Here is a 285,412-nt window from a genome sequence, read left to right on the forward strand (position 1 = left end):
GAAAATGTACACACAATGCTTCTCAGAGAAAAAGATTACACCCTACTCACACACTCCACAGCAAGCAGTTCTCCACTAGATAGTTCCAACATGTCTTGCAGGCAGCATCAGATCTCACTGACTCAGGTCTCAGTCCCACAGGACTGTCCCTGCCTTTAGATGCCAGTCACAGCACTATTACCTGCATAACTGATCGACTGGCTATAAACCAAGGCCTTCTTTCTTTCTTTCTTTCTTTCTTTCTTTCTTTCTTTCTTTCTTTCTTTCTTTCTTTCTTTCTTTCTTTCTTTCTTTCTTTCCTTCCTTCCTTCCTTCCTTCCTTCCTTCCTTCTTTCTTTCTTTCTTTCTTTCTTTCTTTCTTTCTTTCTTTCTTTCTTTCTTTCTTTCTTTCTTTCTTTCTTTCTTTCTTTCTTTCTTTCTTTCTTTCTTTCTTTCTTTCTTTCTGCTGGGACACCTCATGGAAACCAGAAACACACTTGTTGATCAGTTTATTATCAAGAACATTAATTAGGATCCAAAGGAAAGGCCATAACACAAAGCTCAGCCCTGTGTAAACCAAGGACTGGGGCTCAGGAGAAACCAGTGCTGCCAACACCCTGAGCTCACACCTCAGCTTCCCAGATGGCAAGAAAGTGAACGTGCAGTGTTCAAGCCACCTGGCTTCTGCTGTTCCACTAGGGCAGCCTTAGGCAGCGCCACGTGCAAGTGCCTGTGGGTGTTTTTCTCTGAACCCCTGGAATGCATGGAGCAGACACAATGTCCCTTTATCGTTAGGGACTGCACCCTCTCATCATATGGCCACATTGGGACTGCAGGCCAGGCATTTGTCAGAATGCACTGGCCAAGGTACAGTACAAGGTCAAAGGAACCTCCGCAAGGTCACATGGACTTAAGGAAATGGTTCTTCCTGAAGGTAACACTCTACCAAGCCTCCCTCACTCCCTGGCTCCCTCTCTCTCTCCCCCCAGCCTACCTAACGTAACCTTCTCTCCTTTTCTTCTCCCTCTTTTTTTTCTTCTTTTTGTTTTGCTGGGGGGAAAAAAAGCCCCTTATTAATGTTTTCTATTTACAAAAACATTGTATGGTTGTTTCAGATCGTAGAGATGATGTTCTACCAGAATCATTAAATATTCTGTCAGCAGTGCCAAAAAGCTGTTGTGGGAACGGTCACTTGTCATCCTCAGCTGGGTGACAACTCAGCATGGTTTCACTCATGATCTTACTATCAGTTACAAATAAATTATATGAAAAACATTGTACACTTTTTCCTGTTTAACCCGATTTTATTGCACTCAACATTCTGAAGGCAGTAGTAATTCTGGAGGAAATTATGTCTTGCCAAGAATAATGAGACTAAGAGGTAGCACCTACAATGTGAGAGTTGCTGCTCTAAGTGCTTTATGCTCAATCACTTAGTTAATTCCCACAATAACCCTATAAAGTATACTGCCATCATCTTCTGTGAGATTCAGAGATTCTTTGGACCCTCCCCAGGACCAGGTGACTTGTTAATGGCAAATATAATTTTCAAATCCATTTTCTTTCTTTTGCAAGACACAGGAAAAAGGAAGTTCTTAGCTTTTCAAGAACAGGATAGAAGTCAACAATGCAAGAGTTGCTCTCTGAAGCTAATCATAAGGAGGTAGGAGTGGGATTGGGGGCTAATTTCTCAGAGGAGGGAGCTCCACAAAACACAGCCGATGTACACCCATTGTTAGAGCCATTTTACATGTCCCCTTGTTCAAAGGCAACCTGTTGTCACTACAAGGCACTTGAAACCACCTTTCCCATTAGGAGGCTGGGCAGTGGCAAGATAGTCCTGATTTCCCCCAGCTCCTCCCACTCCTGTCAGGGTCCTGTCCCTCGCCCACTCCCCACCTCACCCGATAGCTTCCACCGTTTCTTGCTCCTGAACAGCGCAATGGAGCCGGAACAGGAGAAAAGAATCCAGACCTCCCAAGGTGACCACAGGCATCAGTTTGTAACTTCCAGTCCACATCCGGGCGGGATCCTTCAGTGGAGTGCATCCCTCTTTAAACACTCTTGCCTTTATAACCCACCCTCCTTGTTTCATTCCTACTTCATTGCTTGCTTTCAGATTCCTTCACAAGTTTCTTTTGTTTATGGTGTTCAATTCTCAGAGTCATCCAGGCTCTGTTGGGGGGGAAGGAGGGCTTTCACTCTCTCCTCCCCCAAGGCTGTTTTGTCTGCTGTCCTGGCTATAAACCTCTGTGGTCTGTTAACTGCTAAGTTTATTGATTTTATCTCCTCTCTGGCCTATTTATTGAGTTCCAAATCTGCGGATACTTCAGAATTAATGCATTTGGAACAGACTTCTAAAATTGCATTTCTCCTAGTGTCTTGCACCTCAGTAAACACAAAGAATCAGCTACTTGTACTATGTCTTCCTTCCATTGCCCTAGTCCAGGTCAGCTTTCTCTCCTGCCTGTACAAATAGAATAACTTTACTGTGGTGACTGTGTGTGTGTGTGTGTGTGTGTGTGTGAGAGAGAGAGAGAGAGAGAGAGAGAGAGAGAGAGGAAGAGAGAGACTTCCCCTGAAAACCTGGTAACCGTTGGTCATTTTGTTTTAAAGGTTCTTCACCACTGCCTTCATTGCCTTCACTTTCTCCTTTGCCTACCATATCCTCATCAGGTCGGTTTCTCTCAGTTCCCCATTCACAGTAGACACTCACTTGCTTTGAAGCTTTGTTCGTGCTGTTCATGGAACACACCTCTTCTCTTATACCGCAAACTTCTCTCTTAGAAACCACACTTAAATGATCTCTCTGAAACTCTGGTCTCTCCTGTCACATACTTTTATTTTAAAGATTTGTTTATTTATTTATTTATTTTTTTTAAGGAAAGTCAGATTTACAGAGAACGAAACACAGAGAGAAAGATTTTCCATCTACTGGTCCACTCCTCAAATGGCTGCAACAGCCAGAGCTCAGCCAATCTGAAGCCAGGAGTCAAAAGCTTTTTCCAGATCTGCTATGTAGGTGCAGGTCTCCAGGCTTCAGGCCACCTCTGCTGCCGCAGCACCAGGGCAGTGGCCATGTGAGAGGGCCTCAAAGTGGGGGCAGGCATAGGCTATTACCGGAAAGCCGGAGTTTTGCAAATGATAGGGCTGGTCCTTACTCAAAATGAAAATGCAAGTTTGCAAATCCTGCCCTAACCCGGCTCAGAAAGGGAACTGAGTGACTGGGGGAGGAGACAGTATGGGAAGAGAGTAACCAGCAGCTCTATAACAAGTCGCTTGGCTTCTGCTCCCTGCACCTGCTGTGGCCAGATGGTGTGCACAAATCCCTCCAGCCTCCAGCCTGCTGAGTCAAGGAGAGAATAAAAGGTCCCTGGTCTCTGGAGAGTCCCAGTCACCCTGAGTGAGGAACAGTTACTCTTTCGAGGAGAGTTTCTCTTTGATCCCTAAGTGGACTTGGTCAAATACTGACCTCCAAATTTCCTCCTAATGCCAAATTCTAGCATACATCTCCCTAAATCTAGCTGTCCTGAAAGGTTGGGCTTTCGTATCCTCAGTTGTTCTCCAACTTGAAGAAGAAATCCATTGAAAGGGCATCCATGGGTCCGGCGTGATAGTGTAGTGGCTAAAGTCCTCGCCTTGCACGCGCTGGGATCCCATATGGGCGCTGGTTCTAATCCTGGTGGCCCTGCTTCCCATCCAGCTCCCTGCTTGTGGCCTGGGAAAGCAGTTGAGAACCGCCCAAAGTTGAGGACCCTGCACCCGTGTGGGATACCTGGAAGAGGCTCCTGGCTTCAGACTGGCTCAGCTCCAGCTGTTGCGGCCCCTCAGGGAGTGAACCAGCAAAGGGAAGATCTTCCTCTCTGTCTCTCCTCCTCTCTGTGTATCTGCCTTTCCAATAAAAATAAATAAAAAAAAAAAAAGAAAGGGCATCCATGTGTATCATGAATTCCTTTCTTAAGACGTTGTGGAAATGTTCACACTGACATATATTATCAAAGGTGCACAAAGTTTGAAGAAAGTCTAGGTGTTCTTGCTGTTAATAGTTTTTGTAAAGCTTTTTCGAATGACACATAATTGTAACTAAAATGCCAACAAAATTGCAAAATCTGAAAAATAAAAACAGTATCAACTTAATGTGATGAGAGGTGCATAAATGAAATCACGAATATCGAATATAAAATGACAGGTACAGAATGAGCTCTTTTTTCTTTTCAAGATTTATTTATGGGCCTGATGGGATGGCTCAACGGCTAAATCCTCACTTTGCAAGCACCAGGATCCAATATGGGAGCCAGTTTGTGTCCTGGTTGCTCCACTTCCCTTCCAGCTCCCTGCTTGTGGCCTGGGAAAGCAATGGAGGCTTGTCCAAGGCCTTGGGACCCTGCACTTATGTGGGAGACCTGGAAGCTCCCAACTCCTGGCTCCTGGCTTTGGATTGACTCGGCTCTAACCTTTGCAGCCACTTGGAGAGTGAATCATCGAACAGAAGATCTTTCTTGTCTCTCCTCTTCTTTGTATATTTGCTTTCCAATAAAAATAAAAATAAATCTTTGACAAAAAAATAAAAAGCAATTAAGTCCTGAAACATACTATCACCTGGATAAAACATCATTTACATCATGTTAAGTGAAAAAAGATGATCCCACAAGACCCAAATCGTATTGGATGATTCAGTTTGTAGGAAACGTTCGGGTTAGGCAAAACTATAGAAATGAAAGAATAGCTATCAGGAGAAGAAAATCTAATTAACCTGTGCTGATGGGATCATGGACTAGTGTAGAATTTGAGAACAGTGATGAATGGACAACTCCATGATTACATAAGGAAAAAAATAACAATAACACTGGAGCGTAGATTTGCAGTGAGTGAATCTCAGACTAAGGGCATACACCCCGATTTAAAAAGCAAGTTGCAGCGGTGGACAGCGCCAATAAAGGCCGCTCTGCCCGGCCACCAGACGGCAGCCCCGCCGCCCCAGGTTCCACCAGGCCCGCGGCGGCGGCCGGCTGCCCTCCCTCTTCGCCACCCCGAGGGACGCCCCGCTCCGCAGCACGCTCATTGGCCGAGCTCGCGGCGGGAGGCGGGGCGAAGAGGGGCGCGTCCAGTCCCCCTTCGTGGGGGCGGGGTCGGCGCCAGCCTCGGCTCGCGAGACTTGGCCGGTTCCGCATTTCGAGGCTGCGAGGCGGGGGAGGCAGCGAGGCCGGCGCCGCCGTGTGCCCGGGACTGCAGCCGCCGCGGCCCTGCCTGCGCTGCCCGCGAGTGAGGAGCGGCGGGCCCCGCGTCGCCGCCGGACGCGCCTCCGAGTCCTGAGCAGGGCGGGGGCCGGCGGCCCTCCGTCCCCTCCACCGACCGAAGATGAGCTTCCTCTTGTGAGTGAGGCCGGGCCGCGGTCGGGGAGCGCGTCGGGCGGCCCTGGGGCGCGGGCCGTGTGGCCTTCCTCCCGCCCCGGGCCCCGGGCGAGGCCGGGAAGGTGCCGCGGACGGGCGCGAGCGGCGAGGCCGGCGGCGCCTCCCAACTTTTCCGCCCGAGCGCGCCGGGGGCGGAGGGAGGCTGGGGGCGGAGCGCAGGCCCGCCGATGCGCTGGGTGGACGCCCGGTGCGGAGTCAGCCGCTTCCTCCGCCGCTGGCCCGGCTTTCTCGTGACCCCCGCGGAAAAGGTGGCAAGATAGGCCTGGCTGCAGACCCTGGGTTCCTGCTCGGATTCTACTTGCTTGCGGGTTGGCTGCCTTCTCTTTTATTTTTAATATTTCTGTTTTTCATTTTTTTTTGTTTACTTAGCTGAGGGATGCATGCCTAGGTGGGCCTCTGATTAGGGTGGAGAGGGGAAGGTATGGAGGAACGTGGGTGGGATACATTTTTTTTTTCCTCCTTCGTCCTTATGGGAGGAGGGAGAGGGACATCAGCACTCTGGTATGGAAGACGAGCCTTTGATGCCTCAAAGACCCCAACGTGGAGAAGAGTTTTAGTTGAATGGTTTGGTAGTTCCGAGGAGTTATAGATTTTGTTGCTCCATGTTTGAAAAAAATCTTTCCAAATCTGTTGGTTGACAGTCTATCTTAGTGCGTCCGCAGACCCTGGAACTTGCAGCAAAGCTTGGCCAGGAGAGCTGTCCAACCTGTTTGCTTTCTAGTTGCCGTCTCCTGCTGACCTACATGAGCTGACTGTCATGCCCCGTGTTCATCTGGGCATGCTGTCTGCTGCACATCAGCAGCTGAGGACGCCCTGTCATGACACATGTACTCCGAGGTTGGGCTACACATCCTGTGATTGTCCCCATGGGCCAGGTGTGAGTCCTGTGGTTGAGCTGTGGAGGAATCTTGTCTGGGGTGACCGCAGACTTGACTCTTCTGTGTGCCGGGCAGTGCAGGGCTAGGTCAGGTTCGGCCAGTTGACTGCACCAGCAGCGCACATAGCTGTGGATGCCAGCTTGCCTGGTCAGTTCCACCCTGGCGCCATATCATGTAAGCTGACAGTTACTGTGGCACCACCCATCCGACCCACCACAAACTTAGTCTTCATGAATACCAGTGGGTCCCACAGCGTTGTCGGGACGCCCGGCAATAACCCCTACCAGGTCAGCCCCCCCCCCACCCCTGAATTTGTGTGTTGCAGCCTACCCTGGCCCGGCTCACATCCCATCCAGTTTTCAGGTACACCCAGGAGTTCTGTGGTGTACCATAGCCTGACCTGACCCCCAGACGTGACCCACACGTATGCTGACAGGTGCTGCCTCCTTGTCAGCCTGGGTTCTTGTGCTCGCCAGGGGGAGGTACAGCAGGCGTGCTCCCAGGGTCTTGTGCCTGCCAGGGAGTTCTGTGGTCCAGCCTGACATGACTCCCACCCAGTCCGGGAACTTGCCTACTGTGCCTCGGCCTAGCCCAGCTGACTTGCACCCATTCTGGATCTCGGGCGCACCAGTGGGTGCAGGTGGTCTTCTCTTGTTCATAGAATAAAGTTTTATGGATAGTATCTGGACTCAAAAAGGCTTAAATGGAAAAGCTTGTACTCCATGAAATGTGAGCGGCATAGCTCTGGCATCATGTACCTTAGCTCAAGGGGCTGCCTCTGCCTTGGATAGCGCTTCAATGTGTTGCACAATGAAATAAATACCCAGCTGCAGTTGGGGACATAACATACTTTACATTTTAAGTACTTCATGTCCAGACTTTATTGTTAAAATGTTATTCTTTCCTGGGCCCAGCGCCCAACATGGTAGCCTAGTGGCTAAAGTCTTTGCCTTGCATGTTCTGGGATCCCTTATGGACACATGGATGCCAGTTTGTGTCCCAGCTGCTCCAGTTCCCTTCTGGCTCCCTGATTGTGACCTGGGAAAGCCATCAAGGACAGCCCAAAGCTTTGGGACCCTGCACCCGCGTGGGAGACCTGAAAGAAGGTTCTGGCTCCTGGCTTAGGATTGGCTCAGCTCAGCTATGGCTGTTGGGGCCACTTAGAGAGTGAAACAGTAGACAGAAGATCTTTCTGTCTGTATCTGCTTTGTATATCTGCCTTTCTAATAAAAAAGAAAAAAATGTTCTTTTTTCCAGCGTTTTGCTGTTATAGCACTACTTAAAATACCTGCAGTCACCATTCCTCATATCTACCTTCCTTTGGGTCATTAAGGAGAAGTCTCCAAAATCCAATTATCATGTCATTAAAAACTAAGGTTTAGGTTTAATTGCCAGTTTCCATTAGGGTACTGTTAACCCCAAGGCTTCTGAGCTGATGTTTTTAGTTAGTGGTTGGCTTGTGGATGCACAGTTGCTTTTTAAACCACAGATTGAGGCTTTCTTTTTTTTTTTTTTTAAGATTTTATTATTATTGGAAAGCCGGATATACAGAGAGGAGGAGAGACAGAGAGGAAGATCTTCTGTCTGATGTTTCACTCCCCAAGTGAGCTGCAACGGGCCGGTACGCGCCAATCCGATACCGGGAACCAGGAACCTCTTCCGGGTCTCCCACGCGGGTGCAGGGTCCCAAAGCTTTGGGCCGTCCTCGACTGCTACTTTCCCAGGCCACAAGTAGGGAGCTGGATGGGAAGTGGAGCTGCCGGGATTAGAACCGGCGCCCATATGGGATCCCTGGGCTTTCAAGGCGAGGACTTTAGCCGCTAGGCCATGCCGCCGGGCCCGAGGCTTTCTTTTTAATTGTAATGTCTGTGTGTTTTATTTATTTGCTTTTAAATATTTATTTATTTTTACTGGAAAGTCAGGTTTACACAGAGAAGGAGAGACAGATCCTTCATTCACTGGTCTGTAACAGCTGGAGCTGAGCCGATCTGAAGCCAGGTGCCAGGAACTTCTAGGTATCCCACGCGGGTGCAGGGTCCCAAGGCTTTGGGCTGTCCTCGACTGCTTTCCCAGGCCACAAACAGGGAGCTGGATGGGAAGTGGGGCTGCCGGGATTAGAACCGGCATCCATATGGGATCCCGGTGCATTTAAGGCGAGGACTTTAACTGCTAGGCCACGCCGCTGGGCCCAAGCACAAAAATCTTAATCATCATGAAGTTCATACTGAATCTTGACAAAAAAACTTTGTATTGCTTTTCCGTACTTGATTTTTTGCCATTCACAGCTTTTTTATTCTCATAAGGCTTACTTATCTCCACTGGCTGACATAGTCCATCTTAGAGTCTCTGTTTGCCCAGCTATTCACTGCCAATGCTTGGCTGGAGTAATTGATCAGTTTGTTCTGTCTTCCGTTCTCTGTTTTGGTACTAAGTGTCTCTGCAGGTTCCAGTGTATTGCCATATCCTCCATGTGCACCTGGATATGCTGTCCACTGCTCCGTCTGAGCCACTGAGGAGGCCCAGCTCTGATGCAGGCATTCCACAGTTAGACCATGGAACCTGCAATTCTCGCCATGGTTGGGGTTCTGAGTCCAGCAGTTCAGTTGAGGGATCCCCAGAGAAACCTCATCTGAGGTGATTCCAGACCTGATTCTTGTGTGTGCTGCTTGCCAGTACAGGGTCCGCACAGACCGTCACCCCAGTCAGCCTATGCATATGCTGGTGGTTGCTATTGTTGAGTCAGTTCTGTCTCCAGCCCTGTCTTCTACACAGACCAGTGGCTGTTGGAGCCTAACCCAGTCCTGCCCGCCACACACTCGACCTTCATGCAAGCTAGTGGGAGCTGCAGCCTAGTCACAGTGACCCGCAATAACCCCCACTAGTCCCGCCCCCTGCCCTGTTTCCCATGCTTGCCATTATGTACAGCGGGCTGGTCCAGTCTGTCCCACATCTCATTCAGCTCTCATCCATGTCAGTGGGCATTGAAGCCTTGTTCGGCCTAACCAGCCCCACTATCCAGTCCACTGGTGCCGACAGTTGCCACCCTCTAGCCATGCCTGCCCTAGTCTTGGTTCTCATGCTCACTGGCATAAGTGGCAGCCCAAGAGGGAGGTGCCCACTGTTTCCATACTGGGTCCACTCCCACTCTTGCATCTTGCATTCTCCAGTTGGTTCTGCTGTTTAGCTTAACAGAATTTGCCGTTTCCTCCAACCCCCCCCCCCCCCCCGCAGTGCCAGCATCTGCTGTGGCAAAGCCCAACCAACCCATACCACTCTGACTTATGCATGCACTATTAGGAACAGTCAACTGAGGATAGTTTTTCCCTGACTCAGCTCATATGAGGCCAACAGGTATTGTAGCCTCTCCCTGCCTGGTCTGCCCCCTATTCCAGCTCTCACACTCAGCAGTGGGAGTAGTGGCCCAGCAGGGAGGTCCCCGTAGTCCCCCTTCTGTGTTTGCTACCTACCCCCTTGGGCCTTACATGTGCGGATTGGGCTCTGCAGCCCAGTCTATCATGGCCCACCTCACCTCAGCATTTGCCAGTGGGTGCTGTAGCCTGGCTCAGCCCAGCCTACCCCCTATTCCAGCTCGTGCCAGTGGAGGCTACAGGCTAGCCTAGCCTAGCCAGCCAGCCCCCAGGCCCAGCCCTCATGTCAACTGGAATGTGTTGTGACCAAACCTGGCCCGACCCACACTTCGTTCTGTGTCCCAGTAGAAGAGTTTCCCATGCTCCTCCATCAGAACCTCTCCCAATGCCAGATCTTGCCCCCATTAGTGGATGGGTCCATGGACCAGCCCTACTTAGTTCACCTTCTGTGCTAGCAGGAACAGTGGCCTTTCCTGACCAGCTCTTACCTATTCTAATTCTTGTTGGGTGTTACAGCCTAGCCAAGCCTGGTCCACACTCAGACTCAGCCACACATGGCTCAGCAGGGGCAGAGACCTAGCCCAGCCCATCCTCCAGTTACCCTGGTTCTCACGAGCCCCAGTGGGTGCTGGAGTCTAGCTCAGTCTTGCACGCCCCAGACCCAGTCCACAGTTGTGCTGAGGGACACTGCAGCCATGTCCAGACCAGACCTCAGCCCCCACTCTCCAGTCCTGCTCCTAGACCCAGATCTCACACATGCCAGTGGGTGCTATGCCCTTACCTGGCATAGCCTGCCTCCTCCATCCTGGCCTTTGTATGAGTTGGTGGATGTTGCCGCCTGGCCTGCCCCACATCCTGTTTTAGGGTACGTGTGCGTGTGCGGGTGCTGCAGCTTGGACCTACCCAGCCTGTTTTCAGTCCCAGTACCCATGAGTGTTGGTGGGTTCCTTGGTCATGCCTAGCTTGGACTATCACCACCCCAACTTTTTTTTAAGATTTATTTTTTTATTTGTTTATTTTTATTTGAAAGTCAGATATACAGAGAAAGTCAGATATATACAGCCACTCCCCAAGTGGCTGCAACAGCTAGAGCTGAGCCGATCTGAAGGCCGAAGCCAGGAGCTTCTTCAGGGTCTCCCATGTGGTTGCAGGATCCCAAGGCTTTGGGCTGTCCTCAGTTGCTTTCCCAGGCCATAGGCAGGGAGCTGAATGGGAAGTGGAGCTGCCGGGATTAGAACCAATGCCCATATGGGATCCAGTGCGTGCAAGGCAAAGACTTTAGCTGCTAGACTACCACGCTGGGCTCAACCACCCCAGCCCTTAAGCTGGCCAGTGGGACTTGTGATTGCATAGGGTTAGGCCTGCATATCCCCCAAAGAATCTGTCCCCAGATCTGCTTCTCTTGGCGTGCTGATTTGTGTCATGGCCCCGCCTAATGTGACCCATTCCCTGTTCTGACACTCACTGTCAGGTACTGGGAGCTAGCCCTGCCAAACATGCCCCCAGCCCTAGCTTTCATGTGTGCTGTGTGTGGTGGTCAGCATTGATCCATACTAACAAGCCCAGCTCAAGTCTCCCGTGTGGCCTGGTGCATCAGTTTGACCCAGAAGGGTCTTCCTGTCTCTACCCTCTAAAACACCAGGTCTCATTCCCCTCGCTTATTTGCAAATACAGTGGCCTTGTCGTTGGGAGTCCCTCAGGAGTCATTCCCACCTGCAAGATACTTCCATGGCAGACCTCTCTACCCTCTCCACCTCGTATCCCCTCGCTCTTTTCCCCATTCTGTCCCCAGTCCTTGTTCCCAGAAATGCATGGGTTCTCCAGCCCAGCCTTTAGAAACCCAGCAGGTGGTATGCTGATCTGAGGTTCTCCCCACCCACCAGAGTCCCAAGCTCCTGGCACGTGTGCTGGTCTGGTGTCTTACCCCTTCCACACACCTAAGATCCAGGCCCATTGATGTTTCCAGGCCTGGTCCACCAGCACACCAGGACATCGTGCTGACCTGGCACTCTCTCCTCCCCCCTCTCCCCTGCCCAGGAGCCAGCACATGGGGAAATCCCCAGCTTTGCTCCACCTGCCTGGAGGTAAGCTCCCAGGTCTCCACATACCCTCCTGTACTATACCCTACACCCTTCCCTGTCCCAAGCCCACACCCATCCACCCACACAGGCTCCCCACTGCCTCCAGCTGGCGGTTTGTTGGTATAACAATCTGAAAAAGTTTGATTTGGATAGCACCAGTGCCGTGCATAATAGGGTAAATGAAATTGCACTTCTAATCCTGTTTTTATGTGTTGGGGGAAAAATACGTGGAACATTATTTTGTTGTGATTATCATTCCCTGCTCTCTTCAATCTGGCATTTTTTTCAGATAGTAATTGTTTTATAAAGCAATTTCTGTGCCTGTATTGATGCCATTTTGTTTGTAACCATAAAAACTTGCATGCTTTTACTTTTAACCTAACAGCAGCAGCCGTTCTTCTAAAACATTCAAACCAAAGAAGAATATTCCAGAAGGGTCCCATCAGTATGAGCTCCTGAAGCATGCGGAAGCGACTCTAGGAAGTGGGAATCTGAGACAAGCCGTTATGTTGCCAGAGGGAGAGGACCTCAATGAGTGGATTGCTGTTAACAGTAAGTATTTTGGTGGAAAATTGTAAACAGAAGTAGACAAAACTAATACAGTGAATTTTCAAGGATATATCTTCTCATTTCAGTAGATACCAGTCTGTGACCAGTTGAGTTTCTTCTATACCCCCACCCCTGATTATTTTGAAGCGAACCACAGACTTATTGTTTAATTTATAAATAATTGAGTAAATATCTCTTAAAACACAGGAAGCCCTTTTAAAGAAGACTGCAGCACTGTGGTCTTCTGTTTTTAAGTACTTAGAGATAGATCCCCCACAGCAGTGAGACTGGGCCAGGTTGGCACAAGAAGGTAGGAGCTCTAGCTGGGTTTCCCACACAGGTGGCAGGAACTCAAGTACTGAGTCATCATTTCCTGGCTTCCTAGTCACCTCAGCTAGGAGCTGGGACAGAGACCTAGTGGCCAGGACTCCAGCCAGTACTCCAGTGTGGAAGGTGCGGTGCAGGGGCAGCTTCACCTACCACAGCGCAGAGCCTGCCCCTGCTGTTGTCTGTCAGTGAAGTCAGCTACCCATTCAGTCTGCACAGTGCTTTTTGGCTTGGTTTAAGTCAGGATCCAACAGGGCCTACAGGTATCTCCTCATTGCAGCGTTATTCTCTTGCCATTTTGGTGTTTTTGAAGAAACCAGGATGCTGGCATATCCAGTGTGAATTTCACTTGCTGTGTCCCCAAGGCATCATTGCCATAATCTGTTCCTTCATTTCTTTCCTGTACATCTTACATTAGGACTTCATACTGTGACAAAAATGCTTTTTATCATCGCTGTAGGCATTTAATCCATGAAAAAGTAGCTCATGTGACTGAGGAACTAAATTTTTAATTAAAGGTAAGTTTATTGTAAGATGTAGCTGTGATACCATGTTTGTGAAGGCTGAGTCCTGGATCAAACTCCAGTTTGATTTTGTGGGTCGGTGAGACCGCTTCATAAACGGTGCTATATATTTCCGTAGTAACCTTGTCTTTTTGTTGTTGTTGTTCAAAATCCAGCTTACTCTAGGGAATGCTGTTGGCATTCTGACAGGTTTAGAACGACACACTTCCTGAGGACTTTCATGTACTCTGCCTGTGAATCCTTCCATCTCTGGTCTCTGGCAACCACTGTTGCTGTCTGCATAGTTTTGCCTTTTCCAGAAGATTACGTAGTTGGATTCTTACAGTGTGAATCCCTTTCATATGGCCTCTTTTAGTTAGTAGTATATATCTAAGTGTCTTTAATGTCATTTCATGGTTTGAAAGTGCATTTCTAGTCCTGACTGTTCTGTTTTCTGGGTGTTTCACATGTATTTATCTATTCATCTACTAAAGAACATCTTGGTTTTGTCAGGTTTTAGCATTATGAGTAAGGCTTCTGTAGATATGTATAGGTTTTTGTGTGGATGTAAGTTTTTTTTTTTTTTTAAGGATTTATTTATTTGTTTTTTATTGGAAAGTGAGATAAACAAAGAGGAAGAAAGACAGAGAGGAAGATCTTCCATCTGATGGATCACACTCCCCAAGCGGCCGCAATGGCTGGAGCTGAGCTGATCCAAAGCCAGGAGCTTCTTCCAGGTCTTTCATGTGGGTGCAGGGTCCCAAGGCTTTGGGTTGTCCTGGACTGCTTTCCCAGGTCACAAGCAGGGAACTTGATGGAAATCGGGGCCACCAGGGTTAGAACTCATGCCCATATGGGATCCAGTACGTTCAAGGCGAGGACTTTAGCTGCTAGGCTGTTGGCACTGGTCCCAAGTTCCTTATTTATTTCGGTAAATGCCAGAGAGCATAATTACCTGATCATGTGCTAAGTAGCCGTTCTGTAAGAAACTACTGAACGTATACAGTGCCTTCACCACATTATGTGTTCCCATCAGCGATACATGAGAGTTGTTGCTCTACATGCTTACCACTTTTGTTCTTGTCATTGTTTTGGATTTTGGTCATTCTGATAGATGTGTTTTTGTTTTGTTTTAAGATCCTATATTGATACTGATTGTGTCCTGGCTGTTCCACTTCTCATCCAGCTCCCTGCTTGTGGCCTGGGAAAGCAGTCGAGTATGACCCCAAAGCCTTGGGACCCTGTACCTGCTTGGGAGATCCAGAAGAAGCTCCTGGCTCCTGGCTTCAGATGGGTCAACTATGATCGTTACAGCCACTTGGGGAGTGAATTAGCAGAGGGAGGATCTTTGTGTCTCTCCTCTCTCTGTAGATCTGATGTGCCTTTTCCAATTAAAAAGAATTTAATTTAATTCTTTTTTAAAAAAAAGATCTACAGAGAGAGGAGAGACAGAAATATCTTGCATTAGCTGGTTCACTCCCCAAGTGGCTCAATGATCGATCCTAAGCCAGGAGCTTCCTCTGTGTCTGTCACATGGGTGCAGGGTCCCAAGATATTGATCTATCCTCCGCTTTCCAGGCCATAAGCAGGGACTGGATGGGAGTGGAGCAGCCAGGACATGAACCAGCGTCCATTAAGGATCCTGGTGCTTGAAGGCGGGGATTAGCCAATTGAGCCATTCACCAGGCCTGTTTCATTGTTTTAATTAACATGGTTCTGATGGACATGTCATGTCAAGTACTGTTTTATGTCCTTCACATTATTTTGATGGGGTATCTGTTAAGGTCTTTATCAGAAATGCTGTTTACAAATATTTTCCAATCTATAGTGCTTTTTTTACTTTAAAAAGTTTTAATTTTTATTTATTTTCATGGAAAGGCAAATTTACAGAGAAAAAGAGAACCAGATATTTCATCTCACCCACTGGTTCACTCCCTTAATGGCCGTAACAGCTTGAAGCCAGACTGAAGCCAGGAGCCAGGAGCTTCTTCCAGGTTCTGCACGTGGATGCAGGGTCCCAAGGCTTTGGGCCGTCCTCCACTGCTTTCCCAGGCCACAAACAGGGAGCTGGATGGGAAGTGGAACAACCAGGACACACCAGAACCAATAACGGGGTACTGGTGCTTATAGCTGAAGATTAGCTAGTGAAGTCATCTTACCATTGTGCTGGTAGCATCCATGTTGTATTGTTTTAAAACTTAAAATTTGTTTATTTGTGGGCCTGACATGGTAGCTCAACAGGCTAATCTTCCACCTCCAAGTGTTGGAATCCCATATGGGAAGTGATCCAGCGGATGAAAGATCTTTCTCTTTTTCTCTCCCCTCTGTAAGTCTTTTTTTTTTTTTAAGATTTACTTATTTTTATTGGAAATGCAGATCAGATTTTTGGAGAGAAGGAGGTAGAAAGATCTTCCATCTGTTGGTTCATTCCCTGGCTGGTTGCAATGGCCCCAGCTGAGTTGAGCCAATCCAGTATGAAGCCAGGAGCTTCTTCTGGGTCTCCTAAGTGGCTGCAGGGTCCCAGGACTTTGGGCCATCTTCTGTTGCTTTCCCAGGCACAAGCAGGGAGCTGGATGAGAAGTGGAGCAACTGGGGCCTGGACTGGTGTCCATGTGGGATTTTGGTGCTTGCAAGATAACAATTTAGCCATTGAGCCATTTCACCTGGTCCAAAAATAACTAAAAACAAGGGTTGAGGAAAAGCTGAATTAGAGGCAGAGCTAGGGCTGCAACCCCAACAGAATGAAGGCATCTTGACTGCTGCCCTCCATCTGTCTATTTATCTTTTTTGTATGCCATTTGATAGAAACTGAATGTGAACTACATATGTAATTTTGAGTTTTCTAGTATATAATTGTTTTTAGGATTTATTCTCTTTGAAAGTTACAGCAAGAGGAAAGACATGTCTTCCATCTGTTGATTGATTCCCCAAAATGGCCCAACTAGGCCTGTCCAAAGCCAGGAACCTTGAGCTAATTCTGCCTCCCTTCCCTTGGTCAGGGGCCCAAAGACTTGGCCCATCCTCTGCTGCTTTCCACCACATTAACAGGGAGCTAAATTGGAAAGGAAGAACCAACACTCAAACTGATGCCTACGTGGGATGCTAGCACCTCCAAACACAGACTTAATGTTCTATGCCAGGGCACTGGCCTCTAATATTCATAATTTATAAGTTTTCCTTGTTGCCTGGTGTGGTGACCTAGCGGCCGAAGTTGTTGCCTTGAATGTGCCAAGATCCCATATGGGCATTGGTTCTAATCCCAGCAGCTCCACTTCCCATCCGGATCCCAGCCTGTGGCCTGGGAAAGCAGTCGAGGACAGGCCAAAGCCTTGGGACCCTGCACCCGTGTGGGAGACCCAGAAGTTCTAGCTCCTGGCTTTGAATTGGCTCAGCTCCGGCTGTTGCAACTGCTTGGGGAGTGAACCATTGGACAGAAAATTTTCCTCTTTGTCTTTCCTGCTCTCTGTATATCTGCCTTTGCAATAAAAATAAATCTTTTTTTTTTTTTTTTAAAGATTTATTCATTTTATTACAGCCAGATATACACAGAGGAGGAGAGACAGAGAGGAAGATCTTCCGTCCGATGATTCACTCCCCAAGTGAGCCACAACGGGCCGATGCGCGCCGATCCGATGCCGGGAACCTGGAACCTCTTCCGGGTCTCCCACGCGGGTGCAGTGTCCCAATGCATTGGGTCGTCCTCAACTGCTTTCCCAGGCCACAAGCAGGGAGCTGGATGGGAAGTGGAGCAGCCGGGATTAGAACCGGCGCCCATATGGGATCCCGGGGCTTTCAAGGCGAGGACTTTAGCCGCTAGGCCACGCCGCCGGGCCCAATAAATCTTTTTTTAAAAAATTCATTTAAAAATAGCAATAATAAGCATGTTACATGTTTATAACAAATGACTTATTTTCCAAAACTTTAGTGAAATGTGTAGTCTTTTTTATATTTTTGCAAATCTTTAATGCCTAGTTCATTAGGTAGTTGGCTTTGTTTGTTATCTGTTGTGATGTGACACATCGTGGAGGCTCTGGAAAACCCACTGTGCCCTTTTCAGAGGAAGGAGAAGGGAGCAATTGAAGTAGTTTAGACCTCACAGGTCTGAGGTAGGGGTACCCTGGGCCTCATTCTGACACCACACCAGTGACAGTCTGAGCACATTGTTATGTTTTGAGTAAGTATTGGTCTTAATCATTGTTTTCCTAGAAACATGATTAATTAAGGGAAAGATTTATAACTAAGACCTTTGACAAGATGGAATTTTAAAAATTTTGTTTTTAAGAACTTGAAAAGCCATTGTTGATTTTTTTAGGTGCTCTTTTATAGAGAAACTAAACCATTTTATAACTTTCCAAGGCTTCTGTGGCTTTCTTTGCATAGAGTAGTTGTGTTTCAGTCCATTGTGGCTCAGTTTGGCCTCCTCCACTTCCTCCAAGCCTAGTGAAGCTCACGTAGGGAGAAGGCCCTCTTCCCCAGCTTTTCTTGGAACTTTCTTGTATTATTGTTGTCCTTCGAATCCTATCTTCTTATGTCCTATATTGTTTTTTTCTGTTTAAGTTTTTTGCTGTTATTAGGTAGCAACTCCAGGGAAAGAGACTTTATTCCAAGATTTTTTTTTATGTCCTCACTGTGCTGTAGACCACAAATGTTTATACTGAATTAGATTGTTTTCAACGTACCTGCCTGCCTCCTTCACATTTTTGTCTCTTTCCTAATATGGGTGCTATTGTCTGGTCTGCATTGATAAGGAGCTATGAATTTTTATAATTTCCATGTTTATAATGAAATTGTATATTCTGATGTATAATAGGCAGTATTGAGTTAGAATTTTCCTAATGTTAGATACTGGTTAAAAACTGTATTAAAAGTTGACCTTGGGCCTGGCGGCGTGGCCTAGCGGCTAAAGTCCTCGCCTTGAAAGCCCCGGGATCCCATATGGGCGCTGGTTCTAATCCCGGCAGCTCCACTTCCCATCCAGCTCCCTGCTTGTGGCCTGGGAAAGCAGGAGAGGACGGCCCAAGGCTTTGGGACCCTGCACCCGCGTGGGAGACCCGGAAGAGGTTCCTGGTCCCGGCATCGGATTGGCGCGTACCGGCCCGTTGTGGCTCACTTGGGGAGTGAAACATCGGATGGAAGATCTTCCTCTCTGTCTCTCCTCCTCTCTGTATATCCAGCTTTCAAATAAGTAAATAGATATTTTTAAAAAAAAAAAAAAAAGTTGACCTTAATTTTAGGTGTGATCAGATCATTTGATTTTCCAAGGATTCAGCCAAGAGCTTCAATTTGTTTTTTTGTTTTTGTTTTTTTTCACCTGAGAGGTCTGCTGTTTTGTATGACACAGATGTTCTAACACAGTTCCACTATTTACAGCTGTGGACTTCTTCAACCAGATCAACATGTTATATGGAACTATTACGGAATTCTGCACTGAAGCAAGCTGTCCAGTCATGTCTGCTGGGCCAAGGTATAAATATTGCCTGCTATATGGGTGTTTACATGACTATTGTTTTATCAATAATTGATATAAATTTAAGAACAAAGTCTTAAATGCTTTGGTAAGCCGATTCTCAGTGTCTTAAAGCTTACTGCATGATGGAAGTATACTGTTACAGGAGTATAAGAGCAGAAATTGGAGTTTTATTTGTAGTGCATTGCAAAAATTTATTTTCTCAATTTTATTAACATTTATGCTTCCTATTTATAGTTTTTAACTGAATTTCTTAGAAGAGTTTGACCATTTAACATTTGATTTTATTGTGTGCCTTATTTAGTGTTATTGGAACACAGCTTTAGTTATCTGACTAAAAAGTTGCTAAGTTAAAGAATATTTTGACTAACACACTTCAAGAAATACTGAAAAAAGAAACTTTTATCACCTCTGGTGACTGGTCAGTGTGTGTTGTGATGGAGTTACTGTTGGACGGCTTCGTTTTTTTCACTGCAGTGATGAGAGTTTATTTGCTGATAACTAGATTCTCAAGAAGTTTGTCTCCTAGAAAAGACTGTCCTCTCTGGTATTACTGCCTTGTATAAAGAAGTCCCAGTGTTTGTAGTCCTGTTTTGTTGCAGTATTTCGGGAAGAATGTTGTGATTTTGTGTTCAACTTTATTCTTCAAATTTTAAAACAAAGAAAATAAATTGGAAAATTAAACTCATCTGTGGCTTAAATGCCTTATACATGTTAATTGTCTCAGCTAAGGTGGTGGTAGGGGGAGAAAGCATGCATGCCTCAGAATATTTCTCCAACAGCCTCTTTAAAAACAGGCCATCAGGGTATAGTGGATATCTTACTACCTTACCCATTCATGAGCAACTTTTGGGCTTAGACAGGAATGCATTTCTCTTAACTTTCCCAGGCTGAGTTATAAAACATGCACTCTGGCACTGCCAGCTGTCACGTAATTCCTGTTTCCTTTGCTAATTACAGAAATACTCCATAGGGAACTTTTAGTAATCTTCAGTTGAACTTTAGATAACTTACTAAAGAGGCAGATGAGTTTTGAGTGACAGAACATGAACCTACTTTGATTACAAGTTGTACGTTTCTTAGTGCTTTTGAAAGCCCTCAGTAAGCTATTTTTCTTTCCAGATATGAATATCACTGGGCAGATGGTACTAATATTAAAAAGCCAATCAAATGTTCTGCACCAAAGTACATTGACTATTTGATGACTTGGGTTCAGGATCAGCTTGATGATGAAACACTTTTTCCTTCTAAGATTGGTGAGTTAACATAGAACTTTTTTTTTTTTTTTTGATGATGATTTTTTTTTTTTTTGAATGATGATACTTTCTTTTTAACATTCATTTACTTAAAAAAAAAAAAAATCTAATGGGCCTGGTGCAAGGCTTAGTGGCTAAATTCTCACATTGTGTGTGCCAGGATCCCACATGGATGCTGGTTTGTGTCCTGGTTGCTCCACTTCCCAGCTAGCTCCTTGCTTGTGGCCTGGGGAAGAAGTAGAGGATGACCCAAAACCTTGGGACCTTGTACCCATGTAGGAGACCTGGAAGAAGCTCCTGAGTCCTGGCTTCGGATCGGCTCAGCTCTGGCCGTTGTGGCTATTTAGATGAACCAGCAGGTGGAAGACATTTCTGTCTCTCCTTTCTGTATATCTGCCTCTCTAATAAAAAGTAATTTTCAAACAAGTATACTATCCTAATGTATTTAACTGTTTTAATGTATTTTAAATGAATAAAATTAAACATTGCCTCTCTACCTTTTGGCTAAGATCAAGTATAGTAAACTATCTTTCCACAATATTTCAGGAATTTAAAAATTTCCTGTGTTGATAGGTTGCAGTGCCTGAGCATGCAGGCTTTTTGTTTTGCTTAGGAAAGTTTGTATTAAATGTATAAGTGTTATTTCTTTTAAGTTAAAATGACCAACTATAAAAAATTTATATTTGCAATTAGAATACTCATTCTTGTTGCATTTTTAAAAAAGATTTACTTTATTTTTATTTGAGAGGGTGGAATTAGAGAAGGAGAGACAGGAACAGTGTAATTTTTTTATCCCCTGGTTTACTCCCAAATGGCTGCAATGGTCCACACTGGACCGGTCTGAAGCCAGTAGCCAGAATCATCTTCTGTGTCTTCTGTGTGGGTATGGTGGCCCAAGAAACTGAAACGTTCTCTGCAGTTTTTCCAGGCTGTACATGGGGAGCTGGATTGGAAGTAGAACAGCTGGAGCTTGAACCAACACCCATATGGGATGCCGCACCATTCTTGTTCATTTCTTTTTTTTTTTTTTTTTTTTTTTTTAAGTTCTTTTTGACAAGATTTGTTTTATTTTTATTGGAAAGTCAGATTTACAAAGATTAGGAGAGACAGAAAGATCCTCCATCTACTGCTTCACTTCCAAAGTGGTTGCAATGGCCAGAGCTGATCTGAAGCCTGGATCCTCTTCCGCGTCTTCCACATGGGTGCAGGGTCCCAAGGCTTTGGGCCATCTTCTATTGCTTTCCCAGGCCACAAGCAGGGAGCTGGATTGGAAGTAGAGGTGCTGGGATTAGAACCGGCGCCCATATGGGATCCTGACGTGTTCAAGGTGAGGACTTTAGCTGCTAGGCCACCACGCTGGGCCCTTGTTCATTTCTTAAGGAAGACACTGTGACAACTAAAAAAATGTTTATTGAATTTTGGCTGAGTAATGTCATGTATAATTTTAATGCCTGTGCCTGTTCTAAGGCAATCAGAGCAAAGTATGTAACGATATACTTAGGTATGAATATTTTTCTCTGTATTAAAAAAAAAACATACAGAAGTAGGCTTGTGTATTTGTACAGATGTGTATTTTTTGGTTATAGTTGCTTATGGCAGTATCTAAACATCCTGCTGTTCATTTAGACAGAAGGTTGAGTAATATACACATATATTTGATTACAGGTGTCCCATTTCCCAAAAATTTTATGTCTGTGGCAAAGACCATCCTGAAGCGCCTGTTCAGGGTTTACGCTCATATTTATCACCAGCACTTTGATTCCGTGATGCAGCTCCAAGAGGAGGCCCATCTCAACACCTCCTTCAAGCACTTTATTTTCTTTGTTCAGGTGAGTTGGATCAGATTGATCTCTGTGTCCTTGGACTTGAGACTAAGTAGATTTGGTACCTTGTCGTACTTAGAGATATGGAGCTGAGTTCAGCCAAAATTATTTTCTGGTGTGTTCCCATCCACATCGTTTCACTGTTGTGTTGACAACACAGAAAGTTTTCACTCTCGTTTAGACCCTTCCTTGTGCCTCTGGCTTTCACGGTTTTGTGGTTAGAATATGTCATTTAGGGACATTGCCTGTTGCATTATAGGCTCTTTGAACAGAAACTTTTAAAAAATGTAATTCATGTTGTTTGAAAGGGGTGTCAAAGAATCAGGGCTACTGTAGCATAACTGTAAAGATAGCATAGGTTTTTAAGTAAACTGTTACAGTGTGTCTATATATCATTGTATTTGGTTAGTTATATAGAGTGACTCATGGAGGTCAGGGAGCACTCAGCATTTGCTGGTTTATTATAAAGGGCATCATGTAGGATGCAGGTCAGCAGCCAGGTAGGATATGCTTAAGGCCAGGTATGGGAGAAGGAGGAGGAGCCTCTGTTACCCGGTGAGGCATTGTGCAGGAACCTGCACGTATTCAGCTATCCAGAAATTGTCTGGACCATTTCCTTTGGGTTTTTAGGAGAGCTTCGTTACTTGTCCAGTGTAGATTGCGTCATTGGCCATTGGTAATCAGATCAGCTTTCCCCTACTTTCCATTCCTTGGGGACTGGGTGTGGCCCTGGAAGTTGCAACCTTGTAATGCATGCCTTGGTCTTTCAGTGACTGTCCCATGTGCTGTTTCCCCCAGAAACAGAACTGAAGACCAACATGTCACTCAGTGTTATACCTGTGTTTTTTAAGAAGGACATAAGAACAGTCCTATTGTAAAATGTTCACAGAAGTTATCTGATCATTCCAGAAGGCTGTAGCTGAGAGTATATAAAATACAAAAGGAGTTTAATTTAGAGATGTATTTAAATTTTTATTTTTCTTCTCTTTTTAGGAGTTTAACCTGATTGATAGGCGTGAGTTGGCACCTCTTCAGGAATTAATTGAGAAGCTTGGATCAAAAGACAGATAAATGGTTCTTACAAACCACAACTACCTTCTTGCTTCATCTACTGCTAGAGCTGTCTCCATGCTATCTGTTATAGACTAGTGATACAAACTTTGAGAGAACAGTATAAAAAGTTTCTTGTTATCTGTATGTCTACAGATAAAATTGTCCCAAAGGCAGGTTTGCCTTACAGCTTCAGAGTGCTACCCTAAGGACACAGCGAAATCTGAGGTACCTTCTGATGACCTTTATGTTCCTGTCGCAGAGTCATATTTGGTTGTAATTTGTGGTGACTGACCTGTAGTTTATTGGTTTACTTACTACTTCATTCAGGAAAATGATTGAGTCTTATTTCAGGTGATAGCATAGTAGATACCAGTAATTTATTAGTAAGTTCCCAAAACAAATTTTATAATAGCACAATCAGATTGATTTTAACATGCTTTTAGTTTTTTTAATAGATATTTTTTAAGTTTTTTTTTTTTTTAAGATCTAGAACATTTGCATCACTTTCAATAATCCTTTAGTTTTAAGTCTGTACTAGTATTTTTGTAGATAAGGCTATATATGTATATTTCAAAATCCATGATTATGGTTTAAATCATCATATGGCAAATATGAAATGAGAGTAATCAGAATTATTTTAAAGTGACTTTATTTTTAATTTTTTATTTGGGATTTTATTCATATCTCTGTAAATTATTAGTAGTGTGTTTCAATTTTTTACTGCTTCTAATGGTAGCCCTGGAGGTTTTATTTTGAAATGTTTCGCTCAGATTAATGTGTAGCTTTTGTCTGAGAAAAAGAACTTCCAGAAAATTATGGCAAGCTTAGATGTCTCAAAGCTATTATTTTCATTCACATTTTTTAGAAACCTTGTAATGCTAGGTAAGAGAATAGACATACTCAGTGCTTGATGGCCTCGTTTCCTTTTTTTTCTTTATTCTTTGTTTTTATTGTGACAGCTAAGAATAATGGAGAAATGCACGAACTTTATCCCAATATGATTTAAGGAAAGCCACAATGAAAAACTTTGAAAATGTGCACATTTTATAAGAGCTAGTGTGCAGCTTTGTGTGTGTGTGTGTGTGTGTGTGTGTAAGAGAGAAATCTAAAGGAAACAAAATGGGAGGAATAGCTAAAAGAAAAATCACATTGAGTCTTGTTGTTAGTGTTCACAGGTGGATTGAGCCTCCATGGGGAGTTTATTTAGGTTCAATGGCTTTTGAACTCAAAATTCTTAATTTCTATTGGATAAAAGAATCTTCCCCTTTAGTGAAGAAAACCTTTCTTTCCCGTTGGTCCCCAGGATTTAGTCACCTGTAGCTGACCACTTAATATATAATGGGGAGTAGGGAGAATGCTAGAAGGCCGCCTGGTCCACAGAGCTTCCCAGACACACACTGTGTGTCCAAGTTGTGATTCTTACTAAAAGGTACCTCCCTTGTATGTTTGATAAGGGGTGGATTTAAGTGTTTATTATTTACAAGAATATAAAGAATTGCTTAGAAATATCCCTTATAATTGGGTTTTAATGAATTCTGAAATACATACAGAATTTTTTCATTCATCTGATTAAGCTGGAGCCATACAGTATTTGAGGAGTTAAAATAGTAGGGTAGTCACTTAGGGATAAAAAGAGCAAAACCCCCGTGAAGCATTGAGGCTTACTGGCAGCCCAAGAGCTCAGCCAGTCAGTTGGTGCTCACCACTGGCAGCCATGGAAGCGGGTGTCTAGGATGCAGCTGCTGGCGACTGTAAACTGTGGCTTGAGTTTGCTTATGTCTGCAAGGAATGTGTGACGGTGTTTCTCACCTGGAGTTGTGCTTTCATTTCTGTGTCCTCAAACAAAAGCGTTCTCACTTTTCTCCATTTTACTTTCAGTGATAGCTATCCTCCCACTGGTCTTGACTAGCCCCAAAGAGCCCAAGTTGGTCCTCCTCGTTCTGGGAGAGTAACAAAGATGGCTTATTAATGAGACAGAAGTCAAAACTTCGTGGTAATTGGAGATTCAGGATATCCTTTTTTCCCCTAGTAGAAGCATTTCAGATTCCTAAAGCCAGTGTGGCGTAACCAGCAGCGCAACTGTTACTGTTTACATTATTTGTTTACTTCCAAGGCCAGGGAGTGTGGAGCAGGAGGAGGACTGGAGGAACGGGAGTGGGAGGGACCGTCCTAACTTGGCTAGAGGAGTAACCTTTGGTAAGAGGCTGAAGAACAGTCTCTGCCTTGTGATGGGCCTCCCACACCCAGGCTCTGTCTGTTGCACAGCACGCACTGTCCTGCCCCCTCCCCCACTCAGTCATCTCCTCTGAGTGTCTGATCTCCACTCCTCAGTGTGATTACAATCATGGGGTGGAGAGGACTTGGTAAATGATGCAGCTAATCCTATGGTGCTTTATTCTCCAGGCCTTTTTAAGAAACTTTATTCTCCAGGCCTTTTTGTTTGGAATCCACTTCGCTTCTACTCTGGTGACTGTAGTGATGGCCCTGTGTATCCTTTCTGCGTGAGATTGTGGAAAAGTGACTTATAGGGCTGCCAGCTACCAAGGTATTTTTTTGGTAGCTGCTTACTTGAGAAATGCAAATCTGTATTCGGTGTGGCTTGGATAGCAAAGATAGTTTTGCTTCTAGGTTGGAAGCCGGAGGAGCAGTTCTGGTGGTGATGGTAACTTTGGCAAGCATTGTTGAGTTTTCTAATTTCACTCCTGACCTTCTCTCTGAACAGTGTGATTCTCCCATGAGTAGAGAAGTGCAGCATCCTTGCCTCAGAAACATAAGCAAGGCAGACCCGCAGAATGTTAGGTCCTACAAGTCTGTAGGTAACCCCATGGCTGGTGCTGGTGCTACCCTGTCTTAGCAGGGCACCTGCCACCTGTCAGTGAGGCCCCGGCCTGAGAAACGCTAGCGTCAAAACACCTTCGATGGGCACACGAGTCCTCCTGATACTAGTTCAGTAAGTGGATTTATTTTTTGTTGTGGAACTCGGGCAAAAGCGGAAAATAATCATTTCATGTTTGGTTCTTTGCATTTGATTTTGATATTTTAAGCTGCAAAAGACTTTGGGGAGTGATATTACATGTGGTAATGGTGATTTTATTGAACCAACTGCATTGAAGTTTACTTGGATATTTTTTCATTATCAGATTCTATTCCAAACAAGTGTTCGATAATCCAAATGGATCATCAGTGTGCTCTAGACTCAGTACACAGCAACACTTTGCATTTGGTGTACATTGGAAATAGTTCACATAATTTAGTCTTGGTTACCATTTAAAATATTTTTAAATGTTCTTACATAAAAATTTATGTTGTATTTTTAAACTGTTAGGGGCTTTATCTATTTTTCTAAGTCAGTTAACTGTACTTTTTGAAAAAGTATTTTGTATCTACTTTTGTAACTTCATCAGAATAAAATATATTGAAGCAAAAAAAATATGTGTGTGTGTCTCAAAACATTTGTTTAAGAAAGATTCAGGTGTTTAATGGAAAAGCTGGCTGACAGGATCTCCCGTGCTCTGGGTCATTCCCTAAATGTCAGTGATAGCTCAGACTAGACGAAGCCAGAGCCTGGAGCCGGGAAGTCAGTTGTGGTCTCCTCCTGAGGGGGTGTTAGGTGCAGGTGCTTGGGCTGTCCTTTGCCTTCTCAGGCACAGTAGCAGGAAGCTAGGTGAGAAGTGGAGTGGCAGAACTAACCCTGGCATCCACTGTGGGATTTGGTATCCCTGGCAGCAGCCTGACTTGCTGTACCACAGCATCACCTCTCTACAATCTTGTATTGAAGTTTGGAAATCTGAGATTTTTGAAGATTTGTGAATTTTAAGTTCATTTTAAATTTGGAAAAATTTCCTTTATATCATTTAGTAATTTATATGTTTTAAATAAAACCCTTGCAAAAAGGGAAGTTTCTAAATAAACTAAATATCATAGATTACTTGGATACCATCTCCCAAGAATTGTTAAGTCTGTCCCAGAGAAAATCTCAGCTTCTCCAGATCTTGGTGTTTTTTGAACATTTCTGGTTATAAAATAGAGTAAATGGAAGGCTCATGAACTTTTTCACCTTAAAACCAATTACTAAAGTATAGCTTTACAACAGGCCCCTCCAGGGGCCATTGTGCTGGCATGGTGGGATAGTCCTCTGCTTGTAGCAGCAGCATCCCATAATGGCACCAGTTCAGGCCCTGGCTACTCTACTTCCAATCCAGTTCTCTGCTTGTGGCCTGGGAGGGCAGCTGAGGATGGCCCAATGCCTTGGAATCCTGCACCTGCATAGGAGACCTAAAAGAGGCTCCTTGCTTCCAGCTTCAGATTGGCATAATCAGGGCCGTTGGCAGTCATTTGGGGAGTGAACCAGTGGTTGGAAGGTCTCCCTGTGTCTCTCCTTTCTGTAACTTTTACTTTCTAATACATAAGTCTTAAAAGAAAGAAAAAGCCCCCTCCAATAGCTTTTTGTTGTTATAGTAGGAGAAACACTGAGTAGTTTTTATAGAGACTGAAATTACAGAAGCTTTAGGTCTATTTAATGCTAGAATTGTTTAGACTATTGTTCTGAATAGAAATAAAAGTAGAAACTTTATGGGCCTGGCACAATCAATAGTGTAGCGGCTAAAGTCCTGCTGGCCTTGAATGTGCCAGGATCCCATATGGACGCTGGTTCTAATCCCGGTAGCCTTGCTTCCCATCCAGCTCCCTGCCTGTGGCCTGGGAAAGCAGTCAGGGACAACCCAAAGCCTTGGGACCCTGCACCCATGTAAGAGACCCGGAAGAAGCTCCTGGCCCCTGGCTTTGGATTGGCTCAGCTCCTGCTGTTGTGGCTGTGTGGGGAGTGAACCATCGGATGGAAGATCTTCCTCTCTGTGTATTTGCCTTTTCAGTAAGAATAAACAAATCTTTAAAAAGAAAGAAGCTTCGTGAATGTATCTGAGTAAGTTGGCATTGACACTCATTTTCTGTAAGCTGGTATTTGATTATTTTTGCAGTAGCTAGATGTTTACTCTGAAAGCTATTTTTCAATTAATTTTGTTTTGAAAGAGACACCTTGCATTTTGCTAGTTCAGTCCTGAAATGCTCGCAGCAGCCAGGCTGAGCCCAGAAACTTAAAATTGAAATCTGGGTCTCTGACACGGGTGCCAGGGACCCAAAGTGTTGCAGCCACAATCTACTGCCTCAGGTGGTAAATTAGTGGGAAGCCAGAAGTGCAGGCAGAAGCTAAACCCAAGGCACTCATGGGATGCAGGCATACTATGTAGTATCCTAACCACATCACCAAACACCTGCCCCTGAAAGGGAGAACAGCTGGATTATTTTTTTTAAGATTTATTTATTTTTATTGCAAAGTTATACAGAGAGGAGGAGAGGCAGAGAGGAAGATCTTTCCGACCAATGATTCACTCCCCAACTGGCCGCAATGGCCGTAGCTGAGCCAATCTGAAGCTGGGAGCCAGGAGCTTCCTCTGGGTCTCCCATGCGGGTGCAGGGTCCCAAAGCTTTGGGCCATCCTTGACTACATTGCAGGGCACAAGCAGGGAGCTGGATGGGAAGTGGGGCTGCCGGGATTAGAACCAGCACCCATTTGGGATGCCAGGCTCGAACAGCTGCATCCTCAGTAGGATTGGGTCAGACTTGAACCCTTCAGGAGCCAGATCCTGCATTGTCCACCTCCCTTATTGTCCGCTAGGTGTCAGTGTCTGCTGATTTGCCTCCCTAGAACAAGAATAAGACACTGTCCACAGGAAAGGATTTTATGCAACACCTTCTTTGGTGTGTCTGGTCAGTTACACACATACCTCTTTATTAGCAGGTGCTAGGTCATATACCTCTGTCCTTGTTGCAAGAATTGAGGAAAAGTCTCTACTTTCCTTGAGGGTGTGCAGCAAACTTGTTTGAAAAAGAGCGAGGCCAGAAGTTAGATTGCTGTGCTGGGTGGGCCTTTTGTCCTCCATCAAAGAATGTATATGTGACAGCGCACTGGTGTAGCTCAGCTTGCCCACTCAAGCAAGTAGTTCGCTGGCTTAGATTCTGACCGAGCTTCTTACCTTACGGCCAGCTGGCACTTTGCGTGTCAGTTCCTAAGGAGAACTTAACTTTTTAAAGTGAAGTTCTTCAGTAGGTTATCTCATTGTTTTTTTTTTTTTTTTTAAGATTTGTTTATTTTATTACAAAGTCAGATATACAGAGAGGAGGAGAGACAGAGAGGAAGATCTTCCATCCGATGATTCACTCCGCAAGTGACCACAACAGCCGGTGCTGCGCTGGTCCGAAGCCGGGAACCAGGAACCTCTTCCGGATCTCCCACGTGTTTGCAGGATCCCAAAGCATTGGGCAATCTTCGACTGCTTTCCCAGGCCACAAGTAGGGAGCTGGATGGGAAGTGGAGCTGCCGGGATTAGAAACGGCGCCCATATGGGATCCCGGGGCGTTCAAGGCAAGGACTTTAGCTGCTAGGCCACGCCGCCGGGCCCTATCTCATTGTGTCTTGCAGAAACCTGGTGAAGTGGTCGTAGTTCAGGAATTTTTTTGGTAGAATTTTAAACCAGGTCACAAAAGCTCAGAAAAAAGCGGGTGGCAAACACAAGGCATGGTGCAGAGTAGTAGAGAATTATGAAGTTAAACTGGGGCTGCTGCCATGGCTGGATAGGCTGTTTCTCCCCCTCAAGCTAGCATCCCATATGAGCACTGGTTCATGTCCCGGCTGCTCTGCTTCCCATCCAGTTTCCTGCTTGTGGCCTGGGAAAGCAGTCCAGGATGTCCCAAATCCTTGGAGCCCTGCACCCATGTGGAAGACTTGGAAGAAGCTGCTGGCTTTGGGTCATCGCAGCTCTGGCCGTTGTGGCCTTTTGGGGAGTGAACCAGCAGATGGAAGATCTTTCCTCATAAATCTGTCTTTCAAATAAAAAATCTTTTTAAAAATGTGTGAAAATAGACTACATAATTTTAAAAGCCATCGCAATGAAGGAAAAAGAGAGGTGCATCTAAGAAGCTACCTTCAGAGTTTGCCCCCCACTGGCTCAGATGTGTCACGTGAAAATGAGTAGGCATAGGAGTGAAGATAGGAGAATCGAGTTCACAGCTAAATAGTAAAATGCAGAATTGACCCATTTCTGAGACTAAAGACTTCACTTTTAGTTGTTTTTTTCTAATCATAATGTTTTATTTGCTTCTGTCAAATTACACTTCATATGTTAACATTGGAACTAACTTGGAGACCCAAGATTGGTGAAGTTGTCTTGCAAGTCTTGAAAGGCTGGGATTCAGACGTGTGAGGCTGGCTTTGTAAACCTCTGTCACGTACTCAGGAATACAGTGTGCACTTCTGTCCATGCTGTGCTGGGCTGTCGGCGTTGATGCCTGGAGTTTTGTGTTCATCTGATTGTTCGAAAGGTGATGACAAAGAAAATGATCTTACATCCACTAGTTCACTTTCCAAATGACCATGACAGCCAGGGCTGGGCCAGTCAAAGCCAAGAGCCTGGAATTTTATCCAGATCTCCCACATGGGTGGCAGGGCCAAAGTACTTGGGCCATCTTCTAATGCTTTCCCAGGTGCATTAGCAGGGAGCTGGCTTGAAGTGAAGCATTTGGGACTTGAACTTGGATGCCTGCATCACAGGTAGTAGCTTCAGCTACTGCAAGTATGGGGCTGAAGCTCCCTGTGGGGTGGTGGCCTGGTAGCTCTTGTCTGAGACGATGCAAACCCACTGCAGGGACTCGATGCTCGGAGGGATACCCACATCTTGTAACAGTATAGTTCCTGGCTTTGGTTCTTTTTTTTTTTTTAAGATTTATTTACTTTTATTGCAAAGTCATATATATATAGAGAGGAGGAGAGACAGAGAGGAAGAGCTTCCTTCTGATGATTCACTCCCCAAGTGACTGCAACAGCTGCAGCTGCGCCGATCTGAAACCAGGAGCCAGGAGCCTCTTCTGGCTCACCCATGTGGGTGCAGGGTACCAAGGCTTTGGCCATCCTTGACTGCTTTCCCAGGTCACAAGCAGGGAGCTGGAAGGGAAGTGGGACTGCTGGGATTAGAACCAATGCCCATATGGGATCCTGGCACGTTCAATGCGAGGACTTTAGCCACTAGGCCGCCACACTGAGCCCCTGGCTTCAGTTCCTAATTCCAGTCTCCCACCAATGGGAGACAGCATTGATGGCCTGCGTTTTTGGTTCCTGCCTCCCACGTGAGAGACCTGGATTGCATTCCCAGCTCCCTGCTTGCCCACTGCAACCCCAGCTGTTGGAGGCATTTGAGGAGTGAACTGGCAAGTGGGAGTGTTCTGCTCAGATAAATAGAATAAACAGTTTGTTGAAGCATGTGTAATTGTGTCACTTCATAGCTTGTACAGGTAGGTCAGTATTACTGGCAGGTGGGCATCATTTGGAGAGGTAGAGGTCGTGGTTAGCTCGTACCAAAGAACTTGAGTGTTTGCCTGTAGATGAAGGGGAGTCCAAAGGATTGTAAGTAATAGATGTTTACAATCCATTAGGCTCTGACAGCTGTGGAAACGGTGTGTGTGTGTGTGTGTGTGTGTGTGTGTGTGTGTGTGTGTGTGTGTGTGTGTGTGTTTAGGGACTGTAATTCAGAGTAACTGTGGATGTGGTAGGTGTTACCTGAGAGGTTGGGGAGGAAGGCTGGAGGTCAGCCCAAGTGTCAGTGTGAACCAAGGGAAGGGGGTTGTGCAAGCACATATCTGTGAGTTGAGCATGCAGGCTCAGCCACATTGGCATTAGTGTTCAGTGCCAGGACTGCCAGTTGCATATGCCTGCTCAAGCATCTCTCTCCTCCTGGCATTCCTTTCCTCTGTTTGCTTCATGTCCAAGGGAGCTCTGTCCACAGGTTGTGAAGATGGTCTGTGGCAGCACAGCTGACAAAGGTCACTTCTCACAGTAAACCACAGCCCATCTGATTGGTCAGACCTGGGTCATGGGCCCAATTCCTACAGCCAGAAGATGAGTCCACCTCATCCCCACCCCACCTCCTCCCAAGCCATGCAATCTGAATGATGAAGGAGCAGTTTACCACTACAGCTCTGGAAAAAATATTTAGGGGTATTTATTTATGTAGTTTATATCAGTGAAGAAAATGTAAAGGCAAATTATCTTTAATCATATCAATCACTACTTTTTATTTACATGAGAGGAAGATCCAGAAAGATCTTCTGCCTACAGGTTGACCATAACCGCCAGAGCAGGACCAGGCAAAAGCCACAAACCTGGGAACTTCTCCCACATAGGCACAGGGGCCCAAGGAGGACCAGACCAGCCTCGGGTAAGAGCTTAGTCCTTGTGAGCTACAATGCTGGCCCCACCAAACACTTCTTTTAAGGCATTTATCAGAAAACATGAGACGCTGTGAGCAATAATCCAAAGGAGAAATTAACAAAGCTAGAATATAGTCATTCAGTTAGGACCAGCCCCTTGGCTCAACTGGCTAATCCTTCACATCCAAGCGCCAGTGTCCCATACAGACAGTAGTTCTTCTCCCAGCTGCTCCACTTCCCATCCAGCTCCTTGCATGTGGCCTGGGAAAGTGGTGGAGGATGGCCCAAAGCCTTGGGACCCTGCACTTACGGCTTTGGAGAGTGAACCAGTGGATGGAAGATCTTTCTCTGTCTCCTATCTCTGTAAATTTGACTTTCCAATAAGAATAAATAACTTGTTTTTAAAGACTTATTTTATTTTTATTACAAAGTCAGATATACAGAGAGGAGGAGAGATAGAGAGGAAGTGGAGCTGCCGGGATTAGAACCAGCGACCATATGGGATCCTGGCGCACTCAAGGCGAGGACCTTAGCCACTAGGCCACGCCACCAGGCCCAATAACTCTTTTTCTAAATTCATTCAATTGGGCCTGGCACACTAAAGTCCTTGCCTTACGCACACTGGGATCCCATATGGTCGCCGGTTCTAATCCTGGCAGCCCCACTTCCCCTCCAGCTCCCTGCTTGTGGCCTGGGACGGCATTCGAGGATAGCCCAAAGGCTGCGCCCACATGGGAGACCTGGAAGAAGCTCCTGGCTTCAGATCAGCTCAGCTCTGGCTGTTGGAGCCACTGGGGGAGTAAATTAGTGGATGGGAAATCCTCCTTTGTATCCTTTTTGTATATCTGCCTTTCCAATAAAAATAAATAAAATATTTTTTAAAAGTCATTCAATTAGTACTAGGGTGAATGAACTTTTTTTTTTTTCTGAAAGGTTCGTTTATGTGAAAGAGTATCAGAGATTGCAATGAGATGGACACACTGGCCATGGCTGGGCCAAGTTGAAGCCAGGAGCTTCTTTGTCTCCCAGGTGAGTGCAAGTGCATTAGCAAGGAGCTGGAACAGAAGTGGAGCAGCCAGGACGCAAACAGCACCTATATAGGATACAGTTTTAGCAGGCAGGGGGCTTAACTGCTACACCCCGGTGGCCACTCCCTTTGAAGAAGCAGGTCCAAAGCTGGCAAGCCCAAGGCTCAAAGTGTTGATTACACACCCAGAAAGCTAAGGCAAAAATCCTGACCACTGGAGAAAGGGCTAGGCAGGATTTCAGCCCTGACTGTCCCGAGGACGCAGGCTTCCACTGCCGCCTCCCCGGGCCCCTGCTGAGCCGCGTATGCAGCTCCTTTAACTCCCCGCCTGTCCCCTCACTCCTGCCATTGCATCGTCAAAGGAAAATCCGCGGGAGGAACCTCTTGCCTCTACTACCCGAGCCCCAGGACCCACCTCGCAAGCGTCCGAACCCGTTTTTCCGTTTGGGCTCCTCAGGCCGAGGGATCCCCCAAACCCTTAGTTTGGAAGCTGGGCTGCAGGCCTTGGGGAGAGGAAAGCAGGCTCTTCCGAGGGCACTTCAGGTACTGAGATACGGAGAGGCCGGGCTCCCTGGTCCATGACCTTGCAGGGTTTCTAGGTGGCTCTGGAGGGACGTTCTGATCGGTGCTGGAGGACCCGGTCGAGGACCCAGGCGCCCAGCAGGCGGGGCGCTGAGGCCGGCAGGTGCAGCGGCCTCCGGCCAGCAGGGGGCGACCTCGCTTGCGCCCGCCGCACTCTGGGCTCTGCGCCTTCCCGGGCGACCTCGGCGACCTCCGGCGGCGGGCGGCGGCGGCCGGGCATGGCGGCGTGGGGCCCGGCCGTGGCAACGCGTCTGCTCCGCGTGATCCGCGGGGTGAGCGCGGGCGGTACCGGAGTGCTGCTCCCGGGCGGGAGCTGCGGCGGGGCGGCAGGGCCGGTCGCTGCAAGGGCTCGAGGACCGGCCGCCCTTGCTTTCTTGCTTCTCCATGCCCCCCGCCCCCGTCCCTCACATTCATTCCTTGAGTTGTTCTCGCTTGGCAACGTGTGGGGCCCCGGCGCCATCTGGGGGCGCTCCGGAGCTGGGCGGAGGTGGGGGCTCCGGGGACACGGGAGCCCAGCCGAGGATGCAGCGGTCGCAGCTCCGAGAGGAGGCGTGGGGTGTCTGGGACTGCCTAGGGGCTGGGGCTCGGCTCGGACCTGGACCCTCGCGGGCGGGGGAGGCCCAGCGGAGGGCTGTGGCCACGCGCTCACCTGACCCCCTGTCCCTGATAGGATGCCTTACCTCGCAGCTCACCCACTTCTGTGCTTTTCCGCTGCTGGTTCAAGTTGTTTTTAAAACAGAGACGGCTCCGATCTGCTGACTCACCACTCTCCACCCCCACTGCCCGAATGCGGGTCATGGCCCAGACTGGAATCAGTTGAAAGCCAGGAACCCAGTCCAGGCCTGCTGCGTGGGTGGCACATACCCATCACTCGAGCCTCCACTGCTGCCTCCCAGGGTCTGTGTTTGCAGGAACGCTGAGGTTCGGAGCCAGAACCAGGAATAGAACGCAAGTCTTCCTAAGTGGGACACAGGCTAGCCCCGCACCTGCCCCTGATGCCTGCCTTTCTTCACTCTGGCCTCACCATGTCTCTGTTCTTACAACAGCTCCATGGTTCTTCGCATCCCCTTCCCTCCTCCCAGCGGTCCTACCCAGGCTCACAGTGTCAGGTTTCCGACCGGCTGTACCGCTGAGATCTTACTTGGTCTTTTCTCTTGCCCTGGACATGGTCCTGCGCCTAGGAGGTTCTCTCTTGCCCAGGCCCTTCCTCTTCCGCTCCTGCGTTCTTGTCGCATCGTGAGGGGCAGCCCTAGGGTCAGCTCTGCTACAGGGTGCCCTCAGTCTTCACCCCTCTGCCTGGGTGGGGAGAAGGCCAGCACACAGGTTGCTTTCAACAGCCATGTGATGGCGCTGTGCGCCATCAGGCCAGGCCAGTGGGTGGACAGCTCTGGGGTCAGCCGGCACCCACGTCCAGCCAGGGGCCAGCGCCTGGCATGTCTTCCCTCGTGATACCTCTTCCAGGGCGCTGTGTTCTGTAGCTTAGTTTGCTACCAAGAACCTGGGCTACATCACCTGAGGTCACCTCACCTGTCCTTTATTATTGTTGTTGTTGATGTGAAAAGTAGTGTGACAAGGAGAAAGAGAGAGAAAAGGAGATCTCCCATCCCCTGGTTCATTTTTTTTTTTCATTACAAAGATATACAGAGAGGAGGAGAGACAGAGAGGAAGATCTTCCGTCCAATGATTCACTCCCCAAGTGACCACAACAGCCGGTGCTGCGCCGATCCGAAGCCGGGAACCAGGAACCTCTTCTGGGTCTCCCACACGGGTGCAGGGTCCCAAAGCTTTGGGCCATCCTCGACTGCTTTCCCAGGCCACAAGCAGGGAGCTGGATGGGAAGTGGAGCTGCCGGGATTAGAACCGGCGCCCATATGGGATCCCGGGGCGTTCAAGGTGAGGACTTTAGCTGCGAGGCCATGGCGCTGGGCCCATCCCCTGGCTCACTTTCAAAACAGCTGGGGCTGGGTCAGGGTGAAACCAGGAGCCAGGAGCTTCATCCCGCTCTCCCGGGAGCTCACCTGTCTTACACAGGGTTCGAGGCCTGGCCTGCCGCTGGCTCACCGCCCATTCCAGCACGTGCTAGACCTGGCTGTGTGACTGCCAACCTGGTTTTCTGTTGCTTCACCCCTAAGGGCTGACACCTGTTTCATCAGAGGCACTGATGCCCTATTACCATAGAGGGGGTGGAACTATAGGTGCTGGTGACAGTGAGCTAATGGTGTTCCCTGTTGGGGTCCTGCGATGGGATTGTGCCTCCACCCTGAGGGAAGGCCAGGGCTGGGGATGTGCAGCATGTTCATTCCAGGAAGGGTGAGATTGGGTCCTTCATGGCTGTGCAGCTAACAGAGGGATCCAGCTCTGGGCCTACTAGCTCAGTAGTCCTCAGCAGGGCCTAGCAGTGAGCAATCAGATGGCTGCTGAATCATTTGGGGGCCTCATCGTTTCCGGACTCTGAGGGAGTGCTTTACAGGGATCACCCCTGCCTCCTGCTCCCCACAGTCTGTTCCGTGGCCTGGAGAGCTTGCCTTGCCCCCAGCCCCCTGGATGTGGTCCCTGGCTGCACTGTTGAGGGCCCGGAGCCTGCGCTGTGTATCGCCCCTGGGGGAGGTTGGCTGTGACGCTCTGCTCTCTTCTCCAGCAGTTTCCTCTTGGCTGTGTCCGGCGCACATTGGCCTCCCAGACCGAGGGGGAGCTCAAAGTGACCCAGATTCTCAAAGACAAATTTCCTCGAGCTACAGTGATCCAAGTCACAGACATCTCTGGTAAGGCTTTCTCTCTGCTCTGCCTTCAGGGCCTGGGACAAGGGGCTTCCCTCTGGCCTGTGGAGGACTTCAACGGCATCTGGGGAACTGGGGTTGAGGTCCGGCTGGGAGGACTCCAGGCTCTCTGCCTGGCCTGGCTCAGCCACCCCAGGGTTCAGGTCTGCGGCCATACACTTGACTGTGAGGTGGGACCTCCCATAATTCCCCCCCACACACCCTCCTGACACCCTAGGATATCAGAGGTGTACTGTGCCCTAGGAAGGGTTTGTCCAACTGCCTCCTGTCCTCAGAAGGAACTAGACCCAGACAGGTAGCTAACTTACAGCTGCTCCTGGGAAGGAGGCCATAGATGCCACCCAGGGCTCCGCGTGAACTCTGTCCCGAGCCGAGTTACCAGCCCCAGCCTGGCCTCGCCTCACTCTCGTAGCTGATGATGGCACAGGCTTGGGCATGCTGGGGGAGATAGGCCCTTTATCCAAGCCCCCATGGGCTGCAGACCTGAACTGCTCCCCACCTTGGCAGCACCATAGATGTTCACCAAGAGTGTGGCATTTGTAAAGATCCAGGAGGACACTGAGAAAGTAGGTTTTATTCTGGAAATAATGGGACATGAGTTGATGGAAAGATCCACTTTGGGAAGGGTACCCTGAAGGGGGCTGTGCAGGGACCCCGCAGCCCCAGCCTGTTCCTACTCTGGACCCAGGGCAGAGCTGGGATCTGACTCTAGCCTGCTGGGCAGAGGGCATTTCTCCAGCAGTAGCTGCATGTGCCCAGCACGGGGGTGGTGTCTTCTGACCTCTCCTGGCAGCATCGGTGCCAGCTGCAGCCACAAGGAGCTGGAGTTTGGGCAAAGGAGTCTGCCATCAGGGCTTTGCTCCACCCAGCTGGGGATGAAGTGCTGGATGCTGTGCTGTGGGCAGGGGGCGCCAGAGAGCCCTGGGGCCGTGAGCTTGCTTTCCTGGTGGCTTGAATTATACGTTGTCAAATCAAATGTAAGTGTATTTTTACCCATTTAAAAGCTCTGATGCTGCTGCTTTGGAAGGTGCGACTCTGGAATTCAGTCCTCTTCCTCTTTCATGCTGTTTGTTTTCCAAGAAAATGGGACATCATTAACCCCACCTATGCATGGCCCATCCAACCTGAACTCAGGAACAAGCCCATAAGGCTGTCTCTATGCTTGACATACAGATTTTGGTTTTGCCTCTTCATTATTTCCTAAGCAGTACAGCTGTTTATGTGACACTTGCATCATATATTACAAGTAATCTGGAGGTGATTCATAAAAATATCATATTTGTTATAAATTTGAGAGGCAGACAGAGGAGGGGGAGAGAGAGAGTTCCGATTTCCTGTCCGGGCCAGGTTGGCAGCGGGGACCTTAGTCCGGCCGTCTCGGCAGCTTTCCTTCCTGGAGCATCTCTGGGTTGTGGATGCTGGGACTTGGTCATGGAAGTGCTTGTGACGTGTTTCATTTTTAGGGGGTTGCGGGGCGATGTACGAGATCAAAATCGAGTCAGAAGAGTTCAAGGAGAAGAGAACCGTCCAGCAGCACCAGATGGTAAATCAGGTCAGCGTCCGGCCACGGGCCTGCTGAGCAGAGCTGGCCACGCGCTGCTACCCTCGTGGGATCCGAGTGGGGGCAGATAGGCCCTGTATCCCAGTTATGACCCAAGCCACCCAGGGGGCAGTTTGCATTTCCAGTGTGATGCTGTTGATGTTTTCTGTTACTGTCAGGTACAGAAGAGGATTTATAAACAGGCGGTGCTATGAGACGGCCCTCGAGCAAAGAGGGGAAGGTGTGAGGGCAGGGCGGGCCTGGTGGGCGGGCCCCTTGAGCCTTGGTGTGGTTGAACCTGGCTCCAGCTCCCCCAGGACATGACGTGTGAGCAGGCCAGGGCCCATGCTTGCTTCAGTCTGTACAGCCTTGACCCTGGGGCTGCGTCCACCCTCACCGCTCTGTGGCAGGTGCATATGAAACCACCTGCACACCCTTCACACGGCTCTGCCCTGCTCTGTGGAGTTCAGGTGTCCCTGGCAGCTGCTGTTCCAGGACCCCTGCCTTCCTCCTGGCCGCCCACCACCTGCTGCTCTCTCAGCGTCAGCACCTTTGCCCTGCTCCGAGCTACTGCACCAGCCCAAGCGCTGCCTGTCCCTCCCCTGCAGCACACCCTCCACCTCACATCCTGGATACTTCCACCCCCACCCTGCGTACCCTGGGACCCCTTTGCCCTTTGGTTCCTCTTTAGAGTCATCCTGGGATTTTTCACAGGTTCTCGCCCTTCACCTGGGACATGGCACCCACAGCTAGTGTACTGAAGGGAGTGCTGAGACAGAACCCCAGAGACTCCATGAATGACCATGAGAGTTACTCAGCCACCCTGTCCTCTTTCTTCATGTGTAACCCAGTTTGCCCCCAAAGGGTTGTCCTGGGAATTAGTAATGAGGGCAGGTGGTGCTCAGGGTAGGTTCTAGTGGGTGTGGACCTGAGAGGGGACAGGGACGTGGCTGAACTTTTCCCCTGCTTAGGGTCTGCTCCCAGCCCTGTTGCCTTCTCAAAGTTCTTTAGGAGCAGGGTGAGAGTGGGGGAATCCGGTGGCCCCAGCAGATGCATCAGACTTTCAGGCTGTGGGGTGGGGACGAGGCATGGGCCAGGGTGACACTTTCCTCCTTGATCTTGCCAGGTCACCCTTGTGCTGAGTGATGGCTCATCGTGGCCCCCTAGAATCAGGACTAGGGGTCCTAAGGCCCTGCCTGACAATATCTGGTGCTGGAATCCATTCTTGGGTCCCTGAGGGAGGGGCGTCCCCTGCTGGTGGGAGGCTCCACCTGCCAGAGAGGACTCCCTGGGGCCCTTGGATTTGCCTCAGCCCCTCCACAACCATGGCTTCCCCAGCCTCATCCTTGCTTTGGGCTGAGCCCCAGGGAGCTGCCAGCAGACGAGGGGGCTGTGTGAGCAGCAAGTTGGGTGAGGTGGGTTCTGAGCTTTGATTTCCCCACTGGCAGATTCCCCGAGGTACAGGCTGCTGGGGCCAGGCTCTCCGCCCCTTCTGACACCACAGCCATGCTTGTCCCTTGCCTAGAGCTCACCCCTGGGTGCCCTGGTTGCCTGCAAGCTTTACCTTCTCCTGTGTGATCTGCCTAGGTCTTCGCCATGTGCACCTGACTCAAGGCTGGGTCCCTGGGGAAACTATTGACCTTCTTCCTCACCTTGCTGCCTGAGCCGGATGACAAAGCCCCTTGCTGTTCATCCCCTTGCTGGGACTGGCTGCAGGGTGGTGGGAACACCATCATGTGGCTTCACCTGCCAGAGCCCGCCACTGCAGGCCTGGACTCTGCTCTTTTGTGAGCTCGTGTTACTTCCGTCTTTCTGCTGTGACTTTTCCTCTATGTCCCCAACACATTGCTATGGGCACAGCTGGTGCGAACCGAACAGTATTTATCCAACACCTTCCTGCCCTGGAGACGTTGGCCAGTCCACTTGCCCAACCTGCCCAACCAGGGCCTCAGTTTGTTTATCTGTGAAGCAACCCAACTCTCAGGAGTTACTGTGCCATGGCTGGGCAGCCCTTGGAGCGGCATTGGAAGCCAGGAGAAGACACTGGGAAGGGGCCACGTGCCTGGCCCAGGGAGGCAGAGCCTGGGGATCACCCGTGCCCAGGCCCCCACCTGGCTGGGGAGGCTGCCTGCGCTCAGGTGACCCCAGAGCGTGTGCTCCTTGGGCAGCAGTAAAGGGAGGTCCACTCTTTTTTTTTTTTTTTAAGATTTATTTATTTTTATTACAAAGTCAGATATACAGAGAGGAGAGACAGAGAGGAAGATCTTCCATCCGATATTCACTCCCCAAGTGAGTGCAATGGCCGGTGCTGCGCCGATCCGAAGCCGGGAACCTGGAACCTCTTCCAGGTCTCCCACACGGGTGCAGGGTCCCAAAGCATTGGGCCGTCCTCGACTGCTATCCCAGGCCATAAGCTGGGAGCTGGATGGGAAGTGGAGCCGCTAGGATTAGAACTGACGCCCATATGGGATCCCGGACGTTCAAGGCGAGGACTTTAGCTGCTAGGCCACGCTGCCGGGCCTGGGAGGTCCACTCTTGAGTGCAGAGAGAAGGGAGCAGTGCAGGCCAGACGGGGCCCACACAGGAACTCGGCGGAAGGTGGGGCAGCCATCTCAGGATACCTGAGCTCAGATCTTGGTTCTGTGGGCTTTGGACAAGGATAGACTTTTTTCTTCTTTTTTTCCTTTGAATAAAATAAGGAGCTAGGCGTGGAATGTCTAAGGATCCTTCCTTCTGAGCCTGTAAACTGAGCATGTGTCGGGCTTGTGGGTGTGACAGAGTTCAGGGTTCAACTAACCTGAGCAAACCCTGGGAACGAATGGGCCCATGGAATGCAGTCATTTGGTTTCTGGCACAGCCAGACTCGAGGTCTTCAACTTTCAGCTTCTGTGTGCTGGCATCATTTTTCTCCCATTGGAGACAGGGTTTCTCCCCTCAGTGGGGGCCATGTTCCCAGACACCTCCCAATGACATTATTCCAGCAGTGTGTTTGAGACACTCGCCATCCGTGTTGCTTAAAGACAGGAGGCTGGAGTATGCCTGTATGTTACTGAGAGAGGCATTTTTACATTGCTGCGAAGATTCACAAGGAACTAACAGCAGTGGTCCCTGGGGATGGGAGTGGGAACAGGGAACATGGAGGAGAGGCAGGGGAGACCTCCCTGCAGGCCTTTTTGTACTATTTCATTAAACACATACACACATACACAACAACAACGAAAAAACAAGATTTATTTACTTGAAAGGCAAAGTTATAGAGAAAGAGAAAGGGACAGTGAGAGAGAGAGCTTCCATGGTTCACTTCCCAGAAGTATGCCATGGCCAGAGCTAAGCCAGTCCAAAGCCAGGAGTCAGGAGCTTCCTCCAAGGCTCCTACATGGCTGCATGGGCCCAAGGACTTGGGACATTCTCTCACCTTCCCAGGTCATTAGCAGGGAGCTGGATGGGAAGTGAAGCAGCTGGGGCACACAACCAGTATTAGTATGGGATTACTATATCCCAGGCATCAGCCTGATTTACTCCTCCACAATACTAGTACCCGGTATCTTTTGAATTTTAAGTCACATTAGATATTTACTCCAAAAGAGGGTTTGGCGCAGTAGCCTAATGACCAAAGTCCTCGCCTTTGAACGTGCCAGGATCCAATATAGGTGCCAGTTCATATCCTGGCAGCCCCACTTCCCTTCTAGCTCCCTGCTTGTGACCTGGGAAACCAGTGGAGGACGACCCAAAGCCTTGGGACCCTGCGCGTGGGAGACCTGGAAGAAGCTCCTGGCTCCTAGCTTTGGATCGGCTCAGCATCAGCTGTTCCGGCCACTTGGAGAATGAACCAGCAGATGGAAGCTCTTTCTCTCTGTCTCTCCTTCTCTCTGTAAATCTGGCTTTTCAATTAAAATAAATAAACAAATCTTTTTAAACAAATGGTTTTCCCACAAAAGGAAAAATTGGATAGTCACAGCATACACCGTCTGCTCTCCTTTAGGCACAGAGCCATGTGGAAATATTCTGGGGCAGGTGTGCGGTCAGTGTCCAGTGTACAGAAGGTCCTGACACTCTCCCATCTCCACAGGCACTCAAAGACGAAATCAAGGCGATGCACGGCCTCCGGATATTCACCTCCGTCCCCCGAAGCTGACCGCCCTGCCACGTGCCTGTGCTCGCCCCACTGGTCCTACATGATCCTGTTCTTTCCCAGGGATTTGCCACAGCAAGGAGTTTATCTATTTTGCTCATAGAGGTTTCCATATTGTAATTCTAGAATCTCTGTTTAGAGGTCAATTAAAGGCTATAACCACGGACGACCTGGAAGTGTCAGTTGTGATGCCATGAGGTGCCACGAGTGAGAAGTCATGTCCCTCTGTCCTGGTGGTCTTGCCCCCTTTTCTGCTGCCCCGCTGCCACGGCAAGAAGGAGCAAATTCTCATCACTCCCTTCCTCTGAAACTGTGTACGCCCTTTCCTCTGCCCCAGAAGGAAGAGTCCCAGTTGGCTCTTGCTGTCCTTGGTGCCAGTCCTTCCTGTCCCATCTAGATGTCCTGGATCCTTAGTTTCTTACACTGTATCGACTGACAATTTGGAAGTGCCCAGCTCTGACCCCCAACCTGCTTCTGCATCCAGGTATAGGGCAGAGCCCGCTTCCCACAGTGGAAACCAGGAGGGCTTGTCCGGCCTCCCTTGCAGCTAAGGAACAGGCCATCTTGACTCAACCGATGCAACAGGGCCGCCCTGGACTTGGCAAGTGAGAGACGCTGAGAAGAGGGGCTTCGGGCACCCATGTGGGCAGCTGCAGCCGGCATGACTCTGGACCTGGATTTTGGGGAGCAGCAAAATTTATGTCCCATGCTGTGCCCTGTTTTGTGGTTTACACATGTTCCCTAGCTACATGGTGTGGTTGGAACGACTGGCATGTCATCTGGCCAGACCTCCTCTCACTGGGTGTAGAGCTGCTCTCAATATCAGACTTGGGGAGACCAGACAAAGCTGAGGGGACTACACTGCCATGGGCAGAGACCCCCACCCCCAAAGACAGCTGTGTTGTTGACTTATTGAAGAGAATAATCTCCCATCCTCTCGTTCACTCCCCAAATACCCACAACAGGCTTGAGTGGTACAGGCCAAAGCTGGGCAGGAACTCAGTCAGGGTCTCCCCCAGGGAAGCATGGGGGCTCCAGCCCCTGAGGTACCCCCACTACTCTCCACGTGGGCCTTGACAGCAGCTGGACTCCACAACTGGAGCCAGGGCTTGATCCCAGGCACCCCGACATCCAAAACGGTGTCTTCGCCACTGTGCTGAATGTCTGCCCCGGAGGCTGCTTTCTGGTGGTGTGGCGAGCAGGCCCCTGGTACCGCGGTCCCAGTGGCCAGCAGGAAGGCAGCGGCGGGCAAGAATGGAGAGAGTACAGGATTAGGCAGGCGCCTGGGGCCTGACACAGAAGCCTGGGTCCTTGTGAGCACAGCTCATTACTGTCCCCTGCTTTCTTTTCTCTTTTTCCCTCCCTTCCTTCCTTCATTCTTTCTTTTTTCCCTCCCTCTCTTTAAAGATTTATTTATTTTTATTGCACAGTCAGATATACAGAGAAGAGGAGAGACAGGAAGATCTTCCGTCCAATGATTCATTCCCCAAGTGACCACAACAGCTGGTGCTGCGCTGATCTAAAGCCAGGAGCCAGGAGCTTCTTCCAGGTCTCCCACACAGGTGCAGGGTCCCAAGGCTTTGGGCCATCCTCGACTGCTTTCCCAGGTCACAAACAGGGAGCTGGATGAGAAGTGGGGCTGCCAGGATTAGAACCGGTGCCCGTATGGGATCCTGACGCGTGTAAGGCAAGGACTTTAGCCACTAGGCTACCATGCTGGGCCCCTTTCTTTTTCTTTTTAAAACATTTATCTGTCTCCATTGGAAAGGCAGATCTACAGAAAGATCTTACATCTACTCATTCACTCCCTAAATGGCCACAATAGCCGGAACTGAGCCAAACCGAAGCCAGGAGCTTCTTCTGGGTTTCCCAAGTGGATGCAGGGTCCCAAGGACTTGGCCCATCTTCTTGCTTTCCCAGGCCACAAGCAGGGATGTAGATGGGAATGAAACAGCCACTGGGACACAAACCTGTCCCCATATGTGATGCTGGTGCTTGCAGGCGGAGGATTAGCCAGTTGAGCCAGTGAGCCAGCCCTGTCAGCTGCTTCTGAAGATCAGAGGGAAGCAGGGCAGTCGGGGCAGCTTCACCATCGCTGCCCGCCCCTCATACTGAGAACACTCGGCAGCCTGTGAGAGGTCTACGTGAGAAACAGAACCCCTGCTTGCAGCTTGCAAGGAGCTCAGGCCTGCCAAGATGCGAGAAGCGAGGCCTGAGGGAGAGCCACCTGGAAAGGGGTCCTCAGGCCATATCCAAACTGGCCCAGAAGCCTGCAGCCTGGCTTGCATTGCCCTGTAGCCCTGGAACTACAGCTAGAGGCACCACTTGCTGCTCCCTGCTTCTCGACCAGCAGAAGCCATGAAACTGAAAGGTGTGTTGTTCTAAGTCGTTAAGTTTTTTTTTTTAAGATTTATTTATTTTTATTGCAAAGTCACACATATATAGAGAGGAGGAGAGACAGAGAGGAAGATCTTCCGTCCAATGATTCACTCCCCAAGTGACCACAATGGCCGGAGCTATGTCGATATGAAGTCAGGAGCCAGGAGCTCTTCTGGGTCTCCCATGCGGGTGCAGGGTCCCAAGGCTTTGGGCCGTTCTTGACTGGTTTCCCAGGCCACAAGCAGGGAGCTGGATGGGAAGCGGGGCTGCTGGGATTAGAACTGGCGCCCATATGGAATCCTGGCGCGTTCAAGGCGAGGACTTTATCTGCTAGGCCACTGTGTCAGGCCCAGTCATTAAGTTTTGAGGCAGACTGTTGAAATATTTGTCTGGGCAGTAGAAAGACAGAGTTTGCTCCTTAAATGCCCACTATGCCTGGGGATGGGCCCCACCCAAGCCAGCAGCGAGGGACCCAACCCAGGTCTCCTACATAGGTGCTGAGGGCCCAACCACCTGAGCTGTCGCCTGCTGCCTCCCAGGATGTTCAAAAGCAGGAATGCTGGCTGCAGGACAAAGCCAGGACTTGAAGCCAGGCCCTCTACCTGCCTGCATCCTGAGTGCTGGTCCAGCTGCTGGGCCTGGACGAAATGGATGAGTTTGTGCATTATCAGAAGGACACTGGGGCCCCTCACTTATTGATGACAGGGTTGGAGAGCTGGGCAGCTGTGGGACAGGGCTCAGCTATGCCCCCATCCCCTCCTGGGCTCCTGTGTGCTTCTCTGCCATCTCCATGTGACCATCTCACTCTGGACTGGCTCCAGTGGCAAGTGGGAGATCACCGTGGGCAGTCCATAGAAGGACGGACTCCTCTCCGGTTCCAGGGAAGGTGTCTGGTCCACTCTGAATCACCTGGCCAGGACAGATCAGCCGGAGGCCTGCATCCTGTCCCATGGTAATGGTGGCCTCGGAGGGAGGAGGAGGAGCCACGCAAGTAGGGCTGCTGGTCTCCAGTGAAGGGGCTGGGCCAAGGCAATAGGTGTCTGGGCTCCACCCGCAGACCCTCCGGGTTGGGAGTGGGTCAGCCCATCTCTCCTGCACCTGACAACAGGAAGCTGTTTTTGTTTTGTTTTGTTTTGTTTTTGTAAGATTTGCTTATTTACCCAGGTGGGTGCATCGGAGCCACGTGCTAAGCACTGGCAGGGAGAGGGGTGTATGTGACCCTGCACCTCCACTGCAGCTGCAGAAATGTAAAGGTCATGGGGGAGGGGAAAAGTCACATGGAAGATGCCCCCCCCCCACAGGCAGTCAAAATGGCAACAGTTGACATCAAGGAATGCTTTGGGTCACTTTGTGAGCAGCCTTTATTGTGTTAGGACAATAAGAGAGCTGGCAAACAGGTTCTGGAGAGAGCTCAGAGTTCGCACGCAATCCCTGTGCTATTTCTCTGTCAGTGTCCAACCCTGCGCGGCACACCCATTGCCATTAGTCACATACTTTTTTTTTGGTTTTATTTTATTTTTATTGGAAAGGCAGATATACAAAGGAGGAGGACAGAGAGGAAGGTCTCTGTCTGATGATTCACTCCCCAAGCGGCCACAACCACTAGAGCTGCACCAATACGAAGCCAGGAACCAGGAGCCTCCTCCAGGTCCCCATGTGGATGCAGGGTCCCAAGGCTTTGGGCCATCCTCGACTGCTTTCCCAGGTCACAAGCAGGGAGCTGGATGGGAAGCAGGGCTGCCAGGATTAGAACTGGCACTCATATGGGATTCTGGCGCATTCAAGGCGAGGACTTTAGCCACTAGGCTACTGCGCTGGACCCGAGACACTCTTTTTAAATATTTAATATTTTTACTTTAAAGCATTATAGAGAGGAGAAATCTTTTATCCACTGGTTCACTCCCGAAATGGCTGCAACAGCCAGAGCTGAGTTGGTTTGAAACTGGAAGCCAGGAGCTGTTTTTTCTGGGTGTCCGACGTGGGTGTAGCAACCCAAGCACTTGGACCATTTCCCCCTGTTTTCTAGGCCATTAGCAGGGAGCTGGATGGAAGTGGGGCCCACTGGGACTCGAACTGGCGTCCATATGGGATGCTGGCACTGCAGACTGAGGCTTAGCCTGATGTGCACAGGGACAGCCCTCCATTTCCCTTTCTTTTCCTGTGTATGGCAGGCTTATTTTTTTAACATCTTTTTTTTTTAATTGTCATCTTTTGGGATCTATTTTTTTTTTTAAGACTTATCTATTTTTATTGCAAAGTTACACATATAGAGAGAGGAGGAGAGACAGAGAGGAAGATCTTTCGTCCAATGATTCACTCCCCAAGTGACCGCAACGGCCGGTGCTGAGCCAGTCCGAAGCCGGGAACCAGGAACCTCTTCCGGGTCTCCCACACAGGTGCAGGGTCCCAAGGCTTTGGACCGTCCTCCACTGCTATCCCAGGCCACAAGCAGGGAGCTGGATGGGAAGTGGAGCTGCCGGGATTAGAACTGGCGCCCATGTGGGATCCCGGGGCGTGTGCAAGGTGAGGACTTTAGTCGCTAGACTACACAGCCGGGTCCGGCAGACTTATTTTTATGAACAGCCATAAGGTGCCTTTGGCCTGGCCCTTTCTTGAATGGGACCTCAGATTTGCTCTCTCCATTGCAACCTGAAAGCCGTTGCTAGCGCTTCCCGGGCCGAGTGCAATCCTCCGGTGTTTGTAGGAGGCACTCAACTCCGGCCAGCTGCGCGAGCTTCTGCGCCTGCGCTCAGCAGCCTGCCCTCCTCTCCCCACCATGCCCATGCCCTTCTCCTGTGGCTCGACCTCTTCCTTCCCCAGTTTTCATGGCTACAGGTGTTTTGTTGTGTTTTAAATATTTATTTTTAAAGATATGTGTTCTTATGTGAGGCAGGTTGACACAGAAAAGGAGACAGCAAGCTTCCATCAGCTGGGTCACTCCCCAAACAACCACAGCAGCTAGGGCTGGGCCAGGCTGAACTTTGCGGGAAGCGGCCCACTGAGGCCGGGGTGGTAAGTGGAGGAAGAAGCCACCAGAGCAGCCAGGGCACACAGACTGGGTTTACGGAGCGGGGCTGTGGGGGAACAGCGGGCAGGACAAGCCCAAGGTAAGAACAGGACATGGCTCCCGGACAACTGCGCAGTCCCGGAACCACACATGCACGCGGGCCGGAAGAGAGTGGACGCCAGCCAATCAATGGTGGTGATTGGGAGGGCGGTCGGGCAGGCCTGGCGGGGTGGCTATATAAGCCCGAGCCGGTGGGCCCCAGGCCTGGTGAACCTCTCCAAGCCCAGCACCTCCGTCCTCTGAGATGCCAAGACCACCGGACCAAGTTCGGCCTGAGACCCTCCAGAACCGTAAGCCTTGCGAGTCCCCGGGTCCCCAGTCTCCCTTGAGTGGGTGTTTCCATGGAAGAAAGCTGCCCACCGCCCCCCCCCCCCCCCCGCCTCTTGCGCCCTGCCTCCGCGGGTGACCGGGAGGCTGTGGCCAGCTTTGGGGACGCTGCTGGCACACCTGCCCCTCGGGCCGCGGGTCTAGAAGAAGCAGTGAGCCTCCTGCTGGGGTGTGGGTGTGTGTGCGCACGCGCGTGGGGGGTGCTGGGCATCTCTTTCTACCTCTGCTTGTACAGTTGTGGGCCAACTGTGGCCTCTCCTGTTGGGCCCCAGCCACCTGGCTGCCTCCCGGGGCAGGTGGCCTTGCCCGAGGCCCGGCCTTGCCGGGGGCGGGCAGGCTGAGCGCCCTGCAGAGGCGCCTGGGCCTCGGGCCTCGGGCCTCGGGCCTCGTCTGAGCTCCCTGCCGGGTTCGCTAGTTGCCAAAGCCGGTGGGGCTTTGCACAGCTGAGGGCAATCTGAGCCCTTTACTCGTCCGGAGGCGGCGAGCTGCTGGGGAATGGCGAAGCGCTGGGGAGGGTTTTCCCAAGTCGGCCAAGCTGGGACAGCTCCAGGAGCCTCTCTTTATCGAGCCGGGACCACTAAGCGACGAGGACCGATGGGCCCTGGCGTCTCCCTCCAACCCCCAGACAGGGGCACAGGACAGCAGGGCACCAACCGAGTGACTCGGAAGTCGCCCACCCGCGGTCCCGACTGGGACCCTGGGACAGAAGCGCTGCCGAGGAGAGGCCCTTGTCGTTGCGGGGGCGCCCTGGGGAGGATCGTGGAGGGCCAAGCTGCTGGCCCTGGGGAACCGGAGGTGGCCCGGCGCCGGCCCTGAGTAGCCGGAGCCCTGCGGACCTCCCCGCTCCGTTTCGCCTAAGCGTGACTGCGCCCGTATCTCTGCACCTGGCAGGGGCTGCCAGGAGCCCTAAGGGCAAACAGCAAAGTGAATGTGTGAAGTCAATGCTGAGCGTCAACTGGGACGCCCTGGTGGCAGAGTTAACTCCCAGGTTAAAATCCGAAATTTCAGTCTTAAATATTTTTTAAAAACTAGAATGTTAGAAAATATTGGGCGGGGGGCCGACATTGTGGGGCTGCAAGTTAAACCACCACTAGCGTGCTGCTATCCCAGATCTGAGCATCAGCTGGAGTCTCCAGACCCCAGATGCTCTGCTTCCAATCCAACTCTCTGCTTAACGCCCCTGGAAAGGCACTAGAGGATGGCCCAGAGGCTTGCCGCCCATGTGGGATGTCAGGAAGGAGCCCAACCTGGCCCAGTGCCCACTGTTGGGACCATTTGGGGTTGTGAACCAGGTGATGGTTCACTCCCGCCTCTTCGTATTTTTCAAATCTATGCTAAAAAGATCATTGAACGAACAGGCTGCATGCAGAGTGTGGGGCGTGGCTGGGCACTGCAGTCTGTGCTCACATTTGGCCTGTGAAACAAATATTCGGGTTTACCAAGTATATTCAGTGATGTCATTAACCTTAATTCAGGAAGCAGTTTCCAGTAAAATTTCTTACAAAGAACTTTGAGTGTGCATGGTGTAAATGGAAATAAACATCTTTTTTTTTTTAATTAATTGGTCATACTGACTGCTAGGTGAGATACATGTTAGAGCTATGTGGATTTGCAACCAGGTGTGGTGGTTTTTTTTTTGTTGTTGTTGGGTTTCTTTTGGTGAACGTTAGGTTTATAGAAAGGTAGAGAGACTGAGAGGAAGATCCGTCCACTGATTGACTCACCAAGTGGCCGCAGTGGCTGGAGCTGAGCCAGTCCGAAGCGAGGAGCCAGGAGCCTCCTCCAGGTCTCCCACATGGATGCAAGGTCCCAAGGCTTTGGGCTGTCCTTCACTGCTTTCCCAGGCCACAAGCAGAGAGCTGGATGGGGAATGGAGCTGCCAGGATTAGAACTGGTGCCCATATGGGATCCCAGCACATGCAAGGCGAGGACCCTTAGCCACTGTGCCAGGCCCCATCTTTGTTTTTTTCCCCACGAAAATAGTTACCAAGCTGTGACTGTCTTGCTCATGTATGCTTTTAGCCTCATACCAATGCTAGGCCAAGGCCAGGGAGTTAGATGACAGCATAGAGGTAGATCTTGGAAGAAGCCGAGATGACAGAAACCATCCATCCAAACGTGGATTCCTTGGGAACATCCAAACTGATAGCTAAGTGAATTTTTAAAAAGCAGAAAAATACAAAACAAGTGGCAAAGAGGTAAGAATTTAAAAATAGACATTTAGAATATGTGCAACTTTTTGCTTTAACTTTCTGCAAATCTATTTGGAGGGAATAATTTGTTAGGAAAGCTTCAACATATCAAAATAGAGTCCATAGAAGTGAAAGCCATTAGCAGAGCTATGTCTGTGTGTATGCGTGTGTGAATGTGTAAGGAGAATCCATGAAGTCTGCAAATACCAAAGGATCCTAATACTCAAAAATTTTTCTAGAAACCAGAAACTGGGGAAGCCAGGACTTGAACCAGAGCTTATGTAGGATGTTGGTGCTGCAGGTAGAGGATTAGCCTACTACACTACCATACTGGTCCCAGAAACTGAAGACAACTTGGGTTGGGTGTTTGGAGCAGTAGTTACAATGCCCCCTTGGGTGTCCCTCATTCTGTATCAGAGTGCCTGATGCAAATCTTGGCTCCGCACTTCTGCTCCAGTTTCCTGTTAATGTGCAACCGGGGAAGTGTCCATTGGTGGCTCAAGAACTTGTGCCCTTGTCAGCCATGGGGGAACCACCAGGAGTCCTGGCTCCCAGCCTGGGCCTGCCCTGGCCCTGTTGAAGGCATTTAGGAAGTCAACCAGTTGATGGAAGATGTTTCTTTTTCAAGTGGAAAGAAAGGAAGGGAGGAAGGAGAGAAGGAAGAAAGAAAACAGAACTGCCAAAACAAAGTGTAATACTTAAATTTGATTGTAGCTAGCACAAAAATGAGAGCTAAATTCAGAACTAAGCAAAAAATTTCTCTTCTCATGTACCAGTTAATTAAGGAAATGAGTGATCATGACCCTGTGGGTTATAAGAGGGGGAAAAAAGATAACAGCTCATATTTAAATCCATTAGTATAATTCATGTTTTCTGTGTATACTGAAAAGGCCTTTCAAGAAAATCTAGCATCCATTCCTGATTTTTAAAATATTTATTTATTTATTTATTTATTTATTTTTAAAGATTTTTATTGTTATTGGAAAGCCGGATATACAGAGAGGAGGAGAGACAGAGAGGAAGATCTTCCGTATAATGATTCACTCCCCAAGTGAGCCGCAACGGGCCGCTGCTGCGCCGATCCGAAGCCGGGAACCTGGAACCTCTTCCGGGTCTCCCACGCGGGTGCAGGGTCCCAAAGCATTGGGCCGTCCTCAACTGCTTTCCCAGGCCACAAGCAGGGAGCTGGATGGGAAGTGGAGCTGCCGGGATTAGAACCGGCGCCCATATGGGATCCCGGGGCGTTCAAGGGGAGGACTTTAACCGCTAGGCCACACTGCCGGGCCCTAAAATATTTATTTTTGAGCCCAGCATGATGGCTCAGTGGCTCCATCCTTCCCTTACATGTGCTGGGATCCCGTGTGCCCCACTTCCCATCCAGCTCCCTGCCTGTGGCCTGGGAAGATAGTAGAGAACAGCGTAAAGCCTTGGGACCCTGCGCCCTCATGGGAGACCTGGAAGAAGCTCCTGGCTTTGGATCAGATGTGGAGAGACCAGGGTCCTGGTGAGTGCCGCTGGGAGTGTGAAAGGTGGCACCCACGTGGGGAAGGGCTGGCAGCCACTCCCACGGTACTGTGCAGTCTTCCCACAAGCCAGCAGTCCTGCCCCTAGGGTGGAGCATGAGAGATGTGAGAGCATGAGCTGACGTGGAGAGGGAGAGGGGACAGCCCTGAGAACGTGATGCTAGGGGACAGAAGGCACACACAAGCCACACATGATGTGATTGCACTTGTGTGAAATGTCTGGAAGAGTATAGAAATAGCACGTGCATTCATGGGGAGACTGCCAATGGCTGTGCAGTTCCCTGGCGGTCAGAGGTGGGGGGAAGTGATGGGAATGTTCTGGAACCCACTTGGTGGTGACCTTGACATAGCTATGTAAAGATGCTGAAAGCTGCTCTATGTTAGAGTTGACATCATGGCATGTGAATCGCAACTCAATACAGCTCTGATTTTTACTTTTTAAAATATTTTTTTAATTGGAAATTCAGATTTACAGAGAGGAGAGAAAAAGAGAAAGATCTTGCATCTGCTGGTTTACTTCCCAAGTGACAGCAACGGCCAAAACTAAGCTGTTCCGAAGCCAGGAGCTTCTTATGGGTCACCCATATGGGTTCAGGGTCCCAAGGCCTTGGCTAATCCTCTACTGCTTTTCCAGGCTACAAGAAGGGAGCTGGAAGGGAAGTGCACCAGCTGGGACATGAACTGGCATCCCATGGGACCCTGGCATGCAAAGCAAGAACTTTAGCCACTAGGGGCACAGGGCCCCTACAGCTCTATTTTTTTTAAGCGTATTTGTTTTTTTTAAAAATTTTCTTTACTTTTTATTATATTTAAATCACCATTCCCATTCTCCTTTTTTTTCCCTTCCTCTATTTGGGGAGAGGGGGCAAGTAGAGAAGCCACACCCAGCCTCCCAAACACCTTTGCACCCTGGGATGGAGGACAGCAATGCAATAACCACCCCAGCCAGGGTCCCCGAGGTGGGACATACTCCCAGGGTCCTCAAGAGGTTTTAATTGTTTAATAGTTCTGAATTATTGCTGATCTTGCCACTCCAAGCACGATGAAATCGCTCCAGAATCCACTGGTTGACATAGTCCAACCCAGAGTCTCCATTTGCCCAGATACTCACTGCCAACACTTGGCTGGGGTAGTTGATCTGTTTGTTCTGTCCTCTGTCATGGTACCAGGTGTCCTCCACAGGCTCTAATGTATTGCCATATCCTCTATGTGAACCTGGATATGCTGCCGCACACAGCCCCTTTACCGAATTGGCCCTCTCCCCTCCGCCGCCTGGTCCCACGTGTGCTGATTGGGTGCTGTGGCCCAGACTGGCATGGCCCACCTCACCTCAGCATTTGCCAGTGAGTGTTGGCCGGACCTGGCTCACCCCCAATTCCAGTTCATGCTGGTGGGTGCTACAGCCTTGCTCAGCCAGCCGGCCCCCAGACCTGGCCCTCATGTGAGCTGACATGTCTTTTGATTGAACCCGGCCCAACCCAAACTCTGTTCTGGTGCTTGGATTCACCAGCGGGTGATGTGAACTGGTCCTGCCTGGTTCACCCCCAACCTGTGTGAAATGTATGCTGACGAGTATTGTTCCGTGCCCTGGTCTGGGCTGCTTCCTACCGTGGTTCCTGCACTCACCTGCAGGGACTGTGTCCTGACAGAGGAGTTCCCCAAGCTCCTCCATCAGAATCTCTCCCAGTGGCAGATCTTGTGCCTATTGGTGTGTCTTGGGCCAGCCCTACTTAATTCACCTCCTGTCCTAGCAGGAACAATGGCCTTTCTTGACTGGCCTTCAACCCATTCCAGTTTTCATTGTTGGGTGTTACAATCCAGCCAAGCCTGGTCCACACCCAGACACAGCTCACACCCAGCTCAGCAGGGGCAGAGACCTAGCTCAGCCTGTCCTACACCTACCATGGTTCTCATGAGCACCAGTGAGTGCTGGAGTCTAGCGCAGTCTGGCACACCGCAGACCCAGTCCACAGTTGTGCCGAGGGAGACTGCAGCCATATCCAGACCAGAACGCAGCCACCACCTCAGCCTCTGCACTCACCCATGGGAACCACAACCCAACCAGGGCGTCCCCCTAGCTCCCCAACCAGACCTGTTGCCAGCCACAGATCTTGCGTGTGGCAATGGTTGCTCTGACCCAGCTTGGCACTGTCCCTCACCCATCATGGCCCCTGCCTTTGGATGCTATAACCTGGCCTGACCAGCCTGCCCCAAGTCCTAACTCTTGCTGGCAGGTGTTGCTATCTGGCCCTGCTCAGTCTGCTCCTATCCTTGGCTTATGCAAACTGGTGGGTGTGACAGCCTAGCCTGGCATGACCTTCGCTGAATCCTGGTTTTTGCCCTTGCCGGTGAGCTAATGTTTGCTCAGCCCTGCCCGGTCTTCCCCCACCCCCTCCAAAACCAACCCACACACTTGCCAGCGACTGGAGCTATCTTGTCCAGCTTACCTGACCCCCAGGCCTGGACAATGTGCTCAACAGTGGGTATGATAACCCACTAGGAGAGTTTGCCATGTTCCCCCACTCAGACCACTCCCAGACCCAGATCTCATGCATGCCAGTGGGTGTTAGTCCCTTGCCTGGTATAGCCTGCCCCTCCATCTTGGCCTTGTATGAGCTGGTGAATGTTGTGACCCAGCCCGCCCCACACCCTCTTTTATGAGCACATGCAGGTGCTGCAGCCTGAATCTGCCCAGACTTTTCTCAGTCCCTGTACCTGTGAGTGTGGCAGGTTCCATGGTCACACCTAGCTCAGCCCATCACCACCACAACTCTTAAACTAACCAAGCAGGACTTGTATTTCCACAGGGTTGGACCTACATATCCCCCACAGAATCTACCCCCGGACCTGGTTCTCTCGTGTGCTGGTTAGTGTCAGCCCTGCTAGACAGGTCCCCAGCCCTAGGCTTTGCTGATTTTCTTTCTGAATGGCTGCAACTGACAGAGCTGGGCTGATGGGCCAGGTCTCCCTTGGGTCATCTTCCACTCCCTTCCCATGTGTATTAGCAGGAAGCTAGATCAGAAGTAGAGTAACCAGGATGTGTGGTGGGTCAACTGGGCATATTCTGAGGATCAAAAACCATCAAGTAAAAATAAGTATTTGTTTGTAGGGTTGGTTGGTGTAGTAGCAACTGAAATTGTGTGTATTGTAGGGCTGAACAAAGGCTCAAACGTTGGTATTGTTGGAAGTTAAGGCTTTGCAGAGACAGGAGATGGCCGCACTGGCCTGGCCCTGTCCCTGAGCCTGGGTGTTACTTAGAGCTGGCTGGCATGTGACCTAACCAGTTCCACAGACATGGCTGCCTCCTATCAGAGGGGATAAAATGCAGACACTGCTTGTTTGTGTCTAAATAGAAACTTCATGACTGTCCAAACCACAGAAACAATCAAACAGGTGGGGTGAGCGCCCCACTGACAGCTAGTTGTCACTGAGGAGACCCATATCCCACTATCATTGTGCATGGTCCAGGGCCTGGCTGCTCACACTGGCAATCCTGCCTGCTGCTTATGCACCTGGGAAGCAGCAGCTCATAGTGCGGGTGCTTGGCTTCCTGCAAGCCGTGTGGAAGACCCGGATTGCATTCCTGGCAGAGCCGGTCCTGATTATTGCAGGCATTTTGGGAGAGAATCAACAGTGGATCTCTTTCACTTTCTTTCAGTCACTCTGTCTTTAAAATAAATCCTTTACAAAATCTTTTGAATACATCTCTAAAGGAAATGAGCAAACATTTTTCAGATCTTGGGAAATGAGGAGACTCTGCTCTTATCCCACCAGTCATGGTCTCAGCCTCACATGCTTCTAGATGTTTTATTTTTAGAAATATTCTTTGAGGGGCCAGCATTGTGGCATAGCAAGCTAGGCCTCTGCCTGAAGCACTGGCATCTCATGTGGGTACTGGCTTGAGTCCTAACTGCTCCATTTCCAATCCAGCTCTCTACGTGTGGCCTGCGAAAGCAGCAGAGGATGGCCCAAGTTCCTGGGCTCCTGGACCACATGGGAGACCCAGAAGAGGCTCCTGGCTCCGTATTTCAGACCTGCCAGTTCTGGCCATTGTGGCCATTTGGGGAGTGAACTGGCAAATAGAAGATTTCCCCCTACCTCTTTCTTCTCTTTCACTCTGCTTTCAAATTAAAAAAAAAAAAAAGATGTTAAAAAAAATGACTTAAGGGGGTAGAAGTAAGAGGGAGAGAAAACTGGTGTCTGCTGGTTTGCTCTTAGCACACCCTCTGGCTGGGGCTTCTGTGGAAGCTGATAGATAACAGGACTCCCAAGTGAGCAGCAGCCCAAACACTTAGACTGTTCTTGCAGCTTCCCAGGGTCTGTATTACCAGGATCCTGGAGTCATGGGCCAAAGGTGGTGCTGGACCCCAGCCACCCTGATGTGGGATGTGGGCTAAACATCCACCCTCGCTTAATGTCTGGATGAGAATTACTAAGATATTCAGTCATTATCAGCCTCCTTGCAAATGTCCAGAGCAAAGCAAGGCCACCCAGCCCTTTCTCACAGGCTCGGGGCCCAGACACGCCCCTCCTGACTTGCTTGTGTTAGGATGTGCCCTGGCTCCCAGCGGCCCAGCCTGCCCTCTTGCTACTTTGTTCAGCTGCAGGTGTCTCTCTGGTTGGGTTTGGGAGAAGGAAGTTAACAACAGTGTGAAGGAGGTACCCTGGTTAGACTAGAATTAAAGAAGCTCCTAGTTCCTGGCTTTGGATGGGCTTAGCTCCGGCAATTGCCGCTACTTAGGGAGCGAACCAGCAGATGAAAGATCTTTCTCTCTGTCGCTCCTTCTCTCTGTAAATCTGACTTTCCAATAAAAAGTAAATACATCTTAAAAAAAAAAAAGAAATGCAGAGTTTACGGAGAGAGGAGAGAGAATCTTTCATCTTCTAGTTCACTCCCCAAATGACTACTACAGCTAGGGCTGGGCCAGGCTAAATGCAGAAAACAGGAACTGTACCTGATTGCCCAGTGGATGCTGGGGCTCAAGCATGTATGTGTCTTCTGCTGTTTTCTCAGGCACATTGGCCAGGAACTGGATTTGAAACAAAATGACAGGGACCCAAATCATCACCTGTATGGGATGATGGGTCCCAAGCTGGGGGTTAGTACCCTGTCCAGTGCTAGTCCTGGCCTGGATTTAACAGTGAGGAAACAATCAGCCCATCCAAAACTGAGGAACAAAAGTGATACCAAGAGATATAGCAAACCTGAAACTGAGGCTGCTGCTTCCTAAGCTGGTAACTGGTGCAGCAGGATGCGGTGAGCAACACCCCACCTCCATCTCGCTGTGGAAACACCTGCACCCAGCTCCACAATCCAGCTGCCTGCTAACGTGCCCCTGGGAAGGCAGCCTGTGATGGTTCAGGGGCCTGGGTCCATGCCACCTGCAGGGCCACCTGGAGTAAGATCTGGGCTCCTGGCTTCATCCTGGCTCTGCCCCAGCTTTCGCTGGCATTTGGGAAGATAACCAGTTGATGGAAGATCTTTCTGTATCTTTGTCTTTCAAGTAAAATGAATGTTGTTTTGGTGTTGATGGTGATCAGTAAAACCCATAAAGAGAGCCGTGTGGAGTTCCTACAGCTTGCTGTAGAACTGCCCTGGGGCCTCACTGTCGTACTGCTGGGTATGTGTGGGTAGGAAATGACATCAACATGCAGGGGAGGTGCCTGCCTTGCTGTACTCAGGGTGGCACTGCTCACAACAGCCAAGGTGGGAGATCCATGGGTGGAAGGCACCCATTGGTGGGGGAGTGAGTAAATGAAGTATTCTTCAGCCTTTCCCAGAAATGAAGGAAATGGATGGAACTCTAGGTCATTATGTTGAAGTGAAATTGGCCAGGCAGCTATTCCAGCACTGCATATTATACCTCAATTGGGACTTAGCGTAGCTGTTGCTAGAGGCTAGGTTAGGGTCAGGGAGGTGGCAGAGCGGGTCCAGAACCCAGCTTGGTAGAGGCCCCGGGGTGTTGGTCTGAAGCAAGGGAGGTGACCATAGATTCCAACAATACATGTGTGTCAGGGAGGGTCTTGATGCAAAGACGAGCTGAGGGCGAAGGCTGCTGCCGGCCTTGAGGGGTTCGTTACGGCACGGTATGTGCATGAACTGCACTGTGCCCAGAAAATGCGCAAGTATTACACATTTATGCACAATATTAAGTAAGGACTTCATTTCATATTATTTATTTAATTGAAAGGCCAGAATGATGGTATATGGGGATGAGGGGAGACACGGAGAGATTTTATATCTGCTGGTTCACTCTGCAAATGTCTCCGGGCTGGGCTGGACTGAAGCCAAGAGCTGCTTCAGGGTCTCCCACATGGGTACAGGGGCCCAAACACTTGGACCATCTTCTGCTTTCCCAGACCGTTTGCATGGAACTGGGTGGGAAGTAGTTGGCTGGGACTCGAAGCTGAAAGGGAAGTTGTTGGCCAGGACTGAAACCAGGTGCCACCTGGGGTGTGGGTGTCCCAGGGTGTGACCTGACTCACGGTACCTCCAGACCCTCCTGTGACTTCCAGGTCTCTGAGCTGGGCACCAGGATGGATGGGGGTTCTCTGAGACAAGCACCAGGGAGCAGGAAGGCCCAGGAAGGAAGGGGCAGCCCAAGGAAGAGGGTCACCTCCATGTAGAATGGGGAGAGTTTGAGGTAGCCCTTGGACATCCTGGGAGACACCTGGCAGGAGATAGCCCAGGTCTGGGGACCAGGAAGAGAAATGGATGCTGTCAGCTGCTCACAGTGAGCAAGGCCAGGCTGTCCATGAGACGGTTGGTGGCTGACGGACTGACGAGGGCCTCTCCAGAGCTCAGAGTGGAGAAGCCAGGAGGCAGGTGAACCAGTAGGGAACTTGGGGAAAGGACTCAAACAGGCAAGTGAGAAGCAGGGCGCCCAAAAGGAGGGCATCCGCAGCAATCCAGCAGGTGCTCTGTTTGGTGACGACTGGAGAGGGGGTGTGGCGGGCAGAAATCAGGTCATGTAGGCAGTCTGAAGGCAGGCAGATTTGTTGGGTGCTTAGAGCTGGGGAGTGAGAGGGAGGGAGTCAAGCATGGCTCTACCGATGGACCGGAGCACTGGAAGCAGAAGTTCACCATGCACAGAGCTGAGAGCAAGGCTGGGAAGCACAAGGGCAGGAGCCCGGCTGGGTGCAGGGCTGTGTGGTGCCGGGTCACTGGGTCATGGGCAGAACTGGGGCCCAGTGGGAGGCTAGAATGCCTGCTGCCACCTGTTATTGCTGGGTGCTGGCAACAGTGTGAGAAGCTGCCAAAGTAATGAGTGGAGTGGATAGGAGAAAAAAAAAAGGAAGTAACTGTTGTTTCTTTAGAGTAGGTTCTTAATGAAAATTCAGTGTCAAGTAGGGTTCCCACGTACACTCCTCCCAGCACCATGGCGTTGCCCATTAATTATTTTCACTAGGGGCTCCATCTGCCAACCCCTGATGAGCCCCATTGCTGCATGACTATTCACTAAAGTCCTAGGTGTGCATTAAGGCTCTCGCTGCTTGTGTCAGTTCCGTGGGCATGTGGTGGTGCATGTGTACCTCACAGCGTCGCATAGGATGTGCTGCTGCCCTAAAATGCTGCATGTCCCACCTCGGCACCTGTCCCCACCCCTAGCCGCTGGCCACCACTGATGGGTCATCTACTGTCCCCATAGATTTCTCCAGAGTGTCATATGGTTAGAATTACAGCATGTAGACTCTTCATGTCGGTTTCTTTCACTTACTAGTCATGCACCAGAATGTCCTCTGTGTCTTTCAGTTGTTTGTTCCTTTTTAAAAATTTTTATTTTAACTTTTGAAATTTATCATACAATTCTATATAGTCTGGGATTCCCCTCCACCCAATTTTCACCCCCCATTGATTTTTCTCATATTGTCACAACAGTACATTTGTTCATAAGGAGTTACAATTCCATCAGCCTGCTATTTAAGTGAGCCCCAACATTGCTGGTACAGACAGTGTCAGACAGTCCATCATCCCATTGTCTAGATATGTCCAACACTTTCATTGGGAGTCCTCCTTTTGTTTGGAAGTAGAGATGCATGTTGCATTGTGTCTTCACATCTCCATTACTCCACCACTATAATTCCAATTTACATGATGGATTCCTTATATTAGACAAAACATATGGTATTTGTCTTTTTGGGGTTGACTGATTTCACTGAGCATAATGATCTCTAGTTGGGACCATCTAGTTGTAAATGGCATAATTTCATTCTTTTTAATAGCTGAATATTATTCCATGGAGTAGATGTACCAGTTTCTTTTAGCCACTCCTTTTTGGATGACCAGATTGGTTTGTTTCTGTGTCTTTGCTATTGTAAATTGTGCTGCTGCAAATATAGGATTACAGATCCCCTTCTCATATGCAGATTTCATTTCTATTGGGTATATTCCTAGGAGCGGGATGGCTGGGTCATATGGCAGGTTTATTTGCAATTTTCCAACCATTCTCCAAATTGATTTCCACAGTGGTTGTACTAGCCTGCACTCCTACCAGCAGTGAAGGAAGGTGCCTTTTCCCCCACGTCCATACCAGAAGCTGTTGTTAGTTGAGTTCTGAATGTAGGCCAGTCTCACTGGGATTAGGTGGTACCTCAACATAGTTTTCATTTGTATCTCTCTGATGAATAGGGAGCCTGAGCAACTTTTCATATGTCTGTTATCCATTTGAACCTGTTCTTTTGAAAAATGTCTGTTCATTTCCTTTGCCCATTTTATTGCAGAGTTGTTTTTGTTTTTGTTTTGTTTTTTACTGTCCCTGGGTTTCTGAAGCTCTTTGTAAATCCTGGATATTAGTCCCCTATCACTTGTGTAGTTTGCAAAAATTTTCTCCCATTCTGTTGGTTGCTTCTTTTTTTTTTATTTTTTTATTTTTTTTTATAGACTATATAGCTTGCCACATTTAGATAGCACCGTGAAATCACCTGTAGGATTTTGCACTCTTTTTTTTTAAAGATCTATTTATTTTATTACAGTCAGATATACAGAGAGGATGAGAGACAGAGAGGAAGATCTTCCGTCCGATGATTCACTCCCCAAGTGAGCCGCAACGGTCAGTTCTGTGCCGATCTGAAGCCGGGAACCAGGAACCTCTTCCTGGTCTCCCACAAGGGTGCAGGGTCCCAAGGCTTTGGGCCATTCTTGACTGGTTTCCCAGGCCACAAGCAGGGAGCTGGATGGGAAGTGGAGCTGCCGGGATTAGAACCGGCGCCCATATGGGATCCCGGGGCATTCAAGGCGAGGACTTTAGCCGCTAGGCCACGCCGCCAGGCCCGGTTGCTTCTTCACTTTGTTAATTATTTCCTTTTTTTTTTTTTTTTTTTGAAAAAATTTTTAATTATATTTTTGGCAATCTTTACATAATTAATTTGGGTAAAAAGGTTCAAGGGCTATAGGAAAGTGGGTAAGACTATTATTTCCATATTGTTTCCTTCATGTATCTGAGGTAAAGGGGGATATTGAGGGAGAAGCCCCACCCAGTTTCCCACCCACCCCAGGTCCTGGATGTGGGGCATGCTCTGAGATACTTGCTCAAGTGATTTTGATAGGTCACCAGTTATGAATCGCTGCCAGTCTTGCCACTCCGAGCACGATGAGGTCGTTGAAGAATCCACTGATTGACATAGTCCATCATAGAGTCTCCGTTTGCCCCATATTTCGCTGCCAGCATATAGCTGAGGTGGTTGATTGACTTGTTCTTTCTTCTGTCTTGGTTAGGGTTCTGAGTCCGGCATTTCGGCTGGGGAGATCCCCAAAGAAACTTTGTCTGAGGTGTTCCCAGACCAGATTCTTGTATGTTCTAGCAAGTACAGGGCCCGGCACAGTCCATCACCACGATCAGCTGGTGGTTGCAGTTCCTGGGTTGGTTCTGCTTTCAGCCCTGACTTCCACTGGAACCAATGGGTGTTGCAGTCCAGCCTGGTGCTGCCCAACACACACTTGGCCCTCACATCAACCAGTGGGAGCTGCAGCCTAGTTGGAGTGACCCATAATAACCCCCACCAGGCCCACCCCCTACCCTGGTTTGCCAGTATGTGCAGCAGACTAGTCCAGTCCATCCCACATCCCATTTGGCTCTCATACATGTCAATGGGTATTAAAGCTTAGTTCCATCTAACCAGCTCAACAATCTAGCCCTCATGGATGTTGTTGGGTGCTTCTCTGTCTAGCCACCCCAGCCCCCATCCTAGTTTTTATGCCCTCCCATGGGAGTGGTAACCCAAGAGGCAGGAGCCCACTATCTCCCTCCCAAGCCTCTCCCACTTCTGGATTATGCACTTTCCAGGTGGTTCTGTGGTTTGACTTGACAGAATTAGCTCCCAGTGCCAGCTTCTGCCAGCTGATGCTGTGGCTAAGCCCCCATCCCAGCTGCCCCCATCCCAGCTCACGCTCTCCAGTGGGAGTAGCTGTCTAGCGAGGGAACCCCCCCATATACCCCCTGCCGGCTCCGCCCCCTCCCTTTCTGGTTCTCACTTGTGCTGGTTGGGCACTGCAGTCACGTCAGGTACAGGCAACCTCACCTTGGCATTCTGTATTGTGCACTGGTTTTTGTCGCGACCAAACCTGGCTCGACCCACACTCTGTTCTGGTGCTTGGATTTGCCAGTGGATGACGTGAATTGATTCAGCCTGGTCTGCCCCCAACCCATGCTAAATGTATGCCAGTGGGAAACTTGCCATGGCCTTTTCTGGGCTGTTTCCTATCATGCTTCTTGCGCTTACCTGCCGGGTCTGTGTCCTGCCAGAAGAGCTGCCCAGGCTCCTCCATCAGAGCCCCTCCCAGTGCCAGATTTTGCACATACCACAGGGTCCATGAGCCAGCCCTACTCAGTTCACCTCCTGTCCTAGCAGGAACAGTGGCTTTTCCTGACTGGCCTTCAACCCTATCTGGTTCTTGCTGTTGGATGTTTCAGCCCACCCATGGCTTGTCCATACCCTCATACTGCTCACACATGGCTCAGTAGGGGCTGAGACCTAGCCTAGTCCGTCTCACATCTACCTTGGTCCTCCAGAACACCAGATGGTGTTGGAGTCTGGCCCGGCTTGGTGCATCCAGTTCCAGTCCCCGTATCCCGATCAGAACGCAGCCCCCATTCCAGCCCACGTGCCCCTTGGTGGGAACCTCAACCCAGCTAAGGTGTCCCCTTAGCTCCCCAACTGGGCCTATTCCCAGCCATAGATCACGCGCATGCCAGTGGTTGCTCTGACTCAGGTTGGTTCAACCCCTTACCTGTCCTGACCTCTGCCTTAAACACTGTGGCTTAGCATCCCTCTCTCACGCAGACCAGTAGGTGCAAGAGCCTAGCTCGGCATGACCTGTGCTCCATCCTGGTTTCTAGTTTTGCTTGTGGGCTAAGGTTTGCTCAGTCCTGGCTGGTACACCCCATTCCATATCCAATTCACACATTAGCCAGCTATTGGAGCTACTTTGCCCAGCTTGTCCGACCCCCAGGTCTGGATCACATGTTCACCAGCAGGAGCTATGTCTCCCCAGGAGAGTTTCCCAAGTTCCTCCACTTAATCCACTTCCAGACCCAGTTCTCATACATGCCATTGGGTTTTAGGCCAGTGCCTGGCACAGTCTGGCCTTCCATTTGGCCTTGTATGAGCTGGTGAATGTTGCAGCCCGGCCCACCCCACACCCTATTCAGGATGCACATTTGGGTGTTGCTGCTTTGACCAGTCCAGACTGTTGTGGGTTCCTTAACCTGTGATTGATGGCAGGCTCCTTGGTCACACCTAGCTTAGTCCATCACCAACCCAACTTTTGAGCTAACAAGTGGGGTAGAATTTCTACAGGGTTTGGCCTATACATCCCCCACAGAATCTACCCCCGGATATGGTTCTCGAGTGCTAGTTAATGTCATGGCCCTGCCTAATGTGACCCGTCTCCTGATCCATCATCTTGTCAGGTAATAGGATATGATGCTGCTGGACAAGCCCCAAGCCTTAGCTTTTGCATGGACTGGTGTTTGGTGCTCAGCATTGTTAAGTGATTACAGTTCTTCAAAGGAAGAGTTACTGTCATTGGGAATCTTTGGGATTGATTCACTTCCCAGAAGCACAGTGGGTTCAACCTGGAGCTACCTAAGCAGCGATTCAAAGAACCAAAACCCTAGAGCTCCTGGCCAGGTGGCCAACAGGAGGAGCCTAGCGCCAAATGGAGCACTGGTCGCCAGGGGACAGCTCACCACGTGCATGTGGTGGCTTGCGTCAGGGATCGGGGCTTGAGACACCCTGTCCTGAGACCTACCAGCAGCCGGCAGGCTGCAGGAAGTTTAAACCCCCCAGGCCCAAGGTCGTGCCCCTCCCCAATCCCATTCACTGCTCAATGAGGGTAGCAGGTGGGCCCCGGTCCTGCCCAGTCACGGAGACTTCCCCTCTCGGTGTACTCACCCCAAAGGGAGCAGCCCCCGGAGCCCAGCCAGGCCTGGGACAGCTCACCACGTGCACACGGTGGCTGGCGTCAGGGATCTGGGCATGAGATGCCCTGTCCTTGTTAATTATTTCCTTTGCTGTGCTGAAGCTTTTTGGTTTGATGTAGTCCCATTTGTTCGTTTTGGCTTTGATTGCCTTTGCTTTTGGTGTCTTTTCTAAGAAGACTTTCCCTGTTCCTATTTCTTGGAGAGTGCTTCCTACATTTTCCTTTAATAGTTTGATGGTTTCTGGGTGTAGATTTAGGTTCTTGATCCATTTAAAGTTGATTTTTTTATACTGTGGCAAGTGCGGGTCTTGGTTATTCTGCAAGCTGCTATCCAGTTGTCCCAACAGTATTTGTTGAATAGACCAGGATTTTTGCCTGAATTGTTTTACATTTTCTTGTTAAAGATTAGTTGACTATACATGTGTGCGCTCCCTTCTGGTATTTCTAATCTGTTCCATTGATGTTCTTCTCTGTTTCTGTACCAGTACCAGTCTGTTTTGATAACCACTGCTCTGTAGTATGTCTTGAGGTCTGGAATTGTGATTCCTCCAGCTTGGTTTTTATTCTTCAGGATAGCTTTGGCTGGCTATTCGTGGTCTCTTGTGTTTCCAGATGAACTTTTGTATCTTCTGTTTCTGATAAGAATGTTGTTGGGATTTTGATTGGGATTACATTGAACCTGTATATTACTTTTGGTAATATGGACATTTTTATGATGTTGATCCTGCTCATCCAGGAACATGTTTCTCTATTTTTCAGTATCTTTTTCTATTTCCTTTTTAAATGTTTTATAGTTTTATCATAAAGGTCTTTTACATATTTAGTTAGCTTAATTTCTAGGTATTTAAAATTCCTCTCTACTATTTTTAAAAGGAACTGTACTTACAATTTCTTTCTCAGCCACGGAATTATTTGTGTGCACTAGTGTCATTGATTTGTGTTCATTAATTTTGTATCCTGCTACCCTGCCAAAGTTTGTTACGAGTTCTAGTAGTATCTTGACTGAGTTTTTTCATTCTCCTATGTAGAGAATCATGTCATCTGCAGATAGAGATAATTTCAGTTCCTCATTTCCAATTTGGATTCCTTTAATTCCTTTTTTCTTGCCTGATAGCTCTGGCAAGGACTTCCAAAACTATATTGAAAAGTAGTGGTGACAGTGGACATCCTTTTCTAGTTTCAAATTTTAGTGGAAAGACTTCCAATCTTTCATCATTTAGAATGATGCTGGCATTGGTTTTTTTGTAAACTGCTTTGATTATATTGTGGAATGTTCCTTTTATGCCTGTCTTGCTTAGGGTTTTTAGCGTGAAGTGCTGGATTTTATCAAATGCCTTCTCTGCATCCTATGGTTATTATTTTTCATTTTATTGATGTTTTACATTTATTGATTTGCGAATGTTGAACCATTGCTGCATGCCTGGGATGAATCCCACCTGGTCTGGGTGAATGATCTGCCTGATGTACTGTTGTATCTTATTGGCTAGTATTTTGTTGAGGATCATTTATATGTTCATCAAGGTCTGTAGTTCTCTTTTATGTTTCTCTTGGGCTTTGGTGTTAAGGTGATATTGGCTTTATAGAAAGAGTTTGGAAGGATTGCCTCTCTATTGTTTGGAAAAGCTTGTGGAGGATTGGAGTAAGTTCCTCTTGATGTTCGGTAGAATTTAGCAATGAAGCCATCTGGTCCAGGACTTTTCTTGGTTGGGAGGGCTTTAATTACTGATTCAATCTCATTGCATGTTATAGGTCTATTTAGATTGTTAATTGCTTCTTGATTCAATTTTGGTGGATAGTATGTGTCCAAAAATCTATCTCTTCCAGGTCTTCTGCTTCGTTTGCATATGGTTGCTTGTAATAGTTCCTAATAATTCTCTGAATATCTGAGGTATCTGTTGTTATGTTTCCTTTCTCTTCTCTGATGCTATTGATGTGTATCCTTTTTTTTTTTTTTTTATTAATTGGGCTAGTAGGGAATCTATTTTGTTGATTTTCTCAAATAACCAGCTCTTTGATTCATTGATCTTATGTAAGTTCTCTTGGTCTCTATTTGGTTTATTTCCTCCCTTATTTTGATTATTTTTTCCTACCAATCTTGGGATTGCTTTGTTGCTGTTTTTCTAGTTCGTTCAGTTGTAAGGTTAGCTGATTTACTTGACGCTTTTCTAGTTTCTTAACATAAGCGTTAATTGAGATGAGCTTTCCTGTTAACACTGCCTTGACTGTGTCCCATAAGTTTTGATATGCTGTGTTTATGCCCTCATTTGTTTCAAGCAATTTTTAAATTTCCCATTTAATTTTCTCTCTAATCCATTGCTCACTTAATAACTTTATTCAATTCCATGTGTTTGCAAGTCTTCTTGGGTTTTTTGACTTCTTCGTCTTTAGCTTCGCTCCATGATAGTCTGAGAAGATGCATGGTATAATTTTGATTTTTAAAAATTTGTTGAGGCTTGTTTTGTGGCTTATAAAATGGTCAATTCTGGAGAAGGTTCCATGCACTGATGAAAAAAAGTGTATTCTCTATTTGTAGGATGAAAGGTTTGGTAGATATCAACTAAGCCCATTGGTTCTAGAGTTTGGGTAAGTTCAGGTGTTTCTTTGCTGAGTTTCTGTTTTTGTTTTGTTGTTGTTGTTGTTGTTGTTGTTGTTATCTGTCCATTGATGTTAATGGGGTATTAAGGTCACCCACTATGCTTGTAATGGAGTCTATTTCTCCGTTCAAGTCTATCAATGTTTGTTTTACGTAGCTAGATGCCTTGGCGTCTGATGCATATACATTTATTATGGTGATCTCTTCTTGCTAAATGGATCCTTTGATCATTGTATCGTGTCCTTTTTCATTTATTTTAATGTTTTTCATGTTGATGTCTGTATCATCTGATATAAGAATGGCTTCCCCTGCACGTTTTTCCTTAGCATTAGCTTGGAATATCTTTTTTCATCTTTTCACTTTCAGTTTCCTCTGATTTTTGTGAGATGTGTCTCCTGTAAGCAGCAGATAGATGGGTTTTGATCCAGTCCTCTAATCTGTGGTGTTTGAGTTTAAGCCATTTACATTCAGTGTTAATATGAGCAGGTGGCAGTTTGGTCCTGTCATCTTGATTGAGTCTTTTGTTAGCCTTTTAGTAGAATGTTCTCCACATTTGCCTCTGGTTTTGGTAGCTGTTATTCTTTTTCTCTTTCATGAGAACATGTTTGAGTATTATTTGTAGGGCGGGTTTGGAGGAGACAAATTCTTGGAATTTTTCTTTATTGTAGAAGAATTTTATTTCATTTTCAAAGACAGGAGAGCTTTGCAGGATACATTATTCTGGGCTGAAAATTTTTTCCTCTTAGAGTCGCATATGTTGCTTCATTCTCTTCTGATCTGTAGTGTTTCCTCTGAGAGATCAGCTGTGAGCTTGACTGGGGTTCCTCTATAGGTCACTTGGTTTTCTCACGTGCACATTTATGGATTTTTTTTCCTTATGTCCAACTGAGGAGAGCTTGATTATCATGTGTCTTGGTGAGGTTCGCTTTTGGTTAACTCTGTTGGGAGTCCTGTGCCCCTCCTGTATACTGTTTTTCATGTTTTCCTCCAGATTAGGGAAGTTTTCACTCATTATTTCATTGAATAAACCTTTATTCCCAGCTTTTCTTTCTGTGCCTTCTGGAACTCCCATTCTTATGTTGGGCCTTTTAATCATATCTTTTAATTCTTGGATACTTTTTTTTAGCTTGGCCTAGCTCTGCTTCCAGCTTTTTGTTTGTTTACCCCTGGTGACAGGAAACATCTTCCAAGTCTGATATTCTTTCTTCTGCCTCCTTCATTCTGTTTTGGAGACTCTCCATTGTACTTTTAATTGGCTGCACTGTATTCTTCTGAAATGTCATCTTTGATTTGATTCATTTCCTGTGTGACAAATTCTTTGAATTCCTGTATTATGTTGGTGATAACATAATTGTTATCATTGTTGGTCAGAAGCTTTATAATGAGTTTTCTGAATTCTGTGTCCCCCATTTTCTCAATGTCTTCCTCAGTTAACTCTGAGGATGCTCCTTTACTGGGAAGTCTTCAACAACATTCTTTGCTCCTCTGTCTCTTAACTTTTGACATTGTAATCCTGTTTGGTGGATTTTTCTCCTTAGTGCAGATTTCTAAGATGTATTATCTACAGGTCTACAAGTCAATTTTTATGTTCAATCAGTGTCCTGGGTTAGGAAGACAACAACTGTCCCAAATAACTGGTTAATAGGCGGTGGTGATCTTGTCTAGACACACAGTATGGCGCCCAGTGCGGCACTGCTGGAGAGCTGGGGCTGTTGACCTTCCAATCCGGACACCACACAGATCCTGTAGGACGTGAAGCTGGTGCTGTCCTCCCTGTAGGATCAGCCCAGTGTGACTAGCCGACAGTGCGTCCACTCTGGCGTTTAATCCCTGTGCTGTAAGCTCATCAACCACCACTCTGCTCCGCGAAGTCCACAGCTCCTTTTGCTTTTGTTGCTGGGCCAAAGTATTTGGCAGGATTGGCCAGTCCCAGCCTGCGTTCACCTCCTGAGCTTCCTGTGTGAATCCAAACTCCCACCTGGCTGCTGCAAGGGCTGATCTGTGGCCGTCACGGGATCCCTGGTTGTCACTGAAGTCTGGATGGCTGCTCACAAGTGGCTTGTGGGTTTTCTGTTCCCTGTAACACTGCTCCTCCACTGTCGCCTCTTCCCTGTGTCCAAGGGGTCTCCTGGTACCCCACTGTTGACTGCCTGAGCCCTATCTTTTTCTGTAACCTGCTCTCTATTTTTTACCCTAATGAGTCTCCATCATCTCAAACATGTCTGCACCCTGTTCTGCCACCTTGATTCTCTTGTTTGATTGTTCTTTCTGACAGCTGGAGTGAGCCACGAGTAAATCGTGTTAAGGTGTGTTTTGCAAAAAAGAAGAAATAGTGAGGAAACTTTTTTTCCATTATTTTGAAGATTTATTTATTTTTATTACAAAATAGGACATACAGAGAGGAGGAGAGACAGAGAGGAAGATCTTCCATCCAATGATTCACTCCCCAAGTGAGCCGCAACGACCAGTTCTGTGCCGATCTGAAGCCGGGAACCTGGAACCTCTTCTGGGTCTCCCATGTGGGTGCAGGGTCCCAAAGCATTTGGGCCATCCTCGACTGCTTTCCCAGGCCACAGGCAGGGAGCTGGATGGGAAGTGGAGCTGCCGGGATTAGAACCGGCGCCCATATGGGATCCCGGGGCTTTCAAGGCGAGGACTTTATCTGCTAGGCCACGCTGCTGGGCCCTCCATTATTTTGAAAGCCAGATTTACAGAGAGGAGAGACAGACAGAAAGACCTTTCATCTGCTGGTTCACTCCCCAGGTGGTCTCAAAAGCCACAGCTGAGCAGAAGTCAGGAGCCTTTCTGGGTCTCCTATGCAGGTGCAGGGTGCCAAGGATTTGGGTCATTCTCCACTGCTTTCCCTGGCCACAAGCAGTGAACTGGAAGGGAAGTGGAGCAGTTGGGATGTAAATCAGCACCCCTGCAGGATTCCAGTGGTGGCAGGCTGAGGATTAGCCTGTTGAGCCCCACTATGCAGGGGGTTGGGATTGCCCTTCATGGTAGTAAGATTTAGTGGGTGCTGGGGAAGGGTACTTCTTATTGGAGGTGAGGTGGTGGCAGTGGGGTTGACCTTGAGGCTGAGTGGCAGCCCCAGCTCAGGAGAGGGGCCCTAGGGGCTGGGAATGTGCTGAGGTGCAGGAGATGATGTAGTATCATTTGACAGCATCATGCTGGCTGCTGGGTCCAGGGTACAGTGTTGAGTAAGGAGGTTCTGAAGTCCTGAATCCATACATCGGATTTGAGTTAAGTGCTGGGTCCTAGGTCAGAGGACTGACGAGTGCTGTAATAGGAATAGTTTTGAATATTGAAGAAAGTTAGCTTGTTATCCTACTGTTTTCAATTTTTTTAAAGATATATTTATTTTTATTGGAAAGTCATATATACAGAGAGGAGAGACAGAGAGAAAGATCTTCTGTCCAATGATTCACTCCCCAAGTGACCACAACAGCCAGAGCTGCGCCGATCCAAAGCCAGAGGCCGCTTCCGGGTCTCCTACATGGGTGCAGGGTCCCAAGGCTTTGGGCCATCCTCCACTGCTTTCCCAGGCCACAATCAGGGAACTGGATGGCAAGTGGGGCCGTCAGGATTACAACCAGTGCTCTGGGTTCCTGGTGCGTTCAAAAAGAGGACTTTCGCTGCTAGGCCACCATGCTGGACCCTATTTTGTTTCTTTTTAAAGATCTATTTGTTTTTAATGGAAAGTCAGATTTACAGAGAGAAAGACCTTAAATCTGCTGGTTCACTCCCCAAGCGGCTACAGCAGCTGGGCTGAGCTGATCAGGAGCCAGGAGCCAGGAGTCTGTACGTGGGTATAGGGTCCCCAGGGTTTGGACTGTCCTTGACTGCTTTCCCAGGCCACTGGCAGGAAGCTGGGTGGGAAGTGGAGTAGCCGGGACACAAACCCACGCCCATATGTGATCCTGGCACATGTAAGGCAAAGACTTAGCCACTTGGCTACTATGCCAGGACCCAGTTTTTTTAATTTGAAAAGTAGAGAGACTGAGATGCAGAATGAGAAAGATCTCTTACCTGTGGGTTCACTCCCCAGACCCTGGCAATAGCCTGAGCTGAGCCAGGTGGGTCTCCCATGCATGACCTAGGACTTGGGGCATCCCCTGCTGCCTCCCAGGTACACATCAGAATGAAGCTGGATGGAAAGCCGAGGAGTTGGCACTCAAACCGGACACTTCCATACATCATGTGGGGTCCCAAGCAGCATTTTAACAGCTTTGCCAAACTTCCAAGCCACATGCTTTTGGCCAAAGGATCTGAATCTTTGTTTCTGGATTAGATGCAGGGCAAGGGATTCCAAATCCCATGGTGGCGCACACCTGCCTTCAACACTTGGAAATAACTTTAGCTCACTGAGAGTAAAGATAAAGAAATACAACTTAATTTAGTTGGATTCTGTTACTCTGTGGCTATTCTGTGACCACTTTGGCTGTGTGTTTAAAATGTGAAACTTGAGGATGCTTAAAACCTACTGGATGGGGTTGGTGCTGTGGTGCAGCAAGTTGAGCTGCGCATGTGACGTGGGCTCTGTTTCTTTCTTTTTTTTTTTTTAAAGATTTATTATTTATTTTTATTACAAACTCAGATATACAGAGAGGAAGATCCTCCGTCCAATGATTCACTCCCCAAGTGAGCCGCAACGACCAGTTCTGTGCCGATCTGAAGCCGGGAACCTGGAACCTCTTCCGGGTCTCCCAAGCGGGTGCAGGGTCCCAAAGCATTGGGCCGTCCTAGACTGCTTTCCCAGGCCACAAGCAGGGAGCTGGATGGGAAGTGGAGCTGCCGGGATTAGAACCGGCGCCCATATGGGATCCCGGGGCATTCAAGGCGAGGACTTTATCTGCTAGGCCATTGTGCCGGGACCCGTGAGCTCTGTTTCTAATCCTGTTCCCAGTTAATGCACCTGGGAAAGCAACAAAACAGCAGCAGATGCCCCAAATGCTTGAACCCTTGTCACGCGTGTGGGAGGCTGGACAGAGTTCCAGGCTCCTGGCTTCAGCCTGCCAGTCCAGCCATGGCAGGCATGTATGAATAAAGCAGCAGCTAGTGGCTCTCTTCCCTCCCTCCCAGTCTCCCTCCTTTTCTCCTAACAGCTTTTGAAATAAGTAGATTTTTAAAATAAAAACCACACTAGAATTAATCTTGGGAGAAAAAAAGTCAAACAGGCATTATTGTAATTTCCATACTTTATTATGGATTGCGACTTAAAAAAAATAATTTATATATTTGAAAAGCAGAGTTAGGGAGCGAGGTTTCACCTGCTGGTTCACTTTCCGTATTGCTCCGACAGCTGGATGGGCTGGTACATATTCAGGAGCCAGGAGCTTCTGGGTCCCCCTTGTGGATGCAGGGGCCCAAACACTTAGGCCATCTTCTGCTGCTTTCCCAGGTGTACTAGTAGGGAACTGGAACAGAAGTGGAGCAGCTGGGATGCTACCATTGCCAGTGGTGGCTTTACCTGCTAGGTCACTGTGCCAGCTCCCTTCCTGAAATGGGACTTTTGTGTGTCTCTCCTAAGTTTCTGCCTTTACAAGTTTTCCTACTGGTGCTTTTATTATCAAGCTGTAGCAATGTATTCATTGTAGGTAGATACACCTACTTATACCATCATATAGGAACGCTCTCCCTATGTTTTAATTTATGGCAACTGCTTGAAATAATTGACTACTGTAAGAGTAATATGACATAAGAATTAATGATGACCAGGATTGTGTTTTGGTGAGAATTTACAAATAACTATAGATTTAACGAACAGGGAAATAGGCTGATGGTTAGCACAAAGCCTGAGGGATTGTTAACCAGGGAACCAAAGAAAGGCATTATATTCTTCTTGAGTCATTTAAAAAAAAATTCATTTGGAAGGCAGAGTTAGTGAAAGCTGTATCTGGCAGTACCCTCACCAAGTCGGGGCTGACCAGGCAGCCAGGAATCCAGTCCAGGTCTGTGATGGGGGTGGGGTGGCCTGACTGCTAGAATCAACACTGCTACCTCCCTTTTTCTGCAGGAGTTGGATGGTGGAGCTGGAAGCCAAAGGGGTGCTGTGGGACCCAGGCACCCTGAGCTGTACAGGCATCCTAGCCAGTGTCTGCACAGCTAAGTGCAACACCCACATCTGAACACACTAACCTTTAAGAACTCAACTATCTTTGATTTGTTTAGTTCCATTGAGGCCATAAGGCTTTTAAGACCAGCACTATGGGCATGGTATGTCTAATATGAAGATGAATGAAATCATCATCAGTAGATATTTTCCACTTTTTTTTTAATATACAAAGATTTATTTATTTGAAAGGCAAAGTTAGAGAACAAGATAGGGAGAATCTTTCATCCCCTTTTCATTCTACAAATGGCTGCAATGGCCAGAGCTGAGCCAAAGCCAGTAACGTCTTCTGGTTGTCCAACTTGGGTGTAGAGACCTATCACTTGGGCCGGTCTCTGCTGATTTCCCAGGCACATTAGCATAAGTTGGATTGGAAGTGGAGCAGTCAGGACTTGAACCAGCACGCATGTGGAATGTTGGCACTGCAGGTAGCAGCTTTAGTCACTATGCTACAGCAGTGGCCACTCCACCTTAAAGGTTTAGCGAGGAGAAAAGAAATCCTGCCAAGATCTGGGCCAAAAATATCCAAGCTAAGTGAGCTTTAATTTAGACATAAGGATGAAAAAATCAATAATCTGGCTGCACCGTGTCGAAGTATGTCTTGTAGTCTGGTCATGTGACACCTCCCCACGAGTTGCTTCTCCGGAGTCTTCAGTGTGTCCGTGGAATTCAGGACTGTCTTCTGTTTCTGTGGAGCACAATATGAAACCTTGAGGGAGATGGCGTTGGATCATTCGGTAGTGGACAAAGATGGACAAGTCAAATGTAGCATAGCCTATCTGGGGACGATGATGGGCTCTTCTGGATGAGATTCTTCCAACCATGAATATGGGAGGTCTTCCCTTTGTGTGTGTGTCTTTAATTTCTTTCCCTAAGTGTTTTGTAATTTTCAGTTGCTTTTAATTCTTGTGAGTGGGATTGTTTTCTAACCGTGGTTAGCGAGTTCACTGTTGTTACACAAAGATGCGACTGATTTTTGTGCTTTGGTTGGGTAGCCTGTAACATTGTTTATCAATTCTAATAATTTTGGTGGAATAATAGGATTGTACACATATAGAACCATAGGATCATGAAGCAGAGATGATTTGACATCTTTTCATCATCTTTGTGTGCCTTCTGTTTTTCTCTTGCCTAATAGCTCTGGCTGAAACTGAGTCAAAGCAGTGAGAGTGGACATCCTTGTCTGGTCCCATGTGTTGGAGGGAAAGCTCTCAATCCATGGTGTTCTAAGTCACTCTAAGGTTGGCCGTGGACCTGTCACCTGTTGTCTTATGCTGAAGGCTGTTGCTTCTATACCTGCATAAGGCAGGTTTTGGGCCTCCTTGGATGTTGAATGGTAGCAAATGCTTTTCTGTATCCACTGAACCAGCACAACATGCTTGCCTCATTCTGTTGCTGTGAGGCAACATTTATTGGCCTGTCTGTGGTGAAACACACCTGTGTCTCAGGAAAATTCCACCAACATACCTCAAACAAACACAAGGTTTTCAGTGAAATCCAACAGCAAATGATCATTGCGTTTGACGTATGTTGGTCTACGGTTTTGTTTTCTGCTGTCGGTGTGTTTCATGTGTCAGAGCTGCACGATCTCTCCAGCCCCTGTTTGCTGGCGTGCAGCTGGTTGTAGGCGTGCCCAGTCCTGCTTTGTATTCTCTGGTGCTGGTTGTAATGCCGTTTTTTTTTTTTTTTTTTTTATCTGAGTCTTTTCTTAGCTACTTAAGATAAACCTAAAGGTTTATTAACTTTATATTTGCAAAAACGCAGCTTTCATTTCACTGATTTGTTGCATTGTTTTAAATTTTTTTGTCTGTTTCCTGATTTTGAGGTTTTGTTTCTTGCGATGTTAGAGCTTGGGCCCGGTGACACAAAGATTAGTTACTCCTAACTGGGGTATGGAAGATTTCTCTGCACACCCCTGCTAAACATGCTCACCTAAACTGTTGACATATATCCTGTTAGAATTATAGCGTTAGACCACCTGAAAAACAGCCAGGTTCAGCGAAAACGTGCTTCAATGCTATGAACTGCTAAAGACTAAAATTAAAATAGGCATGAGACAGCTGAATAGCAATCTAAGCCATTTTAAGGTGTATAGAACACGGTTGAATATAAACCAAAATTGAAATGTCTATGAAGAAGTCACAGGTTGTGGTTGAGAACCTGCATTTTCCTATTAACATATTGGTTAATCAATACCATGTCAATTAATGTCACAATGTTGTAAATGGTTGGAAATATTATGTTGGGGCTTTTAATTGATTGGGATGATACTCTGCCGGCTCTACCTTCAGACCAGAGATGGTCTCACCAAGAAACCATTGAACTTACCAGGACAATAAGATGCTGGACCTTATGCTTGGTAAATACCTCCAATGAAAGAATGTCAACTGAATTTGAACTATGGAAATGCAACAAGGTGGAGCAATCCGCCGTGGGGGGAGGGTTTGGGGAGGGGCGGGGGGAATCCCAGTGCATAAAAAATGCATCACATAATGCAATGTAATTAATTAAAAAAAATGAAATGCAATAAAAATATGTTTAAAAAAAAAAAAAAAAGAGAGATTGGGCCCAGCGCCGTGACCTAGCAGATAAAGTCCTCGCCTTGCATGCGCCGGGATCCCAAGTAGGCACCGGTTAACTCCCGGCAGCTCCACTTCCCATCCAGCTCCCGGCTTGTGGCCTGGGAAAGCAGTCGAGGACAGCCCAGTGGCTTTGGGACCCTGTACCCGCGTGGGAGACCCGGAAGAGGTTCCTGGTTCCTGGCTTCGGATCGGCACAGCACCGGCCATTGCACTCACTTGGGGAGTGAATCATTGCACAGAGGATCTTCCTCGCTCTCTCCTCCTCTCTGTTTGTCTGACCTTGTAATAAAAATAAATACATCTTAAAAAACAAAAGATTGTTAGAGATCTGTGATTTGAGGTAGGCATCTGCTACAAATGTTGTATTAGAAAGTTATTTGCATTTTTGTTCACTCAAAAATTAAAAAAAAAATTTATTGCAAAGTCAGGTATACAGAGAGAAGGAGAAACAGAAAGATCTTCCACCCATTGATTCACTCCCCAAGTGACCACAGCGTCTGGAGCTGAGTCAATTCAAAGCTAGGAGCTTGGAGCTTCTTCTGGGTCTTCCACTTGGGTGTAGGATCCCAAGGCTTTGAGCCGTCCTCCACTGCTTTCCCAGACCCCAGGCAGGGGACTGGATGGGAAGCGGGGCTGCCAGGATTAGAACCGGCATCCATATGGGATCCTGGCATTCAAGGCGAGGACTTTAGCTACTAGGCTACTGCGTTAGGCCCTAAAGTAATTTTTAAAAAAAGATTTATTTATTACTAAGTCAGATATACAGAGAGAAGAACAGAGAAAAAGATCTTCCATCCACTGTTTCACTGCTCAAGTGGCTGTAAAGGCTGGAGCTGAGCTGATCCAAAGCCAGGAGTCAGGAGCCTCTTTTAAGGTCTCCCATGGTACAGGGTCCCAAGGTTTTGGGGTGTCATCTGCTGCTTTCCCAGGTTACAGACAGGGAACTGCAAGAGAAGTGAAACAGCCGGGGTCTAAACCAGTGCCCATGTGGGATTTCGGCGCATGCAAGGTGAGGACTTAAACTATCACTAAGCTATCATTCTGGGCTCATAAAAGAATTCTTAAGTTTGCCTTTTACTTTCTTCAGTGATCGTTGATTCAGAAGTATGTCTTTCAAATCCTGGTGTTTATAAATTTGCCCTTTCAAAGTATACAAATAAATATCTTTAAGATACAAATAGAGAAGAGAGACAGATCTTTGATCTGCTGTTTCATTCCCTTAATGGCTGCAATGGCTGGAGCTGGGCTCGTTTGAATTCAGGAACTTCTTCCTGGTCTCCCACATGGGTACAGCAGCCCAGCTTCTAGTCATCTGCTGCTTTCCCAACATGTTAGCAACAAGTTGGATCAGAAGTGGAGCAGGCCAGGAGATAGTAATCTGCTCCCATGTGGAATGCTAGTGCTGCAGCAAAGTCTTAATCACGGGCTGATTTGGTAATAATTATTATTTTTTTTTTTGAAAGGCCATTTTTGCAGAGAAGCTCTCCCAGCTGCGGGTTCACTGCCCTAGTGGCAGGAATGGCCAGAGCCAAATCAATCCTAAACTGGGAGCTTCCTCTGGGTCTCCCATATGAGTACAGGGGTCCAAGGACTTGGGCTGTCCTGAGGCTTTCCCAGGCCATAAACAGAAAGTGAGATCAGAAATGGAGCAGCAGGGGCATGAACCTGCTCCCTTATGGGATGCCAACACCACAGGGTGGAGCATTAGCGCCAGCTCCCCCGTATACTTTTTTTTTCTTAAGATTTATTTTTATCGCAAAGTCAGATATACAGAGAGGAGGAGGAGAGTGTGTGGAAGATCTTCTGTCCAATGATTCACTCCCCAAGTGAGTGCAATGGCCGTTGCTGCGCCGATCCCAAGTCAGGAGCCAGGAACTTGTTCTGAGTCTCCCACACAGGTGCAGGAACCCAAGACTTTGGGCTGTCCTTGACTGCCTTCCCACGCCACAAGCAGGAAACTGGATGGGAAATGGGGCTGCTGGGATTAGAGATAGCACCCATATGGGATCCCGGGGCATGTTTGAGGACTTTAGCCACTAGGTCACACCCCTCCCCCAGTGTACTTTTAAAGAAAATATTCTTAAGCTCGTCCATTGGTTATTCCCCAGATGGCCACAATCAGAAGGACTGGGCCAGGCCAATGCAGGTCCCCCCTGTGGGGGCAGGAATTCCAATGGGGCTGTCCTGGGTGCTGAGCCAACCAGCCCCCCTTAGTTGTATCATCTTCAGGACTTCTGTTCTTGTTTGCTAGTTTTATTGCCATTGTGATCAGAAAAGATGTGCAATTGTTTTTAATGTGTTGCAGTTTGTGTCCTAGAGAATGCTCTTTCCAGGGCAAGTCAACAGGATGCAAACTGGCAGGGGTCTATGTCCCCTGGAAGCAGGGGGCTCCAACAGCAACTCCTTCCTCGAGACACTGTCCCAGTGCCTCAGCCTGGGTGACAGCATGAGGTGCCTCTCTGGAGCAGAGCTACTGGAGGCCCTGGAGAGCTCCCCTGGCTGGGTTCCAGCTGTGCCAAGCACGGGTCCCTCCTGTGGCCATGGGGTGGGTGCCGTGATGAGCGTGTTTGATCCCTCCTGCAGCTCTCCTCCCTGGCCCTGTGTGCCGTGGCTGTCCCAGTGTCCTCCAGCATCCTCCACAGGCACCCATCCCGAAATGCGGTTCTGGTCTCGTGATTTTGCTGGTGGAGGTTGCAGTGAATTCTGGGTACCTTCTATCAAGCATGTGGTACTCTAGACCTTTTAAAGATTTTTATTTGAAAGAATGGCAAGAAAAGAGGAAAGAGTGGGACTCGGAGAGAGACAAAGAGACAATGACAGAAGAAGCGGAGTGAGAGGAGACAGGGTGGGCAAAAGAGAGGCAGAAAGAACAGTGTGAGGAAGATGGAGGGAGAGGCCAAGAAGGGGTAGAAGATAAGAGGATGGGAAGGAGAGACCGAGAGAGGAGACAGGGATTAGGAGCGAAAGAGACAGACATGGCAGATCAAGCAGAGAGCGAGAGGCAGTAACAGACAGCAGAATGACAGGGAGAGGGGGAGGTGATCAGGGAAAGGAGGTGAAAGAACAGGGGGCGGTGACAGGGAGAGATGTAGAGATACACAATGAGAGGAGAGGAGAGAGGGAAAGCGGAGGAGGAGGGAATAAGGGGAGGAGGAGAGGAGAGAAAGGAGTTAGATGAGGCAGAGGACAGACAGAACGAGAGACCGGAAGTGAGAGAGGAGTGAGTGGCAGAGAATCAGAGGAGGAGAAGGGGGAGATAGAAGAGATGGAAAGTGAGAAGGAACAAGAGAAGAGGCAGAGAGGGAGATGGAGAAAGACTGACAGGTAAAGGACAGGAAGAGGAGAAGGGGGAAGTAGAGAATAATGGGGACAGAGGCAGAGATGGGGAGAAATACAAAGTGAGAAGAGGGACACAGGAGCGATGGAGGGAGTCAGGATGAAACAGAGATGGAGGCAGAGAGAGGAGACAGGGGAGGCACACGCCGGGATCCCATATGGGCGCTGGTTTGTGTCCCAGCAGCCCTGCTTCCCATCCAGCTCCCTCCATGCTTGTGGCCTGGGAAAGCACTGGAGGACGGCCCAAAGCCTTGGGACCCTGCAGCTGTGTGGGAGACGTGGAAAAGGCTCCTGGCTTTGAATCAGGTCATCTCTAGCCATTGTGGCCACTTGGGGAGTGAATCATCAGATGAGCTTTCTACCTCTCCTCCTCTCTGTAGTTCTGCCTTTCCAATAAAAATAAATCTTAAAAAAGAGAGGGGAGGGCCCGGCGGCGTGGCCTAGCGGCTAAAGTCCTTGTCTTGAACGCCCCGGGATCCCATATGGGCGCCGGTTCTAATCCCGGCAGCTCCACTTCCCATCCAGCTCCCTGCTTGTGGCCTGGGAAAGCAGTCGAGGACGGCCCAATGCATTGGGACACTGCACCCACGTGGGAGACCCAGAAGAGGTTCCAGGTTCCCGGCTTTGCATTGGCGCAGCACCGGCCGTTGTGGTCACTTGGGGAGTGAATCATTGGACGGAAGATCTTCCTCTCTGTCTCCTCCTTTGTATATGTGACTTTGTAATAAAAATAATTAAATCTTTAAAAATAAAGAGGGGAAAGAGGAGGGGGAGTTAGAGACAATGACAGATGAAGGGAAAAGAGGGAGAGGCAGAGAGAAGATGAAGACAGCACCCAGGGGCAAGAGAGGGGTGGGGAGAGAGCGAGCAGGGGAGAGGAGAGGAAAGAGAAAGAATTGCAGGGAGGGGGGAGGAAGAGAAGGAGAGTCAGAAAGAGTGGCAATGGAGAGAGAAGACAAAGTGTTAAAGGACAGAGTGGGAAAAGACAAGCAGAGGAGAGGATATTAGGGTTAGGCATGGGGGGGACAGAGAAATAGAAGAAGGGGGAGACAGACGGAGGGCCCAACAGGGACAGGGGAGTAGGGGAGAGAGGAGACAAACAGAGATAACGGACAGCAAGGCAGAGAGGATGGGGAGAGAGAGTGACAGAGAAAGGACAGATCACGAGAAGTAGAAGGGAGAGGAGACAGAAAGGGAGGAGAGGCAGAACAAGAGATGGAGAAGCATCGAGAGAGAGAGGAGACAGAATACAGATCAAGGACACAAAGAGGAGAGACAGGTGAAGGAGGACAGACACAGCAAGAATTAGAGAAGCTGGGCCCAGCGGCGTGGCCTAGCAGATAAAGTCCTCACCTTGAACGCCCCGGGATCCCATATGGGCGCCGGTTCTAATCCCGGCAGCTCCACTTCCCATCCAGCTCCCTGCTTGTGGCCTGGGAAAGCAGTCGAGGACGGCCCAATGCTTTGGGACACTGCACCCGCGTGGGAGACCCGAAAGAGGTTCCTGGTTCCCGGCTTCGGATCGGCGCAGCACCGGCCATTGCGGCTCACTTTGGGAGTGAATTGAACGGAAAATCTTCCTCTCTGTCTCTCATCCTCTCTGTATATCTGACTTTGTAATAAAAATCTTTAAACAAAAATTAGAGAAGCGGAGAGAGGCGATAGATGAACAGGGAAGGGGAGAGGAAGAGAGATGAGCAGCGGCAGAAAGTGAGAGAGAAGTAGACTAGGCGATAGGAGACACAGCAGCTCAAGGGCAGAGTGGGAGAGAAGCAGAGATGGAGAGTAAGAGGAAGGGAGAGAGACTGCAAAGCGTGAGCTAGAGTACAGAGGAGAGACAGATCCTGCATCATTGGTTCACTCCCCAGGTGGCTGCAATGGCTGGGCTGGAGCCAGGAACTTTTTTAGATTTCATACTTTGGTGCAGTGGTGCATAGTTGTGGGCCATCCTCCTCCTCTTCCACTGGAGCAGATGGGACTCGAACCAGTGCCCATGGGAGGGATGCTGGTACCAGAGGCTTAACGTCCTTAATATGTGTTGTTCTTTGTGCTGTTAAATCTTCAAACAAAAGCTTTATTTTTATTGAAGAGCAAATCTGCAGAGACAAGTAGAGACAGATCTTCCACCTACTGACTCACTTTCCAAAAGGATGCAACAGCTATAGCCGAGCCGAGCTGAAGCCAGGAGCTTTTTACAGGGTTCCCATGTGGGTGCAGGGTCCTAAAGACTGGTGTATTATCCTGTGCTGTTTTCCCAGGCTGCAAGCAGAGCTGGATTGTAAAAGGAGCAGCTGTGACACGAATCAGTGCCTGCGTGAGATGCCAGTGCTTACACAAACAGCATTAGTCTGTTGAAGAACCACACTGGATCTTTATTAGGTTCAAAATTTCTGATTCACACTTCCTTAACTAGAATTTTTGTCTTTTTTTTTTTTTTTTAAGTTGGATGCGTTGGGCTTGGCAAGGTAGCCTAGCATATGCAGGGATCCCATAGGCACACTGCCAGTTTGTGTCCCGGGTGCTCCACTTCCCATCCAACTCCCTGGTTATTACCTGGGAAAGCAGTTGAGGACGGCCCAAAGCTTTGGGACCCTTGGCACCCACGTGGAATATCTGGAAGAGGCTTCTGGCTTCGGATCAGCTCAGCTCAAGTCATTGCAGCCACCTGGGGAGTGGACCAGTGGGCAGAAGATCTTTCTGTCTCTTCTCTCTGCATATCTGACTTTTCAATTAAAATAAACAAGCAGATCTTAACAAAAGAAAAAGAAAAAAGCAGCAGCTCTGACTTCAGGCTAGCCCAGCCCTGGCTGTTGTGGCCATTCGGGGAGCAAACTAGTTAAGGTCTCTCTCTCCCCTCGTTTTTTTTTTTTTTTTTTTTTCAAAATGAATTTCATGAGCAGCACAGCTGGGGAGTCCTGAGAGCCGTGCACGGGCGAGGTCCCTCTGTGCTCTCAGACTGGGGCTGGCCTGGTTACTCACCTTAAGCTACAAGAATGACAGTGTGACTTACCTGCTGTGGTCCTAGGGCCTTTGTTTTTTTACCTCAGTGGCAATAATATTTATGACTTACACACACATTTGATCCTCGCATCCCACATCAGCCTGGGAGGGGAGGGGAGGGGAGGGGAGCCAGGCCCCTGGTTTAGAAAGCCAACAACTTTTGCAGTCCAACTGTTGGGTTCTGGGTTTCTGGACTTGAATCAGCCCGAGTCTCCTGTGAATGAACCTGTATGTTTTGTTAAGATCCAGCCACGTGGATTAACGCTGTAGGTGAGAGAAGGAGCGGGTGCAGCAGATGGCACAGGTGGGGCTTGTGACCATCAAGGGAGGTACAGGGATTAGGCACATAGATGAAGAACAGTTCACTGTGATCCTTTCCTGGAAGCACACTTGGTGAGAACAACTCAGATGCAGGCACAATTAGGAGTAGGTGTTGTGGTGTGGCAGGCGCCGCTTTGAGGCCCAGCCACTCCAACTTCGCATCCCGCTCCCTGCTCGTGGCCTAGGGAGGCAGCAGAGGATGGCCCAAGTCCTTGGGACTCTACACCCTGGCTTCAGACTGGCTCAGCACTGGCCACTGCAGCCATTTGGGGAGTGAAACAGTGGATGGAAGCTGTGTGTCTCCCAAAAGGAAAAATATATGTTCACTCTAACATTAGACAACCTCCATTGAGAATACAAAACAAAAACTAAGGTAAACATACACACTTGTAATCTCCTAAACAAAGGATGTAATGGAGCCCAGAGCACCAGGAATCAAAGAAAACTGACAGAATACATCTCTACAACTGAATACAAGTAGAGCCCCAAACTTCTGAGCATACCTAGACAGAACATTGAAGTTTTTTTTTTAAGATCTATTCATTTTTTATTCATTAATTACATTGTATTACATGACACAATTTCATAGGTACTGGGATTCTCCCCCCTTCACCCCAAACCCTTCCCCCATGGTGAATTCCTTCACCATGAAGCATAACCACAGCTCAGGTTCCGTTGGGATTCCCTAATTAAAAGCTCACACCATACAGAGTCCAGCATCCCACTGTCCAGTCAAGTTCAACGGCCTCTTAGGGAGGCCCTCTCAGGTTTGAAGATCTATTTAGTTTTATTACAAAGTCAGATATACAGAGAGGATGAGAGACAGAGAGGAAGATCTTCCGTCCAATGATTCACTCCCCAAGTGAGCCGCAACGGCCGGTGCTGCGCCGATGCAAAGCCGGGAACCAGGAACCTCTTTCGGGTCTCCCATGCGGATGCAGGATCCCAAGACTTTGGGCCGTCCTCGACTGCTTTCCCAGGCCACAAGCAGGGAGCTGGATGGTAAGTGGAGCTGCCGGGATTAGAACCGGCGCCCATATGGGATCCCGGGGCATTCAAGGTGAGGACTTTAACTGCTAGGCCCCAGCCGCCAGACCCAGAACATTGAACTTCTGTCCTTACCTACGCCAACCATGTCCTGACCCATGTAAAAAGTGGAAAGTTGGAATCAAGACTACACTTGACAATTTCACTATAAAACACTGAGGTGAGTGGAGAGGAGACATTAGGAATGTCCTTTTTTGCTACATCTCATGGGATTTGATACTTTTGCTTTTTAATATAGGAAGAAAAAAATTTTAATCTAAAAAATTATTATTACTTATTGGTAAATAATTACTGTTCCTTTGTTCCCGTTGATTTTGGTTCATGGCCTTTAAGGGGAAGTATAGTAACTGTGTAATAAAAACTATCATAACCAGCTGTGGAGATGGCAATCAATACAGTATGCATCTCTACTTCCAAAGCTGAACCCCCAAAGAAATTTACCAATAGGATGCTGGACTCTGCCATTGTCCATGCCTGCGTGTGGGGTTACAGTGGCAATGTGGGGAGATCAGTGAGGGGCGGGGAACCTCAGAGCGTAGGAAACCGCATTGTAAGATAATAATAAAAAAGGAAGATTATCTCCCTGTCATTCTTTCAAGTAATCAATCTTTTGAAAAGGTTTCACAATGCAAGGATGAAGCTATGCCTCTACATCTATAGAACGAGATATCAAGCAATTATTTAAAGAGGTGCAGCTGTTATGGCTGCCTAACTATATAAGTAAAAACGTTACAACAGCAAAATTACTGCACTCCACTTACAAATACACATCACAAGGGCAGTGCAGAAAATTTATGAAAAATGGAATTAAATTTTGGTACCAAAAAATCTGATCTCTGAATGTGCATTTCCATGAACGTTCTGAAATGCCCTGACATGTGGGGGTCTTTCCACACAGGAAATGTTGGTAACTCCTCATGCTGGCATCTCCAGGCACTGACCACTCTGTCCTGCTGGTTTTCTGTATGGCACACGGCACTGGCAGGGGCACAGCTCCCTACAGCTCCTCCAGTCCTGGCCTTCCTGCCAGCCCTGGACGCGAGGTCTACAGGATAGGCTTAGAAAGGGACCGAAGTGGGTCTCATTGTACAAGAGGCAAAAAAAGCAAGCTTGTACATGTATGTTTCCCCCTTCTTTCTCACGCACAGACCCTCTTAGTTTCTTGGATATGTGTGTGTGAAAGCACATGCAGAAGGTGCTGCTGAAACAAAATGAGTACAGCCCACACCTTCTGACTGGCACCTGCTGTGAATGCGGGGTTGCTGCCAGGAGCCCCTGGGGCTTGAGCTGTCCCACCTTGCAGGACGTGGCCTCGGTTGTGGCTGGAAGGCCCCTGCAGCTGACATGGATGCTCTAGTCTCCTTAGTTCACAGTTGCCTCTTTCAAACAGCTGCCAATGGCTGGAGGGAGAGCCTGCAGATTTTAAGGAGAGGAAGCTGTCTCCAAGCGCAGTGAAATCAGGAGCTGAAAGACAAACGGAAAGAAACGAGACAGACCAGCGAAGGAGGTGTCTGCTCCCGGCTGTTCTGGTGCTGGCCTCAGTCCTGAGCCGCCAGGAACCTGCAGTGCCCATGGTAAGGGCTCCCCGCACATGGCCCCCTGCGCACCCCCACTCAAGTCCAGGTACAAGGCAGAGAGAAAAGAGGAACCACACCAAATTTGAGTGCAAAAAATAAATATAAAATTTATTAAAACACCCACAATATTTTAAAGATACCAGGAGTAATACAGTTCACAAACCCAGTTGTTTGTGTAAATTATAATAAAATACAAATCAAAAAAGGATACATACTTGCAATTTCTAGGCACCCTAAATTAAATTTACTGAAACACTGGGGAGGGCAGGAAGGGAGGGTGAGGAGGGGTCATCAGGAGGCAAACCAATAAAAGCAGAAGGAAAAAATTAACAGAGATAAAAATTATACAAAATAAAATTATCAGCATAAATTTACTAAGAATATCTACAGTTTAATAATACACATCCTATTGCCTTGAGACATTGCAAAAAATCTACCATTCATCCATCAACCCCAGATAAACTTCATTTCAAGTAGCCACAGTTTACAAAGACGGAATATTCAAGTATGGTTGTTAAGTACACCTCCATTGGAAGCCAGGGAACCAAACAGGAATTTGAAGAGATAAAAACTAAAACACATCAAAAAGCTACAGGGGTTCTAGATTAAGTCTAATGCATTCATAGTTCCACTCTGCCACCTGCCTTCAACACATGGAAAAGAAATGACATTACTCCTGCTCTCTTCCCCTCTCTCCCTTCACCAAAGAAACGAAACAAGGACTCCTGTGTGGGAACCAAGACAGTTTGGAATGTTCACATGAGCTGGCTGGGTTTGCATGGAGCTCCCCCTGGGTGGCTGACAGGTTGTTCCCCTGTCACAGGAGAACAGAACAGTACCACTCAGAAAGCATCCCTGATCATCAGAACAGAAGCCAACAAGGAAGTACATCAACCTGCTCACGGACTCTGGGAGCAAAAAAAAAAGCAAGTGCAGACTTTGCATTTCTGCGCTGCAGCCTCTGCTCAGGGGAGAAGCTATTGCTGGACTCTCGCCCACAGGACAAGAGCCGGGAGCACCGGCGGGCGCGGGCAGGACAAGCAAGGCTGGGGGTGTGCACCTCAAAGTGTTGGTTTTGGTCCAGAGGACGCTAAAGTTGGCTGTGCATGTGCACAAGAGCACATGCTGCAGAGGAACTAGATTCAGGGGGTGTCACTCCAGCCCATGCCCCCCGGCCAGGGCCAAACTGGGATCTGTGGGCAGGCAGGAGAGTCATGCTGTGTTTTAAAGCAAAGTGGACTCTGTCAACCACCCCAGCCTACCTGCCTTGTTCTTTCAGCCATGCTGACTGCTGAGATGGAAAATCAGAGTGACCCCAAGACTCCTCAGGGTCCAGGACCCTGTCAGATGGACCACCCACAGGAATCAGACCCTCATGGACACCACCTCGCCACAGTTGTCACCATGTCATGTTTTTGAGGTATTTAAAAAAACCACGGTGACAGTGGGTGACACACAGTGGGGCTTCCTGTGGAGTTTTGGAAACATAAGCTTCTGTGGACCCAAGAAAATTCATAACAGCACCAACTAGGAAGCAGCTCCAGCAAGCCTGGAAAGCTTCAACACGAGGCATTGCCCACAAGGGAGGGTCCACACTGGGCACAGGCTGCGAGCTTGCCCGCCCTGGTCCCAGCAAGACCCCTCCCAGAGATGTCTGCCTAGCACCTGGGCCGCTCCGGGCTCTGCCGACGGCGGCCACACCCGCAGGGGCGGGAGCACCTGACTCCCCTCTGGAACCGCTCCTCAGGCCTGAGTGCCAGAGTGCACCTGCCCCACCAGGCAAACCCCAGTCCCCTGTACAGTGAGGGAGCTGGCCGCTTACCCACCTGCCTTGGTTGGGGCTGTTTTGGCCACTTGGGAAAGAACAGCGGAACAAAGCAAAACAGCCGCCCAGAGCGGATCCAAGCATGGTAAACAGAGGTTTCCAAAGACAGCACCAAAAGAAGGATGGGGTGAGGGGACACGAAGAAGCCGAGAGACTGGAGCCCACCTCGTTTTTGGTTGGTTGTGGTTTCAGCATGGGGCTAGCACCTCAGCAAGACAGGATCAGGGACAGTCACATTAAAACACCGTAGCACCATTTTATTTAGACTATTTCAATTCATAAAAATGCTTCCTAGGCCATAAAACACACTGCAGTAACAAAAGGGAAGAGAGCTTAGTTGAGGCACGTCAGGGATAGGAGTCTTCCGCCAGCTCTGCCTTACTGTGACATCCTGCTGTGGTGAAACAATCGAGAAGGACGTCTGGCTGGATTTCGCTCAACGACATCACGCTCCTGTCTACTCCCTGGCACCCGGCCTCACACACCTACACATCTGCAAAGCCCTGAGCTTTGCTCCATTCCTCACTTCACTCCGTCCCAGAGAGGCCTGAGAGGCCCGGCTGGGGACCTGTTGCCACACCCACACTGTCCTCTCAGAAGGTAGAGGGACCCAGGGAGCTGGGCTGGGAGACGCTGACTCTGCCCAGCACGAGACCTGTGCGACACCTGCAGCCAGGCTGCCAGGGGTTAGGTAAGGGTTTTTTGAGCTAGCACCAGTTATTTTGTGAGAACCTGCCATGAAGCAACTTCTGTTCTGGGGGGGAAAAATCTCTTAGCATTGAACTTGGCAAGTGCTTCCCTCGCACACCAAGGCAGAGAAAAACCAAACAACGTGAGCAGGAGGTGGGGGGGGGGGGCAGGTGCCTGCACTGTGCGTGGGTGGTGGTGGCGGGGACTCGGGCCCTGTCTGCTGTCACCATGTCGGGACTCTTTAGGATGTGGTCATGCTTTAGGTTCTGTAATTGCGATGGCTTTATTTTTCTTCTCATGATAGAAATGTCAATCATTTTTAGGACTTTTAAAAAAAATGATCATGCCAGTAAAAAATAAAAATCTGCTTCTTCTAGGAAACCTTCAGCAGCACGGGGGAGACAAAGAGCTGTGCATAGTTACATTTGAAGCACACGACTAAAGCATGCGGACGTCAATGACTGAGCTTTGAGGTAGGTTAGACGTGTAGTGTGGAGAGTGGGCACGGGCCGGCTTGGCTGGCTGGGGGGCCCCGCGGCCTCACCTCGCAGCAGCCTGCGTCCTACCCTAGTCGCTCATGGGCTGGCAGGGGGAGGGGGCGCAGCTGTCCCATGCTTCGCGCTTGTACTGGGTTCTCCTTGCATCTAATGGCTTTGCTACCAAGGGGCCAGAGGGGGTGGGGGAAGCATATCGGACACACAGGAAGATTCACACCTACCCGGCACGGGCATCACCTGGGTTACACGCGGGACCTTCCAAACCAACAGCCAACCTGGGGCTTCCACGGGTCACGCAGACAGTCACAGTCGCCACATGTTTTCGTAAAATAGCATATCTCTTGCTTAAGATCATTTAAAATGACGTTTTCAAGGCACCCCCGCATCTACCTAAGCACGGAGTCAAATGAGACCTGCATAAGAGTACTGATGCGATAAGCAAAATAGCATTTCAAGGACCCAACTCTTCCTCAAAACTAGAAAATTAGCATGCTTGTTAAGACTCTGCTTCCTTTAGCTTGTCACACTGAAGGTCAGAGGTTTTTTCCTATAAATCTGAATTCTGAATAATTCTAAGTCCTGATAAGCTCTTGGGTATTTATTTCCAAAACAATAATATTGTTTTTGTCCTGTAAAATAAATGCAACTTTACAGAATATGGTCAAAATGGAGGATAGACAAAGCACATTAAATATTCAGCTACTATTTACAGTTTCTCCCACAATCACATGTTAAAACTTTTTTTTTTTCAAGTTGCTGCTTAAATCTAGGCAAAAGTGCTTAAAAAACTCTCTCCTATATACAGTGAAAAGCAGACCACGTGAATGCTCAGGACGTCTTGCGGCCATCCCGCTGGCGTTTGCAGCCGAGGCCCCAGGAGCGCCCAGCGGCCAGCTCTCCGCTCCGACACAAGGCACCTGGAAGCTCAGGGACTCGCCTGCCTTCAGCATCGTCATCTGATTGTTAGACTCTACTGATGAATGAGGACCTACATCTGACAAAGACTGCGCGAGAAATACGGAATGATGATCCCAGGGCGTGGCGGCCCCACGTGCCTCTCCCCACACTCACCACATGCGTCCCCACAGGTAGCCGGACTTCCCTTCTGCCAATGCCACAGGAAAGCACACTCCAAGAAGCCTGCCCTGCTGAAGGGGAGGGCTGCTTCCACCTGCCGGGCCCAACCTAGCTCAATAATGTCACAAAGAATTAAGCACCACATCCTCAAATAACTGAACAAATGCACCAAAATTTTAGAACAGGTATGTTGAAGTGGGTGGAGAGGGGAGGAAGGAGAGGACATGATCAGATGGAGAAATGGCACCAATGAGGGAGGGGAATCATAGCAACCTGCTGAGAAACATGTGACTCTTGCACTTTAAAACTGGTAAGGGTCGCTCCCCAACCCCACCCCGAAGGAGCACGGAGGGGGCAGGCTCGGGGAGGCATGCACCAGGGTCCAACGTGGACATGAGGAGGAGGGGTGGACGTGCTCACCGCTGTTACCCCGCCAAGCTCCCACAGGCTGCACCCTGCCCGCGGAGCTGGAGTCCCAACCTGGAGGAGACAGCACCAGGCTCTGCTACAGCACCAGGTTCCGCACAGCCCTGCGCACAGAGGCAGGGCCATGCTGGGCTTTTCACAGCTTGGATTCAGCTTCTGACTTTTCAAAGATACAGTAGCCCTTTGCTCCATCCCAGCATAGACTTTGGGGGTGGGGAGCGTTTGCAAAAACTGCCACTCAAATTCCTTCAGCGCCAAATTCACTGGCTCCTGGGGGCCCCTTCAGCTCCCAGGTGCTGCCTAGTGAGCCGTGACAATGTGTGACTTGATAAATAACGGACAGTGGATTCAGTGTGGAGACTACCAAGCCTGAAGCTGTCTACTTCCAACCTGATTTCTGGGGGAGATCTAGGCCAGCGTGTCCAGGGTGGGGCCCCCAGCAGCCAGCTGGGGTTGTTTGGCTACATACAGACTCTCCCCTCCTGCAGCAGAGCTCAGGGGCTGGTGGCAGCGAGGGACAGCCCGGGGGGCTGACCCTGCTCCTGGGCCCAGCTGGCCTGAGCAGGAGCGAGCGACCGCTGGCCTTTCCTGCCCATCCTTTACCATTACTATTGTCGCTTAAAAAATCCAATAAATACACATTTTAAATGGAATTTAAAACTACTCCTTTGTGAAAGGACACTATAAATTTTCTTTCCATTATTGTGATATACAAGGATAGAGTTTTAAAAACAAAGGAAATAAAAGCCCCTCCAAAGAAGAGAGGAGGAGGAGGGAAAAAAAGTGGAGATATAAATATTAAGATCATGGGGGGGGAATCACCCGACAGCCGTAGTTTCTTCAAAGTGCTGGGGAAGTAGGGGGCGGGGCGGGTCAGCTCTGAGGTCTGGACCATAAATACATATATATGATATGCATTATCTATATATGTATAGAGATAAAAAGACTTCTGCACCCCCAACCCGCCCCCAGGCATGAGGGCGAAAGCACCAGAGGCAGCTCGGGCTGGGCCCGACGCTGAGGTACGCTGGCTCCCTGGCACCTAGATCCATCGGCTGTAGGGGCCAGTGACCTTCGTGTAGGCGTAGGAGGACACGGTGACGGCCGAGTCTGTGGGCATGGCCAGCGCCTGCCGCGTGGGGATGCTCCCCTTCTTCTCCTTCTGCTGCGGCTCGGCCACCACGGTGCCGCCCCACTTGCGCTTCTTGCCGTACAGCTTGGCCTCCTGCTGGCCCAGGCCCAGGCGCGCCGCCTCCTCTTGGCGTGCGCGCGCCCGCTCGGCCAGCTGCTTGACCTTGGCCTCCCAGAGCGCCAGCCCGTGGTTGGGCTGGTTGAGGTTCTTGTGCTGGTAGAAGACCAGCGAGATGCGGGTGGGGTGGCAGCGGTTGGGCTTCTTGAGTGGTGTGGTGGCATGCAGCTCCCGCCGGGCGCACTCTATGAGGATGGAGCCGTGGGCCGGCGCCACGGCCACGCCGCCGATGTTCTCGTCCAGGAAGTTGTGCTCGCTGTCTGACCACAGCTCCTCCTCCTCCTCCTCTCCAGCCTTCTCCTCTTTCACAGCCCCCTTGGAGGCGGGCTCCTCATTGACTGCTCCAGGCGCCCCCACTGCCGCTGCTGCTGCTGCGGGGCCCTCCTCCAGGCCAAAGGGCTCCCACAGCTTGTCGGGCCCCGGACCCAGGGGCCCACCAAGGCCCGGCCAAGCCTTGTCCAGCTGGCCCGCACCAGGCGTCGGAATCCTTCCTTCCTCCCCTTTCAGGGGGTTCCACAGCTTGTCTTGCAGCCCAGGTGAGCCCTTGAGGGCAGCACTGAGATCTGCTGCATCCACACCCCACGACTTCTCTGTCAGGCCGGGCCCAGGCAAGCCAGAGGCAGTGGCGGCAGTGCCACTTCCAAACTTGCAGGGGCTCCAGGGTTTGCCTCGCAGGCGCCCCCCCGTGTGGGGTGCTGACTGCTGCCCCTCACCAGGGAACAGCCCCCACTGGCCCTCTGGGAAGTGTGAAGGGGTCAGGCAGCCGGCCCCGAAGGAGCCAAGCTTGTCTGTAGCGGCAGCAGGGCTCTCTCCAGGAGGGTACACACCCCAGCTACCGCTCACACCATTGGTCCTCTTGGGGGACATGCTGGCACCTCCACAGAACTGGCCCCACAGGTGGTTGGGCCCCCCGTTCTGAGATGCCTCGGGCAGAGGTGGCTTGCCCAGCTTGCCCAGCTCTCGGGGGGCAGCTTCGGTCTGCACCAGTGGGTCTACGGGCTCTTGCTTGATGGATCTGGTGTAGCAGTTGGAGCTCTGGGAGAAGGGCATGGGATCCCTGGAAGCCGTGTGGAGCTGGGGTGCTCTGGGAAGCAGATACTCCTTGGGGCCTGGGTAAGCAGGCTGCTGGTGGGGAGGCGTGGGGAGGTGGGCATCGGTGGGAACAGCCTGGCCCGGCAGCTCAGCAAAGTCAGCACCACCATAGGCCGGGCTCAGGCCGCTGTGTAGAGCATGCAGGTCTGGCTTCTTCTCAAAACTGCCACTGCCGCTGCTGCCGTGGCCCCAGGCCCCGGGGCCCAGGAACTGGGAAGGGAAGACGGGGTTGCTGGGTGGAAAGCCGTAGTAGCCGAATGAGGGCAGCGCGTACTTGGCGTGGAAGCCGTTCACGGAGGTCAGGCTGGGCTGTGCGTAGTAGGAGTGGTAAGAGTAGACGCTGTTCATGCTGTACGGGTCGGAGGGCCGGCAGTTGCCCAGCACCGAGTAGCTCTCCACCACCGCATTGCTGCTGTACTTGAAGGAGCTGAAGTGGTTCTGCGGCTCCACCTTGAGGGAGGGCTTTAGGCCTGGCTGCGGCAACGCCCCCTTCAGAGACAGGCCTGTGGGTAAAAAAGGGGTGAGCTGGGCAAGGTGCCGGGACCCCCACAGCTTGACGAGGCCCATTCCTCACGATGAGTGCCCTAGGGGCCTGTGCCATGACATTGGCATCTCTTACAAGTGCCAATGGTTCAAGTCCCAGCGCTCTGCAACCTTTGGTCCAGCTGCCTGCTAAAGATCATGGGGAAAACAGCAGAAGATTGCCAAGTGCTTGAGCCTCTGCGCCCATGTAGGGACCCACATGGAGTTCCAGGCTCCTGGATTCAGCCCGGCCCAGCTTAACTATTGCAGCCAATTGGGAAGTGAATCAGATGAAAACCTCCAACTCCACCTTTCAAATCAATCCTCGTTATTTATTTTAAGAGGTGTTTTTCCTTTTGGGGAGGGCAGGTCAGGTGATTTGCGGAGGAATGCCCAAGCTGCGACCCACACGTGCTCCTGGGCACCACCTGGCACAGGCCTGAGCCCACAGGCAGCTGGGCAGTATCCACAGCCCTTCTGCAATCCCTGTGAGCTGGTGGGACACCCCCGGAAGGTGCTGGGGCCCAGAGGAATGGGGAACTACAGGCACCAGAGGTCTTGGGGCACACCCCCGGAGGATGCTGCTTCAGGTGGGAGCAGGGGCGAGCATGAGAGGCGTGCTGCCGGACATGGGTGTGCTGGGGAGTGGGGACCATCGTGGAGGCCAGGCCCGGCAGCTCAGGGCCCTCCCACACACACCTGTGTCAGGCGTGACGCCAGCCAGCTCCAGAGCTTCCTGCTTGATCTTCTCCGGAGTGCTCAGCTTCTCCTTCTGCATCATCTTCTTCTTCTCGGCTGCCGCCTTCCTGGCCTCAAGCTGCCGCTGGCGGCAGGACTTGGCGGGCTCGGGCAGGCGGCGGACCTCACGGGGGAAGGCGGTGAGCACCTGGATGGCACCGCTGCCCACCTTGGCGTTCTGGTTCTCCTCGCTGCCAAACTCATCTGTGCTGGCCATCTTGTAGAGCGGGAGCACATGTAGCTGCTCGTCCTCGGGGATCTGGCCCACGCAGCGATTGTCTTCCTTGGTCAGGGTGCAGACCTGGCTCAGGCAGGGGAGAGAGGACAGGAGTTGGCGCCCCGCACACCTGGAACCATGGGGTGCCTCTACCTCTAGTTTCTAGGCGGCGCTCTCACCTGGGTCTGTAGAGCCCTCCCACACATCCATGCACACTGCCATCTCTCCAGCTCCTCCTAGAGGCAAGCTGACCTCCCAGGCTCTTGCTGCTGGCAAGGGGTCAGGGTTGGCAGACCTACCCTGCCCAGTGCCCAGTCCTGCTGCCATTGCGCCATGCCATCCCAAAGAGCCTCGGACCTTCCGCTACTATTCTGAATACTTGGCTTCCTTTTGCTCTTATATTCTCTTCATTAAAAACCTTAGGGGCTGGCCTTGTAGCACAGTGGGTAATGCTACCACCTGCAACACTGGCATCTCATTTGAGGGCTCGTTTGAGTCCTGGATGCTCTACTTCAGATTCAGTTCCCTGTTAATATGCCTGAAAAAGCAGGGAGGATGGCCGAAGTCCTTGGGTCCCTGCAGTCACATGGGAGACAGACACAGAAGCTCCTGGCTACAGCCTGGAACAGTCCTGCCCATTAGGGCCATCTGCAGAGGGAACCAGCAGATGGAATAATAAATAATAAATAAAAATAATAAATCTCTAGGGAAAAAAAAAAGCACGCACAGGCCCAGATACCTTTTGATAACTGCACTGGATCTCACGCACACGATTTTCTAACCTCACGCTTATGTTGGCATAGTACAACTGATGCCTTACACCTTGCCTCCTCCCCCAGGGACTGAGATGCTGAAGACGGGATATCAAGAGCTTGTACCAAAATGGAATGACAAGATTATTTTTGTACAATAATTTCAAATTCATGCAGTCTTCTCATTAAACTCTCATTTTTCCATGAACTTTCTGAAGACCTCTGAGTCTACTGAATGTCTTGTGATCATTTCTACTTGTTTCTCTTACCATAAACAATACTTTTTGAAAATCCTTTTAACTTTCCAGGACATTTAATTCCATAAAACAAATGTTACGAATTAAAAGTGCCACATAGTGCCAAACTCCCCTGAAAAACGACTCCATTTTTCATTAAAACCAGACTGTGTTTAATTTGATCGTTTCATCCATAATTTTACCACTAACTTCTTTCAACACTTTCTGCTCTATATTAAAGCATATCTTCAATCTTGGTTTGGCATTTCTCAACCAGGTCTGCGTTTTTCAAGTTTCTTCTCTGCTCTTAGACTGACTGCATTCTTATTTCCTACAATTTCTGGGGTCTTGATCCTGGAGCAACTGCCCTCTAGTCCTTACAGACAGCAAATGACCCTCTACAGGTGTGCCAGTGACATCACACAAAGCAGCCATGCTAGAGCCCACACCCCAACCATCATGTCCTTTCTCAAACTCACACAGCAAGCCAATGTCCCCCTTGCTCCAAGTCACCCTGGTCAGTAATCACACAAGCAGGGATCGGCTGCTCAGCCCAGAGTCCACTGAAATCATTTGAACCAGTCACTCCTAATGCTAGGCAGCGTGCCCACCTTGCACCGTCCCGTAGTACAGGGCTGCGTGTTCCCTCCTCCCTGCCGTGGCTTTCCACGGAGCCTGCTGCTTTCCCACGGGGCTCCCACGCCGTGCGCGGTCAGCATCCACTCCCTTTGTGACCATCATTTTCACACCTGCTTGTTTTATTGTTATTCCTTTTGCTTACTTTGAAACTTTTTATAAGTTTGCTGAGACAGCAGTCCCATCTACCAGTGCATTTCTTAAATGCTGGCAAGGCAGGAGGCTATAGAGTTAATCTGAGCCTTCCACGTGGGTGGCAGGTGCACATTCACCCAAACCATCACCATGGCCTCCCAGGGCCTGCATCGGAGGAAGATGGAGCTGGCAGCCAGGGTCAAGGTTTCAACCGAGGCACCCTGAGGTGACACTCAGTTTTCTAAATCTTTGGGCCAAACGCGGACCCCCCGGGACCACTCCCATTTATCTAGAGTCATCCGTGCCCTGGGGCTTGGCCTTTTGGCTGAGATCAAGTAAATGTCATCATTACTACTTCTCGGCCACTTGTTACAAATACCACTGCAGGCACCGACAGGCTACAAAAGTGTCTAGACAAATGAGATCACACAACACGCTCAGGCTGTCCTGTGACCAGCTTGTCTTACTTACGGATGACTCAAGCCACCCGGTCTTTCTACTTTGCTTGAGGAATGTTACTACTGAACAGAAACTGAACCTTTTTGGGCATCAGCTTTAGTACCAATCCTTCACCATGAGTCTTCCTTCGGCATCTTGCTCTGCCAAGCCTATCTCTTCCCACAGCATGCCACCCTCATGCCCCCTGGCCTTGGACTGGACTCCTGTGCGTTTCCAGGCTGGACTGGCCATCAGCCCTGCTCTCTACCCCTCTCTAAGTCTCCGTGTTAACAGCAACTAAGCAAAGGTCAAGTGCAAAGGAGACAAAACGTGCTGCTCTCCCTACCACACACAAGAAACCTTACAGCGGTCTAAAGATATGGCCATCCTTATCTTAACCAGGACCGACAGTATATTCACAAGGATCAAGTATCGACAGGCAAGGAAAAATAGTAATAAAAGATACACAGAGGGAGATGGCATTGTTTGGACAATATCCTGCCAAGTGAGCAGGAGCCCAAGCTGACAGTCAAGGTCAGGTAGCATCACTATACTGGGCATGATGGAGAGCACTCACTGCCCTTCACGGGAGGATGGGTTAAACGCTGGCAGTGCTGTGCAGCCTGCCTCAGAGGGCGAGGAAGCCACTTCCACCCGCTGATGCAGAAAGCTCGAGCTATCTTCAAGAAAAGCAGACTATAGAACCTCATGTTTATATAACAGGAGCCTATGTGTGGATGCACCCAGGCTGGGTATCTGGATGGATGGCCATCCAAAATGCCCAGAGTGGTCAGATGTCAGGCAATCTTCGTATGCTATATAAAGGTTTTGACAGTAAGGAGTTAAACAGAAAACGGCCTAGCATGGTAGCCCCTAGTGGCTAAAATCCTTGCCTTGCAAGCGCCAGGATCCCATATGGGCACCACTTCGTGTCCTTGCCGCTCTACTTCCCATCCAGCTTCCTGCTTATGACTTGGCAAAGCAGTTGAAGATGGCCCAAAGCCTTGGGATGCTGCACTCGCGTGGGAGACCTGGAAGAGGCTCCAGGCTCCTGGCTTTGTATCAGCTGAGCTGCGGCCGTTATGGCCACTTAGGGAGTGAAATCAATGGACAGATTATCCTCTCTGTCGCTCTTCCTCTCTGTATATCTGACTTTCCAATAAAAACAAAATAAATCTTACAGAAAAAAAAAGATAGTACTTTCCGCCCACCCAAAGTCAGAAGCTTTGGAATAACTCCACAAGCTTCTGGATTAATTTCACTGTACCCCGTAGCTCCCGGATAGCCCTTCTCCCTGCCTCTAGCCTAACCCTGAAGGGTCCAGCCTTTCCAAATGTTTACAAGAAACCTTCCTGACAAGCTGACAAGGTGCAGACAGGAGCCTGCCTAGTCTTGGCCGTGAGGAGGGAAGATGAGGCACAGAAATGAAATTCTGGGCTGGCCTTTGAGGCCCAGGGGAGAGAAGGGCAGCCCCCTTTCCAGGCAAATGGGGGTGTGCCTCTGCCTCTTTCCCAGAACCCCTACCAGGAGCCCTGTCTGCCCAACACCTTGCTAAAACCAGGGGCTGGCATTATGGTGCGGCAAGTCGAGCCACTGCCTGGGCTGCCGGATTCCACAGGGGCTGTGGTTCCAGTGCCAGGTGCTCTGCTTCTGCTCCAGCTCTGTTAGTGCACTTGGGAAAACAACACAAGATGGCCCAGGTGCTTTGGCCCTTGCCACTCGTGGGAAACCCAGATGGAGTTCCAAGCTCTTGGCATGGGCCTGGCACTGCCCCAACTGTGCAGCCATTTGGTGAGTGAAGCATTAAGCCAAAGATCTCTCCTCTCTCCAACTTAGCCTTTCAAGTAAACTAAGGCTTTAGCGGTGAGGTGTGACAGCACCCTGTCCACTCGGCTCGTCCCTCCTCATGCCCATGCTGACCTGAACCCAGGGGCCTGCGAGGCTCTAACTATGAGCTGTATGCTCTTCAAACCCTTCCCTCCCAGCCTGCTCCTGGACCGCCATCCACACTGCTGGCAGACATCACCAAGCGAGCGCTTGAATTTCCCCTGATCTCCATCACAGGACAAGATATCAGCACACACCTGGGAGCTCAAGCTTTTGTCACTACTGCCAAGGATGGTCTTGCACAGGGCTCTGTCCCCGTCACTCCCTGCTACTGGGAGCAGTTCAATCAGCATGCACCTGCTCACCAGCTGCATCCATCAATGCGGCTAGAATTTAAAACCACCTGTGCACAGGGACCTGGCACCACGCGTCAGATAACCGGCACCTCTGGCTGCCCAAGGGGCCAAGCCCCATGGCACGCAGCGGGGACTGGGGGAGTATTTGCTCTGGGTAGTGGGAGGGAGCAGCAAGTGTGACAGTGTCCCTCGCAGCTGAGCTTCCTGCGCACTCTGCCATGGGGCTTCCTCCCAGGGGTACCCCACAGGCTTCCTTACCACAGTGCATCCATTGTAGAGGTTATGCTGGTCCTTGTGGGCGTGGGCACAGAAGTCCATGCAGGCCGTGACCCCCGAGAAGGGTCGCCCTTCCTTCAGCCCCAGGCGGCAGTCGATCGCTACTTCCTCATTGGTTACCTGTGGGGACAGCCAGAGAGCGGGCCTTGGGTGGGAGGGAGGGTGCGGAGAGGGCCCTGCGTCTCGCACCGGGACTGCGATGAGCCTCTGGCAGAGAAGCCTTGCAGCAGTATTTCCTTCAGGGTAGTCTCGAGTCTCCTTTGCCTGTCCAGGAGATGCAGGGCTGATCCGGGAAGTGGGGGAGGGGAGATCACAACACAAGGGAGACAGCATGGGGTGCAGCCAGCCGGGTGTAAAAACCCAAGGGCCCACCAAGGCCCACACTACCATCTGATTTCTGATCACAGAGAAGCCCACCCTCCTTCCTCCCCTCCCAGGGGTGCCTGTGTGGAGACACGGATGACCTGCAGGCAGAGAAGGATCCAGTACCTGGTTCTGATAGGCCTGGGGGGCCAGCTGCTTGTAGAGAGGGGCGACCTCAGTGGCCAGATCTTGGAAACTCTTCCGGAGCACTTCTTCCTGTGGAGAGGAGGGCTGTCACCCACAGCCCGGCCAACTGCCCCCGGAAGCCAGCCCCCGAGGTGCCTCTGGGAAGATGGGAGGTGATCCCAGGGTCCCTACAGACTCCACTTTCGAGTCAAGCACAGTGACACACACTGTGACAAGCCCCTGCCTGACACATCAACCCCTGAGTCACTTCTCTGTATCAAGACCAGTTTAGGGGCCTGGTGGCGTGGCCTAGCAGCTCAAGTCCTCGCCCTGAATGCCCCGGGATCCCATATGGACACCGGTTCTAATCCCGGCAGCTCCACTTCCCATCCAGCTCCCTGCTTGTGGCCTGGGAAAGCAGTTGAGGATGGCCCAAAGCCTTGGGTTCCTGCACCCACATGGGAGACCTGGAGGAGGTTCTAGGTTCCTGGCTTAGGATCGGCGCAGCACCGGCCGTTGCGGCTCACTTGGGGAGTGAATCATCGGATGGAAGATCTTCCTCTCTGTCTCTCCTCCTCTATGTATATCCGCCTTTCCAATAAAAATAAAATAAAATCTTAAAAAAAAAAAAAAGAGACCAGTTTAGCCTTCAACACATGCAGGGAGAGCCCTGCTGCATATCGAGGATGGAGGCACGCATGCGGACACAGCACACTAGGCCGAACACCTGCCCTATGCATGAAGCTTCAGAAGAGCCCTTGTAAAGCAGGTTCTTGCTTTCATGGTGGGAACACCATGGCTCAGAGGTGCAGAGCAGCAAGCAAGCCCCTTTGCCCAAGTTCCAGGCAGACAGCACCTATGCTGGACAGTCCCCAGCCAGTCTGGTCCAGAGCGCCAGCTGGCAGGTCCACACCTCCTACTATGTGATGTACCAGCAACACAGGGCAATGGAGCCATGAATGCATCTCCATTGAGCATAATTAGGACTCCCAGCTCCCAGCCGTGCTGGCCACACTGCAGATGCCCAAAAGCTGCACGTGGCTCCCTCACACGGCATGACCAGCCTGGACAATGCTGGCCAAGGCAGTGCAGCAGCTCCCTGGATCCATCAACCATGTGTTAAGTATCTAGAACCTCTTCCTGGCCCACTACGGGCAGCTAGTGGAATTTCAGGGTCTACTTAAAGGCCCTGGGCACAAGCAGAGTTTATGAATAAAGCGAGAGGAAGAGAGGAAAGAACCAGGCAATGGGACTGGCCGTGGGAATCCCATACCTCCACACCGGCCAGTCTCGGCCACACTGCCCCTGCACCTACTATCTCCAGGTGCTGCCACCAGCACGGGCGTCCACAGCCAGCACGGCACAGGGGAGAGACCTGTGAGCTCTGGGCAACAGAGGCCTGGATATAAATCCTGCCTTCACCATGAAACTAGACAAGAGTCCTGCCACCAGGCTGCTTGCTGTCTCTTCATAACCCCAAGGTGCGTGGCACAACGCACAGCAAGAGTAAGCACACAGCTTTCTGAACAGAGCAAGTGTTGGTGGGACTTGGAGGCCCTGGGGCTCGGCTGCTCACTGAGGCCAGCGTGCCTGTTGCTTGGGAGGACTGTGAATCCCACTTGACAAAGTCTAGGACCAAGTCAGACTATTACACGTTCCCACAACAGCCAAAAAGCCAGGATGAAGGGGAGCTGGCAAGTTCTATGAAGAACAAAGCCTGCAGCCAAGGCGCTGACGTGGACTGTGGTACAGAACCATGTGCCCAAGGAGGTCCTTGCCTGTGCAGAATGGGGACACCTTACTGTGTTAAGAGCTTGGAGAACTGCCAAGTTAAGACTGGTATCAGAATGCTTCCTGGGGCCCAGTAAAGGAACCCAGCACCCCCTCAGCACCCCAGGGAGCTCAGGGATGAGGGAGGAGGGAGGCTGGAGGTGATAGGACAGCCTGGACAGCCCTCAGGCCACAAGGAGGAGTGGGGACTTCCTCTTTGGGTGGCCTCTGTAGCCTGGTTCACAAGGAGAAAAGACAGTGGTAGGGCTCGGCAGCGTGGTCTAGTGGCTAAGGTCCTCGCCTTGATCCCATATGGCCGCTGGTTCTAATCCCGGCAGCTCTACTTCCTCTCTATCTCTCCTCCTCTCAGTATATCTGACTTTGTAATAAAAATAAAATAAATCTTAAAGGCAGTGGTAGCCCCAAGCAGACTCCCGAGTGGAGGGGCCTTGACCTCCTGTGACGGGGCTGAGACAGCTGCAACCAGGATACAGGACTGCCAGTCCAGTGCCCGAGGACCAGGCCAGGCCCCTGGCGTGCAGACACTGAGGCCCTCCAAACAGGACTAGAGACGCTGCTGGGCTTTCAGCAAAGACACAGAGGGGAGCCCCGCTAGCTGCTGTGCCTCCCAGGCAGGGCAAGAATGAGCGAGCAAGACAGGGCCCTTGGGGCAGGTCTAATTCTGCGTCCTAAGCATTCAGAGTACCCTATAGAGACGACCTAATTCCCAAGAGCCGGAGGCACCTGTAATTGTAAGTCTAATTTTCACGGTCTCTGCCGCTCCACATACAGCTCTAAGAAGCAGAGTAAAGCCAGTTTCAGTTCCTGCACATCCGTGTGCCAAGCCTCCCTCCCACCCGACTGTCCCTGAAGCCAGGGAGAAGTGGACTGGGCACAGCCCTGCTCACCTCCTTGGGGTTGTCCCCTGCGAGGCGGAACTTCCGAGGTGTCTTGCTCCGAGCATATTTGCAGCCATTGAAGTACATGCTCCAGGAACAACCAAAGGAGAAGGAGGCACCGCAGGTGTTGGGGTCTTTGCCTTGGCAAGCGCAGGTCCGGCTGCAACAGACCCCCGAGGTTAGGCACTGGGCGTGAGGTCCTGCATTCCAGAGTGCTCCTCCTCCCTGCCAATGCCCAACAGCCCCAGCCACCCTGTCCCCAGCCCCTTCTCACACTGTGCAAGTGGAGAAAGCCAGCTCTAAGCCATCACGCTATCCCCACCCCCAAGCCTGCTGCTGGGAGAAGCGCACAGGCTGTGAAATGGGAAAGGCCTGTAAAAACAGTTGGGCCACCAGCCCCAACACAGAGCCCACAAACGGGACCCACACAGCCCGCAGTGTCTGAACAAGGGTGTTGCTGCGGCTTTTCAGATGCCAACAGATCTTCAAATACAACCCTAGGGGTGGCACTGACAGCAGCAGGTTGGGCCACCCCCCTGGGGGGCCAAAATCCCAGTCCCAGTGCCTGCAATCGAGAGCTGCCTACATTCCCGCTAAAGCAGCAGACAATGACCCAAGGGGTTAGATCCCTGCCAGTCATACAGGAGGCCTGGATGGTGTCCCTGGCTCCTGGCTTCACCTGCTCTAATTACGTGGGGAGTGAACCAGCAAATGGAACACACTCCTCTCTGTCTCTCCTGCCGTCACTCAGTCTTTCAAATAATTACATTTTAAAAAAAATCTCAACACTTAAAATCTGGAAACAAGTCAAATGGATACGGGATAGCAAATGGGGCTACATCCCTTAGTGGAATGTTACTCAGGGACAACGAGAACGAGGTATGAGACACATGTCCATCCACAGGATCAACACGACGCTCAGTGGAAGAAGCCAGACTCCCAAGGCCACATGCTACCATCCCAGGTAGGTGCCAGTCTTGCAAAGACTTGGGGTGGGAAGGGCAGCTCGCAGGGGCACAGGGAAAAGGGGCAGCATGGAGCTGGCCTCTAACTTGCCTACGGTGATGGGCAGACACCTGTCAATACTTCAGGATACTTAAAAGGATCACATTTGGTGCAAACAGAGCTTAAGCCCAACAAGGGTAGGCTCTGTGAATCACTATCCTGAAAGCTTTTTCTATCTTTGTGAGCCTCATGAGAGCCTCAGGGTGTGGCAGCAGAGCTGAGCAGTTCACAGCCTCTCCCCAAGCAGGACCAGAACCACGGCCCTGACTGCAGGACACACAGTGCCCAGCAGAGGGCAATACCCTTCCGCAGGACTGCCTGGAGTCCCCAAGTAGCTGCAGTGAGCCCCAGTCCCTTCCCCAATACTTACTCATCATTGAGGCCACATCTCCGGCTGGTGGGGTTCCCATACTTCCGCAGGGTGTCAGTGAGCTCCTGGTAGAGGGTGTCTCCGAGGCTGCGAGGGATGCCCTCCCAGGCCAAGATGAGGATGACGATCACGGCATTCTGGCAGTGGTGGCCGGCGCGGTGCCGGACCAGGCACAGCAGCTTCTCCTCCAGCGTGTGTCTGCGGATCACCTGCAGGAATGCCCATAGATGCCTTTACCCTCGAGAGCCAGCACCGCCCAGGCTCCTCTGCCCAGGCCTGGGGGCGCAGGTCTGCAGGGCCAGAGACGTCCTGCCCTGGAGACAGCTGCCATGCATGCTCAAAGAATGTTAATGTTAGCAAATGAAGAACAAATTATTTTTTACAAGCATGAAATGAAAAACAGTGGAAGACACTGGTGATCTATGTAGATTTGCATGTTTACAAACACACCTGCCCATCTGGGAGCAAAAGAAAGACAGGGATTTTTCTGTCTTCCTGAGACCTGTGCAGAATAAAGGCTGCCTACTTGGGTTTTTCTGGCTAAAAGCCCCATGGGGGGGACCCAAACATAGGATTACCCTGTGAGCCAGCAACTGCTTCCTAGGCAAGGTCCCAAGTGAACGGCCCACAGGGACGCAGAGGCCTGGACCCCAGCATTCACACAGCATTACCGAGTACAGGTGAACCGGTGTCAACAGCCCGAGTGGTTGCTGGCCGCCAGCCAGTGGATCGGCATAACACGGTAGAATGTCATGCAGCCTTTGTAGAGAGGGAGATCTGTACTCATAGCACAGCTGTGAAATCAGACAGATATGGGCTGGCACTGTGGCGTTGAAGGTTAAGCTGCCATCTGTGACACCAGCACACCTTATGGGCACTGGTTCGTATCCCTGCTGCTCCACTTCCAATCCGGACCTCTGCTAATGTTCCTGGGAAAAAGCAGCAAAGGATGGCCCAAGTGCTTGGACCCCTGCACCCACATCAGACTGCTGGATGAACTTAGCTCTGGCCTGGCAGACAGCCACTGCAGCCATCTGGGCAGTGAACCAGTGGTTGGGAAATCTCTACCTCTACCTTCCTGTTTCAGAGTCTTTAAAAAAAATGTGTGTATACACACACACTCACTCAAAAAAGGACCAATACCATGATTACACTTTTATAGGGTACCAAGCAAAACTAAATTATGATGAAATACATGTTATCAAGAACTAGGCAGGGAGAAGAGGTACTGATAATGGATACAGAGTTCCAGTTTGGGATGATGAAAAAGTTCAGGAAATAGGACTGGTGGTGGCAGCTGGCATTGTGGCACAGCATATTAAGCTGCACCTCTTGTGAGAGCAGCATTCCACATCAGAGCACTGGTTCAAATCCCAGATGCTTCATTTTAAGTCCAGCTCCCTGTTGATGTACTTAGGGAAACAATTCAAGTACTTGGGCCCCCAGTCACCCACATGAGAGATCAGGACGGAGCTCCAAGCATTGGCCTGGCCCAGTGCTACTCAGTGACATTACCCAGTAGGTGGAAGATCTGTCTCTCCCTCCATCTCAGGCACGCTGAGATGCTTGCATATCAGTATGAATGTACTCAATGCCACCGCCTGTCCATTCAGACAGCTAAAATGGCAATTCTTATCACAATAAAATCTACAGCAAACCCCACTGAGCTATATGCTTTGAATGGATAAATTACAGGTCTCGGGCCTGGCGGCCGTGGCCTAGCGGCTAAAGTCCTCGCCTTGGACGCGCTGGGATCCCATGTGGGCGTTGGTTCTAGTCCTGGCAGCTCCACTTTTGCTTTGGGAACCTGCACCCGCGTGGGAGACTCAGAAAGGGTTCCTGTTTCCCGGCTTCGGATCGGCGCAGCACCAGCCATTGTGGTCACTTGGGGAGTGAATCATCGGACGGAGGATCTTCCTCTCTGTCTCTCCTCTCTGTATATCTGACTTTGTAATAAAAATAAGTAAATCTTAAAAAAAATTACAGGTCTCATGTCGGTTACATCTCAAACGAGACAGTGGAGCCCTAGGCCCCACTCTGCAGCTTGGGATCTGGCCAGGTCCTTACAGCTCTCACTCCCTCCCCCAAAGAAAGAAATGTGTTAGGGAGGGTTGGAACTGGGGACCAGGGATGTTGAGCAGCCCCAGAAATGCTGTGACCAGAAACGATGCAGGGGCATGAGAAGAGGGGCAGGATGAGGCCAGATGGGGACGGTCTGTGATGTAGGGCTGTTGCAGGACCAAGAGCAGGGGGCTTAATCATTTCACGTTTTAGCAAGGGGCAGATGAGCAGTATCTGCTGCAAGTGCTGGGATTGGGTGCAGGTCACGTCAGGCTGGACTACAACATCTCTCCCACCTCCCCTTGCCTGCCCTGACAAATGCAATATCTGGGGCTGGGAGTGGTTCTGGTAGCAGAGCTATGGGCACTGCTCTGCTAGGCTGCAGCTCCTGCTGGTGCGCATGACAGCCAGGGCTGGCGCGGACTAAGCAAAGCTGCAGCACCAGTGGGTGTGCACAAGAGCCAAATGGGATGTGGGACAGACCAGGCCAAGCCATAGCACATACTAGCGCACACAAAAACCGGGCTGAGGGCGGGCCTGGGTGTGTGTGTGGGGGGTTAACTGGGGCTCACACCAGCAAGGTTGTGGCATCTGCTAGTGTGCGTGAAGACCAAGCCTGTGATGGGCTGGGCTTAGCTGGGTTGGGCTGGGCCGCAGCACCCACTGGTTCATGTGAGAGATGGGACTGGGGGCAGAACTGACCAGGCAGCTGCATCTACCAGTATGTGAGTTGGCTGGCACAGGTGATGGAAAAACCCTGACCTGAATGAAGTCCGAGGTCACCCCAGGCAATGTTTCTTCGGGAACTCCCCAACTGGAACACGGGATGCAAACTCAGGTGATGGAGTGCATGTACAGGCACGGGGCCTCCTCAGTTGCTGATGCCCACGCAGTGGACAGCATGCCCAGACCCAGACGGGGGACATGACAGCCAGCTCATCCAGGCCAGGAGAGGATGTCAAGTGCCATGTCAGAGGATGGAGAGCAGAACAGATTGTGCAACTCTCCTGGCCAAACTTCGGCAGCAAGTGTCTGGGTCTGTGGATGCAATGAGGCGGACTTTGTCAACTAGCAGATCTTGGAAAGATTTTCTCAATGCTGCAGTAATGAAATCAACAATATCTCAGAACTATCAAAACCAGTCAAGTAATACCCTCGGAACATTTTCCTCCAACTCGAGGTCTTAAGGTGACAACAAATGACCATCTCCCATCTCCGGGTGCTGCTGTGGTTTTGTAGCAAGATAGGGTCCACTTCACTACCCCCTCTGCAGACACAGGAGAAAAGGAAGCTATGACTTAGCTCTCTCTATCCCAGTCAGAGGACCACATGGACACACCTCCTTCTCATCTATGTAAACAACACTAAAAATAAAGATTAAAATAAAAATAGCAAAAAGAAGAAAAAAAAATAAAGAGGCAGATGATCAGGACAAGAGCAACCTAAGCAGACAAGCCACAGACCCTGGTGTAACGCAAGCTTGTCGGATCTAGTCCTGTGCGACAGCAGGGGAAACAAACAGGAAAGGGTGTGGGTTCCCCAGACCGAGCAACAGGGACAAGCCCTCAGTGACGGCCTGCTCCGAGGCTTGGGAGACCGAGCAAGTGCACCTGTCACCTCCCAGGGCACACGCTGAGGTTGAGGGACCCCTGAGAGCCTGCTGAATCCAGCAGGCTCTGCCGGACAGGAAGCCAGAGGGTGGTGCACTACGTTTACAGAGAATGCATCGGGGCCAGCATGGAGAAACAGCAGGCTGCCCCTGTAGTGCTGGCATCTCATGTGGGGCAGAACTGACCAGGCAACTGCATCTACTACATCCCAGCTGTTCCACTTGTGATCCAATGTCCTGCTAAGCCCCCGCCCCCGGGGCTCAGCAGTGGAGGATGGCCCACATGCCTGGGTCACTGCACGCACGTGTGTGTATCTGGAAGAAGCTCCCTGACCTGACCTGGCCCAGTACCAGCTGCTGGGGCCATTTGGGGATCAAACTAGTGCATGGAAGGTATCTCTCTCTCTCTCTGTAACTCTTTCAAATAAAATGAATATTAAAAACTCTAGATTGTGAGAACGGCACTAAAATGTTTGATGGAAAACTTGGAGACATATGCATCTGAGAACCTTCCCAAGTTCATGGGAATGCATGTATCAAAGAATGCATAAATTTCAGAAATGTATGTGCTAAATGTTTACCTTTTATATTATCTTTAATTTTTATTCAAAGTCAAATTCACAGAGAGAAGAAGAGACAGAGATTTTCCATCCACTGGTTCACTCCCTAAGCGGCTGCAACTGCCACCTGGAGCTGAGCTGACCTGAAGCCAGGAGCCAGGAGCCTCTTCCAGGTCTCCCAAGTGGGTGCAGGGTCCCAAGGCTTTGGGCCGTCCTCAACTGCTTTCCCAGGCCACAACCAGGGAGCTGGATGGGAAGTGGGGCAGCCAGGAAGTGAACCACTACTAATATGGGATTCTGGTGCATGCAAGGTGAGGACTTTAGCCATTAGGCTACCTCACAGGACTCAATTTTTTATCTTTTAATTCTATTTTCCCACACTTTTGAAGGGCCCTTGTGTCAGGGAAGTAAGTGGGTCAGCCCACAAGACTAGTAACTTCAGTGCAGTGAATCATGGTCTGTCCTTCCAGTGCAGGCACCAGGCCTTTCACCAGCCTACCCTACCCGATCAGAGTTCCAGCCTTATCCAGATAATTTCTTTCACTCTTGTAACAAAAGAAACAAAAGAAAAGGTAGAAACTCAGATTTTTATATGAAACTTCCGTGTTATAACCCCCCAGGGCCAGTACAATGGCTCCACAGGCTAATCCTCTGCCTACAAGCCCTGACATCCCATATGGGTGCCAGTTTGTGTCCCAGCTGCTCCGCTTCTGATCCAGCTTTCTGCTTATTGTCAGGGAAAGCAGCGGAGGACGGCACAGATGCTTGGGAGCCTACCCAAAGGGGGCTCCAGGCTCTTGACCTCGGAATGGCTCAGCTCTGCCTGTTGGGGAGTTATCTAGTAGTGGAAGATCTTTCTTCTTCCCTGTAAAATCTAACTTTCCAGTAGAAATAAATAAATAAAAACTATGAGTACCATATTCGACATTTTTTCTTGTGGTAAAATACACATCATTTTGGGCCCAGCACAACAGCCTAGTGGTTAAGTTCTCACCTTGCATCTGCTAGAATCCCATATAGCTCCAGTTTGTATCCTGGCTGCTCCACTTCCCACCCATCTCCCTGACTGTGGTCTGAATAAGCAGTAGAGGATGGCCCAAGGCTTTGGGATCCTGCACCCACGCGTGGGAAACCCAGAAGTAGTTCCTGGCTTCTGACTTCAGATTGGCTCAGTTTCAGCTATTGCAGCCAACAGGAGAGTGAACCAGTGGATGGAAGATCTTTGTCTCTCCTTCTGTGTATATCTGCCTTTCCAATTTAAAAAAATAGTTTAAAAAATACACATAATTTTTACCACTATAATCATCTTTATATTTGGTGGCTCTGGCTACATAGGCATTATTGGACAATTATAACCTTCATCTAAATTTTTCCTCCTGCGACTAAAATTCTCTATTCATCAAAAGACCCTCATCACCCCCTCCTGTAAGTGGAACCACATACCATCTGTGCTTTGGTGACTGGCTTATCCCTCTCACTGCACACCCTCAGAGCCCTTCACGTGGCAGCATGCGGACTGTGGCAAAACCGTCTTCAAATCACTGCCCCTCTTCTAAAGACCCGAACGGCAGAGGGACATAGCAAAGAGATTTTCCATCTGCTGGTGTATGTCCACATCAGTGGGGGATGGGCCAGGCACATCAGCCAGGAGCTGCGTTGGAAGTGCTGTGTCCTTCTAAGCATGTGCAAGTCACGTTTCCAGCAGCGCAGGGAGAGGGAATGAATTCCTGCCTGCCTCCAACTTCCCAAGGACAGAACTCTAAGTAATTCCTCCTACCAAAATAGTAGGCTGTTTGGCAACTGAATAGCTTAGAAAAACTCAGGTCCCACAGTAGTGCACTGCCTGGAAGGAAACAGCTAGGAAAGCTGTCACTTCGGAGCACACTTGCTGCCGTCACGGGCCTGGGGTGTACCAGCCATCTGCTCCTCCCTTCCGTCATCAGACCCAGGAACACCGTCACTGCCTGCCCTTCCACACATCCCCGCCTGGGCTTGGGAACCCCCACGAGATGCCAGGTATGCAGACGCAATCTCGGGCTGCCCGAGGCCTCTGGAGACGTACGTCCTCTTCAGTGCCACCCAGACTTTAATAGGCCATCTTCCCTAAAGTGGAAAAAACTCCTGCTCTGCCTTTGGACACAGCTTCCAGCCCACCCCCCCGTTTGGAATCCCCTCAATGATCATGAGGGTCGGCAGGAGGAAGGCCAGCTTTCTCCCTGCAGCTCATGTCACTTCCCTGCTGTGTTCCTGGCAGGGAGGAGGCGCCGGGAGGAGCAGGGCAAGCCCCCACCTTCAACAACAACCTCTGACCTGCCCCTGCAATGATCACCACTCACAAGGGCACAGACCTGTGACTGCACTAACTAGCCCAGATTCTCTTGTCACATGTAATTCTGTACTACTGACTGACGAGCACTAAAAATAGAAAACAATCACTAAAAATAGCTATGCGGTTGCTCAAGTTCAGACACCTTTTCCTGAAATGCAAAGGCACGTAGTACAGAGCAGATCAAGACGGGCAGGAGCACAGGTGGATGAACGCTGACCAAAGCCGTCTCACCACCTTCCTCCCTCCATCCCCTGGCCTTTCGGCCTTCACCCACCTGACCTGCCTCACCAGGAACACATCTCCACCTCCTCCTCAGCCCACACAGTACAGCCCTGTAGCCACAGGCACAAACACATTCCACTTCTCAAGGAAAAAAACTAGTCTGAATGTTCCTGCCACCATTCATGCCCCTGCCCCGGCTCCTTGAGCAGCCGGAAGTCGGCCGGCGCATGTGGTCCCTCGTCCAGGGCTACTCCGACTCTCTGCTTGTCTCTGCAGCACAGCTGACATAGTCTGGAGCCTGCCCAGCTCTGCGCTGCATGGCAACTACCCGAGGCACTGTTCCACAGCCTCAGCACAAGCAGGGGCTCTGCTGGCCTGAGCTCTGTGGCGACCATGAGGGCTAGGTCAGGAGAGCCATGCTGACGGAAGGGGTCTAAGTCTGTGACCACTTACTGTTGGGACCCTCAGGCTGACCACATGGAAATGGGGCATCAGATCCAGCACATCAAGCAGCACAGCTGGCCCACTGCCTGCCAGCCCTCCTCCTGTGTCAGCTTTCCAGGCAGCTGACAGGAGCACAGGGGCACAGAGGGGGTGGAAGGAATCCAATGGTCCCCCAGTGGCACCCAGAGCTGGGTGAAGACAGCATCTCTGGCTCTCCCTCTTCCTGAACCAGCACTGAACCAACAGGCAGGGCACAAACCAAGTGATGACCGACACAGTCCCAAGGCCAGCCTTGGGACTGCAAGCCTAGGGATGGCATATAATGAGGGGACCACAAACAACTCCCCCACAACTTCAGCAGTGATGTGCATCAGGAGGCTGGGGGAGCAGGGCACAGGCTCAGCAACAGGCACCTGACACTCACCCACTTGGCAATGGGGCAGCCGCGGGAGCTCTTGCCCTCCTTCCCGGTGTAGATGACCTTCTCAATCCTGATGGCTTTCCCTTTCTTCCCATACCTACGGAGGGAGACAAAAGCCAGTGTTAGCACAGCAGAGCCCACAGGACATCTGCTCACAGCAGGAAGCCCCGCTCCTCCTGCCTGTGCAGGCAGCAGAGGGTGAACCGGAGAGGGAGAAAGCGGTAAAGGTCTGAATGTAGTTTCTCTTTAGAGGCTACAGGGACGCAGTGGCCAGGCTTGAGCCTGCTGGGCCAGGTTCATCGGCTCCTTCTCCACTTCCACTCCTCAGGCCCTACCGTGGTCCCAGGATGCAGGGGTGGTTGCACAGACTGGCCCCTGAGCCAAGGGTGCAGGCAAGCATTCACAGCCACCACCACCACAACTGAGCTACCCTGAGTTAACCACTTGTAAATTCAACAGAAGAAAATAAATGGGAGACACCTCGATTGTGCTTACAACCTCAGCTGACACTGTGGGGAGGAGGGTGACCCTGCCAAGCACCAACACAGGCTCCCGTGTTTGCCTGCATCCTGCAGAGCCCCTGGCTTGGTCCCCTATCTGCATACACTCTCTCAGGGCTTATGGTCTTCGTCCTCGGAGATCCTTCCACCCAGGATTCAACTGACTTGCCCAAGGTCACACAATGGTGGTTTAGCACAGTCTGGGAAGGGCAGGCAAATGGCTGAAGTTCGGTTTGCATGGACGCTCACATGCCATACAGGAGCACTGGGGGAGTCCACATGCAGCAGGTCACGGATCAAGTGCTCGGGCTCTGTGCCATCCACATAACAGATGCAGCCCTAGACTGAGCTTCCGTACTCCTGGCTTTGTCCAGGCCATTTGGAGAGTAAACCAGCAGAGGAAGATCTCTCTCCACCTATTAATCTGTCTTCCGAATAAAATGAAAGCAAATTTGAAGAAAAGGGTAGCTCTAAAGCTCAGACTGGGTCTTAGCATCAGCTTACACATGTACTCAGTATCTGGATAACTCGATGAACTTCTCTAAGCCTCAGCTTTCTTTTCTACTAAATGGAGATACGAATGGCTCTTACATCCTGGCTTTGGTAAGGGTGAAATGACAATTCATGAAGATGGCAACAGCCACAGAACTTTAAAGTCCCTGGCATAAAAGATGAGCCTGACAAATAGCCATTACTTTCAATGGGTAAAAACTGTCTCGTGGAGCCATCTTATTTGAAGAACACCTTAAGTTCTGGGTGCAACATCACATCACCTGACACCTGCTCCTTCCCCATCCTTGGTGTGATGGTTCCCGTCTTTGGGCTCTGTACTGCCAGGTGTGTTTGTAGCACCGGCTGGCTTGTCCAGCTGAACTGCAGCCATTTCCTCCCAGTGGTTTTGGGGAGAGGCAGGCCTCGTTACTGACAAGGTCTCTTGTTCTACACATTTTCAATCAAGTTTATGACTTATCAAACATACTTTAACACCCAGGAGTTAAGAAGATCTCTGATCTGCCTACATGACATGTTACTTTAACAGACTGTCTACATCAAACTAGCTCAGTGTTTCTGCGGTGAATCCGACTTGATCGTGCACAGTACTTTAATATACTACTTAACAGCATATAAGGTCATTACAGCTGTAAACACACATTCCACTCTATTTCTAGGCTCTTCACCCCAGAAGTAGCCATACAAATGCAAAAGGGCAGAGTAAGAAAACGGTCACTGATTCATCCAGAACAGAAAAATTAGAAATAATCTAAGTGGTCAGAATTGGACTAGCTGAGTTAAAAATAAAATAAAATCAATGTCCACACAATGGAAATGGCAAGTATTGTATGTGCTGATGCAAGAAGAAATTAAGTGAGGGGGAAACCTAAGCTTTACCCCTTAGTTAGAGCTGATCCTGCTGGGCTCACAACATGCACACATGCCCCTGTGTAAAGGCTTGGAAAGACTGCAAGCAAAGCACCAAAAATGCAAAGTAAGTTTCTTCTGCGAAGAGTAATTGCCAGAGAGCCTTATTCATTCTAACATTCAAACAAAGTCTCTTCCTTCCCCTTTCACCTGGCTCTCCCCCGTCCTCCATCTTGCCCTGTTCCCCTGCCCTGGCAGCCCCCATTCTGTCACCATGGCAGGAGATATTTTCCTTCCTGTTCCCTCCAGCCCCAATTAAAAAAAAAAAAAAGCCTTTTATTCCATTTTCAAAATTAGAGAACAGCAACTTTTTAAAAAAGATTTATTTATTCTTATTGGAAATCAGATTTCCAGAGAGGAGGAGGAGAGAGAGAGCACAGCAAGATCTTCCATCCATTGGTTCACTCCCCAAGTGGCCACATGGCCAGAAGTGAGTCAATCCAAAGCCAGGAGCTTCTTCCAGGTCTCCCACACAGACGCAGGGTCCCAAGGCTTTGGGCTGTCCTCGACTGCTTTCCCAGGTCACAGACGGGAGCTGGATGCGAAGTGAAACAGCTAGGATATGAACTGGCACCTATATGGGATCCTGGTGCATGCAAGGTGAGGACCTTAGGCACTAGGCTACTGCGCTGGGCCCAAGAACAGCAATTTTTAAAAATATTCTGATTTCAGACTCCTGAGTTCCCTGCTTTATAGTTCACTTGAGAACTTAGCAAAAGGGTGACAGTGTCTGCAATAACCACAACCTTTAGTTTCAAAGGCGTTGGCATGACTGTCAATGCTGCCACTAGGAGCACCCGCATCCCTGTGCCTGCATTGGAACCCTGGCTCCACTCCCTGTCCCAGCTGCCTGGTGCTCTGGGAGGCAAAATGTGACAGCTCAAGTACGTGGGTCCCTGCTATCTACACTGGGAGGCCCAGAGTGGGTCCCTGCGAGGCTTCAGTCAGGCCCAGCTCCAGCTGTGGTGGGCATCTGGGCAGTGAACCAGCAAATGGGAGCTTTCTGTCTCCTTTCTTTCCCTCTCAAAGAAATCCTTCAAATACAACAAAACCCTTAAGGAGCATTTAGTTGGCCACAGGAAGACTCTGGAGTCAGGATTGGGCATTTACTCAGCACGGCCTGAATCAGGAGGTAAGATCGCACAGAATGCTGCTTTGTTTGGTTCCTGGACAACTTCTGCTCAGTCAGCAACTATCAGGAAGCCGCCCATATGCAGGCACTGACCCTGCGTGTCCTGGGGATCCCTGCAGGGGAGAGGAGCCCCAGCGACCACGCTGCGCTCACTGCAGTGCAAGACTGATCACTTTCCTGCCAGAGGGTGATCCGAGGACACGGCTGGCAGTGCTCTGACCGTGTCCTCCCCTCCCTGCAGTGACATTCACCTTACAGTGAACTGCCCAATCAGCCAGCTCCTTTTTCCTGCTTTTTCCCTCTAGCTCCTTCTTGTTGGATGCTTCACTTTCTGGTCCATCATGAAGACACCCTCCTAGGACACACAAAAACTCCATCTGTTAGCAGGTTTGCAACTTTGCTCTCACGTGCCTGGCAAGCATGGCCAAGAGGGTCACAGGACCCGCAGCGGCCCCGGGGGCTCAGCAGGAGCAGAACCCAGACTCCCGGGCATCTACTGGGCTCACAGGCAGCCTGGTGGTGGGTGCTGTCCCAAGCCCCCAGGAGATGCTGCCACTCCTTGGGCTGAACAACTGCTTCCCTGTACCAGCTCCAGGGACCTGCCACACAGGGTCAGTTCTTGGTCTACAGGAAGAGCACTGAGTGAAACCCCAGGCTCTGGGAGCATCTTCTCCCAGATGGGACACACAAAGCTGTGCACACCAGTTGGCTACGGGGTTGACAACTGATTCTAGTTACCCATGACAATGAGGATCTGGGTACCGGGAATAAACTGGGACATCTTAGGATCTGCCCTTATCTCTCCCCTTCTTTCTCTAAAACCTACAAGCAACACGATCTAGATTTCTGCTTCCCTGCCCTGCCTGCCAACAGGGTGGTCCTGTGGACAGAGAGCAGAGGGAGGAGCCCAAGGAAGGAGCTAGGCAGGAAGCCCATCACCACCCAGGCCAGGCCTCTTCTTGTTCCAACAAGGATGTTAAAAAGATGCAAGTAAGATAAAAGCAACAAGTGACGAAAACCCGGGATGGGCGGAGGAGACGCGGACACCAAGAATCAGTGGGAACTCGTGGTTTGAGGAAGCAGCCCAGAACAGCTTGAGAATGGCAAATCTAAAGGTCAATCTTCCCACCCAGAGTGACATCATAAGGATCCAGTGACCTCACAAGGATCTAGAGGCGACCCTGCTGGCATGAGTGCCCTGGGCCACAGGTGAGAATCCCCTTCTGCCACGTGGCGGTACACAAATCTGGCTCTGAGCTTACCAGAGACAACATAAAGATACAAACGCAATCTGTTACACGATTTACAAGGTCCTCAAGATAAAAATAAACCAGTTGCTGAGGAAAAACGCAAGTATTCCTGGTCTGAGGAATTCCTCCCTTGGACCAGTTTCTCAGCAATTTACAGTTGGCTGTTATTTTTAAAGCAAGGAGGGAAAAAGACAAATCTCAAATTCACCACTCTCTCACACCTTATTTCAAATATATTATTCTATAACTGAAAGTAATTTATAGGGCTGTCTGGAAACCTCATACAATAGTTACCAAACAAAGTAAAGCCCAAATCAATCTATCACAGACAGAACTTGCACGCTTGACTCTCTTACAAACTGCAAACAAGCACTGCCAAGGATGGGTCTTTGGGTCCCGTGAAGATGTCTATATCCCATCGCAGAGTCCCCGGGTTTGGGTCTCAATTCCTTTTCTGATCCCACACTCCTGATTCAGACCCTCGGAGGCAGTACCAACAGCTCAGGTAACTGGGTTCTTACCACCTATGTAGGAGACCCAAACTAGGCTCCCGGTTCAATGCTTAAGCCTGCTCTATCCTTGGCCAAGTGACATTTGGGGAGAGAGCCTGTGAATGGAAAAGCATGTGTTTCTCTCTCTCATAACGGGGGAAAGAAGTCACCAGAAGAACACAGTCAGGTTGACCCTGGCAGCACCCACACGGGTCCAGGTAGGTAGGCACGTACAAGCATACGCAGCCACAGACTTGCGTTGTTCTCACGGGCTCAGAGATGCCCTTCACATTGGGCTTGAATCTAAAGATGGGGCCTTTGATCAAACTTTTTTTGCTGGGTGCATGGCTGAACATAAATGTTTCCACCCAGCCTCGGAGGTTTAGGGCGACTCCACCCTGCTCCCATGTCATCCATTCAGTCACTCAGTCAAAAGCATGTTTCCCACTATTTAGCTGTTTGAAAGCCAATTATAGAAAAGACAGGCACAGAGACCTTCCATTTACTGGTTCACTCCCAAAAGAACTGTAACAGCCAGACCTGGGCCAGGCCGAATCCAGAAGCTTGAGCCAGGTCTTCCATATGGGCGCAGGTACCCAAGAACTTGAGTCATCTTCCACTGCTTTCCCAGGCACACAAGTAAGGAGCCAGATCAGAAGCAGTGCAGTCAGGACTGGAACCAGGACACATGTAAGATGCTGGTGCTGCAAGCAGTAGCTTAACCCACTTGGCCATGTGCTGGCCCCTTCCCTGCTATACTAACAGGACTAGCTTGGGTCTCTCAGAGACATACTCCCACAGTTGAATTTTTCTGTAGGAACAAAACCCATGCTAGGTCTAAACAGCCTCTGCCTTTATTATAAAAATGCTAATGATTGGGCCCAGCATGACAGTCTAATGGTTAAATTCTACAGGCACCGGGATCCCATATGGATGGCAGTTCGTCTCCCAGCTGTTCCACTTCCCATCCAGCTCCCTGCTTGTGGCCTGAGAAAGCAGGAGAGGATGGCTCAAAGCCTTAGGATCCTGTACCCATGTGGGAAACTCAGGAGAGGCTTCTGGCTTCAGATCAGCTCAGCTCTGGCCATTATAGCCACTTGTGGAGTGAACCAGTGGACAGAGGATCTTGATCTCCATCTCTCCTCTCTGTAAAACTTACAACAATAAATAAATATACTTTTTAAAAAGTGCTAATGCTTGTTATGAAAAGCGAATCAGTGGATGACTGTACAAGGCAGACCAAGCACCCCTACTCCGCAGTACTTAGAACAAGCACTATGTGCTCTCCATGCACTGGTTCAGTTTATCCTCACAACATCCCTACAGCAGACACACTCATGGCTTTAGCATCCCTGCTCTCAGGCTCCAAGCTGTATGAACTCTGCACAGACCAGAACCATGGCACTGACCACATGCCATGGACACCTCCACCGTCGTTGAAGTCTTTGTAAGAACTGCTTACAACACACACACAAAACCAAGAATTGTTACATTTTAAACAGCCACCAAAAACTCTGATCACCTCCTACAACCTAGAAACAACGAATAACCCCTCACTGCGATGGGCACTCCTTCGACTCAGAGCCTCTTTCTGACCACCTCGCCTCCAACAAGAGCAAGAACTTTTTGGATTGAGGTAGAACATGTGCCCAGAACATCTTCTCATGTGGAGGGATCAAGACAGCTGTTAGGATTGCCAGGATCGGGTCATCCCAAACAGGCTCCCAACTGGCCGGAGGTTCCTATTGCATCTCTTCCAAAGTCATTTTGACAACACAAACCCAACCGACGCCTTTAAAACCCAGTTTCCAATACACAGGACACACAAGAGGGGAGAAGGGCTCAGCACATGACACCATGGAAAGGCCACCAGCACAGACCAGACACAGTGCTTCTTCAGGAAACGCATCCTAGGAGGAGGACAGAGCCACGGATTCAAGACAGACTTGACAACCTCTACCTTCTACAATCTGCAGGGACAGCGCTCGCTCCCTGCACCTCTGTCATCTAGCAGAAAGCATTGCACCCAAGGGGCCTTAAGAGCAGCCCATCCTCCTGCTGCTGGGCACAGCACTCACCGTTCCTCCATGAGCTCCCGGATAGAGGCGACCGTGGGGCCGGATCCCAGGTGAGTGTAATATGGACCTTCATCTTTCTCCACTATTTGTTCTGCAGAAACACAAAGACTACACGTTACTTGGAGATATGAACTCATCAGCATTAGTTCAGAAAGAAAATCCACCAGTTGGAAAATTAGCAGACATGTCACAAAAAAAAGAATGTGCTCAGCCTCATTAAAGTCACACTGAAATATCACTACATACTCCGAGTCAGCAAAATCTTTAAAATCTCAGAGAACCAAGTGTCAAGACTAAACACTCTGGAATTAGGCTTACCATTACCTGGAAAAGCTAATGAGTAGCAATTCCATTTCTAGAGCAAGTATCAGCAAGCTACTACACTCCTAGGGGAATATTAAAATTTCAGAAGTGAAAACAGGGACCAGACAGACACCTGGGAGCCAATGTTGGCAGTGGTGGCAGGATTCTGGAGTCACTGAAAGGGGCAAACACCACAACTGTCCGTCAACTGATGAATGGGCAAGCAAAATGTGATACAGTCATACAGCTAACATTATTCAGCAAGAAGAATGGAGTCCTGGTACTAAGAACGCAGTGACATTAAGTTGTCTGCTTAAACACAGTAACAATGGCTAAGCTTTGTCATACACATTCTGCCACAATTAGGAAAAAAAAAAAAAAGATACAGCTGGACCTTGAAAATGTGTTAAGTCAAAGAAGCCAGGAATGAGATGAAATTTTTGTTTTGTTTTTATTGGAAAGGCAGATTTACACAGAGGAGGAGAGACAGAGAGGAAGATCTTTTTTTTTTTTTTTTTTTAAGATTTATTCAGTTTATTACAGCCAGATATACACAGAGGAGGAGAGACAGAGAGGAAGATCTTCCATCCGATGATTCACTCCCCAAGTGAGCCGCAACGGCCAGTGCTATGCCGATCCAAAGCCAGGAACCAGGAATCTCTTCCGGGTCTCCCACGCGGGTACAGGGTCCCAAAGCTTTGGGCCGTCCTCCACTGCTTTCCCAGGCCACAAGCAGGGAGCTGGATGGGAAGTGGAGCTGCCGGGATTAGAACCGGTGCCCATATGGGATCCCGGGGCTTTCAAGGCGAGGACTTTAGCCGCTAGGCCACACCACCGGGCCTCGAGAGGAAGATCTTCCGTCCAATGATTCACCCCCCAAGTGACCGCAACAGCCAAAACCAGAGATGCGCCGATCCAAAACCAGGAGCCACGAACTTCTTTCCAGGTCTCCCATGCGGGTGCAGGGGCCCAAGGCTTTGGGCCGTCCTGGACTGCTTTCCCAAGCCACAGGCAGGGAACTGAATGGGAAGTAGAGCTGCCGGGAATAGAACCAGCACCCATATGAGATCCTGGCACACTCAAGGTATGGACTTTAGCTGCTAGGCCATGGCGCCAGGCCCTATACTTGTGAAATATCTACAACACCCAAGTCTAAGAAACAGAGCAGAGTGCTGGCTGCCAGAGGCTGGGGAAGGGAGGAGCAGGGGGAACCACTCTGTGAGAACAGGAACGTCAGAGTGAGAAAGGAAAGAAGGAACTATCATTATACTCCTAGAATTCTATCTGTAAATTACATTAAATGCTTTATCTAAACTTAAGTATTAAATACATGTTTGGGAATTGCACCTACATGGTGGCTGGATGACACTGAATTATTTGCTTTAAAATGGTTTTATGGGGCCAGTGTTGTGGCATTGTGGGGTTAATCAGCCAGCATGCTGCAAAGCTGGAATTCCAAAGGAGATGCTGGCATGTGTCCCCAGTGCCCCACTTCCAGTCCAGCTCCCTGTTAACGCACCTGGGAAAGCAGTGGAGGGTGACCCACTGGCTTGGGCCCCTGCACCCTCTGGCACACCTGACCTAGTTCTCTCTGCTTCTCCCTCTCCCTCCATAACTCTTCCCAATACATAAATCTTTTATGTTTACTTCAGTTAAAAAATGAACATATCATTGATTTATGTAACAATATAGATGAATTTTTAAATAAGCTTTTCTAAGTGAAATAAACTAGATTCAAAAGGCTACATAATGGTCCCTCTGGAAAACAGTGTTTGGATATTAAAAAGGCTAAAAACAAAAAGAACTATATACATAGTAGTCACACACTGTTTTGCAATTGATAAGTTTGTTTTATGTCTGAGAGGTGAGTAAAGGCAACATGGTGTCCACATTAGGATATTCTGCATAGAACAGGACATCCGTGGAAAAAATATGACTGTCTCATTTTTAAAGGTATGAAAATAATGTAAGATAATTACATTAAGGGAACTCCCCCACATGGTTGCCAAGAGATTCAAGTCCTCAAGCCATCCCCTGCTGCTTCTCGGGTGTGCATGCGCAGGAAGCTGGAATCAAAAGCAGGGCACAGACTCAAACTGGCACTGACATGAGATGTGGTGTGCCAAGCAGGCACAGGGCGCAGCTGTGAACACCCCACTCGGGATGCCCACACCCCATATGGGAGTGCCAGAAGTCAAGTCCTTGCGCCTCTTCCGAAACGGCTTTCTGCTGAGCTGCACACTGGGAGGCAAAAGAGATGGCTCAAGCACTTGTGTCCCTTCGACTGGACTGAGTTCCTGGCATGTCCTGGGCCCAGCCCTGGTTGCTGTGGTGGGCATTTTTGGTGTCAGTCAGGGAAGGAGAGATCTTTTTTTTTTTTTTTTTTTTTGCTTTTCCAATACAATGAAAAATAAAAATTATGCAGTAGAGATCTTCTCCAAGTAGTACATGAAATTCAGAAGCTATCCAAAGTAACAAAAACCCTGCTACGTCCAGCTTTAAAACAACAAAAACAAATATCTTTACAGTAACCACTACGAAAGGTTTTGCTCAAAGAGAAGCCATCACACTGGGGAGAAAACACCAGTCAAAAACTGATTTCCTTGCCTACCTTCCTTCTTTACCAAGCAGCACTACGGTTAAATAAGGTCAATCACACAAGAGGAAAAAGAATGCTTCACAAGTGATTCAAACATACTATACTTCAAAAAGCTCACATACTAGATTTTAAAATTCCATTTCCATTAACTTTCTGTAGTACCTTCATAAGGAAAGCTACATTTTCCCCCCTTTCAGCTCACCAAGAAAAATGTAGCAACTGGTCTCACTGGTGCGGGAACAGGACAACCAGCAGTACAGAAAACACTGCAGCAACATACTAAACTTCAACTGTGCACCCTCTTCCAGCCATTCCAAGGATTTCAAAGTTTTCAGAGTTCATGCCTAGGAATTTTGTTAAAGCTGCATCTATATAAGATGAGCCATGGTCAGGAAACCTAAATGCTTGTTGTTAGACTGGTCGGTGGATCATGGCGCATGTAAACCATAGAACAGTAAGCAGCTGCCAAAAGCAGTTAGGCAGTTCGAGATTCACTGACAGAAAATGACTTCCAAGACCCCGAGGCGACCAAGAGGCACCTCATTTTACTACAGCATTTACAAGGGTACCTAAAACAGTGTATGTAAAGTGAGTATTAGGGAGGTTGGGAGGCCAACACTGTGGCATAAGTTAAGCCTCCACCTGCAAAGGCAGCCTCCCACACAGGCACTGGAGTCCTGGCTGCTCCATCTCAGATCCAGGTCCCTTCTAACGCACCTGGGAACGCAGAGGAAACCAGTGCAACTGCTTAGGCTCCTGCATCGAGTGGGAGGCCAAAGAGAAGTTCCTGGGCTTCAGACCCACACTGCTCCAGTCATTACAGCCATTTGAGGAGTGAACCAGAGATGGAAAATCTGTGTTGCTCCCTCCCTGATACAGACTTTCAAGTGAAAATTACCTCTTAAAAAAACAAAGTATGCATAGATTTCAAAAAGTTTTGTGCTCTTTTTTGAAATACCCTCATACAATATGCTACAGCTTACACACACACACACACACACACACACACACACACTAGTATGAAGGTGAATGTGTCATCACAAACACAGGAGAGTAAGAGAGAAGAAGCAAGCAAAAACCAAGTTCAATTATACTCCTGCATGAAGTAAAAATGAGTGAAGGGCCATGTCGGCGAGCAGGCCAAGAGCCCACACTTCCCATCACCTCCTCCTCTGTACCTGGAGGCTGCAGGCCCCTGCCCCTGCCCTGCGCCGGGCTGGGCTCTCACCAGGTGTTGTAACACAGGCGTACTCTAGACTACAACCCTCTCCAACCATCCTTCTCAATGCATCAGCTATGCTGCCCAACAGAAATCTGCCCAGTCCAGATCAGACTGAAATAGATCTCGAAGGCCATAGTACTGTCTGCAAACTCCATCCCCCTCCACGGCCACCTTCGCCCACCTCCCAGCCCTCATCCCACCCTGGCCACTCTGAGTCCTGCCCCAGGGATGCTTGGCACTACAGTAGGTCTTGATACTCCCTTACTGACATTAGTGCCTGTCTCTGCCTCTGCTGACAGAAAGACTCCTCTCCAAGCCCTAGTTCCAGCGCCGCTTTCTCATGGAGATCCAAACACTCTTGGACTCACATACTCCCTGGGCACCCAGGACACCTTAGCTCCCGAAGACGTCACATCATTGCTCACGGGGCATGAAAGACCAGACATTTGTCATGCCAGTGAGACCTCCCCAACACTCATGCTTCCATGGGTGAAAACCACAAAGGTCTGAGTGAAGACGCTGGCATGTGACTGGCACTCAACAGCGAGTTGCTGCCAGGCTGCCGTACAAACTGCCTGACTGTGGGCGGCTGACATAATGTTGGGTCCTACAGCAGGTAACATGGTGTTCACATGCCACAGAACTGCAGAGGACTCGAGATGTCAGGTCCAGAGCTTAAGCATTTCATCAATGAACAAATGTTTCCAATGAAAGTGTTAAAAACTACATGCTCCAAATATACACTCTTTGGTCCAAAAAGCAGGCAGGATTACAGAGGATGTTGGTGCAGGAAGAAGTGATCTGAATGCCTTTCTAGGTGTGAGAAGACCACACAGTATGCAGAAAATAGAAGCTCAGAGCATGCCAGAGTTCCTGGGCTCGGATCCAGCTGCTATTGTAGGAGAAAATTCAAAATCGCGGGTTGTCTGCGGGGGTCTCACACTGGTACTGGAACACCATTTGGCCTCTGGTGACTACCTTCTGCCTCCAATCGGAAAAACTCAAAGCTCACATGGTCAAGGGCAGAGGACGATTTTCAAGGAGAAGACGCAAATTCAATCTTGGCAACTACGTCCCCAGTAGCTGGGAAAGAAGATATGAAACCTAAAACCAAGCCAGCCTGGAAACGTGCCGGTTGGGTTTCTCGGGGAAGGTCATTGAGCACGAAGGGCAGACGCAGGGCAAGTGCCCAGCAGAGCCAGCTCCCAAGAGCCGAGCAGCCTCCCCGGGCACCTTCCCACCATCACACCCCTGTCCCTGAGAGAACGCCTGCAGGGGAGAGGAGCAATTCTATTGGAAGACATCCGAGTCACAAGTGTGAGGAGTTATAAAGCTAGTGTATGTCTACAAATAGTCATCCTCACTTGTTTACATGTAGAACATACCTCACACAGTATACACACATCTGCATGTGAACTATCAATTTACTGTCATGTCAATGTCTGTTATTTTCATATAGTTTTGCTGTATATTCAACATAATAATAAGATTCCTAAGACATAAACAGATCCTAAGGAAAAAAAAATCATAAAAAGCCAAAATATTCACTTAGCCCAGCCATGCAGATGTCAGCTAGAATGCCCAGGTCCCTTATCAGGGTGCCTAGGTTCACGTCCAAGCTCTGGTTCCTGTAGGCATAGACCCTAGGAGACAGTGGTAAAGGCTCAAACAACTGGGATCCTGTTACCCATGTGGGAGACCTGGCTTGAGATCTTCCTCCTGACCCAACCCTGTTGGACATGTGAGCAGTGAGCCAGCAGACATCCCACAATTCCCTGTACTTAAGAATTTATTTATTTATTTATTTATTTATTTTAAAGATTTATTTTATTTTTATTACAAAGTCAGATATACTGAGAGGAGGAGAGATAGAGAGGAAGTGGAGCTGCCGGCATTAGAACCAGCGGCCATATGGGATCAAGGCGAAGACCTTAGCCACTAGGCCACGCTGCCGAGCCCAAGAATTTATTTTTATTTAAAAGCAGAGTTACACACAGAGAGAAGGAATGACAGATCTTCTACCCGCTGTTTCAATCTCCAAATGACCACAACCCTGGGCCAATCCAAAGCCAAGAGCCAGGAACTTCTTCCTACATGGGTGCAGGGGCCCAAGGACTTGAGGCATTCTCTATTGCTTTCTGAGACCATTAGCAGGGAGCTGGATGGGGAGTGGGGCAGCTGGGATTTGAACTACTGTCTATGTGGGATGCCAGCATACGTGAAGGCTTAGCTAGCTAAGCCATGGTGCCCCACCTCCCCCTTTCAAAATGTTGTTTTTTTTTTTATTGGAATGTCAGATATACAGAGAGGAGGAAAGACAGAGAGGAAGATCTTCCGTCCGATGATTTACCCCCAAGTGACCGCAGTGGCTGGAGCTGAGCCGATCCGAAACCGGGTGCCGGGAGCCTCTTCCAGGTCTCCCACATAGGTACAGAGTCCCGAGGATTTGGGCCGTCCTCGACTGCTTTCCCAGGCCACAAGCAGGGAGCTGGATGGGAAGTGGGGCTGCCAGGATACGAACCAGCGTCCATATAGGATCCTGACACTTTTAAGGTAAAGACTTTAGCCACTAGGCTAACGCACTGGGTCCAAGAGCCGGCCCCCTTTTAAAGGAATCAATGATATTAACTGATAAGCCTGTATACTTAAACTTAATTGTAAAAATCACTATGAGGGCCTGGTGCAGTAGCCTAGCAGCTAAAGTCCTTCCTTTGCATGAGCTGGGATCCCATATGGGCACTGGTTCTAATCCCAGCAGGTCTGCTTCCCATCCAGCTCCCCGCTTGCGGCCTGGGAAAGCAGTCGAGGATGGCCCAAAGCCTTGGGATACTGCACCCGTGTGGGAGACCTGGAAGAGGCTCCTGGCTCCTGGGTTCGAATTGGCTCAACTCCAGCAGTTGCGGTCACACAGGGAAGTGAATCATCGGATGAAAGATCTTCCTCTGTCTCTCCTATCTGTATATCTGGCTTTCCAATAAAAATAAATAAAATCCTAAAATACATACGTATGCTACCTACACAGGGTGCTACTTTACAACAAGAAGAAGGCCATCACTTGACCAATCACAAACTGGCTTTGCTAAGATTAAGTTTATGTACTGAAACTTCATTTTTACACCTTTCTACACATACAATTTCTTTCAATGCTGAATCATACTTTTTTTAGAGACATTTTAGAGACAGCACTTGAACTTAACACATAATATTGACAATATTCATAACTCAGATACCACTATGGAAGGTTATGTCCAAATTCCATTCCTTTCTGTCTCTCCTCCTCTTTGTATTTCTGACTTTCCAATAAAATTAAATAAATCTTAAAAAAAAAAAAAGACAAATCCTGACTTGAAAAATGTTAACGATGCTTAACCAAACACTCACAAATGTCTTCCAATAAGTGAAATAGGTGCTAAATCAATTCATATGATAATCGTTGGTAATTAATGGAAAAATTATACATGATTCTGGCTTTCTGTTAGGAAGCAAATGGTGAAGAAGATCACTTTTGGGGTAGAACACTTAAGGCAGAACATACAACATCGCTGCCTACGGGCCAGTCGTACAGCGCACCTTGCATAACTAACTTGACACTCACTCCACAGCATTCCCACCTCCCCACCTCAGCTCTTGGCAACCGTAAACAGTCAGTCTATAAACCATAGACTGACTGTTACGTACTTCAAGTAATGGGATCAGGCAGGGAGTTAGCATGTCTCCCAGGTATCCACATTTAGAAAAACGAAACAGGAAATAGGTATTAAACATAAATGGTAGAACCAGAAAATCCTATTTTGCAATTCTAAAGAAGAATGAGTTAAGGTTCATCAACAGCTGCTCAAAGATGAGCTCCCAGACAGATGGGGAACTAAGCACAGCAGCAAGATCTGGCCCATGCCAACGGACTCCGGCCATCCCCCAGAGCCGAGGCCTGTTCTGCGGCCCCTGCCACCTCTGTTCGCAATCAAGAGCAAGGAGTCTCTGCTCATGGCTTCAGGAGGAAGTCCCGGCTCTCATAACCTTAGCTTAGAGAGCCACCTGGCACCACCCAGAACAGGACATTGACACCAAATATGATACAGTACAGATATCACTGCTTTCCCAGGCCACAAACAGAGAGCTGGATGGGAAGTGGAGGAGCCAGCACATGAGCCAGCACCCAAATGGGATCCTGGCTGCTTTCAAGAGGAAGATCAGATAATTGAGCCATAGTGCCAGGCCCAAGGGAATCATCTTAAAAAACAAAACAAAACCAAACCCACTTCTCCTGAACCTAACTAGGTATGCAGAGCTAACACTCGGTCTGAGGGAAAGTGAGGCTGAAGTTAAGCAACATCATTAGCCTGGAAAGGTCATGAGACATGGGCAGGACAACCAGGCTTTTCTCTTCAACAAGATATGCTAGGCACAGACACGCATTCCCTCGGGCAGTGCTTCTGCCAAAACCCTCACTTGCAGACTTTAGACCCTGATGCATCTAGCATCATGCTACCTTGCACAGCCCTGCGACTGGAACTCATTCTGCCCCTAACAAAATGTGGCATCAGGGAGCCAAGTTGTGGAGCAGCAAGCTAAACTGCACTTGCCATGCTGCCATCCCATGCTGGAGTGTTGGCTGGAGTCCTGGCTGCAGGACTGCTTCCTTCTCACTTCCTGCCTGTGCATCTAAGATCAGCACAAGTTGGCCCAGGGATTTGGGCCTCTGTCACCCAGAGGGAGACAGAAGGGAGTTCTGGCTCCAGGCTCCAGGCTCGGCCCAGCAGACAGAAGTGTCACCTTCCCTTTCTCTAGGTCTTCGGATAAGTAATTTTAATGTGGCAATGGGTTCACCACCATGCTCTCTGCAGCTTTTATATGCAGTGAATGGTCTGAATCAGCAACCAGTATGTGACTTGATTTTTCCTACAGCAAATTGTTTGATTAGCCTTTTGGTGCCGTTGTACAATGTTAAGCTTAAATCCAACAGGTGAGTTTTCTCTCCTTACGCTTGTTACATAGTATCAGTCCTCCATCAGTCTATGATTTCCATGTGCTTCCTGGTCTAGTTTTTGAGTTTTTTGTTCTGTTTTCTTTTGTCCTCCCTCCCTCTCAACAGCAGCACTCTAGGAATTTATAAAATCCATACTATGTTTTTGGTAACATTAAGGGTACTTTTAGAGAGACAGAAGTTAGCACCTTTACAGTTTCTCCCATCTCCTGCTTCTCGAACCTCCCCCCCAACCCAAACATGAATTTATTTGAAAGGCAGAAAAGGAAAGATCTAACCACTAGTTCACACCTAGAGTGGTTACAGTGGCTTGGGCAGGGCCAGGTCAAAGCCAGGAGATTCATATGGCTCTCCCACTGGGTGCAGGGGTCCTAGGAATTAGACCATCATCACTGCTCTCCCAGACAGGTTAGAGAGCTGCATGGGAAGCAGAGCATCTGGGACTCAAACAAGCATTTGCATAGGATACAGGTGGCAGCCTAACACTTATGCCAAAGCAGTGGCCCTTTCTCCTTGATGTATCTTGAGCTCTTCACCAATATCCTTGCAAACATATTTTCCTATTATAAATCAAAATGTTTGGGCCCAGTACCATGGCCTAAAGGCTAAAGTCCTCACCTTGAATGCACCGGGATCCCATATGGGCGCCAGTTCTAATCCAGGCAGCTCCACTTCCCATCCAGCTCCCTGCCTGTGGCCTGGGAAAGCAGTGGAGGATGGCCCAGAGCACTGGGACCCTGCACGTGGGAGACCTGGAAAGAGGTGCCTGGCTCCCAGCTTCGGATCGGAGCAGCACCGACCATGGCGGTCACTTGGGGAGTGAATCATCGGAAGGAAGATCTTCCTCTCTGTCTTTCCTCCTCTTTGTACATCTGCCTTTTCAATAAAATAAATTTTTTAAAAAATCAAAATGTTTAACATAAATATATATTTCTAGGGACCAGCACAGTAGCCTCGTGACTGAAGTCTTGCATGTTCCAAGATCCCACTTGCATGCTGGTTTGTATCCCACCTGCTCCACTTTCCATTCAGCAACCTACTTGTGGCCTTGCAGCCTGGGTAAGCAGTAGAGGACGGCCCAAACTCTTGGGACCCTGCACTTGCATGGGAGAACTGAAAGCAGCTCCTGGCTTCAGATCAGCTCAGCTCCAGCTGTTGTGGCCACTTGAGGAGTGAAACAGCAGACGGAAGATCTTCTCTGTCTCTCCTCTCTGTAAATCTGACTTTCCACCAATAAAAAAAATTTCTATTTTTCTACTAGACTGTTAGTAAACATACTTTTTGCTTCCTTATGTGATTCATTTTTTCAGAAAAGTTGAGTTCTTGAAAATCTAACAATGTGTGTATGAAACCATTGCATATGAAAGGCTAGTTACCTAGGTATAGAATTCTTGAGCTAAAGTTTTTATCTTGATACTCTGTGGATGGTAAGGCATATATCCAACAAAGAATTTGCATCCAGAATAAAGCACCATTAACAATCAGTAGAGAAGGAAAGACACAAAGTTTGTAAATAACTGGACAGGCATGCTGTGTGAAAGAAGGCATATGAAAAAGTCCTCAAGCTCCTTAGTTACCAAGAAATGCAAATTACAGTCACAATGAGATACTTACTACTAGATGCTACCACAACAGCAAAAATGATGAGGCTACTACCTGCTGGCGAGGAGCAGCAGTTGATAGTTCAAGTACCTGGGCCCCAGTGGGACCTTGAACCTGACACTAGCCTTGCTGAGGGCGTTGGTCTGACCCAGGTATCAAGGGCACATGGGAACTCAACCATTCTCTCTGTAGTAAAAATAAATGTCAACAATCTGTACAACTGCTTTGGAGAAGTGACCACACACCAAGCTGAACACAAACAATTTCAGTCGCAGACATATATCTAACAGAAATGTAAAAATGGGGGGAGCTTGCACTGCGGCACAGAGAGATGCTACTGGCATCCCAGCAGAGTCTGTTCAAGTCCCAGGTGTTCCACTTCCAATCCAGCTCCCTGATAATGCACCTGGAAAGGTGGCATAACATAGCCCAAGTGCTTTGGAACCTGCTACCCTCATGAGACCCGGAACTCATTTCTGATTCCTGCCCTGGCCATTGTGGCCATTTGGGGAGTGAACCAATAGATGGGAGATCTTCAACTTGACTTTTCAAATCAATATTTTTTTTTTAAAAAAAGGAAACATATAAATATGTTAGGAGGTGTATCTAAATATTTCTTAGGGCCCAGCACCATGGCCTAGAGGCTAAAGTCCTCGCCCTGAACATGCCAGGATCCCATATGGGCACTGGTTCTAATCCTGGCAGCTCCACTTCCCATCCAGCTCCCTGCTTGTGGCCTGGGAAAGCAGTTGAGGACGGCCCAAAGCCTTGGGATCCTGCACCCGCGTGGGAGACCTAAAGGAGGTTCCAGGTTCCTGGCTTTGGATCAGCGCAGCACTAGCCATTGAGCTCACTTGGGGAGTGAATCATCGAATGGAAGATCTTCCTCTCTCTCTCCTCCTCTATGTATATCCGCCTTTCCAATAAAAATAAATAAATCTTTAAAAATAAATATTTCTTAGATCACATGATTCATAATAAACCCAAATTCAAAACAACTCAAAAGACCAGTGGTTATCTAGTTGATCAACTGTGGTATATTTGTAAACTAGAAACTATGCTTTGCTCAACAATGAGGACACATTCTGAGAAATGTGTATCAGACCATTCTGCCCCTGGGGGAACATCAGAGTGCATTCCACAACCCCAGACAGAGCAGCCTTTTGCACACCAAGGCTAAATGAACAGTGCATCTACTGCTAGTCACTACTAGTGGCAGAACACACCACAGTACTGAACACTACTGGCAACTCCAACAATTCATGCATCCAAGTCTAGAAAGCGAATGCTACCGTCCTGTGCGATGGCTCAGTTGGTGAATCCGTCTGCAGGTGCCAACATCCACTGGAAAAAGCCAAGGTGAGGCAGGCCATGCCAAACTGGGCCACAGCACTCAATCAGCACACATGAGACCCGAGGTGGTAGTGGTGGGGGCAAACCCAGTGGGGGCTGCAGGGGCACCCCCCGCTGGGCCACTGGTGAGCATGAGCACTGGGATCAGGGGCAGACCAGACAGGGCAGCACTACAATACCTTTTGGCCTGCATGTGAGCTGGATCAGGGAAAAGCCAAGTTGGGCTGACTGTTCTTACTGGTGCATGCATAAACCAGAGTGGGTATAGGTTGGATGAACTTTCTTGCAGCATCAGCTGGCAAATGCTGTCATAAGGGACAAATTCTGTTAAGCTAAATAGCAGAACCACCTGGAGAGTGCAAGATCTGGGAGTTGGAGTAGACCCAGTAGGGAGGGAAACAGTGGGCACCTCCCTACTGGGTTGCCACTTCCACCGGTGAGCATGAGAACCAAGACTAGGGCAGGCATGGCTAAACAGAGGGTGGCACCCATCAGCACCAGTGTGGACTGGATAGTAGGGCTGGTTGGGTTGAACTAGGCTTCGATGCCCAATGCTCACTGACATGTATGAGAGCTGAATGGGATGTGGGACAGACTGGACTAGTCTGCTGTACATAATGGCAAGCATGGGAAACAGGGCAAGGGGTGGGCCTGGTGGGGCCTGTTGCGGGTTGCTGTGACTAGACTGCAGCTGCTATATGTTTGCATGAAGGTTGAGTGTGTGGTGGGCAAGATTGGGCTGGACTCCAACAGCCATTGGTCTGTGTAGGAGACAGGGCTGGAGACAGAACTGATCAAACAACTGCAACTACCAGTGTGTGTGTAGGCTGATTTGGGTGATGGAATGTGGTGGACACTATATTGGCAAACACACACAAGAATTAGGTCTGGGATCACCTCAGGTGAGGTTTCTTTGGCAATTTTCCCACAACTGACTTGCTGGACTCAGAACTCCAACCATGGAGAGAATTGCAGGTTCCATGGTCTGACCATGAAATGCTTGCATCAGAGCTAGGCCTGTCCAGCGCCTGAAAGCAGTGGACAGGGCCCGGCGGCGTGGCCTAGAGGCTAAAGTCCTCACCTTGAATGCACCCCGGGCTCCCATATGGGCGCCAGTTCTAATCCAGGCAGCTCCACTTCCCATCCAGCTCCCTGCTTGTCGCCTGGGAAAGCAGTCCAGGACGGCCCAAAGCCTTGGGACCCTGCACCCACGTGGGAGACCGGGAAGAGGTTCCTGGTTCCCACCTTCGGATCGGAGCAGCACCGACCATGGCGGTCACTTGGGGAGTGAATCATCGGATGGAAGACCTCTGTCTTTCCTCCTCTCTGTACATCTGACTTTGTAATAAAAATAAATAAATCTTTTTTTAAAAAATTTAAAAATAAAGCAGTGGACAGAGGACAGAACAAGCTAACCAACTAGCCCAGCCAAGTATTAGCAGTGAAAATCTAGGCAAATGGAGACTCTAAGGTGGACTATGTCAGCCAGTGGATTCTGGAGAGATTTTTATCGTGACTGGAGTGGCGAGATTGACAGCAATTTCAAACTGAACTATCAAAACCACCTGAGCAGGACCCTCAGAGCATGTCCCACACTGGGGACCCTGGGATGGTTGGGAGACTGGATATGGCTTCTCCCCTTAACTTTCCCCTTTACCCAGCTGCTGGGGGTGCTGGGGGATTGGCCGGCAGTGAAGCTATGTGACATTTACTCCTTTTTCTTCAGCAGCAAGTTGGCTTACTACTTACTTTTACCTTCTAAGCTTTTAACATTTTTAACTTTCTGACATTTTTGTAGTAACAGCTTATAACAGTACATCTGGGGCCTGACTCGGTAAAGTCTTCACCTTTCCCGTACTGGGATTCCATATGGGCACAAATTCTAATCCCGGTAGCCCCACTTCCCATCCAGCTCCCTGCTTGTGGCCTGGGAAAGCAGTTGAGGACGGCCCAAGGCCTTGGGATCCTGCACTTATATGGGAGCCCTGGAAAAGGCTCCTGGCTTTAGATCGGCGCAGCTCCAGCTGTGGCGGCCCCTTGGGGGTGAATCATTGGATGGAAGATCTTCCTCTCTGTCTCTCCTCCTATCTGTATATCTGACTTTCCAATAAAAATAAACGAATATTTAAAAAACAGTACAGCTGTACAAAACTATTTTGTTTCCCTATTGTATCAAAGCTTTTCAATTTTCAATTTCTGCTGTTTAAACATTGTTAAAAGAAAAGCACCTACGACAACAAGGTTGTAGTCGAGGTGCTGTGGCTCGGGCAGCCACGTCTCACATTGAAGTGCCTGGGACTGAGCTGACCTCTGCCACCATCCAACTTCCTGCCAGCATGCCAGGGAGGCGGACGACAGTCTGCATCCCTGAGTCCCTGGCTCCTAGCTTCAGGGTAGCCCACACATGGCTGCTGGAGATACCTGGGGGATAAATCAGCAGATGGAAGCTCTCTCTCTCCACCTGTCATGTCACTCTTTCAAATAACTGAATAAATAATGTGAATGGAAAACTATCACACAAACGAACACATTTGCCTAAGGTCTGCGAAAGCTGAGGATCCCCAGTATTCTGCCTCCACATCGTTAGGCAAGAAGCATCTTCCAGCTCCCTTCATCTTATGGGGTTGTTAACATGCATGTCCACTGTGGACCAAAACACTGTTCAATGGCACATGAGTGAGAAGAAATGACAGGTACTGCAACAGACAACACAGACGACACACACACACACACAGCCAAGCAATATTCAGAGTACATACATACACACACATGTTACAGTCCCAAATACACACTGCATGATTACCAGGGAAAACCATCAGTGAGGATGAAAATGATGAGAAGCCAGCACATTGGCTCAACTGACTAATCCTCTCCTGACATTCGCCAGCATTCCAAGTCGTGTCCTGGCTGCTCTACTTCCCATCCAGCTCCCTGCTTGTGGTCTGGAAAGCAGACCATGGTCCAAAGCTTTGCGACCCTGTACCATGGCTCCTGGCATCTGATCAGCTCAGTTCGGACACTATTTGGGGAGTGAGCGGATGAAAGATCTTTCTATCCTTCTCTCTGTGAATCTGCTTTTCTGCAGCCATTTGGGGGTGAACCAGCAGGTGAAGGAAGACCTCTCTCTCCACCTCTTCCAAATAATATATTAATCTAAAAAAAGGGTGTCTACACCCCAGAAATCCCCTTCCGACCACTGTATCACTATCATCTGTAACAATAAAAAAAATTAAAAAGAATCGTTTTAAAAACTCTACATGACACTCAATTTGAGAGGTTTGTAGGTAATATTTCTTAAAATTCAGTAAACTCATCAGGATTATTGGCAGTTTTCACTCATTTTCCCCCGAACATAATTTCTTAGCATAAAGCTTTTCTCATCTCGGTAAAGTTTTTTGCCTTTCTGCAACTCTAATCCTCTGAACCTGTGCCACAGTATAACCACCAACAGGCTCCCCAGCTTTCTTGGCACAGTGAGTCATTTGTAGGGCCTGCAGCATCCCCCAGCACCCTCACCCCGCTGGCAAGGTCCTTGCCACAGCTCTGTCCTGTCCCTCTGCTGACAGGCAGCTCCCGGCAGGTGCAGCTTTAACTGCTCACACCCAGCATGACCCTGACTTCCGCCTCACCCCTGAGGTCCTCCTGGAGCATCAGAGCCTCATCTCTCATTGCCAACTTCCCAGGGAACACATTCACCAATTTCAGAAGGTATCAGTGGATGCTTCAACAGTTCTGGCATTTTCTAACATACATTGCTGTGTTAAAGGCTTCATCCACGCCTCCATTTCCCCTCAGGGTTTGAACAGTATCATTCTCAATTCCTAGGTTGTTTGCTCACTAGTCTTTCTCCAAAGAGAAGTCTCTGAGTCCCAACTCAGGCTGTGGAGTCCAGCTTCCTGCTAGTGTGGACAGCGGGTGGCAGTAGAGATTGCTTGCTGGTGGTGGGGTGGTTCCTGCCTCCATCGTGAGATTTGGATTCCAACTCTGGGCTTCGGTTGCCTGGCATCGTGAGTACGCTCTGGAGAACAGAGCGCACCAGCAGATGGGAGTTCTCTTCTCCCATTCTGCATCTCTCTCTGCCTCTCACATGTCAAAGGCAGGAGGACACTGGCACAACAGTGAAGGTGTTAGTTGGAGCACCCACATTGGAGCATCTGGGCCCCAGCCCTAGCTCTGATTGATTCCAGCTTCCTAGCAAAAAGCACATGATGCCTCCAGTACCTGGGTCCCCACCACTTACGTGGGGCACCTGGTCTCAGTCCTGCGGTCCTGGCTTCTGCCTGTCCCAGAGTTGACCTTTGTGGTCATTTGTGGGGTTAATCAGCAGGTACAGGATCACAACTTGTCTCAGGGTTTCAAATAAGACAAAAAATTAACACTTTTAAAAAGACTTACTTATTTTTATTCAAAAGGCAGATTTACAGAGAGGAGATACAGAGAAAGATCCTCCATCTACCGATTCACTCCCCAAGCAGCCACAATGGCTAGTACTGAGTTCAACCAAAGCCAGAGGCCAGGAGCTTCTTCAGGTCTCCCATGTAGGTGCAGGGTCCCAAGGCTTTGGGCTGTTCTCTACTGCTTTCCCAGGCCATGCCACAAACAGGGAGCTGGATGGCAAGTGGAGCAGCTGGGACACCAAACCGACATTCATATGGGATGCTGGTACTTGCAGGCAGAGAATCAGCCAATTTTGTCATCAATTAATTAATTAATTAATTTCATGAATGAAGTTCAATGGTCTGACAGCAGACAAGGAGAACCAGGCTGGCTGCAGACAGGCACAACGGTAAACTCTCCAAGCACTGCATGTTGAAGCCAGGGCTCTAATCTTGCATGTTTCACATCTGTGTGCTGAGTTTTGGTGTGCTCTGTCCTGATGGGAACAGACTGGCTAGGATTCAGGTTTATTCCCTCCAAAGGGAGTGAGCTGGTCACTCTGATAAGACACAGTTGGCAGGAATTCTGCCTGGTGGTACAGCCAATACTTTTGCTCTGCCAAAGGGCCTTTTTGTGGTGCTGCTGGCCTTCAATCTGAAATGTGGCCCTGGGTCTACAGCTACCCACCCGCCAGCTTCACCGGAGCCAAGCCGAAGCTCCAGCCCAGCAGGAACGCCGCCTGCCAGGATGCTCTCTGGAAAGACTGCCCATTTCTTCAGTTGCAGGGCCCCTCAGGGCCCCAGGATCACTGTCCCCGCCCCTAGCAACTGTACCTCCTGGGGTCAGTCTTTAATTCAACTTGACCTTGTGCTGGCAGAGGGCCCACAGAATCTGCGGTGTAGCACTGGGTTATGTTCCAGTTTCAGTTGAAATGCTCTCTCCCGTTACGTTTTTCACTGAGTTTCAGGAAGTTATTTTGCGATTTTGCTGTTAAATCATCATTCTTCCTTCTTAGTTTTACCTTTTCCTTGTCCGTAAAAGCAAAGTGAAATGGTTCAACTCTTTAAAAAAAAAAATCAATTTCAAGTCTCATTCTGAGCAATGACAAAAATTTCCCCCTAAATTTGGAAAGGAGAAAGCTCCCAGGGAGGGCTCAGGAGACCAAAATTCAATTTTTGAGAAAATGCTGGTTATATTGCTCTAGGCATTTTATCTTAACCCTGCACACTTAATTTTGTACTCATTTTAAAATGGGAAAATACACTTTGTCCCACTTCTTGTATAAGAAGGGGGGAAAGAATAAAATGTATCCTTTTTGCTATCAGCTAGAGACACTAAACACAAACTACTACTTATTATCACCCAGCAGGAGAAAAATAAAGATCCTTTAAATTTAAACCAAACTGCTGCCTTCCCCTCTCCACTCCCCTACGCCTCACGACTGTGGCAGACACACTTTCCCAGTGGGGGAGCACACAGAACTGGGCATGGGAGCAGAGCTGAGAATTACTTTTTCTGATGTTACTTATTTGAAATTAGAATGACAGAGGAAAACAAAGAGAAAAAGAAAAGAGATCTTCTGTTAGCTAGTTTACTTTCTCAAATGTCCACAACAATTAGGGCTGGGCCAGGCTAAAGAACTCCACTGTCTCCCACCCAGGTGGCAGGAACCCACGCACTTGGGCCACAAGCTGCTGCCACTCAGATGACCAACCCCTGTGAGCCTCATGCAGACTTTCAGAAATCCTTCATTTATGCAAGGGGCAGACAAGGGCTTGCTCTTGGGATTTCTGGTTACCTGGTAAGGCTTATTTTGGTCAAAACTGCTTATCAAGCAAAAAAAATTACTTAGGAACTTGAAAAGCAGGTTTCTTTTTTTATGAGATCTTTCAGGATGGGCACTATGGCACAGTGAGTAAAAGCTGTAGCCTGCATCCCATAAGGGCACTGGTTTGAGACCCAGCCTCTCCGTTTCCATCCAGCTTCATGCAGCAGAGGATGGCAGGTGGCCCCCTGCACCCATCTGGGAGACTCAGAAAAAACTCCTAGCTTCCCCAGTTTTCAGCTATTTGGGAAGTGAGCCAGCCAAAGATCTCTATGTAACTCTTTCAAATAAATAAATCTGCAGACACAACATAAAAAAAAAAATCTTTCTGTTTTTATAAAGTTGATTCCATGACTCATTACCCAGCATTTATCACAAGTGCTTAACAGACACTCCAAAGCTCACTGTCCTCTCAATGGAAATCTCCTGCTCCTAGTGCTTTGCCACCTGCACCTCCCACTGTCACTAGAGAGGGATGGCCCCTGACGTCAATCTCACCAAGAACCAGGATTTCTAAACATGCTAGACACATGCTCAGGACGAAGCCCGGCTCCAGCGCACCACCTGATGAAGCGCTGGTGTAAACACAGGGCCCCTGACTCTTCTGGAAAGCAGGGCGGCTTTTACCCAGCAGGGCCCCTTGGGCACACCACAGGCCACCCGGGGCAGCTCCCTTTTCTTTGGCCCCCATCACTGCAGTTAGGACACATTCCTCACTCAGCCGGCTGCAGTCTCAATGTGAGTCCAATTGCCCAACTCCAAATCTCACCTTCCCCTGGGAAAACTACTTAATCCATGTTAGCTTCCTGATCATTAAAATGGATCCAACGCAGAGCTCGCCTCATGGAGAGCACATACCAGCACACCTGGGCAGAGTGCCTGGTACAGAGTACTCTGCAAACCTCCAAAACCTCACAGAAAGTGTGCATTAAGATACAACAAAATACCTAACAAACTTTCCATTTCTTCACGTACTTTTTTTTTTAAAAGATTTATTCAGTTTATTACAAAGTCAGATATACAAAGAGGAGAGACAGAGAGGAAGATCTTCCATCCGATGATTCACTCCCCAAGTGAGCCGCAACAGCCAGTGCTGCGCCGATCCAAAGCTGGGAACCTGGAACCTCCTCCAGGTCTCCCACACGGGTGCAGGGTCCCAATGCATTGGGCTGTCCTCGACTGCTTTCCCAGGCCACAAGCAGGGAGCTGGATGGGAAGTGGAGCAGCCGGGATTAGAACCGGCGCCCATATGGGATTCCGGGGCGTTCAAGGCGAGCACTTTAGCCGCTAGGCCATGCCGCCGGGCCCTTTTTCATGTACTTTTTGAAGTCTCCCTTCTACTGTTCTTTATGGCTTTCTAATCAGTCTCCCATCACATTGTCACCATCCTCTGCCAATCCACCTTGCATGCTACTGTTAGGGTAGGTTTTTAGAAGTACTTCTCAGTCACTCAATGAATGGCTCATTACAAGAAGCCCAGAAAACAAAAGAGCCAGGTCATCACAGGCTAAGCAGAACTTACCATTATTGATGTACACAGGAACTTGAAAAGGTTCATAGAGGGTCTGGCATAATGGCTCAATGGCTAAAGCCATACCTTGCCTTGCAAGTGCCAGGATCCCATATGGGTATGGGTTCATGTCCTGGCTGCTTCATTTCCCATCCAGCTCCCTGCTTGTGGCCTGGGAAAGCAGAAGATGGCCTAAAGCCTTGGGACCCTGCACCTATGTGGGAGACCTGGAGGAGGCTCCTGGCTTCAGATGGGATCAGCTCCTGCCACTGTGACCATTTGGGAAGTAAACCAGTGGATGAAAGATCTGTCTCTCTTCCTCTTTGTAAATCTGACTTTCCAATAAAAATAAATAAATCTTTTAAAAAATTCATGGAGAAATGGAAGGGAGTTTATTTTGGTGAAGAAATGTTTAAAATTTGTGTGTACTGGCCCGGTGGCTACAGTCCTCACCTTGCACATGCCGGGATCCCATATGGGTGCCAGTTCATGTCTTGGCTGCTCTATTTCTCTTCTAGCTCTCTGCTTGTGGCCTGGGAAAGCAGTCAAGGACGACCCAAAGCCTTGGGACCTTGCACCCACAGGGGAGACCCAGAGGAAGCTCCTGGCTCCTGGCTTCGGATTGGTTCAGCTCCAGTTGTTGCAACTATTGTGGGGAGTGAGCCAGCTTAAGGAAGATCTTTCTGTCTCTCCTCTCTGTAGATCTCACTTTCCAATAAACATAAGTAAATCTTAAAAAAAAAATAGTATGTACTTTTTCTCATAATATACCTTTTCCATGGTTTGCAAAAGCCACTTATATTCTAATTTTTTAACCCAGATGAGGTAACTATTTACATACTAGTAATTCTTCCTTTAGAATTAAGTATAGAGTCGGGTCTTGTGGTACAGTGGGTTAAGCTGTAGCCTGTAACGCTAGCAGCCTGGATAATGTTATCAGTTCCAGCCTGAACCAGCCCCAGCCACTGTAGTCACTGGCAGTGGCTGGAAGCCTGTCTCTCCCTCTTTCAAGATAATTAATTTAAAAAGAAAATAAATCTTCAAAGATTAGAACAATTAAGTATAAATCTCTTCATAGAAATGCAAGTCAGAGTACTGAGGGACTGGTGGTGATGGGCTCCAACTCTTCTCATCACGGCCCCTGCCCACCCAAGCAACAGCCCCCAGCACAGCCACTGCAGGTGTTCTCATACCTCACAGCCTCTCTTATGCTCAGCGGCTTCAAACAGACTTGGCCTGTTGCTGGGAGAGCTTCAGGTCTCTAGGCTATGGGGGGGGACCCCCGAGCTACCAGTGCCTCCCCCTGCAAGCCTGCTCCTCTCAGCCCCAAGCCCCTGCCCACGCGGTCCTGGTGTTGGAGCGGCCACCTCCTCTTCTCTGCCCAGTGCTGAGTATGTGTCCCCTCAGCCAAGCGGCACCCTGGTGAGTCACAAGCTAGGTATTACAGGGCATCCCTGCCATCTCGACACCACCTGAGGCAGCCCAAGGCCACACAGGGTCACCACACTAGGCAGGCACACACACACTAGACAGACAGCTGTGCATTTTTAAAAATTTATTTTGTCTCTAGTAAACCACAAAGCCCTTTGGTGATGAAACATTTAATATGTGTCCCTCCAGTAGTTACAGAAGGCTTGGAAACCAAGAAACCAATGCCCAGGGAACAGCGTGAGCCCTCTGCCTCCCTTCCAATAGGAGGCCTTTGCCTCTTCTCTCAGCCTTGTTTCACTTGACCAGCTGGACATCCCCACAGCCCTGATGTGCCAGATCTGGCTCCAGGGGCTTGATGCATATGGTCAAGCCAATCCTTGCAGCTGCCCTGCCAAGGCAGGTACAGTGAGCATCTTCAGTTCACCAGGAGACCAAGATGCCAACAGGCTAGGCCAAGTGCCCCGCGTCTCCCAGAGAGTGAAGGGGTTGGAACTGAAAGTTACAAGCTAGTGTCACCCAACACAAGGCCACATAACTGAGCTCAGCAGTGTCCTGAGCACTCGGCGAGAGACATACCTAATACAGGTGGAGGGTGCAGGTGCAAAGAACAGAGGCGGGACAGGCCTCTAGGATCAGAACAAGCTCCTCCCACACACTGGGAAGTACTGGGGCCTTCACAGTGCTGTCACTACCAGCCACATCTAAGAATGAACAGGGTTGGTGAGCAAGTCGGTTTTCGGCCCATTTGGACACCTAGCAGGATCCTGCACACCTGACTGCCCTGACAGAAGCTTCAGGGCCAGTTTTTCCTTGCTTCCCATGTGACTGTCACTGACCTAACCTGCAACGGGCGAAGCAGCCCAACCCCTCCTCACTGAACACAGTCAGCCAACAAAGCACATGACTTACTTGATATTGACATATTTTAACAAGACGCCCTATCATCAAATCACAAGAATTGAGCGTGCTCACTGTCAGCATCAGCGTTTCCTGTCAACATCTGGAACAGGTCCTCAAAGGACACTCGCAACTGCAGGGCACACTTTGCGCTTCCTGCTATAGCCGACCCCACCCCAACACATGTGCCCAACCAGGGGCATGGTCTGCACAGAGCCTGGGATCTGCTCTGATTACAGAAAGCCAAGCTCCTGAGTTGACCCCCTGTGCCCCTGCCCACAGGGCAGCTGCAACCACCACCTGCTTGCCCATGGCTTCTGTCAAACCCCCTCACTCAGACCCCCATCAAGTCTCTTGACCACTTCAAACACAGCCTGTCCAGGCACCTCCCCATCCGCATTCATAGCAGATGCCACCACCAAAGCAGATACTAGCATGGGTCCCATCACCTCCTCCAAGAGGCCCTGGGATCCTGCCCTGCCCTTCCTATTATTTTTCTTGCCTGGCTGGCAATGCTTTCTTATACTGCCAGACTCTGCACCACACGCCAGAACTCTTTCAGAAGCTCAAGGGAACGACTGACCCTCAGGGACTCCTTATTCCCCTGGGAGCAAGCCAAAGTCCTGACCATGGCATGCCACCCCAACTCCAACACACACACACACGTCCCAGCCAATCTTCAGGCTGCCTTCTGCTCCTCCTGCCAACAGTGAACACATCACCTTTCACTCTCAACAGATCAAAGCTGGCCCAGCCAGGTTCCACCTCCCCAGGGCCACTGAGCTGTGACCCGTGCTACTCTCTTCCTAGAACATCTCTGCTGCACGCATTGGTCCGCCAGAGCCCTGCACAAGCACCACCCCTTACAGAAAACCTCCAGCTCCATCCATTTGACAAAATACCATCATCTGCCTCCTTGGCCATCTCTCCCACCAGCCCACAAGTTTTTCTCCATATTGCCAGGACCTGGCATGGTAGCCGGCACACAACAAACATGTGCTATGTGAAGCCCAAGGCCACTGGTCATGGCCCATCCTGGACTCCCGTGCAGACTCACCAACACAATCACAGGTGGGGAACTCAGCCTGGGCTCTCTTCGCAGGCGTATCCAGCAGACTCTTGGTTGGCGTGTCCAGGTACTTGAGGGGTGACTCCAAGAAACCACTGAGGGTGGGGGTGAGTGGATTCTCTGCCTTGGTGGGTGTGGCCTCCTGGCCTCCCTCCTCCGAGTGGAAGCAGGTGGTCGAGAGCACAGTCACAGCCCCCGAAGACTCAATCTTGATTTGCTTGGGGGAGCGGGTGGCGAAGGGGCTCCCAGGAGCAGGGAGACAAGGGGGCTGGGCCTCGGGGTCCTGAATGGGCACAGAAGTGGGGCCAGGAAGCCCAAAGCTATCCCCAAATTCAGCCTCGAACTGCCGGATGAGCTCCTCCAGCTTGTCATCGGCAGGGGGAAGGGGACCAGTAGAGCCTGGCTGCAGGGTGGCCATGGGGCTGGGGGACCTCATTTCCTGAGTAGGGGGCAGCAGGCTGTCCCCGGAGGGACTAGGTGCAAATAGCGCAAGAGAAGGTTCTGGGGGTAAGGGGACAGCAGAGCCCTGCGCTGCAGAGGTTGTGCCAGGCACAGGTGCCTGCACTTCCTCGGTGGCAGCGGGGGCCCTGGGCCCTTCCAGGACGATCTGCCTGAGCGGCGGGAAGAGGGGCTGCGCCTCCCGGGGTCTGGACTTCTTGATCTGAACAGGTTTGCGCACACTGGGCTTGATCCCCGGTGCTGCTTTCTCCATCCCCACGGGACCTACAGCAGGAGCAAGGGGCTTCTTCTTCTTCTCCTTGGGGGGCCTGTCTGGAGGCCGGGGCGCAGGCGAGCTGGCTGGTGCCCACCAGCTGGAAGCAGGTGGGTCTGAGGGGGTGGGGAAGGAGGCCTCATGGGCCTGCTCCAGGAAGAGACTGCGCTTGTGGTGCAGGTGCTGCTGCAAGGCAGTCTGGGCCTTCTGATGGGCGTCAGGCTCTGGGGCTGGCACGGGGGTCTCTCTCTGCAGGACAGGGGAGGAGGAGGAGGTTGGGGCCGGGGAGGGAGAGGGCACCTCGGCCTTGATCTTGGGCTTAGCGGGCAGGGGCTCCGGCCGCTTGAACACTGACTGGATGTAATCACTGGCACTGCCCAACAGCTGCTCCAGTTCGGCCATGGGGTCAGGGCTGGGGCGGGGCAGGGGCCAGGAGCTCCGGGGAGTTGCTGGTGGGGTGTCGGTGGCCCAGGCGTCAGGAAATTCAGTTCTGGGAGTCGCGGGAGGGAAGGCAGGGCTCTCGGGAGTAAAAGATGGATGTTCCTCGGGAGCAACCGCGGGCCACGAGGAAGCGGCCCGGAGGTAGGACTGGGGGGACCGGAAAGGAGTGGAAGGGGACAAGGCCTCGGGGAGGTGGCAGGCAGCCTGGGAGGAAGGATGGGAAGGCTGGGGGAGGGCAGAGGAGAGCTGGGTGAGGGCCTCGATGGCGATGGCGGTCTGCAAGCTGATGTTCTTCTCCTTGGCAATGCTCAGGGCGCTCTGGGACAGGGGCAGGCCCTCTGAGGGGGGCTGCTGGGGAGCTTCGGAGCTGAGCAGTGGCCTGGCACTCACAGCTGGGAGGCCGGCCTCACCAGGGACAGGAGGAAGAGTCCCGGGGAGCCGGGGCCGCTCCTCACCGCCTTCCATGACCACAGATTTGATCTTCCCCTCCAGCCACTCGAGGTAGTCAGGGCACTCCGGGCCATCGCAGTTGCAGTTAGGCGGCTTCATGCCATGCCGGGCCAGGGCCAGGGCCGTCTGCAGTGTATCCAGGTCTTCGCTGCCCACAGAGCAGCCCTCGGGCCCTGGCCGGGACCCCCTGCCACCGTTCCCAGGCTCGCGACTCATCTCACGGTTGAAGGTTTCGTAGAGCCGGGTGCTAAGGGCCCCATAAGAGGACACAGCTTCGGCCACAGCCGAAAAGGCCACCAGGTCGTGGGCATCTTCCAGGCGGGCAGCGTGGGCTGGGCCTGCGGCAGCTTCCCAGTCGGGCTTCTGGTCTACCCGCCAAGGGCCCCCAGTCCCCAGCAGACTGGGTCCAGCGGGCTCTCTAGCACCATTGACCGGAGCCCCTGAGGTGCTTAGCTGCCTTGAGTCCTCATGGTACACTGGCCCTGAGTCCATCGGACCTGCAGCAGGTCCATCCACTGGGCTGAGCTCTGAGCCTGTCTGGAGAGAGAGAGGAGGAAAAAAATTGAAAAGAATGAACCACACTATTTGAAAGCATCCCTCTGCTTCACAGCACTTAGACACACAGCTAACCCTTGTTTTTCTTGCAAATTCTCTCTTCTTGGGTCTCTGTTCATCTTCCCACAGTTCCATTCCCTCACTAGCTTCCACCAGCAGAAATGGAAAGATCTTGAAGGGATCCTAACAGGGAACTCTTAGGGCTGCTCAGATCTTGAGAGCCTCAGATCAACCCCACTGACAAGGCCCCCCCTAAAAAGGGAGGACACACAGAGAGACCCTCAACTTCCCAGGGAGGACCAGAGGCACACCAGGAACAGACTCATGTTTACTCTGCTTTTTGTCAAGAGGCAAAGAAGCCCAACAAGCCCAGCGCGTACTGCGCAACAGGAGTGATGAGCACACCCAGATGGTGTGGGGAAAGCAGCCTTTACAAACTCAGCACGCACACGCTTCCTGCTGGGAGTGACCCCACAGTTCCTTTCTCTCCTGGTTACCGCTCTCACTGAAGCCCATGCTGGGTCCCATTGGCTGGCAGTGGGACCACCTGCCCACACACAGCCCAGCCAGCATGGTGCCCTGTGTCAGGTGTCATGCCAGTCACAAGTGAGCTCCTCCTGAGCCAGGAGATAGTGCTATACCACTCATGCACACGAAAGCATACAACAAGGGAGGGCAAGCTGAGGGAGAGGCCACAAGGGCCCACCCGGCCAGTGAAAACCCCACACACAGATCTGAAGTCAATTCTGCAAGACTCATTCCCCTGAACAGGACAGCTCTTCCTCTCATAGAATGTCGAGCAAACAGGTAGGAGGAGCGGCATGCTTAGAACACCGGAGAAAGCTGGGTATAGTGCAGGATACACTTACACGATCTTAAAGCATCTCCTCACAAGCAATTTAACTATAGCTGTAACTTTATAAGGGAGAGATCTGGGCAATACCACCTTAACAAAATAGCCAAAATTGTCATTACCACCAAGGGCAAACCAATAGCATGCACCTCTGGACCTAATACCACTCCCACAGAACTACAGCTAAAACCTATCACCTGAATTTAATCCTGAGGAAACTACAGGTAAGTGCAAAGCCAAGGGCATTCTACAAAGGACCCACAATGTTCTCTGAAGAAAAAAAAAATTCTCAAAAATCAAAAAAATCAAAGCGATCTCTTCCAAAGCAAATGCACTCTTGTAGGCCAGATCTTGGGTTGGGGAAAAGACAATGATAAAGTGTGCTATTGGGACAGCACACGAAATGTGACTGTAGGGCCTGGCACAATGGCTCTGTGACTAAAATCTCGCCTTGCACATGGTGGGATCTCACATGCGTGCCAGTTCATGTCCTGGCTGCACCACTTTCCTTCTAGCAACCTGCTTATGGCCTGGGAAAGCAGTTGAGGATGGCCCAAACCTTGGGACCCTGCGTCCGCGTGGGAGACACCGAGGAATCTCCAGATTCCTGACTTCGGATCGGCTCACTCCAGCAGTTGCAGCCACCTGGGGTGAACCAGCAGGGAGAAGATCTTTCTTTCTCTCCTTCTTTCTGTTACTCCGTCCTTCCAATAAAAATAAACACTTTAGAAAGCTGTCAAAAAATATAACACTTAACCACTACACTATCGCGTCAGGCCTGGCTTGGTGGGCCTAGCAGCTAAAGTCCTCGCCTTGAACGCCCCGGGATCCCACATGGGCACCGGTTCTAATCCTGGCAGCTCCACTTCCCATCCAGCTTCTTGCTTGTGGCCTGGGAAAGCAGTCGGGGATAGACCAAAGTTTTGGGACCCTGCACCCGTGTGGGAGACCTGGAAGAGGTTCCTGGCTCCTGGCTTTGGAACGGCGCAGCACTGGCCGCTGCATTCACTTGGGGAGTGAATCATCGGATGGAAGATCTTCCTCTGTATTTCCTCTCTGTTTATCCACCTTTCCAATAAAAATAAATAAATCTAAAAAAAAAAAAAGTGACTGTAGTCAACATCCATATGGGTGCCAGGCTGTGTCCAGGCTGCTCTGCTTCTGCTCTAGCTTCTCACTAATGTGCTGAGGGCCCCTGCTATCCCCATAGGACATCAAGAAGCAGCTCCGAGTTCCTAGCTTTGCCTCAGCCCAGCTCCAGCTATTGCAGCCATCTGGGGACTGAACCAGCAGATGAAGATGTCCATTTCTCCCTCTGTATGCTTTTCAAATAAATCAATCTTTACCAAAAAAAAAAAAAAAAAAAAAAAGCTATAACTGGGAGCAAAACTGTGACTCAGACCAGGCACTCCAATACGGGATGCAGGTGTCCCAAGCAGCAATTTCACCACTGCACCCCCTCCCATCCCAGGGCACTTCCATTAGCTCCCATGCCACACATCCCTGCCACTGCTTGTTCAAGCAGCTGCCTCCCTCCCACAGCAAGTGGTATCTCCCATAAGGCAGTGTCAAGCTGTAATTACTTGAATGCCTCCTGCCCAAGGCTGATGTGGAAACATTCTCACAGGTGACTGAAAGCGTGTCTGTTCCCCCACAAACCACAGAAAATGCCAGACTTTTCCAGACCTTGGTGGATACTACCATACATCTAAGAATACGTCTCATCAAGTACACTCCCATCCTTCCTTCCTTCCAGAAACCTAAACTAATGCAGCTAAGGATGGATATGAGCTCTGAAGTGATCCAATTTACATGTATAACCAAGCAGAAACACAGGAGAGGAGCAGGGATTTATGAAAACAGTGTCAGGAAGACTAATGCTGCAAGAGCTGAGGCTTCCCCAAAATGGGCAAGACAACTAAAAGGGACTTAAACAGCTATTTTTGGTGTGTGAATGAGAACAAGCAGTAATGAGGCAGCTTTGTGCCTCTAAGTTCTCTAGGAAAGAAAACACTTCTCAGACCAAGAAGAAATAAAAAGGCAGAAGACCTGGATACGAGAAAAGGAAGAAAGGAAGGTTGGCAAGGATGGGAAGGCTCCCAGTGCCAAGGGCTCCCACCAACCCCATTCTCAGCACATGCCAGGGATGCCGGAGCAAAATGACCAGCAGGAGAACACACTGACAGACAAGGAGGGCAAGGTTCATGCCCAACTGTCAGTCCACCAAGTTTGAGAGCAGCCCCCAGAAGATTCCAGAATTGGTACATAATAAAACCACCACCGGAGTCAGGTTCCTGGGAAGACCACACCCTATCACTTTCCAACCAACCAGAATGCTCTCCGCTATGTGACCACTGAGCAGATGGGGAGCTAACTAGCAGACAGCTCCCTGCTCTGAGGCTGCAGGCCAAACCTACTATGGACCTGTTTTACCTCCCTATATGTAGAGTGAATATTTCTAATTGTTCAACAGTCAAAAAGTCCAACTCCAGACAAAACCTGGATTTTCTGAAAGCTCCACACTTCTACTTGTCAAGTTTGCAACTGAGTAGTAGCTATAAACTTGAAGAAAACAGCACTAGTTTATGTCTATGTAAACATTTCTGAAATCTATGAACCATTTTTGCACACCATGCATTGAGCGCAACCCTACTTGCACGCCTGCCACAGCAAGCCCCAGCCCCGGCACTGCACACTGCCTTTTTTTTTTTTTTAAGATTTATTTATTTTATTACAAAGTCAGATATACAGAGAGGAGGAGAGACAGAGAGGAAGATCTTCCATCCGATGATTCACTCCCCAAGTGAGCCGCAACAGCCGGTGCTGCGCTGGTCCGAAGCCGGGAACCTGCAACCTCCTCCAGGTCTCCCACATAGGTGCAGGGTCCCAAAGCACTGGGCCGTCCTCGACTGTTTTCCCAGGCCACAAGCAGGGAGCTGGATGGGAAGTGGAGCTGCCGGGATTAGAACCGGCGCCCATATGGGATCCCGGGGCGTTCAAGGTGAGGACTTTAGCCTCTAGGCCACGCCGCCCGGCCCACACACTGCCTTCTTGAAACCAAGGCCAGGGGTCAGGAATCACCCATTAATTGCTTGACCTAATTACCAGTTCATTCACTAGGCTTCTTGCCCACACCCCTGCAGCGGGCTGTGACCTCCTGGCCCCTGGTCTTGGTAGAAGCGTAGCTCACCACTGTTGAGATGGCCATGGTCACAGGTGACAAGGAGCAAATCCAGCAAGGGGTTGGCAGAAAGTCTCCAGACTCTCCTGTTCCAGCTGGTTGCCAGTAACAACAGAGGAGAGCCCACTGACTGCATAGGCAGACGTCAACCAGGAGGGATAACGTTGTGTTGAAGGACACAACCAGATGTCAAAAGTCAACAGGCCACAGACGAAAAAAAGTAGGGTGGAGTAAAGAATGTCCCATACTTGGGCCCGACACCTAAAGGGTGCAAATTAAAGATGGGGAGAAACACAGGACAATCAGAAGAGACAAAAAGCTGAGCCAGCAGGTGACACACTCAACATGATGTGGCACTGTACAGGGTGTTACAAACCAAGGTTCTCTACAAGATTTTTTGTAACCACAGTCCTCAGTAAGAAACACATTTTACACAGCAGTCCATAATGTACTTGCATAGGACAAGGTTCGTCACCAGACCCTCCCCTGACTACACACATACCTGCTGCTGAGTATATCCTGATCCCAAAGTGGGAGCAGGCAGGTGTGTGGGCCAGAAACTCAAACACATAGAGTAGTTTACATTTCAGGAAGGGCACTGACTGCAGAGTTCAAGGCTGCTGGCCCAAAAGCGGAAAACAGAGCAAGCAGGCAGACCAGTGCTGGGAAAGGTCTGAACTACGCACATGCAGGAAGGAAGAGATGGGGAGGCAATGTGGCTATGGAGCTGAATGAGTAAAAAGCAGCAGATGAGACAGGAAAAGAACCGAGGTCTCCCTGCACCAAGACCCTCCTTGCCACCACTGGGTCTGTAACCAGCGTCTGCAGCCAGGGTCGGCTACACAGCTGTTAGCTCAGGGTAGGAGGGTGTGACCAGCTACACGGTCTCCCTCCTCTACTGGCCTGTGCTCAGAAAGCTCTGCCCATTTGCCTACTGTAGACAGTCTTATCAGCCCTGCCCTCAGGGTGGCCCATGACACTGGGGCAGCTGGTGCTCTTCCATGTCCCAGTGCTCCCCATGGTGGCTGTCATGTGCCACTGAGATGACTTAAGAGGGCAAAGGACCTCCTCAGCCCCTGACCCTTGCCCGCCTCCACAGAAGAGGCCTATCCAAGGGGCTGGTGCCATCTGGGATCCTCACACCTGCCCCTACCCAGGCCACTGGGAGGGTTCCAGGAGCCCCAGACCAGGGTTTTTCCAGGTGGGGGTGTGTGCCATCCATCATCTAGCAGGAGCTGAGATTTCCCTTTCAAAGTCAATACCAAACCCTCATCCTACCCTGACCAGGAGGGGAGAGGACATGTTCAAATGCTACCACCCTGCCCCCAGTCACAACTCTCCCCTGCAGAGGGCGCTGTTGGAAGCAGGCCCTGCACTTGACTTGGTCAGATCTCCCACAAGTCCTGCTGGCTGCCACTTTACAGCCCCTGAATCTCCAGGGCCGACCTCCCCTTCACTAGGCCTCCACAGCCCCTTGAGGCCACAAGACGCTGCAGAGGTGAGGGATCCCATGCCCTTGTCACCACACCAGGGCGGCAACACAGTGTGGAGGCACAGAAACACCATCAGATTCCCCAGGTCTGTTGTGACTCCAGCAGCACTGACAGAAACACACCCAAATCCAGGCAATCTTTCCAGACTTCCAGAGAGGCACAAGACGTAAGAACAGCAGTCCCTAGGGCAAAGTTCTCCTTGACCAGACCTTCTCAGAGTCTCTAAGAAAAGGGAAATGAGAGCAACCAAACGCAGGAGGCTGCCCCACCGACTACCCCTAAGGTCTTGGCCTATTCGCCCCAGTGCACTCTCAAGGGACTCTAGAGGGGCACCCACCCAGGAAATCCCAGCCGCATGCCCCACCGGCAGCTGTGGGAGGTGTGAGGCCTCCAGCCCCACCCAGACCCAATGCTTTCCTCCCCTCCCCCAGCCGATGGCCTCACTCCCTCTGTGAGCACATGCCTGTATTTATGGTATGTTCTGTCTGGAGTTCATCAATTATTCATCTCGTAAGCGGATTCTCTCCTCCTGGGATTTACCAATGAATCCAATCTGTGAGTGGAGAGAGATGTTTGAGGGACCCTTACACAGCGTGTGCACACCTGCCTGCCTCTGCAGGGGTGTGGGCATGTACACTGGCCAGTCAGGCCCCTGTGGGCACCCTCAACCCCCCAGGCAGGCCCCCTCTGCATGTGGCAAATCCAGGTGGATTATGTGTGTTGGCGAAGGGTGCGGTGGGGGAAGAGGCAGTTTTCACGGTTACTACATACTTATCAGTCAGTAATGCACAGCTGATTTTTTTTTTTTCTCAACTAGAAAAGGGACCAACAGTGGGCAAAGCGATGCTCAGGACAACACTGAAATGAGCACAGGACATCCAACTGCTCTCTGATCTAACAGTAATTAACAGGGAGAAAAAGAATCAGAAAGCTTCGATGCAACTAACGGGGACACTCTTAGGAATGTGCTGAGCAACACATTCACACACCTCACTGAATTATCACAGATTCCTACACCAAGTAGATGAGGCTTTTGACCAGAGACATTCAGTAATGTTTCCAAGATCACATACAAATCCAGATGAGCATGGCCAGTTTGCTGAATCTCAGTTCAGGAAATGTAAGAGCAGAATGAAGAAGCTACAAGTGCAACAGGTCAGGCCTGGAACATCAACAGAAAAGAAATTAGCAACAACCTCAGGGAGTAGTTTAAAATGTGGCATTACTTCTCTATGAAGACAAAATGGGCAATAAACATGAAAAAAGAAACAAGACCCCACACTTCATTAGGAATCAGAGACACAAAGTTAGACCCTGAGAGTTGCACTATCCTCACCATTCAGGGGTAAGCAAGCCCAGCTTGCAGAAACACAGTCCCAGGCGCTCACTAGCTGCCGGAGTCTGTCTCTCCCATCTCTCCCTGTAGGTCTCCTCATCCGTTTGCCAGGGCCTGATAATGTTATCTATCCCTCAGGGCTGGCTGTGGGAGGAGACGGACAACAAGCACATTTCCCAGTTCAAGGAGGACCACGAGAGGGAGTCCCAGGTGGACCTGGATGATGGTGGGTCTTAGCCGCACTTTTTAAGCAATACTGGGCAGGACAGCAAAACAGAATCAGCATTTGGCAGGTGCAGCAGCTCCAGCTGGACGCTGGACAAGCACGTGCCCCTGCTCAGCGGTTACTATGTTTGGAGAAAGTGTATATGTGCCAAACAGGAGACACGTACTCAAGGACTCGTCACACCGAGCCAATACAGAAAACACTGCAGAGCTCACCAACACGGAGCAGACAGTGGGACGTCACAGGACAGTGTGACAGAGTCAACCACCAGACCAGGAGCAAACCTCAAGAACTGCAATAGCAGCCAGAAGCAAGCACGGCTGGAAAGGCCCAGCCCACTCTCAGATGTTCCATACGACAAGTGTAATGACACGTCCAGAGAAAGCCAGGGAATGTCAAACCCAACAGGCGAGGTGGTGGCTACCTCTGGAGGTGAAGAGAGGGGTGGATCAGGAGACACTCGGGTCCTTTCGGGTAACTGTGGTGGGCAGTCTGCATGTGTTTATCATTACCCCCTTCCCTCTGTGCAACATACAGGGATAAGGTTGAAAACGGGCCAGATAACACGGAAGACAAGGTAACTCCTTCAACTCCAACAGCTGAAAATGGTGAGAACATAAAATCAGTCTAGTACTTGCACTCCTTAAGCTGAGGCTTTCAGAGAGTGTGATGGCTGAAGCGTATTACTTGAAGAAGGAGTAAAACAGGATTCAAACTATTGCCCAACCTAACCACTTAATTCCACTGGCAATCCTGCATGCATATTGTGCGTGCACACATGCCCTCCGCATCCCCCCCCAAGGAACAAGATCCAGAAATGTCAACAGTACTTTTCTCAGGGTGGTACAGGATGGGATTATTTCCTTGTTGGGGCTGTTCAAATTGTGTGGTGGTTTGTTTTTATTTAAGGTTAAAAAAAAAAAAATCAAAGAATAAATAGGGTACCACCCCTGCACACCTAGAAAAAAGACCAGAGCGGCGCCTAGGGGGCAGGAATTTAGGGTAAATTTCTGTTAAAGTATCTCTGATGCTAGACAGTTGTTCGCATTAGTGAACTCTCTCTCTCTCTCTCTCTCTCTCTCTCTCTCTCTCTCTCTCTCTCTCTCTCTCTCTCTCACACACACACACACACACGTGCTAGGAATAGGGGGGTGGGCCGCGGACTCTCCAGGTGAGATCTGAGCCCGGAATTCAGCAGCCGCCAAGCATTTTGGTCCCTGCTGCCCCTCTGGCGCAGCAACGTGGTAAACACCCCAGGCCGCTCAGCCCCTGCTGCTCCACAGCTCCTGACAGAAGCCCCTGCCTCGAGCAGCAGGCAGCGCCCGGCCAGCAGCCAGCGGCCAGCAGGAAGGAAACGGAGCCCGACCACATCTGAGTCCTGGCAAAGCGCGGCAGCAGCTGCCTGCAAAGCCGCCAGCACGCAGGAACCAGGTCACAACGTCCAGGCGGCTGCCGGCTGGCCTCCCTCGCTCGAGTGCGGCTCCGCGTGCGGGGGCGCAGCCCCGGCGGCCAGCGCGGGCCATGGCCAGAGCTACCCGGTGCACATCCTGCGGACGCGAGAAACCCCCAGGGGCTCCCAGGGAGGCGGGGGTGTCCCCCAGCTCTGCCCGCACAGCGAACCTGGCCCCAGTTATTCTACTAGGCTAAGGAAACAGGAAAGCAAACACCTACAACGCCACCGTCCCCAGAGCCAGTCCTTGGTTAATATCTGTCCCAAGCAGTGTCCCTAAAGAGGGCCGCAAAGCCCCTCAATGATTCAGTTGTGTTAAGGAGGCCGGGGCTGGGGGTTCTACAGCTTAACACCCATTTTAGCAGACGAACAAAGGAGGCAGAGAGGACAAGCCAGGGCTGGAAACCGACAGAGGCCAGGTCCTTGAACAGGGCTGACCTGATACCATCCGCTACCCCAAAAAGGGTTCTGAACATTGTTTAAAAGGCCAGTATTACCCCCACAATTGCACCAGCAGCTTCAAAACTTACTAACAGATCTCAGTCCCTCAGTTAAAAGCTGAGTTTGCCCCCATTCATTCCTTCCTCCCTCAGGGGTAAAAGCTATGAAGTTTGGTTTTTCTCCTACCTAAAATAGAATTCGGGGCTGGTATGATGGCACAACACATTAATCTACCGCTGGATGCACTAACATGCAGTACTGCAGCCCAGAATTGCTCTGCTGATTCAGCTTTCTGTTGAACGGCCTGGAAAGTTGCACAAGATGACCCATCTACCTAGCCCCTACCACCCATGATAGTGACGGGATGGAGTTCCAGGCTCTGGCTTCAGGTCCACTCAGCCCCAGCCCTTGCAGCCAGCTGAGGAATGAAGCAGTGGATAGGAGCATGGGACACTGTGTGTCTCCCTCCCCCATTCCCATGTCACTCTACACTCCAAATTAAAAGAAAAAAGGGGGGCTGACGCAATGGTGCAGTGGGTGGCTCCTCGCCTTGCATGTGCTTATCCCATGTGGGCACCAGTTCATGTCCTGGCTGTTCCACTTCCCATCCAGCTCCCTGCCTGTGTCCTGGGAAAGCAGTGGAAGATGGCCCAAAGCCTTGGGACCCTGCATCCAGAGGAGACCCAGAAAGAAGCTCCTGGCTGCTGGCTTCAGACTGGCTCAGCCCAGCTGTTGTGGCCACATGGGGGGTGAGCCAGTGGATGGAAGGTCTTTCTGTGTCAAGGACTCTGTATATCTGCCTTTCCAATTAAAAATAAAAAATCTTTAAAAAATGATGGGCCTCTGGGTTGGATTAGGGTTCTGCTAGGGCCACTGGTACCATATGCAGGAGCGCATGTTGAGGGGTTGGCTACCCTGCGTCTGACACAGCTTCCAGGTAATGCACACACCGCCACCTGTGGGGGAGACTTACACTCACTTTGGAGTTCTAGGTTTGGGCCTGGCCCAGCCATAGTTATTGCAATCATTTGGGGAGTCAGGCAACAGAGAGGCAGTGTTTGTCTCTGTGCCTTTCAAAGTAAACCTAAACACTAATATATGTATGTATGTGTGTAAATATATGTTCCATGCATTAATGAAAACTGGAAATGCAATACAAGAATGATTTGATAAACTGAAACAATGTAATAATCAAACACACAACAAAACCCTTCATTACAAACAAAGGGAAAAAGTTAGACAGCATATATAACAATATATAACAATAGCAGCATGCCAAAGTGCAGGAAGGTTTCCATTACAGCTACGTTAAGTCATGTAAATGATGAAAGCAGGACGGTAGTTTCAAAGTAAAAAACAAGGGGAGGGGCCGGCGTCATGTGTGCAGCGAATAATGTCTGGGATGCCAGTTGGTATACCAACTACTCCATTTCCAATCCAGCTTGGTGCTAAGACGGATGGAAAGCCATGGAAGATGGTTCAAGTGTTTGGGCCTCTGCCACACATGTGCAGCTCCTGGCTACAGACTGGCCCAGTCCCAGCCTTTGTAGCCATGTCAGAAGCAAACCAGGCAATGGAAGATTTGCTTTTCCCTGTATCATTCTGCCTTTCAAACACGTAGATCTTAAAAAACAAATAGGGGATGGTGTGGTAGTATAACAGGCTAATCCTCTGCCTGCTGGTGCCAGCGTCCCATATGGGCACTGGCTTATGTCCTGGCTGCTCCACTTCCTGACCCAGCTCCATGCTTATTTACGGCTTGGGAAGGCAGCAGAGGATGTCCCAGGTAGGGGACCTATCAGAGGCTCCTGGATTGCAGCTTCAGACTGCCCCAGCTGCGGCCACCGCAGCCATCTGAGGAGTGCAGCAGTGGATAGAAGGTCTCTGTCTCTCCCTCTCTTTGCAACCGATTTTCCAAGTAAAATAAACAAAATTTTTTTAAGTGAAAATAAGGCAGGAATGTGGGCTCACAAAGACGAAGCTTGTGTTGTGTCCCCTAGCAGAGTGCCTGCTCAGCCCTTCACTCCAGCTTCCTGCTAAAGTGACTCCTCGGACACAGCAGTGACGGCCCATGTCATTAGTTTCCTGCCACCCACAGGGGAGACTGGAACTGAGTTCATTCTTGGCCATCACAGGAATATCAAGAATAAACCAGGAAACAGCTCTCTCAAGAAATAAGTAAATAATGAAAGTAGCTGTAGTAGCCCTACAGCTACTGCCCTCTATGAACTGCCCTCTCCTGATACTGAAGCACCACGGCATTCTAACAACCACGCCCTTTACATATGCCCAGAGTCGTGCATGAACAGTGGGGATACGTTGTGAGAAGGGCACCATTTCACCACTGTGTGGACCTGACAGAGCGTCCTTATACCAACGAAGAGGACCACAATATCACTGGGGAACACAGTCTCACGGACCACTGGTGTGCATGTCTCTGCTGCTGACCAAAACCACATACTACATGACGATGTCCCGTGTCTACCATGTGCTCATTCACGCATTCATGTATTCATACTCCTCAAACAAGATGCGCTCAGCATCACTTTAGGCAGTGGGGGCATCATAGTAAAATACCAGAGCTTGACCTCACAGACAAGGACTTCCCAGATGCCAGACATTGTCACATGTCCCACTCCATGGTAAGGTCCTTCATCACTAAATGTGTGTGTCAGCATAAACCCACGTTATACACTCTGTGTGGTGCGGACAGTGAAAACCACTCCCAGCCGTCACTTTGTCCTGAGTGAAGCTGCTGTTTGCGTACCTCCCAACAGGCACGCTACATGCTGTTAAATGTATACCATAAACTCATTATTGAGCCAGGAGAAACTCTGGTGGGTGACCCAAGAAGGACTGTTAAGAATAGAAGGAAAGGGCCCAGTGTGATAGCCTAGTGGTGGAAGTCCTCGCCTTGAACACCCTGGGATCCCATATGGGTGCCAGTACTAATCCCAGTGGCTCCGCTTCCCATCCAGCTCCCTGCTTGTGGCCTGGGAAAGCAGTTGAGGACAGCCCAAAGCCTTGGGACCCTGCACCCACATGGGAGACCTGGAAGAAGCTCTGGGCTCCTGGCTTTGGATCAGTGCAGCTCCAGCCATTGTGGAAACTTGGGGAGTGAACCATTGGATGGAAGATCTTCTCATCTCTCCTCCTCTCTGTATATCTGACTTTCCAATAAAAAAGATAAGAAGAAGTTAAAAAAAATACAAAAAAATACAGAAGGAAAAGGAACAGACTCATCAGAGGTGGCTGAAAACTGCAGGTAAAAACAGAATTCCCATTGCCTAGAAATGATCTTAGTTTTTAATATAATTGCTAACTAAAAAAAATATTTGACATAGTAAAAGAGGCAGAGAAAAATAAGAGAATAACTGAGAGAACTCTTCCATCCACTAACTCGCTCCCCAAATGTCTGCAAAAAACTGTTACTGGGCCAGGAGCTCCACCCAGGTCTCCCACAGGGGTGGCAGAAACCCAGGCACCCAAGCCACCACCTTCTCACAGGAGCATTAGCAGAAACTGGACTGGAAGTATAGAGTAGCCGGGACTCAAACAGCACACCAGCATGAGCTGCAGGCCATCCCAAGCGGTGGTTTGAACCACTGTTCTTCAACACTCACTCAGGTGCTTTTTTTTCTTTCAATGACACAACATGTGTATAATTTTACAAAGCCGAGACCACTGATCATATTTAAAAAGTGCCAACTTACTAATCGCTAACGTGACGTTCTGATACGTGTAGTGTGCACAGGTCTCCAAGTTGAACCTGTAGGTTCTCCCACGCTTTGCTGCACTCCCCTGGAAGATACTGACAGTGAAGGTACTTTCTTCCCACCAGCAACATTCCCCGAGACAGGGATAATAACCTGGCGTAACAGAGGGCTGAATGGATGATTCCCCTCACCCCAAGAGCTGTGGTTAACACCCTGGACAGCAACGGGTACGGTTTTACTCATATTTGCAAATGGTTGCATTTTATTTGGGTGACAATTCAGAAGCACATCTCTGGTAAGCCTTCAGGAACATCTGCCCCTTCCAAGTTCTGTATGTCTGTGAGTCTAAGTGCCCCAGGTGGTGGTGATGGGGTCCACAAGGTGCACTATTTTAAAAGCAATGGTCCAAACAGGTCAAACAAGACATGTGCAGGCTCACACGTGTCTGCCTAGAAAGATTCAAATCAGCACTCGCTAGGCATGGTCTGTGGATCAGGTCACTCTACCCACGACGAACACAAAAACTAAGACAAAGTGTTAACTTTACACATTTGGACCACAATGGACATCGCTGTAGATCTAGTACATGCCTTTTCCAGTAATTTTTATTGTACTTCATAAAATTATTACCCTAAAATAGATTTTAAAACACAGTCCCCCAGATTCCCTGAAGAGCAGCGATTTCCATTCAAATCAACAAATCTGTAATGACCTCTGTAGCAATCTCATTTGCTACAACCATGCTCGGACCCTTTAGTGTGCATCAACAAGGAACAAAGTCTTTCCATAAATGTGCCGAGGTATCTGAACATCTACATGAAGCAACCAGTCTGAATTCATGCCTCAAATGACAGACAAAAATTCACTGAAGTATAAGGATCAAAACTACAGAGCTCCGGGAAGATGAGCACTAATGTACATTACTGCAAATGAGATGATTTTTTACACGTGGAACCAAAACAAAACCAAAAATTCAAAACAAACTGGACCTAATAAAATTAACAAGCTTTGAATTCCACAGAAGTCTATCAATAGGGTAGGGGAAAAGCCCACATAATGCTTAAAGGTATTTGAAATCACGTATAAGGGATAACTGTATTAAAACCCTTTTAACTCAGTGTCTAAAAAAAAGGACAATTCAGTTTAAAAATGTGCAATTCAAATAACAACGTGCATATGAATGTCCACAGGAACATTATTTATAATGGCCAAAGGCTGGAAGTTGCTCACGTGTCCATCAAACGATACAGGAAAGGCGGTCTCTGCACACATGGAAGTCTCATGCAGCCGAAAAAGGAACGAAGTATTGACACGTGCTAGAGCCCTAGATACACCCTGAAAACATGACGCTAAGTGAACCTTAAGACATAACAGGTCACACAGTCCACGATTCCATTTACACGAAACATCCGGATTACTCAAATCCACAGACACACACTAAGTAGATTAGTGGCTGCTAGGGGCCATGGGGACAGGCCAAACATGGGGGAGGTGGACGCCACTTGCCTCAGAGGTTCTATCGGGAATGATGAAAACCTCACAACACAGATATTGCTGCTGGTTATAAAAACTCTGAATGCACCAAAGCCCACTAAAGTGTACAGTGTTACATAATTATCTGCATAAAACTGATTTAAAAAGAAAAAAACCTGCAGAGAAAACCTCCATCTCCATCTCTGTCAGAAGCTCTTAGACAAAAGCAGGGGCAGCCTGAGTCACACAGAAGTGGTGGCAAAGGGACAGAGGAAAGACATAGGGGGGACAAACTCCCTCCCAGGCAGTGCACTCTCCCTGCACTCCTCCCCTGGGTTACAAGGCTGAACAAAGGAAGAGTCTCTCAGGGAACCTGAGACAGACAGGACAGCACCTCCAGCTTCACTGTCCAGTTCTGCAGTAGGAAGTGCCTCCTCAACTGGGTCCTGAAAATGCAGAAACCATGTGCCAGGATCCCACTTGGGCACCGGTTCATGTCCCCGCTGCTCCACTTTCCATCCACCTCCTTGCTTGTGGCCTGGGAAAGTAGCAGTGGATGGCCCAAAGCCCTGGGGCCCTGTGGGACGCCCAAATGAAGCTCCTGGCTTCTGGCTTCAGATCAGCTCAGCTCCAGCAGTTGTGGCCATTTGGGGAATGAACCAACGGACAGAAGCTCTCTCTCTGTCTCTCCTTCTCTCTGTAAATCTGCCTTTCCAGTAAAAATAAAACTTAAAAAAAGACAAAGCATCTATTAAACATGCATGCCCTTAGAAAGCTAAATGAAAATCATTTGTTGAAAAAAAAAAAGTCACATTTTGAATACCTACCATACCAGGGCGATCTGTTCCTTAGCAGTCAATCATCTGGTAAGCCCTGCCCTTGTAATGTAAATCACTGGCACAGAGCCCCAAAGGGTACCCACTGCAGGAGCAGACCAGTGGCCACCCACTGAACAGGTGACCCACTTCTTCTGGCCAGCGTTAGGGCAAATTTTAGCTGGAACTTATACCAAGCCCCGACTTCCAGCTGGGGATCAACATTTCTCAGCCAATGACCCCCAGAGCTGGCAGAGAGGACCAGGGATCGGAATCCACAGCCCCAACATGCGGGTGTTACTCCTTGGAAGGAGCGGCTGGGCCCCACCCAAGGCCTGGTTCTCAGGGTGAGGCAGTGGCTGGACCAGTTTTAAAGTCCCTCTCTTCCCAGCTATGGCCTTGATTCCTGGCCAACACCAAATGAGCCAAGGTGCAGTAGGGTGGGTGCTGCGGCCTGGCATAGAGGCCAAAGGGAGTGTGAGAAGGAAGCTCCTCCCACTCCACCAGCTGGGCCCTGCCCCACCTCCCTGCCTGCCAGAGGACTTGGGTGCTGATAAACTGGGAGCTGGGAGACGACATTCTCCACCCTAGCTCCTCCAAGGTTGTGTTCTGCCAACCTTGGGCAGATCAGTTTACCTGCCTGGGGCCTCATTCCCCTTCTGCTTTAAGAAATTCTTTTTAAAATGTCAGGAAACCTGAGAATCTGCTCAAATTCCCAGAGACTTAAGAAAACCCAGGAAGCCTTCACTACAGAACGCAGGTGCCAACTGGGAGGCAGACGGAGGGTCTCCCACCAAAGTGGCAAGTGGCAAAACCTGAATGTGCCACATCCACAGCAGCTCCTACCTGCGATCACTGTCGTGGGGGAGACACAGGCAGCAGGGAGAGAAAGGGGGGTGTGCTTGCACATTGCTTTACAACAGCTCAAATGGAAATTACTGAGAAAGCAGGAAACAAAGCAAAACTAATAAAACAACAGCACTGAGGAACTGGGGGCAAGAAAATTGCACAATTTCTGTAACTTCCAAAATTCTAAAATAACATTGCTGGATGAGCTCTGAGGCTTTCCCAGTTTCACTGCAAAGCTGACCCTCTCTGTATCTTGCAGAAGAGTCAAAACAGAATGGCCAAGACGAAGGCCCGCCACTCAGGTGCTCTACCCCAAGTCCACACTCGCCACCAGAGCCCTGCTCCTCCCAGCCCTGGTGGTCAAAGAGCCTCAAACTCCTCACAGGTACTGAACAAGCAGCTCATGGCAGAGGGCATGGAAAACACAGGTGGCCTGGGGCAGTGCCCTGGGGGAAGGGTTGTCAGCCAGCAGCCAGAAACAGGGATCACCTCCTTTCCACCTTCCTCCTTTCCTCCTACCCCACCCCACCGCCCCAAACACAGGACATAGACAGTTCCTCTCATGCATACCACTCCACCCCAACAACAAACACCAACTTGGAAGCTTCGGCAACACACAGAAGTTCTGAGCACAAACGCACAGGTCCGCGTGGAGCTGAAGCACCAGGTCCTAGGAGGGCAACCTTCAAGTCCTCCCTAACCCCGCACCCCAACACACACACACACACACACAACTTCTGGAAAATTTTTTTTAAATATTTATTTTTATTACAAAGTCAGATATACAGAGAGGAGGAGAGACAGAGAGGAAGATCTTCCATCCGATGATTCACTCCCCAAGTGAGCCGCAACGGCCGGTGCTGCGCAGATCCAAAGCCAGGAACCTGGAACCTCTTCCGGGTCTCCCACACGGGTGCAGGGTCCCAAAGCTTTGGGCCGTCCTCCACTGCTTTCCCATGCCACAAGCTGGGAGCTGGATGGGAAGTGGAGCTGCCGGGATTAGAACCGGTGCCCATATGGGATCCTGGGGCGTTCAAGGTGAGGACTTTGGCCGCTAGGCCACGCCGCCGGGCCCAACTTCTGGAAATCTTAAGCAAACCCCAGCCCAGTTCAGGGACAAGGGAGAAAACACAGTCACAACTACAGATTCTAAGATGAGTTAACACCAAAGAGAACAGGGGCAACTAAGAACTCAAAGCTTCTGGGCTGCATGCAATGACTCAATCGCCTCATCTTTACCCTGCAAGTACCAGTACCCTATTTGGGTGCCAGTTTGTGTTCCGGGAGCTCCACTTCCCAGCCAGGTTGCTGCTTGTGACCTAGGAAAGCAGTAGAGGATGGCCCAGGGCCTTGGGACCTTGTACCCATGTCGGAAACCGGGAAGGAGTTCCTGGCTCTGGGTCAGCTCAGTTCGGCTCGTTGTGGCCTTTTGGGAAGTACAGCAGCAGATGGAAGATCTGTCTCTCCTCTTTGTAAATCTTTCTTTCCAATAAAAATAAATCTTTTTTTAAAAAAGGACAGAACTCACACTTCCATAAATACTATTGGTAAATAAGGCAGAAAATCAATCAAGGCTGCAATCCAAGGAATTAGAAAATAGAAACACAGAAAGGTAGGAAAAAATGAACCGTGAAGACAAAAATAGAACCCAACATGTAGTCTGGTCACATTTATAAATATATCTAAGAGATGGCTTTCTAAATGACCGATAAATAGACTGCAGACAAGATGGGTTATTTTTAAAATAAAGCAATCTCTTGGGCCTGACGCGATAGTGTAGTGGTTAAGGTCCTTGCCTTGAACACACCGGGATCCCATATGGGCACCGGTTCTAATCCTGGCAGCTCCACTTCCCATCCAGCTTCTTGCTTGTGATCTGGGAAAAGCAGTCGAGGACAGCCCAAAGCCTTGGGACCCTGCACCCGCGTGGGAGACCTGGAAAGAAGTTCCTGGCTCCTGGCTTTGGATCAGCGCAGCATCGGCTGTTGCGGCCACTTGGGGAGTGAATCATCGGATGGAAGACCTTCCTCTCTCTCTCCTCTCTGTACATCTGCCTTTCCAATAAAATAAGTAAATCTTTAAAAAAAATAATATAATAAAATAAAATAAAATAAAAGCAATCTCTCTCCTATTCTCTGTAACTGTTAGTTTCAATTAAGAAAAGCAACAAAAATAAAAGAAAAAAACAAATACTAGAAATTTTAAAAAGAACCTTGATAGTGAATATGACGTGCTTTACCGAAAACTCAGAAGATACGAGCAAAGGGGCAACATCCTAGGAAAACAAATTCAAGAGACTAAAAAAATATCAATCACCACGGAAACATCTGTGAGGGAACCAGGCCCCATAAGCACCAGGTCAGCAGTTAACTGACCTCTGATTTGTTCGTTCTCCCAGAGCCCTGGGAGGCAAGGACGCAGACAGGGAGCCCAGTGGTGTGGAAGGATCACGAGAGGCGGCCACCATTCCACAACCCCATGCCATCCAGGGGAAGGCCTAGAAAGCTCAGCTCCAAAACACTCCTCGGCTGGTCCAGAGGCTTCCAACCCTTATGTCACACAGAGTGTGGTCCAAGCAGAAGCACCATCACCAACTAAAAGCACGTCAGAAATGCAGACTTTGAGGCCCATCCCAGAACAGCTAAATTAGAAAAGGCACTGCTTGAAGAAACAGTCCAGGTTACCTGTGAACAGTACCAGTCTGGCCGCCACCTGCCAAACCTTCCTTCAATTCTTAATACTCATAAGGAAAGCACCTCTTCCGGGGTTGTCTAACACACACCCCTACCCCAAAACATACACACAAAACTGATTCACTACCAGTGCGTGACTGGATCATACAAACATACTGAAAAGGGATCCGTGTTGTGGTATAGCTAGTTAACCCACCACCTGCTATGCTGGTATCCCATAGGAACACTGGTTTTAGTCCCAGATGGTCCACCTCAGCTACCTTCTGAGGCATTTAAGAAAGCAGCAGAGGATGGCCCAAGCATTTGGACCCCCTCCCGCTCACTTGGTGGACATGGACGGAGTTTCTGGCTCCTGGCTTTGCCTGGACCAGCCCCAGTTATTACAGCCACTGAGGGGATAAACCAGTGGTAAGAAAGTCTCTAATTCCAGCTTTTAAATAAATAAATCTCAAGGAAAATAAAGTCTGACAAAATAAAGCAAATCCAAGGCTAAAAATTAAGATACAAGCCAGTGTTGTGGTGTAGTAGGCTAAGCTGCAGCTTGCGACACCAATATCATATACTGGAACACCCACCTCTATAGCAATCAACCAGAGAAAGCAGTGCAAGGAATCCCAAACGGTTAGACCTCTTCCCCCCATTTGGTAGACATGGATGGAGTTCCAGGCTCCTGGCTTTGGTCTGAATCAATACCGACCACTGAAGCCATTTCTGTTTCTCCCTCTTTATCACTCTGCCTTCCACAGGGCGAAAAAGACCTGTATATATATTATCCACTTTCCTCTAGCCCTTGACCCTTTGCACTCTAATCAATTATGATAAAGATTATCAAAATAGTAAATAAATAAATAAATACCTGTATATATTGGTCAAAGCATCATAAAATACTGGTAACTCTAAGATATGAAGCACTCTTTTTTTTTTTTAAGATTTATTTATTTTTATTGCAAAGTCAGACATACAGTAGAGAGGAGAAGACAGAGAGGAAGATCTTCCGTCCTATGATTCAGTCCCCAAGCAGCTGCAACGGTTGGTGCTGTGCCAATCCAAAGCCAGGAGCCTGGGGCTTCTTCAGGATCTCCCACACAGATGCAGTGTCCCAAGGCTTTGGACCGTCCTCGACTGCTTTCCCAGGCCACAAGCAGGGAGCTGGATGGGAAGCGGTGCTACTGGGGTTAGAACTGGCGTCCATATGGGATCCCGGGCATGTAAGGTGAAGACCTTAACCACTATGCTATCGCGCCAGGCCCATATATAAAGCTCTCATACAAATTCATCAGAAAACCATGAAAGAAAAGCAGACTGATTTAAAAATTTCACAAAAATGATGCAGATTACAACTAAACACTGCAATAAAAGATTTGCAAACCAACACATTCAACACCTATTTTTTGGCCAACTTGAAAATAGGTTATAAACACATGCTATTTTGATAATCAGAGAATCGAAATCAATGAAGACATTTACAAGGAAAAGAACATTTGATTGCCTACAAAAGATCCAACTATTAGGAAGAGTTCTGAGTGGAACAATTACATTTCTAAAATGTGTTCCATTGACCTGAACTTTTGCTTTACTGCAAACAGACTACAACAAAAAAAGGTTCTAATCATTTTCAGAGTTTGATCATAGCTAAACTGGAACAACTTCTACACCTGATCTCTGCGATTCTGACCACCATCTGCCAAACACACAATTCCACAACTTAAGCTGTGTCCTGCAGTCTGACCGAGGCTTGGGAACCCCCAAAAGAGGAGCCCCTTTGGCTTATCAGTCCCACAGACCAGCAGCTCCCAAACTCCAGCAGACATCACCTGCTTCTGATGCAGCTTCCCAGCTCAGATCCAGAGATTCTCCCCCACCCCCGCACCCCGTCTGACTATGGAGTGGACTCCTGTGCAGGTGCTCGCAAGCTACCCTTTGAGGAACCCTTGCCCACTAACCCTTATGGTTGCGAGGATGGACATGGCCAAAATGGTGCTCATCTCTAGGGAACGAAGGCTCTCAAAGGGGACAGCAGTCTCTCAGGACCTCCTGTGAACACACACAGGCCTGACAATGAGCAACTTCTCTGCCCTTCACAAGAGGTTAATGGGTGGCCAAGGTGGGACGGAGGCCAGGAGACCAGAAGCCTGGAGCAGCTGGCCTTGTGCCCAGGGGATCCGCTAGGCTCGGGGAGAACACACCTGGAACAACTCCAGGAGTACACAGAATCCACGGGTCAGTTTCTGTTCCACATCCCTAGGGCTGGCAGGGGTAGAGTCCCATAGCTACCAGGAGCTGACCAGTTCTCTCTCAGCCCCGGCACCACCTGGCAGACACTAGGAGACAGAGTTAAGATTCCAGTGGAGGACTGGCATTGTGACCTAGAGGATCAAGTCAACTGCCTGCAACTCCAGCAGTCCATTCCAGTGCCCAGTTTGAGGCTTGGCTGCTGCATTTCTGATCCACTTCCTGCTTCAAGCCCCTGGAAAGCAGTGGGGGAGGAGGGGGAGCCAAGACCTTGGGCCTCTAACCCATGTAAGAGACCCAGAACAAGTGCCTGGTTTTTTGGTTTTTATCAGCTTCACCTTAATTGCTGCAGCCATTTGAGGAGCAAACCAACATATGAAGATCTGTTTTCTCCCTATCTCTCTATAACTGTCTTTTAAATAAATAAATAAATAAATAAATAAATAAATAAATAAATATAAAAACCAAGTAAATCTAAGAAAGCAAGCAAAGAAAAGCAAATAAAAGCCTCTGATGGAACAAGACAGGGTTCCAGGGCAATATTTCCATCTCCTTCCCTGATCCTCAGCTTTTCTTTATTCTCATCTCCAGAGCTTCTGGAGAATTAAAAGACACCAGCAAAAATAAAAATAAAAATAAAAATAAAAATAAAATAATAATAATAATAATAATAATAATAAAACAGCAAAGGAGCCAAAAATGTTTTCATCTCCTCTGCTGTCCTAAGCACAGAAGATGAGCCAGCAGAGAGCGAGGGGGTGAAAGCAGAGCCCACCAGTGGAGTGTCGGCTCCTGGCTGCCGTCTGCACCGCACTGTGGTCACACAGGGTCACACTGACGCAGAGCCAGCACAAGAGGACTGGAAAGAGGCTCAGTCCCTGCTCCCTCTGCTTTACTGCCCCTGCTCAATTATCAAGTCTCCCCCCCACACCCCTGAGAAGGGGTGCGCAGTGGGTGAGAGGTCCCTTGTTTTGTCCTAGCACCTGGAGCCGCTGAGAACAGGACCTAAGGATCTGGAAAGAAAGCAGAAGGAACAGGGCTTGGGGCCAAGGCAGTGCCTTGCACTCCCCAGTTACAAGAAGAGGTTAAGATGAAAACACCACGAGGAGCCGCAGCACACCCACACCGACACAACTCCCCTTGGGATAACCCTGGAAGGAGGGGCCTGCTATAGTGGAAAGGACACAGACAGATTCTCCAGCGGCTGTTCCCAGCCTAGACAGGGCCACATCCTGCAGAGCTGTTGCAGGTGCCTGCTTTGTGCTACCCCCTTCGGGCATGTAGGACCCAGGAAAGCAGTGCTAATGAGGGTTAATGACAAGGTGGACTGTGGGTCCCAGCATAATTATGAGGTTTGGGCTCCTCCCTAATGTCTGCATGTGGGAAAATGGCCCAGAACATTTTTCCGCCTGTGGGGACGGGGCAGACGCCCCATATGTTATCTGGATCACAGGTCCCAAGTCTTGGAGCCAGGACTAGCTTAGGTTGTGCTCCTCACATCAGCCCAAGGCTACTCCACTGTGAAGGGTGAGGTTCACTGTCTCTCTCATCAATTTGATTTCACAAGCATTTACTACACACACACTAGGCTCTGTGCCATATGCTTGGGCACCTGGCATTCAGACCCAAGGCACTATGATACTGCCACGGAGGTGGAGACAATGAGCTACTAGGACTTGAGGCAGAGGGCAGCATCAGAGGTGGCAAACCAGGGCAAACATCAAAGAACAGAAGCATTTCCAGGGTGCCCACATAGACGGATCAGAGTGCAACAGGAAGATCCCATTTACAGCAGCAACAGAAAAAAGCACACAACCCCTGGGCGTGACACCCTCACACACACACACACACACAAAAAGGTGAAACAGTGATACTGGCGCACAGACTAGCGTGAACAGAATCAGACACGGGAAGACCTAGTCTGAAGCTATCTTCTCTGTCCTTCCAAAACCATCCATAAATTCCGTAAGATTCCAACTGAAACCTCCAACAATTCTCAGACAACTTGACAAGCTGCTTATTAAATACTTACTTGGAGAAAATGCAATAAATAAAAGCAAAAACTGTTGTGGAAAAGATTTGCTAAATCACACTGTTGCACAAAAACTACGCTAATTTAAACAATGAAATCCTGACACAGAATCAGACAAATAATTCAACAGAACAGAAGAGAAGCCCTACGACACCTAGGAATATAAGTATTTATGACATGCCTGGCATGGAATTTTAGACCACTGGGGAAACTAAATACCCAAATAGCCTGGGATAATAAGTTTCTAGTCTGTAAAAGCTCAATTTTTATCTTATACCAAAAATAAAAATAAATCTCAGTTTAGAGATACAAATAGCTAAAAGAGAAAACACTAAGTTCCGATTATATCAAAAATACTGAATCCCAGGGCTGGCAGTTAGCATAGCGGTTGGGATGCCGGCTGGGATGCCAGGTCCCGGTCAGTGTGCCCTGGTTTGATGCCCAGTTCCACTTCCTGATGCCAGCTTCCTGCTAGTACGGACCCTGACAGTGCAAGGCTCTGGATTCTGACCACGCACTGGGGAGATGCAGTTGCTTGGCTTGAGTGAATGAGAGAATTGGAGTTCTCCATCTCACGGAGGCCTCTTAAATAAATTTCAAAAATACAAAATCAAAATCTCCAGGACAGGTGTTTCATATAGCGGTTAAGATGTTGTCACATATCAGAATGCCTGGATTCAATTCTCGGCTCTGAAGACCAGCTCCCTGCTAGTGCAGATTCTGGGAAGCGGCAGGTGATGGGAGACCTACATCAAATTCCCTGCTCCAGTTTCAGTGGTCCAGTCCTGGCCAGTGTGGGCATTTCAGGAGCTTACCGACAGGAGCTACTCCGCTTCCAATCCAACTTCCTGTTAACGCACGTCCTAGCAGACAACCCAAAATTGCTCAAGTACTTGAGTTCCTGACATCCACACAGCAGACCAGCTTCGGCCTGGCTCAGCCCCAACTGTTGCAGAATTTAGGGAACAAACCCGTGGATGGAAAGTTGCCTTCAACATGTTGCTATGTAACAAATTACTCAAATGCAAGTATGTCACAAACATATTACTGGGGGGAAGGTAATAAGTTTATGTACTTATTTTAAAATCTGGAAAGATATGAAGTTATTAATACTGATCACTGCAAGTTGGCAAAGAAATAGATTCTCAAGCTTCCAATTATTCATTCGTATTACTTCTTCAATTGGGTATATACTCATTGTATTAAAGGTGTAAATATCATTTCATTTTACTATAAAAGGAAAAAGTAGTACTACTACTAGCGTTTCCAGGATGAACTCAAAGTCCGCCCTCTTCCTCCCCTGCCCTTTATGGTTCCCTAAGGAGCTGAGATAAAGGGCAGGACAATCTATTCTCCCAAGGTACTGCACCCTTCTCCCTTCCCTATTAGCTTGAACAAGTTCAAACTGGAGTGCACTGAGGGCACCCTCTGATCGCACCAGACCCTGTGTGACCCGGAAGGGCACATTCCCTACTCCTGAGGACACCCTGAGTTCTAGGGCAGCTGGAGGCAGTGCCCAAGAAGTGCCCACCCTGCTGTTCCTGGCACCCTTTTCTCCTGCTGCTGTCTTCTCCAATCCAGGACACTCATCATAGCCCAAAGGGCAGCAACTGTACCATATTTTCTAGAGGGAACTGCAAGAAACAAGCAAAACTTCAGTATAGCCTGGCCCAGCTTGCTCAGGTCAAGGGTTCCTACCTTCCCCACTCCCTTCTCTGTCCCTAGTGTTATAACGCATGAGGCTTTTCTAAATGCCACTCCTAAACCTCCCACTTAGTTTTAGGATGTACTCTCATCCTAGGCAATAAATTCAAACTGGTTTGGCTTAGTTTAAAAACAGCAACAAAAGCATTGTTCTCAGAACCCGGTTGCTAAGCTAGTGAGCTTGTACTCAGTCTCCACCTGGACCTGGAGCCAGAGCCCTGGGAAGTAACCACGCACTACACTATCACTCCAATGCTACCCTGCAGTCAGGGCTGCCATGGCTCCAGGTTCCAAGAGCAAGGATTCTCCCCAAGGCCCTGCTGGGAGGGAGGGTGAGCAGGTTAAACACACTTGGCATTCACATGCTGGGTTCTCAGTCAAAAAGCACCCACAGACATAAATTATCAAAACCTAGAGAACGAGGCCACTCTGAACTTAGAAAGTCACATTTTAAAATATACTTGTTCTCAAAGAATAGGAAAAAGTGTTTGAGGACCTAAAAAACGGACACACACACTGAATAAATCTAAGGAAAAGGCGACAAGTGCTATGTGGCTAACAGGGATTAATGCTTAAGAAAACAGCATAGCTGACAAATACACAGGCTTTTCAATTACACAAAACTGACAATGTTATAGAGTTAAAATTTATACACTAGAAATAAAATGAAGAAAATCACAAGACATTAATGGACTGAAAAGCAAGAACTGAACACATATCATGTGAGTAAATATGAAACTGGATTGCTTTTGTGGAAAAATCCAAGGTGTGAAAAGACAGAAACTGCAAAGACTTGTACCTCAAAAATATTACCAAGTGGCACAACAGGTAAAACTGCTGCCTATGATAGCAGCACCCCATATAGGTATGGTTCAAGTCCTGGGTGCTCCACTTCTAATCTCTATTAAAAGCAGAGCATGACGGCCTAATCTCTGGGCCCCTGCACCCACTGGGGATACTCTGGGTTCAGCCTGGCATAGTCCAGGCCACCTGGGAAGCCAACTAGCAGATGGAAACTCTCTCCCTCTGTCTCTCCTACAGGGTCCCAAGGCTTTGGGCTGTCCTCAACTGCTTTCCCAGGCCATAGGCAGGAAGTTGGATGGGAAGTGGAGCAGCCAGGACACAAACTGGCACCCACAAAGGATCCCGGTGCATGCATGGTGAAGATGTTAGCCAGTAGGCAACCGTGCTGGGCTCCCCAAAATACATTTCATTATCAAGTTTGGTATATTTAAGAAATGCAAAGATAGTTCAATATAAGTAATTCACCTATTAACAGACAAAGAAGAAATATCATTTGATCAGTAAAACCATGTAGACTACTAACAGGAAAACATGCTTCTTAAAGCAGGAGAGCAATCATTCTTTTTTACCATAACAAATAACTCAAATTAGCAACTGGAATGCCTTAACGCCATCACCAACACCATCAACACAATACTTAGGGGTCAATCTAAGTGTCAGTCACAGTAACAGGAAAGAAAGTCACTGAGGACAGCCTGCACTCAAGCAAAACTCTCAATATTCAGCAAATGAATGTAACCTGGAAAGAAGGCCTAGCTGAGGGACAGCAAATCCACAGGCAAGAACTTGGGCTGTGAAGCCAGACACCCCTGGCCACGACTCAGCTCCATTCCTTCAAACACCAGCCCTTGCTCAAGCTCCTGGCCCAACCCTTCTCTTTTCTTATCTGAAAATGGGGCTCCCACCACCTACCTGAGCTCTCACACAACTAAGGAAGAAAACCAGGAAGACTTTGCCCCGCATGTGACAAGCACTGGGGAGCAGCAAGACTGCTAGTTAGCTGTGTAGGACAGCGTGGCCAGCAACGAGGCAGAACTACTTTCACAAACACCAACCCCACTGCTGCCAATCCCAAAACACAAAATGCTCCAAAGTCCAAGTCTGGAGCATTTCTGACTTCTGCTCCATTGGTATAACAGACAACCTGTCTGGTCAAAACTTTGGCAGGCTCGTGGGCCATCATGCTCTGAACACAGGACATCTGCAGGAACATGGCGGTTGACAGTCATTAACTGCAATGTGGAACTGGAAGTCAAGGTCTCCTCTTCCACTTCTACTGTCTCGTGTTTTCCCAGAACATTCATTATCTGATCATCTGTGTAATCGAGAAAGAAAATGCAGGGCAGGTGCTGGGCACAGTAGGCTAACCTACCACTTGAGAAGCCCATATCCCACTTCTGAGCCTAGTTATTCTGTGCTTCCCACTACTGTGTCTTATTTAAGGCAGCCAAGGATAGTCCAAGTACTTGGGTCCATACCACCTGCACGGGAGATTCAAACGGAGTTGCCTGGCTCTTAGCTTCAGCCTGGTCCAGCCCTGGCAGCTGCATTTGGGGAACAAACCAGCAGATGAACCCCACCTTCATCCGTCTCTCCTTCCCTTCCTCCTTCCATCATTCTGCCTTTCAAATTAGTAAGCCTTTCAAAAGAAAAAATAAAGGTCCAAGAGGATATAGATTTCTGGCTCACCTAACACTGAAGATTTGTCACATGGGACAGCACAGGTCGAAAACAAACCCAAGGTGATAAAAAGAAGGTGACATGGGAATAGTAGACTGATGGATTTGTAATTCCTTTTGAAGAATTGTGACATTATGGGAAAAATCTATTGGGGGTGGAAAATAGGGGGAGGGGAATCCCAGACTATACACAGAATTATACAATAAAAACAAAAAAAACATGACATGGGGAGGGTATGCAGGTTCTCCTGGCCGTACTACAGCATAGTGAGCAGAAGCAGCCCACAGGCCTGTGAAGGTGTTTACAGCAGAAGCTCCCCTCCCCCAAGTCAGCACACACATCTGTCCACTGCCACCGAACTGACCCGTCTGTGTGCCACAGAGATGTTACAGAGGTCCTCATTTCCAAACCCAGGCACTGAAGACAAATTGTGTATAGATATACATAATGTGGTTTTTGTTCTACATGCAATATTCCAACAAAGTTTGTAAACATTAGAAACTAGGAGGAGCAAACACCATTTCAGTCACGTGCAACGGAGAGTGGGCCCCGAGTGCAGTGGGCATCAGTCTGCCTGGGACGCCTGCATCCCGTATCCAAACGCCCGGGCTCAGCTCCCAGCTCTGCTCCCCACTCCAGGCTCCTGCTAATGTGCACTCTGAGAAACAGTGGGCAATTGACTCAGGCCAGGTGACTGGGGAGTCACCTGGGAGGGAGATCTGGGCCAAGTTCCTGACCTTGCTGTTGAGTAGCATCTGGGGAGAGAACCAACAGTGGAGGATTCCTGTTTTGGGAGTTTTTTCTTTAACTTGAAAAAAATCTAATGAAGATTCCCTCTTAAATTCTAAGCACAGTAAAGTATGGACTCATTGGGTCAGTCTCAGAATAGAAGTTAATCTAGTATTGTATCTGAAATGTCTATCTTCATTTTTCCAAATTCTATATAATTACATTATCAATAGATGAGAAAAAATTATGAGACAACCTAGGCTATAAGAGACACAACGAAAACTTAATTGGACAAAGCACCTGTTCTCAATCCTGAGCAGATGTCCCAATCTGCTGGGGTGCTGTGACAACTACAGGGGCCGAGTTCCACCCCAGACTAGTGACTAACTCCAGGCCAGGCACCCAGGAATTGAACACCTGCTTTTGAAAGCTCCTGCAATTGAATCTAATATGAGGTTGTAGGGGCTGAGAATCATCAAACTAGTTGAACCAGAGGGACTGGCCCCTAGAGACTTCCAGGCATGCCAAAGCACGGCCATGCCTGCCCTGGAGAAGCTGTGGTGTGGGCGCAGTGAGGTGCTTGGACTGCAGTACCCTGGCACCCACCCACGTCCTCCTCTGCACCCCATTTGATCCAGATTTCTGCAGAGACCCAATAGGGAACTGCGGCCCAGCACCCACAGAAGATCCAGCATCTGGACAGGGCTTCGGAGAAGCTTCCTAGGGCTTGATCATAGAGCCCTGGGTTCTGGCTTCTAGCCATGTTGTTCAGCTGCTCTGCACCACTTGCCAGGACAGCCCCAAGACACACACGCTGCTCCAACCACACAAACCCAGCGCTAAGCCCTAACTGCTACCCAAACCTCCGCAAACCCACAGCTGAGAAACAGGAAACCAAGGAGAAACATTAGGGAAGAAAGGCTGTAGGCAGAGGTCAATGTACGGTTCAACCACCAGGTAGGATTTGGTTCAAGACAGCGATAAGGCCGTTACAGGCTGTGTGTGTGTGGTGGAGGGAGTTTTTCACAGCTACATGGCCTGAACCTGCAGCACAAACACCAGTGAGTGGCCCCAGGCCATCTCACTCGACAGCAGTCTCGTATCACACAGCTGTGTTGGTCCAGGAGCCCCATGGCATTTGCTAAGTTCCCTACAAGATGGTCACACATGAGACCCAAGCCCGCCCTTCACAGTATACCCTCAGGGACCCTCTCTGCTTAGTCTACGATGGAGAGCCGAGCTCCAAGCACCCGGAGCACAAGTAGGGGTGGACCAAGGCCATGAAGAGTGTCCTAGGACAGAGCCAGCCAGGAATAACACAACACCTCTTGGGTGCTGCCTCCATTTCACGGTGGTGATCAAAAATGGTGCCCACTGGGAAGCCACAGGCTTCCTGTTCAGTTCCAGGAGAGCTTGCAGCCCTCTGCACCCAGTCTGAAGTTGCGCAAGCCAGCAGACTTGGCCTGAGGGAGAAGGTATGACAGAGGGAGTTGGTTTCTAATTCCAAACGGAGTCATCCACCCAGATCCCTTTCCGGGGGTCTCCCCACAACTGTCTCTGACAGCTTCTAGCCTTCCGGCTCTCCTCCCAACTGCAGCCACTGGGACTCAGAGGTGGATCCTCCCTGAGCAGCAGGAACGTAGCCTGGCCAGAAACAGCTCTTTCTGTGAAGTCTATCTGCTTAGCAGGGCTGGGAAAGCAGACTCCTTGGGGACACAGAGTTCATGGAGAGGTGGTGGAGGCAAACGCAGGGAAACTCCACTTACAGAAGGCACAAGTGCTTCGTTCAGTGCCTTGGTTTCCTTCACAAGGTCAATGAGGTTAGGAATTATGTGTGAAACACACCTGAAATCCAATTACTTAAGTACCAAGGGCACAAGGATTCCAGGCTTCAGGAGAAACCAAAATTTTCTCAGACCCTCATCCTCCTATCATTAGAATATCTGCCTAGCAAATACTTTTGTGGCAAAGCAGTGCTAATTTTGCCCCACTGCAATCAGTGACTTTAAAAAAAAAACAAAGATTTTTATTGAAAAGTCAGATTCATAGAGAGGAGGAGAGACAGAAACATCTTCCGTCCAATGATTCACTCCCTAATGGCTGCAATGACTCGAGCTACGCCAATCCAAAGTCAGGAGCCAGGAGCTTCTTCCAGGTCTCCCACATGGGTGCAGTCCCAAGGCTTTAGGCCATCCTCTACTGCTTTCCCAGGCAACAAGCAGGGAGCTGGATGGGAAGCAGGGCTGCCGGGACACAGACCAGCAGCCACACAGGATCCTAAAACATGCAAGGTGTGGACTTTAGCCACTAGGCTACCACACTGGGCCCAGTGACTTCACTTTTTTTGTGTAATCTGCAGCAGCTTAAAAAGGACACAGATATCAGAAGATTCCAAAACTGGGGTGAAGTTTGTGATTAGCTCTGAGAGGAACAAGGTTGCCTGCTCTATGGTGCTAACAGCTACCGAAATAGGAAAAACTCCAAAACTAAGGTGCCTGTCCTGTCATGGCAATGGAGCTGTAGATCCTTGCAGGGTCCTTACCAACACGAGCATTTGCAAGACAGCTGGCCCCAACTTCAAGGGCTCTGTTTCTCCAAGTCATACTGTATGAATGAAACACACACACACACACACACACACACACCCCCTTTGGCTCCCATGGCTCCTGCATCAGACTACCAGCATCCTGACCTACAGAGGCAGAGTCATCAGGAAATCTTGGAGGGCACTCAGATCTTTTCTGTCTCACGGATAGAAAGATCTCTACTCTTTCAGGTAGCCCTGCTCCACAGACATAAGAGTGGGGAAATCACATCCAGGAAGAATGGGAAGGCATTCTGCTTACCTAGAAAAAGTTCGCAAGCAGTGCTATTCAGTTTTAACCTTTAAACTGCTTATCCATAGTCTACTAAAACTTTAACACAGGAACCAAGAGGAAAGTTCAGAAACTACGGCAGGTTGTCTAACTACATGGCTACAGGCTCACCCACTGAGAAGCTCAAAGACCAGACTGGAAGGGGCCGAGATCCCCCATGCAAGGGACAGCTGCTCTGCTCATTTATAATGTTCTAGAAATTGAGCAAACATCTTGGGTCCTAGAAATTGAGCAAACATCTTGGGTAGGCAATTCCTTCAAACTACAGGCAGTGGCACTAGGCAAGCTCCCTAGCAAGAGCAGCCAGAGTTGGAGTGAGCGAGGCCAGAAGCCAGGTGGCTGTTCTTGCCTTCCTCATCCCTCTTGGCCTTGTCAGTGTCCCCTGGAAGCAGTGAGGGCTGCAGAACCCACACTCAGAGCCAAGGGTGACTGCAGGTTCACACTCAATTGCCAAGGTGCAGCACTTCCACTCAGCTTTCCCCAAAACCTAAGGCATTGGAGACTATTTCTTTTTCACAACCAGGCTCCCTTCCCTGCTAGCCCATCTCTGATTCCACCTCCAGATCCACAGAACACTAAGTGACTGAAAACAAATTTGGTAAGCAGACTGTAAGAAGAAGCAAACGTGGAAGGCTGGGTACACCCGAGGCAAGGGTCTTCATCTGCCACATGCAGATCCAGACTCTGTGCCTCAGACAGTTAGGTGGGATGGAAAGCACGTGCTGCACAAAGCCAAAACTGCCAGTGCCAGCTGTCCCATCTCAAGTTAATAGTTTTAGGTAATTCAGTTCCTGTCTCTCATGTCTGATGGTTCTGCAACAATCAAATAGTAATGGTTTCTTTTATTTTTCAGGATCTGGAACTATACCTGGAACACAGCAGCTGTTGGGAGACAAAGAGAGGAAGACAGCAGGTAGGTGGATGGGGATGGGGTGGCAGGATGAGAGCAGGATAATCTATACACTTTAATCACTTCAGTTAGGCAGCTGCCTGCTGGCCTGAAGGCTTGCTGAACTAATCCACCAGGAAGCCATCTTCTCAGGAGCTACAGAGACACTGGGAACTAGGGGGAGTCCTCAGCTGACTGCCAGATGTCTGGGGATGAGAGGAAACAAGGCCAAAAGCCTGAGAGGTCAGGGGTGGGAAGCAGGGAACTGAAAGAGGATTGGGAGACCCAAAGGCTGAGCCAAGTCCAAGCCCCTCCCCACACTCCCTGCCCCCATCCTAGCCAGCCAAGCCATTTGCCACAGCTTCTAGGGCATGGGCGGGGACTTGGCAAGCCCACAAAGCCCATTTCCAGCAGATATGTCCGTCTGCAGCTGGAGGGAGGCCGGTGCCCAGGCCCCTCCTCACGGGCACAGCTAGAAGATGGCTGCAGACCTGGTGGTGATTCCTGAGGGCGAGCTGGACAGCAAGACTCAGCTTCAGCCCACTCACCTAACTGCCAATCTCCCCCTCCTCCATGTCACTCCACGCAGGCCAAGGCCCAGGAGATGCGGCTGAGCTCTGGGACCTAACCAATAGAGACTTTCACCATTGCCCGGAAAGCTAGCTCACTTTCACCCTTTTCATATTCAATTCTGTCTCTGGGTGGGTTTCCTCCCTGCCCTAACCTGGGGGTCTCACTTGTTTGCTTATCTCTAAGGTTGTGTAAATATCCCTCAGAGAAGGGGTTCGGGATTCCTCTGCACCCTTGCCAAGGGAGCAGCCAGGGCATGTAAGATCCTAGCAGGCAGTGGTCAGATGGATTGACAGAAGGCAGAGATGCTGGGCAGGGTCCCAAAACAGCTTCCAGACATCCTCAGCTACGCAAGGGTTCCCACGAGGTAGGGCATGGGAGCCGCGTGGGAGTCAGAAAGCAGGGCAGCCTGGTGCTCTCAGCCGTCTGGGCACTCACTGGGTACCTGGTATGGGCTGTCATGATGGCGGCACTGGAGCGCGCACCATGGCACACTCCCCAGAACATTACAGGCAGCCACACAGTCCAGCAGGCTCAATCTGTGTCTATGCTGGGCACCACACACAGGCATCTCTCATGGGTGTTTGAGCCCCTTGCAGGACTCAGCCTACATGGATGGTCGATGATGCCCACTAGCTGCTGTGCACCACTTACCCACAGGGCATAGGCATCTGTGCCTATCCCATGGCTATGCAGAGTGTGAGACCCTTCATACTGGGTCTTAAGACTCCTGGCCTAACCTCACAAGGCAGATGCACCATCTCAGGATCTTACAATAGAAGAAGCCACAGCAAAACTACTCAGCACATGGGCCCAGAATGGTAGCCTGGCGGTTAAAGTCTTCTCTTTGTACGTGCCAGGATCCCATATGGGTGCTGGTTCTAATCCTGGCAGCCCTGCTTCCCATCCAGCTCCCTGCCTGTGGCCTGGGAAAGCAGTTGAGGACAGCCCAAAGCCTTGGGACCCTGCACCCATGTGGGAGACCTGGAAGAAGCTCCAGGCTCCTGGCTTTAGATCGGAGCAGCACTGGTTGTTGCAGTCACTTGGGGAGTGAATCATTGGACGGAAGATTTTTCTCTCTGTCTCTCCTCCTCACTGTATATCTGACTTTCCAATAAAAATAAATCTTTTAAAAAACCACTCAGCGCATATAGAACAGTGCACAGCAAACCAGCTACCAGGAAAACCCTGTATGCACCAACAGCTAAACCAGGAACAGGAGGCCCAGAGCTGAGCGCCTGCTGGCAGTGCCCGAGCAAAAGAGCAAGTTACGCTTCTCAGCCAGACAAGTCAACAAATAAGAACAAGTATAGACACAACCTCAGTGCTTCAGAACCATGGCCAGCCCTGGTCCCTGCCTACCTTGCCAAGGGGGAGCAGGGCAGACCTGTTTGGGGAGCTTCCACTGGGCTCTCAAGTAGCTCGGCCACATGCCCGCAGCACTTGAGGCTGAGAGACTCCAGGAGGTCTGCAGGAAACCCAGCAGTACGCGGGGGACCGCAAGGGAGAACATTTTGGGAAAGAGCTGAAGAGAAACAGGTCTGCTAGGGCAGCAGGGGTGCTTTCCGGAGGCAACAGAGCTGCCAGCAGGCCCAGTGACGCTGCTGACCAGGCTGGAGGGACAGGAGGGAGGGAGGGAGCCTTTCCCCAAGCCCATCTGTCTCCATCCCTTGGTCCTGTGGTCATGCTTCCGCAGGCATGAGAGCTCACAACCCCAGCAGTGGGCGGAAGCCAAGGTAGAACCTGGGGAGTCTGCTCTGGGCAAGAGCATTGTTGAAAGCAAGCTCACAGCTCTGCTCCCTGCCCACGCCAGCACCCACACCCACCAGACTCGGCTTGCCAAAGGGCCTCTCACAGGCTCCTTGCAGGTGCCGGCCTATGGCATCCAGTCTCACCCAAGCCGCTTTCCCAGGGAAGCCCATGCCACCGGGCTCTTCTTTCAGAATTCAGACTTGTTTCCTAGCACCCCCAAGCACTTCCTGGTCTCCAAAGTTCCCTGGGACAGAGCAGCCTGCACCAGGATCACCATCCCCCTCAGGCAGTGAGGCAGCAGGGAACCACCTCCAGAACCTCAGCAGAACTTCCCACAACTCTCCCAGGAAGCAGGCGGAGCATTTCCAGGGAGCGGCGGGTAGGAGCATCTGGGGACAGGAGCCCTTCACCCACCTGCTACCCAAGCAACCAGCCGTTCCCCTCCCCTACAGTCCCAGCGGTAGAACAGGTTTCCTACCAGCCAGGCAAAGTTCCACATGCTTCCCCGACTCTCCACTCTTGAGTTGAAGCCACACTCAGCTATCTCCCACCATCCTCTCCCCCCACCCTCCAGAGCCAGCAGATAACTGCTGAGTAATCTCAAACTCAGGGTAGTCCCCAGCCCGGCAAGCAGGGCAAACCCGAGGAAACCTACTGATCTGGTCCTTGCCAGCCTGCTGGGGACACCCCCCACCCACTCGGCCCCAAATACTACGGCCCTCTGCCTTCACACAGCCACAGGGAGCAGCTGGGGCTCCCTTCTCTGCTTCCCACCCACCTGGGAACACTTCCTTCCCAGGCCCCCAGACACCAGCGCACGGAGTCACAGCAGACGCCTGCTGGCTTGCAGGCATGATGTTGCATCAGCCCCCACCCAACCCAAAATATCCTCACCCCCACCACCTCCTCTCGGCTCCAGCCATCGCCATGGTGACAGCAGCATGACTAACGACACCCTATCAGCTTCAGACACCAAGCGCAACCCCCCCTTCTCCGTCAACACCGCCCCCCCCCCCGCGGGATTTCTGCAGATTGGATGCAAACCAACAGTGCTAGGGACATGCTGGGGGAAGATTTTCAGAGGCGGGGTGGGGAGTGGGTAACATGTCTTAAAAAAAGAAAAAGACACAGTTTTAACAACCAAACCCCAACTGCACCCAAGCCATACAGCTGAGAAAGCAGAAAGAATCCAAACAAAACCCACACAAGGCCTGAGAATTCATTGGCCGCCCACACCCCCGCCGCCCCTCCCCCTCAGCGGCTGCTACACACACACACACAGTGGGAGATTCAAGGATCACCAGAGGAGACCCTTTATTTTTATCCAATCGAGACACTTCACTCCCACCCCCCCCCCCCAACAGCCCGCCTCAGACGCTGGAGGTACCTTGACAGCCGCCCCTTGTGCCCACGGCCCCGCTCCTTCATCAGCCTTTATTTCCACCTGCAAAAGAAGCCAGAGACGGATGAGCCAGCCGGGCACCAGGAAGGAAGCGAAGTCCCTCTGCGCCGGGCCCAGCGCCACGCACGAGGAGGGGGGGCGCGCCGGGCAGGGGGCGTCCGGAAAGAAAGGCCAGCGGGGACCATCTTCCTGCCCCCAGCTGCCCCGGTGGCCCTCGCACCGGCTCCCTCGCCTTCCACAGTGTTTTTGTTTTCATCTTTCCTCCCGGAGCCCTCCAGGAACCTGCCCCCTGATCGCGCACCCCTCGGGGCCCTGAGCGTGCTACCTCGGCCGGCCTCCTCGGGTTGGTGCGGCAGCGGCCGCCGGGCCTCCCATTATCCCCGCCGGAGGGAGCGCACGGAGGGAGGCACTGCAGAGGCGGTGGCGGCGGCCAGCTGCCGGCTGCGCTCCCTCCCCGCCCGTCCGTCCGCCCGCCCGTCCGCCTGCTTGTCTGCCCGGCCGGGAGGGCAGCGTGCGAGGGGGCGGCGCACGCACCAGCCAATCCCCGCCGCCAGGCCCGCCCCCGCGGCGCTGACCTGCCCAGCCCCGCACGACGTGCGGGGGCGGGGGTGCCGCCGGCCAGGCTGCCGCTGCGGGCCGCTCCAGGGCTGCCGGGGATCCCCAGGCAGCGCCTGCCTCCACCCAAGGGGACCTCCACGGGGATACGCAGGCTGCAGCGAGGACTGACCGGCGCGCCCCGGCGGAGGGGCAGGGCAAGGTCAGAGGCGGTGGGATTCCCTCCCCACCACGCAACAGCAGAGGCCGGGTCGGGCCCTAACGTTGAGAGCAGAGCCCCCGCCCTTCAGTCTTCCCAGAAGAAAAAGCCCAAGCAGCAGAAGCCTTCACCCCATTCCAGCGAATGACAAGAGTAAAGCAACTCAGAGGCGGCGCGACCAGAAGGGCAGCACTGGAAGCCAGGTCTGTTGAAGGCTGTCTTCTTACCCACGTGCAGTCCGACTCCTAAGTTCCCAGCAGAGCCCACCTCGGAAGACCCGCAGCTACTCCATGGAGCCCGTATTGCCTGGAGCTCCAGGCTCCTCACCCTGGGAATGCCATCCCTGGTGGCGCCTGGACAAAGCCTACCCCAGTAGCCTCCCCACAGCCCTGCCAAAGGATTCCTGTCCCTTGGGGGAGGAAAGGGGGACACACGGCAAGTATCCCAGGCCAAGGCTTGTAAGGGGAGGTGACCCAGACCCGCCAGAGCTCCCAGCCGTCTGGAGGAGGACCCCCCCCCACAAGCTGCTGCCGGAGCTCCCTCCCTGGGCACCCTCTACCAGACCCTCGCTGTAGCCTCGCCCTCAGGAGCACCCAAATCCCAGGAAGCGGCCCTCTAGCACGCTTCAGCACCCCTGCATCGGGGTCCGGCTGTAACTCACCTCCCTCAGCCTCATTTGCTCGTCTGAGACAGAACTACAAATAGCAATGACTGGCGTAGTTGAGAGCTCCCGGGGAAGCGGGGAAGTGATGGCAGTGGCGGCAGACGCGCAACAGGCTCTGCCAAAGCCGCCACCGCTCTCCACTTGGGGAACAGCTCACCGGAGCTGTTTCTCATCTCACAGATGAATAAGCCCAGGTCAGAGAGAAGTGACTCAGCAGCCCCGTGCAGGCCCTGAAAGAGCCCCCTGCTCAGTGACTCCTCCATCACCCACTGCACGCAGATGCCAAATCACACACAGCCCTCTCCCTGAAGGTCCACAGAGGGTGCACAGAGCAGGATGAGCCACCTGGGGGGCTACAGGCACAAAGCTTGGTTGGACTGCATCCCCTGCCCCCAGGCAGGGGCAAGGAACAGTGTCCTCAACCCAGGCTTCTGGTGGGAAGCCAAGCTTTGGCATCCCTGAGCTCCTACACATGTCAGGCCAGAAGTCGTTCCCCCCAGGATTCTGGCTGGGCTATAACCCTGTGCAGCTTGCTGCCCCACAGGAGAGGCCTGGGCTGCTTCGAGAGTGGCGATGACCTCTACCACTGCTGCAGCAACCTCAGCTCTTACAAGGAAACCTCCAGCTCACATGTCAAGTTTTGTGCCTGTCAACAGCTGGTGAGTAATGGGCTGGAACTCAAACCAGGACCCGCTTATTCCCCAGCTTCATCTTCCTCCCTCTGCCAACCCTAGGGAGGAGGTCCAACAGTGATGGGGAGTGGGGGGTGGGGGGGTGTCACTGGAACCCACCCTTGTCTCTGTGTGGCCACGCTCTCATGCCTCATAGAATCCCCTTCCCCCTGCCTCGCCCCACCTGGCAAGCTAACACAGTGCCGGGCTCAATCCAAGCAGTGCCTCCACTCTGCCAGTTTCTCAGACTGCCAAGCCCCTGTGAGCATCGCGGGCTCCTCCCCAAGCAGCATACCGCCTCTTCTAGGGCACTTATTACAACCCAGTGCAGTCATCTGTTTACCCGGCCCTCCTTCCCACATGGCAGGAGCTGGACTATGACTGCATGTGGAGGGTGGGGAACCAGGGGACGGACACTCCACAGGGAAGCCACACCAGCAGCCTTCTCACCAAGGGACTCGAGGACCTGCAGGACACCTGCCCTGGGCAGCCAGCACATCTTCCTCACCAGCCTGCAGGAGTCACAGCGCCAAGTTCCCACTCTCATTCCGCTTGCTCACTCAGCCCTATCCCAATGACATGCACCTGCCCTGCCCACTGGCAGCTCTTGGCCATCACCGAGGGGCTGTGTTCCCCAAGGCGGCCCACCTGCTCCTCTGAGGCACCTTCAGGTCCAAGGCTTGAGCAAAGCCGAGGTGCCTGCCAGGGCCACTCTGTCTCTAGCCAGGACATCCACCAGAGAGAAGTCAGTGTCTCCACCCACTGGCAAGACCCCAAGGGCCAGATCCCACCCCCCCCAGACACCAGCAGAAGCCCCCACTTGGAACACACCATCTTTGAGACAACCCAGCGAGATAGGACTCATTCATGCCCACTTACAGATGGAGCAGCTGAGCACCTTGCCGAGCCCTGCAGCAGGAAGGCAAGCGAGCAGGGCTCCCTTGGGATGCTGTCTGCGTTGCTCTGTGCAGTTTTCCCACCCAGCTACCTCTACTAGAGCGGGCAGCAGGCAGGGGACACAGGGTTCTCCTCCAGCCTCATCATGGCCCTGTGCTGAATGAGGTCACCCTCCCCAACTTCACTTCAGGGCTCAATTCAGGACCTGTTTCCTCCAGGAAGCCTTCTCAGGTTTCCCAGGTCCTTCCCAAGCCAACAGCACTTCTAAGGTTTCTCATTTGACACTTGGTACTGCTTTCTCTCTGCACACATGTGTCCCTCTTCTCTGCCCAGGATGGCTGGAGTCGCACCTCTCCAAAGCCCCCCGTGGTCCTGCCCAGTGCCACACACATGCTGGAGGTACTTGGAGTTGTCAGCGAGGGAGTCTGGGCCCTCCTCCCCTTGCTGTCACACAAAGAATCCTGCCAAAGAAACCCAACACCTCCTCCACCTTCCGAGCCTGTTTGAAGTCCCCAGTGTCCACGCATCAATTTCCACCCAAGTAATTGCAACCCATCATACACACATCATCCCCTATATTTGAAACTCTTTGCAGTTGTCATGGGAACTGCCTTTGCCTTCATTCACTGATCAGGCCTCACAATTAGCTCTGGCAGCGGAAGTCTGTGTCAACGGCAATCGCAGGCAGGAGGAAGTCAGGAGCACCAGCACAAGGAAAGACGCTCAGAGGAGGGGGTGCCCACCATGTCCGAGGGAACTCGCCAGAGCTCCCCTCACTACCCGCACCGACACACAGAGGGCAGGCCAGCTGGGAGCAGACGGTGCTCCACCGACTCTGCACGTGCTCCTGGATGCTGGTGAGAGGGCCGGACACACTGTGGCCCTCGTGTGGTTCTCCTCACCCTCATCCAGCAGCCAGGGACCGCAAAATGCTATAGGATCCCAAGTAACAAGGGACCGTGTCGCAAGGAGGTAGGACATAAATGCCAAGTAGTTGAGGAAGTTGGGATAGCCCGGGTGGGAGACTTCCTGGAGGATTAAACACATAACCTGTCACCTCTGACCTCCAGGGTCAATGAGCAGCCTCCAGGGCACCCTGCTGCCCTGCCACTAGCTCTGCCATTCAAATCCCTCTGCACACATGGTGGCTCCAGGGAGCCCCCTCCCTTCCAGGCCTCCCCCCCTTAGAGCCCCACCAGAGCCCACGAGGGTTAAGCACGTGCTCCCAGCTGTGAGCTCATGGTCTTGTCAGCTGTACTCTAGAGCTAAGAAGGTAACCCCATGTGCCCAGGTCAAAGACAACGCTGTCCGGCAGACAGAGAGAAGCTGCCTTCCTCCAGCCCCAGGAGCAGGAAAACACTATGGCAAGTGCCTCTCTTCATCCTGCCAGCAGCAGTTACTCCCCCACCCCACCCCCATCAGTGGGAACAGGGACTCTGCCACCTCCCCTCTCACTCCCGGGACTCCAGGTCTTCCCTCACATCACTAAGGGAACCAGGGTACTGAGAGCTGACCCTGGCAGAGCAGAACAGTCAATAAAGACGGAAGACAGGACAGGGATCGTCCAATGTGCTCCCTGCAAGGATGGCCCAGAAGTGAAACAGACTCCAAGGCAGCCGCCGGGGCCCAGTGCCTTCTAACTGCTGCCCTAGCAACTCGCCTATGCCCTGCAGCGGCTTTCTGCCACAGTTAGGAGCCTCAGTGAAGGGGGCTGTGGAGGCACCTGCAGGCTGCCAGGTACTCAAGTGATTTTTGCAGGGCAATCCCCAGTTCTGAACACCTGCCCTCACAGCACTGGTGGGTGGAAGGCTGGACCTTTGAGTTGTTTCCCAACTCCCAGGCTGGGACTGGCCACAGCTCAGAGCCAGCAGGGGCAAGATGCCCCACAAACATCTCTACCTCAGTCAAGCAAGAAATACCCCCACACACATCTCAGCCCAGTTACCCCACACCAGGCTGCTGGCTTGCTCGGGTTCTCATATTTCTTACCCAGGTGAGAAGACAAGGCCGCCACTACCCCACATAGCCACACTCAGGCCAACCTGAAGGACCCCCAGGAACTGCCCACCTTGCTGCGGCAGGCTCGCAGGAAGAGGAAATGGCCTCTCCCCTTTGCACCCACTTCTGAGTGGAGCAGACATTCCACAAGGGAGCTGTAAGGAAGCCAGGGGATGGGAGACCTCAACCCAGGTCTTCCAGCTTGCCTGCTGCCCCCCCCCCCCCCCCACACACACACACACACTGCCTCCTCCAACCCACCTCCAGCTGACAGAGGACATGGGGTGTGGCCCACCAAGAGGGAGCTTGGGGCCAAGGGTCACTGGGGCTGCACATCAAGGCCACCTGCAGTGGAGAGGAATTCAGTTCCCCAACAGGGAGCTGCTGGGAGCACCCTGGGGTGGAGACACACCTCACTGCTACTGTTCCTTCCCTGGTGCAGATAGGAGCTGCAGCTGCGCCCTGGAGGAGCAGCGGGACCGGGAGAGCACCACACCCTTCCCCAGCCTCACTTCTCACCCTGCGCTGGTGCTGGCAGCCAGAACCAGCACATCCCCTCAACAGCAGCCAATCCAGACAGCTACACACACAACCCCCCTCTTCCTCCACAAGGGGCAACTGAAGCCCCCATGAGGAAAGAAATGTCCTCCACCTGCACTGTGCAATCCACAGCCACCAATCACATATGGTTATCAAGGACCCGTAAAGCAGCCAGTGTCACCTCTTTAAACGGCTAATGGCTATTGCAGGCCACAGCCCAGTCAGCACTTGGGGAGTCCTGGATGCTCTCAATAGTCAGCTAAAAGCCATGGGCCTTTTTCTCCTGAGAAAACACCCCCCCCCACACACACACACACACAACAGTTGGCTGAAACGTTTTCAAGAGTCAGCAGACCTTACTCCACCCCAGGACTGAGGCTTGGTAGAAGCAGGAGATGAAGTCTAGACTCTGACCACCCCACCCCCCAAAAAGAAAACATGTCCTGCAGCAGCTAAGATGATGCTTGTCCAGTGGACTCCAAGCATAGACCTGACATCACAGTCCACGCCGTCTCAGAGGCCCCAGCACCCAGCTCCCAAGACACCACTGGGGGACTGGGGGCTGTGAGCCCCTCCATGCGGGCCAGCACCAGGCCTCCCAGGACAGCACTGGCAGCTGGGGGATCCTCTATGCTGAAACAGCTGTAAGCCACAAAACACAGCCCTTCTGGAACAGATACAGTCTACCTGCTTCACCCGCTGGTGAAGGTTCCGTGTATTCCTGTGTACTCCTCCACCTCAGACTACCTACCCAGGCTCACCTGCACAGTCTTCATTGGCCTGCAAGGAACAGAACCTCACACTGGCTCCATAGTAACTCTACCTGCCTGGAATCCATGACACCTTACTTGTGCAAGCCTCACCTTCTAAAACAAGCACAGCCTCAGTTAACTGATGACTGTGTAGTGGACAGCATGCCAGATACACAGGGGGACATGACAGTCATTCCTCCAGGCCAGCAGGGGATGTGAAGCATCTTCTCAGAGGATAGAAAGAATAGGTTGGACAACTCTCCTGGTCAAACTTCGTAGCAAGTGTCTGGATGTGTGGATGCAGCCAAGGTAGACCAATAGACCTTGGAAAGGTTTTTCTCAACCCTGGAGCAACAAAACCAACCATGTCTCAGAACTCATCAAAACCACTCAGATAAGCACCCTCAGAACATTTTTCCCCACATCGGGGTCTCTAAGATGACATTAGATGACCATCTCCCATTCCCAGGTTTGGATATAGTTTGGTAGCAAGGAGTGGTCTCCTCCCCTTCCCCCACTGCAGATACAGGAGAAAAAGAAAAAACTGGAACACTTGTCCTATCCACCTTCCTCCATACCACAACCCTCTCCTCTCTAAACCACATGGGCAGACATCCTTCAAGTGTGTAAATGTTAAAAAATATATATGTAAGAATGTTTGTTAAAGAAAGAAGGACGGGACCGGCGGCGTGGCCTAGTGGCTAAAGTCCTCGCCTTGAACGTGCCAGGATCCCATGTGGGCACTGGTTCTAATCCCGGCAGCTCCACTTCCCATCCACCTCCCTGCTTGTGGCCTGGGAAAGCAGTCGAGGACGGCCCAATGCTTTGGGACCCTGCACCCATGTGGGAGACCCAGAGGAGGTTCCTGGTTCCCAGCTTCGGATTGGCGCAGCACCGGCCATTGCGCTCACTTGTGGAGTGATTCATCGGATGGAAGATCTTCCTCTGTCTCTCTTCCTCTCTGTATATCTGACTTTGTAATGGAAATAAATAAGTCTTTTAAAAAAAAAAAAAAGAAAGAAGGACGGGAGAGAGGAAGAGAAAGACAGAAAATAAAGAAAACCAGTGCAGGAGTTTGCATTGACCTGAATCAGTTTCCACCCAGCCAGGTTGGAGCTCGCCGTTCCAGATCACCCTGCTCTCCACAGCCTGCGCAGCTCTTTCAGCTTAACAGTGGGACCATCACCTCTACCCCCTCATGATCCTGCCATGCCTGCAACCTACATCTGGTGAAAAGGACACATAAACTCTTGCTCTCCAACCTCCAGACCCTCTCAAGACCCCAGATTCAATGCACAAACCTGTCACCATCAGCTATTGCCTTAGGGGGTGCAATGTCTTCTGAAGGCCGCAACTATTCCCACACCAGCTACTAAAGGATTTGACAGTTCACTGGACTGCAAGGAAGATGCCAGAACAAGAATATACAGGGAGTAAAGCTGAAGACTTGGGTCGTTCTCCTTACTCTTATTGGATTCTTCACCTGTTTATCAGGACTCATCTCTGCACCCTTCTCCATGGGCCATACCCTTCTACGTCACTGCGGACCAGCTCCCCAAATTCCTGTTGGCACACGGGTCATCAGGGGATCTGGTGAGGGCACAGAGACCGGTCAGGGTGAAGCTGGAAACGCTGCAGTTCCAGCAAGCGCTCCAGATGATGCCCTTACTGTGGGTTCACAGAGGAGCGAGGCAGAAGTGAGGCTGTGGACCACTCAGGAACTTACTGTAAGACTCAGCTGAACACATGCAATAGAGTATGACCACATGCCATCACCTCACAGCCTCATCTGCATGGGGCAGTACCCTGCTAGCTGGCCATCACATGACCAGCCCTAGAGTTCCTGGGAGGTGGGGCTCAGACAACGGTTTTTAAAGGTTTCTCAGGTGGAGCCCAGCATGATAGCCTAGTGGCTGAATCCCCACTTTGCACACACCAGGATCCCACATGGGTGCTGGTTTGTGTCCCAACTGCTCCACTTCCCATCCACCTCTCTGCTTGTGGCCTGGGAAAGCAGTCGAGGATGGCTTAAAGCTTTAGCACCCTGCACCTGCATGGGAGACCTGGAAGAGGCTCCTGGCTTCAAGTCTACTTAGCTCCAGCCACAAGGGGAGTGAACCAGTGGTAGACGGAAGTTCTGTCTCTTTCTCTCTGTAAATCTAGCTTTCCAATAAAAATAAGTCATTAAAAAAAAGGGGGAGAGGGTTTCAGGTGATCCCACGTGGAACTCTCAATCTCCACGGCTAAGCCATTCCCTCCCTTAAAGATCATGTCACAACAGCTGGATCTCAGATCCTCCCAGATGCCAGCAGGAAATGCTATTATTTATTTGCAGACAGATCCAAGGTTAGGGGTTCATAAAGAACAAGTTACCTCCATGATTCACCACTTGTCTTTTTAGAACCTCACAAACCAGGGCTAGTGTTGTTGTACAGCAAGCTAAGCCTCCACCTTTGGCACCAAAATCCAACATGGGCACTGTTATCAGTCCCAGCTGCTCCACTTCATATCCAGCTCATCGCTGATGGCCTGGGAAAGCAGAAGATGGCCTAAGCGTTTAGACCCCTGCACCCAAATGGGAGACCCAGAAGTTCCAGGCTCACGGCTTTGGTCTGAACAAGTCCTGGCCACTGAGGACGTGCAGGGAGTAAATCACGAATACAAGATTCTGTCTCTCAACTCTTTCAAATACTATTTTTTTTTTAATTAGAAAGTCAGATTTACAAGAGAAGGAGAGACAGAAAGATCTTCAATCTGCTGGTTCAGTACCTAAGCGGCTACAATAGCCACAGCTGAGCTGGTCCAAAGCTAGGAGCCTCTTTCCCATTTCCCATTCAGATGCAGGGTCCCAAGGCTTTGGGCTGTTCTCCACTGCTTTCCCAGGCCACAAGCAGAGAACTGGATGGGAAGTAGAGCAGCTGGGACACAAACCAGCGCCCATGTGGGAGCCTAACAGATACATGAGGTGAGGATATTAACCAGTAGGCTACTACACCATGCCCTGAAATAATAAATCTTTAAAAATAAGTAGCAACAACAAAACCCAAAACTCACAAACCATCTTTTTAACCATCTGTTCTAGAACTACCAAAAGTTGATAAAGTTCAAGTGTTTTAACTGACAAAATCTGTTTAAAAGTTGGCTTTGTAGGGCCAGTGTAATGGCTCAAACTAGCTGATTGTTCACCTTCAAGCACTGGAATTTCATATTGGCACCAGTTTATGTTCTGGCTGCTCAACTTCCTATCCAGTTCCCTGCTTGTGGCCTGGGAAATCAGTCGAGAACAGCCCAAAGGCTTGGGACCCTGCACCTGTATGAGAGATCCAAAGGAGGCTCCTTGCGGTGGATCAGCTCAGCTCCAGCTGTTGTGGCCATTTGAGGAGTGAACCAATTGTGGAAAGCTCTTTCCCTATCTCCTTATCTCTGTACACATGACTTAAAATAAATTTTTAAAAATGAAAAAAGTGTGGGCCCGGCGCAGTGGCTTAGCAGCTACAGTCCTCACATTAAATGTGCCAGGATCCCATATCGGCGCCAGTTCTAATCCTGGCAAACCCGCTTCCCATCCACCTCCCTGCTTGTGGCCTGGGAAAACAGTCGAGGACAGCCCAAAGCCTTGGGACCCTGCACCCGTGTGGGAGACCTGGAAGTAGTTCCTGGCTCCTGGCTTTGAATCGGCACAGCACCGACCATGGCGGTCACTTGGGGAGTGAATCATCGGACGGAAGATCTTCCTCTGTGTCTCTTCCTCTCTGTATATCTGACTTTCCAATAAAAATAAGTAAATCTTTCTTAAAAATGAAAAAAAGCGTTAAACAAAAAAAAAGATACCTCTCCTGACCCACCACCTCTCTCTCATCACTTCTCCTACAATCAGTTCCCTCTTGCCCCAGGGAACAGGCCAGGTAGGCAGCATCTCCCCCACAGCCTCCCACCCACCAGCATGCCGGCCACGAGTACAGTAGATGTGATGAGATCCTTTCCAGGCCCGACTGCCAAGGTCCCGGACCTCCAGTTGGGCCACTGAGCCTGCTGGGCCAGAGGCTTAGCAAGCTTTCCATGCTAACCAGGTGCTTTGATTCCTCCTGAGTTCCAGGCTGTGCTCAGACTCCAAACCTTAGGTCACTGCTTCTGCTCTCGGCAGGCTTTTCTTTTTGCATGAAGTACTCCTCTCCCCCTCTCTCCATCAGCTCACTCCTGTCTCCCACTGGCAATTGTGCAGAGGCCCCGGGCCACAGGGATACTACTTCTGTATGTCCTGCCTTCACCCAGGCAGTGAAGGCTGGCGGACACTGCCCTGCCCCTATCTGGCCAGGGGACCTGCCCCACAGTTCTTAGACTGAGTAAGTGAGGGACAGCCCAGAACAAATCTGTGTTATTAGTGATGCGCCTTAACTCAGATTAACTCATGCACAATTCTTATGCATAAAGATTCCCCCCAGATGTCCTAGCAGTGTGTTGTCACGGCCTACACATGACCTACTATACGGCAGGAGTTAGACATATTTTACCTCCTATCAACTCCACAAAGATCGCTCCCATCTTACAACAGGACAGTGCTAAACTGATAACACATTCCACCCTCCACCAAGGCCACCTATGCTCCCACACACACCCAGCCCCGCTCTTCTAAGCAGCTGTGTCTGCTGTGCCCCCATGCCCCACGCCTAAACCCTTCCTGAGAAGCTACTGTGCAGCCGTCACCTCCTCAGGTGTGCTACCCATGGCCACTGCCCACCTGTCCCACTCCCACAGCACGCAAAGAAGTCGTCACTTACCCCGGGGCAGGAGGGCAGCTCTCCAGCCTCAAAACATTGCATGTGTTTTCACAGTGAGGCATTCCTCTAGCACACCCCTCCACCAAGCAAGATCACTCCTCCCCCACCACACAGCGCAAAGACAGAAAGCCCTGGGTAACCTCTTCCCACAACTTCACTGCACTCGAGTCACCCCTAGTAGCAGCAGGGAGGGAGGGAAACTGGTTGGAAGTGGGAAGGGTGGCAGGAGGAGGAGGAAATACCAGGAGGATAGTAGAGAATCAGGTAGACGCACAGATTGATGGTCCAGAACCCCAGGCTCAACAGGGTCAGCGCCCAGCAACCCAGTCCTGGGGTCCAGCCTCCCCCAAGGGTGGCGAAGCAGAGAGCAGGTCCCCTGGCTCAGCTCACTGGCTCCTCTGCACACTCCCTCAGGCGTGGCCCAGCTCTGCAACCACGCCAGGGATGTTACACCCATTCAGTGTAGCACCGCCTGCAGAGTGGTTCCCTGTTTCACCAAAACTCAGCACGTGTGCACACACACACACACAAACTTCCAGGCAACATCTTCACTCTCAGAACATTGCACATCATAAACATGAAATGGAAAGGGCCTAACTTTGGAACAGTGGTGCTATTTAAGGAACAGAAAGTTACTTTGCGAGAAAGATTCACGCCATTGTCCCCACTGTATTGTTTCACTAGGAGGACTCTGTCCTGAGACACCACAGGCCACCCAACCACTTCTGACCCAGAAAGGGGACCTGCTGACCTGGGTCACCACAGGCCACACGGGCGTGATTTCCCGGCCACACAGTGACGAGCAGGGCAACAGGCGCGGGCAGGCCCCCATGGGTGAAGCCTTGTCCCAGCAGGGCTATCTCATAGCCTCAGCCAGCCCCAATCCATGGCATCTTCCCCACGACCACCCAGCAACTGGGGCCAATAGCTTACACACGCGGATGACAAGGCCTTGGCCCTGCTCCCAGCCCCTTTCACTCAGGTATGCCCCAGCGGTGCCAGAAGTGGCGCTTGCCCACAAGTTGCTGGGACTAGAGATCACTGGGGGCCACACAGAACAGAACGCTTGGCCCGGGCTCACCTCCCTAGGTTTGCACACAGGAGGAACGCAGTGAGACAAAGGAGTGGAGAAGGAAGCAACCGCTATCAGGAAGCGAGCAAAGGCAAGAAGCTGTGCCAAGCAGACAGAGAAGTCCCTTCTCACACCCGAATCCTAGCTCCCTTGCCACCAAGAGAGGTAGAGCTCCGAACTACTCCAGTCCCCCACTAGAAATGACTGACGGCACACGGGACTGGCGAGACGCCAACTGCCCCTAACACCAGCAGTCTCAGGGGCTGGGTGCTGCCCACAAGACTGCAGTGGTGACCCATGTGTGCGAAAGCAGGGAGAGCAACGCAGAGCCAGAGCCGGAGCCAGCAGTCACTGGGTCATGACACCCAGGGTCCACAGGGAAAAAGCGCAGAAACATCACAGTGACACACTGCCCTACCCCCGACACGCCCATCTTTCTTCTCCCCAGGCATGTTGGCAGGGCAACACAGCCCCAATGCGCTCCAGGCACAACTCATGATAGGGAATCCCAGGCGCTCGCCAGTCCACTGTAGCCACAGGTGCCTGTGGGTGGCCTCAGCGGCTCTGCAACTCCACAGCTCCCGCGTGCGAAATGCATGGCCACCAATAACAACTCTCCCATGCTACGCCCCTACCCCTACTCCAAGGAGCAGACAGCTTCTGGCAAGGACTGTGTGTTCTGGGCCTTGGATAGCAGAGCCCCCAGGCAGCGCTCAGGCCTGCGGCTCTGTCCAGCACCAGCTCCGCTGCCTGGAGCGACCTCAGCCGCTACGTGGCTCCGCTAGAGCCGTTCAACTCTGTGTACCTACTTCTGCCAACTCTCCACTGTCCGCACCTCAGGCCAGCGGCCTGCCACCAGGACACAGGGGAGGGTGGTCGATGCAGGAGCGCCCGCATGCCTACTTCATCACCCTCCCTCCTCGGCTCCCCTGCACCCTGATCCCAAATTAAAAGGGGACAACCTCCCCCGTCGCTCAAAAGCACATCACTTGTTTAAGCAGTTAGCATCCAAGTGCCAGGTCCTGAGAACTCAGAAGTCTTTGACCCCAGCGAGTTCTCAGAATGCCAAAGAAAACCCAATCATGCATTTCTCATGAGATTTCCCAACCACTTCAACCAGCTCTATCACCATTTCAAAAAAAAAAAAAAAAAAAGACATCAGTATCCAAAAGGAGACTTGGCAAAAGCCGCAGTCTAGTGCATGGTGACAGCATCAAATCAACTTGTCACTCTAGCTCTCTCCAGCCTCCACCCCTTACCTGATGGTCACCACCCTGTCAGCTCTACAGTGACCTGGAAACACGCCCCAAGGGGCTTCAGACAAGTCACGAAACTTACAGGGATAAAGCTAGACATCAAGGCCCCTACAGCTGAGGGCTGGGGTCCCGGCGGGGTGGGCCGGAGTGGGGTGGCCGGCTTACCTCCTTGAGGAGCCCCGCTTTCTTCTTGAGCATCTCACACTTGCGCAGTTTGCAGATCTGGTGTGTGCGGCGGTTGGTGCAGCTGGTGCACGCCCCACAGTTCTCCAGTCGCCGACAGGGCTCACATGTCCCACACCGCTTCCGCTTCTTTCGCCCATCGCCAACCCCTCGGAGCTGGGCTTCGCTCCCAGGCACAGGCAGCCCAGGCCCCTGGAAGCCCCCTACTGTCACCTGGCCCTGAGGAAAGTCATAGAGGCCTGGCAGGTCCGGCTGGACGGCCAGGGGCACCTGAAATTGACTCATGACGCAGCCAGAGGTGAGGGCATAGATAGGGCTGGGACCCAAGCACCGGACGGCTCTACGGCGGTTTGCCAAGGGCCACCAACAGGTCCTCCTTATCCTACAACAGTCTAGCACCTATAAGGGTGAAGGCCGGGAGCACCCCTCCAGGGTGGGGCCTGAGAGTCGTGGGGAGGGGGCGTTGCACAGCTCTCCTGTTCACCTCCTCTGCAGCCTCCTGCTAGGGCTCCGCAGGGAGCAGCTCTCCCACCTGCCGGGGCCCAAGATCGGGGGTAGGACACCAGCACCAGCTCCCAAGGAAGGGATCATCTTGACTGGGGGGGTGCTTCACCCTTGCCCACCCTAGAGCCGGGCATGAGGTATGCAAGTGGGCGTGCAGCGGGGCAGGGCGCAGCAAGTAAGTTTCTCTTGCTATGTCCCCAAGTCAGGCCGGTGGAGCAGGGAGGCACTGTCTGAAAAAGAAAGGGGAAGCGCATCACTTGGGGGCCTCCGGGTAACTTTCACGTGTCACCTCTTCCTGCTTTCTGGGAGAGAGGGGCCGGCTTACGCCAGGTCCCTGCCCCAGATCCTTAAGCAGGCAAGCTCCCGGCACCCGCTCCCCGGACCAGGAGCAGAGCCACAATAGCGGTGCACTGCGTGAAATGTCTCACAAAGTTGCCTCTGTCCTACCCCCACGGGTTGGGAGAGTTGCACCAAATCCCCCACTCTCCCTTTCCCCGGAGGCCGTGGGGGCCCGGCGAGCAGAGATTGCAAAATAAAGTTTGTGCCGAGAGCCTCACCCCGCGGGGCAGCCCCGGTGCCCCCAGCACGGAAGCCGCCTAGAGGTGGGGGCGCACCCGGCGTGGTCCCGGGGAGGGGGGCGCGCTCCAGCCCAGCCGCGGGCCAGGCTGCGCGCGCGCGCGTGCACCGCCACCACCAGCGCTCGGGCTCCTTTGTTCTGGGGCCTCGGCCGCTCGGCTCCGGCGGCTCCGCAGCCCCCGCCCCGCCCCGCCGCCCCCGCTACTCGGTGACCCCGCAGCACCCTCCTTCCCAGCCCCGTTGCCCCCCCATCTAGCGGGCCACCCGTCTTCCCCTTGTCCGCCAGTCCGCGCCGCCCCTCCCCCGCCAGCCGGGACCCCCCCCGCACCCCTCCCCCACCCCAGAGCCGGAAAGGCACCGACTGCACCGACCTGCCCGCCGCCGCCTCCGGGGCGGAGCGCACAAAGGGGCAAAGTTTCCCGGCCCGCACTACCGCCACCCCCGTCGCGGCCGCCGCCACCGCCGCCTGGGGCGCCCGCCTCTCGGAGCGCCTGGCCCGGCCGAGCTCTGCGTGCTGAGCCCCCCGCCCGGGCCGAGGAGGGGACGGCACAGGAGGAAGGAAGAGGCAGCAGCAGCGGCGGCAGCGGCGGCGGCCGCGGCGGCAGCAGCAGCAATGAAGGCGTCCGCGGGACTCCCCGCCCCCCGCGCGCCGCGGCACGTGCTCGCCCGGGGACTCCCCCGCCCGGGAGGGCGCGCACGTGCGGCCTCGCCAGGCCCCGCCGGCCCTGCCGCTGCCCACTCCGCCGGGATGGGGCCGCTGGAGGGCCGGGGGTGGGGGGGTAGTTCCCGTGGCGGGGGAGGGGGCGCGTGGGGGCAGGGCCGGCCGGCTTTGCACCTGCAGTGCCTTCCCACCCCAACCCCCCCCCCGCCCGCAGCTGGCCCTCGGGAACTCGGGAAGCACCCCAATCCTCCCGGCGTTGGCCGCCCCAGCTCGCTGCCGAGCTGTAGCCCGAGCTGGCGGGGTGGGGCACTCAGACCTCCTAGCGTAGGCCCTCCGCGGTGTCCCCACTTCCTGCCACTCCAGCAGGCCCGGTGTCCGCCCGGCAGCCCTGCGCTCTGGGCCCCACTGACCCCGTCCCGGTTCCCCCCTGCACCGGCGGCGGCGCACTAGGTCCCAGGCAGGACAATAGGGGACGTCGCGCGTTTGCGTACCTAGTGGGCCTGGTCGGCAGGAAGGGGATGCCCGGGGGCAGAGGCCGAGCGCGTGCCGCGGGCGGCCTCACGGGGGTCACGGCCGCGCGCCCCGCCCAAGCGCACCCGGGGACCCTGCCATCTCGGGCGGCCGCTGCGCTGCGCTGCGCTCGGCTCGCTCTTTCGTATCGAAAACAAAGACTAATCTGATCCTCCCCCCCACCCCTCCCCGCCATGCCTTCCCATGGAGGGGGACGAGCAGGACACGGAGGGTGACCGAGGAGGACAGCGTTCGGGAAGCACTGGGACACCCGCTAGGCGCGGCCAGGCCCTGAGACCGGGGCAGACACTTTGAAAAGTCGCCCGAGGCTATGTTCCAGGCCTTTGGGGACGGGGGGGGGGGGTGGGTTGGGGTATTTTTAAGGGATGTGGTTCGGGAGCCTTTGAAAGTTGCTAAACTGCCCCTTCAGGCTGCTGCCTCGCCCCCCTTCCCCTTCCCTCACCTGTTGTGCACGCCAAGTTGAAATTCCAGGTTAGATTAATTGAGCTCCGCCCAGCTGGCCTGGCTGCCAGGCTAAGGCCCACAGCTGCCTCCCACCTACCTGGGCTGCAGGAGCGAGGGTGGGTCTTTAATACACACACGGGCAAGTCCTAGCAGAAACAGCCACGGGGCGGACTAGCCTGACCAGTTTGGGCGGTGCTCACGGACCAGGTATCTGGCAGGCGTCCCCGCCCGGCTGAAGCTCACAAGTCAGTCAGAGCTGGAAAAAGAGCATTCGACCGGCTACTTCGAAGGGGAAGGGAGTGGGGAAAAAGTAACTGATCTGAAGGAGCGCTGTCCAGAAAGCCCTGGGCGGTAGCTGCGGTCCCGCTCCGCCAGGAACTAGCGTCTGGCAAGCCAGTGTTTGACAGCCAGCGCCAGAGGCCAGAGGCCGAGTTGTCAGCTGCGGGGTGGGCGGCGGTGACCATGGCTGCGAAACCGGCTTCTGTGGCCCCTGGAGGACTTCCCTTTTTACTCAGGGAAGTAAGACTAGGCTCGAAAAGAAACACCCATAGCCTATAAAGATAAACGCCAATCAAACAGAAGGACTGGACGTGGATTCGTCTTCGTCCATGAGAGCCAGAGCACCCCTCTGCGGGTCACTTTCAAAGGTTGGCAACAGTTGAAGCTATTGCTGGGCCTGGGTCCAGGCTGGGAGGCCCGAGCACCATCCAGGCCTCACACCTAGAACACAGGAACCCAATTACAAGCCTCTGTGTGTGTGTGTGGCCTTCAACACACAACACTTCCCTGGGACCTGCAGGAGCAGGAAGTGCAAGTCTGGAGCCAGAGCTGGGAATGCAACCCAGGCAACTCAGATGGGGGGGGGGGGTCTTAACTGCTAGGCTAAGTGCCTACCCCGGGATTGCTTTAACAAGTCATATTTATCGTGCATAGGAAAGCATTTGGAAAATAGGCATTAAAATGGGGGGGGGGGGAGGTTGCCAACCATTAGCTATATTCCCAACTAGCCTTTTCTTTCTGTGGGTCCGTTTTCTTTTAAAAATCTATGTATATATTTGCTGTAATCACACTGGTTATATAAATCATCCTCTTAACCCACCATTGGGCGTTTTCTACTTAAGTTTTTAAGAAGCATGAGAAGGCTGAGGAGCCAAGAAGCCGGGCTCTCAGCTGTGGCTCCGCCTGAACAGGCTGGCCTTGGAGTAGGTACTCCTCACCCTTGAGAGCGGAGCCCAAGTAAGGTACTTTCTGTAGGGCTCAGTACACAGCACCCTGTAAGCCAAGCGCTATCAGCAAACCTTTTGCACAGATAAGAAAGCAGGTAAGTCATTTGCCTGGGATCACTTGGCTGGGGAGCTATGGGCTTGGAATTTGGACCCGCAGCTTTCCTCCTGCTTTTCTGTTGAAGCCAATCTACTCCTCACTAGCCATCCAGGAGAAGATTGCTTCCCAAGAGCCCCTGACTTAGGCAATGTGACAGCGACTTGGGCCATGCACAGGGACAGAGTGTAGGAGGATAGATACCTTGGATAGCCCGATGAGGGTGGGCTTGGACACTTGGAGGCCAGGACACACACAGTGAGCTCCTTCAGTGGGGACTCCCTCAGGTGTGGAGGAGCTCGCGGGGAGCAGGCAGCTGCAGGGACAGAGCCTGGGGAGGTGGAAGGACAGCCAGCCCTGTGGGAGAGCTGCCTGCCACTCGTTCCCCAGCCTGGCTCCCCCTACAGCCATACCCTTCCAGCAGCCCCACAGTTCCTGGCTGCTGTTTCCAGCTGCGGGAGCCCCCTATCGCTTCCAGATCCTCCTCCTAGCTGCTAATTTCCTCTCATCCTGCAGGTCTGGGCCAAAGGGCTACTTTTCCTCCAAGATCCTCTGTAGCTCCTCATCCAGGTTGTGGGCCTGACTGCCTTCCAGAGAAATCTCCAAGCTGCCCACCTGGCCATCAGGAACACTTATCTTATCAGCAGTGGAATTGTTTGCATATTTCCTTCCCAGTTACTACGGACTCTTGCAGGGCGGCCGCTGGCTTTCACCTCTGTAACCCTATACCTAGCACCCAGTCTCTGTGTTGAATCTGGAAACGGGTCAGTAGAGCCCGCCCAATGAAACTTGCTGCTAACACTGAGAAACAATGGCTTCCAACTTTCTTCCCCAACTGCTTTCCAACACCACAAACCACCCGTATGCCCCAGGTCCTGCCATGCTTATTCCCTGTTCACACTGTGCAGGGAGCAAAGGAGGGACGTGTGTGTAGCCAGCCTCCCTGTGTGGGGATAGCACTAACCTACACGAGTGGTTCCGGCTGAGTGGGTCCCAGGTCAGCAGCATCAACGCAAATCTTGCTCAGGACCATCTACACCACTGAACCAGAAGTTCGGGAGAGGTAGGGCCCCACGATCTGCCTCAATAACCCCCTCAGGGACTATCAAGCCTGAGAAGCAAGGATCACACGGTGCAGAATAGGAACCCAGACGCTTAGAGAAGCAGAGAACCTCCCGGATTATATAGGCCGGGAGGAAGTTCCCGCCCCCAGCGGCCTGGGGGGGGGGGGGTGGAGCCTCCAGTAGGCAACCTCTTTCTTGAGGTCAGAAGCTGTCTGCGCTGCTGCCCCCGGGGCAAGAAAGGGAGAGGGTGCCCTGGGAGGATTGCTGGCGACAGGGAACGTTTTGCAGCCTAGAGGATCCGGATGGAAGTGGGGTTCACTGTGCAGGGGCTTCACCCTCCGGGATGAACCACCTGAGAGTTGCAACTGATTCGAGGAAAGCCTGATTGGAAGCCTCTGGAGTGGCTCTCCCAGACATTCTCCCAGGGGTTCCACATTGCCCACAGCCTGGAGAAGCTGCAGCTCATTCCGTGAACTATCTCCAGGGTGTTGATCCTGCTGCGTCTCTTCAGCCAGCAAATCGTTTGTTCTAGATGAAGAGCACAATTTGTGATAGGGACCTATTGCAGAAATGTATACATCCCCGAGTCCCTACCTGAATGTGGTGTTAGAGCTGGAAGGCATCAGGGAAGTTTATTTGATTTGGGGAATGTGATTTCTCTAGTCAAATGTTGGGTAAAAAAGACTATCAGCTGATACTCGGCCCGAACTTTGTCTTTTCAAAGCCCTTCTACACGTGGGCTGCTGGTAGAGCCACCACAGTGGCTGACGTGCAGGTGATTTCCATCACCATTTGACAAGGAGGAAAGCTGGGGCTGAGGTAATTTATCCAAGGTCATCCTTGGCCGAGGGGCAAATGCAGGACCCCTGGACTCTGCTGCACACGCCAGGGCTGATGGGGGGGGCAGAAGCTGGCATTTTGCTCTTGGGGAAAAGGGCATTCACTAGGGAGTTGCTTCTGGACTTGCATAGGCAACAGGACCAATGTGAGGTGTCTTCTAAGACTGGGCTCTGCAGATGCTGTTACATGTAACACCAGGTTGTGTAACAGTATTTTGGACTTAAGGTGAGTCAAACAGACTTTTATGAGGGGAATGTCATCATCGAGGCCAAGTGGCATGATCTGGACTTCAAGGAGGGCGAGGGAGGAGATTAGGACCTTTGCTTGACTTGGAAACCTAAGCTGCTGGTTACCCCAACATGGGTGAGGGCTCTGGCACCCTTAAGGCCTGGTTGACAGATGTGTTGGTCAGGCCCAGTTCAGCTGCGAAGTCATAGCAAGCAAACCTCAAGTCTCAGTGGTTTAGCACCTAAAAAGACACTATTTCTGAATCCTAAAGCATGCCCATTGTGAGGCCATGAGAGCTGTGTCTCCAACGTAATGCACCTGGGCCTGTGTCTCCTGAACCCTGAAGACAAGAAACGGGAATGGGCCAAATGCAGTGCTAGTTCAGAGCTTTCCCTGCAAATGACACATAGGGGCCCTGGGTGGTGGTGGTGTGCGGCTTGCAGCAAGTACAATCCCCCTCCCCCCCGCCGCGTGCCTGGGAGGGGAAGTTCAGTCAACAGCACTCATCTCTGGCACACAGGAAGGTGTGCCTGTGTGACACACATGCAGGTGGCTCTGCACGTTTTCCCCTCCATGACACATGTATCAGAGATTCCACTCTAACGGACTTTGATTTCTTGCACTGGAGCAGGTTCTGAGATGTTGACAACGATGAAAGAGTTAAGGTCAGCATGGTGGAAGAGTTGAATGGCCATGGGCTAAGCTTAGTAGAAAGCAAATAACTTCAGGAAGAGGAATCAGTACAGTGAGATTGAGCCCTCGCCTGATAAAGGGAACATCTACCACAGCAAAGCGTGGCAGATGCATTTCCTGCCTTCTTGTCCTTCACTCCCACTCATGCTTCCTCACTTCAGGAAGCTGTCCATGGTCTCTCAGGGAGCATTATGGGAGAGCCTAGGTCTGTCATCTCCACCAGGCTGTGCACAAGTACCACGCCTCATTCAGTGCTGCTGCACGGGGCAGGTGACAGGTGTCATAATGGACACACAGAGGCCAGGGCTGTAGGAGTAGGGGGAAGTATCAGGGAGATTTGGATGAAATCAAAAGGTGGGGGCCTGGTACAGTAGCCTAGTGGCTAAAGTCCTTGCCTTGTATGCACCAGGATCCCATATGGTACCGGCACCCCCACTTCCCATCCAGCTCTGTTTGTGGCCTGGGAAAGCAGTGGAGGATGGCCTAGAGCCTTAGGATCCTGCACCCATATGGGAGACCCAGAAGAAACTCCTGGCTCCTGGCTTCAGATCGGCACAGCTCTGGTTGTTGCAGCCACTTGGGGAGTGAATCAGCACAGAAGATCTTCCCCTCTGTCTCATCCTCTCTCTGTACATTTGACTTTCTAATAAAAATAAATAAATCTTTAACAAAAAAAAAAAAAAAAAGAAAAGGTGGGAGTGATTGGGATGAAGGGATAGAGAGAGAAGTGTCTGGAAGAAAAATGGCCTGGATGGTCATGCTAGGGATCCCAGCGCAGGAGTGAGCCCATTCAACGCTCAGGTGGGTCTCGCCTACAGAGACCCTGAAGCAACTTGTAGGGGCCGAGGAAATGATTGGGACCACATCCGTGATCTGCTTCTTGGTTAAATGTCAAAATCCTCCAACCAGTTCAGCAGGGAAGGTGTTGATTAAAATGTGGAGGCAGTAAAGGGAACAGTCCTGGAAAATCTGTATAAGATAGTGATATTCCTAAGCTGCAAATCCTGAGAACAGGGAAAATATCTGAGAAGAACAACTAACCATCCCTAAAAAAACTGCTTCAACTTGCACTGGTCTGTTCCCACTTGTCTTACTCGAGTCTTTAATGTGTGACATAAGCTCTTCTCACCTTTGAAGTCCCCCTACCCCATGCTATAGATAAATTTCTCTATTGGAAAAGGTGGGAGGTACCTGCTAGTTCACTCCTCAAATGGCCACCATAGCCAGGGCTGGGGTAGATCAAAGCCAGGAGCCCAGAATTCAACCCAGGTCTCCCAGGTGGGTGGCAGAGACTCAAGCACTTAACGGGAAGCCGGACTCGAACACAACCACACCAATATCAGATTCAGGTGTCTCTAGTGGCTAGCCCCTCCCCCCTCTTTTTGTGAGTGAGGATTAATCCCTGATTCTGGGAGCACAGTCTGAGGGAGCACCATCTGTGAAGGAGCAGAGTCTGAGGCAGCACAGTGCTGGTTCAAGGTAACCAGTCTTACTGTAGTTTAGTTAAAAGTCACTGCTAGGTAGGAAGGCAGATGTTAGCCTATGTGAGAAGGACTGCAGGACAAAAACGTGAGTTTGGTGGTGTTGAACGAGGGCTCCTTGGAAGCAGACCAGCATTTGCATACCCAGTCCTGTCCATGTTTGATTTCCTTGTTGGATGGGTCCAAGCCCTCTCCCTGGGAAATTGTTCCTGCAAGGTGGGGGGAGGGCTGGGGGATGGGCAGTGGTGATATTCAACAACACCTGCCCAAGAAGCCTCAGAAGGAATTTCACACATTCCATGCCAACAAGTCCTTCACCCACTGCTATCCCAGAAAAAGTGGTAGAGGGGTGGGGAAACACTGGGCTGACAGCTCGAAAAACTCCAGTCTGACCTAAGACAGGGCTGCCAGCTCTTTTCTGAACTGCTGCCCTGTTTGTCAGATGCATTCTGCTTGCTAACATTGGCCGGCATGCTTCTACTGTCTCACATCTGAAATGCCCTCTGTGCGCAGACAGCACCTCTGTTGAGCCATCTCTGGGAATACAGCCATGACAGCCAGAGGTGAGATCCATGGGGTAATCAATGAGGTCCTCAAGGCTTCTGTAAGGTGATAGGACTTTGTGGCGTCAAGGTGCCAGGCATGATGTTCCCACTGAGCAGGAGCTCTGTTCAGCCCCTTCCGTGTTCAATCAATACACGGTCCAGCCAGCTTCCTCCACACTGTCCTGAACTCACGTCCTCCCTGGCTCCCTGGTGCTCACAATCTGGTCGCCTCCCAGACAGCAGTCCCACTACTTTTGATTCAGATCTGCCAGACAGAGACAGTCGCACCTGGAGTATCAACATCAAATAACGTTTCTGGACTACCGGGCAGCCCATCAAGAGTTGGAAGTTTCAGATTCTGAGGCCCTGGCACAGTAGTCTAGTGGCTTCAATCTTTGCCTTGATGGGCCCGGCACAGTGGCCTAGCAACTAAAGTCCTCGCCTTGAATGCTCCGGGATCCCATATGGGCGCTGGTTCTAATCCCAGCGGCCCTGTTTCCCATCCAGCTCCCTGCCTGTGGCCTGGGGAAGCAGTGGAGGAAGGCCCAAAGCTTTGGGACACTGCACCCGTGTGGGAAGCCTGGAAGAAACTCCGGGCTCTTGGCTTTGGATTGGCTCAGCTCCAGTCGTTGCGGACACTTGGGGAGTGAACCATTGGATGGAAGAGCTTCCTATCTGTCTCTCCTCCTCGATGTATATCTGACTTTGCAATAAATAAATAAATAAATCTTTAAAAAAGGTTTCAGATTCTGCAGCAGCGACACCCTGAGATGGATTCCAGGAGCAATATCTCAGCAGGCTACTGAGTCAGAACCTGTGTTCTATGGAGGGAGACTTCCAGGAGGTGTGCGGTGCCCCAACCCCCATGAGGACGAGAAGCCTGCAGGCGACAGGGTGAGTTAGCACAAGGATTAAAGAGGGTACAGACATCCCTTGTGGAGCTGGGAAACACCTGCACTAATGAATTAAGTCACGTGGGGTCACTCTAGTCTCGTTCCTGGGAATTCTGTAATGTATCACTAACCCAGGAAGGAAGGTTCTCTGCCACTCCTCAGGATGTTCTAAGGTACTGTGAGGAGGCAGTAACTCCCCAAGCCAAGGTAAAACCCAAATTCTAACATGCAAATCTGGAAAATCATAGTAAACCAAAAAGCTCTAAGACAGCCACAGGGATTGGGCTCAGCCATCACCACCTGGGATGCCCTCAGCCCATATTGAGCTGACTGCTTCCAGTCCTGGCTCTTCTGTTTCAGATCCAGCTCCCTGCTAATGTGCACCCTAGGACATAGCAGGTGACAGTTCAAGTACTGAGGTCCTTGTCACCCACACGGGAGAAATGGATGGAGTTGCAGGCTCCTGGCTTTGGCCTGACCTAGCCTTGATGGCTGGCATTTTGAGATGAACCAGCAGATAAAAGATCTCTGTCTCTCTCTTTCTCTCCTCTGCTTTCCAAATAAAGTGAAAGTAAGTATTTTTTTTTAAGATTTATTCATTTTATTATAGCCAGATATACACAGAGGAGGAGAGACAGAGAGGAAGATCTTCCGTCCGATGATTCACTCCCCAAGGGAGCCGCAACGGGCCGATGCGCGCCGATCCGAAGTCAGGAACCTGGAACCTCTTCCGGGTCTCCCACATGGGTAAAGGGTCCCAATGCATTGGGCCGTCCTCAACTGCTTTCCCAGGCCACAAGCAGGGAGCTGGATGGGAAGTGGAGCAGCCGGGATTAGAACTGGCGCCCATATGGGATCCTGGGGCGTTCAAGGCGAGGACTTTATCTGCTAGGCCACTGTGCGCTGGGCCCGAAAGTAAGTATTTTGACCGTTACATTGGTAAAACAGAACACTGGGTGCTGAAGCCAGAAAAAAGCCTTGGAGGAGCTGGCTGAGTGGCTGAGGACACCTGAGCCAGGCAATGGTGAATATAACTTTGCCACCCTGGTTTTCAAGTCAATCAATAATAAATAAATAAATCTTCTTGTAAAACTGCCTCTGGGGTATAAAGAGGAGGCTGCCCCTGGCTGGGGTCCTCTTTGGAGACAGCAAGTGCATTCTTCACTGTAGTACTCCAGTTGCTTCCCATGACCACTCCTGGGACCTGGGCACCAGCATCAAGAGCGAGAGCAAGCCTGAGGATTTCAGCTGCCAACTTTAGCAAATCAGAACACAGGCCTTCCTATGGGGTCTGGATTGCAGATCACACATCATGTTTGATGCACCTGTGCCCCAAATACCATACTCTAGAGTAGTCTTGTTTGGGATTAGTGTGTCCTACAGGCATTGGAGCCAGGGAATTGAGGCTGAGCAAGTCTCCACCTGGGCCTGGGAGAGTCGACCCCCAAAACTTGCCCCCATCCCCTTTGCTGAATGCACAGCGGAAATGGGCTTTGTTTGTGTTGGGGGCGGATGAGCGTTTTGTGACCGGGTCCACTGCCTTGTTTGCTTCCTAAAGTGCTTTGCTCTGGGAAGGCCGAAACCGCCTGTGTGTTTTTTTTTGCATTATTCTGTGTCAGGTGGGGTGCTTCGAGGAATATACATTACAAAAGCAATGGAGTTTTGATGGGTGTAAGTGTGGAGATGTTTTCCTCCCCTACAGTAAAATCCTCCCCACGCAGGCTCCTTACAGGGAAGCAGGCATGCATTCATGGAAGGAGGAGAAAGCCTTGGCAACTAGTCACCTGATCAAGAATGTTTCTCCAGCATGAAACCAGTAAACACTTCAGTGTTTACCAAACCAAATTAATGACAAGCTGAGGGAAAATACTTGCAAAACTAATGGACAGCAGCAAAGTTATCCATGCAGGTACTTCAGAAAGCTGTAAAACTGGAATTGAAATGCAAATTTAGCAAGCGTATCTCGCCCTGCAATTAAGTAGCCACTTGGGATAACTGAACCCCAAACTGGGCTGTCAGAGTTCAGTTTCTGGCTCGGGCTCCCAGATCCCAGCTTCCTGCCAATGTAGACTACAGGAGGAAGCAGGTGACTCAGTTTGCTGGGTCCCTGCCACCCATGTAGGAAGTCTGGATTGAATTTCTGATGCCTGCCCTTGGTCCAGCTCTGTTCATTTCAGGCAGTTGGGAAGTGAACCAAATAAACAAGAAAGATAAATAAATTGTGGAGCAGTAGGTTAAGCTTCTGCCTGTGATGCTGCCAGCTTATATGAGCTCTGCAAATGTCCCTGGGGAAACAGCAGCAGATGGTCCACAGGCTGGGACTTCTGCAACTCACATGGAACACCTAGATGGATTCCAGGTTCCTGATTTCAGCCTGGCCCAAGCCACTGTAGCCATTTGGGGAATGAATGAGCAGGTGAATCTTAAAAAAATTAATGTGTTGGGCCTGCTGCAGTAACCTAGCAGCTAAAGTCCTAGCCTTACACATGCCAGAATCTCATTTGGACACCGGTTCTAAATCCAGCAGCTCCACTTCCCATCCAGCTCCCTCCTTGTGGCTTGGGAAAAGTCGAGGATGGCCCAAAGCCTTGGGACCCTGCACCCACGTGGGAGACTTGGAAGAAGCTCCTGGCTTTGGATCGGTTCAGCTTCAGCCATTGTGACCACTTGAGGAGTGAACCAATGGATGGAAGATCTCTGTCCTCCTCTCTGTATATATGACTTTCCAATAAAGATATCTTTTAAAAAAAAGTAATGTGTTGCATAGTTTTTTTTTATATACATCTCCATAAACTTTTTTTTTTTTTTTAATTTGAAAGGCAGAGTTCGCAGGCGTGGAGTAGAGAATGAGAGACAGAGAGAGATCTTTTATCCTCTGGCTTGCTGTACAACAGCTGTGACTGAGCCAGGCTGAATCCAGGAGCTGGGAACCGCATTCCTGTCTCCCATGTGAGTGCAAAGACCCAGAAGAGGCTCCGGGCTTCTGGCTTTGGATAGGCTCAGCTAAGGCTGTTGCCACTACTTGGGGAGTGAACCACTGGATGAAAGGTCTTCCTCTCTGTCTCTCCTCCTCTCTGTATAACTGACTTTGCAATTTAAAAAAAAAAAAAAAAAAAGACAAGTGTAACACGAGTACCTTTGCTTGACTGCATGACAGAGAAGAAAGCAAATCCTGACAGTGGCCAGTATTTTGCACATTGGAAAGCCTGAGTGATGCCCATCCTTTGGCAGGGGTCCTCTGAAGCTGCCAGCCAAGTCCCTGGCCTGGGGATGGGGCTCAGTGGGCAGCCACGCTCGGAGTGATTGCAGGGCAGGAGTTGCAACAGGAACTGATAATGATCTGTTTTAATTTATCATTTTTATTGGAAAGTCAGATTTACACAGAAGCAGAGACAGAAAGATCTTGCATCTGCTAGTTTAATCCCAAAGTGGCCACAACAGCTGGAGTTGAGCCAATTGAAACCAGGAGGAATGAGCTTCGTCCAGGTCTTCCAAGCAGGTGCAGCATTCCAAGTCCTTGGGTTATCCACAACTGGAAGGGAAATGGAGCAGCTGGGACAGAAATCTGTGCCTAGGGCCCAGTACAGTGGACTAGCGGCTAAAGTCCTCACCTTGAATGTGCTGGGATCCCACATGGGCGCCAGTTCTAATCCCAGCTGCCCCACTTCCCATCCAGCTCCCTGCTTGTGGCCTGGGAAAGCAGTCGAGGATGGCCCAAAGCCTTGGGACCCTTTACCCGCATGGGAGACCTGGAGGAGGTTCCTGGCTCCTGGCTTCAGATCGGCACAGCATCGGCTGTAGCAATCATTTGGGGAATGAATCATCGGACGGAGGATCTTCCTCTCTGACTCTCCTCCTCTCTGTATATTCTGATTTTCTAATGTATTTTCTAATACAAAATAAACAAATTGATATATATAAAAAAAGAAATCTGTGCCTATATGGGATGTTGGAACATGCAAGGTGAGAACTTTAGCCACTAGACCACTGCACAGGCCCATGAATGATAATGTTTATATAGAAATTTAAAAGATTTATTGAAAGACTTGGAAGGGCAGATCTCATAGAGGAGAAGGTATGTAATCAGAAAGTGCAAACAGCTGAGTGCCACGAGCAAGAAGACTGCTGGCTGACACCTGGATTTCCTATACCATCATCAGAAAAAGCCTGGGGGCAGCAGGATACCACATGGGATGCCATCAGCATTTAGCATGAGGGTTGGTTCCAGCCCCTGCTGCTCCATCTCCAAATACCGCTCCCTGGTAATGTACCTGGGAAAGCAGGAGGTGGCCGCCCAGGGCTCTGGGCCCTGCCATCCATGAGAGACCTGGGTAGAGTCCTGCTAGTAGTCAATAGCCAACCAATTTGAGTTGATTCAAACCATTTGGTCATTTCTTTCTTAAGAAATGGCTGGAATATCAATGAAGTAGTCACAGGATGTGGTTAAGAACTTGCATTTTTTTAAAAACATATTGATTACTCAATACCATGTCAACTAATTCCATAATGTTGTAAATTGCTGTTGATGTTGTGCTGGGGCTTTCAATTGATCGGGATGATATTCTGCCAGCTCTATCTTCAGACCAGAGATGGTCTCCCCAAGAAACTGTTGAATTTATCTGGACAATAAGATGCTGGACTCCATGTTTGGTATATGTATGCAAAGAAAGAATCTTGACTTAATTTGAACTGTAATACTGCAACAAGGTGGAGGAATCCACCATGGGGGGAGGTCACGGGGAGGGGTTGGGGGAATCCCAGAGCCTATGAAACTGTCACATAATGCAACGTAATTAATTAAAAAAAATCATGAGAAAATGACAAAAAAAAAAAAAAGAAAGAAAGAAATGGCTGGGCCCGGCATGGGAGGCTAGTAGTTAAAGTCCTCACCTTGCACACATCAGGATCCCATATAGGCACTGGTTCTGATCCCGCTGCTCCATTTGTGGGCATCCACAGTGGACAGATCTGTCTCTCTTCCTCTCTATATATCTGACTTAAAAGAAAAGGAAATGGCTGGCTACCCAGAGGCAATGCAAATGTGTCTTTGCTTTTTAAAAAGAAGGGGCAAAGAGACAGAGCTCCCACGTTAGCTCACATCCCAAATGCCTACAACAGTCCCACCTCCCTTGCCCAGTTGGGATCAAAACAAGAGGACAAGAATTGGATCCAGGTTTCCCCGGTGGGTGGCAGAAACCCAGCCACCTGACCCAACGCCACTGCCTCCCAGGGTCTGCATTATTAGGAAGCTCGATTTGCTTGATCCAGGACATGGGTGTTCTAACTACCAGGTCAGGTAAGATGGCATTTTAGCAAACACCCACAAGGCCTCCTTCCACAAAAATATTCCATCTAAAGCAAATCCTTGGACAGTTGTCCTACCACAGTGTGAAACTTCTTGATTCCTCTTGAGATTGCTTTTGTCTAAGCTCCATTTTTCCCCTGAGGATTGTGAATCTGTGAAGTTGCTCTTTATTTTTGGAAGAAGTACTTAATTTTAGAAGGCTGTCAAAAATATCTTACAGAAGCAAATCTGGTGACTAAGGTGGTATTCAAACCTAACGATGATTTTTCAATCTTGCTAGGTAAAGGGGTGCCTTGGGAGGTGTGTGCATGCCCATCTTACTGCCTTCCATCCTCTTGGTGCCAGGCATACAGACGCCAACACAACCGTGCTGAACTGGGAACACAGCTTGGGACTTTGGGATCCAGTTCTGGACTCATTCCTATGCTGGCCCAACCTTGGCTGTTGCATGTATTTCGGGGATTGGATTTCTCTCTGTTTTTGTCTGTTTCTTTCTCTCTCTCTCTTTCATCCTTTCAAGTAGATAAAAATAAGGAGGTGGAGGGGGAAAGGAAGAAAAGAAACTGACTTGAAAGGCAACTCTGAAGAAATTTTTCAGTGACAGTAGCCTGAGATGCACAAGTTTCAGGGTGTATGCTGGTTAGAAACCAGACACTTATCTCCATCAGTGTGCCATATCTGTAACTTACACATTTGCCAGAGAAGAAAGCATTGCAATGTGTTCTTCCTTACTGAGATAAATACTGGATTTTGTCTCGAGTCAATGACTAATCAACAATACTGGACAAATCCTGGCACTTTAAATATTTTTATGCTACCCCAATCCACAGAACAACTATTTTTAATGCGTCGTTAATAGGGACAACAGTTGAAACATGACTTGCTTTTTCACACATGGGATTTCAAGACACAGACATTAATCGAGACTTGCAAATTAGCCAAGGCCCCACATGTCCATGTCTTAATGAATTTTACATAGACAGAGCAAAGCCACTCACAGCTGCTGGGAGGCTCCGAACACCTGACTTGCTCCAGCTCCGCAGGAACAGCTGGGAGATCTTAGGGGACATGACACACGCATGCACATGCGCACACACGTTTTCATATCTTTACCTGTGCAGTGACCATCCATCCTTAAACTCACGCATTCTTTAAAAAAATTGTTTTAAAGATTTATTTTTATAGTAAAGACAGATATACAGAGAGGAGAGACAGAAAGGAAGATCTTCCATCCATTGATTCACACTCCCCAAGCGGCTTCAATGGCCAGAGCTGTGCCGATCTGAAGCCAGGAGCCTGAAGCCTCTTATGTGTTTCCCATGCAGGTAAAGGGTCCCAAGGCTTTGGGCCATCCTTGACTGCTTTTCCAGGCCACAAGTAGGGAGCTGGATGGGAAGTGGAGCTGCCGGGATTAGAACTGGTGCCCATATGAGATCCTGGCACATGCAAGGCGAGGACTTAACCCACTACGCTACCACGCTGGGCCCAAATTCATGCATTCTTTTTTTTTTTTAATTTATTTTTATTGAAGAGGCGGATATACAGAGAGGAGGACAGACAGAGAGGAAGATCTTCCGTCTGATGGTTCACTCCCAAAGCGGCCGCAACAGCTGGAGCTGTGCCAATTCGAAGCCAAGAGTCAGGAGCTCTTCTGGGTCTCCCACGTGGGTGCAGAGTCCCATGGCTTTTGGCCATCCTCTATTGCTTTCCCAGGCCACAAGCAAAAAGCTGGATGGGAAGCGGGACCGTTGGGATTAGAACTGGCACCCATGTGGGATCCTGGTGTGTGCAAGGCAAGGACTTTAACCACTACACTGTTGTGCCGGGCTCCAAATTCATACATTCTAATCTGGAAGTAGGCAAGAGGGCAGGTTGCTCACAGGGCTCACAAAGAGAAGCAAAGCCAGGTCTTGCCGTGCCAATGGAGTGATTTGTGGAGAAGTCAGTCTGAGCAGAGACAAAGTTCCCTCTTTGAAGGAGAAAAAACACTGAAGATGAAGCCCAGCAGTTCTTGGCGAAGGAATCCTTTCCAACACACAGGTCATCTAAGGTCAAGTTCAGGGCACAAAGCCAGCCACAGGCGGGAAGGCTGCAGTGCGTGCCTGGCTGCCTGTCTGCTCAGCCCTCTACTTTAACAGCTGATGTCCCACACCAGTCCATTTGCCAGTCACCTGAGGGACCTCACTGGCTGTTTGGACACAGGCCATTTGCCTCAAAGGAACATAGCCAGTGCATAGCTGTTGGTCAAAGCAGGTTAGAGAACTGTGTAGGCAATGGAGGCTCTACAAGCCCTCTGTTTTTGTTGTTGTTGTTTGTTTTTAAGATTTATTTATTTTTCTTGTAAAGTCAGATATATAGAGAGGAGGAGAGCCAGAGAGGAAGCTCTTCCATCTGATGATTAACTCCCCAAGTAACTGCAATGGCCAGAGCTGAGCTGATCCAAAGCCAGGAGCTTCTTCTGGGTCTCCCATATGGGTGCAGGGTCCCAAGGCTTTGGGCCATCCTCAACTGCTTTCCCAGGCCACAAGCAGGGACCTGAATGGGAAGCGGGTTTGCCAGGATTAGAACCAGTGCCCCTTATGGGATCCTGGTGCGTTCAAGGCGAGAACTTTAGCCAATAGGCCACGCCGCCAGGCCCCCAGCCCTCAGGTCTTTTGCTCACTGCTCCACTGAAAACACTCAAGGGCTTGACACAATGGCTCAATTGGCTAATCCTCCCATTGCAAGTGCAAGGATAGTATCCTGGCTGCTCCACTTCCCACCCAGCTTCCTGCCTGTGGCCTGGGAAAGCAGTCGAGGACGGCCCAATGCATTGGGACCCTGCACCCATGTGGGAGACCCAAAAGAAGCTCCCAGCTTTGGATAAGTTCAGCTTTGGCCATTGCAGCTGTTGGGGGGTGAACCAGCAGATAGCAGATGTGGGATGTGCCAGTCTCATGCAGGGGAGGTTAGAGTCAAGGAAGGAACCACACAACTGACTTGGCAGAGGGCAAGAGGAATGAATCAGTGTTGGGGACTAGCCATGAGGCGCACTGCACCTTCAACGAAACAAACTAAGGTGCAGAAATCTGAGAGTCCTGAGAGTCCAAGCGATGAGCAGGCAGAACTTGGTGGGAATACAGCCAGCAAGCATCCTAAAGCCCCTGCTCTGTGTGTCCACTGATTTCAAGAGAAATTTTGTTTTGCAAAATGATGCAACTAGAAATTTTGCTATTTGACATTTAATCACTACCAAAAAATTGATCAAGACGATTCAACACAAAGAAGTGATTTGGATTTCAAATCCAGGTTCAGGGCATTGATGAACTTTTTTTCCTTCTTATTTTCCATTTTAGTTTTGTCGGTTTAGGGTTTCTCTCCTTTCCCTCTTCCCCTTTTCCTCTGCCTTTCGTCCCCTGTGGTTTTTTTTTTTTTAAAGATTTATTTATTTTTATTGGAAAGGCGCATATAGAGAAGCAGAGAGACAGAGAGAAAGATCCTCCGTCCGATGGTTCACTCCCCAAGTGGCTGCTGGAGCTGAGCCAATCCAAAGCCAGGAGTCAGGAGCTCTCACGGGTGCAGGGTTCCAAGGCTTTGGGCCATCCTCCACTGCTTCCAGGGCACAAAGCAGGGAGTTGGATGGGAAGCGGGGCAGCTGGAATTACAACCGGCGCACATATGGGATCCTGGGTGTGCAAGGTGAGGACCTTAACCACTACGCCATTGCCCCGGGCCCCATCCCCTGAGTTTTACAACAGTCTTTCAGTGGGAGTAGATGAAGGGCTTTTCAACACAATACTCCCTTTGTGCCTCAAATCTGCACTTCTCTGGAGGTGAACCTGGCTCTATTCTGCAGGTGGGGACAGGGGCTGGCTCCTTTACACACAGTCCTACTTTTCTTTGTGCCCACCACAACCCTGCTTCCTCCTAATTGTACCTAAACCTGCCCTTCCTCAAAATTCTTTCGCTATATTTTCCTCTTTGGTGAGATGTACTCAGGCTTATTTAGTGTGTGGTCTCTTTTGTTCCAAAAAGCTACTACTTTCAACTTTGTCCGACTCCACACTTGCTCCTGGCGTTTAGAGGCTGACTGGGCTGAAACACGGGTTATGGGGAAAGAGAGATGCTTTCTACTGTCCCCTAATATTGTGCATGGTTAAAGTTTTCCATAACATTTATAAGTCTTTTAAAAACCCCACAATTATGGCAGAAGTCATGACAGTCTCTGAGATCTGTGGAAGGGAGAATTTACAGCCACTGCCTCACAGTAAGATGTCCTCATCCTAATCGTGGGGCCTGTGGATATATTATTACTGGTTCCTACAGCAAGACAAAGAAGGCCAGAGAGCTTGAGGCAAGGAGACTGCTGGATTATCCAGCTAGGCCCAGAGTCATCACACAGTTTCTTCAGCAGAGGCTCCCCCAGCTACGGCCAGATATATCGAGGGTTTGAAGAAACAAAGAAGCCAGAGGCCATGGGATGTAGGCAGCCTCCAGGAGACAGCAAAGGTGAAGGACTCACCTCTATAAGCTCCGAGAAGAGCAACCCTATTGATAGCCTGGTTTTATGTACCTAGCCTTTTTTTTTTCCCTCAAAGCAACTGATTCTTTATTTTATTATTTAAGATTTAATCATCTTTTATTGGAAAGGTAGGTTTACAGAGCAAAATATCTTCCATTTGCTGATTCACTCCCCAAGTGGCTGCACTGGCTAGGGCTGAGCTGATGCTAAGACAGGAATCAGGAGCTTCTTCCTGGTCTCCCATGTGAGTGCAGGGTTCCAAGGCTTTAGGCAATCTTCTACTCTTTCCCAGGCCACAAGCAGGGAGCTGGATGGGAAGTGGAGCACTGGATATGAGCTAGCACCTGTATCAGATCCTGGTACTGCAAGGGTAGGATTAGCCAACTGAGTCATTGTACCAAGCCTGAAAACAGATTTCATATTCACAGACTTGCAAGGTAAAAATGTGTGTTACTTTCAGCCTCCATGTTTATGGCAATTTGATGTGGCAGCAACATAAAATACAAGATCACCCACCAGGAATGAATAAAGACTGAAATATGACAGTTGTGTTTCACAGGTGAGAAAACAGTGGCAGCCCAGGAGATGGAAGAAAGGGCCACGTGAGCAGGGGAAAAGGTTCCAGGGAGAACGTGAATGCCCAAGAATTCAACCTACTCAATATTTACTGTGAGGGATGAAGGAATTTAAACCACCTTTACATTTTAAGGTGCATGTTATTCCCTTGCGTGACTTTACCTGTGATGCACATAGTAGCCTCTTTCCTTTGAAATCCATCACCTTTTCTCTCATATTTAAAGTTTGAGAACTTTCACAGCTTCAATCCACATTATAAACAGCATCAAGGTACAACTGAGGTTCAACTGCAGCACAGGCTGACAAGTGGAACTACTTCTATGTGGAAGTTAATCCACTTTTGGGAGACAGCCAAATCCAAGAGTGGAAACAGCCTTACAGTCTGGGTTGACAGGGTTTTATTGTCAAGCACTCAGTAGACTGTCAGTTCTGGTGGTCTTCCATGCCTCAGGGTCCCCCTTAAGTCACCATGGTGCCTGAGGAAGAGGTGACCACTGGTGGGAGCACAGAGACATGTCAGTCCCATGTGGGCAGGGCTGCAGCTACAGAGGAAGCAGCAGGACTGCCACAGAAGCAGAGGTCCATACCCAAAGGTTCTATATACACCTACCACCCCTCCCAATACTTTAGATTCAAAATAACTGTTCCTCATTAAAATGTTTACTCGCTATAAATGATCTCCACTACCCAATGTGGAAAATGGCAAATTATTTAATCCAGACAAGACTGCTGATGCCTCTGACTATTCCAGAAAATGTTTACATGCTAGCCGGCAATATTTACAAAATGAGAGGGATATTAAATTGGTATTTTCAGGCTCTAAGACAAAGCAAAGAAGCATGTAAGAGGAGTGCATTCTTATTTGAGACAGTGCAGAGTTAGCTCCCAATGGCTTATTCATTCCCTACAGGTGTACAATGGCTGAGGCTAACATCAGGAGCTGTTACCTCAAACCAGTTTCTGTATGGGTATCAGAAACCCAGTAACTTGAACCACTACTGCTGTCTCAGTTGGCACTAATTTGGAGTCAGGAGCAAGAACTGTGAATGGAACATGTGCAAGCCAGTAGGAAATACAGGTGTCCAAACTGGTGACTTAATTGCTGGGATTAATGTCTACCCTGAAGGATGGAATCTAAATTCTAAACTTACTCCTCATCTGGCTATGACAACCTGGGCTCAATGCTCATTCTCACATGAGGAACATGGCACATAACTTTTTTTTTTCTTTTTCTTTCCCTAAATAGTCTATTCCATTCAGTCTTCACAATTCAGAAGAGCTGTCACTTTCTTAGGGAGGGAATGTGTCCCAGATAATGTTGGCTCCTTCTGTTATGCACTCTTTCATAACAGTGAACACACCTGCAACTTCCTACTGTCTATCACTTTTTCTATCAGAATGCAAATTCTACGAGAAAGCAAGGTCTGCCTTCTGTCATTTTCACGTTAGTCTCCTTAGTCCCCGTAAGAGAGGACATATTCCTAACACTGGCTGAATAAAGAAATCAAAGAGGAGTGAGGGCCTGGTGTTCCTGTTCTTGGGTTACTGGTCATTTCTACATCAGTGGTTCCCAGAAATGTAAATGGCAGTGGAGTATATGGGCGCTTTGGGGCTAAATGACTAAAATCATGGAGTTTCTCAAATGCAGGAAACGCCCTGTATGCTTCTCTGGTCTTGTTTAGTGTGGAGCAATCAAACCTATGAACAAATGGGGCAGATTTTCAAGAAGGGGAATTCCATGAGGGAAGGAACAATCTTAACAGACACTTTCACTCAAAAGAATGAAGTTGAGGACCCAGCATGGTAGTCTAGTGGCTAAAGTCCTTGCCTTGCATCTACCAGGATCCTATACGGGTGCTGGATCAGTCCTGACTGTTCTGCTTCCCTTCTGGCTCCCCACTTGTGGCCTGGGAGAGCGGTCAAGGATGGCCCAAAGCCTTGGGACTCTGTACTCATGAGAGATCCTGAAGAAGCTCCAGGCTCTGGATCGGCTCAGTTCTGGCCATTGCAGCCACTTGGGGAGTGAACCAGTGGACAGAAGATCTTTCTATCTCTCCTTCTCTCTGTAAATCTGACTTTCCAATAAAAACAAATAAATCTTAAAGCAAAAACAAATAAAAAATAGATTTTTAAAACCCACTATCATGACATTCTATTTATACAGTGTCCAGAACAGACAGTTCTAAATAGAAAGCCAATATAGGTTGGAGCCAGTAGTACAGCATAGTGGATAAAATTGCTGCCTATGACACCAGCACTCTATAACAGCATTTGAGTCCCAGCCACTCCACTTCCTATCCTAATGCACTCGGGAAAGCAGAGATGTCCCAAGTGCTTGAACCCTTGCATCCACCTGGAAGACCCAGAGGAAGCTCTGGTTTCTGGCTTTGGCCTGGCACAACTCCGGCTATTGTGGTCATTTTGGGAAGATCTTTTTCTACCCTTGTTTCTGTCTCTTAAACTCTGCTTTGAAAGAAAAGATGCAGGTTGAAGACTCCCAGATCCTCACCAAGGAGCACCGAGGACTACATCCCTACTGCCAAGGAGACCACGGGGAAATGGAGTGCCTTCGGAGACCAAGAACTCTGAGGTCACCCACCCCCATTTGGATCTACCACATGGGATGGAAGAAGCCCAAATCCTGCCTAGCAGGTTCCAAGGTCATCGGAACAACAACCAGGATCCCTGAGTGGTCCGCAGAAACAGAAGAACAGTAAACTTCCTTCAGGACTAGGGAGAGGAGCTTTCTCTGGTCCTTGCCTGCTTCCAACTTTGGGTCCCCACCCCCCTCTCATAATAACCATCAGGAGTGCTCCAGAAACCCCTCAAAACAAACAAACAAACAAAACTAGAATAGATAGACAGAGAACAACAAGGAAAGCTCAGAACCAGACAGGAAACAGTCAGCGGAGATGCACTTATACCTCACTGGGTGGGACACAAAGATTAGTTACTCCTAACTGGGGTATGGAAGATTTCTCTGCACACCCCTCCTAAACATGCTCACCTAAACTGTTGACATATATCCTGTTAGAATTATAGTTAGACCACCCGAAAAACAGCCAGGTTCAGCGAAATCATGCTTCAATGCTATAAACTGCTAAAGACTAAAATTAAAATAGGCATGAGACAGCTGAATAGCAATCTAAGCCATTTTAAGGTGTATAGAATACGGTTGAATGTAAACCAAAATTGAAATGTCTATGAAGAAGTCACAGGTTGTGGTTGAGAACCTGCATTTTCCTATTAACATATTGGTTAATCAATACCATGTCAATTAATGTCACAATGTTGTAAATGGTTGGAAATATTATGTTCGGACTTTTAATTGATTGGAATGATACTCTGCCAGCTCTACCTTCAGACCAGAGATGGTCTCACCAACAAACCATTGAACTTACCAGGACAATAAGATGCTGGACTTTATGCTTGGTAAATACCTCCAATGAAAGAATGTCAACTGAATTTGAACTATGGAAATGCAACAAGGTGGAGCAATCCACCGTGGGGGGAGGGTTTTGGAAGGGGCGGGGGGAATCCCAGTGCATCAAAAAATGTATCACATAATGCAATGTAATTAGTTTTAAAAAAGGAAATGCAATAAAAATATATGTTAAAAAAAAAAGATGCAGGTTACTTAAGACTAGGAGTCAGCAGTCAAGTAGGGAGGTAACTTGGGGGAAAACGGGATGAACTTTCTTTTTGGAATGACATAACTATTTTGGAATTGTTCTGTTTGTACAACCCTCTGACTATGCTACAAATCCATGAACCATATACATTAACAGGGTAAACAGTATGGTGTATTAATTTTGTATCAGAAAAGTTATTAAACATTTCTTAAAATATGTAACTGAACCTAAAAAAAATGACTTACCTCAGGTGAGCACTATGGCTCCTCCGGCTAAACTGTTGCCTGGGACACCCATGTCCCATACTGGAGAGCCTGGTTTGAATTCTGTCTCATCCAGGTTCCTCCTAATGTGCCCAGGGGCAGCAGATGATGACGCAAGGACTGGGGTTCCTGGCTCCTGGCTGCAGCCTGGGCCAACCCTAGCTCTGTGGGCATTAGGGGAATGAAACAGCACATGCAAACAAATAGAAACCAATCTCCTACTCGTTTTCCCAAAGCACATTCTTGTCTCCTAGGACACTAAGTCCTGAGTTTACCTGTTTTCCTGCGTACCTGAGACCTACCAAAAGCCCCCTGACAGGATCTCTGATCCTGGTGAACCATGGACCTTCTAGCCTCTTGCAATGGAGACAGCCACACAATCCTCTCTTAACGATAAATTGTTCTTGAAGCTTGAAGAGTAGCATACAAAATATTTTCTCCTTTCCTGTTGTCACTCCATTAAGGTCATTTCAAACTCACTGGGTAGGGCTCTTTAAGTGATCAGCTCTGAATGTTAGAGGCTGCATTTCATGTCTTGATGTTCTCTATCTTTCACTGGGCCAGTGCAGTGAAACCCCTTCCTCCTATCTCTAGCAGACGCAAGAGACAGTTTCCTGGAGTCCAGCTGCACTCACTAGATCTGGGGGCCCCTCCTGGAGGCCCACCCACTCTCAAGTCACCTTACTTCCTTTCTTCATCCACAGCAATCATGCTGGCTGAGGGCTCTGGGAGCAAATCCTGCCCTGGCATGTCAGAAGGAACATGGGAACACATGGCAAAGTCAGGTAGGTGAAGGAGACAAGAAAGCCCGAGACTCTTCTCAGGTGAAACTGCCTATTCCTGGTGGAGAGTTAGGAGTAAGAGCCATCAGGTATGTGCTGGGATAAACGAACTGCATTAGAAAAAGAGGGAAAACTCAAACTTTATTGTCAAAGTCCTTGAGATATAAAAGATGCAACGGTAAAACCAAAGGCAACAGAAGCTGTCTCCTGCACGTCAGAGTGCTTGAGGGTAAAAGGGGTTGGGGATGCAAAGGTAGGTGGAAGGGAGACGCAATATTTCTCTAGCTTTAGAAGATCATAGTGTCCAGATTACAGAGGAAAATGTTGGTTTTCATTACAGATTCTTTGTAAAGCTATTTACCTGGAGGAAAGAGAAAAACCAAAAGTTAAACTCCATATTTTTAGCCACAGTGCACTCAGAATGCATCCATGCCCAAGCCCATGAGGTTTTTATGAGGAAGGGAAATAGGCATGAAGAAGAAACATGGGAGCTACTCAGGGCAATACAACAAACAAGTGGCAGAGCTAGGAAGGAAATCCAGAAGCTTCATTTCCCTAGTTTTGGAATACCTTACAGTAGAAAGTTAGCTGGCAAGCCAAGTTAGAGGTCAATTATTTAACAATTACAAACCCAACATACATTAGAGAATAGAGTATTATCTGTCATTTACAAAAGGTTCCATAGGCTTAAGTATGAAACACATTTCAGATGCAAAACATAGGACCCAATATGCATTACATAAGCATTTTAAATTTATTTATATATTTTTTAGGGAGGGGGAGGGAGAGAAAGAGATTTTTTCATCTTAGGGTTCATTCCTTAAATGGCTGTAAAAGCAATAGCAAGGCCATGATAAAATCAGGAGCCAGGAACTCCATTTGGGTCTCCACACAGGTAGCAGGAATCCAATCATTTAGACCATCATCCGCTCCTTTCCCCATAAAGTTGGATAGGAAGCGGAGCAGCTGGGATTGAACCCACACTCTGATAAAGGATGCTGGTGTTGCAGGTAGCAGCTTAATTCACCAAACCACAATGCCAGCCCCAAGACCTGATATACTAAACTTTAAAGAAAAAAAAAAAAAAGTAAGAGCACAACAAAGGAAATCCATAACAAAGTGGGAGTTAAGGTCTTTCCCACCTTTCTCATGAGTTCTTCTTGCTTATTTACATCTTCAGAAAAATCATCATTGACATCTAACACCAGCACTGGAATGCTCTGCAGAGACTCAAAGTGAAGCCTATAAAAAGATGAAGATTTGGGGCAAAGGAAAAACAAAAAAGAAATCTGAACTATGCTTCACATGCTCACCGAGGCTTCATAATTCAGAGGACGGATTTAAATTAGTAACATTTCTCAATGACCCTGTGTGTGTAGCATTGAAAAAAAATTTTTTTTAAATATTAAAAAAAATAAAACTGGCTGGAAGGAAGGCTGAGCTTTCTCTTTTGTCTTCAAACTATTACTGGTGGCCCAGAGCTGTAAACATTATTATTTTATTTTTATTATTATTAGAAAGTCAGATACACAGAGAAGAGGAGAGACAGAGACGAAGACCTTCTGTCTGTTGATTCACTCCTGAAGTGGCCACAATGGCTGCAGCTGAGCCGATCCAAAGCCAGGAGCCCAGAACCTCTTCCAGGTCTCCTACATGTGTACAGGGTTCCAAGGCTTTGTACTGTCCTCGACTGCTTTCCCAGTCTAAGAGCAGGGAACTGGATGGGAAGCAGGGCTGCCGGGGTTAGAACCGTCGCCCCATATGAGATCCTGGCATGCCACTAGGCTACTGTGTCAGGTCCAGAGTTGTAAACATTGTAAGTGGAAAATATGAAAAGCTATATATGAGCAATGTCAAACTGACCATTTTCCTAAAAATTTTGAGCTCTATACCCTGAGCCAATTATTACCATCACCAATCACAATGTTTAATTCACAGAAACATTTCTAAAATGGGGGGAAAAATCCAGAATTGAAGACAAAAGCCCCTTGGAATGTACAGAATATATTTAACATTAGAGTCTTGAGCTGGAAAATACTTGCCATTTTCCACTACTCCCAGTACATGATGAACTTTCTCAGAGGTTGCAAGCTGAGCTCTTTGCATTTAACTGCTTGCTGTAGGGAGGCAAATTCTCTGATACTGTTCTTCCACTTACTTGGTTGTCCTGTGAATAAACCACGCTTCGTGTTGACTGTGAAGCTGCTCAAGATAGGCCAGTTCAATTCCTTTCTCTTCCTTCCTGCCCCTTTGGCACAGTCTCTGCAAACAAACCTAAAACACAATGCCCAAGCCTCGTTGAGTCTACTTACTGTTTAGGGTGATATTATCCTAGTGGCTCTAGGAGCCACTCAGAACGTCTGCCTTGGGTACTGCAAGTCCTGCCTCTGCTGCTGTGTCTGCTTGCTGAGAGGATCTACACCACTCCCTCCACCCCGACTGTGAACCTGCTCTTCCTCTGGAGCATCTTACGATGATTAAGGGCAGAAGTCACCCACCAGCTGTCCAAGGCAGGAACTTCTGCCTTTTTTCCCCTCCACCCAGACACATCCAGAAGTTTACCCAGTTCTCCTGAGCCTCTGTCCAGTTGGTTCTCTCCTTGTTTATTCATGTGTGCTCTAATAAGGTTTTCATCATCATTATCTTCATCTAGACTCTGATGCTGTACCTCCCTGGGGCACACAGTTATACAGAAGGGCTAACAGGCTTCACAGTCAAAAAGTTCAGTAGTCAATTTCTGTCTTCACCATGTACTAGCAGAGCATGTGGTTTTTACATCCCTGTCTCTCATCTACCCAAAAGCTTACTATCAGGATTCATTGAGGGAAGGTGTACCAGAAACTTGGCAAAAGCTGTTCTCTAGTTTGTCCCCACAATCTACGCTTCCACAGTTACTGCAACATGATGGCAAAGGACCCCTTGATTAAAATGTAACACAGGTTCCTTACTATCTATGGCCACAACCCCAGGAAACAAAGAAATATGGGTAGCCTTGAATTGATAACATGGTGAGGGAAGGGAACTATGTTCTGGTACAGAGATTAAGTTTTTGCTTCTCATACCAGCATTCCAAATCTGAGTACTAGTTTTATTTCTAGCTGCTCCACTTCTAACCTAGCTCCCTGTTGAAGTGCCTGGGAAGGCAGCAGATGATAGTTCAAGTACTGGGGCTCCTGGCAACTATGTGGGAAACCAGGATGGGATTCTTGGCTCCATGTGGCTTGGTCTGGTCCAGACCTGGCCACTATGGCCATTTGGAGAATAAACCAGCAGGCAGAAGAGCCTTCTCTTCCCACCCTCACTCATCCCTTTTAAATAAATTAAATAAAGGTTAAGGAATCTGAAATATCTTTCATAACACACAGAACACACTCTGAAGAATGCAAAATCCACAAAGGTCAAAGATAAAGAATTGAAAACAACAGAAGAGTTAGACTTGAACGACCTCTTCTTCTTGCCACTTCAGAGTGTGCAGTTTCTTTTTTTTTAAGATTTATTTATTTTTTACAAAATCAGATATACAGAGAGGAGGACAGACAGAGAGCAAGGTCTATCGTCCGATGATTCACTCCCCAAGTGACTGCAACAGCCAGTGTTGTGCTGATCCAAAGCCGGGAACCAGGAACTTTCAGGTCTCCCACATGGGTGTAGGCTCCCAAAGCACTGGGCCGCCCTCGACTGCTTTCCCAGGCCACAAGCAGGGAGCTGGATGGGAAGTGGGACTGCCAGGGTTAGAACTGACGCCGATGTGGGATCCTGGTGCATTCAAGGTGGAGGACTTTCGCTGCTAGGCCATGCCTCCGGGCCCAAGAGTGTGCAGTTTCATTCTGAATTCAACTAGCAGGCAGGCTGAAGCACACTGGCTCCAGGAGGGTGTCTTCTCCTTGACCTTTCATACCAGGCTACCCACCCACTCTTCTTCTCCCCTGGTTTCATTGGTTTGGTCAGGTTTGATCTCCTTCCTACAGGACAGGTCAAGCTCTTTCATATCTTCAATTTTTGCTCCAAATGCTTCTTTTACCTGAACTGCCCTTGTTCCTCTCTCTGCTTGGCAAACACTTCAACAAAACCTACCCTGGAAGAATAGGTGGATTAACTCACAGATTTAGGACTTTTCCTTGTTCAAGCACTTGATGCAAACTTAAAAAAATTTTTAGGATTTTTTAATTGGAAAGACAGATTTATAGAGAGAAGGAGAGACAGAGATGGAGATCTTCCATCCACTGGTTCACTCCCCAAGTGGCTGCAATGGCTGGAGCTGAGCTGATCTGAAGCCAGGAGCCAGGAGTTTCTTCTGGGTCTCCCACATGGGTGCAGGGTCCTAACACTTTGGGCCATCTTCCTCTGCTTTCCCAAGCCATCAACAGGGAGCTGGAGGGGAGGATTAGTTAATTGAGCCATTGTGCCAGGCCCTAATGTAAACTTTATTCCCAAATGTAGTACAGAACACTCCCAAAGCCTTGAGGTCCATGCCGTTTCGCTCTGAGGAAATGAAATCATAGCCTCCTTTTACTTACTTCCTCCCATCTAGCCTGTATCCCTATCTCACTGCTGATGGCTTCAAGTCCTTTCCCTTTTATTTACTCCCTCTCTAACCATATAGCTTTCCTGACTGCCAAACTCTTAGAACATTTCCTACCCTCAACCAGCTAACTTTTTGTACTTTCAGAAATATTTTATTATACATAAATCCTTATCCCTTATGTTTTAGGGTTATGTGTGTATACATACATAAATGTCCCACCTTGTACTCCAAGAAAAATACTGCTGGAATTAGTAAAAATGAACATACATTTTTAAAGTGGCTTTATATTTTCAAGGACTCACAAAGGCATAAAAAATTTTTTTTACAAAAGCTATTTATGATTGTTTAGTCATTGCTTATACTCAAACATCAATGTTCTCATTAATCTCCTATGAAAATAGGCAAACTTGGGCCCGGCACGATGATGTAGTAGTTAAAGCCCTCGCCTTGCACATGCTGGGATCCCATATGGGCACCGGTTCTAATCCCAGCGGCCCCACTTCCCATCCAGCTCCTGCCTGTGGCCTGGGAAAGCAGTCGAGGATGGCCCAAAGCCTGGGACCCTGCACCTGCATGGGAGACACAGAAGAGGCTCCTGGCTTCGGACTGGCTCAACTCCAGCTGTTGCTGCCACTTGGGGAGTGAATCATCGGACGGAAGATCTTCCTCTTTGTCTCTCCTCTCCATATATCCGCCTTTCCAATAAAAATAAATCTTAAAAAAAAAAAAAGAAAGAAAATAGGCAAACTCTCCTTTAGGAGTCTAAGTGAACTATTCTGAGCGTGTGGCACAATTCTTGCTTTACTGATAGAATTACAGCGATTTATTATTATTATTATTGCTGTGCTTTAGCCTGGCTACTCTTCATCTCAACCCTCTGATTGTGAACAGTGACACTGTAATGTCAAGGGAGGACTCTTTGATCTTCTTAATCTGCCCCACCCAAAAGGAAGAGCTTTCCTTCTGTTCTGACTGCTTGGATTCAGACACAGTAATTGTACTATGACTGCTAATGGCTCTGGTCCCTGTTCCTTCCAAGCCCTAACCCCAAATGCCATTTGTTATCACATTTCCTGCATGCTGTTTAAACTGACTTTCCAGGTACACAAATAGGCTAGATGGGTAGAAACACTGAGGGTCCACCATCTCCTGATTTTCTTAAAAAAAACAAACAAACAAACAAAAAAAACAATGAATTAATCTGCAAGGCCGAGAAACAAACAGATCTACCACCCACTGGTTTATTCCTGAAATGCCTGCAATAGCCAATGGTGGGCCAAGACAAAACCAAGAGCTGGGAGTTCAATTCAGGTCCCCAGTGTGGGTGGCCAGAGACATAACTACTTGAGACCTAACTACCATCACTTGCTAGGATGCGTGTTAGCAAGAATTTGGAATCAGGAGCAGAGTTGGGACAGGAACCCAGTCACTTCAAAATGGGATGCAGGTGTTGTAGGTGGCAGGTAGGAGGGGGCAGGAGGACCTAAATCTACTTCAGAAGCTCTAGCCTCAGCTTCTTGACCAGTCCAGCTCTTTTCATTTTTTTTTTTTTAAGATTTATTTATTTATTTTTTTATTGGAAAGTCAGATATACAGAGAAGAGGAGAGACACAGAGGAAGATCCTCCGTCCGATGATTCACTCTCCAAGTGGCCAGCATGGTCAGTGTGGCATTGATCCAAAGACAGAAGCCAGGAACTTCTTCCAGGTCTCCCACATGGGTGCAGGGTCCCAAGGCTTTGTACAATCCTCGAGTGCTTTCCAAAGCCACAAGCAGGGAGCTGGATGGGAAGTGGGGCCGCTGGGATTAGAACCGGCAGCCATACAGGATTCTGGCATGTGCAAGGCAAGGACTTTAGCCACTAGGCAACTACATTGGGCCTACAGTTCAGCTCTTAATTTTGGTTCTCTTACTCTCTTGGGACTGGTTAACTCCAAATCTCACAGCAGTGACTTGGGGGGAGGTGAGAGTATTCTTGAGACTCAACTTTTTTTTTTCCCCTGAATCCCTACTCTTAATGACATCAAAACAGCATTAAATATTCTATCTCATCTCAAAATAAAATGCAAGCTGCTTTATACCTATTGAGTTACAATAATCCTCCACTTGCCCCACTCTAACAAAGCCAAAATACTTCAATTAGTCCAGTGATAATATTAAGCATCAGCAGCACCACCCCTCCAGACCCTTTCTCACATATAGCACAGAGAAAAGTAAGGGAGACTCATGCTTTTCTGGTAGGCCCTAGAGGCCGGTGCAACCTGCACTCCCCAGAAACAACAGCCTCTGCTTGGGCCAGGCAGCCCTGCGTCACAACCAGGCCATCAGCCCACTTCCTCCTCTGCGTCCTCATGGCATTGAGCTGACTGTGCTCCAGTACTGTTTCTCTTGGAAAGGACTGGTCAGCATTCTCACTTCTCCCAACACTCGGCCCTAACCCAGCTGTCCTTTTCAGTTGAGCCAGCCAGTCTGCAGCTTTCACAAGAAACTCCAATTTTTCTTCAAATTCCAAACAAAATCTTCACTTATTCAACTCTACAGACCCACATTCCACCTTGATTAAGGCCATGAGACCTTCTGGGGACCAGGCCTTCTCTTTCACCCTTAACTCTATGCTCAGCTACTTAGAAACTTTGTGCTCACTGGCAGGGGACTCCTCCCCCTAGTCCTTGACACTAAACCCTACCCTAAAGTGCAATCCACTTCCTAATTTGCCTCCTCAACTCCTGCTCCCAGGCAACAAAGACTACACTGAAAGGTGACCTTGCTGGTCAGTCCACAATTAATGAATCTAACATTAGTTTGGTTATTTTCAAGGAAGGTTTTCAGTGTTCTAGCTTCACTTAATTTTTAGTTTCATTTTAGATCTTAGTCTCAACTTTTTTTTCCTTCAAGTTTATTTCATATATTTGAAAGGCAGAGTTAGATGGAGAGAAGAAATTTCATCTACTGTTTCACTCACCAAACAGAAGTAATGGCCGTGGGCTGGGCCAAGCCAAAGCCAAGAGCTTCCTCTGGGTCTCCCATGTGGTCTGGGGGCCCAAGCACTTGGGTCATCTGCTGCCTTCCTAAGGCACATTAGCAAGCACCTGGAGTAGTCAAGACTCAAATCAGCACTCATATGGGATGCCAGTGTCACAGACAGTGGCTTTACCCAATACGCAACACCAGCCTCAAGTCCCAATTTATTTCTGTGGAATTTCTTATTTCTTCTTGTGACCTAGTTTCTGTTTCATCATTTTCTGATAAAAAGATCCTCCGTGTTTGATCCAAGTGACATTCAAAGGTCTCTTTCCAGGCTCTCTTCCTGAAGCAGGACCCTTTGTTCTAGTACTTTCCTTCTTTGGCTTATGTGAGTCCAAAGAACACAGCCTTCCTCTCTGGTCCTCAGGCTCCCTTCTGTCTGCATGCTTCCTTCCTACATCTAAAACACACGGCCTCCAGCCTGAAGAAAGGTTTCCTTCCTCCTAAGATTATGTGGTGGGTGTGGCATTTGATGGCACCTTAGATAACACTCAAAAGTTGAAAGCATGTCTCTTGCTGTGTGTTAGAATTCCACTCCAGAGCTTTTCAAGATCATCCAGCCCAAGCCAGAAGATTTTACAAAGGACTACTCAAGTGGAAAGAAAGGTTTCCAGGAGCTGACAAGGACCAGTGCTGTCTTAGAGCCTGCAGCTCATGTCATATCACCTCTGGGTGATTAGCTGGCTCCGAAGTGCAGGACACAGGACTTCTGTGTGCCACACTGTCTTACCAGTGATAACCGCAAGGTTTAAAAGGGGCTACAAAATGGGGCAGTGTCTAGATGACGTGACTTCTCTCGCTCCCTACAACCTTCAGAGTACTGCAGATTCTTGATTCACAGAAAGGGGAGGAAAGCTGAGGTAACTGGGTATAGGTCAGTGCCCATCCTTCAAACCCTGTGTGAAACAGACATTTGCCATAAGTAGTTGCTACATCAAGAGGGACTTTTTAAAACATTTTAAAATTTTCTTTTTAATATCGCTTACATAGTTGAGAAGAATGCATGCCCAGATGGGCCTCTGATTAGGGTGGGGAGGGTCAGATATGGAGGAAGGAGCAAGAGGGACTTTCTAATGAATCACCAGTCTCTAACTGGAGATGCAGGTGTCTAGTGAGGATCACCTGTTGGGTTTCCTGCATCCCTGAAGTCTAAGGCTTCAGTTCTGAGTTACCTGGGGAGTAGCTTGGAGGTAGATGAAGCCATGTAATGTGAGCCGGCTGGCAAACTCCCACAGGAGAAACGAATGCCAGTCCTGATAGATATGCCATTCGATGTCACTGATGGAACCATTTTCAAAAAGATTCTTTGCAAAGATATACCTGGTTGGAAATTAAATGGAATGGGCAGGAGGGGAAGGAAGAAGATGGGAAATGGAATGAAAGGCACAAGAGAGAAAGAAGCAGAAAAAATCAATAACCAACTTGTTCCACGTCCATTCAAACCACTTAACCGTTTTAGCTCCTCATCACTCCTTAAGGAATCTCAATTCTTAACCCATATCTTCCTCCCTGCTCCACACCAAAACAGGAAAGCTCAAGTAGACCAGAGAGACTGAAACCACAGTTTTCCATGTGGATTCATTTGTTGTACCCAGATTTTGAGACCCCTAGAAATATCAGGAGTCTGAAGTCGATGTAAACACATGTGGGCGGTTTATTCAGGCCAGCCTAGGCTCCCAGCTGTCACCCCAGTCCAGCGGGCTGTTGCAGTGGCAGCAGCAACAGCAGCAATAATAGCAGCAGGGGCGAGGTTGGACAGCACAGGGTTTTTATACATTTCAGGCCAATTCCACACAACGACAGAGTAATGATTGGTCAGTTTAACTGTTAACTTAAAAAGAGCAAGTTGGCAGGTTTCTATTGTTGGGTTTGAAGCAAGCAACTTTCAAATAGTACAAACTGGTGGGCTACAGGGTAGTGAGCAAGTCTTATCTAACACCAGGAGCCTCCTTCCTGAGGAGTGCTCTGCCTATGTGACCTGCCGGGTGTTAAATAGACTGTCAGGCCTGGAGTTCATACAGCTCCTCAGCAAAACAAGCAAGGCAGAAATCACAAGAGCAGAAAACACAGAGGTTTCCTCACATTCTCCAGAAGAAGGTGGACATCAGAAAATTAGCACTAGTCTCCAGAAAATGATGCACATAAATACAAACTTCCGAGATTTCCTTGTTTTCGCAAAGCTCCAAATAAAACAAGTGATCTAGTATAAAGCCATCACCAGGGGCTGTTGCAACGGTTCAACTGGTTCAATCCTCCACCTCCAAATACAGCATCCTATATGGGCGCTGTTTGGTACCTGGCTGCTCTACTTCCAGTTCCCTACTTACGGCCTGGGAAAGCAGTAGAGGATGGCCCAGGCCTTGGAACCCTGCACCTGCATGGGAGACCCAGAAGAAGCTCCTGGCTCCCAGCTTCAGATTGGCTCAGTTCTGGCCACTGCGGCCACTTGGGGAGTGAACCAGCAGATGGGAAGATCTTTCTCTTTGTGTTTCCTTCTCTCTGTAAAGCTGCCTTTCCAGTAAAAATAAGTAAACCTTAAAAAAAAAGTCACCACCACATTTCTTCTAAGGACTGAGGCCTTCTGAATCTGCAGACAATGGAGCCAACCTCACCCTAGCTGAGGAACTGAGGAGCTGTGGCCTGTGGCCCAGGAAATGCATTTCATAACAACTTCAGTCTCAGCAAGAAAGCCAGCTCACTTTCCAATTCTAACAGCTCTTGCTTGCTTCCTCTGCTGAGCTACTAGTTTAAAGAAAGCTTAAGCTAAACTCAAACTAACTTTACCCTTAGCTTAGTTCCACAACAAAGGGAGCATGTGGGAACTAGGAAAGTCCAGCCAAACGGAGACTTTGGTATCGGAAGGGTCAATTCTGCTTTAAACCCTCAGGCATCTTGATACAAAACACAATTTACATCCTGAACAATGAACTACAGTTTCTAAGGCAACGCTCAGCAACCAGCCACTTCTGGGAAAATGGAATTCAGAATCTTCCCCTACTAATGGCTCAGGGAAGCACAGACTACAAGGCTGTGTGTGTCATCATTCCAGCAACACTCAGTGTCTGATCTGGCCGCACTCCTCCATAGCTTTTTCACTGTGGGCAAGTTGTCCAAACTCTCGGCCCAATGAGGTGATGACTATAAATAATGCTCATCAATGCTGAGAACAGTGACTGGCAATGTACGCAAGATATTTTAGTTATTGCTGTAACTGCCTTATGCTAGGTTATGATAAAGCTAATATGGAAACTCTGCAAGTAAAATTTTCTATCTAGAATGGGTTAGCTATAACTTGAAGGTAACAGAGAGGTGATATTTGTACCAAGTTCCAAAAATAGTGTCAGCTTCTTCAGAAATCCAGAAGTCAAATCAGACATTCTATAAAGAGAAATTAACCAAGTGCTATTAAAGGGGCCATTCCCCCACCCCCAAGCTTTATTTATTTTTATCAGAAAGGCAAATTTACAGCAAGGAGAGACAGAAAGATCTTCTGTCTGCTGGTTCATTCCCCAAGTGGCTGTAATGGCTGGGAGCGGAGCAAAACCCAAGCCAGGAGCCAGGAGTCTCTCCAGGGTCTATCATGCAGTTACAGGCTCCCAAGGCTTTGGGCCATCATCCACTTCTTTCCAACACCACAAGCAGAGAGCTGGATGGGAAATGGAGCAGCCAGGTCACAAACAGGTGTCCAAATGAGATCCTGGCACTTGAGAGGAAAGGATTAGCCAATTAAGCCATGGAGCAGGGCCCCCTTGCCTCTGGTAAGAAGTGCTTAATTTCGTCAAAGCTAGTGTGATACGTGACAGCTGACAGCAGGGGAGAAGCGTGCAGTGCTGAGTGTGGAGCAGGAGGGAGGTGCTGCAGCGCATAGAGCTTAGGCATGAGGAGTCAGGACCCGTGCTCCAAAACCGGAAGCCAGTGTTTCCTTTAACTCAAACAGCAAAGTCAGGTTTTTTTTTCCTTCCTATAATCCACTCTCTTAAGCAACTTATATTTCTCCTTTGGGACATATACTACATATAAGCATGTGTTTAATTCCTACTGAACTAGGATCCATGTGGAGGCAGCAACTGGGTCTACCTTACCCACTGCTGCAGCTCTACAGCCAGGCCTGGTGTCTCAACACAGGCAGTGTTCAGGAAGACTGCCAAGCAAACAAACACATGAATCTTCAAAAGAATGGAAAGGTTCTATCATGATTTGTTATTAGTTATCTTTTTTATCTCAAAAATGCCCCTTCTAGTGTCTGGCATTGCAGTGCAATGGGTTAAATTGTTGTTTATGATGCCAGCATCCCATACTGAAGTGGATCCATTCTGTCTCTGATCCAGCTTCATGTTAATGTGCTAGGTAGGCAGTAAATTCAAGTGTGTGTGCCTCTGCCACCCACGTGGGAGACCAGGGTGCAGTTCTTGGCTCTTGGTTTCAACCTGGCCCAGACTGGGTTACTATAGCCATTTGGGGAGTTAAGTCAGTGGTTGGGAGGTTTGTCTTTTCTTTTTGTCATTTTGCCTTTCAAAAACAACATACTTTTAAAAAATTCTATCCCAGTCTAAAGAAACCACTTAATATGGTAGGTTCCTATGATAAAAAAATTCATACCCCTTATTTTACAAGTAAATGTTAAGAACACATAACGCCATAGCAAAGCATTTGCTTCTCTGTTTTCCTGAGGTGTCTCTTACATGACCAAATTAGTAAAGGACTAGAAATCAAAAGACCAATTGTGAGCATGTTTCCAGGCAACCTAGGTGGTCACATATAATTCAACTTCCAAGTTTTAGGTTCACCATTTGGAAGAAGAGAAGAAATAGGTAGCAATATTCCAGCAGCTGAAAAGAACTAAAGCCTACAACCAAACCATTTGTAATGTATACATTTGGCTTTTATAAACAGTAGACTCTATGCTTGGGTGCAGAGAAGAAATGTGTAACTTGCAAGATATATTTTATGTATCCGAATCACCTGCCACTTAGAAATATTTACTTACTGTTTTCTTTTAGGTGACTTTATGGGAGTACTAAAAAGCAGAACTAATTTATCTACTTTGGAATTAAATGGAGAGTGTCTTCAGCAGTAAATGGAAAATGAAAATGCAGCATTTTCCATTTTCATAATTCCAAGGGGCTCAAGACAGATCATTTTGCTTAAAAGCAGCATTTCACTGACACAAGCTCCTGATTTAGAGAAACCTCAGCAGCAATGAGATCAAGCTACTCTGCTTCTAAGTGGCTTAACTGTAATTCACACTCTGCTCTAGGTGGCAGAGGCAGGAATTTTGGGGTCTAGTTAGGATATCTCTTCTGGAACAGATGGACTCCTCTAGGCCAGCTGTCAGCCTTCACGTTGTGGAGCATTAAAATGAGTCCCTTTCCTCAACAGGCACTGGGTGTTCACTCCAGACTCTGGCCAGCACCTTGTCACCTAACCTTGCCACCCAAAGAGTGGAAAAAGACTGATAACTCTGAAACAGAAACTAATTTCACAGATGTGCTTCTTCTGCCTACACAACTGTTTATGGAGAATAAAAAGGGATAAATAACTTTCTTATGTCATTTTGGGAACACAAATTTTAAGTCTTTTTCTTTAAGATGATAATCAACAACTTAATTCACTTGTTTTCCTAGCTCATACACTGCTAAATATCTCCTCTCTTTAGCATGTATGATTTATACTAGGTAGCTATAGCTTGCCTCCATGCCAGGAAACAGGGATTAATTAGTGGTAATGTGGGACAGTTAGTATGTTCAGCTCACAAAAACAAACAAAAAACTACATTTCTTTCTTGACATTCCTATGAAACTCAGTAGAAATATAACTGTGCAAATTGGTATAGTGTTGTCTTCAAAAAGCAGGTAAGTTTGCAAAGTATACTTTTCAATGACTAGTACAGGGTGGGACCTGGAGGGAAAAGAGAAAGTATGAAGAACTGAAAAGGGGATTTGCAAATGCCAGAAGGTTGACATCTTACCTGTCACTGTACACAGACCTCTCAAAGATCTGCACCGGCCTCTTGGCCTGTAAGAGTTTTTTAGGCAAGGGCTCCAGGTGTACTTTCAGACGGCTCATAAACGAATATGTCTGGAACGTATAGGACCATCGTGCTGGCTCCTGGTACATCATGTCCAGTAAGTTTCCGAGACTTTGGGCAGCGCAGGCCTAGAGGGGATTGTAACAGAATTTTCTAGAAGGTGTATTTACTCCATGGTATACATCCCCAGGACTCCCTCAAGCCTGCTTAATAACCAATGAAAGAAGAAATTATAATTAAAAGATACATTAAAAGATACAATCAGGGGCCCGAAGCGTGGCCCAGTGGCTAAAGTCCTCACCTTGAATGTGCCAGGATCCCATGTGGGCACTGGTTCTAATCCCGGCAGCCCCACTTCCCATCCAGCTCCCTGCTTATGGCCTGGGAAAGCAGTCGAGGACGGCCCAAAGCTTTGGGACCCTGCACCCAGGTGGGAGACCTGGAAGAAGAGGTTCCTGGTTCCCGGCTTCAGACTGGCGCAGAACCAGCCGTTGCGCTCACTTGGGGAGTGAATCATCGGACGGAAGATCTTCCTCTCTGTCTCTCCTCCTCTCTGTATATCTGACTTTGTAATAAAATAAATAAATCTTAAAAAAAAAAAAGATACAATCAGGGGCTGGTGTAGTCAAGTCCATCTGGGAAAGAGTTAACAACCATTTAAAACTCTACCTAAATTAAATCTCTCCACTGAGACATTATACAGCCTCACGTGAGAGTCCATCATGGACTGTTTCCTTTTTCATTCTCCCTTGCTTCCTTCCCCCTCCTTTCTTTTCTTGCAGGTTTATTCATTTATTTGAAAGAATAACAGAATAACACACATACACACACATATACGCGCACGTGGAGAGAGAGATTTTCCATCTGCTGCTTCACTCCACAAATGCACTGGGAAAAGTCAAGGTACTTCATCCCAGTCTTCCAGGGATCCATTATCTGCTGCCTCTTAGGTGCATTAGCAGAAGCAGGACTGGAAGCAGAGGAACTGGAACTCGAAGCAGCACAGCATTCTAAGCCACAGCTTAATCTACTATTTGCTAACATGCTGTGTCAAAACACCTGCCTCTGCACCTATTGCTTCATAAAACTTAAAAAAAAAAAAGAAAAAACAAAAACAAAAGACAAAGAAAGTGATTATTTGCAAACTTAATCAACCAAGCAAACAATTTGCATTCTATGCCTTCATGCTAAGGTTACACTTTGCTTGCCAAAACCCTCTTCCATTCTAGCAACGTATGAAATGCAATTAGCAGGGTTTCAGTTATTTGGCATGTGCTAGTTGGCATAAGTAAGGGATATGCAGGAGTCCTGAATTCTTTTCCAGGTTCTGCCACAGATTCAACGCAAAACTCCGGACCTGTATTTATTCAATCAGTCACCTTTAATGGAAGACCTGTGTGGATGAGGCACTACGTTGCCTAGCGGCCGTAAGAGGTACAGCAAAAGGAAGTAACATTTATTTCAATTTTCACTATGCTAAAGCATTTAACATTCAGAACTGTTTAGTCAGGTAGGTACTGGTGCTACACTTATTTTGTAGAGGCAAAAATCTAGTAAGAGGTCTGGTAACTTCCTTGTGCACAACACTGGAGGGAGTAAGTGCTGAATGAGAACTCCAACCTGGCTTGAACAAAATGTGGTTACTGAATGCAAGGGGCTCAAATACAACAGGAGAGGGGGTGACAGGACAGAAAGAGCAGGAATATAAAGGAGAATGTGACATGAAAGCACAACCACCTATGGTGGAGAGAATCTCAAGAAGTTTCTGGAAAAAAAGGGGAATTAAGCTGGGAAGTAAATATTGAAAGATTTCCCTCTTTCCAATTCTCCAAAGCATACACACCAGCCTCACAAATGACCCCTGGTGAACAGTTGGGGTAGAGGCAGCAGGACAAATTTGAATTCCAACCATTTAACAGCATCCCTGGACAGTGTAGGGAGCAGCTCTTGGCCTGGCAGGCAGTTCAGATGCTGAATGACAGAGGGAGGCACTGGGCTGGTGGATGGAGTAGCTGGACTCATAAAAGTTACCGCATCTGCACGTGTGTCACCCTGGGCTGCAAAAGGGAGGCTGTACTGAAACAGAATTGCACTGTTGCCAAAAGAACTCATTTTAGCCACAGAATATACATTTATCTCCAAATACACACACACACAAAAATATATCTCCAAATATATGCTCAAATTACAGTAACTGGGTGATGCTCAACAATTCAAAAGGGGAGAAAACCAATCTGCGTGTTCAGAAAGAGCTGCTGTCAGAAATACGAGGAAACAGAAACGCCAACAAAATTCAAGAAAGTGTTTCATTAGTAAAAAGTAACAATAAAATTAATAAAAAAGGAACACAAAAAGAACATTCTTGGAGGTGAAAAATGCAATTGTCAATGTAGAAACCTAATGAAGATAATACTGCAGTTAATTAGTGAGAATGTCAGCTTAAGATACTTCATAAACTATGAGAAAAAAAGCAGAAAATTATACAGAAGAAATGAAGACATGCAGACTAGGAGGAAGAGATCCAGTATACACGGCACTGCACTATAGTCATAGTAGAGTATTTTTATTTTTCCTCTGTAGAGAGATAAATAAGGAATAGTATGATTGCTGCTCCACCTCATAGCAAATGAATTTTGTATCAAACAAGTTTCCAGAGGCCAAAATGATCTGTTACAACTTCAATACAGTATTAGTCCTCTCTGTTCCACAGCAAGGAGAAAATATTCAAAAAATGAAAAACTGCATCTATATTGAATACATACAGACTTTTTCTAGTTATTATTTCCTGAACAGTAAGTATCATGGGGCTGGTCACACGGCAGAGCAGCATCAAGCTGATGCCTTTGGTGCCAGCATCCCATACGGGCACCAGTCTGTGTCTTGCCTGTTCCTCTTCTTGGCATGTGATTCCTCCACCACTGATAATCACTATCTTATAGGTGAGTGCTTTATTATGTTATCTCTAGGCATTTGAGGACAGAAAAACAAGTTTTACAGTATAACCAGAAGGTTTAGTTAATATTCTGAAGTAAAAAATTTATAAAACAAAAGAATGGTCGACACTTATATCCTGGCATAGTGGGTTAAGGTACTGCTTGCAATACTGTATCAAAGCATTGGAATCTCAGCACTGCTGCTTCTGATCCAGCTTCCTGGGAAAGCAGCAATGATGGCTTAAGCACTTGGGTCAATAATTTGCAAAATTTTCAGAGATCAGGATTTTGGTTCTATACTATCGTAAAACACACACAAGTATGGGACCAGTGCTGTGGCACACTGGGTTAAACTGCTACCCCTGAGTGTTGGAGTCCTGGCTTCTTCATTTTTTTTTCCTATTTATTTGAAAGACAGAAAGAGAGAATCTTTCATCAACTGGTTCATTCTTTAAATGGCTCCAAAAGCTAGAACTGGGCCAGACCAAAGCCAGGAGCTTCTTCTGGCTATCCCATGTTGGTAGCAGGGGCCCAAGGACTTGGCTATCTTCTGTTGCTTTCCCAGGCAAATCAGCAGAGAATGGGATCAGAAGTAAAGTAACTAGGACTTGAACCAGCATCCCTATGGGAATCCAGTGTCTCCAGCAGCGGCTTAACTTGCTACATCTTAACACCAGCCACCACCACTACCTCTTTAAAAAAAAAAAAAAGAGAGAGAGATTTATTCGAAAGTTTGAGTTACTGAGGAGGGAAAGACAGAGAGAGGGGTTTCCTTCCATCAGTCACTCTCCAAGAGGCTGCAACTGCCAGGTTGGGCTAAATGGAAACCAGGAGCTTTATTCAGATCTCCCACATGGGTTGTTGGGGTCCAATCACTTGGGTCATCTTTCAGTGTTTTTCCCAGAGCATTAATGTGGAGCTAGGTTATAAGAGGAGCAGCCAGGATATGAACCTGGTAACAATTGGGGATGACAGTGTTACAAGCAGCAGTATTACCTGGTAAGCTACAATGTTAGCCCATACTCCACTTATGATTTGGCTTCCTGCAAATGTGTCCAAAGAAACAGTGGAAGATGGCCAGAGTACCTGAGTCCCTGCCACCCTTCTGGGAGACCCAACTGAATTCCAGGCTTCAGCTACTTGTGGTGTGAACTAGCAGATGGACGATCTCTTTCTCTTTAACTCTGCCTTTCAAATAAATACATCTTACAAATACACACACATACACGTACACAAATCTTGGCTATTAAAAAAGACTGAGCTGTAAGTACATTCATCATTTAACACTGCAGATAGTAAGGAAAAATTAAAAAATTAAATATTTGAAACAGGACTATTTCAAAACTAAATATTTCAAATTACACGATGTAGTGCAATCATTACAATGACATTACTATCAAATGACATGCAAGTGGCAATTACAATTTTGGTTTAAAAAACATATATATCTATTTTACAATTTTAACAGGTGTATATAAATACATATTTATCTGTGGAACAAAGTCTGAACATACAAAAGTTCTAACCATTTTAAAAAAGATTTACTTATTTGACAGGCAGAGTCACAGAGATCTTCTGTCCACTGGTTCACTCTCCAAATGGCAGTGATGGCCAGGGCAGGGACAGGCTGATGCCAGGAGCCAGGAGCTCCATCTTTGTCTTCCACACTGGAGCAAGGGTCCAAGCAAGTGGGCCTCCTCACTGCCTTCCCAGGCACCTAAGTAGGATGCTGGATAGGAAGCACAGCAGCGAGGTCTCAAATCGGGACTCCAGTATGGGATGTAGGTATCACACTGGAAGTTTAACCAACTCCTAGCCATTCAAACTCTGGTTAATGAGACAAATGAGTATATTACTGAACCAATATTGCCTAACAAACATGATGCTAAAATGTAGGAGCTTAAACAGCAACAAAGAAAACACCATTCATTATTCATTTACTGAGCGGTAGGAATTTGGGAAGCACGTTTACAAGGTTTTGCTCTACAACTTCTCATTAAGTCCAGCCACAAGTTGGCTCTGGTTGGCATTTTGGTGTGGTGGATTAAGTTGCCACCTTCAGTGCCAGTATCCCATGTGGGTGCCAGTTCAAGTTCCAGCTGTACCACTTCTGATCCAGCTTCCTGTTTATGTGCCTGGGAGATCAGCAAAAGATGGCCGAAGTACTTGAGCCATCCACCTGGAAGAAGTTCCTGGTTTTGGCTTGGCTCAATCGAGGCTATTGTAACCATCTGGAGAGTGAGAAGTGGATGGAAGAGCTTTGTCTCTCCCTTTCTCTCTATAACTGTGTCTTTCTAATAAACCAATGACTTTTTAAAGAAAAAAAATTAGGGCTCACACAGCAGCCTAGTAGCTGAAGTCCTTGCCTTGCATGTGCCAGGATCCCATATGGATGTCAGCTCGTATCCTGGCTGCTCCACTTGCCATCCAGCTGCCTGTTTGTGGTATAGGAGACCTGGCGGAGGCTGCTGGCTCTTGGCTCCTGATTGGATTGGCTCTGGCTGTTGTGGTCACTTGGGGAATGGATCAGCAGATGGAGGATCTTTCTGTCTGTTTCTCCTCTCCATGAAATCTGCCTTTCCAATGAAAATAAATAAATCTTAAAAAAAAAAAAAAAAAAGAAAGAAAAGCCAGGGACTGGTGCAACGGTTCAACAGGCTAATCCTGCATCTACAAGCACCAACATCCCATACTGGGATCAAGTCCCAGCTGCTCCACTTGTGATCCAGCTTCCTGCTTGTGCCCTGGGAAATCACCAGAAGATGGCCCAAGTGGGAAGAAGCTCCTGGCTCCTGGCTCCTGGCTACACATGGGATCAGTTGTGGCCACTGTAGTTCTTTGGGGAGTGAACCAGCAGATGAAAGATCTCTCTATCTCTCCTGCTGTGAACCTGTTTTTGTAATAAAATAAATAAATATATTTTTTACAAATCTGGCTGCACTGAGGCTGGAGGATCAAGAAAATTCTCTCACCTATGAGCAGGAGGTCTCCGTTCCTTGTTACATGGTCTCTTATCTAATTTTAATTTATCTGAAAGGCAGAGAGACATAAACAGACAATTACTGATTCACTCCTCAACTACTTGTAACAGCCAGGGATGGGCAGGAGCTCTATGCATGTCTCTCATGTTGGCAGCAGGACCCAAATTACCGGCACCATCATTATCTGCTGTCTACCAGGATACACGTTAACAGTAAACAGGGACTAAGAATCAGGCACTACAATACACATTTCAGGAAACCTGAGTGGCATCTTAATCACTATGCCAAATGCTTGCTGCCGCTATGGACTGCATTTCTTCTATGCAGAGACAGAAAACCTTCTACCCGCTGATCCACTCCCCAAAACGCCTGTAAGAACTAAGCCAAAGCTAGGAGTACAGAACTCCATCCGTGTCTTCCACAAGGATGCAAGGGACCCACGCACTTCAGTTATCTGCTGCCTCTCAGGGTGTATACAGCAGGAAGCTGGATCTGAAGTGTAGAAGCCAGGACTTGAGCTAGGCACAATGGCTTAATGGACACACTACACCTACTATATAGGGTTGTATATAGGTACAACCTGCAGGGTGAAGCATCAGGCTGCTTCACCACTCACAACAGAAGCATCACTATTTCACTGCCAACAGGCCTGACACTTCAGTGTCTTCCAAACATGCCCTAAAAGGGGACACTGATTTCTTTCTTTCCTTTTTAAAAAAGATTTATTTATTCTTATTACAAAGTCAGATATACAGAGAGGAGGAGAGACAGAGGGGAAGATTTTCGGTCCAATGGTTCATTCCCCAAGTGACTGCAACGACTGGAGCTGAGCCGATCCAAAGCCAGGAGCCAGGAGCTCTTCCAGGCCTCCCATGTGCTTTCCCAGGCCAGAAGCAGGGAGCTGGATGGGGAGCAGGGCTGCCTGGATTAGAACCAGCGACCATATGGGATCCCGGCGCATGCAAGGCGAGGACTTTAGCCACTACACTATCGCGCTGGGCCCAGGGCACACTGATTCCTGCTGTATCTCATTCATTAGAAACAAACACTAAACTCACTTTTTACTCAAGGGAATAAAACGCAAACTTCATTTTTTTTTATAGGTAAGATTTTTCTTTTTTTCAAGATTTATTTTATTTTTATTGCAGAGTCAGATATACAGAGAGAAGGAGAGATAGAGAGGAAGTTCTTTCCGACTAATGATTCACTCCCCAGGTGAGCGCAACGGCCGGTGCTGCGCCGATCAGAAGCCAGGAGCCAGGAACTTGTTTCTGTTTCTCCCACATGGGTGCAGGGTCCCAAGGCTTTGGGCTGTCCTCGACTGCTTTCCCAGGCCACAAGCAGGGAGCTGGATGGGAAGTGGGGCTGCCAGGACTAGAACCGGCACCCATATGGGATCCCGGAGCACGTTCAAGGGGAGGACTTAAGCAGCTAGGCCACCGCACCAGGCCTGCAAGCTTCATTTCTTGAAGGCAGGATTAGCAAACTATTTTCTGAAATTGCAACAAGAGATCTGTGACATACTCTGAATAAGATACTTTAGGATCCGGCGCGGTAGCCTAGTGGCTAAAGTCCTCGCCTTGCATGTGCCAGGACCCCATAAGGGCACCAGTTCATGTCCTGGTTGCTCTATTCCTCTTCCAGCTCCCTGCTGATGGCCTGAAAAAGCAGTAGAGCATGGCTCAAAGCCTTGGGATCCTGCACTCATGTGGGAGACCCAGAAGAAACTCCTGGCTTCTGGCTTTGGATTAGCATAGTTCCAGCTTTTGTGTCCACTTAGGAAGTGAACCAGTGAATGGAAGATTTTTTCTGTGTATCTGACTTTCCAATCAAAATAAAAAAAAAATAATAACAAAAAGACAAAAAAATTCCTTATCTCAAAATGGAAAATGTTACAAACACACACGGAAACAGTCCTTAAAAAACACACACTGAATAAGCATGGTGGTTTTGCCACAAAAGGTAACACAATTCTTGTTTGGAAAACGGAAAAAATGGCACCCAGAATAAGTGACATTTTAGACTCTAGAATGTTCTGTTCAGATCTGAGTAGCACTGTTGTTGTATCTAATTGGAAAACAAGTCAACTGAGTTCATTACTTAAACCAAGTTATTTCAGAATGACAAATAGTCTGAGGAAAATGAAGTATTCAACTTCAAAGAGAGAAAACCTGAGGGTGAGAAAGCAAGCAAACAATGACTCCAACTATACAGAGGGTTGCCACACTTGAAGGAAAAGCTTCAGACTTGAAGGGGTAGAATTTGAACCCATGAGTCAAGAGTCATGGGGGTGCAACATGGCACAATGCAACAAGGAGCAGTCTAACAGTGAGAGTTGTTCCAAACCAAACTCAGCCACTCAGCGCATGCCCCAGGTGGCTGCAGAAGGAGCTTGTGGAACCTGAGGAGTTACGGTGCAGCTAACCCACAGCCGCCTCAAGGGTTCAGGTTCATATGGATCTTTGCCTCCTCACACTGATGTAGCTGGTGTTGAAAACCAACTATAGCTTCTGCCACGGCAGCAGCCTTGACACCAGGACGAAGGTCAACAAGTGAAAGTAAGATGCCCACAGTGTGTGATTGTCAAAAGCCAGCTATCACCTCTGCATGTCCAGGTGTTGACCGCATGCTCTCCTGCTTGACTTTCAATTTTCAAAACTTTGGAAAGGTTAAAATCACTAGGGACCGGCAGCGTGGCCTAGCGGTTAAAGTCCTCGTCTTGAAAGCCCCGGGATCCCATATGGGCGCCGGTTCTAATCCCGGCAGCTCCACTTCCAATCCAGCTCCCTGCTTGTGGCCTGGGAAGGCAGTTGAGGACCCTGCACCCACGTGGGAGACCCGGAAGAGGTTCCAGGTTCCCAGCATCGGAGAGGCGCGCATCAGCCCGTTGCGGCTCACTTGGGGAGTGAATCATCGGATGGAAGATCCTCCTCTCTGTCTCTCCTCCTCTGTGTATATCTGGCTGTAATAAAATGAATAAATCTTTAAAAAAAAAAATCACTACAACTGCTACTAACCTTGACGGGTAGCCTCTGTAGTGATAAAATATAATTTGGAATGACAAAAACCAAGATGTTTGGATATGCTTTGGGAAACCAGAAAGAGCAGAGGCAGGCACTTACAGCTGAATAATAAAAGCCACCAAAATCAAAAGTGAAAATATTCAAACAAGTCACATCCTCTCTGGTGCATGTGGTCTGCTTTCTGGAATGGAGCTATTTAAAAAAGGAGACTCAAACTGGGCTCCTTCACCTACTCAGAGTAAATTAAATTATTACAATTAGATTACTCACCCACGCCTGCCAACTACCTACCACAGCTGAAAACTTACGTGTTGGGTGCCAGCAGCCTGGACATTCTGCCATGTTGCTACAGGTTCTGTAGTTATGTGCCACTCGGGGTAAGTTCTCGTGAGTAACTTCACAAAGGTGGACTTTCCCACAGCTGCAATGCAAATGGCATGTATTGGGACGCTTCCCAAACCAAGCTGGAGGAGGCTGCTACAGAACCCTGCTGCACGGGCTGGCTTAAGGGAACAAATTCTACTGTTCCGATGTCAAAATTCAGCAGCCACAGTGTTGTCAGATTGATGATGGGTCAGGTCATGCTAACCAGATTCCCCATAATTAATAGAGGCAACAAGGAGCAAAGTTCCCCTTGAGACTTTTTTTTTTTTTGTAATTTTAACATCCCAACTTCCCAGAGGCAAAAAATAGTTACTAGCAGTTGAAAATGTAATGGAACCAACAAAAGTAGATAAAATTCGTTATGTAAATTCTAAAGCATTAGTCCTATTTGTTCTATGACAGTGCCGAAATTAGAGTTTTTCAAGACAGAAAGTGACTATGACCTCATTCATTCATCAAATGTAATGAATCGAACAAATCTTGCTAACCACGGCCTCAGGACAGCCAGACATTGAGGCTACAATGGCACACAAAGCAGAACAATTTGGTCCTTACAGAATCTATACGGGAAACACTAAACCACTAAACAAGAACACAGTAACTACCAACAAGCTGTGGGAAGTGCTAACAAGGAAAACCCCAGCTCTGAGGTCAGCGAAGGCATCTTGAAATGAAGACATTGGCAGTAAGATCTGAGATGACAGCTCAGCCAGGCCAGGCGTGGTGCAAGGACGACAGTCCATGCAGAGGTGAGAAGGAACTCAGGACTGCACAAGAATGAAGCAACAAGAGACTAGTCTTGAAACCATGGAAGTACGGCCATAACAGGGTAAGAAGGCGGCTCAACACAGGTGTGACAAAGCAGCCAGGCAATTCAGGGACAGGTCACACGTTTAAATTACAGCTTTGCCAAAGGTTTCCATTCTATTCTCAGGCCAATGGGAAGTCAATGACAATAATTTTGCTTGTTTGCTTTTTTTTAAAGATTATTTTTATTGAAAAGGCAGATATACAGAGGGGAGGAGAGACAGAGAGGAAGATCTTCCGTCTGAAATTCACTCTCTAAGTGACCGCAATGGCCAGTGCTGTGCCAATCTGGAGCCAGGAACTTCCTCCAGGTCTCTCATGCGGCTGCAGCTTGCCAAGCCTTTGGGCTGTCCTCGACTGCTTTTCCAGGCCACAAGCAGGGAGCTGGATGGAAAGTGGAGCTGCTGGGATTAGAACCGGCACCCATATGGGATCCTGGCACATTCAAGGTGAGGACTTTAGCTGCTAGACCACGGCACCGGGCCCAAAGATTTACTTTTATTTCCTTGAAAGGCACAGTGATAGAAAGACTCTCCCATCTTCTGACCCACCCCCTAACAGCTATAATAGCCAAGGTTGGTCCAGGCCAAAGCTAAAAGCCTGAAACTCTATATTCATGTCTCCCAAATGGATGGCAAGGGCCCCTAAGCGCCTGATCCCTCACCTGCTGCCATCCAGGATGCATTAACAGGAAACTGAATCAGAAGCAGAGATTCTTGCACTTGAACCAAGCACTGGAACATGGACTCTCAGATTTTGAAGCAGTAGCCCAACCCACTAAACTACAGTGCCCAGCCCAACAGCAGGTCTTAAGCAAGGAAACTAGAATTTCTTCTCCTTCAAATGGTCCTTGTTGGTTACCATGCATGATAGGAGAGAGAAGGGATATGACAGCTTGCTTCAGCTCCAGGGGTGGTATTTGCATCCTTGGTGACTACTCTCAGCAAATTAAAAGATCATTCTAGCAGTTGAGTCAGCCTAGGCTGAAGGGGAGGATGGCAAGTCAGTCAGCAGATGACAGTAGCTGGATCAGGGTGACAGCAGCGGAAGAAGAGTGGTTGCTCTGAGATACATTTTGCAGATGAAATCAACATTGTACCACAAGTTCAAGCTATCTTTTCCTATTTATAAAACCGTCCGCCACACCTATCCTGAGCTCCAGGCATCTCTCCTTCAGTGATCCACAAACAGCTGCAACTCAATGTATTCTCCCAAATTCATTCATTTTCTTTCTCACTAACCTGAGCTTTTCCCTGTTGATGGTCTCGAAAAGCCTTGGGATCCAGCACTTGTGTGTAAGACCTGGAAAATTCCTAGCTTCAGATCAGCTCAGCTCCAGCTATTGCAACCACTTGGGGAGTGAACCAGCAGACACATCTTTCTCTCTCTCTCTCCTTCTCTCTGTAAATCTGCCTAATAAAAAAAAATCTTTAAAAATAAAAGATCCCATGTGGAGTTCAATCTCCTCAACCCAGTGCAGTCTTCCTTGGAGCAGGCATTCACACAGTGGTTAGGAAACTAACTGGGATGCCCTCACCCCATCAGACTGCCTTGAGTTCCCACTCCACTCTTGATTCTAGCTTCCTGCTAAGGTGTACCCTGGAAGGCAGTGGGTGATCGCTTCAGGATCTGGGTACCTGTCACACATGTGGGAGATCCTGAGGGAGTTCTGGGCTCCTGGCTTCATTCTATTCCAGCTCTTATTGCTACATGCATTTGGGTAGAGATCTCTGTCTCTCTGTCTTTCAAACAATGTTCAAAAGTGGCCTGTCTCAAATGAACTTCCCTTCAAAAGGAATCCAAATAGAATCAAGAGAAAGAAGGCAGGCAACCTTGCATGAAATCCTATTAGTTTCTCATGGATGCTGATCAGGAGTGCTTAACATCTCAGCATTAACAGCCTACACATCCAACACGTGACATGTATGACACACCACCCCAAATCCTCTCAATAGCGAGGGTAAGAACAGCATGCTTTCTGTATAGTCACGCTCTCCTTTCAGCCTCCTCCTCCACTCAACTTATGCTTTTTCACATTTGCTCAGCCTCTGTTCTTCCCACACCTCAGTGAGTGAACGCCTTCCCTTGCTCTTCTAGATCTGTGTTCAAATCCTTTCTCCTGCTAACCTCGAAGGTCTCATTTCCTCTCAAGTTCAGGACTACTCTAGTCCACTGTTAGTAACTGACTTTGTGTTTTAACAGATAATTGCCTGTCCTGAGGACATGACAGTTTTACAATGCAGTTTATTCACTAAGCCTAAAACAGATCTTGCCTATAGGATGAAAACTATTTTAATTATTAGGAAAAGATGAGGAGAGTTGATCTGTTAAATGGCTGGGATTGAACAACAGTTGCAGTTATTTTTCATTTTTTAAAATGTTGCAAGCAAGGCTGAACCCAGGAATGAGGAACTTCATTTGGGACTGCCACTTGGGTAGCGGGGATGCAAACACTTGACACATGGTTTACTGCCTCCCAGGGTGTGCATAAGAAGGAAGCTGGACCAGGAGTCCAGATGGGGCTTGATTCCAGGCCCTCCAATATCGGATGCAGAATCCTAAGCATTAACTTAACAGCTGGGTCACAACATCTGCCAGTGGTAACAGCTTTTTTTTTTTAAGTTAGAAAACAAGAACCTAATTGCAGATGAAAAAGGAAGAGTTCTGAGGGATATGTCAAAGTTAGGCCTGTGAGATCAGAGCTTTCTTCATACAAGGACAGACTGGATTCTGAGAAACTGACTCATGCCATTGAAACAAAAACCTGAAATGTCAGCGATTGGATGTATGAGAAATATAGGGTTCCAATTACTGGAACAATCACATGTGATACCCAGGACACCCTGCACTGCATTCCTCATTTTTAGGCTTATGGAAAGCCAATGTAGTAATCAGAAAACAGACTGTTGGGGGCTCCTACAAGAGGAGCACTCACCACACAGCAGCCATTTCTTGAACTAAGTCCACTGGACCTGAGCTGTGCAGGTACCACTCACAAATCAGACAATTTTTTAAAATTCAATTATACATTTAAAGTAAAATCAGAGCTATAATATCTTTTTTAAGTGCTGTGATAACTGGTAAAATATTTTTTTACTTTTGTTTGGGTGCTGTGCTTTAAAGTTCCTAAAGACAAATGTTTTCCCAGGGGTTTCAAACCAGTGTTGTTCAGTTCTTTACTATTACAGAAGTCCCCTCCCCCCTGCTCAGAAATGTCTAGATAAAGTGTCACTGCCTCAGGCAATGTGGGCCTCCTAACATTATTTCAGACTTAATATAACTTAGACCTCCTCTTAATCGTTATCTTTCAAAAGAAACTTCTTAGTATGAAACTTGGGAGGTACCAGACCTCACAAACATCAAACATTCCCTAAGGGCCTTAGCTATCAGTGAGCTTTATTACATCAGCCATGACTTTAAAAACAGGGAAGAGGTGTATTCTTTTTTTTTTTTTTTAAAGATTTATTATTATTGGAAAGCCGGATATACAGAGAGGAGGAGAGACAGAGAGGAAGATCCTCCATCCGATGTCTCACTCCCCAAGTGAGCCGCAATGGGCGGGTGCGCGCCAATCCGAAGCCGGGAACCTGGAACCTCTTCCGGGTCTCCCACATGAGTGCAGGGTCCCAAAGATTTGGGCCGTCCTCGACTGCTTTCCCAAGCCACAAGCAGGGAGCTGGATGGGAAGTGGAGCTGCCGGGATTAGAACCGGCGCCCATATGGGATCCCGGGGCTTTCAAGGCGAGGACTTTAGCCGCTAGGCCACGCTGCCGGGCCCCCAGTTGTGTATTCTTAAGAGTATATTATTTAAATGTGTTGCTTTCTGTCATATAAAAAATTTTTTTAAAAATGTTTGTGGCAGGAACTGCTGTTCATATTGCATTACTTTCCTCATTCATCCATCCAAGAGATGTTTATGGAGTAGCTAACAAATGGCAGTTACTGTAACTAAAATGATGAACTAGATTGAGATCCTGGTCAAGGATTTCATAACCTAGAGACTAAGCAGTCACAATCATATGAGCTGTGAACCTCAAAGCACCCTGGGCAAACTTAATAGAACAGGCAGCAGGCTTGAAGCAAATGCAACACATTCTTACCTCTCATTCCTTTCATTTTCTTTTCACGAGAAAATATTCACCACAATGAAAAGAAAGGAAATGAAATTTAGATGTCTTTCACTTCCAGACAACAATCCAAACTCATCCACACGGAAAGGAAGACCTCCACCGACTGGCACACCCTCTTCCCCTACCTGCCTGCCTGTGACTCCTCACCACTGTCACCTTCTCTGTGGGGTCGCCTTGACTCTCTCCAGCACCACTCTCCCATGCCCATCCCACCCCAGGCAGTTAATTAGTGCCTGTTCTGGTTTACCAAGGTGTTACTCTCTAATTATCTGTTTAGTCATCACTCTCTCCAGCCCCATTAGGAGCTTGCCTTTTGAAGACACCAACTAACCTTTCTCTCTCTGCACCCTGAGTCTCTGGCCAGCATGAAGAACAGAGAAGGGGCTGGGGGGAGTAGTTCTGGAGCCCCCTGACCCCACTGCTGGAATGCTTGTCTTCAAGTGCTGGCTCCACTTCCCACCTAAGCCTCCTGGTTCTGTACACCTTAAGCAGCAGTAGGTGATGGTTCCAGTACTCAGGTCTCTGACACCCACATCAGAGATCCAAATGGAATGTGGAGCTGCTGGGTTTGGCCTAGCCAAGCATAAGCTGTTGCAGACATTTAGATGTTGAACCAGTATATAAGGACCTGGCTATCTCTGTGCCTCATAAAAAGAGACCAAGGGGCCAGCACTGTGGTGAAGGTGGGTAAAGCTGCAGTCTGTGGAAATGGAACCCCATTAGTGCCAGTGTGAGTCCCAGCTACTCCACTTCCAATCCAGTTTGCTGTTAAGTGTCTGGGAAGGACAGAGAAAAGGGTGTGAGTGGTTAGGCCACGTCACCGATGCTGGAGATCCAGATGGAGTTCTAATCTCCTGACTTCAACAGAGATACCACTGTGGCCAATTGGGGAGTGAACGCATGGATGGAAAGTCAATCAATCCCTCAAACAAGAAAATCTTTTTTTTATTTTTTTATTGATTACATTGCATTATGTGACACTGTCTCATAGGCTCTGTGATTCCCCCAACCCCTCTCCATACCTTCCCCCCATGGTGGATTTCTCCACCTCAAACAAGAAAATCTTAAAACAAAAGGCCCAGCGCAGTAGCCTAGTGGCCAGGATCCCATATGGGCGCTGGTTCTAATTCCTGCAGCCCTGCTTCCCACCCAACTCCCTGCCTGTGGCCTGGGAAAGCAGTCGAGGACGGCCCAAAGCCTGGGACCCTGCACCCGTGTAGGAGACCCAGAAGAAGCTCCTGGCTCCTGGCTCTGGATCAGCTCAGCTTCAGTCATTGCAGTCACTTATGAAGTGAATCGTGAGACGGAAGATCTTCCTCTCTGTCTCTCCTCCTCTCTGTATATCTAACTTTGCAATAAAAATAAATCTCTAAACAAAAAATTTTAAAAAAGGAGTGATGAAATTAATCAAACAAAAAAATCTAATACACAGTGTTTGAAATAAGTTCTCTCCTCAAATTCCTACAATTCTTTGCCCATTTTTTAAAAACATTATTTATTTATTTTATTGAAAAGGCAGATTACAGAGAAGAGAATAAGAAAGAAAGCTGTTTCATCTGCTGGTTCACTCTCCAAGTAGCTGCAACGGCCGGAGTTGAGCCAATCTGAAGCCAGGAGCTTCTTCTGGATCTCCCCACAGGTGCAGGGTCCCTAGGCCTTGGCCATCCCCTACTGTCTTCCCAGGCCACAAGCAGGGAGCTGGATGGAAGTGGAGCTGCCGGGATTAGAACCAGCGCCCATATGGAATCCTGGCACGTTCAAGGTAAGGGCTTTAGCTGTTAGGCCACCGTGCTGGGTCCTGGAGGCAACATTATAAGAAATTCTTCACTGCCTTAATCTTTAGATTTAAGTCTCTAGATTTAAAAGTACAGAATATTTTGCTCTGTTTGGGTCTGTGAAAAGAAAAGGTCAGAATGGTTTAAGATGAGTGACAACTTTTTTTTCTCTTCTATTTTATTTTTATGATATAACTTTCACAGTTTTTTCTTCAGCTTATGTTTATATTCATAAAATAATTAGCTTTGGAAATGACAGTACCCTTCAGTGATATTTTTAAGAGATAAGCTAGACATTTCCTTTTTTAGATCTTTATGGGTTCTTGGTACCAAGCTTATGATTTTCAATCACTCTGAAAATGCATCATAGATCCTTCTGGATGCCATTAGGTGCTACTGCCCTGGGCTTTTCCTTCTGTGCAGCTGTTTGCAACTTCAAGTTCACATGAACAGACCTAGAATGGCAGTACTACTTTGTTTAGGACAGGGCTTTACTCCCTACCATTCCAGTTTCCTGAGGTGACGTTTTCATTGATTTATTTGGAGATGCCACTTGTAGTTAGAAAAAACATTATTGACTTCTAAAAAGTTCATTCTGTGGGTGTCAATGACTAACTTCCACATGGATATCACAGCTGAGGAGCCAAGAACCTGGCAAACACTGAGTGAGTACAATGGGTCAAACAGGGAGTTAGTGACAAAAACAGGACACTGAATGACTCCAATCTGGGAGAGATGGTCAACAATCTCAACAGAATTCAAGTTGTGGGTGCAAAATGTTATGACAGCCCACAGAGCAGGCAGTGACTAATTCTGTCTGGGGAAAGCCATTATGATGTAGGGGGTGATGGAGAGAACAAAGTCACAGGGCCAGATTGCCTCTCAGTCTACTTCACATCATCCTTTCCTCCGGCAACCGCAGCCACTGCCAAGTTGTCGACAAATACTACCACCAGTTAACAACTTCCCTTTCTGAGACCTCAGCATCCAACTCAGGTCTCAACTTCAGGTATATAATCTATTCTGCCTTGCAATATGACCTCTCTAAATCTCAAGGCACCTCAGATAAAACAGATCACTTGTGGGGCCAGCACCATGGCACAGTAAGTTAAGCCTTTGCTTGTGGTGGCAGCATCCCACATGGGCACTAGTTTAAGTCCTGGATGCTCCAATTCCAACCCAGCTCTCTGCTAAAGTGCCTGGAAAAGCAATACAAAATGGCCCAAATCCCTGAGGCCCTGTCACCACAAAGGAGACCCAGAAGAAGCTCCTGGCTCCTGGTTTTGGATTGGCTTAGCTCAAGCTGTTCGGGTCATTTGGGGACTAAACCAGCAGACAGAAGATCTGTCTCTGTGTAAATCCTGGTTTGAGTTTTACCCAGACCTGGCTGTTGCGACCATTTGGGGAATAAACCAGCGATGGAAGATCTGTCATTTTGCCTTCCAAATAAATAAACCTTAAAAACAAACAAACAAAAAACACAAAGAACAGCACTCATCTTCAAAATTTCTTCCTTTATTCCCATCTCGGTTTCTGCATAAACCTCAATCACCCTCATTCCTCCTTATTGCTTATTCCAAGTGGCCACCAATTCCTATCAATCCTACTTGTGAAGTTCTCAAGCTATTACTTCTCAGCCCTCCATTCCCTGTTAAGGCCTGTTCCTTTCCTCCTTTCAATTACCGTAAAACAGTCTACCTACGCCAAACGGTTCCAATTCATTTATTCCAAAACACACACACACACACACACACACACACACGCACACACACACACCTGGCTACAAGTCACTGCAGATACTGGAGCAAACAAGCTAGAGAAAGTACCTACTTTATGGAGCTTTCTTCAATTCAGTAATTCTAGTCAATTTCCTTTTTAATGTTCATCTGGGGCAGGCACTTAACCAAGAAGTTGAGATGCCCAAGTCCCATCCTGGCATACCTGGCTCCAGCTGGTTGCTAAAGCAGATCCTGGGAGGCAATGACAATGGCTTAACTAATGGGGCTCCTGTTCTCCACAAAGGAGACCTGGACTGGGTTTCTGGCTCCCAGCTCTGGGTTGGCCAGACCTGGCACTGCAGATATTTAGGAGAGTGAACCATCAAACAGAAGCTCTGTCTCTAAATTAAGTTACTACCCATCAGCTTCATCTTTGTGAGCTTACCATTACCAACTGGATAAACTCCTAGTATATAGGCACAAAACTCTTCACACTCTTACATACAGAGAGGAGGAGGAAAAGATCTTCATCCATTGATTCACTCCGCAAATGGCTGCAATGGCCACAGCTGAGCTAACCTGACGCCAGGATCCAGGATCCAGGAGCTTCCTCCGGGTCTCCCACATGGGTGCAGGGTCTCAAGGCTTTTGGGTGCCCTTCACTGCTTTCCCAGGCCACAAGCAGGGAGCTGGATGGAAAGTGGGGCCACTGGGATTAGAACCAGCGCCCATATGGGATCCGGGTGAGTGCAAGGCGAGGACTTTAACAACTAGGTACCATGCCAAGCCCTCAATACTCTTTTTCTGACATGTTTCACTCCCATGACTTCCTTTTGGTTAACAAGGCCTATCAAGTTCACAACCTTGGCAAATGCTACTTCTGGTGCCCAAAAGACTTTTTTTTTTCTTCCCTCACTTCCACCAGCAATTCCTACTCATTACACTTTAGTTTCCAAGTGCAGTCCTAGACCTCATCCCACAACATGGAAGTTACGTTTAGGAGTCTGTTTCTCCTCCTGGGTTATAAGTTCCTTGAAGAACAGGGGGTGCCTGTCCTGGGCAGGGGGGTAGACAATAGCGAGAGAGCAGGCAAGCAGCACAGACAGGCCAGGCCAGGAAGCAAAAGGTCAGGAACGGCGTAAGGGAGCTCAAATTTTATCAGGCAGCCTGCTCCAAGTACTTACTTTGTTGAGCACCCTCGTGTCACCCTAGGTTCTGAGGAGTGAACTACCTTTAAGGATGCTTTTCTCTTTAAAGTTCTGGACAACAGCTTTAAACAAAATCACACAGGTCCCAGCACCCTCTTCTCCCTCCTTTTAATGTCTGATTTGTCTAGAATAAAACAAACCACCTCACTTTGCGCTCATAACCACCAACGTACAGGTGCCCAGCAGTTTGGACAGCTTCAGTATTCGTGCTGTGCTATCTTCCTATTTCTCTATGACAACAGACCATCCCCCAGTGCCCTCCACACCTACTCCAGTGGGTGTTCCCGTGGCTGGCCAACTTTCCCGTTACTACAGATAAACCTCGCAACAATGCTTCTGGCTTTGGTTAAACTTTCTATTTTGGCAGTACAGCCCATTCTTTATTTATTTTTCTTGTTCTTTATTCATATTTCCCATTTCACAATTTTGCAGGTATAGAGCTTCCTCCCCTCTCTCCACCATTCTTTGTTATTTAAAAATAACTCCAACAAATCTATTCCCTCCCTTGCTTTGCCAAGTTCCCTCTTTCAACCAGATCATTTGTCAACACATGCTTGAATTCCTCTCAAAAAAACAAAAGCTCTCAAACTTTTCAGTTCCAGCTGACACTGCGTGACTCCCCTTTCTAGGAAACGTGTGAATAATCAATTGTCTGGCTCTCAGTTCCTCAACTCCTCTCCCCTGCACCACGCCAGCCAGGGTCCACTCTGACCCTTTCTGAGCCACTGTTTTCAAGGAAGGACTCTTCTCACAGAAGACACCCCCACTTTTCAACCCTATCACACAGGCGTTACTCCCTTCCCCTGGCAGAAGCTACAGGCACTTCCTGCAGTATCTCCTAATTACTACCACCTACTTCCAACTTGAGCCACAAGGAATTTTTATTATAATTTACGTCAAACTGTGTGGCTTCCTGTGTCAATCAGACTACCAAGCTGTGATGGCCTATAAGGTTTATAGCAGGCTACTCCTGGCCCTTCTGATCACACACCCTTCTACTCTCCCCTCCTCCAGCCACAAGGCTTACCTCCTACTCCTGGCACACTTGCCACTGAAGGGCCTTTCCACTTCAGTGACCACATGGTTCACTCCCTCAAATGCCACTTTCTTAGAAAAGCCTACTTAAAACGACAGTGTCCCTCCAGCTTGCCTCCAACTTCTCTTCTTTACACTCATTACTCCACGACTGTTCATCTTGCTTAGTTTACCGTCTGCCTCTTCCCACCCGAGCTCCCCGGAACCAGAGATTTTCCCATATTCTCTTCACAGCTGTATCCTCATGCCAAGAACCCGTGCCAGCAAACAGAAAGTGGCTCACAGGGTGAATCGCTGAATGAATAAAATAAGAAATTCTCAGTGTGCTTCACATGTAGAACTATGATATCAGAATTTATTATTTTGAAATTTTTAATTTCACTTCGCTTTTTTTTTAATTGCTCTTCAGTTGATACTGGTTCTCTACTTTCCAAACCGTTACTTTAAATTCATTTAAAAAAAATTATATTTGACACATTTTTAGTTTTAAAAGGGAGTTCCTTCTAAGAAAAAAACCCAATATGTTATAGTGTAACTAGCTCAAGGATGAGGGGAAAAAAAAACAACTAGTATTCAAATGAGGGAGGTTTAAGAAATCTCTTCCAGTAGTGTTGCCAGATAAAATACAGGACATTCGGTTAAAATTGAACTTAAGATACACAACACTCCTAGTTTATACACACTTTGGAGATTAAATTTTGGGTGTTTTTTTTTTTTCCTTCTAAATTTGGCAACCCTGCCGGTTGCTTCCACTGGTACCAGAACTAGACAGGTGGATTCTTGAGCCACTGAACACGTTTGTGCGGACGGGCGGCACCCACACACCGAGGCGCAGCCCCACGGCGGGCGAGGCGAGGACAGGAGGCCCCGGTGCTCCGGACGCGGGGGCTGGCCCATGGACGCACCGGCTGGCCCCGTGGACACGCAGGGAGCCCCCGTGGACGCACCGGCTGGCCCCGAGGACGCGAAGGGGAGAGGGGCTCCGCTCCCTGCTGGCGGAGGCCGTGGCTGCGCAGCCACTTTCCGGCCCTTACCAATGTTGCCTTCGATGGAGAGCCTTCGGGGTCCGCGCCCCGCGAGCGGCCCCCGGGAAGAGGGCGCGCCCTCGAGTGGGTGCTGAGCCATGGAACCAAAGGCTGCTTGAAGCCGACGCAGAAACAGCCGGCCCACGGCCATCCCACCCACGCGCGGCGTAACCATCATTTCCGCCCTTGCTCCCGCGGCTCACGTGGGTCGGCGCGCCTCTGACGTCAGGGGACCGTCAGGCAGGAAGTGAGGGGCCCAGGGAGAGGTTTTTCTCGCGATGATTGTGAGGCTGCGCGCGATCAGGCTCGCGTCCGGCGGCGGCTGCGTGTACAGGCGCGGTGGGGACGGTGGGCCGTGCAGTTGTTTCCATTTGGCTCCAGATATGAAGGCCAAAAATATACGTGGATAGATATACTTTCCACTTGGAGTGGGTTTGCAGACCCTGCACAGGAAGACAAGAAACAATACTTAAAAAAAAAAAAAAGAAAAGAAAAAAGGCTTTTGGGCCTGGCGCAGTAAGCCTAGTGGCTAAAGTTCTCTCCTTACACGCGCCGGGATTCCCACATGGGCTCCAGTTCTCATCCCGGCAGCCCCACTTCCCATCCAGCTCCCTGCTTGTAGCCTGGGAAAGCAGTCGAGGACGGTCTAAAGCCTTGAGACCTTGCACCCGCGTGGGAGACCTGAAGGAGGCTCTGAGCTCCTGGCTTCGGATCAGCTCAGCACGGGCCGTTGTTTCACTTGAGGAGTGAATCATTGGACGAAGATCTTCCTCTCTGTATATCTAACCTTCAAATCAAAATAAAACAAAATAAAATAAATCCTTAAAAAAGAAAAAGTTGAAGCGAGTGGAGCTTGATAGACGGGAACAGGGTGGTGTGGAGGAGAGGGTTTTTTGGGCCTGAGTTGCTTCCACCCTTCAGGGCCTGATGCTGTGTTCTGTCACACCCTATCATAGCAACCTAGGAAGAAATGGTCTATACATTTTGTCAGATGCTGTTTTTGCTGCTTAAACTGGGAGTCAACAAAACAAGTTGACAGTGAGACAGCACTCTAAGGTGTCAGGGGTTGGAGGACACATGGACTTGGTTACAAGGTCTAGGGGTCACCTTTTTTCTTTTTAAAAGGCAGAGTTGCATTGCTGATTCATTTCCCAAATGGCCCAAGGGCTGGAATTGGAACTGGTTGAAGCCAGGAGTCAGGAACTTCTTCCAGGTCTCCCAGGTGGGCTCAGGGGTCCAAGGACTTGGGTCATCTTCTGTTACCCTCCCAGGGCATTAACCGGGAGCTGGATCAAAAGTGGAGCAGCTGGGACAGGAACTTGTGCCCTTAAATGATGCCAATACCACAGGCCATGGCTTTGCCTCCTGTGTCACAATGCCAGACCCTGTGGCGCTGGTCTGGGAGTTGCTTTTATGGGATGATTGAATCTGCTTGTGTAGCAAGCACATTATTATTATTTTTTAAATAATGATAAGCTGGGTGGGGCACTAATGAATAAGGGTTCAGCTGAAGTCTGTTCCATTCCCTCCCCTGCTCTGTGTGCAAATACTGCTTACCTATTTTTACCTGTGTAAAGTTGGACTTGAACACACTCATCCAGAAGTTTCTGAGGCTCTTCATGAATCCAGGGTCCCACTGCCCTAGGGTTGTGGTGACAAATGAGGAAATTGTGTGCAGATTTATAAGCAACTGGTAATCAAATGGTTTCTACAAGTTGTAACTTTTCAAAGTTTTAATCTGATGTTTGAATTTTATCTATTTTGTATGTAGTTCATTCTTTGTCAATGTTATATAGTAGTCCACTGTGTCACTGTATCACAATTTTTTAAATTATTTTACTATTGATAGTCATTTGGAAATTTCTAGATGTGAGCCACAATGAACACTTGTGTGTATTCCAGGTATTAGTCCTCTGTGAATGTTTTCTCCTGTATGGTTTTCTTCTAAAAAGTGTTTTGAATTTTCTTGATGGATAAAGAGATTAACTTTTGGCTAAGTTGTTTGTATTTACCCCAGGATCATCATTAGTCATGACCTTTTTTTATTCCTTTTTACTTGCTTCTGCTTGTTGTATTACATGTCATATCATGAGTAAAAATCCATCCTTCTTGGTTGCAATTCAGAATTCCCAAGTGAGAAACTGATTGCTCTGGCTGCTGTCTGAGATCTAATATTGGTGTCCCTGCACCAGAGGACAGAGTCTCATACAGAAACGTGGCTGTTGAGCCCCATCTCTGCTTGTGAGGAACGACAGAGGCATCCTTGGGAGCAAGGAAGACACCAAACAGGGAGTAATTTGGGGTCAGTGTTGTGGCACAGTGAGTTGAACCATTGCCTACAAAGGCAGTATCCCTTATCAGCATGCCAGTTTGAGTCCATGCTACTCCACTTCCAATCCGGCTCCCAAATGGCTGAAGTTCTTTGGTTCCTGAAGATCATGTAAGAATCCCTGATGAGTTCCAGGATCCTGGCCCAGCCCCAGCGGTTGTGGCTATCTGGGGAGTGAACCAGCAGATGGAAAGTAAATCTCTATTTCAATCTCTCTTCTTTCCTTCTCTCTCTTTCAAATGAATCTTTTTATTTAAGGAGTGATCAGATCCTCCTAAAAGGGCATGGGAATCTGGTGAAGCGGAATTGTTTGCCAGTTTCCTAGAAGCATGAGGAATTTCCACTGAGGTGTGGGTGGTAAGTGATGTTATGGTCAGATAGCCCCTGCAGGTGTTAATAGGAGCTGGTGTTGTCCTGTGTGGGACTCCTGTCATTCAGCCCCCGGATGATGAGCATTTGCCATATCCCAGGCACTGTGCTGAGTCCCTGGTGTGTGGCTCCAATGGGTTTACTAGTTTTCAAATGTTTGTAAAAGCTACCATAAAATACTGATGCATAATATGTGAAATGTTATGCAACTAGGAAAAATGGGAGGTAAACACACAAAAATAGGAACTGGGCTTTCTTCTGCTGCTTGGTGGTCAGATACATCTCATCCATGTTGCTGCCTGCCACTGAATTTATTTGGTTAAACTGAGAGGTAGGTTTCCAGAATGTTCTCCCAACATGGCTATGAGTTAGAGACAACCAACAGAGGAGCTGGTGTGAGATCTGGAAGGCGGAATGGGAGCCTCTGCCACTCTGGGGATATCTCTGTAGTCAGATGTTGCAACAGTGATGTCCCCAGCAGGTGGATATTTGCATATTTGTGACTCCTTTCTGTCCTACAGTTCCTTGGAGGCATTCACTTCCCTGCTCCTCCACCTTTGGGCAAAGTCTGTTTCCTCTAATCAATCCCTTATTCCCATAGTACTCGTAGTTGCTCTGCTCTTAAGTGATCATTGAGGGATCGACCTAATCATAGACAAGAAGTGGTTAAGAAAGTGGCCTGTAACAGAGAAGGAAAACTACAGACCTATCTCTTTGATGAACAATGATGCTAAGATTCTCAACAAAATCCTAGCCAACAGAATTCAAAAACACATCAGACAGATCGTTCATCCAGATCAAGTAGGATTCATCCCTGGAATGCAGGGATGGTTCAACATTCGCAAATCCATAAATGTGATACACCACATCCAAAAACTGAAAAACAAGAATCACATGATAGTATCAATAGATGCAGAAAAAGCTTTCGACAAAATCCAACACCACTTCCTACTAAAAACCCTAACCAAGGTAGGCATAGATGGAAAAATCCACAACATAATTAAAGCCATATATGAAAAACCCAACGCCAGCATCATACTGAATGGAGAAAAACTGGAACCCTTCCCACTGAGATCTGGAACAAGACAGGGATGTCCACTTTCTCCACTACTATTCAACATAGTCCTAGAGGTACTCGCTGAGGCCATAAGACAAGAAAAAGAAATCAGAGGAATCCAAATGGGAAACGAAGAAGTCAAACTCTCACTATACGCAGATGATATGATTCTTTATGTAGAAGAGCCAAGAGACTCAATACAGAGACTGCTAGAACTTGTACGAGAGTTTGGTAGAGTGGCAGGGTACAAAATTAATGAACAAAAATCAACAGCCATAGTGTATGCGAACAGCCCCAAGATGGAAAAAGACTTAACCAGCAAGATACCATTCAAAATAACAGAGAAAAGTATGAAATATCTGGGAATAAATCTAACCAAAAATGTAGGAGACTTATTTGAAGAAAACTACAAACTACTTAAAAAAGAAATTGAACAAGACCTCAAAAGATGGAGTAACATCCCATGCTCCTGGATAGGTAAAATCAATATCATTAAAATGTCTATACTGCCAAAAGCAATATATACATTCAACGCAATCCCAATCAAATTGCCCAAAACATTCTTCATGGAACTGGAAACAATGATCCAAAGGTTCATCTGGAAGCACAAAAAACCACGGATAGCTAGAACCATCCTGAAGAACAGAAAGTTAGCAGGGGGAATCACAGTTCCGGACCTCTGGACATACTATAGGGCAGTGGTTATCAAAACAGCGTGGTACTGGCACAAAGATAGAGAGGAAGATCAATGGAGCAGAATAGAAACACCAGAAGGAAACCCACACAGATACAGCCAAATAATCTTTGACAAAAAGACAAACGACAATCCAGGCAAATGGGAAGGTCTGTTCAATAAATGCTGTTGGGACAACTGGTTGATAGCCTGCAGAAACAAAAAAATAGATCCACATCTCTCACCATACACTAAGATCAGATCTAAATGGATAACAGATCTAAACCTACATCCAGAAACCTTCAAACTTTTGGAAGAAAATGTTGGAAACACACTGGAACACTTAGGGGTAGGCCCTCACTTCCTAAAAAAGACTCCAAATGCAGTAGAAATCGAGACCAAAATAAACAATTGGGACCTCATCAAACTAAGAAGCTTCTGTACAGCTAGAGAAACAATCAACAAAGTAAAAAGGCAACCCACAGAATGGGAGAAGATCTTCGCACACGACTTAGGTGATAGAGGGCTGATCTCCAGAATATACAAAGAGCTACAAAACAACCAAAATGTCAAAACAAACAAGCCACTCAAGAAATGGGCACGGGAAATGGGCAAACACTTCACAAAGGAACAAACCCAAATGGCAAATAAACATATGAAAAAATGCTCAAGTTCCCTGGCAATAAGGGAAATCCAAATTAAAACATCAATGAGGTACCACCTAACACCAGTAAGACTGGCCCACATGAATAAAAGCACCAACAACACTTGTTGGCGAGGTTGCGGGGAAAAGGGAACCCTACTCCACTGCTGGTGGGGCTGCAGGCTGGTACAGCCTCTATGGAAATCAGTATGGAGAATATTCAAACAACTCAAATTCAACATACCGTATGATCCAGCAATAGCACTCCTAGGAATATATCCAGAACACTTGTTTTATGAGAAACCAACATGCACTCCTATGCTCATAGCAGCACAATCAGTAGTTGCAAAAACATGGAAGCAACCAAAATGCCCATCAACAGAGGATTGGATAGGAGGGCTGTGGTTCATCTACTCCATGGAATGCTACTCAGCTATTAAAAAAGACAAAATGCAGTTCTTTGTGGCCAAATGGGCCAAACTGGAAACCATAATGCTAAGGGAAATGAGCCAATCCCAAAAGGTTAAATACCACATGTTTGCCTTAATTTAAGATGATATGATGTTATGTATAACATGTTGTGTTTTGAATGTTATATGTTGTGTATAAACTAAGATTGAAGTATAGGTGGGGTGGTCACAGAAGGTGACTGGGAACTCGCATTTACTTTTAACATGTTGGTTACTCATTACTATGTCAATTAATTCCATAATGATGTAAATTTTTGCTGATGGTATGTTGGAGCTTTCAATTGACTGGGATGGTGCTCTGCTGGCTCTGTCTTCAGACCAGAGAGGGTATACCTGGGAAGCCGTTGGACTTGACTGGACAATGGGATGCTGGACTCTATGTTTGGTGTACGCTTGCAATGGGGGAATCTCAACTGAACTTGAGCTGTGGTTATGCAACAAGGTGGAGGAGTCCACCATGGTGGGAGGGTTTGGGGAGGGGTGGGGAGAGCCCAAGTATCTATGTAATTGTGTCACATAATACAATGTAATTACTGAAGTTAAATAATAAATATAAAAAAAAAAAAAAAAAAAGAAAGTGGCCTGGGAGGGAGGAATAGCAGGACAACCCACATGGAACATCCACTACACAGTTACTGAGCAACAGACACTACTACATGGTTTGCTTGGGATTTCTACTTTAATTGACTTTCAGTTGGGTTTCCACTTTCCCCCAAGACATTTTCTCCTCCAGTCCATACTTCTATTGCAGACTCTAGAATAGCATCTTCTTCCTCTTGAAATGGGACAAGGATGGGGCAGAAGGAGGGGTCAGGGAGGTAAAATGAGTATGCAGGATAGGAGGGGAATGATTTGCCCACTTCCTCCAAAGAGAGTGCCATGTGCTTCTTCATGGCAGGTGGTGCCAGTGCCATACTTGTCCTCAGATCGTGTGTGTGTGTGTGTATGTGTGTACCCTATCCTCCACCCAGGCCTCCACTTCCCCCAGGTGAAATCACCCATCCCTGGCAGGTGCAGGATTATGAGAGGCTAGCTTTCCTGCAGTCTTCACACAGTGCACAGAGCCCCCCGGGGAAGGGTCCAGCTTTAAGCTGGTTTCTATGGGAATGAGCCACCTATTGGGCCTCCTTCCTCTCCTCCTCTGCTTTTCCCTCTCTGCCTACTGGTAGTCGTATCTGAGTGCCCTTTCACAATATGTCACTTGCATCATCCCCATTCCAGGATCTGCTTCTGGGAAACCCATGCTGGGACAGAAAGCCCTGCAGGGTGAATGAAAGCATTCTTCCCCAGCCCACCCACACCAGGGGGCAAATGCAGGGATAGTGAAAGAAGCCCATCTGCTATTGAGGTGGTTATGCTAACCATAGAGCCCCACTGTCTCCAAATGGTGTCCTGTGTTAGCTGGAATACGATCCAGAGCATAGGTGGAGAGGAGCAAGGATGCACCAGGCACACTAGTTGGGTGGTCCAACAAATTAGCTGTAAGAAGGGGATGAAGCTCCCACCAATCTCTTAGGGTTATGTGTGGATTAAAAGGGGAAATCCACGCAAAGCTCTTAAACATTGCACAGTGTATTGTAAGCAACTCAACGTAAGTCCTGATTATTAGCCCTCATTTTCTCAAGAGTACTCTGGGTGTTTCTACTTCATGTCATATCATTGTCAAGTATGTGTGTGTATCTGTCTCTCCCTTTATATAGGGAAACACTTGTGGGCAGGAATGATCTTTTTGAGGAGTCTGGACCCCATGGGGCTTACCTAGCTTTTCTGGATGCTAAAATTCACTAGCAACCAGTGAAATTAAACAGCAGTGACCAATGGCAGGAGGTGGAGAGGAAGGATTAACAGGCAACTGTGCAAAGGGAGTGGCAGCAGGGGGCAGGGAAGGATAGGAAGGGGGGAAATGTTATTCCTATGGGTGCTGTCCCTGTATTGGTTTCTTTGGGGACAAACAACATAATCCTCAATGGCAAAGGACCACCATGACTGCCCTTCACCCAAGCTCAAGTAACATTCTGTTTGAATCCTTCATGTGGCACTTCCTGTAAGCCTGAGACATGGAGAGCCAGTGTGATCATAGTCTCCAACACATGACCCTTGTGTGTGAGAACTTGTACTTCTGAAAGCCCAGAAGTCCCTGAGCCTTCATTCCTTCTCATGTTCAAGGAGAAGACAAGCTGGCCTAGTGGAAGGAGCACTGGCTTTGGATTCAGATGTACTTGAATTTTCATCTTGCTTCTGGGTGATGTTCAGCAAGCCCTTGGGTTTTCTGAGCCACAACATCCTCCACTGGAACTTGGGATACCAGTAGTTGCCAGGATGGATTAGAAATAGTGCATGAAATGCCCTTAGCTCTGGGTGAGAGCCCCAGGAGGAAAAAAAAAACAAGAGGCTCACACAGAGAAGTAAGGATTGCAGGTTTTAATGTATCATGACTGGTCACAGAGCAGTCTGGGGGTGCTCCTCAGAGGATTTGCTCTGTCTTTTAGAAGCACTTCCTGTGCACAATGGAGGGCCCAGCTTCATCATACTCCGGCTTGCTGATCCACATCTGCTGGAAGGTGGAGAGGGAGGCCAGGATAGAACCCCCGATCCAGACAGAGTATTTCCGCTCTGGGGGAGCGATAATCTGCAAAGAGCAAATGTGGCAAGTCGTGATCAGTACCCCTAGACAGGGCAGCCTCCGTGAACAAAACTAGCAGGAGAAACGTGGTAGATTTGATTTACTGCTCGTGATCTTTACTCCCCTCCTCCTCCTCTGGGAGAAAGGTCTCCCACATCCTGGGCCATGTTGTTTACTTGGCCAATGGGCTGGTGGAGGATGTGGCACAAAGTGGAATTGGAAATGTGCTTATGTAGTTAGACATGTCTGCTTGTGTTCCAACCATCTCTATGGAATACTTGGAAAGCTGCTGGTCCTTCAGCCCTTGCCACTCAGGGAGAGGTGTGGACTTGACCCGAGCTGGCTGGACCTGCAGTTAAAGCAGAGCTACTTAGCCAAGCCAGCTTGGGGCTGGTTCCCAGAGGAACTGCAGAAGCAGGAGCAATAAACACTTAGTGGTATATGCCTCGTTGATGTCACAGGATGTTAGTCAGAGATGGATGTTCTGTCTTGCCTGGAGTTTGAAGGAAGAGCAGGTTCCTGATTCTAAACTTGTTTGGCCAGATCCCGTCACCAGCTGCCTATATCTGAGAGGTTCTCAGGTCCATCCATACGAAAGTACCCACCTTTTCCACTAACACTCCTGATCTTAGTCATGGAAAACAAGTCATTGTCAAATAACTTTGAATTTCACTTAAAAAAAAAAAGAGTCCAGAATGACTGTGACTGTTCAATTAATTTTCCAGTTTTTCCAGGATCTGGAGCAAACCAGATGCTAAATTGAGTTTTTGTCTGGTTAGAGTCTGTGTAGTTTCTAACTTACAGAAATCGCCAAATGGCAGAATAAAAAGAGTACTTGGAAGTTATTCTATTGTCCAGGCAGACAGAAGTCATGTGAGACTCTTGAGCAAACACCTGCAAATGCCCAGCCACTAAGAAGGTAACAGGTATCGCTGCTGGCAGTTGCAGTTGTGAGAAAACTCCAGCTGGTCTTGGGCTGCTGATTTCTAAGCTCAGCCTTCTGCACAGCTCTACTGCCACATGCCTGAGGCTTGCCTCATCTCCCGGGAGTCCTCTTACTGTTAGGCTTGGATACTTTGCTACCTCTGCTTCCTACATTTCTCCTGCCCAGAGGCTCTCTTCCCTTCTCTTGTCTTACTTGGGTTACCCTTACATTGAGTGTGTCTACTAATCGGATCCTGAACTCCTTGATGGCTAGCACATATTGTCTAGGCTGTGGCTGACAAAATGGGAAATGCATCAACTCACAGATGGCCATGTATCAGATTAAGAGGCCCACCCAGATTCTTTGAAACAGAACCTAGAGGTGAGGACAGGTGTGGGATGCTGACATGTGGTCCTGGTAAGAAGTTCTGCCACAGGCCTTGGGAAATGGGCTGCTTCTGGAGCTCTGGGTAAAAACAGTCCATGGGGGGCTCGGCACCAAAGCCTAGTGGCTAAAGTCCTCGCCTTCATGTGCCAGGATTCCATATGGGCGCCGGCTCATGTCCTGGTTACTCTACTTCCTTTCTAGTTTTCTGCTTATGTCCTGGAAAAGCAGTAGAGGACGGGCCAAAGCCTTGAGACTGTGCAACTGTGTGGGAGACCCAGAAGGGATTCCTGGCCCCTGGCTTAGGATTAGCTCGGCTCTGGCTGTTGATGCCACTCGAAATGGCAGATAGCCTGAAGGCCAACTAGACCCTCCTGCAAATTTCTGTGTTCTGACTTCTTTTTAAAAGTTTACAAGCTGTTGTAGTATTGCCTCCTGCTTTTTGTCTCTTCTTTTACCTTCCTGATTTCTCACTAATCCTGTCAGTATATTCTCCATCTCAGTTCTCTAACCCGTTTCTTTCATCTGACTTCCATGATTGTGTTTGAGATTCATACTAAGTCTGTCTCCAGCCCGTCCGTGCCCACGGAACAAAACCCAAAAGATGGACGTGGGTCCAGAGCAAGCCGATACTGACTCCAGGAGACCACCAAGCTGTCAAGCATGGCAGCCCTATTGCCATACTCCCTAGGCAGGACTGGGGCCCAGTGTGGTGGCCTAGTAGCTAAAGTCCTTTCCTTGCATGCACCAGGATCCCATATGGGTGCTAGATCGTATTCCATTGTAGCCACTTGGGGAGTAAACCAGTAGATGAAAAATCTTTCTGTCTCTCCTTCTCTTTGTAAATCTGATTTTTGAATAAAAATAAACAAATCTTTAAAAAATAAAAATAAAAATAGCAGAATTGGGGCACCTGGGGCAAGACCCACCTTGATCTTCATGGTGCTTGGGGCCAAGGCTGTGATCTCCTTCTGCATCCTGTCAGCAATGCCAGGGTACATGGTAGTGCCCCCGGAGAGGACATTGTTAGCGTACAAATCCTTACGGATGTCAATGTCGCACTTCATGATGGAGTTGTAGGTTGTCTCATGAATGCCAGCAGATTCCATGCCTAGTAGACATCACAACATTGTAGTCCGTAGTCATCACTTTATAAATGCTCACACTTCCACCCCCTACATGGTGCTGTTGGCACCACCCTAGTTCAGACTCTTAATCACCTCCCAAAAGGATGATGGGCTCAGACTCCCTAAGCAGGGATGGGTAATATCTGGTCCATGGGCCATAAATGGGCCTGTAAAATCATTTGGTTTGACATTACCAGGACAAATTCAGGTTGGATTTGAAATTCAAAAAATCTAAAGCAAACCAATTTTTTTAAACATATTTTCATTGCATTTCATTTTTTTTAAATTAATTACATTGCATTATGTGATACATTTTTTATGCACTGGGATTCCCCCCGCCCCTCCTCACACCCTCCCCCCATGGTGGATTGCTCCACCTTGTTGCATTTCCATAATTCAAATTCAGTTGACATTCTTTCATTGGAGGTATTTACCAAGCATAAAGTCCAGCATCTTATTGTCCTGGTAAGTTCAATGGGCAAACCAATTTTTAAGTTGATAATTGTGTATGCCCCATGATTGAATGCCCAAATAGACCTTGGCAAACCAAAATTCCCCACCTCTGCAATGAGTTAGGCCCTGCTCAAATTTCCCCTTTTCTGATGGACCTTTCACACTTCCCTGAGGCATATTTCTTTAAAAAAACCAAAATAAAACAAAAAACAAAAACAAACCAAAAAACCACTTTAGTAACATCACTTTAGTTACATTCACTTATTAATATATAATTCACCTCCCATAAAAAAATCACCCTTTAAGATGTATAGCTCAGTGGTTTTCAATATATGCATACAGTAGTACAACTAACACCACAATCTAATTTTAGGGCATTTTTAGTACTCTGAAAAGAAACCCCATACCTATTAGCAGTGACTCTCTTTCAAACCTTCCCTAGTCCTAGGCAACAACTGATCTAGCTTCTGTCTCTAGAGAGTTCCTTATTTTGGGACATTTCATATAAATAGAACCTCATGATACATGTGTCTTTTGTGTGTCTGGCTCCCTTCCCTTGGTGTAATGTTTCCTAGGTCCATCCGTCTTACGACATGTATTAACACTGCTATGGTTGCTCTGCCCTCATGGATGGATTGAGAAGCAGGTTAATCATTGTAGGATTGGGCTCCTGATTAGAGGATACAGCAGCTGAATTTTCTGTGTCATGAGCATGCTTGCTTGCTTTCCACCACATTAAAAGGCAGCAAGATCCTTGCTGGATGCAACTTCTCGATCTTTGAATTCCCAGCCTCTAAAACTTGACCCAAATACGTTTTTGTTCTTTATAAATTATCAAGTCTGTGGTATTTCTTTATAGCAACAATGAGAACTTCATTGGCATGAACTGCCCAGTCATGTTCCACTGTATCAGTATGGACGTGCTGTCACCTTCCTGTGAGAGTCCCTGGGGTCTACAGATCCATCTCTAGCTGGCATCTAGATGCTCCACAGTGAAGGCTCTTGCTTTTCCAACCAGCTCCTGCCCACTTCTCTGGCTGACCTGATTCCAGTCTTTTTTTTTTTTCTATGCAACATTACATCTGTACCATAGAAGGATTTTTCTTAGGTACTCTCTGACTTTGCTATGCTGTTGCCTAAAAACTTCCAGGGGATCCCCATTGCTGACACAGCACAGCAACCCTGTGCAATCTGTGGAGTGTACACACACACATATACACACACCCCACATTCCTATAAAATTCCATCTGCCATACCTCCAAGCCTTTATATGTATATGTACCATTTCCACAACCTTGTATGTCATTCCTTGCTCTGCCCCATGTACATTCCCAGATTTCAAAAACTGAGACCCTTATCCCAGATCACGCTCCAACACTCAGCTTCTGTAAGAAATCTGGCCTGATTTCTTAGGCAGGGAGTACTTGTTCAATTTACTACTGACCACTTACTACACTATTTATAAATACTCCCCAAGAAAATATTATCTTGGCATGAAATATTATTTTATTTTACCTTGGTTATTAACATCCTACCTGTACGAACTATTATTATTTCCATTCGATAGGTAGACTGTAGTTGGAAAGTGACAGGGCTTTCAGGTAGCAGAATGAGGAATTAAAACCAGGTGGGACCCTCAACCCCTCAACGCCAGCCTCTTCACTGCTATAGACTCAGTCATTGTACCCCATGTTAAGTAATTCCTTAAAAAGTCGTACCTATTTGTGTATTAACCTCATTCTTAGTTTCTAGCTTATATTCTCCCCTCTGCTTCTCAGTCTTGATTTCCTTACCCTTTTCTTTGAACTGAAATTTTATGGAGCTGTACTATTTATATATTTTAGGACCTTTCTGGAAAAACAAGTAAGTATTTTTTAACAGGAAACAAAAGGTCATGACTCCTGGCATTTCTGCTCCCGCCCCTCACCCACCCCTCCACCCTGGCCTTCCAACTGTCCTATGAGCTGACAGGTTGGGGTGGGGCACCTCACCGATGAAGGAGGGCTGGAAGAGGGTCTCAGGGCAGCGGAAGCGCTCGTTGCCAATGGTGATGACCTGCCCGTCTGGCAGCTCATAGCTCTTCTCCAGGGAGGAAGAGGAGGCTGCTGTGGCCATCTCGTTCTCAAAATCCAAGGCCACATAGCACAGCTTCTCCTTGATGTCCCGCACAATTTCTCGCTCAGCTGCAAGGAGCAAAAATGACAGGAAGTGGACCCTTATCTCTGCCGGTTTGCTTGTTGGTTTTGAGCTCCATGAAAACCTCCTGACTTCTCCTTTGGATTCAGTCTAAGGAGGATGATAGAATTGTGCCCGTAGGGTGTCAAGAACCTCCAATCCTGTATTCAGTTTTTATTCCTTTCTAAAGTGGGACTTCCGAGTTGTGATTTTGAAGTCAGACTTTGCTTTGGATTTTCTCCATTGGTGTGCCCTGACTAGATCTCCCTGGAGGCCTTGCAGGGCCCATTAACAGTTTAGACTCAGACAGAGATGTGATCTTCTTGAATCTAGTAAGGCTCTTACCGAAAAATGTCTCTGGCCTGGTGAGTCACATGACACCTTCCCCTTGTAAATTCAGAACTAACTCCTTCCATTTGTCCTGAGATAAACTATAGCTACTCCCAGCTAAGAAATACACAACTGGGGGCCCGAAGTGTGGCCTAGCGGCTAAAGTCCTCGCCTTGAAAGCCCCGGGATCCCATATGGGCGCCGGTTCTAATCCCGGCAGCCCCACTTCCCATCCAGCTCCCTGCTTGTGGCCTGGGAAAGCAGTCGAGGACGGCCCAAACCCTTGGGACCCTGCACCCGCGTGGGAGACCCGAAAGAGGTTCCTGGTTCCCGGCTTCGGATTGGCGCAACACTGGCCGTTGCGGTCACTTGGGGAGTGAATCATCAGATGGAAGATCTTCCTCTCTGTCTCTCCTCCTCTCTGTATATCTGACTTTGTAATAAAAATAAATAAATCTTAAAAAAAAAAAAAAAAAAGAAATACACAACTGGGACCCAGCATGGTAGCTTAGCAGCTAAAGTCCTCGCCTCTCATGCTTCGGGATCCCCTATGGGCACTGCTTTGTGTCCTGGCAGCCCTACTTTCCATCCAGCTCCCTGACTGTGGCCTGGGAAAGCACTAGAGGATGGCTCAAGGCCTTGGGACTCTGTATGCATGTGGGAGACCCAGAAGCTGGCTCCTGGCTTTGGATCAGCTCACCTCCAGCCATTGTGGCCACTTGAGGAACCAACGAATGGAAGATCTTTCTCTTTCCTCTGTGTAAATCTGTCTTTCCAGCTTAAAAATACACAACCAGATCTGTATTGCTCTTGTGCATGGTGGACGCCAGCTCTGATTCTGGTGCTGGCCAGGGACAGAAGCAGGGAACAGCCTACCGCTGCTCAAGTGAACCAGGCCTGGGCCTGCAGCATCCTCCCTCCACACTCTCCCCACCCCCTGCCCCTACCTAGACATCAGAGCATTTGCCTTCTAGCTTTTTCTCCTCTGTCAACGCTGTGTTGATGAACTGGTGCTGTCTAAAGGCATAGCCTTGACTTAGGAGCTTGTATTCAGCCCCAGGATCACAATGTGCTCATCAGTTCTGAGAATGTCTAGTCCCGGCTCAGATTTGGGTGTCAATTCAAGTTCAAAGCACGGAAGGCACTGGATACCTGTGGTCACAAATGAGTAGCCTCTCTCTGTGAGGATCTTCATGAGGTAGTCTGTGAGGTCGCGGCCAGCCAGGTCAAGGCGCATGATGGCATGTGGCAGGGCATAGCCCTCATAGATGGGGACATTGTGGGTAACACCATCCCCTGAATCCAGGACAATGCCTATGAACAGAGAGGGTGGCATTTATAAAAAAATCACATTGTAACAGTTTACATATCTTTTTCTGACATCTCTTGTCAAAACAATCTGCAGCTATTATATTTTCTTTAAGAAAACTGATCCAACTTGAAAATCATTATATTTTTGTTTTTGTGTGTCAATTTTTGTTCTCTTAAGCAAAACTGCAGGACTCTGGGAAACAAACGTTTCCTTTTTTGCATCTCTTTAAGTACATTCATGGTGATGCTCAAATGCTGATTTTCATTAAATCAGACTGAATTTAGATAATTCACACATCATTTAGGAATCAAACTAACACGCATGCATGTACAATTAGAATGTTCGATCCAGAAGGAGTTATGAAAACTAGACAATGTGAAAAATTTAATCACCTACTGGTGAAGCTGTCAGCAAACCAGTTAAGAAAGTAAGATTTCTCAACATTAGAAATCCTTCTTGGGTGTAGGCATTTAGCTTAGTGGTTAAGAGGCACATGTCTCACTTCAGCGTTCCTGAGTTTGAGTCCCTGCCCTACTTCCAATTTGAGCTTTCAGATAATGTGCACCCTTGGTGGCAGCAGGTGATGGTTCAAGTGACTGAGTTCCTACTACGCACATGGGAGACTTGCGTTGAGTCTCTGGCTCCTGTCTTTGGTGCCTGCACAGCCTCAGCTGTTGTAGACATTTGGAGAGTGAAACAGCAGTTGGAAGCATGCTCTCTTTCTGCTTCTCAGATAAAAGAACACCTTAAAGATCACCATATTTTGAAGTTTAATCTGTTTGAGCATCCTTCTATACCACGGTCACCAGATTCTACAGTTGCCACTCCAGCAGGCAGGAACATTTCAATGTTGTTGGAACATGTGTATAAACTTCTGGAATGACTGCTGTGAGGAAAACATCCCTCACTGGATGTTCTGGGACCTACTGGGTAGGTCCATATCTGGCATTCCAGTTGGCATTTCCAGCTGAGTTTTCCTGGACTTGGGTGGTTCCTTTGATCCTTCTCTGCCATGAAGTCAGGAAAGGGGTGGATTCCAAGGCTACTTGACTTACCTGTCGTACGGCCAGAGGCATAGAGGGACAGCACAGCTTGAATGGCGACGTACATGGCAGGGACATTGAAGGTTTCAAACATAATCTGAAAACAATAAGGAATAAAGGATGCTCTGGCAAAATAGATAAGCAAACAAACAAACAAACAAACAAATAATCACAGCATCTCTTAGCCTATGGGATATTTTTGAATCTTATTAAGAGAAGGAATGGTGTTAATTTGATTATCCTACTTCTATCTTTCATAAAACTTGGCATGGTTCACACGCATAGCAGGTCTTCAAAAAACAAAACAAAACAAAAACAACTGTATTGTGCTCCTGAACCAGTGTACAAGTCTTCCTGGCTCTCACCTGTGTCATCTTCTCCCTGTTGGCCTTGGGGTTTAGTGGAGCCTCGGTGAGCAGGGTGGGGTGCTCTTCAGGTGCTACCCGCAGCTCATTGTAGAAGGAGTGGTGCCAGATCTGGTTGAGACAAAAGCCCAATGAGATCAGTAGACTCCCAGGGGGCTGAGAAAATCTGACTGACCTGACCATCTGCTAGGGCGGGTGCAATGGTGTTCCAAGTGGGGTTGGATCTGGAGAAGAGAACTGTTGACATCCAGATGATATATTCCTCCTCAGCAGAGCCCAGGCAGGACCCAGGCCTGGAGGTAACACTCTGTTGATTCTTCCCACCTGATCCTCCCTCTTACCTCTTCTCCTTTCTCTGCCCTGTTTTGGGTCCTTGGGCAGGAGTAGGTAAGCACATGGCTGAGTGTTTATTTCTCTCTGGTTTCTGTCTATGTGTGGCTAATGGACATTAAATGTTAAACAGTGGAAAGAGACTGAGAAAAGAGAGAGACAAGGCATTTAGCCAGTGGAGGAATGACCCTCCAGGGGGTATCTGGTGGGCAAGCCCTATTCCGGGGCTCTTCAGGCTTAGGGACCTAAGAGCTTCTTTTGTTGCTGGTATTTGGATGCCTTGACATTGCTTTCTGATCGCCTTAACCCTGCTTACATCTGTGTTAAAGCAGTCCTTCTTCTAAGCTGTTTTCAGAAAACTGAATACTGCCTCCTGCTGGCAACCTGACAGATGTGCTTGGTGTCAAGTCTCATCAAATGACCAGGCAAGTCATTCATCTAAATCCTTTGAGCAGGATTTCTCAACTCCAGCACTATGTTATTTCAGGTTGGAGAATTCTTGTGGAGAAGATCATTGGGGAGGGTATCCCTGTGCACTATAGGATGTTTAGCAGTGTCCCTGTTTTCCACTCACTAGAAGCCAGGAGCACCTGTCCAGCTGTGACAATCCAAACTATCTCCAGACATAACCTAATGGGATGTAAATCATCTTGGGTGAGAGCCACTGTTTTAAAGGCAATCTTTTCTTCCCTCCTGTATCCAATCCCCTCTTTAGTACTCTTGGACCACCAGATGGGAATTGTTCTCTTCAAGGGATTGGGCAAAGAGTGGCAGGGACATTGGGTTTTGGTTTCTTCAAAGGTGAGGCACAAGGGCACTTGATTCCACTGGACTAGGAGGGTTCTGGGTGTGATGAGGTCAGAGATGCGTGAGACGTGATGCCCAAGTTCCTGGTGTCAGGAAGAGGGGAAAAAGACAGTCAAAAAGACAAGATACAAAGGCACAAGGTGCACTTTAAGTGAAAGAAGAGGCACAAGTAGCCCATGCACCTCTGGATCTTTCTGGGCTTGGAAGGTGAGGAGCGTAGCCAGTGGCTGTGAAGGGCTCCTGAGGCTGAGGGCCTGGTCCAGGCAGAGGTCCTGCACCCTGGACATCTCACAGGAGCGTGAGAACAGCAGGTGGTCTTCACAAAGCCTAGCTTCCTGCGTGGTGCCTCCCAGATGCCCTGTCTCGGTGTCACCTGGGATTGCGGGACAGATGCAGGATCCCAGACTCTAAGCTACACCCAGAGAGACAGTATCTTAGGGTGTATGCCTAAGCAAACGAACTTCATTTGATTTTTTTTTAGCTTTTACAACCTAGTTTCAAAATGAAAGACTTTGATCATTAAGGAAGCTAGAAAAATGTTTTTAAAAGGAAAAAAAAAAAGCACTCCCACATTCCCATCACCTAATAAAGAGACAACATTTGATTTTCTCCCCTTATCCCTCATCTTTTGCTTTTATGTATTTTCATATTTGTTATTTTAATTTAACATCCTTTAATACATTTATAATATTACATTGTTTTGTTCAAAATCGCATTTATAACATGCTTCTAATTTTCACTGTGGATAATTTATTTAATAAATTGAACATAAATTCTAATGCTCACAATGTTTCATTATGTTACACATTTAATCACATTGCTATCCTTGAAATATTTTATTTTTGCTTATAAATAATTCTGCAATAGCAGCTTTGCCATCACATTTTCTTTCTTTTATTCAAAATGTTCTGCAAAGAAAAGAATTCTACAAATGGAATTACGGGGCTAAAGGACATGGCACCTGGAAAACCTTTTGATTTCTTTTGCTAACAAAAAGGCCACCCTGCTATTTACTTTAGCAGGAGTAAGTGGCTGCCCTGCTCCCACTCTGACGAATCCAGTGTTCTCTGAAAATATGATGTCATCTGATAGGTTGAATTCATCCTTGAATTACTTTGATTTTTTATTTTTTCATTTATTTCAAACGCATTTTGGGTGTGTGTGTGTGTGAGAGAGAGAGAGAGCATGAAAATTTGTATTATTTCTCTTTGGCAAATTATCTGCTTGCCTTTTTTTCTCATTTGGGGACACTTCATATTTCTGTGATCAGTTGGTATGAGCTGTGTGTATTCATCCTTCAGTACCTTTGTTGGGCTATTTTGTGCATTATGCTGCTCGACTTTTTAGTTTTGTTTCTACAAACTTTTTGAAGAATCTTATACACAAACAAATGAACAATATGTCTCATTTATTGAGTAATGAATATGCTGGTTGCCTTGAGGTGATATTAAATGATTACCAAAGTGAACTATAAAAGAGTATTCTTAATCTATATTTCACACACGTGAAAATTAAAGCTTAAAAGCTAGGATTTGTACCCAGACCTCTCTGATGCAGACTCCAATATCTGTGCTCTTACCCATGGTATAATGTGAAAGCTACCATACTTTATGCACTTCTCTCACATTCAGAGTGACAATCTGGGACTCAGGGAAAATGGTAAGTGAATCTCAGATTTCATATCAACATTCCCCATCCCCAGTTACAGTCAGCTCAGTCAGGCCTCTATTACAATCTGAAAGACTGGCATCACAGAAACAAGAACTGCCAGACAACCGTCAGCAAAATTGATCAAAAGAATATTAGCAAAGCCCTATTAGCATTTTGCACACATGATTTTATCACAAATGCCTACCATTTAAAAATTGCCTGCCCCGCATTTCCCTATACAAAAAAAGGAAAGAAAAAAGCTTCTAGAAACCCCTAGAGAGCCCCACTTACAATTTTCATTAGCGAATCATCATCATAATACAACATCAGTGCACTTATCTGAAGCCATGACAGCGAAAATAAAAGGAGAGAGGAGCAGTTGCCTCTCTGGAGGCAGCATCTGTGTTTTCCAGAAGGGACGAGTGCTGGCTGCAGGGAAAGCTGTCCAAAAGCAGCAAGCTGGGAATCGGGTGGGGAGAGCCAGGACCTCAGAGGCCTGGACAGGGAATGAGGGACTGTCTGTGGGTTCATCAGGAACCACAAAGACCCCTGAGGGCTGAGTGACATGAGCTGAGCTGTTTTTAGAAAAAGAAGCTTGGCAGCAATGTGGAGAATGAATTGGGTGCGTAAGGGCAGGGAACAAAGAAATCAGGAGGAAAACATCCCAGCGGTCCAGGGAGAGAGGCTGGCAGATGAGGTTGATGAAATGGTTGTGGGGATGAAAGGAAGGAAGGAGTGGAGAGTGTGAGAGAGAGACACTTTAGAGGAAAAGTTGGCCAGGCACTGTGACCTAGGCAATGCCAGGGTTGTGAACATGTACCACCAGGAAGAGACATGCACCTGCGTACCTTCTCCATGTCGTCCCAGTTGGTGATGATGCCGTGCTCAATGGGGTATTTGAGAGTTAGAATCCCTCGTTTGCTCTGAGCCTCATCCCCCACATAGCTGTCTTTCTGGCCCATACCCACCATTACACCCTGTAAGGCAAAAGAGAAGGAAAGAGAAGCCGATCAGCACAGGGCTCCACACAACGGCAAGGATGAAGGATGAGAATGGGACTATGGGGACAAGGATGGAGCAGACGCTGGTGAGTGTGGAGTGCCAGGGAGAGGCCATGGCAGGCTTCCTGTGGGCTGATTTCTCTTCTAAGATAGCGTCCTTTGAGAAATCAGAACCCACACATATGTCTTTCCCCTCACCTCACTTCTCTCTCTCTCTCTCTCTCTCTCTCTCTCTCTTTCTGTCTCTCTCTCACACACACATGCACACACACAACTCACCTTTGACCTCCCAAATAATCCCTACTTACACATGTACATCTCTTTGCTCTGCTCTTCTCTCTACCTGCAGGACCCTCCTCTGTCCCCAGGTTGCTCCTTTTCTAAAAAGTCTTGTCCCAAGTCACTGTGTTTGCACCAGTTCCCTTCCTATCCTTGTGCTCCTCTGCCTTAACTCACGAGCTCAGATTAGTCATAAGTGTGTCTTCATGCAGTTAAATTTCTTACAGGCAAAGGCCTTACTTAATTGCATAGATTTTAGTTCTTCCAAACTTCCCAAACTCACACCAACTATAGTCTACCATTGTATGCCAGATGGGTATCAGTTTGGGCCTTGGATATTTCTACTGAAAGGGTCCTGCCCTATCAGTGCATCAGAGAAGAGTCTCCACCCTCAGCACAGGTAGATATACACTTGCACATACATACACACACATACATACACAGCTTGGCATAGCCTCTCGAATGAAGTTCTCACTCCTCCTGACTCGAAGGTTTGGATCCAGGTGATACGTACCTGGTGGCGAGGGCGGCCCACGATGGAGGGAAAGACAGCCCGGGGGGCATCGTCCCCTGCAAAGCCTGCCTTGCACAGGCCAGAACCATTGTCACACACAAGCGCGGTGGTCTCCTCTTCACACATGGTAAATGTGACCGAGTGAGCGGGGACAGGAGCACCTTGGAGTTTGGAGAAAAGAGAACTAAATAGCCATTTGTCAAATTATGTTATAGATGGTCTTTTTGGCAACAGCAAATCATCAAAATGGAGTGTGTAGCATACAGCTATTTCGGTGACTATTTTGTTTATTTGAGAGTCAGAGAGGACTCCCTCCACTGGTTCACTCTTCAAATGCCCACCATGGCCAAGCCTTGGCCAGTTCCCAGCCAACCTTAGCTGAAACCAGGAGTCAGGAACTCAACTTAGGTCTTCCACATAGGTGGCAGGAACCCAAGTACTTGATCGAACACCTGCTGCTTCCTCAGGTTTATATTAGAAAAAGACGAAACCAGGAGCCAGAGCCAGGACTCGAACCCTGGAACTATAAAAAGTCTTACTTGCTAGGCTAAGTGCCTGGCCTGGACTTTTCAGAGCACAAAATAGGATTGTGTCTTTCCCACAATCTTCTTTTTGTGGCTATAAAAGCACAGCAAAGCACTCCAACAGGCTGATCATTATGACTGTCTCTCTGAGATTGGGAAAGGGGTCTGAAGCTGTACCTGTTATGGCTTAAGATTTTCACAAGGAGACTGATTCCAGTAGAGTTTATATGAATAAAAATCGGTATCACAACAGATCAGTAAAGGGAGAAAGATGCAGAGGTCATAGGTAATAGAACAATCCTAAGAGTAGGAGCACCTTGAAGACGAAGGAACTTCACCCTGGGATACCCATTCTGCCACCTTGACCAGAATTCCCTCCTACGATGCTTCAGCATAGGAGTTAGGATGGTTGGGATGTGAGGAAGGAATTCATGTTTCCAGTGTCAGCTTAGATTTTCATCTCTCCCTCTCACTCACACAAGTTACAGAGCATCTGACATATTCTTGGCTCTTGGGGATGACAAAAAAGGGTTAGAACCTCAAGAGACAGTGAGCGACCAGCCCCCCAGTGTGGCCTGTTGCAGGTAGGGTGGGGTAGGGTGGCGCAGGCAAGGCCCTAGGTGAGAGGCTGGGGAGGCAACTTCCAGAAACTTAGAGGAGCAGAGAAGTAAGAGGCTCAGAAAGAGAAGACAGCTGCGAGGGAGGAAGACCAGTTGAAGCTCTACATGGCGTGTGAGGCCTCAAGGGACTTGCTGGGGAGGGAAGCACAGCCTCAGGTCCTTCTGCTGAAGCTGGATGGCCAAGGCCATGACCAAAGCCAAGAGGAGACAGCACCTCAGGTCCAGGAACCTCAGGCCATGGAGGTTAAGTTGAGGCTAGGAGGAGGAAGACTAAGGAAGAAGGCCCTCCTAGGCATGTCCGAAGTGGAGCACATGCTGGGGGAAAGGCGAACATACAGCTTTGCTTCTGCCTGTGCTGCTCATGGCACCAGGCCCCAATCACTGACCCAGCCCACAGGGCATAGACCAGGACAGTCCTGTCAATGCAGCCGCAGGACAGAGAAGATTTTGCAGGTACCTGGATCATGTCACCTAAAGGTGCTTAATCTACTTGTGGGGCCACGGTCAACCTGAAGGCAGCACTGTGCCCCAAGGCTCCCTGCTGGGTCCTTCTTGTGAAATTTTCATAAGTGCATTAGGTGAAAAAATAGAGGACAGGCTGATTGGATTTCCAGAGAAAACACAGCTAGCGGAAAAGAATCACACCTGTAGTATGCTGGAAGGAAGGCTCCAAGACCAAGGAGATAGGAAAAAGCAGAGAAAATGAGTTGAACCTAACTAAATTACTTCTAAAGCGATACATTCTCAGTCTCATCTGTGGGTCCCAATAGCCCAACCAGGAAAGCTTTTGTTCACCATCTCTGAGCCAGACCCAGTGTTCTGTCGACTAGCAGTGGTGTGCTATAGCGAGGAATGAAAAGAGACCTCACAATTGGTAGAGGGCTGTGTCCAGTTCCTGGGGCCACCATTCTTGGCCAAGGGTCTCTTTGTCAGTGGCAGGTTGTAGCACTTTTCTGAAGAGAATTCAAAAACACTGATCAAAGGCCTCAAAAAACTGGGGTCTATCTTTTGACTCAATCCTTGTGAAACACTGCTGGGTTGAGTGGAAAGATCTGTGGAAGATGGTGAGGTGGCCTAGCGGCTAAAGTCCTCGCCTTGAAAGCGCGGGATCCCATATGGACACCAGTTCCAATCCTGACAGCCCCGCTTCCCATCCAGCTCCCTGCTTGTGGCCTGGGAAGGCAGTTGAGCATGGCCCAGGGCTTTGGGACCCTGTACCAGCGTGATCTTCCTCTCTGTCTCTCCTCCTCTGTATACCTGACTTTGCATTAAAAATAAACTAAGTCTCAAAAAAAAAAAAAAAAAAAAGAACTTAGCTGTGGAGATTTCCTAGGCTCCAAGAGCTAGGAGAGCCTGGCCTGACCTCGGTAGGACCTGCCCCAAACTCCAGTACAAGTCTTAAAGCTTCTCCGTGTTTGGTGCTCTGGCTCTTGCCTGCCTATGTAGAGCAGTGGGCAGCAAAAATAGAAAAGGGTCTGGGTTCTTCTCTTGCTATCAAATGCTGACCCCCCTCTTCCATGCCAGGACCAATCTGGGTTTACTACCTACACAGCCTTGCCACCTAATGTAGTGCTTAGCACATCATATGGTGCTCAGCAAATGTTGGATAACAATCCCATCCTGCCCAGCGCTCCCCACCCCCGCCCTGCAGCCCCTGCAAAAGGCCCCGTTCCAGACATGATTTGTTCTTCCCTGGAGCTTCTTGTGTCCCCACAGTCCTGTCTCCCTATGGCTTGGCCCACATATCTGAACCACACAGGCTGAATTTTCTCATCTCTGTATGGGAACACCACCTGGAAAGCCAGAAGATGGCCAAGAGGCAAAGTTGTGCCTCTGGGTCCCTCACATCCCTCCAATTTTAAAGTGTTTTGTCTTTTTTAAAAAAAGATTTATTTTTATTTTATTAGAACATCAGATATACAGAGAGGAGGAGAGACAGAGAAGAAGATCTTCTGTCCATTGATTAATTCCCTAAGTGGCCTCAATGACTGGAGCTGAGCCAATCCAAAGCCAGGAGCCTGGATCCTCCTCCGGCTCCCCCATGTGGGTGCAGGGTCTCAAGGTTTTGGGCTGTCCTTGAGTGCTTTCCTAGGCCACAAGCAGGGAGCTGGATGGGAAGCGGGGCCATCGGGATTAGAACTGGCGCCTATTTGGGATCCCAGCACGAGCAAGGTGAGGACTTTAGCCACTAGGCTACTGCACCAGGGCCCCTCAAGTGCCATTTGTGTTCAAGTCTGTCTGGCTTTTCAGTGATCCTGTTTGTCTGCCCTTTGGGGTCACCCACACATAGAAGGATTGCTGCAGAGGGACTCCAAGCTGTCAAGGGTGTGAGCCAGCTGTGCTTCCAGTGGTTTGCAACGTCCTTTCTCCCAGGCAGAGCCAGGCCAAAGAGAAGGGAGTATGGTGAAGGCAAGGCGAGGGCTCCCAGGCTGGAGCCTCTGTGGGGGGGGCCCCTTGTTGTGCTTTTACCCTGGTGTCAGACTCCAGCAGCCCTTCTGCCAGGCGAAATCCTAAACCTTCCTCAGCCGCAGTCTGGTAATTTGTGGCTAAACTTGAGCATGTCAGCTGAATGGAAGCCCAAGTCGCTGCGGTTTCCTGGGGTCACCCCACTGTGCGCACCCTGGAAGCTGAGTGAATGTTCTGGCTCCTTCTGTATGTGTCACATCTGGCCTTCATTGAGGCACTTTCCAAGTTAGAAGCACAGTTCATCTTTCTTTTATCCCCCAAAGGTGGCCAAAATCCAAAGACATAATGAGTGTAAATCATTTGCTCACTCATTCATCTTCCTAGCCACCCCCACGTCCATGTGAGGACAGAAGCATAAAGTCGCCTCCTGCCACCCCTAAGGGACAAATTTGGCCCAAGACATCTCACCTCTCCTTTCCCCGCCCTCCCCTCCATGCCGTTCCTGGTCCTGGTCTGAGTGTGTCTCTCCACCCGTCCTCTGCTCACTCCACTACAACATGTAAATGAGTACTTCTCTTTACAGAATGATGAATCAAATAAAATTATGGAAATGAAAGTGCTGAACAAATTGTCAATCAAGATAGGCAAACTCAGGCCTATTTTTGCTTAGCCTGAGAGCTGAGTAATTTTTTTTAATGTTTTCAAATGATCAGGATAAAAAGCACATGAAAGATAATATTTCATGACCCACAAAGCACATGGAATCCAAATTTCCGTGTCGATACAGCGTTATTGGAACACAGCCACAGGCACTCATTTCTGTATGGTTTGTGGCTGTATTGGTCACAGTGGCAGAGCTGAATGGTGGTGATGTAGACCTTTACACTTGCAAACCCTGAAACGTTAGCTATCTGGCCTTCTACAGAGAACACTCACACGCTGGAGCCTCTCACCCCGGGCAGAGCTGGATGACCAATTTCACAAATCAGTGCCTACTGAAGGCTGAACATGCCAACCCCCAGAGACCTAGAAGGAAAGTCCCCTCGGGTGATGAGATTTCAAACAACAGCTGGGGATGTATTTTGGGGTAAGGGTTTCACATGACATGTCAGCAGCTGTCAAGTCTCCCCATACACATGAATAGATTAGCAGAAAGAAATAATTTCACAAAGACACTGTATAGTATAAACATCTAACAGCACTTCTAGTTAACTCCAGGGTATCTTCACTGAGTCTCCTACACACCCACTCAATAAGAAATAACTTCAGAGAGCAGTCATTCTGATCTCTGGACACCTGCTGATGGTGCCTGGCCTATGGGCCTTTTGCTTACAGAAGTTGGTGCAGAAAAAAAGGAATTAAAAGATAAGTTTATTTTGGAGCAAAAAAATTATTGGAATACATGCATTGGTTATTATTATTATTATTTTGGTAAGTATATGTTTTCCCTGGACTTTGTGACTACCTGGCATGCTCATAGATTTCAACAATTTTGTGTCATGATACACTTTCTCAGTTGTAGATCAAGCGAGCTTTTGGGAGGCCCTTTGCAGCTGTTTCCCTCATTCACTCCCCAGCTCAGTTCCAGCCTAGACCCTCTCCTCCTGCGCACCAGATCACAGTGGCAGCTGCCAGCTGTATGTCTACTCCGTGCCTCCTGGCATCTCAACTCATAGCACCAGGACACACGCCTCTGCCCTGGCCCCTACTAGGAACCCCCCTCTGACGGTCACACTCCTCACTACACACATTTCAGGACCTCGGGTCTCCCACTTCCCAGACCAACAATCATGAGCCCTTTTTGATTCCACCGCCACAGAAGCCACCAGCATGAGACCCCTGCACACCACAGAGCACTCTTGCCCTGTACCCGTCCACTCTCCCCTCAGCTGTTCAAGCAGGCTCTCCTAAAGGCAAGTCTCTTGCACTTACTTCTGAGATGAAAACCCTTCTATGGGACCCCACAGTCTGAACTTTGAGTTTCATGTGCAAAGCGCTTGTAATCCGGCCCTGCCCAACCCTGGGCTGAACTCTCCCTACTCCCTGCCTTGCAATCCAAACTCAGTTGACTTGAGCCACTTCAAGAGTCTCAAAGACCTGCTTCCTCCTGCCTAGAACTGTTTCACGTCAGGATCCACTTCTTCCTCCAGGATGGTTTCCCTGATATCTTCTGGGCTCAGGAAACAGCTCCTCCTAGGCTTGATTCTACATGGTGCTTGTCCGTTTAATCATCTCTTCCAGTGACTAGACAAGTTCCTGACTTGTCCTATAGGCACACGGGAAGTGTCTGGAAGGTGTTCATGCATAGCAATGGAATGAACCAATGGAGGAAGGAAGGAAAGCTTACCTCAGGGCCGTGGTGTCGGACTACCTGCCCTGGTTCCTCAATCCTGCCATGTAGCCTTTCCTGAGTCATTGCAACTTTGCTAGCACCCACTCTTCTCCCTCCCAGAAGAATGTCACTTTCAGTCCAAGGGCTAGTCTCAAAAGTCAAGCCCATTTTCGAACAATAGACATGGTTACTCCCCGCCTCCCTCTTCAAAGTGTGGTCCCAGAGCAGCTGCCTCAGCCTCACCTGGGAGCATGTTAGGTGGCAGACTGTCAGTGTTCCCCAGCCTCCTGACCTAGAAGCTGGGGCGAGGTGTAGGGCTGTCAGGGTGAACAAACCCTCCATGCCATTCTTAAAGTAGGAATGCTCAGGGCCAGGCCCTGTAGAGCTGTGGGCCTCCTATTTGCATTTTCTCATCAAATCCTTATCACACTGTTGTCAAGAAGTCAGTGCTTGTATTACCCCCATTTTACAGGGAAGGAAACTGGGCCAGTCTGCCTCCAGGGCTTTCCCAGTCTGTGGGCTGTAGGGAAGGTGATCAGCAAAATGGTATCTTGCTCTCATTTCCCCTTCATTCTTTGTGCACATCTGTGTGTGTGTGTGTGCTGGGGGGAGTGTGTTGGTGAGTTGAGTGTGAGTCTGTGAGTCTGTCCTGCCGGTGGCACCTTTCCCAAGGCCTAGTATCCTTAGCAGAGGGGAATGAATTAGCTGGCCCCCTCCCTAGTCCCTTCCAGGCCTATCACCTCCTGATGCTGCAGGACACTTGCTGCCATTCACTCCACCCTTTCCCCCAGCCCCTAGTGACCCTCTATAGAACTTTCTGCCACTGAGGATTCTTCCCTCACCGTGGCTACCTGCAAATCAGAAGCAGCGGAGACGCCCACACAGAAACTACTCTTCCATTCCCAACACAGGCATCTCCCAGGCCCCGAGGCTTGAAATTCCCTGAGAAGCAATCAGCTTCCTGCCCAAGCATCTCCACGGCCCTGAAACAGCCTGCCAACCCATCCGACCCTTGAGCAAACGCGTTCCGCTGTCCAGCAGCCCTGGCCGGCTGAACAGGCCTTGGTGAGAGAGGCATCGCATTGCAGCAGTTTCAAGCTAGCCCCGTCCCAGGATGCCCTCCGCTGGCCAGTCAGCCAGGCCTTTCCCTGGCCAGCCAGCACTGCTGCCCACCACTGCGGCCCCGCTGCCCACCGAGGGCGCCAACGGATTTCTGACCCCAGGCCGGCGTCACAGAAGCCAAGCCAATCTGGAGGCGCCTCCTGCAGCCTGAGAGAGGAAGAGGCGGCAGAAGCCAGTCCTGGGACTCACCGAGTGACCGCGAGGTCCTTCTCCCAGTGGGCCAAGGGCTGCTGTGTCTTTGGCAGAAATACCAGAGCAATATAAAACCCCAGAGGCGGATCTTCTTTAAACAGAGTCCCTAAAAAGGCCAGCTGACGGGGTGTTAGCCATATGACCATATAAGGTGGTTTTTTCAATAAACCAGCCTTGGGGGGTGGGGAAGGCGGGGCGGGTAAAGTGAATTATCATTTGAAAAATGTATGCCAAAGGCCTGCAGCGACAGCAGCCCGCGCGCGGGTGGATTTGTTCCTTTTATGCTATACTTGCATAAACAACACTCACACCAGGCCTTATAAGCTGGCCAGAGGCAGCTGGGCTCCTGGAGAGAAAACCATACCAAGAATGGCAGTGGGCCTCCTCCCTCCTCCACACCACGGCCCCTCCTGCCCCCCTCTCAGGCCCAGGTGCCCCCTCCCGGGTCTGCCAGGGACACCCACACAGTATCCCCCAAATGGATGTCCTTGTGCCGTGTCTGGTACCAGCCATCATAAGCTAAAAGCCCAAAGGAAAAGCCCTCTGTGTGGACTGAGATGCTCCTGCCCCTCCCCCTCACAGCCGCCCCCAGAACCCCTGAGGGGCCCAGGACACTGTCCCAGTTGTCCTGTCTGTTTTCCTTGCTGGTGGCCCCTCTTGCAGGCCCTGGCTGCTGGCCATGACAGATCCAGGGTCCTGCCTCAGGGTGGAGATGCACTAAGGAAACTCACAAGTCTGCAGGATTTTCCGTGGTCCCTTGGTGTGGTGTTCATGGTGCTCTCTCTTCTTGTTACATTTCCAGCCTTCACCCCTGGGTAGCTATTTCCTATGCCAGTATCGGCTACCAGCTCTGCACAGTCACTCCCAGTCATGCATTCCTGCCGTCTCCATACCTCATGCCTGACCCAGACAAAAATGATCAATTGCCTATTGACATCCCATCCAGATGATTCCCTCTGACTTCTCAAACTCAGCCTGGCCCTGGTGGGAAAGAGGCACTGTGGGTGAGGTGAGGCAACTGGACCAGGGTCCTAGAGACCCCTTTTGGGTCTGGCACCCTGGGAAGGGGTGAGGACAGGTCTGGGTCAGGATGCCAGTCTTCTGCCAGGTCTAGAAGGGACATCATTTCCTGTCAGCGTTTACAGGTGGGCTCAGCTCCCTTCTAATTGTTTAAGGCTGGAGCCTCTGGGTTCATATGGGGACAGCCTTCCTTGTGGGTAGCCACAGGCTGCTTGGACAGTCAACTGGTGCCTAGCACAGAGCTGACAGCAGAAGGGAATGCTTGTGATTCTGGGTCCATGCAACTGACTGAGAAGATGGACAGTGGCCCAGCCTGCTGAAGCTCAGAGGCACATGTGAGACCACAGGATCTGCCGAAGCTAAAGCAGGATGTGAGCAGAGGGGCTGGGGCCAAACTGGTGCCAGAGGGACCCAGTGTTGCAGACACTGGAGACTCCTACTTGAATCTTTTTCTTTGGGATCAATAGTCATTGCAACAGAAAGAAGTATGTTAGAGAAAGAACATTCCTTATAATAACATGCAGACCTGAGTTAGACATAGCTTCTGTATAAATTTTTAAAATACACACATTTTTCTTTTGAAAGGGAGTGTCTGGTGTGATGGATCGGTGGGTAAATCCTCACCATGCATGCACTAGTTTCCATATGGACACTGGTTTGTGTCTTGGCTGCTGACTTTCCATCCAGCTCCCTGGTTGTAGTCTGGGTAAGCAGTACAGTATGGCCCAAAGCCTTTGGACTCAGTGCCCCTGAGGGAGACCCAGAAAAAGTTCCTGGCTTCTGGCTTAGGATAGGCTTGGCTCTGGCCATTGTGTTCACTTGGGGAGTGAATCAGCAGACGGAAGATCTTTCTCCTTCTCTCTGTAAATCTGCCTTTCCAATGAAAATAAATAATTTTAAAAAGAAAAAAGAGAAAGAGCAGAGAATAAGGAAGGCAGAATAGGGTAAGGACATATTTAAACAGATGGAGAAACATTACCCAGTGTGAAGCAGAAAGGGCATATTACAGGAAATAGGAAAGGACAGGACGACAACAAGGGGCACCTGTAGACTGACAGACCCAGGAAAGCATAAAACTTCTTATCAACAACAAGAAGCACATGATACAGGAGTTTAAGCAACTTAAAGAATGTCACACAGGAAATGAATCAAATGAAATTGATATATCAGAAATTAAGAATTAGAAGTACACTGGAGAGTCTCCAAAATAGAATGAATGAAGCAGAAGAATCTAAGAACTGGAAGATATTTCCTGTCACCAGGGGGAAACAAACAAAAAACTGGAAGCAGAGTTGGGTCAGGCTAAAAAACTGTATTCAAGAATTAACAGACACAATTAAAAGGCCAAATATAAGAGTTATGTGAGTCAAAACAAAAAGAGTTATGAGAGTCACAAAAGTTGCAGAAAGAGAAGCTGGGTTTACAAATGTATTCAATGAAATAATAAAGGAAAAACTTCCCTAATCTAGAGAAAGAATTGAGAAACAACATCCAGGAGGGGCACAGAACTCTCAATAGGCTTGACCAAAAGCGATCTTCACTACGACATATGATCATCAAGCTCTCTTCAATAGAACATAAGGAAACGATCCTTAAATGTGCACATGAAAAAAAAATCAACTGACATATAGAGGAATGGCAATTAAATTCACAGGAGATGTCTCACAGGAAACTCTACATGCCAGAAGAGAATGGAGTGACATATTCCAGATTCTAAAGATTTTTTTTTTTTTTATTACAAAGTCAGATATACTGAGAGGAGGAGAGATAGAGAGGAAGTGGAGCTGCCGGGATTAGAACCAGCGGCCATATGGGATCAAGGCGAGGACCTTAGCCACTAGGCCACGCTGCCGAGCCCCATATTCCAGATTCTAAAAGAAAAAAATTGGCAGCACAGAGTAATGTACCCAGCAAAGCTGTCCTTTGTTTGAAAATGAAATACAATTCTTCCACAGTAAAGAAAAGCTAAAAGAATATGCCTCTTCCAAACCTGCCCTACAAATGATACTTAAAGATGTTCTCTTGACAGAGAAGAGGAATAGCACCCACCAAAACCAAAGGCAAATGTGAAGAACATGCCAGTAAAATAAAAACAAGACTAAATCAATGAACATGACCAAATTACCACCCATTCATATTGTAAAAGGCTTAAACTCATCAATCAAATGTCATAGATGAGTAGATGGGATTAAAAAACCAAAGCCCAGCTATTTGTTGCCTACAGGAGACATATCTCACCAACAGAGATCAGCAGAAATTGTATCTCATGGATTTTGATTTTTTTGTTTCATCTTTTCCAAACACTTTGCTTCTCATTAAATTTTTCACTTACTCATAGATCATACGGTATCATCATTTTCTCAAGAAGTTTCTTGATTTTCATTTCTTCAGTGACACATTAGTCATTCAGTAGCATGTTATTTAACTTCATGGTGTTTTTAGTTTGTTTTTTTCTTCCTGTTGTTGACTTTGTATTGTTGTTTTTCACTTAAGGGGATGTATAGTAACTGTGTAATGGAGACTATCATATCTGATGGCTACCACTGTAACCGGAGAAGGGCGGAGTTTGCTTCCAACCAAACCCGGAAGGGATGGCGGAATTCTGGCGGGCCCCTCAGGCAGTGAGACCACCATTGCATCAATGAGGGGCACAGACCCATATCCCCCCACCAATAAGGGCCGAGGCGACCCTCCTATCGGCTTCCGTGTCAAGGACTGTTTAAAAAGCCCCTGCCCTGTCTCTCTTCCATGCTCTTCTTCCTCTGCAGCCCACTCCCTCACGTCAGTCCTTTCTGCTGCCTGGGGAAGGGAAGCCCTGACCGTGGATCCCTGAAATAAAGGCCATCTAAATTCTTTTCATATATTTGGCTGAGTTATTCTTTCCCTGGTGGTTGGCGAATCTAACACTTGGCGAGCGGTGATTCTAACAATATCCAATAGCACGTTATTTAACTTCATGGCATTGTAAATTTCTCTTTTTCTTCCTATTGTTGATTTTATATTGTGGCTTTTCATTTAAGGGGATGTATAGTAACTGTGTAATGGAGACTATCATATCCAGGTGTGAGGATACAATGCAATACGCATCTCTACTTCCAGATAAAGATGGACTCCCAATGAAACTGTTAACTATATCTTGACAGTAGGATGCTGGACTCTCTGTCATTGTTTATGCCTGTAATGATGGACATATGACTGTGTAGGAAGAACTATACTATAGTAATGATATAGGGGAACTCAATGGGAGGGAAAGGGGCTTGGGGAGTGGGGAAGGGAAACCCCAGAGCCTATGGAACTGTATCATAAAATGATGATAATTTTTAAAAAGAAGTGAAAAAAAAGGGAGAGAAAGAAAATCTTCTATCTGTTGGTTCACTCACCAAATGTCACTTGCTGGAACTGGGATGGTCTGAATCTAGAAGCCAGGAGTTTCTTCCAGATTTCCCACATGGTTGTAGGAACCCAAGGATTTGGGACATTCTTCGCTGCTTTCCCAGGCCATTAGCTGCAAGCTGGATCTGAAATGGAACAGCTGGGACTTGAACTGGCACTGATAATGAGTCATAGGTAGTGCTTTACCTCCTATGCAACATTGGCCCCATAGTAAATTCTTCAAAGTTTATCCTCTTTTCTGAACTGCCAGTTTTGCTTTTGCATTTTTATTTGGTTGCTAAATCCTTTCAAATAATTTACACTAGCCACTAAATTAAAAATATTAATTAACCTTTGGTACATAGAAAATGTTCTAAACATTCCCACCATGTCACTGAGACAGAAAGATCTTCCTAGTTCCATATTGGCTGGTTTTATACCCCAGATGGTTCTAACAGTCAGTATAGTATGGATATAGCAAAAGCCAGGAGCCAGGAAATCATGCGGGTCTCCCTTGTGGGTGGCATAGGCCCAAGCACTTGGGCCATTTTCTACTGCTCTTCCCAGGCCATTAGTGGGGAGCTGGGTTGGAAGTGGAGCAGATGGAACTCAAATTGGCACTCACATGAGATGGTGATGTCACAGGTGGGAGTTATATCACAATGCTGGCCCCAAATGTCATTTTTTAAAAGTTATTCATGTAATATTTCACAAAGAAGAATGTTCACTTAATTTTTAAATTTATGGATAACAGTGAAGTACACAGTTTTTCAAAAATTCATTTTATTTAATTTGAAAGACAGTGACAGAGGAAGAGATCTTCCATACACTAGTTCACTGTCCAAATAGCTTCAACAATGGGAACTTGGCCAGGCCCAAATCGGGAGCCTGGAACTTCATTCTTGTCTCCCATTTAAAAGACAGAGTTACAGAGAGAGGCGGGGGAGACACACATACACAGGAGAGAGAAAAAGAGAAACAGAGTGACAGGATGAAAGAGAGAGAATCTTTGAATTAGTCACAATAGTTGGGGTGGACCAGGCTGAAGCCAAAAGCCAGGAGCTTCATCTCTCTCCCACACTGGTGCAAGGGCCCAATCAATCTTCTGGTTTCCCAGGCACATCAGATGAGAGCTAGATCAGAAGTGGGGCAGCAGGGTCTTGAACCAGTGCCTGTATATGACACCAGTGTCATAGTTGGAGGCTTTACCATGCCACTGTACCTGCTGGACCATCTTTCACTGCTTTCTGAGATGCATTAGCAGGGAGCTGGAGTGGAAGTGGAGCAGCTGGGACTTGGATCCATGTTCCAATATGGAAGTCACAAGCAGCGGTTTAAGCTAGTGTGCCACAAAGTCACACCCAATACAAACATTTTAAGTATTCAATGAGTCTTTTAAAGTTTTACTTATTTGAGATTCAGAAAGAGAGAGTATCCCATTCATGGCCCAAATGCCCATATGACTGCCACTGGAGTAGAGTCAAAGCCAGGAGGTCCCCAAAATCAGTGGCAGGATTGTTTGCTCGGGTGTACATCTGTAGCAAGCTGGAGTTAAGAGCCAGACCTGGGATGAAACCCACGTATTCTGGGGCTGGCGGTGTGGCACCAGCGAGTTAGGCTCAGACTTGGAATGCCAGCATCCTCAGAGTATGGGCCCAAGTACTGGCTGCTGTACTTCCCATCCTGGAAATGCACGTAGAAAGGCAATGAAAGAGCGCTCAAGTGCTGAGGACCATACCACCCACGTGGGAGATGAGGAGGAAGTTGCAGGCAGCTGATTTCTGTCTGGCCCATCCTCAACTGTTCTAGTCATCTGGGGAATGAATCAATGAAAAGATCTCTTGATCTGTCACTCTACCTATCCCATAAATAAAATAAATCATAAAGAACTAAGAAAGAAAGAAACCCAAATGTTCCTATACAGGGCTTGGGTGTATTAATCAGTGTTTTAACTTCTAGGCAAAAATGCCAGCTCCTCAATGATTCTTTCTAAGAAAAAAAAATTAATTTTACAGTTAATTCTTGAGACTTTCAACATGAAGCTGTGGGGTACATATAGAAAACAAAATGGTTACTATCCTAAGATACATAGCCTTATTTGTCATCTCCCATAGTTGCTTTTCGCTTAGTGACAAAAGCAGCTAAAATGTATTTATTCAATAAAACTTGCCTCAAACAACACAGCTTTGTTCACCTTTGTACTTGCCTAAAACTTGGTCCCTGTTGACTTGTACCTCTTCTTTTCCTCCCCTGTCCCTGGTAACCACACGCTGAACACTCTTCTGACATGGTTAGGAGGACACTCCCCAACTCATAACTGCACAAATATTCATCTTACTCAATTCTGTCACTCTTCATTATTTATCTTATATTTCTGGAATTTTCCCATAGCTATAGTTTATTGTAATATAAAACATCAGATCCGGGCCTAGTGTGATAGTGTAACGGTTAATGTCCTCGCTTTGAACATGCCAGGATCCCATATGGGCGCCAGTTCTAATCCCGGCAGCTCCACTTCCCATCCAGTTCCCTGCTTGTGGCCTGGGAAAGCAGTCGAGAATGGCCGAAAGCCTTGGGACCCTGCACTTATTTGGAAGACCTGGAGGAAGCTCCTGGCTCCTGGCTCCTGGCTTTGGATTGGCTCAACTCCAGCCGTTGCGGTCACTTGGGGAGTGAATCATTGGATGGAAGATCTTCCTCTCTGTCTCTCCTCTCTGTGAACCTGACTTTCCAATTAAAATACTACTACTAATAAATGAATCTTAAAAAAAGAGAGAGACAGGAAGTTAGATCCCTAGATCTCATTTTTTAAAAAAGATTTCTTTATTTTTATTGGAAAGGCAGATATACAGAGAGGAAGATCTTCTGTCCGATGGTTCATTCCCCAAATGGTCGCAATGGTCGGAGCTG

The 285,412-nt window shown here is 48.9% G+C and overlaps 5 protein-coding genes and 1 long non-coding RNA gene across 17 annotated transcripts; 3 read left to right on the forward strand and 3 right to left on the reverse strand.

Annotated features, from left to right (window-relative positions):
* The first annotated feature begins 5,132 nt into the window (after positions 1–5,132).
* MOB1A (MOB kinase activator 1A) lies at positions 5,133–24,807 on the forward strand. The gene is made up of 6 exons (XM_004590677.2): positions 5,133–5,351; positions 12,103–12,269; positions 18,467–18,560; positions 19,686–19,819; positions 21,485–21,648; positions 22,636–24,807. Exons 1-6 carry the CDS (start codon positions 5,338–5,340, stop codon positions 22,711–22,713), a joined length of 651 nt encoding a protein of 216 aa, XP_004590734.1. The 5' UTR covers positions 5,133–5,337; the 3' UTR covers positions 22,714–24,807.
* An 8,872-nt stretch (positions 24,808–33,679) lies between these two features.
* On the forward strand, positions 33,680–42,180 carry BOLA3 (bolA family member 3). 2 transcript variants are annotated; one of them, XM_012928596.2, is made up of 4 exons: positions 33,680–33,834; positions 36,201–36,324; positions 37,803–37,891; positions 41,949–42,180. In XM_012928596.2, the coding sequence occupies exons 1-4, from the start codon at positions 33,781–33,783 to the stop codon at positions 42,012–42,014; spliced, it is 333 nt and encodes a 110-aa protein (XP_012784050.2). In that variant the 5' UTR covers positions 33,680–33,780; the 3' UTR covers positions 42,015–42,180. The 2 variants fall into 2 exon arrangements, with proteins under 2 accessions (XP_012784050.2, XP_058523724.1); XM_058667741.1 differs by having other exon boundaries at positions 33,684–33,834; positions 36,204–36,324.
* Positions 42,181–47,131: 4,951 nt separating this feature from the next.
* On the forward strand, positions 47,132–88,891 carry LOC131480986 (uncharacterized). Of its 3 annotated transcripts, XR_009245945.1 has the most exons (5): positions 47,629–47,747; positions 48,644–48,772; positions 85,771–85,911; positions 87,384–87,479; positions 88,309–88,891. It is a non-coding gene; the product is annotated as an uncharacterized LOC131480986 (long non-coding RNA). The 3 variants fall into 3 exon arrangements; XR_009245947.1 differs by lacking the exons at positions 47,629–47,747; positions 48,644–48,772 and adding an exon at positions 47,132–47,225 and having other exon boundaries at positions 88,309–88,884; XR_009245946.1 differs by lacking the exon at positions 48,644–48,772 and having other exon boundaries at positions 47,621–47,747; positions 88,309–88,880.
* TET3 (tet methylcytosine dioxygenase 3) lies at positions 88,887–193,759 on the reverse strand. 5 transcript variants are annotated; one of them, XM_058667734.1, is made up of 12 exons: positions 193,335–193,759; positions 190,603–191,354; positions 177,041–177,097; positions 139,690–141,841; positions 116,530–116,620; positions 109,663–109,756; positions 102,014–102,222; positions 100,648–100,798; positions 97,970–98,059; positions 97,463–97,600; positions 92,569–92,908; positions 88,887–91,850 (listed from the first exon to the last, which is right to left on the reverse strand). In XM_058667734.1, the coding sequence occupies exons 2-12, from the start codon at positions 190,903–190,905 to the stop codon at positions 90,049–90,051; spliced, it is 5,427 nt and encodes a 1,808-aa protein (XP_058523717.1). In that variant the 5' UTR covers positions 190,906–191,354; positions 193,335–193,759; the 3' UTR covers positions 88,887–90,048. The 5 variants fall into 5 exon arrangements, with proteins under 5 accessions (XP_058523717.1, XP_058523718.1, XP_058523716.1 ...); XM_058667735.1 differs by lacking the exon at positions 193,335–193,759 and adding an exon at positions 192,853–192,938; XM_058667733.1 differs by lacking the exon at positions 193,335–193,759 and adding an exon at positions 192,072–192,298.
* Positions 193,760–215,581: 21,822 nt separating this feature from the next.
* Positions 215,582–250,288, reverse strand: DGUOK (deoxyguanosine kinase). Of its 4 annotated transcripts, XM_004590673.3 has the most exons (7): positions 250,065–250,286; positions 238,282–238,394; positions 228,977–229,164; positions 224,181–224,328; positions 217,618–217,733; positions 216,602–216,701; positions 215,582–215,820 (listed from the first exon to the last, which is right to left on the reverse strand). In XM_004590673.3, exons 1-7 carry the CDS (start codon positions 250,231–250,233, stop codon positions 215,794–215,796), a joined length of 861 nt encoding a protein of 286 aa, XP_004590730.1. In that variant the 5' UTR covers positions 250,234–250,286; the 3' UTR covers positions 215,582–215,793. The 4 variants fall into 4 exon arrangements, with proteins under 4 accessions (XP_004590730.1, XP_058523723.1, XP_058523722.1 ...); XM_058667740.1 differs by lacking the exon at positions 238,282–238,394 and having other exon boundaries at positions 250,065–250,197; XM_058667739.1 differs by lacking the exons at positions 238,282–238,394; positions 250,065–250,286 and adding an exon at positions 234,942–235,011.
* Positions 250,289–258,002: 7,714 nt separating this feature from the next.
* ACTG2 (actin gamma 2, smooth muscle) lies at positions 258,003–278,921 on the reverse strand. Of its 2 annotated transcripts, none has more exons than XM_058667743.1 (9): positions 278,842–278,921; positions 270,915–271,075; positions 269,969–270,097; positions 266,334–266,444; positions 265,981–266,065; positions 264,766–264,927; positions 263,100–263,291; positions 260,458–260,639; positions 258,003–258,225 (listed from the first exon to the last, which is right to left on the reverse strand). In XM_058667743.1, exons 2-9 carry the CDS (start codon positions 271,038–271,040, stop codon positions 258,082–258,084), a joined length of 1,131 nt encoding a protein of 376 aa, XP_058523726.1. In that variant the 5' UTR covers positions 271,041–271,075; positions 278,842–278,921; the 3' UTR covers positions 258,003–258,081. The 2 variants fall into 2 exon arrangements, with proteins under 2 accessions (XP_058523726.1, XP_004590728.1); XM_004590671.3 differs by lacking the exon at positions 278,842–278,921 and adding an exon at positions 278,108–278,249.
* Between the last annotated feature and the right edge of the window lie 6,491 nt (positions 278,922–285,412).

The sequence above is a fragment of the Ochotona princeps genome, chromosome 8, assembly GCF_030435755.1.
Source record: "Ochotona princeps isolate mOchPri1 chromosome 8, mOchPri1.hap1, whole genome shotgun sequence".
NCBI classification, from domain to species: Eukaryota; Metazoa; Chordata; class Mammalia; order Lagomorpha; family Ochotonidae; genus Ochotona; species Ochotona princeps.

Coding starts and splice junctions, on each gene's coding strand:
- DGUOK (XM_004590673.3), bottom strand. CDS start 250,233: ATGATGGTTACGCCGCGCGTGGGTGGGATGGCCGTGGGCCGGCTGTTT. Junction 238,395..250,064: donor CTCCATCGAAGGCAACATTG/GTAAGGGCCGGA, acceptor TTTGCATTGCAG/CTGTGGGAAAGTCCACCTTT. Junction 224,329..228,976: donor AGGTCTGTGTACAGTGACAG/GTAAGATGTCAA, acceptor ATTTCCAACCAG/GTATATCTTTGCAAAGAATC.
- MOB1A (XM_004590677.2), top strand. Junction 19,820..21,484: donor ACTTTTTCCTTCTAAGATTG/GTGAGTTAACAT, acceptor ATTTGATTACAG/GTGTCCCATTTCCCAAAAAT. Junction 21,649..22,635: donor ACTTTATTTTCTTTGTTCAG/GTGAGTTGGATC, acceptor TTCTCTTTTTAG/GAGTTTAACCTGATTGATAG.
- TET3 (XM_058667734.1), bottom strand. CDS start 190,905: ATGAGTCAATTTCAGGTGCCCCTGGCCGTCCAGCCGGACCTGCCAGGC. Junction 98,060..100,647: donor CAGGGGACAACCCCAAGGAG/GTGAGCAGGGCT, acceptor TCCTCTCCACAG/GAAGAAGTGCTCCGGAAGAG. Junction 97,601..97,969: donor CCCAGGCCTATCAGAACCAG/GTACTGGATCCT, acceptor CTGTCCCCACAG/GTAACCAATGAGGAAGTAGC.
- BOLA3 (XM_012928596.2), top strand. CDS start 33,781: ATGGCGGCGTGGGGCCCGGCCGTGGCAACGCGTCTGCTCCGCGTGATC. Junction 33,835..36,200: donor TGCTCCGCGTGATCCGCGGG/GTGAGCGCGGGC, acceptor TCTCTTCTCCAG/CAGTTTCCTCTTGGCTGTGT. Junction 37,892..41,948: donor AGCACCAGATGGTAAATCAG/GTCAGCGTCCGG, acceptor CCATCTCCACAG/GCACTCAAAGACGAAATCAA.
- ACTG2 (XM_058667743.1), bottom strand. CDS start 271,040: ATGTGTGAAGAGGAGACCACCGCGCTTGTGTGTGACAATGGTTCTGGC. Junction 270,098..270,914: donor TGGGCCGCCCTCGCCACCAG/GTACGTATCACC, acceptor TTTGCCTTACAG/GGTGTAATGGTGGGTATGGG. Junction 266,066..266,333: donor ACAGGGAGAAGATGACACAG/GTGAGAGCCAGG, acceptor TATTGTTTTCAG/ATTATGTTTGAAACCTTCAA.